This window comes from Dermacentor andersoni, chromosome 1, assembly GCF_023375885.2.
Source record: "Dermacentor andersoni chromosome 1, qqDerAnde1_hic_scaffold, whole genome shotgun sequence".
NCBI lineage: Eukaryota > Metazoa > Arthropoda > Arachnida > Ixodida > Ixodidae > Dermacentor > Dermacentor andersoni.
Window position 1 is genome coordinate 252,186,353 of NC_092814.1, and position 288,358 is coordinate 252,474,710.

Sequence of the window (288,358 nt, forward strand, 5' to 3'; positions counted from 1 at the left end):
CATGCGTCCGAAGGTGGCAGGGGCATTGCAGAGCCCAAGCGGCATGACATCAAATTGGTAGAGGCCATCAGGTGTAACGAAGGCTGTTTTCTCGCGATGGTGTTCTTCCACAGCAATTTTCCAATACCGAGAGCGGAGGCCAATGGAGGAGAAGTCACGGGCGCCGTGCAAACAGTCTAACGCGTCGTCGATCCGTGGAAGAGGGTGCACGTCCTTCTTGGTGACCTTGCTGAGATAGCGATAATTCACGCAAAACCTCCAAGTATTGTTCCTTTTCTTCACCAATACGACTGGGGAGGCCCAATGACTGGAAGAAGGCTCTACAATGTTCTTCTCAAGCATTTTGTCGACCTCGTTTTGTATGAAGGCACGTTCGGGTGCTGACTCATGGTAAGGTCTCCGGTGAATGAGAAGGGCATTGCCTGTGTTTATGCGATGCGAAACTAGGGTAGTCTGACCCAACGGACGCCCATCAGTATCGAAAGTATCTTGGTACGAAGCTATGAGGGAGCGGAGAGCATCAGCGTAATCAGATCGCAGCTCAGGGGAAATCATTCGGTGTAATGGGTCCTCATACGTGAAAGTTGAAATTGACTCTGCAGGAGTCAAGTCAAGCTGAGGATCAGTAGCCAGTGTCGAAACAGTACTGTGCTGCAAGGAATGCAGCGTCGCTAGGGAAATATTCATCGGAAGAACTTGCGTCGATGAACTGAAGTTCAGAATGAGAAGGCACGCCTGATTATTCCAAACTGTAACGTAACCTGGCGGGTTCCAGCGTTTCGTAAGCCGTCAAGTACACCTACTGTGACAGAGATCGTCCGTCGGGAACTGGAGGCCATAGCTCTAGCGATCCGTTATTCTCGACCGCTCGACAATGACGTGACGACCGTATCACTCATTCAGTCTGTCGTCCGACAAAAGATTGCCAACATGGGTCTCCCCAGTCAGGAAAGAAGCCGTCCGCTCCCAAACGCTCCAGTGGTCGCTTCAGCTGCACCGAGTCTGCGGCACCCACCAGTGCGTTATCGAAACTTAGCTGAATGGTGAACGTCAGAGCACCGGCCCATCTGTTTCACGTGCTGTCTTTTTCGGCCACATCTCTCGGTACTGCTGCAGCCGCTGGTACTAATCTCCGCGTCCCAACCTCACTTTTGATCGTAATTCGGCATATAACCCACGTGGCCCATCTTATGCTCGCTCCCATTCTCCAAGTGGTGACGTCCCCGCTCCGTCGTACAATCCCAGCCGTTCACCCTCGCCTCAACCTCGACAGTCCCGCTCACCGCCGCGTCGACGTACGCCGTCTCTGTCGTACCCCCGCCGCAATTCGGAAAACAAACAATGCAGCGTCCTGAGGTGACGCTGCATTGACGACCCGGACCGAAAATCCTCTCTTGACCACTGCTCCTCGACGCAACCGCATCGAAGTTCTCATTGGTGGTCTGTCCATAACCGCTCTAATAGACACAGGTGCCCAGATATCCGTAATGAGCTCTGCCCTGCGCCGACATCTTTAAAAAAAGTGCTCACACCTGCCGCCTCCCCTGCCATTCGAGTTGCTAATGGCAGCACAATTGCCGTACTCGGCCTACGTACGGCCCGTATTAACATTGCCAGCCGTGTTACGTCTATCGTCTTTGCTGTCATCGACCACTGCACTTATGATCCGATTCTAAGTATTGACTTTTTGAATGTACTCTGCACTCTGCGCTTATCGACTGCTCTTCCGTCGTTCTGCGCTTAGATCTACCCCAATGTGCTGCCGACGACGCCGCAGACGAGCCCCGCCTTAGGTGCAGCCAATTGGTTCGTCTGCCGCCCCGTGCCGCGACATACGTCTCAATGGTGCACCATTGGGCGCCCTTCCCTGCCCTCCCTGACGGAGACTACGTGGCATATACTGTTCTGGCCGTTCTCTACAGCCACCATGTTACGTTAGCGAGCACCTCCACCAAATGTGACGGTGTAGGAGAACTGCACCATTGTTTAAATAAACGCAGCAGCGAGGGCTCCAAACCACAGTATTGGAAAACAGTCAACCTCGTATACCTCTGTTCTCTCGCTACTGGCACATACTATTCTGTAACATGCTTTAGCACAGGTCGCGTTTCAGCCACTGGTGACTGGTGAGACGGTAGGGTCACATAGTATACCGCGCAGATGATTTCTTTCAGATATGTGAGGAGGAGCATGACATATATAGACACATGATTGCAGTACATCAATTCTTTTCATTGAAGGTTAACCAGGTTCAGCGTATTTATTTATTTATTTATTTATTTATTTATATTGAGCGCCATAAATCGACACCTGGGCTATACACACGCAGGAATTTAGGATGTCCAGTTCAGCTCACTTGTTCCGCCACCATCTGTCACTAGAACATTTCTCTCGACTTCTTGAAAGTCATTCCATCCCTTGAATGTACTCTCCGGAAATACTTTTTTTTTGTCATTATCCCTCCAAAAGTTATTTCGCCTCGTTGGTTCGCAGCTCGCTCCTATGCGTTGCTTTCACTGCACTGTGAAAATTGTTTGCGCTTCAGTGGCAAGCTTCTGCATTGGTCAGAGTTGGAAGTGAGTTTTCGTTACTGGCTTCAAAACTCACTTTTACTGACTGTTTTCTATTATTTATTTTTTATTTTTTTTGCGTGTGGAGCCCAATACTGTAACTTACTGTAACGTCTTTATCGTTTCTTTTTTTCATTGTTCGTTTTTTTCTTTAACTGTAAGCAGGCCATGTTATTTGTCTGTGTGTGATTGATCGTAACGGCGAGCGTGATTTCACCAGAAAGGCATGGTTCTGGGGTACCTTTAATTAAAAAAGAGAAAAAAATTGGCATTCGACACACGTTTTTCTTATTTATGCTTACAAGGATTTGCAAGTCAGTCAGGTTATGATCATGTTCAATATATCCTTGAGGTCTGTGGCGACCGATTAATACCATTGCTCTCCTTCGCAATCTTGTGGTGGCTCTGCGTTTCTCTTGTGCAGCTGGGAAAAAAATGAGCTCACAATATCAGTTGTTTCTTTTCTTTTGGCTTTATTTAGGCCACAGCTTATTGGGCTATTCGACGCCATCTCATTCACGCTTGTACGCGACGCGGAAGCGAAGTTTTACAGAAAACGATTTCTGTATAAACATCACAAGGAAAGTAGACGCTTTGATCTTGCATCTCGTTTGAAAGCTATTTTCTCCGCACTATTTTAGTTATAAGTTGCGCGCTCTTTCTCAAAAAAAACTAGTGTATCTGTTCCCGGGCGATTGACGTTCCCATAAAGGAACAAGACCCTGTAATACCGCTTCACGAGTCTTTTTTTAATATACTGCCTTTCTACAAAGTGCAATGTTTTTCTACAAAAGGATCTTTCGAACCTCGGTGAGTTTTCGAATTGAAGCCAAACCTGGCATGTATCAAGAGTGTGTCGCATTGACTATGTCAGTACAATGATTTAGGCAAATGAATGCGCATTACATTGATATCAACTTTCTAAACATATCGCTATAATATTCTGGAATAAAACCAGACTTTGCGACAGCTGAGAAAACGTCCTATAAGTTACGGCAGTGAAGCAATCTGAGTAGTGTTGTAATCCCGTTCTGGGGTTCGTGGCTAGGATTCAAGCATCAGTAATAGGGTCGCTTGCCCACGCCGCCTGAGCGCCTGAGACACGGTAGCTGGCCTACGCCGTCGTGCGTCTCTATATCGCCAAGAGTTGCTTGTTGGTGAGGAGAGGCGGTCGGGAGGTTGAAGGAAAGACATTGGTTTATTTTAGATATATACAACTCACAATTGGCTCCATGAATATAGGAGCACACTGCATGTCGGAACACTTTAGTACATGTCTGATCACACTACATGTCTGAGCACACACTGCACACAGCACCCAAGATCGGCTTTTTACGCCGTCGTTTTCCAAAACTAGGTCACCAAATGAGGATATTTGATTACTCTGTCCCGGCCAATTAGATGGGTCGAAGTGTTAGCGGCATTCCACCCATGATGTTGCGCAATCACCCCCACCTATGATACAATGACGAGGCAGTCGGGAATCAGGGTTCAACGCTATTAACACGCCTGTCGTCGGCGTTGGCTGCTTGCATCAATTAGTGGGCTCTTCGTGACGGTCAGCTTGTAGCAATTTGAGGAGCCTGGCCTAGACGGTCATCACCGCTTTCAGAGAATGCGGCGGTTGCTGTCACTCCGAAGGGAGCTTCCTTGCCCTTCAATAGTCAGCGCCGGGCCCCATTGTCGTCTAGGCGCTTCGTGGGAGGCACACCCAAGAATGCCCTTGCCGTTTTGAGACGTAGCACTACATGAAGAAGTGGTTGCGCTGTAGTCATTCCTTAAAAGACGTTTCCCATTGAATGACAGGTAGCCACCGATGGCGCCTCGTAGTCGATGTCCCAAATTCCTAGCATGAGGGCCGGCATATAGTGGAGAGCACCGGTTCTTTTTTTCTTTTTGCCAATTGGGTTTCCTTATCGCACACACAAATTCGAAGTGCACGATCAGTTCTGTAAGGGCTGGACTAGTTGTTTTTTGCTGAAATGCATCATTTCTATATTTGCCCCCATTTGACTGCGGCTGCCGCGGCCGGCACTTACAGAATGCTCGCCACTGAGCCCTCACGGCTGGTGGTATTCAGTTTTTACCCCCAACCAATTCGTAAAGTTTAAGCCTGTGCCAATATCACTTTTTTGGTTCGAAGCGACGTCGAAGCAAATAGTAATTAGCGTCGAATAATTTCGAAGCACGTAGTTCAAATAGTTGTGGAATTTGCACAAAACCTCGATACAAGTGCCACCCTTCATCATCATCATCATCATCATCATCATCATCATCATCATCAGCCTAGTTACGCCCACTGCAGGGCAAAGGCCTCTCCCATACTTCTCCAACTACTCCGGTCATGTACTAATTGTGGCCATGTCCCTGCAAACGTCTTAATGTCATCCGCCCACCTAACTTTCTGCCGCCCCCTACTACGCTTCCCTTCCCTTGGAATCCAGTCCGTAACCCTTAATGACCATCGGTTATCTTCCCTCCTCATTACATGTCCGGCCCATGCCCATTTCTTTTTCTTGATTTCAACTAAGATGTCATTTACCCGCGTTTGTTCCCTCACCCAATCTGCTCTTTTCTTATCCCTTAACGTTACACCTATCATTCTTCTTTCCATAGCTCGTTGCGTCGTCCTCAATTTCAGCAGAACCCTTTTCGTAAGCCTCCAGGTTTCTGCCCCATACGTGAGTACTGGTAACACACAGCTGTTATACACTTTCCTCTTGAGGGATAGTGGCAACCTGCTGTTCATGATTTGAGAATGCCTACCAAACGCACCCCAGCCCATTCTTATTCTTCTGGTTATTTCAGTCTCATGATCCGGATCCGTGGTCACTACCTGCCCTAAGTAGATGTATTCCCTTACCACTTCCAGTGCCTCGCTACCTATCGTAAACTGCTGTTCTCTTCCGAGACTGTTAAACATTACTTTAGTTTTCTGTAGATTAATTTTCAGACCCACCCTTCTGCTTTGCCTCTCCAGGTCAGTCAGCATGCATTGCAATTGGTCTCCTGAGTTACTAAGCAAGGCAATATCATCAGCGAATCGCAAGTTGCTAAGGTATTCTCCATCAACATTTATCCCCAATTCTTCCCACTCCAGGTCTCTGAATACCTCCTGTAAACATGCTGTGAATAGCATTGGAGAGATCGTATCTCCCTGTCTGACGCTTTTCTTTATTGGGATTCTGTTGCTTTCTTTGTGGAGGACTACGATGGCTGTGGAACCGCTATAGATATCTTCCAGTATCTTTACATATGGCTCATCTACACCCTGATTCCGTAGTGCCTTCATGACTGCTGAGGTTTCGACTGAATCAAATGCTTTTTCGTAATCAATGAAGGCTATATATAAAGGTTGGTTATATTCCGCACATTTCTCTATCACCTGATTGATAGTGTGAATATGGTCTATTGTTGAGTAGCCTTTACGGAATCCTGCCTGGTCCTTTGGTTGACAGAAGTCTAAGGTATTCCGGATTCTATTTGCGATTACCTTAGTAAATACCTTGTAGGCAACGGACAGTAAGCTGATCGGTCTATAATTTTTCAAGTCATTGGCGTCCCCTTTCTTATTGATTAGGATTATGTTAGCGTTTTTCCAAGATTCCGGTACGCTCGAAGTCATGAGGCATGGCGTATACAGGGTGGCCAGTTTTTCTAGAACAATCTGTCCACCATCCTTCAACAAATGTGCTGTTACCTGATCCTCCCCAGCTGCCTTCCCCCTTTGCATAGCTCCCAAGGCCTTCTTTACTTCTTCCGGCGTCACTTGTGGGATGTAAAATTCTTCTAGCCTATTCCCTCTTCCATTATCTTCGTGGGTGCCACTGGTACTGTATAAATTTCTATAGAACTCCTCAGCCACTTGAACTATCTCATCCATATTAGTAATGATATTGCCGGCTTTGTCTCTTAACGCATACATCTGATTCTTGCCTATTCCTAGTTTCTTCTTCACTGCTTTTAGGCTTCTTCCGTTCCTGAGCGCATGCTCAATTCTATCCATATTATACTTCCTTATGTCAGCTGTCTTACGCTTGTTGATTAACTTGGAAAGTTCTGCCAGTTCTATTCTAGCTGTAGGGTTATGTTAGCGTTATGTTATGTAGGATTATGTTAGCGTTCTTCCAAGATTCCGGTACGTTCGAGGTCATGAGGCATTGTGTGTATAGGGCGGCCAATCTTTCTAGGGCAGTGTTCCCACCATCCTTCAACAAATCTGCTGTTACCTGATCCTCCCCAGCTGCCTTCCCCCTTTGCATAGCTCCCAAGGCGTTCTTTACCTATGTTGACAAATCTAAAAAAAAGTTGGTCTTTTGCAAAAAAGGAAACAGGTTCATCTCCAGAGTCAGTTTATCTTCGAAGTGCCATTATTCAGTTATTTCATGCCCCCAACAACGCTAGTTCAAGATTCCTTACAACGACAGCAGCAGAGAAAATTTGTTTACAGTCATTTGCTCACTGTTGCGCTTCAGTATTCTTAAAATTTTGTGGTATAGTAGAGGCCGCGGGAGCGTTTCGCGTTCGACAATGATGCGTTCTCGCAGTGCTGTGAAGTGCGACCTCGACTGCGCGACGCCGGCCGTTTATTGTGTGTTGCGCAAATTCAGATTTTGTATAAGCGCACAGACGGACATGGCAGGCACGCTCGCCGCTTTTGCGGTACTCAGTCTTTCCCGCGCACATTATCTGAAGCCCAATCACCGATCAGCGGCAAACTTCCCGCGGCAATTTGCCGTCCACCACAGTGCCTGCCTTGGCTATTAGGCTTAACCAGCGCTGTTTCGCCGGTTGCTGGCCACAATAGTTACGGCTGAGTGCCACTACTTGCTCACTGAAACCGAAGCTGTTGTGTTTTAAAATTTACCATTAGCACGCGCGAAGAGTGTTGAAATTTTAGCAGTAAAATCGGGATGCGAGTTGCATGTGAATTTCGACTTGAGATGTGGCTTCACGGCAGTACGAATTCCGCCTCGAGATGTGAATTTCACGGCACGTAGGCTATACTACCGTGAAACCACCTTTAGGGCAATGCTCTCCGCCATCAACGTCGCCGAAGAGATGGGTAACAGAACCGCTGGACGAAGATACGACGTGGGTGATTCGGGCTTCGACGAATTGAGACTTGTTGCAAATATTTGGGCGTTGTATGCAGTGATTTCTGCCGGTTATACGCGCGGAATCTTTTTTTCTCTAACGGGGTACCGTCATTTGGGGGGGGGGGGGGGGGGGGTCGAGAGCTTATACGCGGAAAAAAATGTGCAAATTCGGTCGTTTCGAATACTTCAAAATCTTCGAACAATGAAATTTGAATCGAACCAAATATCGAACAGCATACTATCTGGTCGAATATGTGAAGTTATCGGATATGCGCGCAAGCCAAATAAATTTAAATTTCGAATTCCTCGGTACGCACTGAAACTATAGTGAAATCTCTCAACGATGTCCAAAAAAGGGGGTTTGACAAATGATGGCACACAGCGAAATCGCTGCAATTGCGCTTGGCTGTTGCTTGACTGCAAGGTTGTGTAAAGTTCGGTAGACATCTCTGAATGTCCAGGTGAGCGTCAGAAGTACCTCGTGTTGCGTCGTTGATGCGAGAGAAAACGCGAAGGGAACACACTTATCTTTTTATGGGAACAAAACAAAATGTGAAAGTAACAATTACGGCTCTTGCATCTTCACTGACTGGACAAACTATTGCGAGACTATCAAAGTAAAACAGGCTCGCCTCTTTAGTAGCGAGTGTTGCAGCCAGCGCGCTTAGCCATATTTCGCCTAAGCAAGAAAAAAGTGGGAAGTAACCGCAGCCGACGTGGCCTCCTGCATTATTCAACAGGCGGTGGCGTAAGTCGGCGCGTTAAAAGCGTGCATACGCCGGATCAACATACAACCGATCGATTAGCTATTTGATGAGTCAAAAGAGTATGGTAGCATAACGGAAGAAGTTCCTCAGTCCGTCCGCTTCCTTTGTGCCCCCATATTTCCTCTACAACTGATCTGTCTTTCAAAATCATCTATATTATATTTAATGGTGAATTCTCTGACGATCGGAAACATATCGCCGTGAAAACTACACGCGCTTGACGTAACGCAACGTCCGCGAGTACATACACCGGCCGAGCCATATAACGTTATACTTAGATCAATGTTTTGGCATCTGGTGATTGAAAAGCGTCACCAAATTACGGTAGGGTGTCCAGCACACCGACAGAGTGTTCTACACTCTGTTGAATAGCTTCAAGAAGTGATTCACAAAAGTGGACGGCGTTGTCAGCTCTCCGTCGACCCCGTTGTGGGAAGCCCGTGGTGGAGCAGCGCGGCGTGGTCGCTGCAGAGCCATTTTGTTCTCCCGCAGCCCGAAGAAAAGCCGAGCGAGCGCAGTCGCGGCAGCGCTAATGCGCGTGGAGGATAAAAGAGTCGGGAGCGGATGGGGGTGCTGATCGCGGCCGCATAATGCGCGAGGTGCGCGCCCAGCGACGAGGCCCCAGCTGCTAGTCCGTGCGGACACTCCCATGGCGTGGGTCCCGCACAAAGAGGCGCGCTCCTGCTGGCCGCCCTAATCGCTGCCGCACGCACGGGCTCGTGGCCACGGCTCGCTGCGAGCCGCTCCCTCCCCTTCCCTGTCGAGCTCGTGCGCACGAAAGCGCCGAATCCGAGTGCTTTGCTTGGCCGCAACGCCACGCGTGCAGCAAGAGAGAAAAGCGCGCCATAAAAGCGTTTCTTTACCGTTAGCTCACCGCTGTTGAAATTACCTGCGACGGTGCTCTATTCCGAGCGCAAAATGTAACCGTCGGTGTATCCTTATAGAGCTAACGCCTTCGGAACCCCAAGATTTAATATCGCGCCCGATGTAAGGAGGAAAGAAAGGCGATATCCTTTAGAAACACGGAGGCGACGCTGAGCACCCGGTCAAAACAATTTCCGGGAGGAAAAAGATTTCATTCTTCAGCATAACTGAGAAACTGCCACGTAATGCACCCACCGTTATATTTTTATTATTTTCTTCCTCGCTGCCGCTTGTGTTTTGTATTTTCATTACCGCTACTCATAACACTGAGATCAGGAAATTCGCGAAAAATACAAAGAAAAAATGCGTGATCGCAGACTTCTGCGCTAGTCGCATTTTATTAAGGCGAAACCATTGTGCCGCTCGTGTAAAGTCATGAGTTGAGTAAAGAATGAGCAAAAGTCAGTTGTAGGCTATTAAAGACGCACCCAGAGACCAGTGAGCAGTTTGGAATAGTTCGGCCCAATCAACATTCTGGAAAGTGTCTTATATAATTACGGCAACAAGCTTCGTTTTATGCTGAGGTCAAGACATATTGCAAAGACACACAAATCAACGCATCTACACAATACTAGGGATAAAATGAAATAATGGCGGTACGAAATGTGCTCATAACCATGAACAATTCTCTTTTCAGCATATTGCGACACGTTTTTGACTCAGGAAGGCCGAATTTACGGACAAAGGGCATAACGGCCAGCATGAGCGTTTCACTTCGCCCCGAAGCAATTTTCTATGGTGCGATATTCTAGCTGAACTGAGAGAATGGAAAGAGAACCAAGATGGTAATGAAGATTGGCCACGGATAATAGAGGTAGAGGCGCGGACTTGTATAGGCCGTTTACAGCGCCGCTGCATGGGTGTTGCCATCCTTAAAAACGTGACCGCGCCGCCATTGAGCGTCTTCTGGCTTCCCCTTCCCCATTGCGGACGTCATGCTGAGTAAATTCAGCAAAGCGCTCTTTTCGCATTCTAGGTGATCAATTATTATTCCCCAGTAATGCAACGCTTTCAACCGAAAGCGCAAACGGAACGTTAGTGCTGGTTTACGCACGGCGTCATTTTAGCCAGGGTGGTGATGAGCAAATATTCTAAGTTGATATGTGTCCTCCGATGAAGCCATACCCCGATTGCGTGCACTTTTTTTCTCTTTCCTCGTAACAGCAGATAGCTCTTACCGCCTCAGTATTGTACATCATTCGTGACGGTAGTGATCTGCGAGCAGTCTGTCGATATTGCTTTAAAAATATATTAAATTATGGCGTTTTACGTGCCAAAACCACGATTCGAGGCACGCCGTAGTGGGGGACTCCGGATTAATTTTGACCACCTGGGGATCCTTAATGTGCACGCAATGCACGACACACGGGCGTTCTTTGCATTCAGCCCCCATTAAAATGCGGCCACCGCGTCCGGGATTCGATCCCGTGACCTCGTGCTTCGGAGCGCAACACCATAACAGCTAAGCCACCACGGCGGGTGATGATGTTATAAGGAACCGCTTTATTCCAGCCAATCTCGTGCTGCCACCACGAAGATCATGCTATGCAGCTGATGATCATTGTCACAAAAGTCGCGTTATTTCTTCAATTCTCCGCCCCCGCATCCTATGTATACACGCCTATTAAGCATCGCTTCTTAAAGAATGGGCCGCAAGCCTACGTGCCGCACAGTTTCGCAAACGGTGGAGAACGTGATCTTGGGTGCATCCAGAGCACGTTGAGCTACGCGTGTTCGTGACTGCTGTCATGTGTGAGATTAATTTGTTCATCGGAGAAGGTGACCGCTGGTAGGGTTGAAATCTTGGTGGCTACACACCCGGGCTACGTGAGGCTGGGTGCATCCGTGGCTGTTGTTTTGTGTGTTATTAGATTGCTTGCCAGTGAAGGTGACCGCAAGCAGAGTCTAAACCACGGTGGAAGCAAGCTCGGCCTACGTGAAGCCGTCTTCGTCCGCAGCTATTGTTTTATGTGTTATTAAATTGACTGCCGGTGAAGGTGACCGCCAGTGGAGCCCGAACTACGGCGAGGACCAGTGTGCGCGTGTGTGATCCATGTCTAGACGACAAGAGGTGAACGCTGGCGCCTCGAGAGGTTTATAAAAACGCGCCGATCCTACACTTCACCAGTCTGCTCCGGGGACGATAAACGAACGCCGAGCAACTCCCGGGCGAATGAGCTGCCGACATCACGCCCCGACACCGAACCCCGCCAGTCGCCGTGGAAGCCAGCCGCCGACGTCGAGGCGCCGACTTCGAGGGTCACTTACGGGCCGCATCGGTTGGGACGGACTGCCGGCGCGCCCGGTTGACTGTATGTCGCTTTTGATTCTGTGGACTGTGGACTCTAAATATTTGCCTTCTCGATTACTGTTTAGGAATCTAGTTGGAACTGATGTTCATTGTTCATGTTGCGATTGCACATAGTAATTGTTTAACTTGTTTACACCTGTTCTTTGGAATTGTCACTTAACTGTTTCCGACTAACATATGCATATCCACTATACTTAATAACGCCAGTTTCTTTTGTTGCTGAGCAATCACATTAAATTACTGCTTTTGCTTGACTTCATCAGGCCTTTGTCTCGTTCACGACGGTAATTGGCGAAAGCCAGGCACCAGACTCCACCCCCTTATGCCACTACTCAGGAGGAGCTAACGCATCGACGCTGAGTCGTGACATTATCTGGCGTCCGCGACAGGACTTCTGGTGCAAAGTAGCCGCCTTGAACGGGGTGAGGACCTTGGTGAATGATCCCTTTCATTAGGAGGGACAGTTCTAGTTGAAAAGAAAAGGAAATATTTTTCAAAAGGAATTTTTTTTAACGCTTCTTTGCATACCCTAACTTTCTGTTCTACCATGGAGTTAGAAAAGCTGGTATCTATCGGCACTCAGTTCGGTCTCTCAGGAGCGGAGCTGAAGAAGTGGATAGAGGAGGAGCAGGCGAGACAACGACAGGAAAGGGCTTTGGCTCGAGAGGCGTCAGAAAGAGAACGAGAAGTAGCGGAGAGAGAACACGCCGCAGCACTTAAAGCAAGTGAGCGTGAGGTGGAAGCGTTGCGTCTTAAGCTGGAGCTTCGAAAGCTGGAGAGGGAGAATCCGAGTAATGTTAGCAGCACTCAAGAGAGGGATGCCGACAACGGTTTGAGACTTAATGCGAGCAAGCTTCTCATCGCATTCGACGAAAGAAAGGATGACCTTGATGCATATATACGCCGTTTTGAAGGTCTCGCTAGGAGCCAGAGGTGGCCGGAGGATCAGTGGGCTACAGTATTGAGCACATGTCTGAGCGGGGAAGCGCTAAGTGTCTTTGGGAGATTGTCACCGGAAGATGCGTCAAGCTACCCCAAGGTCAAGGCCGCTCTCTTGAGGCGTTTTCGATTCACCATTGAGGGCTTCAGAGAAAAATTCAGGAACGCAAGATCAGCAGACGGCGAGACCGCTGCGCAATTTTCGGCAAGGCTGAGCCATTATTTTGACCGATGGATAGAGATGGCCGAGATAGGGAAGGACTACACTTCGCTTCGCGAGATTTTGATTAAGGAACAATTTCTTAGTAGTTGCCACCCAAACTTGTCGCTTTACCTTAAGGAGAGGAAAGCTGAGTCACTTGATGAAATGCTGGGACTGGCCGATCGATTTCTTGAAGCACAAGGAGGCACTAACTTGGGAAAGGTGAAGAGAGACGGACGAGAAGACGCCGCGAGAATTGAAACTGACGACAGGAGAGCCAGCCAAAGGGTGCCACCAAAATGTTACCTTTGTGGTAGGACGGGGCACCATGCAGCACAGTGCAAGAGCAACGTTGTGGGCGGGAATGGTCCCGTTTGCTTTAAATGCGGTAGGAAAGGGCACAAGGCAGACACTTGCCAACAGAGATGGAAGGAAAAGCCTCAGGCTTCATGTGTTTATGCACCTGACAAGGCAGACAACTAGGAATGTATCCGCGACGGATACGTTGAGCTAAAGAATGGCAACAAAATTCCTGTGGTAAACGCTGTAATGATGACACGGCCGCAATTCCTAGTCGAGGGAATGCCTGTTGTTGCCGGCAATATAGGTGGGAAACCTGTCACTGTACTACGCGATACGGGAAGCAACACGGTAATAGTAAGAAGAAGCCTTGTCAACGACGACCAGCTCACAGGGGAAAGTAGTCCAGTTTATTTAGTTGATGGTACCGTGAAGATGCTACCTGAAGCTCGAATCCACGTCGAGACCCCCTATTTCTGCGGCAACATCACCGCCCTTTGTATGCAGGAGCCCTTGTATGATGTGATACTAGGGAACATAGAGGGTGTTAAAGCACCGGACGAGCCGTCTAGCGAGGCAACGAAGGAGACGGATGATTTACCGGCGAGGAAGGAGGCGACCGCTGCGGCCGTAACAAGAGCCCAGGCGAAGAGCGCTGGAAAGAAATTTGAGAGGCTGAAAACGCCCGACGTAGAAGCTACCCCCGGAACAGCGGGAACATACGCCGAGGCACAAGAAAGAGACGAGTCGTTGCGACACTGCTTTTTGCAGGTCGGCAAAAGGCTAACCTGCCGAGATCAGCAGAGCACGATCGAGTTTAGGCAAGAAAACGGGCTTCTGTATCGCACATACACAGAGCCAAATGGAAGGAACGTTCAGCAACTAGTCGTTCCGAAGGAACATCGAGAAGCCGTACTAAAAATGGCCCATGATGGGATCATGTCCGGGCATCTGGGAGCTCAGAAAACAAAAGATCGCATCATGGAAGAATTTTTTTGGCCAGGCCTTACCGCCGACGTTAAGAGGTTTGTGGCCTCTTGCGATATCTGCCAACGCACGACGCCTAAAGGAAGAGTACCGCATGTGCCGCTGGGGAAGGTACCGATCATAGACACCCCATTTAAGCGGGTCGCAATCGACATTGTGGGGCCTATACAGCCACCATCCAGAAGCGGGAATCGCTATATATTGACTCTTATGGACTACGCGACAAGATATCCGGATGCGGTCGCCCTACCGAGCATCGAGACAGAGCGTGTGGCTGAGGCCTTGGTAGAAATGTTCTCCCGTGTGGGAGTGCCTAACGAAATACTTAGCGATCGTGGATCTAACTTTACATCAGAACTGATAAAAGAGGTCGCCCGCCTCTTATCCGTCCGACAGTTGCACACAACGCCGTACCATCCCATGGCCAACGGCTTGGTGGAAAAATTTAATGGGACCCTAAAGCTTATGTTAAAACGAATGTGTGCAGAGAAGCCGAGAGAATGGGACCGCTACCTGGCCCCTTTGCTATTCGCCGACAGGGAGGTACCTCAAGCAAGCCTTGGGTTTTCCCCCTTCGAGCTCTTGTATGGTCGACACATCAGAGGTCCCCTAACCATTCTAAAGGAGGTTTGGACGAACCATTCCCTAGATGAAGAAGCAAAGACCACATACCAACACGTGATCGACCTTCGCAACCGTTTAGAGGAAACGTGTCGATTGGCACACGAAGAGCTCGAGAGGGCCGGCGCTCGATACGCGAAGCTGTACAACCGCCAAGCAAAGCAGAGATCGTTTCAGCCGGGAGACAAAGTCCTAGTCCTGCTACCGACAGAACAAAACAAGCTGCTTCTGCAGTGGAAGGGACCTTTCGAAGTAAAAGCAAAGAAAGGTGATGTCGACTATACCATCGAGACTGCAGGAGGGCCCAAAGTTTTTCATGCCAACCTGTTAAAAAAATACGAAAACAGAGACGGCACACAAACGTCAAAACAGAGTAACGCAATAGTTAGCGTCACAGAAGAAGAAGGGAAAAGCATTCCAGTGCCAGAATTCGTGGAAAATGAGACTTTCAAAGACGTGAAGCTCGCGCCCCGCCTGACTGCGACACAGCGACAAGAACTTCTAGACGAAATGAAAAGGAGAGCACCGATCTTCTCCAATGTCCCAGGGAAGACAGACTGGGCCGTATGCCACTTAGAAACCACGACCGAGGCCCCAGTAAATGTCAAGCAATATCCGCTGCCGTTTGCTACTCGAGAAGATATAGAAAAAGAGGTAAAGGAAATGGAAAGGCTCGGGATAATCGAAAAATCAGAATCGCCTTACAATTCGCCAGTGTTGCTGGTGAGGAAGCCGGACCAGACAAACCGGCTATGCATAGACTTCCGCCGCTTGAATGATGTATTAGTGGCAGATGCAGAGCCCATGCCTAGGGCTGACGCTGTTTTCGCCACAGTCGGAGACAAGAAATTTTTCTCGAAGATGGATTTTACGAAAGGATACTGGCAAATTCCTCTGTCGGAGGACTCGAAGCCCAAAACAGCATTTTCCACCACAGCGGGACTTTATCAATTTAGTTTCATGCCCTTTGGTATAAAGACCGCACCCGCTGTTTTCGCCAGATTGATGCGTCGAGTCGTGGAAGGGATACCAGACGTGGAGCATTACTACGACGACGTGCTCGTCGCCAGCGCAACGTGGGAAGACCACCTTGCCTCGTTGAGTCAACTTTTCGAGCGGATCCAGGCCGCCGGTCTGACTGTGCGCCCGAGTAAATGCGAATTGGGCTTGGAGGAAATTGATTTCCTTGGACATCGAGTCGGAGGAGGAAAGCTAGAACCATTGGGAAAGACTTTAAACAAGATAGAAGCAGCTTCACGGCCGAAAACGAAGAGACAAGTGCGCGCCTTCCTTGGACTGACTGGCTACTACAGAGATTTTATCCCGAGTTACGCCGAGATCAGCGCACCGCTTACGGAGCTAACCAAAAAGGGCGAGAGAAACATAGTAAATTGGACGCAGATGCACGAGAAGGCTTTCCAAGAACTGAAGAACAAAATCTCCAGCGCTCCCATTTTGCGGCTTCCAGATTTCAGTAGGCCGTTCGTGCTACGCACAGACGCCTCCGACACGAGTCTCGGAGCAGTCTTAATGCAAGACCACGACGGAACACTTCACCCCATAGCCTATGCTAGCAGGAAACTGCTGCCTAGAGAGAAAGCCTATAGTACGATTGAAAGAGAATGTCTAGCGCTCGTGTGGGGGATACAGAAATTCTCGGTGTATCTCTATGGGGCCCCCTTCGTCGTCCAGACGGACCATCAACCTTTAAGCTACTTGAGACAGGCGCGACAACTGAACAGTAGAGTGCTTCGATGGAGTTTGTTACTCCAAGAGTACCAGTTCACCATAAAACACATAAAGGGAAAAGAAAATGTGGGAGCGGATTATCTGAGCAGATTGTGAAACAGATATTCGGCAACCATAGATTGGAATGTGTAACCATTCTGTGTTGATACCAAACGACTTTTGTGGTATGATGAATATTATAAAATAATATTCTAGAAGTGGGGGGCAGTGTCACAAAAGTCGCGTTATTTCTTCAATTCTCCGCCCCCGCATCCTATGTATACACGCCTATTAAGCATCGCTTCTTAAAGAATGGGCCGCAAGCCTACGTGCCGCACAGTTTCGCAAACGGTGGAGAACGTGATCTTGGGTGCATCCAGAGCACGTTGAGCTACGCGTGTTCGTGACTGCTGTAATGTGTGCGATTAATTTGTTCATCGGAGAAGGTGACCGCTGGTAGGGTTGAAACCTTGGTGGCTACACACCCGGGCTACGTGAGGCTGGGTGCATCCGTGGCTGTTGTTTTGTGTGTTATTAGATTGCTTGCTAGTGAAGGTGACCGCAAGCAGAGTCTAAACCACGGTGGAAGCAAGCCCGGCCTACGTGAAGCCGTCTTCGTCCGCAGCTATTGTTTTATGTGTTATTAAATTGACTGCCGGTGAAGGTGACCGCCAGTGGAGCCCGAACTACGGCGAGGACCAGTGTGCGCGTGTGTGATCCATGTCTAGACGACAAGAGGTGAACGCTGGCGCCTCGAGAGGTTTATAAAAACGCGCCGATCCTACACTTCACCAGTCTGCTCCGGGGACGATAAACGAACGCCGAGCAACTCCCGGGCGAATGAGCTGCCGACATCACGCCCCGACACCGAACACCGCCAGTCGCCGTGGAAGCCAGCCGCCGACGTCGAGGCGCCGACTTCGAGGGTCACTTACGGGCCGCATCGGTTGGGACGGACTGCCGGCGCGCCCGGTTGACTGTATGTCGCTTTTGATTCTGTGGACTGTGGACTCTAAATATTTGCCTTCTCGATTACTGTTTAGGAATCTAGTTGGAACTGATGTTCATTGTTCATGTTGCGATTGCACATAGTAATTGTTTAACTTGTTTACACCTGTTCTTTGGAATTGTCACTTTACTGTTTCCGACTAACATATGCATATCCACTATACTTAATAACGCCAGTTTCTTTTGTTGCTGAGCAATCACATTAAATTACTGCTTTTGCTTGACTTCATCAGGCCTTTGTCTCGTTCACGACGGTAATTGGCGAAAGCCAGGCACCAGACTCCACCCCCTTATGCCACTACTCAGGAGGAGCTAACGCATCGACGCTGAGTCGTGACAATCATATATACAGTGAGGAAGTTGTAAATGGATGATAATATGCAAAGATGATGAAGATGAAAGTCAGGCATGTGTCATGCTCACAATATTATTTTCAGGCCATTAAAAATGTATCTTTGCAATCACTTCCTCTCACAACCATCGGTTCTACTGAATATTCAAGAGACTGATAGTCCCCGCAGATGCATAAGCAGCGAGAAAAGTCATGAGCTGTACATGAAGGTCTGCCCACTTATTTACGCTGTTATTACATTAGCTTATCAATCACTGAATTAGTAATTCGGAAAAAAAAGAAGTAATTAAAGTTTTGCTTCCAAAGTGCCTTGGTGTTTTGTGCTTCACTGCAGTCGGTTAAGGATATTTGGTTTTGTTTTACATGCTCAGAAAAAAACTTGTATTGAAACAACACCTTTTTTTTAATTCCTGTACTTGCCACAACATAGCAAAATATGTTTATACGGGAGACGCTCTGGGTTCACTATCGTGACTGCACGCGCAATTCAATGCGATTACGCGATATAGTACGAGCGCTGAGTAGTGGTCCCCTGCTGTTAATAAAATGCGTATTACCGAACACAAAATTTTCCTTAAGAAGCATCACAGCGTGGCAATATCAAAAGTGTACGAAATGAGATTCACATGGTTTGTACGAAACATTCAATTCAACATTTAAGTTCAATCCAAGAACTTCAAGAATGCCAAAGGCCAAAATTCAAGGAGGGGAAGAGGAACAAACTTTATTCGTATGCAAACACTGAAAAAAGTTATCCAGGAATTCAAGGAGCACATTTATTTTTGAGAACCTTTAAGGGCCCTTGAATATTTTTTTCGAAATTGGATGGTTTTTCATGATTTCAAGCAGGTGTGCGAGCCCTCATTCAATAGTTTGTATAGCTCACGCACGCTCGTAACTGTTGACATCGCATTATATTGGAGGTAGACATCCGTTTTTCAAAGTTGAGTAGCCTAATCTGTAAATATACTCATTCATTCATAATAGACAACCATTTATTTGCTGAAATAAATGGTTGCTGAAATAAATATTGCTGAAAAACAACACAGGAACTCGCGTTTCCCCTTATTGGTACTGCAGGGTACGCTGATATATCGCATAGGTGTACCACGCAACACTATGCTTCATACGTGCAATATGTTATCCTATATAGTCAGCAGAGTTAGCATAAGCCCATTCCTCTCTTTCGGCGATTAAGGCACTCGGCTGCACTCAGAAGACGTCGTATGGCGTCGGAGCCGGTAGCGCCATCTCGTCTGCGCTCCAGAAACTAACCGCTGTAATGGGTACTGATGACCGGTGGTCTTTTCCAAAGATGCGATATCATATGAGCTGTGCAACCTAAATAGTCGGTCAAGGCCATCCCCGACCTGTCAAACTGGCAAGGGTAGCAGCCTAAAGCCCAAGGTGCCTTCACAGAATACTTGAAAGGAAAGTAACGAGCGCCGAGTTTTCAAGAAAGGAAACGCAAGCAATGCAGATGACGATTATTGTTGTGGGACAAATATACACCCCAAATGGTGCAACCGTTTTAAGAGTGAAGTGTATCACTGAGACAGAAGCATAGGGTTCATATTGTCCCGGAACAACCACAGGCCGGTTGCATAGTCTATCCAAGAAGCCTCAATTGGGGCAAGGAACGCATATCGTCAAGTGAGTGCTACACCCTGCCTTAGCCCGTGCAAGAACTTGTATGACTTCGATAAAATAAAAACAGCATTGTGAAGGTCGTGGTGCATTTAAATTTGCAAACCGCATCCATGGCAACTGTCTAGGGTTTCCAGTGGGCCGTCACGCTGCGTATAAAACAGCGAAAAACGTAGCTTACATCAGCTTTCGAGCAATGCACACTCGACTGCAAAAGATTTCGGAGCGCGCATGTTCTATGTCTCACAGCTTTGCCACTAAGCATGCAATTACTTTTACAAAAATATATTTAGGCAGGCTATAGACTATCTATGGACTTAATATAGACTTTTCGTATTTCAATTTTTAACATTTTTTTCTATGAAAATATACAGACTGTCTATAGACAAAATTTATTAAGTTGTCTATTTTATTTTAGTCGATTGCTTGTCTTTAGACAGTCTAATTACAAAGTCATTGTCTATTTCTATTAGTATATTCTGTTTATATAAAGTTTATGGACACAAGTAGTTAAACTGCCTAGTTCTTCTAGTCTATTATTGGTCTATACATTGTATAAAGAAGAGTGATCCTGTTTTATTTTTTATGATTTAATTCACTGTCCATAGGCGGCGTATACGGGCGCTTACAGTCGAGGACTCTTTCTTTTGTCGGTCAGTTACTGTCATTAGTATTTTACCAGACGATGTTTAAGGTTCTAGCCTCATTAGTATTTTTCGTGTTTCATCGTGATGGACATCTCTGCAGTTGGGATTATGTTGTACGGTTTTCGGTATAAACTCTGGAGAAGCCTATATAGGTGGGACATCACCAACGTTCACTAGAGCGAGTCGCACGGAAGGCGGTTGCGGCAAAGCATGGATGAGCTAATTAATAGCCTGTGCTGTAAGCATTATTTTAAGGTCTACTGGTGCTCTTTAGATTGTGTATAGACAAAATTCGATAAGCTGGGCCGATTCTGCATATAGTGTAATCAAAGCGGAGGTATAGGGGGTACTTCGTAGGTCACAGCGCGGTTGTTTACTGTGTAAATTACCCTATAGGCGTTCTTTTGTAGATTTTTGAATAAACATAATGTAACCTCCTCATAAGAATAGTCGCTTTGTTGACCTATTTACTTGACCTCCGTGGCAGCGCCCGACACCCACTAAACCCTCCCCCCCCCCCCCCTTTTTCGACAGCACTTTTGATATTCCCTATACCAAAGCACCGCCATCCATGACCGAACATTGTGGAGCAGTCTATTTCTTGACGCTGCTAATGACCGTCATTGTACAATATTGTCACGTTGTAGTGACGGTGAAGAACTAGACAGTGCCAAAACAGTGAGTCAGGACTCTAACTCTTTATTAGGCAATGTACGCGCGTCAATATAGAGGTGCCTCTCGAATTTGTAGTATTTATTCTACAAAAGTGGAGAATTTTTTACAATGCACAAAATAGGGTATACAAAAGTTAGCCACCGAGTATGTACAAGTAGGCACGTCAGCTGGCATCGGATCCGCAATATAGCCAACCTATTTCTTTTTTTTTCTCTTTTTTTTTGCTTGCGGATACTTTTGTTTCATGCGCAACGAAGGCCAGCAAATCGCAAGGTTCGACAAGCTTCGGCAACTTCGCGCATGACGCTCGAGACAACGAATGCGCACCGGATTTCTATGAAGAAGCCTGGACGTCACGGCACACAGCACACTCTACTACGGCGGATGCGCATATAAGAAGCCCATCGCACCCGCTCTCAGTCAGTGGGCAACTCAGCTGGTATCGGATACGCAATGTGGCCAACCGATTTCTTTTTCGCGTGCAAGTCAGTAACAAATTTTCTCGTGAAGCGATAACTGAATTCGTGAACATCGTGAAGCGATAACTGAATTGAGACAGCCGCTGTACGTTGTGCCACGAAGAAATGTTGGTGAGCCGTCGTTCAGCATGTCAAGACCATTGCTGCTTGTGGAGTTAAGATGTTGTGTTCCTCGAAGATTTGTGATCCTAGTACCCCAAAGATGGTGGTGCGCGTTGAAATCACCTACGATAATATGAGGTCCTTGGCAGGAGTCAAGAACAAGTTTCAGGTGTCCAGAGTCAAATCTTCCGCAGGGAGAAATATAGCCAACAATGATCGAGATTATCTGGCGCTTTAGCTTCAGTGTTATAGAGACGTACTCGTTGCTGTTATGCACCGGAACTTGGTTTAGCGAATACGTAAGGTCACATCGCACACATAGTAAAACTTTGCTAGGATTTCCACTTATCCCAGACGCGAATTGTTCGTATCCAGAGAGTCTAAATGGCGATGTCATATTCGGCTCGCATATTACGATAAATGTAAATCGATGCTTGAGCACTCTGTCTAAAATCTCCCAGGCGACCCCGTAGGCCTCGCGCGTTTCACTGGAATATTACGGAACCGCTTATTCTTTCCTGTAGTGACAACCTTGAAGTTGATGATGCCATGGCGTTTGCTAGCTTTTATACAGCAGCAAGCACTGGTTCTAGTGCGTCGAGAATTTGCACCGCAGCCTTGGCAACGGGCGTCTTAACTCCTATGAGCAGCATTCGCAAGGAACGAATCAACTGTGCAAGCATTGCCTTGATTTGCCCATCCGACTATGAAGGAAGGAAGGAAAAAGTGGAGAAGGAAAGGCAGGGAGGTTAACCAGTTTTGCTTAACCGGTTTGCTACCCTACACATGGGAGAGGGATGGGGCGATGAAAGATGGGGAAGTGGGAGAGAGAGAGAGAGCACATAGCACAGCACACACACATCGTCCGTTAGAGTCCATCAATCTGGCATGGTATGTGATATCACTGTCACAGCCGCTTGTCCAATCCCGTCTCTTTAAAAAACCGAAGTAGCCCCTTCGTAGCCTTCTGCTGCGATGTTTTCTGTCGGCGATATGTGATAATAGTTGCAACTGACAATGGTCTATTGTCAAGGTGCGCTAGAACGGACGCCAGGGACTGTCTCTGAACATGATATTCAGGATAGTCGCACAGAATGTGTTCCAGCGTCTCCTCGCAAAGACAGGCATTGCAGAGAGCGTTGTCGGCCATTCCAATGCGAAAAGAGTAAAATTTCGTGAAGGCCACCCCTAGCCATAAGCGATAAAGTAGGGTGGCCTCACTTCGGCGGAGTCCAGTTGACATATAGAGATGCATCAAAGAGGGCAGGTGGTATTGACGGTTGCTCTGGTTGGTCTGGCTGTTTGGAGTGCACCATAGAGAGAGCGTGATCTCCTGTGCAAGCACTCGAAGTCTGCTAGCTGCGTCGGATCGTGAAAGCGGTATGGCCTCTTCATGTGCGTCTTCAAGAGCTGCCCGAGCGGCATTATCGGCGTCTTCGTTTCCAGTGACGCCGCAGTGACTTGGCAGCCACTGAAACGACGATGAAGGTTCATGTAGGAGCTCATGGAGAACTATGGATAGAGAAGGACACGTATACTGAGCCTCTCACTCGTCGATCCACTCGGTCTAGCCACGCTAAGCAGCTAAAATATTACTACTGCAAAACTGAAGTATTTAGAAATTCACATTTTCCCCAAACCATCAGGGAATGGAATGCACTTCCTGCTGCGGCGACTGCCTGCGACACCATTGAATCATTCTTAAAACTGCTTAAAATAATTCTATAAATGCGCGGGGTACATCGGCTGCCCACCCTCCTTTTCTTTCCTTATTTTACAGCATGCCTTTCCACGTGATTGCACGCATGTGTTTTTTGATGCGTCTGCCACTGCTAAGCATTTTTTACATACCCCGTTTCATTACGTTTGTATGATAGGATGTACGTTGTGAAACCGTTTGCCACGCTTCGTATACATATAATATTCTATTTTTATGTTTTTCTGTATCTTAATTAACAGAGAAAGTGTAAGAGTGGGGTTGAAAATTAATATGCAGAAAACAAAGATAATCATGAATAGCCGGGTAAGGGAACAAGAGTTCAGGATCGCCAGTCAGCCTCTAGAGTCTGTGAAGGAGCACGTTTACCTAGGTCAATCACTCACAGGGAACCCTGATCATGAGAAGAAAATTTACAGAAGAATAAAAATGGGTTGGAGCGCATACGGCAGACATTGTCAGGTCCGGGCTGGAAGCTTACCATTATCATTGAAAAGAAAGGTGTACAATCAGTGCATTCTAGCGGTGCTGACATATGGGACAGAAACTTGGAGACTGACAAAGAAGCTTGAGAACAAGTTAAGGACCGCGCACAGAGCGATGGAACGAAGAATGCTAGGCATAACGTTAAGAGACAGAAGGAGAGCGGTTTGGATCAGAGAGCAAACGAGTATAGCAGATGTTCTAATTGACATTAAGAGAAAAAAAATGGAGCTGGGCAGGTCATGTAACGCATAGCTTAGATAACCGGTGAACCATTAGGGTTGCAGAATGGGTACCAAGAGAAGGGAAGCGCAGTCGAGGACGGCAGAAGGCTAGGTGGGGCGGTGAAATTACGAAATTCGCTGGCGCTAGTTGGAATCGGTTGGCGCAGGACAGGGGTAATTGAAGATCGCATGGAGCTGCATTTCGTCTTGCAGTGGACATAAAATAGTATGATGATGATGATGATGATGATGATGATGATGATGATGATGATGATGAATGTTCATGAACTTATCGCTGAGAGCAGTGAGCGTTTTTTTTTTAATGGTTCCACATTGTCAGCGCTAAATGCTACGCTTTCGCAAATGACACGCTGTTCATGTTTTTTTTTTTTTTTCAATAGAGCGCTATTTCATTTTGCTCAAGCTTCGCACCTTGTATTCAGTGTATTGTTCCTCATGTACGTTTGTAACTATTCCTGCTTAACACCTCCCATCAGAGGCCGGCAGTACTATTGAAATAAATAAATAAATAAATAAATAAATAAATAAATAAATAAATAAATAAATAAATAAATAAATAAATAAATTGCGGTCTTTCATGTGGAGTCATGTTATTCCTCACTACCGTCCACTTCAGCGGCACCGGGCACCGAACAACCAATGGATGGCGCCAAAAGGCACAGGAACCGAACTATATCATGCGGTCATTTGTCAAAGATCGTGAGATACGCTTCTCTGCAAATACAAAAAAAGAAATGTGCGGAAGCCATCGACGCTAATTGTCAATGTAAGCAAATGGGCGAATGCTTCAACAAATATATTCGCTTTATTAAAGGAATTAAATGAATACGCTTGACGACGTACATTTGTTGCAGTGAGGATACATGGGCAGCGATTGTTGCTTCACTGCATACTTCCACACAGAACGAAAGCCGTTAACCAGCCCGTGTGTAGTGTAAGTGCAGGTGTGCAGCGTATGCGCCTCAAGAAATCTGTAATAGTTAGCGTTCGGCAACGAATGCGCCCGCAATTTGGTTGCACGAGCGCACGCTCCCTTTGCGCGGGCGCCGTTGCATCGGCGGCCCAGCCTCCGACCACAGTCCATGAAAGCGGCCGAAAGAGCCAGAGAAAGCTATGAGCGCTTTAGAAAATTTACTGCGATGCTGTGTACTGGGACGTTTGCGAAATACGAGTATAGTTAAGCTGACACGTGGAGCGATTGTAACAGTGAAATTCAAGCTGCGAATCGCGAAGTCACAACCACGTCTGACCCGTAATAGGAATCGAGAAATAATCGCACGTAAGGAAGAACAGGTTTAGATTAAATAAATTTCGCTACAGTTGACACTCCAAAAGTTTTTGAAAGTTATTTTTGTAACCTCCTTAGGGAAGACCAGAGCAGGCACCAGTGTCGCTAACTTCTGGCCTCAAAAAATCTCTAGTTTTTATACAAAATATGCTCAATTTGCATTTATGCCTTCTTTTTATATAAAGAGGCTTACAAAGCTGTACTAGATTTATTATCAACTACGGAGCTGGACTCTCGTCTGTAATGCTAATCCTCTAGCTATGTGTGACGTGTTGTGTGGCGCCTTCCTCATTGCCTTGTTTCCTCTCCCTTTTTTTAAGCGGGTGGACGTCGTATCCGTTTCAGGAGACAATTGCTAACCTACTTCTGTTTCTATCGCAGTGTGTACGGTAGTTATACATGTTTACATGATTAATTATAATAATGTGCGCTCTAGAGGTGCACCGCTTCACTGTTAACTGGTTGTCTGTATTCTTATGTCTGTAACACTTCCCATGATATGACTACGAGTTCACAACAGGCACAAACACTCTCTGGAAGTAAAAAAAAAGAACAAAAAAAGAAAGCACGCACGACATTTTTTTGCTCCAAACAACCGCTGCAGAATTATGACTGCTAAATACGTAGTAGATAATACTACTATCACGCAGAAAGTAAGATCAGCTTAATAGTGCTTGCTGGGTGAGCTGATGCATACTTTGAATGTAAAATGCAAAAAATCCAAGACACAAAAAAAATATGACGTTTTACGTGCCAAAATCACGACCTGATTATGAGGCACGCCGCAGTGGCGGGCTCGGGAATAATTTGGACCACCCGGGGTTCTTTAACGTGCACCTCAATTCAAGTACACGGGTGCTTTCGCTCCCATCGAGACGAACACAATTAAGAGACACACACAAGCCCCCATTTCCCCGCCGCCATAACAACTAAATTATAAACTATAAGTGCAGAGTTCAGAATAGAAAAAGGTTGCATTCATTTGCACCCTACATTTTTTTCTCGGAATTGCGACGCGTGCTGTGTAAATATATATATATATATATATATATATATATATATATATATATATATATATATATATATATATATATATATATATATATATAATTGCATTCACTTACGCTTTTTTTTAGAGTATCGTGTTTAGAAATGCGGAGTTCTGAATGCAGCGTTAATACGGCAATTTATCCTTCTAGTCGCGACTTGAGAGCAAGGTTTGTTCGTGCTTCTCATGTCTTGCTCCACCCGAATTTGTTTTCAAAACAAATTTACGTTTAACACCTGCAGTGGCCCTTTATATATTTAGTTGCGATGAATGACACGACAGCTTTTATCCTTGAAGCGGCGCCGTGATATACACGGCAGTATAAGTATGCTTTTCAATTGATTCGTAAACAGTGCCTTCAAAGTTAATGCTAGCTATGCAAATGCTATACATATACGCAGACGGTTTATGCGCTTCAGCGGACGCCACTTTCGCGAACGAGTCAGTGAATACATAGTTAAAAGATGTTAAATATATGTTTTAGCATCGCGCTTATAGTATGTGTTTATATTAAATGTGGAAGACAATCGTATTTGAAGACAAATACAATTTGTTTGATTCTTCTAGACCGCTTTGTGTTTCGAGATATTGAGCATCAAATCTGACTCTCAGTACGCCAGTTTCGCGTTCAGAGGCGATATTCTCAACACAATGACGAACCCCCATATGTAACGTAGCTTATTGCGTGTAGCACGCCCGTCCAGGAGCCGGGCGGAGCTGATAACAGCTGCGCACTTGCTATCGGCTCGCAAGAGCAAGACTTACTTTACCCCTTTCCCCACAATCAGCGACGTCGCATGAGGACTTTGTCTTTGTGTGGAGAGCATCTAGGCTCCCGCCTCTGAATGCGAAATTAGCGTATTGAATGGCAGATTTGATTATGAATATCTCGGAACACAAGCGCTCCGGAAAAATCAAACAAAATAAAGCTGCCCTCGAATGCGATTGTCTTCAAGTTTCAAATACAAACATATACGAGGGGCGTTCAATAAAGATTTCCCCTGACTCACTTCTATTTATTGCAGGATGCTGAAACTGCGCATGTGTAATGACATAAGTCACTATAGGTCACGTGCCAATACATGTGCAACTCCGAACTAATAACGGTCTTTCTTTTACAGGTGCTGAAGTGGTGTGAGGTGTGAAAATGGATGCAGTGGAATATAGAGCAGTCATCAAGTTCCTGTACTTGAAAGGCCGCACTCCAAGGGAGACGTTCGATGAGGTAAAAGAGGTTTATGGGGAGGATTCCCCATCATATGATGTAGTGAAGAACTGGCATCGTCAATTCAAATGTGGTCGGACTTCGGTGGAAACGGCTCCGATTGCAGGGCGACCACACTCCGCTATCGATGAACACACCATCCAGCAAGTGGAGGCCGCCGTTTTGGAGAATCTCCGCGTAACCGTTCGAGACCTAGCCCGAAATGTCAAGATTAGTATGGGGTCCGTGTAAAAAATCATTCAGGACCATCTTCACATGCGTAAGGTATCCGCTCGCTGGGTTCCCCGGCTGCTCACACCTTTCCAAAAGCAGGAACGAGTCGAATGCTCCCAGGCTCTTTTGGCCATGTGCCATGGAAACCAGGAGGACTTTTTCAACAGACTGATTACACAGGATGAAAGCTGGGTCCATCACTATGACCCGGAGACTAAAGTCCAGTTGATGCAATGGAAGCACTTGGACTCACCGCCTCCAAAGAAGGCACGCGCCCAGCCCTCGGCGGGCAAGGTCATGCTCACAGTCTTTTGGGACCAGCACGGAGTAGTCTTGATGGATTTCCTAGCAAAGGGTGCCACGATTACTGGGGCATACTATGCTTCACTGCTGTGGAAATTGCGGGAGCCGATCAAAAGCAAGAGACGTGGCATGCTCACCAAAGGTGTCCGCCTTCTGCAAGAGAATGCCCCAGTTCACAACTCACATGTTGCCCAGATGAAGGCACGCTGCTGCGGCTTTGAAATTCTACCACATCCCCCTTATTCCCTCGACCTTGCACCATCGGACTTCCACCTCTTTCCAACAATGAAGTCATATTTGAAGGGCAAGCATTTTCCAGTGATGAGACTGATTTCTGAAGTCACAATGTGGCTTTTGGAGCAACCTGTCGACTTCTACAAGCGATGTGTTTACAGTTGCATAAAAAGATGAGAGAAGTGCGTGTCCCTGGGTGGCACCTATGTAGAGAAGGACTAATAAATCTGCAAAGTTTCATTGCTCTCTGTCCACAGGAAGTGGGTCAGGGGAAATCTTTATTGAACCCCCCTCGTACTATGCATGCTCTACAGGCTTCATGTTTTCGACCCTCTCCGATATCACCGACAAATAAATGGGTTTACAGAAAGCATCAACAAAAAACTCTTACGAACACGCTTTCCATGTATAGATCGCGTAGCATTGTACATTTAATTATGAACGCATTTACACATTTAGTACAGCTCAACACAAGAAAATGTGTTAGAGTGCCTCCCCCCCCACCCCTTCTTTTTTTTTTCTTTTTTACGCTCGCCCGCCTTCTTACACACTAGACACAACCTTCTCATATTATTACATCCACGATAATATTTGCATATCCGAGACCCTTCTGTCTTACAGATAAAGGAGGCTTGACTACTTGTACGTTTGCTTGATTGTTCGAAGGCAGGCACAAGATTGTTCGATGGCACGCTATCGACCGCCGCCTCCAACATCCTAATGACTCTAATGCCTTAGTGTGGTTATGGACACCGCTAAGAAAAGGTGGGTTACGTGAAAAACTGCTGGCCCACCATGCTGGACCGTATGTTATGATTGCATGACCGCGTAAGCGAACTGAACTATACAGGACAGCCCGCCTCACTTCGAATGGTCGACGCTCTGCAAAGAATGAAGTTACGTATGTCGCCCTTTTAAAGCCCTGTAGCTCTCAAGAGGGTGCTTGACTTGTCCGGCGGGCTTCGCTTTTGCGGAGAGAAATGTGACAGCCCTATGTGGCCTTTTGCGTTTACGCCCCATCAAGAAGTGGGACAGTCAACACGGCAGGCAGGACGACGACGACATTCGGCTGGCTAGCTGAATCTAGACAGGCACCCAGCTTGATGTAAACGCTTATTTCCTTGGAGCAAAAAATTCTGCAAAGCTTGACAGATTGAGGCGACGCTCACGAGGCTGTGTCTCCCATCACTGCATTTCATATGCACAGATCTGGTCTGCAGCTCCCTTCCCTATGTTGTTTCTTTTTGTTTGTTTGTTTATTTGTTTGTTTGTTTTTCATCCGCGTGGGTTGCCACGATGTGCGAGGGTTGCCAGCAGCCCGATGCGCTACACATTAGACCATGGACTATCCAGTGACCCATATTGGGGGGAAAATGGTTATAGAGAAGCGAGGCAAGGCAAGGCAAGGCGAGGCGAGGAGTGGCGAGGCGAGGCGAGGCGAGGAGAGGCGAGGAGTGGCGAGGCGAGGCGAGGCGAGGCGAGGCGAGGCGAGGCGAGGCAGGCAGGCAGGCAGGCAGGCAGGCAGGCAGGCAGGCAGGCAGGCAGGCAGTCCTGCCCGGGAAAGTGCATCAAGCACCCTAAGAAAGCTAATCCCATCTTAAAAAATTCCGGCACAACCCATCAGGATGGATGTCGACGACGTTAATGCGATTTTTTTTTTATTTAGTGATACTGCAATCCCAGGAAGGGATTTTCGCAGGGTGGGCGTGCAGATACAAGCACTGATCAAATATTTACAAAAGAAGCCAGAAAGAACAAAGGCCGCAAATGATTAGTAAACAAACAAAAAGGATCAGCATTTGAGAGAACAAAGTTCAATGATGGCAGTGTAACATAGGAGTAGACATAGCAGCACTGTGAGGTTTATGGCATATCTAATTATTGAGGAACATAAAATATTGAGTAATACAGTAATACAAAATGTAAGGGGCATAAAGTTGATAACAATAAGAAATTAGTAACTATATGGGCAACAGCGAATGAATACAACAGAAAATAGATGTTAATGGACACTGAGGCTTCTGGTGAATGACGTCAGAGATTGCTGTAGTACGTGATCGTTAGTAAGTCGATTCCATTCCGTTACTGTTTTTGGAAAAAATGAATATATAAAGCAGTTATTAGGCTGACGAAAAGGGATGATTGTGAGATTATGACGCTGTCTTGTACTGTAACCTGAAGAGAAGGATATTAGTCCGTCACTATTAATCTTAATATGACATTTGATTAATTGGTATAAGAACTTAAGTCGGGAAACGCGATTTCTTTCGGATACAGATATCAAACCAGCCCTATTAAACAGATCCGTTACTGATGTTCGTCCATAGTTATTGTAAACAAAACGAACTGCTTTCTTTTGTACTTTTTCAATTATATTAATGTTCGTTTTAGTGAATGGATCCCAAGTTATCGCCGCATAATCTAATATTGGAAGGACAACCGATTTGTAAGCTAGGAGCCGGACTCTGGGTGTAAAGAGTCTTAGCGCTCGCCTAAGAAAAAAACAACTTTACGGTTAGCATTGCTTATAACCTGATGAATGTGTTTAGTCCAGTCAATGTCGTTAGTAATCCATAATCCTAGATATTTGTATTGTGCAACTTCGGAAAGGATATTGTTAGCAAAGGAATATTGGAATATGAGGGGATTTTTCTTGCGGGTTATTCTCATGTAAACGGTTTTTTGAAAACTTATCGGCATCTGACAGGCATCACACCATTCAGTAATCTTTTGGAAGGCCTCGTTCAGTGTTGTTTGATCTGATATGGTTTTAATTTCTGAGTAGAGCACGCAATCATCCGCGTATAATTTAATATGAACTGGAATGTCTTTTACGATGTCGTTTATATAAATGATGACTAGAAGTGGCCCAAGCACCGAACCCTGAGGGACGCCAGAGTGAGTAGAAAGAGACTGAGATTAATGATCATGAAAGGTGACATATTGTTAACGGTTACTCAAGTATGCTGAAATCTAATTAGTAATCTTGTTATTTTTTATTGTGCTATTATAATTTTGGAAAGCAGCTTTTTGTGAGAAACTTTATCAAATGCCTTTGCGAAATCCATAAATATGACATGTTTGGTTCCCATTATTAATAGAGTTAGCAAAGTCATGTACAGTTTGGACTAATTGAGTGCAAGTAGAATAACCAGCCAAATAACCAAACATTAGCATTGAAGGAACGTAGCAAGACAACATAGTAACACCGCCGACAAGCGACATGTATGAGGCGTGTGTGCAGCCCGCCGTGGTGCAGCCTGGGATGGATGGATGGATGGATGGATGGATGGACGGACGGACGGACGGACGGTCGGACGGACGGACGGACACTATGTGCGCGTCTTCTTTGAAACGGGGCGGTGGGTTGCGCCACCAAACTCTTTTTCTTATTTTGCCTAATGTCTTACCTATATATATTTTTTTTCTTTTTAACAGACAAAAATTTCCAGCATCAAACTTTCTGAACTATTATTGGGAACTTTGTTTTTGTACGTCTCCGTTGTTTGTGGTCTCCCTACTTTCCTGCCATCAAAACCTCCAACCGCCTTTTACTAATGCCTGTTGTGTACATGTTTACTTTCCCCCTGCTATCCCTGAAACCAAGGGCTTCAAGGAGGCCAGCGGAGCCTAAACCGACAGCTGGGTAGATATCTTCGCATTGTAATAAAACATGTTCCATCGTTTCCCTAGCTTTAACGCAAGCAATCACATGCTTCTTCTTGCTTGGTGTACCTCGCTTTATAACTACGCATTTTAAGGCATCCTGATCTCACTTCGAAAAGGAAGGAGCTTCCCTTTGAGTTATCATATATTGTTTCTTTCCTGATTTCGTTTTTTTCCTCTTTAGTTACTCATGACATGTTTCTTTTCCATTGCCGCCACCCATCAGATTATCTTAGCCTCTCTGACTTTCCTCTTGACGTTCTTTGTTGCTGTGTTGCTCACAATACGGGCCGCATGCTTGCTGGTAAGCTCCCTAGTTCTTTTCCTCCACTGGGTCATATTTTTCCTGCACAAGTACTTGAACACTCTCGCAACCCATTTACTTTCTTTCATAATCCTCAGTCGTTCTTCGAAATCCATTTTACTTCCCTCACTTCCTCACTTCAAAACTTGTCCAGCCCATATCACCCTGTGCGGCTTCACTTGAAGTCTGAATATACAGGGTGTCCCAACTATCATGCACCAAAATTTTAAAATATGCAAATGCCACATAGCTGGACCGAACCAAGGTAATGTCGTTTCCCGTCGCTTGAAGATACTCAGATAATTTCTTTTCATTCTGCCTAATTAGACAATTAGTTTTAATTAATTCATCAACTTCTCAAATATTATAATTAGATGAAAAGTGTCAATGAGAAAATTGTAGAGCAAAATAAAAAAGAACTACCGATACAGCTTTCAGTTGCTCAATATGTGCAACATAAAAGTGTTTTTCCGAGCGTGAAAGAAGCCCGCGAATACACGCACAGTGCCTCGAGCGGCCAGTCACGCGGCAATTGTCGCGCGGTAGACAGAGAAAAACAGAAAAGGATGAGGAATAATCACGATATAATCCAATGAGTTAACCACCTGCTCTTCGATGTCGTGTATGAGTAGTGTCCCTGACAAGTGCACATAAGGCGGGGTGGTTTTTCCTTGTTCTTTATTTTTGTTGCTGTTTGTTTTTGTCTTTGTTTTCAGACCATACAGAATTTTTATAAATCGTGTGCTGCAGATAGCATAATTGTAGTCCTTGAGCTGGATTACTGAAAGTGGCGGGCATAAATCGCATTAGAGATCAAAATGCACAAATGACTCATCACCAAAACGCCACTAATTAGTATTTTAATGGCTTACTTCACGACACACATTGAAATTCACAAATTAAATACCCGGTGAGTTTGCAAGGCATATATACACTTGGAACGACTTCAAAGAACCGCAAAGGTTTCGAGATATTCCGCGTAAAACGTGTAGGCTCGCCGTGGTGGCTTTAACGTTGCGCTGCTAATCCGGATGTCGCGGGAGCAAATCCCGGCCGCGGCAGCCGCATTTCATTTTGAGCGAAATACAAAAAACGCCCGTGACGGTGCATTGGCTGCACGTTAAAGAACCCCAGCTGGTCAAAATTAATCCGGAGTCTCCCCGTACGGCGCGCCCCATTATCATATCGGGGTTCTGGCACGTATAAACAAATATTTTTAATAAGCTTCCGCTAAAAATGCACTATTGTACCACTTACTTTTTTAGCAAACCGCCGTTTTATGCACTGAAGCACAAAACTAACTAAAATGCCGGTGTATTTTGCCACACACTTCGGGAATGAATAAATCGAAACTGGCGTCATCCTGAAAATGCGTTAGAAGTGGATACGCCTTCCGAACTCACCGGCTACAATTCGTAAATTGGAAGATGGGCCGCAATGCAAAAAAAAAAAAAAAAAAAAAAAATAGAACAAGTTAATTAGTATTTTTTTTTTAGTTAATCGATCATGCATTTCGATTTGTCGTGCAAATAATGTATACGCCTCTGAATAATCCAGCACAATGATACAATTATGCCGTCTGCGACAGGCGCCTTTGAGAACTGCTTGTGTGGTCTAAAGGGAACAACTGATATATACAGGGTGTAACAATCGTGCACCAAATTTTAAAAGTATGCAAATGCCACGTAGCTGCACAGAACCAAGGTAATGTTGTTTGCCGTCACTTGAAGATACTCAGATTATATTATTTTTTTTTGCATTCCACCGAAATGTATAATTAGTCTTAACTAATTAATCCTTCTCAGATATTATTAGATGAAAAGTGTCAATGAGAAGATTGTAGGGCAACACGAGAAACTCCCGGTGCAGCCTTCTGTTACTCAATACGTGCTACATAAAAGTTTTTTACCGAGCGTGAAGGAATACCGTGGATACAGGCACAGTGCCGCGGTCAGTCGAGCGGCAAATCGTCATGTGTGAGGCTGGTTCTTATAAACTCCTGGGCAGTGTGCTCACCTAATTACTAGCCTGCAGAGGCACACGAGGACCTAATCAATTATTGTTTCTACATCCGTGCAGTAGGGGAAGACTGTGTCATAGGAAAGGAAAAGAGGTCGACCTGGGCCAGAATGCTTTGAGCTGCTACTCGGCACACGCGAAGTTTGCCTTACAATGCTTGCCAGTGTAGAAGCCAGCGTCTTCTACTGTGACACGTAGTGAAGGAAGTCGCAAAACATGTAGGAGAGTCTCAAACAAATGGCAGCGCGCCACTGGAACGAACACACCTGCCCGTAATAAAAATTAAAACTAAGTTCTGGGGTTTTGCGTGCCAAAACCACAATATGATTATGAGGCACGCCGCAGTTGAGGACTATGGTTTAATGTTGACCACCTGTGGTTCTTTAATGTGCATCCAATGCACGGTACACAGGCGTTTCTGCATGATTTACGAGGATTACATGATTTACGAGTAGATGATCTCGCCCCCATCGAAATGCGGCCGTCGCGGCCGGGATTTGACCCCGCGCCCTCATGCTTAGCAGCGCAACATCATAGTCACTACGCCACCCCGCGGCTTGCCCGTATGAAGGCGAGCGGTTGAAATTCGCATGTATTCGAGTTATGATGTCTCTTAAGCAGCATAGCCTGCAAGAAACAATCGGGGACATCGATAGAAGCAGGCATCCTCCATGGAAGCGCGGACAGAGGGAACACGCGTTATACCTGGGACATCATCTATTTGGGCGTGGATGTGTATAAAGCCTGCGATGGGCCCTGAAATTTAAAAGGCGAAGTAAAATATTTTTGGCTCACAGTTTAAGCGCGCAATATAGATCATAGCAAATTAATTACTAAAGAATTTAGTACTATACGCGTATTAGCTTGCTGCCGAAACGCGCAAAGGCTAAAATTAATTAAATTCAATGGTTTTGCATGCCAAAACCATGATATGATTACGAACCACGCCGTAGTGGGGCAGGCAGGCAGGCAGGCATTGAACTTTATTCAGGTACTGAGGAGCGACTCCGAAACCCCCTTACGAGGGAGGATCCGTCGCGGGCACGTCGAGACGGGCACGCCGTGCCTGAACGCCGCGGGCCCTCTGGACGGCCTGTAGCTGAGCGACAAGGTTGGAGCTCCTGAGCGCCTCCTCCCACTCTTCTCCCGTGGTGAGATGATCGTGGTCCTGTAACGATGGACACCGCCAGAGCATGTGTTGCAAAAGTGCAAAAGGGAGATCTCCACAATCCGCACAATCGGGCTCGAACGAGTCCGCGTATCTGATGACCCTGGCTAGGCTGGGATAGGACCCGGTCTGCATGCATGCGAAGGCTGGAAGACTGAGGCTTGGAGAGCTTGGCGTGCGGCCGTTGTGCGGAACTGGGATTAATTTTGACCACCTGGGGTTCTTCAACGTGCGCCTAAATCTAAGTACCACGAGCGTTTTTACATTTCGCCCCTCATCGAAATGTGGCCACCGCGGCCGGGATCGAACCCGTGACCTCAGCAGCGCAACGGAATAGAAAATGTGTTTGAATGTAAGTAAGTGTTGTTTTATTAGATTTAAGATGAAACGAAAACCCTTTCATTCATATGATATAGCCTGTCTGGTACTCCACTCGGCCACGTTGAACAAACGAATTGCCTTGCATGGTGTCTATTTCCTTCTGACTTATCTTGGAATAAACATATAGATGTTATATAACTGGTAAAACCAATGGTGTGTTAAATTTCATTAAACGTAATTTCAGACCTGCCCCCAAAAGCTTTAAAAAACCTCTGCATATCACAAATGTGCGACCAATCCTTGAATATCCCTGTACAGTATGGGATCCTCACGGCCAAACACTATATTATATAAACCGTTTTCGCGCCGATTCCGTGGACAGCAAACCACGAAAAAGCGTAGCTATTGTTGTAGAAATAAATTAACACTTCTGAAAACATGAATAGCAGGAAGATCGGCTTGACAAACAAAATAATACTTTCTTACAGCTACGACCGCACGTGCCGTTGCCTCCCACCAATGCCTCAGTATAATCGCTATCGCGCTCACCAAGTACTGTTTCCAGCATTCTTTCAGCAAACAACTACAGTATCACTGCAGGTCGAAAACTTCTTATAAGAAATGTTCCACGGCGTTTTCCGCTTTACCACTGATGATTCGACACTCTGAAAGGTAAGTTTTGCATTGCACGGCTAAAAAAAGAAGTACCATAAAAATTGGTTGCCAGTCCCTTTAACCTAGCGTGCACTAGAATACGGCACTAGCATACAGTTGAGTTGGACGAGCGGCCGGAGCGTTGGCCGGAGCAGCGTACGCTTGTCTTGTCTCTCAAACACTGGCGCATACCCACCAAGGGAGGGAGGTTGGCCAATAAGCAGGCGGTTTCCACTATGTTCAGCGCACGCTCTGGAGCACCGTGCTCTGGAGTGAGGTGCCCGACGATGAAAAATACTGTGGCGACTCTGTGATTGAAGTGGATTGGGCCGCACCACGATCGCGCCGTCGAAAACTTGTGGTGATACTTATCGGAAGGGTCATTCGTACTGTTTCGCGCGCTGCTGTTTGCGATGAAACCGCTCAAATTGTGTTCCTAATTAGATATGGCGTGTATTTATGCATTAAGAATAAATTCTTTTCTGTGTTTTTATACCGCGCGGTGATTGCGCGTGCATTGCGGCCACAGTGTCGGCTTCATTCTGCTATGTTATTGTAGTTGCCTTGGAGAGGGAGCGAGGCGAAGCAATTTTATCAGGAATGCCTGCAGAACGATTAGCCTTCCCCTGTAAGGGAGGCGTCACCGTGACGTGGCCATGACGTCTTCCTACGTCATCCCGGCGTGTGACGCCTCTACTCCGGCCGTGGCCGCACAGTACTCTCTTTGGCCGACCGCGCCTGCCCCTCTTTTGGGGTAGCAGCCTCCCTCCGGTTCGCTCGGTCGTTGCCTTTCGAGGGCCGCCGACATCTGCTGGACGGCCTGGGCTTGGACCTCGTGATCATAGCACCGCGTTGCGGCCTCGAGCCGCGGCGGGATTGTTGTCATCGTTGTAGCTTCGTGCGGATTCTTGGCACAGTCCCAAAGAATGTGAGCTGCAGTGGCTCTTTCCTTTCGGCACACACAACACAGGTCACTCTCATAAACACTCGGACACACGTGCCTCATCAGCACCGGGGTGAATAACGACCCCGTGTGAAGTTTTCGATATAACACCGCTTCTTTACGGGTCAAGCCCAGATGAGGTGGCGGCATAGTCCTTCTCTCTAATCTGTACCACTTCACAATTTCGTTGTAGGAGGTCATTCTGTCCTTGGTTTCTCACCACAACCACGGGTCGACCGCAGTAGCAGCGTCACGTTTGCTTATCCCTCGCGTCGCCGCGTTCGCCGTCTCGCTGTTATTTGCGTTGCCGCGATCCAACACATCACTGCCCATGTGCGCCGGAAACCACTTGATCACGACATACCGATTTTCACTCGCGAGATCGACCGCACGCAACACACGCGCGGCATCACCACACACCCTTGTTCTGGCGTAATTTCTCACTGCCATCCTAGAATCACAGAGCACAGTCGTGCACTCGGAGTCGGCGATGGCCGGGGCAATGGCCACCTCCTCGGCTCGATGCGCCCCTCGAGGCCGCACACTCGCCGCAGTTCTCGTTGCACCGGTCGATGCCCCGACGACTGCTGCGGCGAATGCCTTTCTGTCATCTGGATACTCTGCCGCACCCACAAACACGGCACCCCTGTCTTTGGCATGGAGATCGATGAGCGCCTTGGCCCTCGCCGCCCGCCGCTCTTTGTGGAACTCAGGGTTCATGTTCCTTGGCGCCGGACATACCCGTAACCGTCTACTAATTGCGTCCGGTAAAGGCACTTCTGTATTTTCGGGTCCCCTTTCCTTTGGCCCCAGGCCTAGGCCATGCAGCACTTGTCTGCCCGTTCTTGTTTCCGATAGCCGCGCGAGCTGGGCGGTCCTCTGCGCCTCGGCGATTTCTTCCAGGGCGTTAGGCACTCCCAGGGTCAAGAACTTGTCGGTGCTTGTGCAGTCGAGAAGTCCGAGTGCTGCCTTGCACGCTTTGCGTATGAGCGCATTGATCTTATTTCGCTCGCACTGCCTCCAGTTGTGGAAAGCAGCAGCGTATGCAATTTGGCTTACAGCGAAGGATTCCACTATCCGGGTGAGGCTTTCTTCCTTCATGCATGCCTGCTGTTCTGTGTGACACCCTCTTGATGAGACATTGAGGAGTGGTCGACCCAGCTTGTAAACAAAGTAGAAAAGGCCTTGGAGAACAATTATTTTGCTTGTTCTTCAAGCAGCATATATTTCGTGTGTATTCTTGCGCATATAGTTTTCCATCTGTAGTTTTTGCGAAACACAGACGAAAAAACACTAAGCTTGCTGCTTGCCACTTTAACAAAAATAAAAAGAGTCACAGTTTCTCCCAGAAGGCGAAGCATTGATTGCGATAGCAAATTAGTAGACAGTTATACGAAGTAAAGATAGTATCATCGGCCGTATAATATTGGAAACATTTGCTTACTAACTGAATTAATAATCATGGTGTCAGCGCGCACAAGCAAACATGAACACAGCACACTCAATGAGCGGGGACACGATGTCAAAACGCTGGTGCGAGCAAGTGCGGTAGCAGCAGCGAGCGAATGACCCTCGTTCTGTCTATCGCTTCAACGCAAGCAGCGTCGAGAAAACACGCACAAAGCAATGCGCCGTCTACAGGTCACTTTCAAGATACGGCGCGCGCGACCGCGCGCTGCCGCGCAAAGTACGCAGTTGTTGACGGAATAGGAGCCCCCCCCCCTCTCTCCCGCGCTGCCTCCCCACTTTTCTCCCTTTCGCGTACGAGATTGAGCTGCAATCGTTGGTTCCCCTTGCGCCCGGTGGCGAAATACGCAGTTGCTGCGGGAGCACAACGCCGTCCTCAACCTCCCTCCTTTCCATTCCCTAACGGCCTTTCGCGCGACGGAATACGACGCTTTTGCTCTCCGCCTTCCTCCCTCGCGCGCGCCTGATTAAGCCGCGAACGTCGGCCCCCCTAGCGTGCTTTCACTTGCACACACAGCACACGGCGCGCGGCGACGGGCGTGTTATCGCCCTTGCATTTTGCGCCCTTGCAGTGCGCGGCGACGGCAAAAATGCGCCCGGGGTGTCCATGTATTTGCTACCGCAATAATAGAACATATCTGCCTCATCCAGCGCCCTGTTGCGCAGTTCTCAGGCTTACGTGAAGCATACCGAGAGAAAAAAATGCAGTGCAGCATTCCGTTATGTTTGCGTCTTCCTCGCGTAACAGCATGCGGAGAAATTGGTTACAGGGTCTTTTATTGGGTCGGATGTCGGGAGCCGAAAACAGCTTTATGTCACTATTCTATATACTAATGTTTGACCCGTAAACTGCGTTCAATTTTTTTGCCAGTCTATGCTTTAAAAAAAAAAAGCCGGAGCGGTAGCTAGTGGCTATGGTATTTGACTTTTAAATTGGAGCTCACAGGTTCGATCCAGGCAGCGTAATTCAATGGGGACGAAATGGAAAAACACTCGTGAACTTATATTAAGGTGCATGTTACAGAACCCTATACGTAGTGAAAAGTCCAATGCCGCGGGTGCCTCATAATCATATATCGTTGTTTTGCACCGTAAAACCCCGGAATATCATTTAAAAAAGAAGGTAGCTGTGTTCTTCGGCTTTTTTTCTAGAGGTCTAAACAAAATGACATTATTTTCGAGACTGATTTCCCAGAAAAACAGGTCATGCGTACCTTATATTTCAAACCTGCATGTAATGCCGTTCTGAACTGCACGTCAATTCAATTGAGCAGCTTGTAATACACAGGAATCCTGGACATACGTTCAGTTTCCGTTTTGTCCAACGCCTCTCTCTGCGGGCAACTTTACGCAGACTGGACTCGAGATCTTTCACCGAGTCAAAGATACTCGGACCGTGGCCACACCCGTCACTGGCTCGAAAAGCGATTCGTGCACTAGTGCGGTACTTGAAGTGCAGGGGCTTAACAGACCGTTTATAGTGTCCTTGTGTATGGTGTCGCTCCCACACGTACTCAGTGCTTCCTCTCTCCCGTTCTTCCTCTTTCTATTCCCCTTTCCCCCACCCCCAGTGTAGGGTAGCAAACCGGATGCTGTTCTGGTTGACCTCCCTGCCTTTCCTACCCTTGTTTTCTCTCTCTCTCTCTTCGTCATCATGTGGCGTATCGACCTTAAAGATTTGAAATTAGCGCCATCAGGTATCCCATGACGTACAACTAAAGAAAAAATAAAAAGAAGCACACCCATAGACCAGGGGCGTAGCCAGGGGGGGTGGGGCTTATGGGGCTTCAGCCTTCCCCCCCCCCAAAAAAAAAAATTTTTTTTTCGTCCTGTCCATGCACCGCCGACCAAAGCAACCCCCGGCGCCGGAAATCATTCTGTATTTTGTCTAGAATGTCTTTTTCACGCTCGGAAAGACATTTCACCGCGAACATTGCGAACTCGGGCTGGATTTCGCGGCAACGCCCATGTACCGGGAGTCACATAACGCCCGAGTAGCCCCATCCGAGCACAAAGTTTCAGAGGCGTTTTGATGGCGAGCGGGCTCGCCGCGGCATCTCGCTGAGGCCGCGGAATCTATGGAATGCATAAATGTCAATTCCGAAACTTTATGGGTATAAATCTCATAAACTCTTGATGTGAAAGGTGTACTGACATTTCCTAAGCTGTGCTTTATATTTTCAATAGCGGAACATTGTGGGTTTAATGTTGTCATAAACATTTGACGCCCAAAGTCCATTGACTTTTCTAAAGTCTTACATCGGAACATGTTAACGAGACAAGCCAAATCAACACACTAGCAGATAAGTTGACAAAGCACGCAGCGAGGTCCGATGAGACGAAAGGTTGTGGTGGTTTATTTGTGCCGTCATGTCACATAAAAAATCGACATTTTTTTCACCTACGCCAAAACATCCATGTCACGACACTAAAGCCAGCCAAGGTAACTACGTTCTTATTTATTCTTTCTCCTTTGACATTTATTCGTGAGGACACATTGAGCCTCCTCTCCTTTTTCTTTTTTCTTTTTTGGTTCTCGCTACCCTACCCGCGGGCTGCCAGAGCTAGCCAGAGCGCACACGTTTTTCTCGTGTTGCCTCGACCACCGCGCGGCGCACTTCGGTGCGCGTTCGGTTTGCTCTGGCCGAGTGGATTTTCGACTCGCAAAGTTTTGAATGCTTTCTGGCTAGCAGACGAGAAAAAGAAACAATGGTCGCTCGCCGCAATCACTGTGGGGACTCGACGGATTGCACCGCGTTCGCTTGAGCGCAACCTCTCCGGAAAGTCCTGTCTCGCCGGTGCAGGATACCAGGCAGTAAGCGCATGGTTCTCAGTGGACCAAGCGTCTCATGTTTTCTTCGATATTCCTTCCGTAGCCACATTAGGTGCCCAAAGTAGGCATTCGATTGTGGCCAACATGCTTTCCTATGTGTTTTTTTTTTTTCATTTCGGTGCCCCCGCCCCACAAAAGGAAAAAATACATTGTTCGCAGCGTATTGTCGCATAGTGAAAGTTCAATTTCGTTACTTCTTCTTTTGCGGAAAGTAATGTGCCACGGCACGCTTCAGTTGCCGGATACTCTTACTATATTATTGCGATAGCAATTATATGGACACTCCAGGCGCATTCCTGCCGTCGCCATCGCCCTCATGTTTTGTATAGAGTCCAAGGGCGATAACATCGCGACTGTGCGCCGCATGCTGTGGGGGTCGAAGCATAGTGGTGGGGGTGGAATGGGTGAGCCGACGATCGTGACTCAGTCTTGTGTGAGCAAAAGAGAAAAGCGGGGAGCAAGCGCGCCGTCTTCCGTCGCGCGCGATACATCTGAGGGGGTGGATGCAATGGGGGCAGAATCTAGGATTCTGTGAATCTGTGATTGCGCAGCATGCTTATTTGCCTTGTTTGATGCATTATATACGGTGACTTTTTCTTACATACGTAGATTTATTGGATACTTATACATATATTTAAATATGTTGTTGCGAGGTTTTGGGCATACGCGCAGTGAACTTTGTTTCCAGTGACACTTTTTTGCCCTTTATCAAACTGTATTTTCGCATTTGTATATCCCATTGTATCTTTGCATTTCTAATGTATGAGGGCGAGTCAAATGAATGTGAGCCTACCCTCACCGCGCAATAATGGTTCGGTTCATTATCTGCGAGGCATGCGCGTAGCAGAGCGGCATCTCTCATTTACAAAACTGACACGCAGGTGTGAGGATAAATGTTCTTTAATGCTCTCATACACTGGGTTGAATGAGTTGCGTGACATAATGGACGCTTCAAAAGTTGAACAGTGTGGTGTCGTGAGGTTTTCGACAACTGAAGGTGTTTCCAAAAAAAATTAGTCGCCGTGTGGCTGCGGTGTACGTTTGAACGTTGTATTTCATTGGCCACTGTGAAGCGTTGGAGAAAACGGTTCACAGAAGGACAGGAAAGTTGCAAAGACATTCCAAGACCAGGCCAAAGCCATCGTACAATCAGCCCTGTTACGTTTCGCCTACAACGCGCGGTAATGCCGGCGCGGATGCAACGGACGCCGGGGCTTCGTTCAAAGCGGCGGACATTTTGGCCCGTGCGACGCCGCCGCAACGCCTCCCCGCCAAGCGTGCCCAGGCGTGTTTCAGTGCCACGTGTCTTCTTGTGTGCGTGTGCGTGTGTGTGCCCTCGCTTGTCAAAGCGCGGCAGCCGGGGAGCGGAGTTCCCCAAATGAGGAGCCAGGAGGTCTCTCGGCTCAACCGTGCGCGCCGTCGTGTGGGCGGGTTGGCGATGCGTCACTGCACTCGGTTCGCCATGTCTCTCGGCTCGACCGTGCGCGCCGTCGTGGGCTCGTGCTCCGCCGTCGCGTGGGCTCTTCCCGTGACCTTCCCTTTTGGACCGCGACGCCGAGAGTATAAGAGCAGCTGCCCCCGGACGCCAGGAGAGAGGCTCCGATTTGTACTGTTGAGTTACGTGCTCTCCCGTCTCTCCACTTCGGTCGACCTGACCGGCCGCTCTTTTGCTATGTTAGAATAAACAAGTTGTTCTGTTACCAGTCTTCTCTTGCTTTGCCGGGACCTTCGGATGCTTCCAGTGCCCCAGGCCGCCAGGCCAACGCTACCCTTGGGGCTTGCGACCCATTGGCAATAACGGGCGTCAGCACCGAGACCCCAACAACTCGTGCCAGCGGTGCGATTACTACATCTGGTTGCCAGCGGTGAGATCGCGACAACGGAGGCCAGCAGCGAAGAGATGCGGTTGACTGTATGCTGAGCAGCACAACGACCATCCGGGAGCAGCGCAACGAGCCCTGTGTGATGACTGGTTGCCTGCAGCGGAACGACTGCGCTGAAGTCTTGGCTGCAAGGTTTGGTGAGTGCGGGACTTTCTTCTTCTGAGTTTTGCCAGGCTTTTGTTAGTGTTAGAAACAGAGCTGGTAATTGTGGTTGTCGTTGCTACCGGGTTAGTTTGCGGCAAGACAATAGTAGGCAGTAGAGAAAGCAGCATTCAGAGCAGCCATGGATTTGAAGTCGTTGCGCAAACCGAAATTGCTGGAGCTTGCGAGAGAGTTGGGTCTGGATGTCTCAGACAAACTCAGAAAACCAGAACTGCTAAGGGCTATTCTTGAGTTAGAAGCTGAGGATGACGAGCTGTCGGAATGCCTTGAGACCATTGAGGAGAGGGAGACGGCAAAAAGACAGGAGCGTGAACTTAAAGAACAAAAAGAGAAAGAAAAAGAAGAGCGCGACCGTCAACACGCTTTGGAAATGAAGCGTCTCGAGTTAGAGATGGAACGCGCTCGTAATGGAAGTCAGGCACACGGTGCAGGAGAACGAGTATTGTTCAAAATGACTGACCTGATGCGGCCGTTTAAGCTTGGAGAGGACATTGGTTTGTTCCTGGTTAACTTTGAGCGAACGTGCGAGAAGCAGGGGTTCTCTCGGGAAACGTGGCCACAGCGCTTGCTCACTTTGCTACCCGGCGAGGCGGCCGACGTAGTCGCTCGCTTGGAGAGAGAGGAGGCAGAGGATTTCGACAAAGTGAAATCGAGTCTGCTAAAAAAGTACCGGCTGTCAGCGGAGGCGTTCCGTCGGAAGTTTCGGGAAAATGAGAAGGGCAGAAGTGAGTCATATACAGAGTTTGCGTACAGGCTTATGTCAAACATGCAGGAGTGGCTCAAAGAAGAGAAAGCGTTTGGTGACCACGAGAAAGTTCTGCAGTGTTTCGGGCTAGAACAGTTTTATAGTCGGTTACCTGAGAACGTGCGGTACTGGGTCTTGGATAGGCCAGACGTTAGTACGGTGGCTAGAGCCGCTGAGCTAGCCGAGGAGTTTGTGACGCGTCGGGCTCGTGGAGCTAAGGACGGTCAAAAGGGTGAATTTGGCTCCAAGTTTGAGAGGCCAAAGTTCACGCCCATGAGAGCAAAGGGGGACACACGTAGTTCGGATGCGAGTGAAAGCAGTCCGACCGAACGTAAGGAGACGGCGGCAACCGAAGCCGAACGCAGAAAGCGGTTCCAGACGAGGCAAGCGCGCGTTTGTTATACGTGCCAGAAGCCGGGTCACTTTTCGGCACAGTGTCCAGAAACAAAAACACAAGTCGTGTTTTTGTCTATATGCAGCACTGACGAGAACATGAAGCTTCTCGAGCCTTACATGCGAGACCTCCTCGTGAACGGGAAAGAGTGCCGAGTGCTTCGCGATTCCGCAGCTACAATGGATGTAGTTCACCCCTCTTACGTAGAACCCGATATGTTCACGGGCGAGTGCGCATGGATCAAGCAAGCAGTGGAAGCTCATAGCGTGTGTCTGCCGGTAGCAAAAGTGCTTATTGAAGGACCTTTCGGAGCACTTGAGACGGAGGCCGCAGTGTCATCTATGCTGCCCCCCCAGTACCCGTACCTATTTTCGAACAGGTCCGATCACCTCCTGCGCGAGAAGGGGCTTTTGTTTGGTGAGGCTAGCGTTCAGGCCTTAACCAGATCGAAGGTTCGGGAGCTCGCTGCAAAGGCGGTAGTTGCGGGGCCGACGTTGTTGAACGATGAAAAAGGGTCAGAGGCGCAGCAAGCTGGTATTCAGAGCACGCCCGAACTGAATAAAATTGAGCCTGTAGCGTTAAAGGCAGCAGATACTGGAGAGGAAATTCCCGACACGGGAAAGTTAGAAGAGCTGTCTCCAGATTTGCTCATCGCGCCTACGTCAGACGGACTTAACAGGTTGCTAAAAGTCAGCCGGTCGGCTTTGATAGCCGAGCAAAAGAAGGATGGCAGCCTAGAAAACATACGCTGCATTATCAAGGAAGGTATCGCCAAAAAAAATGCTCGCTTTGTGGAAAAAGGTGGGGTCCTGTACCGGAAGTATCTAGACCGCAGGGGAGTGGAGTTCGATCAGCTGATCGTGCCTCAGTGCTACCGTCAGGATCTGTTGCGCTTGTCGCATGGGGGTTCGTGGTCCGGACACCTAGGAGTTAAGAAAACTAAGGACCGTCTCTTGCAGGAGTACTATTGGCCAGGGTGTTTTCGGGACGCAGACCACTTTGTGAAGACATGCGACACCTGTCAGCGGGTGGGCAAGCCAGGGGACAAATCGAGGGCGCCGTTGAAGTTGGTACCTATCATTACGGAGCCTTTTAGACGGCTCGTTATTGATACAGTGGGACCTCTGCCGGTAACAGCCACGGGGTACCGACACATTTTGACTGTGATCTGCCCAGCGACAAAGTTCCCTGAAGCAGTGCCGCTTAAAGAACTCAGCTCAGTTGAGATAGTCAATGCACTACTGTCCATATTTGCGCGAGTTGGTTTTCCTGCAGAAATCCAGTCAGATCAGGGTACAGTGTTTACTAGCGCTTTGACGACAGCCAGGGCCCGTCGTTTTGAGGTGGGCGATGAGGTCATGATATTGCGCACATCGCTAAAGAACAAACTCGACGTGCAGTGGGAGGGCCCAGCACGGATTGTTCAAAAACTGTCGGACGTTAACTACGTGGTGAGTCTGCCAGGAAAGCGGAAAGCACAGCAAGTTTACCACTGTAATCTGCTCAAACCCTATAAGCAACGGGAAGCAGTGGTGTGCATGATGGTAAACGTGCCCGAAGAGCTTCCGGTCGAGCTTCCGGGACTAAGCTCAGTGACAAACAGGAAAGACACCGATCAAGTCATTAGTGACTTAATAAGTAAAGCATCGCTGTCGCCTGAGCAGAAAACAGAACTACACCAGCTCTTACAAGAGTTTCAAGGTCTGTTCTCTGAGAGGCCTGGTAGGACTTCTGTCCTTACTCATGACATAGAACTTACCTCCCCAGAGCCAGTACGATCCAAGGCGTACCGGGTGTCACCCCGCCAGAGCGATATTATGGAGGCTGAGGTAAAGAAAATGCTACAGCTCGGTGTTATTGAAGCGGGTGAGAGTGATTATACCTCCCCTTTGATTTTAGTTGAGGTACCGGGCAAGGAACCTCGTCCTTGCGTCGACTACCGCAGGCTTAATTCCATCACTAAGGATCAAATTTATCCGATCCCTAACATCGAGGAGCGCCTTGAGAGAGTGAGTAGCGCTCAGTTTATTTCCACCCTAGATCTTGTCAGGGGTTATTGGCAGGTTCCACTTACAGAAGAGGCTAGTAGGTATGCGGCGTTCATTTCACCAATGGGGACATTCCGTCCTAAAGTTTTGAGTTTTGGTTTGAAGAACGCGCCATACTGCTTTTCAAGCCTCATGGATAAAGTGTTGCGGGGACAGCAAGAATTCGCTTTACCGTATCTAGACGACGTAGCGATATTCTCCGCATCCTGGCCTGAGCATATGGCGCACTTGCGGGCAGTGCTAACCCGCCTGCGCGATGCGGGCTTGACAGTCAAGGCTCCCAAGTGCCAGTTAGCACAGGCCGAGGTTGTCTACCTCGGACACGTGATTGGTCGGGGTCGTCGCCGCCCCTCTGAAATAAAGGTGGCCGCTGTGCGAGACTTCCCGCAACCGCGCACGAAGACCGATATTCGGTCGTTCTTAGGTGTCGCCGGCTACTATCAGAGGTACATCCCCAGGTACTCTGATATCGCGGCTCCCTTGACGGATGCTCTAAGAAAGACAGAGCCGCAAACAGTCGTCTGGGATGAGACAAAGGAAAGAGCTTTTAGCGCCCTAAAGAGCGCCCTAACAAGCCAGCCTGTGCTACGATCGCCCGACTACACAAAAGGGTTCGTTGTTCAGTGTGATGCTAGTGAGCGAGGCATGGGCGTTGTACTGTGCCAACGGGAAAATGGAGAAGTAGAACACCCCGTCCTGTATGCTAGTCGTAAGCTGACCAGTCGTGAGCAGGCGTATAGCGCCACCGAGAAAGAGTGTGCGTGTATCGTGTGGGCCGTTCAGAAATTGTCATGTTACCTAGCCGGCTCGAGGTTTATCATTGAAACGGATCACTGCCCTCTCCAATGGCTGCAGACCATCTCTCCCAAAAATGGCCGCCTCCTGCGCTGGAGCCTCGCTTTGCAACAATATTCCTTTGAGGTGCGTTACAAAAAGGGGAGTCTCAACGGTAACGCCGATGGCTTAAGTCGAAGCCCCTAACGTGGGAATCAGCCTCAAAATTGCTTGTTACTGATGTTTTTCTTCCTGAGGCAGGATTTTTTTTAACCTATTGCTTTTGTATAGTGTTTCAAAGTGATGATATGCTTTCTAGTGCAATTTTCCGATTTGTGGACGCGTTCTGAGTGCTGCTAAACTACTGTAAGGAACTAGGCAGCAGTATAAAAGGGGAAAGAGCCTGGCAGGGCTTAGTGAGGTTTGTGCCGTGCTTGCTGACTGAGCGGTTGACTTTCGGCGTAGTTCTAACGCTTGCCGGAAACGAGAACAAAAATGTCAACTCTCCCGAAGTCACTTTGCAGTGTCCTGTGTGCACCTGAACGTGAGAACGAGGCCTTCTCTGTGCGCTGCGTTCAAGAAACGCCAAAGGACGCCCGACTACGGTTATGAGCATCATCGAGCGACATCCCTCCGGACAGCGGATGCAGTCCCCTGACCATCGGGATCTCCTTCCCCCGGCGGGGCGGTCTGTTACGTTTCGCCTACAACGCGCGGTAATGCCGGCGCGGATGCAACGGACGCCGGGGCTTCGTTCAAAGCGGCGGACATTTTGGCCCGTGCGACGCCGCCGCAACGCCTCCCCGCCAAGCGTGTCCAGGCGTGTTTCAGTGCCACGTGTCTTCGTGTGTGCGTGTGTGTGTGTGTGCCCTCGCTTGTCAAAGCGGGGCAGCCGGGGAGCGGAGTTCCCCAAATGAGGAGCCAGGAGGTCTCTCGGCTCAACCGTGCGCGCCGTCGTGTGGGCGGGTTGGCGATGCGTCACTGCACTCGGTTCGCCATGTCTCTCGGCTCGACCGTGCGCGCCGTCGTGGGCTCGTGCTCCGCCGTCGCGTGGGCTCTTCCCGTGACCTTCCCTTTTGGACCGCGACGCCGAGAGTATAAGAGCAGCTGCCCCCGGACGCCAGGAGAGAGGCTCCGATTTGTACTGTTGAGTTACGTGCTCTCCCGTCTCTCCACTTCGGTCGACCTGACCGGCCGCTCTTTTGCTATGTTAGAATAAACAAGTTGTTCTGTTACCAGTCTTCTCTTGCTTTGCCGGGACCTTCGGATGCTTCCAGTGCCCCAGGCCGCCAGGCCAACGCTACCCTTGGGGCTTGCGACCCATTGGCAATAACGGGCGTCAGCACCGAGACCCCAACAACTCGTGCCAGCGGTGCGATTCCATCAGCCCCCACACAATTTCAAAGGTTGATAAGCTGATGAGACAAGAACAGAGGATAAGCATCGATAAACTGGCAGACCGTGTGAACATCAGTCACGGTTCGGTTCCCGCCATAATTCGTGAACACCTCGGTTATCGGCTATTGTGTGCGCAATGGATGCCCACGATTTTGATCCACCTCCAGAAGACGGAGAAGTTTGGCGCTGCCGTGACTCACCTGATCCGATATCAGCATGAGGATGTCGATTTCTTGTCTGCAATTGTGGTCGGGGACGAACCAACGTGCCACTACTACGAGCCTGAAACACGACGGCAAAGCTTACAGTGGAAACATTAGAATTTACCACGCCCAAAGAACACAAAGGCCGTCATTTCCACCGGAAAGGTGTTGTTGACTTTTTTTTTCGATCATCAGGGGCCATTACTGATAGAATTTGCTAAATCTTGAGAGGCTATCAATTGTTTACGATATTGTGAAACGCCGGAACGGCTGCGTGTCGCAATCAAGAACAAACGACGTGCAAAATTGACGAATGGGGTCATCTTGTTCCACGACAATGCCTGTGCCACGTCGCTGATATGGTTAACACAAAACTGGCAAAGTTCAAGTGGTAAACGCTGCAACATCCGCCATACAGCTCAGACCTGTCGCCTTGCGACTTCCGCATTTTGGGGCAACCGAAAAAACAGCTCAAGGGAACCAGATTCGTGCCAGACGATGACGTGAAAGAGTCAGTTACAGACTTTTTGAAGCAGCAACCCAAGTAGTTTTATGAGACGGGAACCACGGGGCTCGTTAGTCAATGGGACAAATGTCTAAGTGCTCATGAAGACTAATTTTAAATAAAGTACCCCGTTTGTCATATATTCGCATTGGCTCACTTTCATTTGACGCATATCTTGCAGAACTTCTGCTCTTTATATACGTGCTCTCTGTTGCGACTATAATTTCGGTGCAATTACTCACGATACACGACCGGTGACAGCCACTCCTGCGTAATCCATTGGAACAAATGACAGCGTCATTGAGATTTTTCCCCGGCCATTCATATGTACAAGAATGCAAACACGGTTCTTGAATGACAATGTTTCATTAACATATTTGCCGTCAACTTGTTCATTTCATGGCCTGGTTTTGGTACGTAAAACTCCATAATTTGATTTAACCTCGGCACTTGGAAACGAGCGCGCTTATGTATCAGCCTTATCTTGAAGGCGACCTGACACTTGCTCGAACGGCAATGAATCGACGATTTTGCCAGACAGCTCGTCGGCATTCCGTATAAGATGTCTGGCCGAGACAACGGCTCCCGCAAAGCTTCCGTTGCGTTTTCTTTATTCATTGTTTTTATTATTATTATTATTTGCGCACTACTGCGACCGCGGGCTTCCGTATATAGTCAGCGTTATGTCATATGGTTACGCTTCGTGGATTCCTATAGAACCGGTGTGATACATTGAGGAAGCTTCAGTTCGGGCCTATCTTCAATGCCGGCTGCTCAAATACATGTAAAACGCATAAATGATTTTATGAGAAAACCGCTCAACCGATTTGAATGAGAATGGTAGCATTTAAAAGAGAACGTGTTTCATATAAGAGAGAACATTAAATCACAGTGATTCCTGCAATAATAATTTTTATTTATGCCATGGCATTATTGACAAAAATTGTCGTAAATCGGTAAATCTGAAAAAAGAAGTACGAAGTTTACAAATCCGTTAGTTGGCATCAAAAACTGATATCGCATCTCTATAAACTGCATCCCTTGGAGCATCTCAAACGGACAAAATCTGATGTATCAATTTACGACTTATCTGAAGTTGGTACAATGCTTGTAAAGGTTTTGCGAATGCAATATTCAGGAGTTAGTGTTGTATTTCAGGGTGGCATATGATATATCATTTTTGTCCGCATTAAATGAAATATTAGGTGCAGCTTACAGAATTGCGACATCGTGTTTAGTTGCTGAGCTACAGAGTTTCATACTTCAAGTATTGTTTCTAGAAACTTCGAATTTTTTTTTTCAGAATTTGTGTAAAAAAAGTGGAAGCTAAATAAAAATTCGGTTTCTGAAATCGCATTCTAACTATTTCGCATTCTGAAATCGCATTTTAACCTAACAGGAAGCTAAAGCTTCCCGTTAGGTTCGATTTAGAATAATATTGTTGCTGAGGAACGAAGCAAGACGGGTAATATATTTACAGTATGGCGGCCGCATTTAGATGGGGGCGAAATACGAAAACACCCGTGTACTTAGATTTAGATGTACGTTAAAAAGAACCCCAGGTGGTCGAAATTTTGCGGAGTCCCCCACTAACGCGTGCCTCATAATCAGATCCTGGTTTTGGCGCGTAAAACCCAATAATTCTTTTTTTTAATTTACAGAATGTACAGTAATTTACAGTAATTGACAAATACAAGTCTACAGCAGGCTAGTCACTGAAGCGTTTTTCGTCTTCAGTCCGAAGCTCATGCTCATCTTCCTCATCATTGTGCAGAGCTGTGCAACATATTTCCGCCCGGCGTGAAAGCCCCGTCATGCCGCTTTTTAGGCAGAAAAGGAGTGCTGTTTTAAGCGGCTGACATGAACGACGTCATGGGAAGTCTGGGTGGAGCGAGTAGTAGGTGCGACGGAGAGATCTCGTAGGTTACGTCGGTCACCTGACAGAGGACCCGGTAAGGACCGGAGTAGCAGGACATTAGTGTTTCCGAGAGGCCGGAGCGACGGGTGGAAGATCACAGAATGACAAGATCCCCAGGAACATAATCGGCGTCCCGGTAAAAACTGTCCCAAATACTTTTCCGTTTGTCCTGAGACGCACAAAGGCGATGGTGAGCAATTTAGCGTGTTTCTTGGACTCGAAAAATGACATCGCGAGTATACTGAGACACAGGCTCTTGAGCGGTAGGCAGTATTGTATTAAAAGCCAATACTGGATCTCGGCCGCATAATAAAATGGCGAGTAACCTGCAGTGTCGTAGCGTGATGAATTGTACCCGAATGCGACAAAAGAGAGAGCAGTATCCTAATCACGATGGTCATCAGAAACATACATGGAGAGCTTGTCCGTTATTGTTCGACTAAGACCGTTCGTCTGCGGATGGTATGCAGTACTCAGTTTATGTTTGGTATAACAGGAGCGGAGCAAGTCGTCCAGAACTGTAGAGCGGAAGGAGCGACCCCCATCGGTAAGAAGTTAGCGAGGAGCGCCATGGTGAACAATGATGTTGTGCAACAGGAAGTAGGCTACGTCTGTTGGAAGGGCTTTGGTGACCGCGAACACAGTTGTATAATCAGTTGCGACGGCAATCCACTTGCTGCCTCAGTCAGATGTGGGAAAAGGTGCCAGAAAGTCTACATCAACGCGATAGAAGAGTTCGGTAGGAATGGCAAGAGGTTGGAGTCAACCAGCAGTAAGCACAGGTGGCTTTTTCCGGCGCTGACATAACTCAAAAGACAGATCACTGCAGACCAGGCCAAAAGAATCGTCGTCGGACAGAGTAGTCACAAGAAGCGGCGTACCGGCGGACAGATCGGTACAGACCAGGCCATCGTCACCGGACAGGGTAGTACGTACGGATTCCCCGAGGTGGCCAAAAGTTGGTAGATCGTGCAGCTTGGACAGAACAGCTGTGCGAAGATGCCGGGGAATGTCAAGCAGCATCTCAGATCCACTAGGGTGTGACATGCTGCGCCGATATAAAGTGCCGTCCTGGAGCAGGAACGAAGTACAAGTAGGAGTAAAATGCAAATACAAGGATCACATAACCTAGATGTGAGCTTGTCGATGATACTGAGCGCCTAATGGGGCACCTGAGCACCTATTGTATGATTGTTGCCGCAAGTCACTGTGGATAAAGCGGCATTCCAGAAATTTGCAGGCTTCCCGCTTTTGTTCACCGGCCGGTGTGGAGGCGTTTTCGAAGTGGACACACGACCTGTATTCGCCTCCTGCAACCTCCCAGGCGTGTACGACAATACCTGGCAGGCTCACCTGGGCGCCACTCGCACGTCTCCCCTCGCGAGACGCGACGGCAGGGGAGAGAGGGAAAATGTTTATTGCACGAAATGGCTCGGTGGAAGCTTTTTGTACGGAAATAGTTGCCTTTTGCATAATCAGAAGAGCTGACACAAACGCCTACATGCGAGTTTCGGTTAGTTGTTAGAATTTAATCCTTCAGTAATTCGCTTTACATAGATTTCAAATGTGCGTTGGAATTGAGCTTCCTTTTTTCGACCAGCCCGATCGGCATAATGCATTCGCCTAGAAAACAAAAATAACACGGCTATGGCCCTATCCCGGGAATGACAAACGCATTACGGTTGTGCGGCGCACTGACAGAGGTGGCTGCGAGCGGCTCCAATAACGGACTCCGACGGTCGGTGAAGACGACGATGGGAAGCGAAACGCTCTTCTTATAATTACTCTCGGCTCTTGATATGGGAAGCGGCTTTCTCGCCATTTCCCACCGACCGCCTTTTCTTCCCGGGATTTTTTGCCGCTCTCCGCGCTTCTACAGCTCTGAAGCAGTTCCAACGCGGCTGCCCCTCCCGGGACCATAGCTGCCTTGGCGTGTTTTCTACACCATGAACCAAGAGCGCCAAGCGACCAGCTCTTCCGAGGCACATGTTCTAAACGGGCGTGCAAAGGGCACTCGGCCAATTCACCGCTCTGTTTCGATGGAGCATTTATCTACCGCAACGTCATTTTCCAACGAGCATAAGACGCAATCGGCGACAGAGAACGCCGCCGCGCGTTCCTCGACAACAACGAAGACGCCCGAGGTGGATACCGCGGGAGTGGCCGCCGATCCCATCGTCGCCAATTTTCCCTCCCAACAACGAGATGTAGATACTCCGACCGGGGAAGGGATGGAGGAGGATGCTATACCCCGAACATTTACGACGACAAAACTGACGACGACACAGGTGGCTGTTGGAAGACAGTCATACATAAGCGACGCATCCGTGAAACGGACGCTAAGACGCAACCCTCCGAGAACATCTTGGGCATTCCGGACGCCTCCCAGCCTACCGTACGCAAGCGCAGTCGGAATCAGAACCTGCCTCAATTTCCTTTGCACGACAAAAAGATAATTCTGCGGCCTCATGGAGGACTTTGCCTCGATAAGTGGACGCGCCCAGAACTCGCCAGTGCTCTATGGAGTGCAGCCGGCTTGACCACCGACGATGGTCAGGACATCATATTCCGACCGCGACCTCAGCAGAACTTGGCAATCATCAGCGCACCCCAGTCACACGTAGCCGACGCATTGTACAAGGTGAGGGAGCTGAACCTTGGTCAGCGGGTCTATCCCATCACAACATATTTTGCAGCCCCAGACAACTCATGCAAGGGAATTGTTCCTGGTCTTTTGCCCGGTACACCGTCTTCCAAGCTAGTGGATGAGCTTTTGGCTCCTGGAACTGAAATACTTCAAGCACGAATGATGGGTCAAACCAACGTTGCGTTGGTAACATTTGAAGGACTTAAAGTGCCTCGCTACGTGCGTTTCTATGGTGCAGAACTCCACTGCTACCCCCATGGACCGCGCCAACTGGTCTGCAAGATATGTCACAAGCTCGGCCATTGGGCTGATTACTGTCCTACGCCGCACGTGGTCATTTGCGCGACGTGCGGGACTGACAACCCCACCCCGTCACATCCGTGCACCCCACACTGCAGATCCTGTGACGGGACCCACCCTACAGCGGATCCAAACTGCCCGCGGCGTGCCAGGCAGACACTGAACAAAGCTTGGGTGCAGAAAGCTCTCGAGAAAGAGCAGCGTGAACGCCAACCCTCCAGCGACCTGACCACTACCACAGATACGGCGGAGACCCGAACGTCGCGCGCCCCAACGAAGGAGACCAGACAAGACCGGTCGGAGACCCGTTCGAGATCCCGTCGCAAGTTCCGGACCCGCTCCAAGTCTCGGTCCCGATCCCGCGAGGCATCGGTGCGCCTCCCAGAGAAGCGCCCTCCTTCCCCATCTTCCCAACAACCCTACAAGAAGGCCCTGCAGACCAACGCCCCAGCCAAGGTGACCCTGGTCCCTTCAGGGGTGCAGCGGACCCCGGAGAAGAAAACAGCAATGGAGGCGCCTCAGGAGGTAGGTGGGCGGAGGGTCCCCCACAGATCGCTCCGCCCCGTAAATCTCTCCCTACCCCTTCCCCTATTACCAATTCGGTTATCAAATCCCGATCCTCTAATAGAAATAGCCCGCCTACGTCGTGACATGGAGGCGCGCTGTGAGCGCCTGCAAAAACAAATGGACGCGCTGGTGGCAGACATGAGCACTAGTATGCAGGCGGCTCTGGACAGGATAGAACGCCAAATGGAGGCCCTTCAAATAGGCATTACGGAACAAGTGAAATCATGTATAGAGTGCACTTTCGCACGCATGCAAGTTTCTGAGCTTAGCGGTAACAACGAAAGCGCGCTTTCCGACCAAGGCTCTCGGCCGCAACCTTCAAATGTGGGCACCCGGCGCCCGCATCCCTATGCACGACCGCCTGCTTCCTCTCGCGATGATGATGGCGCCGCGTAACGCGGAGCAACTAGTGGTGTGGCAGTGGAATTGCAGTGGATTCCGCCGAAAACGAGGTTCCCTACAGCAGTATATCGCCACATCCACGAACCCTCCCGATGTCATCCTCTTACAGGAAGTCAATTGCACCCCTTCTTTATCAGGCTACAGCACGCTCTCGGGTGTCTCTCCTCTTGTGGGAGCCTTAGTTTCGAAACATGTTACATGTCGCATGCATACCACTGACATTGACATTCCTCACCAAATATTGGCAATAATTACGCAAGGTAAACGCAGCGAGCTCTAGAGTCTGTTTATACTCAATGCATACAGTTCCCCCCGTTCGCGAGCGCACTGTTTTCAGCACCTACTAACAGAATTTGGTAGGTTTGGACGGGTTTGTGTGGTGGCCGGCGACTTTAACGCTCCGCATACTGCATGGGGTTACGTTAGATCGCAGGCTAAAGGGACCCGCTTATGGAATGCCATCTGTAACATGAGATACACACTGCTTACCGACACAGAGCACCCCACTCGGATAGGCAACAGCGTATCTCGTGACACCTGCCCTGACCTTACCTTCGTGCGCAATACTGGCCCAGTCGTTGCGCACGGGCCTTTAGAGGAGCACCTTGGTAGTGACCACTACATTGTGGCGACCACCTTGTCATTACGGGGTGCGCGCAGGCCCGAGCGAAATGTGCGTATAACGGATTGGGCGAAATTCAGGGAACGTCGCCAGGACCCACCTGAGCGCCAAGGGTACGAACGCTGGCTTGACTCTCTCGCACAAGATCTAGAGGCCACCACGAGCACACTGCGCACCACAACCAAGACACCAGACATAGACCCGCATTTACTTCATCTTTGGAACGCCTGCAGAGGGTTGACACGACGATGGAAACGACAGCGCCTCAACCGAAAACTTAGGAAACGTATAGATCAAATTACACGGGAATCTCAGGAGTATGCAGAGATCCTTACGAGGAATAACTGGCGAGGATTTTGCGATCGCCTCTCAGGCACATTGAGCACAGCAAAAACGTGGTCGATTCTTCGCTCACTCACAGATCCCACCACAACAAAGGGAAAAACATTTCAACAGCTGCACATCCTAATGCACGAGTACAGGGACGATGTCTCGACACTCCTCAGAGAGCTAGAGAAGCATTTCATACCCACAGGCCCGGCGCCGCAGTACCCTGACTATCCTTATGTAGGCGAGGCGAACGAATTGCTCGATGCAGACATCCCATCTGACGAGGTGCGGGTGGTCCTACAAGACCTACGCCGCAACACGGCACCGGGAGCCGACCACATCAGGTTCGCCACCCTTCGTAACCTCAGTGACGCGGATAATAACCACCTCACCCATATCTTCAATGATTGCTGGCGCAAGGGCATGCTTCCCCAAGCATGGCGACACGCCGACATCACACTGATCCCCAAACCGGGCAAGTCTGTTAAGGTTGAAAACTTACGACCCATCTCCCTAACATCCTGCATTGGTAAGCTCATGGAGCATGTACTCTTGCGGCGTCTGCAGCCCTTCCTCGAAGAAAAATCATTCTTTTCTAACTCTCAATTCGGATATCGGGCTCATCTGTCTGCCAAAGATGTGCTTTTACAATTGCGGGAGGAAGTCATAGGACCTCCGTCGTCCGCCCAAACGAGAGCACTCATCGCCTTAGACCTAAAAGGGGCATTCGATAATGTTGAACATGACCTCATCCTTCGCAATGTTGCACATTCACACTGTGGAATTCGTATGTACAACTATATCCGCGCATTTCTTCGAGATCGCACAGCCACCGTAGGAATGGGACCGCATCGATCCGGTACGATTCGCCTTGTAGGACGTGGGACACCCCAGGGCTCAGTTCTTTCCCCTACTCTATTCAATATCGCGTTCGCAGGGCTCCCCCGGCTACTAGACCAGATCCCTGATGTCGCCCACGCTATTTATGCGGACGACATTACTATCTGGTCGACACGGGGTTCCGACGGAGCCATCCAGCACCGACTGCAGCAAGCAGTCGATACAGTTTCCGAGTACGCGAGAAAATGCAGCTTAAGATGTACTCCGGAAAAGTCGGCGCTTATAATCATTCGCCCCCGGAGCCGTTCCTCTACTCCCCCTATCACTGTGCACGTGGATGGCACACCGATACCACAGGTTAATCGTGCTCGTATCCTCGGCCTACACGTCCAAGCGGATGGCAAGTCAGACTACACTGTTTCCCTTCTATCCAGACAGATTGAGCAAATTCTGGCCATGATCTGGAGGGTCTCCAACAGGCGCTCGGGCCTTCGAGAAGAGGACCTGCTGCGCTTGGTGGAGGCATGCGTGATCAGCCGTCTTACATACCATCTCCCATTTCAGGGGTTCACCCAAGTGCAACAACTTCGCATAGACGCAATGATTCGCAAAACGACGAAGCTGGCCCATGGCCTCCCGAACTATACTTCCACACGCCGTCTCCTTAACTTAGGGACACATAACACATTAGGCGAGCAGCTAGAGGCACATTGGGTCAGCCATCGCCAGCACCACCTACTCACTCCTACTGGCCGCCATCTTCTCACACGGCTAGGATACTCTGTCCCACCCTTTGAGTCTGAAACCCGTCCAACGATCTTGTCGTCAGCGATAAGCCAAGCACTAAGCATTCATCCATTGCCACGTAATATGCACCCCGAGCATGACAAAGGGCGGCGCAAAGCCTGTGTACGATACATTGGCCGCATGCTTGCAAACATCCCGGAAACACATACTTTATAGGACACATCACGCACTCAAGAGGGCTATACCTCGGTAGTTTTGGATGGCACCGAATCCCCGAGAGACTCTGCTGCAATGCGCGGAACAAATGCCGCTTACTGAGAAATTCTCGGTGTTGCTCTTGCAATTCGATACGCCATCCGTGTTCCTGAGGAAGTGTATATATTCACGGACTCGCAACAGGCATGCCGGGCTTTCCTATCAGGACATGGCATCCCGAGAGCGGCGCACCAAATTCTCAAACAGATCCCGCAAAATACACCAACCACATCTCCCCGCATCCACTTACTCTGGACCCCTGGTCATACCTCGCTGCCGGGTAACGAACGCGCACATGCGGTTGCCCGAGAAATTTCCCTCCGGGCGACTCGGCGTGGTGAGGCGACAAGTTCAGAGTAGGGGGATCCCTTGCTCCGTTACAAAGACATACTCCGTCATTATACACGCATTCGTCGCACCCACGCCGCACCACCGCCGTCCTTCTCGCGGGAGTAAGCAGTGGCATTACGCCAGTTACAAACCGCAACTTTCCCAAATCTTGTCTCTCTCAATAAATTCTACCCACACTGTTATGCAGATCGTTGCCCTGGCTGTGGCAGCTCGCCCACAATCTTTCAGATCACTATTGAGTGCACTGCAAACCTCTTTCCTCCCTTGCCAACTCTCCTTTACCCCCTAAGCAACAAATAGCTGTGGGACGATGCCCTCCACGACGGACCTTCCGACGTCCTCCGAGCTGTGATACAACGGGCTCGAAACATCGCCGGAATCATCTTAGGGACCCTGGACTGAGGGGTTCCTCCCACACTGCTCTCGCCATTCAAATATTATTAATAAAGGTGTTTTACTCTCTCTCTCTCTCTCGGCTCTTGACATTTACGCCTCGTCCGTTTGGTATGCGTACTAGAGCACATGGGACAAACTTTAAACGAGTCAGCAGGCGCACTAGCAGCGGCATTACTTAAAGGCCCGGTAGTGATCGGATTCTACAACCTTCGGCAAGTATCACTGCTGCAAAATTTTAATAAACTCTGTTCATGAGCAATATGCCAAATAATCTGTATTAAACTACACTGATTTTTCAGCATCTGTTGTGATCGGCCGTTCGCCCCGCGACAACCTCCGGTCACGGCTCGCGCGATTATGGGGAACGGGCCGACGGCCTCGTCAAGATGGTTCTCGAAACGGATGATCTATGACCAGCGCGGGAGTGCCTCGTTCAGGAGAGGTTTGGGCAATTAGCATAGATACGGCCATCACTTTTCAGCCGCACAATTTGGCATGTCCAAGCCGGAGACGCGGTCAGTGCGATGATACGGCCATCGCCTGTCAGAGTACGATCAGAACCAGCGTACGTTCCCCTCCTTTCCCTGTTTGTGTCCAGTGATGTGCGTGCGTTTCGGACCAAGTTCCCTTTTTAGGGAAAGGGCAACCGACCTCCCGATGTCATCGGTCTCCTGACGCCGTATTGGGGGAAGTGACTGGACCATGATCACGCAAGGCATAAAAGGAGCAACGGACTGCGGGAGTGATCGGCGACTATAACTTCATCAACTTTTCTGTATTACTCTGAATTTTCTTGTACATATGTAAATATAAACGTGGTTGTCAAACGTCCTGAATATCGGACCCATCCTCACAATCACTCACACATCCACGAGGCAAAGCAAATTCCACATCTTCGGACCCCGAGTCGCAACAGCATCTAAGATTCCTTTGGCACAGAGGGTGTTTCACTAGAAAATTTGACGTTTCGTTTACGATAATGCGTTGATGAGTACCGATGCTTTATTTTTATTCCCACGAGTCTGGTTTGGCTACTTCCCCTTATTACTACCATAATCAACCGAAAATTAGTGGCTAGAATACATTACGGAGACCATATGCGCCGACTACGGGGGGCTCCGGGGCCAGAGTCCCCTCCGGAGATTTTCGGGGGGGTGGGGGAGGAGGCTCTGCCCCCCCCCCGGCGATGCCGCAGCCTACCCCCCCCCCCCCCCTTAATGTGTAATTACCAAAGTGTTCTGTTATCTGCATCATTTGAGGTTCCTTAACAGTTGCCTCTACCCTTTCACTTAAAATTTTATTGCGGCTAAAAGCTTACTGCATCATTATTGGCACGGACGTGCACGGTTGTTAATTCATGTTTTCGGTTTATTTCTGCAAATTCTGGTAATAGGAGACCAAGCGCATTAAAGCAGCTGCTGCGGCTACCTCATCCTTATTTTTACACTCCAACATCGGTTCTTTTTAATTTTCACTGTGGTTCCACAGTGGAAATTTACACCATGCACAGACACGATATACGTACATATACAGGTTGTTCCAACTATCATGCACCAAGATTTCAAAAATATGCAAAAGCCATGTAGCTGGACAGAAACAAGGTAAAGTTGTTTGCAGTCGCTGTAAGATACTCAGATTATTTTTTGCATTCCCCCTAATTACGTAATTAGTCGTAAATATTAGATGAAAAGTGTCAACGAGAAAATCGTACAGCAACACGAAAACTCCCGATACAGCTGTCTGTTGCTCAATACGCGCGGCATAAAAGTGATTTTCCTAGCGTGAAAGAAGCCCGCGTTTACACGCAAGATGCCTCGAGCGGCCAGTCGCGCGTCAATTCGTATTTTTTTGTAGATACTACAGCCCCAGTGAGCAACTGCAGCAGTGGGTGTGAAAAGCTGAACAATGACACATAACATAGGCAACATGAACAACACAAACCAAATGAAAATGCTACCTATTCAACAGTCGCTAAAATAAGTTTAAAGGAAGAAAACGAGTTAGACCAGGCAAAGAATTCCAATATTCAATTACATAGGGAAAGAAACCGTATTTAAAAATGTCCGCACGGGCAAAATAAGGCGCCATGTTTAGGTGATGGTGACTTCTAGTATTAGATGGTTTAGCAGGAGTTAGGTAGTTATCTGAAGATATCCGGCAAGAGTTAATAACGCAATGCAGAAACCTTAGTGATTCCGTGCATCGGCAATCTAGAGCGGTTGCAAGCCAACCAACCGAGGAATAATTAACGAAGTCTAAACATATAATTAGGCGGAATACAATATATAATCCGAGTATCTCCAAGCGACGGCAAACAACATTACCTTGGTTATACCTGGCATTTGCATACGTTTAAACCTTGCTTCATGGTAGTTTGGACACCCTGTATACACAGGACGAAGTTCATTATATTTTTTAAAGAGAGGGAGCTAGCTAACAATTTATTCCTAATTGTATGGATATCCTATGCCTAGAGAGTATGTTGCTGTACAACTCGCTACAAATTGATTTGCATGCTTTGTTGATCCTGAACCTGTAGACTTCAGTCACCCCTCCGGCAGTCATCAACGGCGTGTGAAATGCACGTGAATGATATGTCTCAGTGTTGCTTCTCCTTCCAGTAGGCAATGTTAAGGACTCATGAAAAAAAACATCTTCTAATAATTTACAACATTTATTAGGAATGGAAACATTGCCACTTGCATGCAGAGGTCATATATATGCGTAATTCATTGACTAATCGAAATGAAACCAAGACGGATTCACTCAAAATCAGGATCAATAGCAGTCATGCTCAGCAGCGCTTATACGCGGACTCACAGTAAAAAGAAACAAATCACCGCCCAAGCACTGCGTACGGATGGTTAACCAGCGAAGCTGAAACATGTGGCCCCGGTGTTTATCAATAAGTTAATCCCGACGGTTCATTAAACGAAGGTTTGGTAGGCTGCCCGAACATCGGTACGCAGCTGCTGCTTGCGCTCGGCTGCACGAGCCTGTTCTTGTGTCCGGCCTGCAGCATCGGCACGGCGTAGACGAGCTCGTTCCTGGTTCTGCTCGCGGCGTTGCTGATCGAAAGCTGCCTGCTGCTCAGGAGTACGTATGACGCGTGGCCTGCCCATTTCGGAGCCGGAGAGAAACTGCTGCGCGCGCGCTCGGATGCGACAGAGAGCAAACGACGTCACTACCAGCGCATGTTCAAGGCGCATGTAAAAAATAAAGTCGCTGTTTCGTCCGAAACGCGAAGCATCGATTGCGATAGCAAACTATCAGACAGCTTTATGAAATAAAGATAGTAGTTTTATCGACCGTAAACATTTGTAAGCATTCGCTTACTAACAAAATTAACAAGCATGGTGTCAGCGTGCACTGCAAACATGAACATCATACTTGATGACCGAGGACACTCGCTGTCAAAACGCTGGCCTGAGGGAACGCGACAGCAACAGCGAGAGAAGTGATCTTGGTGCTGTCTATCGCTTCAACGCCAAGTGAGCGCCGAGACAGGCACAAAGCTACGAGCCGCCGACGCACCTAGGCGCTGCCCCTAACGCAGATCGCTTTCGCGAATCGGCCGCGCGACCGCGCGCAGCCGCCACACAGCTGCAGCCGGAGTAGAATGCCGCCCCCCCCCCCATCCCTCCCCTCTCTCCGGTGCCTCGCGCGCCACGGATGGCTAAAGCCGGCCTCGGAAACTCGGCCGCTCCGGTGGCAGACGTAATTGGCGCCATCCATCAGGAGGGCGGAAAAGCAATTCCGCTTCCCTTGCACGGCCTCCTGGATCGACGCGCGTGGGTACGCGCCAATCCAGGAGGCCGTGCCCTTTCGTCCCTCCTCTCAACTCCTCTCCCCTTGCCCTCCCTCGCAACTCCCTAACTTTCGACTGTCTCCGCGCGCGCACGCCGGCCCGGCGCCAGCTTAGCCCGCTGCATGACGTTTCATGTTTCGTTATCTGCTGTTATCGGGATAGTGCGCTGCTGTGCGCTGACCAGCGTGGGCAGTTTCGTGGTCCCCGATAGCTGTGTGCTTGTGCTCCGCGATGTTTCACCCGTTTGACGACTCGCACCGCTCGTGCAGTGGTGCACGAATACCTCAAATGCAAGCCCTGCAAGGGTGCCTAAAGACAACAGGTGAGCGCGCAGACCCAAGGACATCAGAAGGCGCATGTACACGAACACGGCCCTGTCCATGTGTGTGCTCCACGAGTCTCCGGACGTCGTTGCGCCTTGATTGTGCTACACTTCCCTTTTACCGGTAGAGAAAGCTGACAAATAGGTGTTCCTCCCCATTGTAGCCTGGTCTAAAAAAAATTTAATTATGGGGTTTTACGTGCCAAAACCACCTTCTGATTATGAGGCACGCCGTAGTGGAGGACTCCGGAAATTTCGACCACCTGGGGTTCTTTAACGTGCACCTAAATCTAAGCACACGGGTGTTTTCGCATTTCGCCCCCAACGAAATGCGGCCGCCGTGGCCGGGATTCGATCCTGCGACCTCGTGCTCAGCAGCCGGTCACCATAGCCACTGAGCAACCACGGCGGGTTAGCCTGGTCTATGAGGTGTTTTTCTGTACCAAGTCTCATTCTTCAACTTCAGTAACTTGCCCAGCTTTCCATTCCGCCCTAAAGGCCCGTTTATAGTCCGACGTTATCGGCGCGCGGGCGAGCGTCGTTCGCGGTCAGTCACGCTACGTCGGTTGCGCTGCGCCAACCGAGATGCCATCCCCTCTATACTTCAACGCGTCCGCCGTCGGCTATTATCTTCGGAGCATGCGCAGAACGTTCGCCAAGTCGCGCGCCGTCCGCCGACGCGCAAATGGCTCAGGAGCCATATCGGCGCCGGGCCCGTCGGGGCGCGTCGGAAGCCGCCGGTTACGTTGGCTGCGCCGGTGCGCCCGACTATAGACCGTTTCATCGGGCGAGGAGGATAGGGCGCGCGGAGAGCCTTTCCTCCTCTCTGGCTTGGGCGATCCGGCGCGGCGCTGCTTGAAAGTATTGCTGTCGCGTGCTGCGGAACGATTTCGAGATGTTTTAGATCGTACTTTGTGAAATTTACGCCATGTTCGTTCATATAAGGTCGTAAGGGAAGCCTTTCGGTGCATCGGTAACTACTGTAGGCAGAAATATGTCTTGGGGGCGCAAAAATGTGACTCGCATAATCAGCCGCGGCGTACGCGCATTATCAATCGCGGTGCATGTATGTGTTGTTTACTATTTTGCTTATATCGATTTTAATTCAACAAAGAAAACCGGCGTATCTGTATTAGCAGCATTAAATGGTAAATCAGCTCACTGTCTGATCGATCGGCGTAGGGAGTAAAACATAAAACGTAAGAGCGCATATGCTCGTGCACGGCCAACCTAAGGCAACCATGAAACATTTAAGCGGCAGGCGCTATCAAATATTTGTGATACACTGGCATCGTTCTCACGCATTTCATGTGTAGTATGCTTGAAATTACCATATGTCTACGCTAGCCTTGCTGCATGAGGCCCGTGGCGCTGCTCAACACAGCGATCACTGCGGTTGGTGAGCCAGCACGATACATATATAAGCTGTGTGCTTCGGCATTGCCTTTTTGGCCTGCATACAGCCATAATATATGAGAGGGTTCGCATAAAAAGAATGCGATGGCTATTTTTTAGCGCAAAATTTCCGTAATAATTGTGAGTACGTCGTAGAGAACTGAACGAACACAACCGAAAAAAACATTCAGTTATCATCCTCTTTCTCTAAAAAGCAAGAGAAAACGGGCTAACGTCTCACAACGTTTATAAATATAAAACCGCTGATGCCGTATGCTTGGACCATGCGCTATATAGAACAAAGATATCTGTAATTCAGCACCTAATACTGCTTAGGACGCTCGCGCAGTTCGTAAGCGGTCGCTTTGCTAGACAAGCTTAATTCAGACTGTATAAGGTATGCTGCTATTACTAGCCAAAACTATTTTATTCATGGGTGGAAACCTCATCCATCCAACCAAGTAGTCACGCAATGTAACCTGCAGCGAATAGTTTGAACGCTTGTCAAAGTATAATAGCACAGCTCCTATCGTAGCAGAACGGTACCCACGCTGTTACGATAGTCGCGTATGTTTCATGGCTCCTAAACCGCAGCTTAGAAATAGAGGATAATACTGTAATAAGGTCAAATTACTGATTGGAACATTCGGAAATACACAATTGATCTCCGAGGCTGATTGTAGGCTCAAATATGCGCGCGCACATCGCGCTGCGTGTTCCGTCCACCTCAACGCCAGAAGAAATTCCGGCCATGACGCCTTAAACCACTTCAGCAAGTCTCACAGAACCGTTTACCATGTAGAAGACGCGCGTCATACTAAACAGAAAGCACGACCGCGAAAACAAACGCCAGAATCTGCCGCCGAGCGTATACCTGCCATGCAAAAGACCGCTTTCACCCAAGCCAGTATGGCGCTGCTCATAGGCGGCGCCACTGCGTTCACAATATGGCGGCGCCTACGAAAAAACGGTCTATAGAGGGGTCGTTTTCGCCGATGTGACGTAGCGTGCGCGCGCGCATGCGTTACGTCGGACTATAAACGGCCCTTAAAGGCACGTTTATAGTCCGACGTTATCGGCGTGCGGGCGAGCGTCGTTCACGGTCGGTCACGCTACGTCGCTTGTGCTGCGCCAGCCGAGATGCCATCCCCTCTATACTACAACGCGCGCGCCGTCGGCTGCTATCTTCGGAGCATGCGCAGAACGTTCGGCAAGTCGCGCGCCGTCCGCAAAAGCCGTCTGCGGAGTTGCGTTGGCGCCTTTTTCTTCGCGCGCAATGCATTGTGGTGCAAGAGTTCCGCCGACTCCGACGCCCGAATGGCTCAGGAGCCATATCGGCGCCGGGCCCGTCGGGGCGCGTTGGAAGCCGCCGGTTACGTTGGCTGCGCCGGTGCGCCCGACTATGGACAAGAACGGCACCGAGAGCGGCGCTGCTGCGCCGGCGTTGAGAGCGCCGCATGCGAAGCAAAATTCTATTAGCGGGTGGTACCCCTCTCCCGTCTCTCGTTCGCGCCGCCTTGATTGCCTCCTGCACTGCGCGTGTTTGGGCACGCTTCGCGCCGCGCGCGGTGTGTGCCTACGTGTGTGCGCGTGGAGATTTCCTTCGAAGGGTGGCGTACAGTCTGTTTCACATTTAGGGGAAAACTCGGAGCGCATTGCGTCGCGATGCAGCGAGCGCGTGAGTCAGGCGGCGGCAGCAGCTCGCGCAGGTGCTCGAGGGGCGGGATCTTGAACGGCGTCGTCTGCTACGGCGGCGCGCGCTGGCCGCATTGTCGGGAAACGTTCTACTGTCAGTTGCAGGGCACCGATCTCATCGTTACGGCGTGAAATGAGCCGGTATTCTTTAATATGCGTTGTGCGACGCCAACTGATACGCCTCGAAGGTAAGTTCATCGCTGCAGGGCAGTCATAGACGACGTACTGATTCCATACATTCTTGACGGCCCGTTTCTGGAAGGCGACTATATATTCTAACGCGATAGGTCGCCGATCCACACTGCTCGTATTGTGCAACAACTGCTGGAAGAGCGCGCAGTCACTCTCTTGGAGTGGCCGCCTCAATCCTCGGGCGCCAACATCATTTAAAACGTCTGGGGCTCGTTGAAAGTATCGCTGGCGCACCACTCCCTCTATCAGTCGCCCGAGGATAGGCTTCGATCCACCATCGTCAGCGACTGAGACGTGCTGCGAATGAACACATCCCTTATCAAGTCATTCTGCACTTCACTGCCTTCCAGGATGAGCGTTGTCATCGCTGCCGCTGGGGACATGACGAGATACTAACTGAAGTTCTGAGCGTGACGTGTCCAATTCTCCACCTGCGGGCAGGGTCTGTCTGGTGTAGTGAATGATTGTCAAGAAAAATCACTTCCGGCTCATTGTCTTAACCTAAAACATTCCTTTAATCGTATCCGTTTGTTTCATCGTGTTCGACCCGCATAGTTATCATTGTTGAGTGCTTTGTTTTCGCTTCGAGTCAAACAAAGATTGAGCACGTTGCGCGCACATCTTGGTGCGTCTTGTCGCTGCTTATTACGGTAGCACACACAGTGAAGAAATATACGTGCACTGCCCCTGACAGTAGCACGCCTCCCGACAATGCGGCCAGCGCGCGCCACCGTAGCAGACGACGCAGATCACGACTCCGCCCCTCAAGCGTCTGCGCCTGCTCGAGCTGCTGCCACCGCACGTCTCCATTGCTTGCCGCATCGCGATGCAATACGTTCCGAGTTTTCCCCTAAGTGTGAAACATACTGTACACGCTTCTATTTGCCTTTAAGAAGTTCGGTACGCTTGACGATTATTTTTATGGCTGCACTGCGGCGAAAGGGCAGCGTCTGCTTAACCATGTAAGTGACGCTGAGCAGGTGATTGGAAACGACATCGTATGTACCGCCGGAAAAATCGTCAGCACATACGATGCGGCACATACATACGGCACATACGAGCTAAAGCCATTTTTTCAGTTTCGCACAATATGTTTGCTACAAATCCGTGTTGTCTCTGATGGCGACAACGGACTTCCATCGACACTGTGCGGAAATAAACAAAATATATCGCTGCATAGCACAAGTACGACATGCGCACACAACTAGTGCGTCCCCTACAATATGGAATAGAAGCAGCAATGTAGACAGCTTGGCCATTTTTTAACAGTGTTCAAGAGACGGAAGTTGAAAGTATTAGTAATCATTCCTGCTTCAGCAATGCCGGCGCGACCAAGACGCGGGCGTGTATCGTCCAGTAACTCGATCAATCGGTGCAGTGGTGAAGCGGGAATGAACTCCGGTCATGTTCAATGCATCGTGCACATATTCAATTTCTCGGCACGCGTGAACTTTGGGCACTGCTAGCGCATACAACAGAAGTGGTTTCCATTCTTGGACAGCGCACACATAAACGAAACACGAGAAAGAACACAGGACAAACGCTCGTCGAACAACCTAAAAGATTTTATATGAATAAAAGGATTATGTACCGAGTAATTATTAAATTCATGTGGGTTACATATAAATACCGTCATACACTCAGGAGTGATCAATGAACGAGCTCGCTTCGTTTGTCAGTTGTTTACTTCGCTCGGCGCACCGCAGTAATCCATGTATGTCGTCTGCTTTTTTCGTACCATTTTCTTGTGAATCGGCAGAAATTCACTGGTGGCATCAACCCTTTCGTGTTTACATTGCTGTCGTGACAGTTAACAACACAATAATAATTTCCGGTCATCCGAAGAGGCGCGTCGCAAACAAGAGACGTTTCGCGCGCAGCGCGAACTGAACGCGGGCGCGACCGCCAAGGGAAGCGGCGGCGGAAACCTACACCCGTTGGACATGAAATCATTCCGCCAGGGGAGAAACAAGCGCTGGCGTCTAGGATGAAACTTTGCGTGCGGTCGTCCATAGAGGGGTCGTTTTAGCCGACGTGACGTAGCGTGCGCGCGCGCGGGCGTTACGTCGGACTATAAACGGCCCTTTAGTGCTTTTTCTGTGCGTCACGTTCTACAAACTTACTAACAGCTGAATAATTACTGTTCGTGTTTGTGTATTATCTCCGTAATCGCCGATGGGAAAACCGCGCGAACAACCTTCATGTGTAGGCATGATATGTTTTTTTCTGGAAAGCATGAGCATTGCAAGTGTCCTAAATGCAGATTTCTTCAGTTATTGTTTATTACACAAAGGAGTGCCCAGTAGGTACGACTTAGTGCATTAAGTGACGTAATTTTACTGCTAAGCAATGCATTCGTGGGGAAAGAAAAGTGTGTTGCAAAATAATGCAAAATAATGTGATGATGTGTATTTCCGTTTTTAGTACAATTTTATTTTTGTTCTGCCATGTCTTTTTCATTTTGTTCAGTAGTAATGAACATGTCATGCATTTCATATACTTTTGTGCAGGTTTAGAAGTAAGCTGTTGTATTTTTCTTGTCTTTTTTTGGTATAGCTGTCAATAAAACAATCTTGGCATTTTATTCCATTTTTTCGGTATTTTGCGTGTCGTTGTTTTTGCCATTACCAGTGAATTTTCCCTTTCTTTAGTTGTCATGACTATGCCATACACGTGGTCCAAGTTTATGCAATATCTCAGTGAGTATATCAAAAGCTCTCAGTGCGCATATCAGAAGCGCTTCTACACTTTGGTCTTTAGGGCATTATATAAAAATATTTCCAATGTGTGTACATGAAAAGGCCTTCGCGTTGTCTCGTTTCATATTACTTTGTGTTATTTCACTGTCTGTGAACTTTGTTTAGTAGTCATGTACATGTCATGCCTTTTTCACTTTTGTTTATTTTCTGAGCGTGTATTATACCAAGTTATGCAAAAATATTTGTTTTCCGAAACGGAATTCAATAAAACGAGGCTAAAGATCTGTTGTGTTGAAAGTGGAATTTATATACGTTCTGGCGTACTAGAACACATAATCTTTTCAAACGTAGCAAATCACTTGGGAAACTAACAAGTTCTTCTTTAAACATCAGCATGGTTTTAGAAAAGGACTACCATGAGAAACGCAACTATTCAAATTGACTACGGATATTTTCCTAAACATGTATACGGGCCCACAGACAGATTCCATTTTCATAGAATTCGCTAAGGCTTTCGATCGCGTTGCTCATTGCCGTCTCATAGCTAAACTTTTATGCTTAAACATCAATTCCCTAACAGTATCTTGGATAAGAAATTTCTTGTCATTCCGTAAGCAATTCACCGTCGTCGATAACTTCATTTACAGTATCAGCGATGTAACATGTGGTGTACCACAAGGAAGCGTACTTGGACCATTACTTTTTCTGATCTATATTAACGACCTGCCATCCGAAATAGCGTCATCCATTCGCTTGTTCGCAGACGATTGTGTGATGTATCGTCAAATCTGCACACCTTCCGATCACGTCGCTATCCAACGAGATCTTGACCATATTACTAACTGGTGGTCTTCTTGGCAAATGACCCTGGAAATAAATGCAAGCTAATAACATTCACCCGCAAAAATACATTTTCCGATTTCGATTACTCACTGGATAAGAACCCCGTCACACGCACCAACTCATAGAAGTACCTCGGCATTCTCCTTACACCTAACCTGTCATAGTCTGCGCACATCGAAAAAATAACTGCTGAAGTCTCACGTACGCTCGGTTATCTTAAACGTAACCTGCCCTCCCCAGACAAATCGCCTATCAGACATTCGTAAGGCCACAACTGGAATTCGCAGCCCCCATCTGGTCACCTCATCAAGCTTACCTAATCGCGACTCTCGAGTCAGTCCAAAACCGCGTCGCCCGCTTCGTTGTCAGAGATTATCATCGCGACTCTAGCGTGACTAGCATTAAGTCATCTTTATCCCTCTCATCTTTTGAATCACGAAGAACCATAGCATTGCATTATGTTTCACAAAATAATCCATAGCACGCGCCCGTCCACCCTGCCGCTCACTCGTCTATCTCGTACATCTCGGCGTCTGCATAATCATCTGTTTCGAGCGCATCTTTGGACGAACCAATGCGTTCATTTCTTCCGCGTTACCATGTGTCATTCAGCATTGGAATAACCTACCAAACGACATAGTTGACATTCTTGACCACGTATCCTTCAAAGCACGCTTATGCATATTTTTTTCCATAATTCATCACAACTAAACCATACTGCGCACCTAAGTAAACACCTTTAGCAAAGTTGTATAGTTTTTTTTTTTTGAATGTTTGTTTTGTATTGCATTAACATTGTTAGTGACTTGTTCTTTCATCTTCACCAGCTACCATTTGTATAATTTCTTGGTACTCCTTTTTTGCTACTTCACACAGTCGTTTTGTTTCATTGATCGCGCTATTTATATTGTTAGATATTTGTTCTTTCATGTTTACTCGCTAACAGTGTATAATTTCTTAGTACTCCTTTTTTGTTGCTAATTCGCTGTATCCTCCCCTCACGTAATACTGCTTCGGGAGCCTGTGAAGTAGCTGAATACATATGCTGGCATACTCAAAGTAAGCACAAGACTGCGTGCGCGCTAACGCATAAAGAACCCCCGGCGCACCACTCGCCAGTTCACAAACAATGCCTGGAATAACGCATACGCGCGATAAAAAAAAAGGAAATACGCGCCGCGGACAGGCAAAAAGAAGGCAAAAGGAAATGCGCGCGAGGCATGGGGACGGGTGGAGAGGGAGAGGAGCGGGTCGGCATAATGAAAAAAAAAGAAGAAAGACGAGGCGCCGTGCGGCTGCTGCTCCTGTTGCCATGACAACGTAAACAATCGTGTGCGCCGCCATTTTGCTAAAGCATCGCCCTCCTGTTAGGGCCGTAACTGAAGGGGGCCTTGGCGCTAGCGTCGAAAGAGCGTCTGCTTTAAAACAGCCAATGGCAGCCATGCGGAGAATCGCCCCTGGGACTAAAGCCCCTCAATTTTATACGGAAGACGGCCCTCGCGCGCCACGGAAGACAGCGCGCTTGCACCCCGTTATTCTTCCCTTTCGCACGAGCGAGACTGAGCCGCGATCGTAGTCTCCCCTCGCACGCTTTCAGCGCGCGGCGACGGTGTTCTCGCCCACGGATTTTACACGGAACCTCACGGCGACGCCTACGGTAGAAATGGGCTTGGACTGTACTATACAATTACTATCGCAATAAAATGCCGACCAACGAGCGGCTAATAGCTTCGCTGTAAAAAAAAAAAAAAAAAAAAAAAAAAGGCTGCGGTCTCGCCCGAAAGGCGAAGTAGTATTAGCCACAGTTGCATTTGAAAAAATTTCGTGTGACCTCGAAGGATTGTTCACTGCAGTGACGGTCTTACGTTAGTATTACCCGCCGTGGTTGCTCAGTGGCTATGGTGTTAGGGTGCTGAGCGCAAGGTCGCGGGATCGAATCCCGGCCACGGCGGCCGCATTTCTATGGGGGCGAAAACACCCGTGTACTTAGATTTAGGTGCACGTTAGAGAACCCCAGGTGGTCGAAATTACCGGAGTCCTCCACTACGGCGTGCCTCATAATCAGAAAGTGGTTTTGGCACGTAAAACATGATTTAATTTTATTTTTTACATTAGTATTTACAAGACCTCATAGTAGGAGCAAGTTGAATTTCACAGCCCAAGCCCCCTCACGCCACCAAGCGATTGGCGTCTCTCGGTGGTGTAATCTCACTTCGTGGGAAGATCTTACTTTTGCCAACACACACACACACACACACACACACACACACACACACACACACACACACACACACACACACACACACACACACGAAACAGAAGCCACCAAGGACAGCATCGCACGCGTAAGATGTGGGTTCATGTCCCAACTGCAGCCAGCTGTTTGTTTCATACACTTTCCTTTCCACTAATTAATCGTTTTCTTGAACTAATAGGTACATGCAATTTCACCTGTGCAGTCTGTGATGTTTGTTGGCTTCTTACATAAGTCTGGCCGTTTCCATTCTCCTTTTGAAGAAACGAAGGAGCACACTAAAATTGCATTTTTAATTTCGTTTCGTCCTTCGTTTCTTCAACTACCTATGCACCGGACCTACACAACTTTTCCTCGAGTGTGTGTGTGAGAGAGTGAGAGTGTGTGTGAGAGAGAGTGTGTGTGTGGGGGGGGGGGGGGTCCAGAAAACAGGTCCGGGCACCAGCAACCTTCTTCCCCCTTCCGGAAAAATTATAGAAGGTCGTAGGTACAATATGCAAAGAAAACGACTTCTATAAGGTCCCGTTCGCCAACTTGTACTGGGCAATACGTACCCTTCCTGTTGTGAGAGAGCTTTAGATTAGGGGACGCAAGCGGCTTGCGTACGGAACTAGCGGCCACGGTACTGCGCAGTCCCCTACGTCTGGGTGTGCGCATGCGCAGTACCATTGCCCCTTGTCCTTGCGTATGCAAGCCACTTGCGTCCCCTAATCTAAAGCTATCTACTACTATCTCTTAAGGCGCCTGGATTAGGACACTGCAATAGGAACGGATGTGATGCCATATTTAATTCCGTAAGCGAAACAGAGACCATCATGTCAACTTTACCTGCTTCTTTTCCCTCACCAATGCATGTATAAAAATGAATAGCACAGATTTTATAATATAGCCATAAAATTGATAGTAACGATTATTCATTTAATATCTTCTCCTTAATTTACATAATTCCCTTTACTTAGTACTACCTGATTCTTGGTCGATCCCCCGCAGTGGGTTGAGCCATACTATTATGTACCAAACCAAAGAAAATCTTGGCCAATACCCCATAGTGGGTATGCGCCATCCACTAGAGGGAAGCAAAACATTCGCGAAAGCTATGCCCGGCTGCCCATGCGGGTCCTGAATCTGGTGCTGCTCGTGTGGCCTGCACTGGGCGTCAGCGGCCAGGAGGCCCTCGGCGTGGCGCATATCACTTCCGAGGCGCCGTACCTGCGCGACGGCGCCGTCAACTTAAGTTGCAGCATCACGTACACTCAGGCGGCACACACCGCCTGGACCATCAACGGCAGACCGCCTGACGACGCGGCTCTCGAAAGCATTTTCACGGGCCGGTTAAGCAAGAACCTGTGGCTGCGCGCACATGGACTCGTGCTGCACCGCCTCGACCGGCTGCCTTCGGCGTCCGGCCGCTACGAGCTTCGCTGCCTAGCCGTGGCCGACGGAAAGCTAAGCTCGGACTCTGTCTTCGTGGGTTCGCTCTTCAGCGACTCCTGCCGCGGTCCGGAGCCGTGCGTGACGCGCGGCGCAGTGTGCCGCCAAGGCCGCTGCCGCTGCGAAGGCGCCCAGCCAGTGCGGCTTGCGTCCCGTCACACCACGTGTCGCCACGCCGCCATGCTCGGCTGGCCGTGCAGCTTCGACGAGCAGTGCCTGCCTCGCGGCGCCTACTGCGGCTCGCAGGGCACCTGCGTGTGTCGGGCACCGCTTCAGGCCGTGGCGCTCAGCTGCGTGGCCCCCAATGCCAGCCTGTGCCCGCCCTGCGTCCGCTCCACGCCGGCCGTCGCTAGGACTGCCGCGCTGCAACTACTACACACGGTGCCCCAGCAGGAGTCGGCCGGCAGCGCCCCCGCCGGCCAGTGGGTCATACTGCTGCCACCCCTGCTGCGACTGCTACAGCTGTCTCATTAGGCCAATGCTATGCTCACCGGTGTGGCCCTCGCCATGGGGCATTTATTACATAAGGTCGCGAATAAATAAATAGCAGAAGACTCAGTGCCAACTGGCTCGGCAGTGGTCGGGCGGTGACAGGCCGAAGATCCCCCACGAGCTGGAGCACTTGGTCGAGCAGCGCGGCTGTAGCTGCTCTCGGGGAGTCGGCCACGAACCTCGGGCTTCGGAGGCGCGGCCCTCTGCAAGAACGCCACGACTTCACACTGGAGCTCTCTGTGACACAGCTCCGTACCACACATGCACCGTCGTGCTCGTGGCCACAACTTACCACGGTGAAGGCAGCCTATAAAGCACAACGAGTTCACACTGCAATATACATTCAATGCATGCCAAAACCAAGTGTTGCAAAAACACACGAACAAAACGCAGTGTACTAGACGAGTAGAAATGATTGAGGCACATCATAAGTGACCATGTCTTGCTTATTATCAATAGGACACACACAAAAATAAAAACAGCAGTAGTGAAATAAAATCAACAACCCCATTCTTGCATCAGCAGATTTCATTACTGGAATTATAGAGTAGGAAGAATTAACAATGGAAAGACAGGGTAAATGTAAACTGTTACTATAAACTCAAACTTCTACCCTAATCAGTGCTGAAAAGAAATTACAATGCCACATAGCTTCAGTCGTTTATAACATGTGTCAGATTACAACTTATTTCAGAATTTTATCGTTACACCACATTATTAGTGACTGACGCAAACTACGCAGAAACTTCAATCTAGAATACAGGTGAATAAGTACACAACCATAGTGGTACCCCATGTTTCCAGCAATACCTTTTTTCTTGGTCAACACTTACACTGACTTTCACGACACAATTTTAATGTGTGGAAATGTGATCTTATCAAGCATTCCTCTACATTACTGCTTCACTGTGAATACATACTTTTGCACAGGATCTAGAAATTTGTACACGGAAGCAAAAATTGCAGATGAATACAATGCAGCTACAAATAATCAGCAGTGAAACAAATCTCAGATGAACACAACACACAAATTTTGCTATCAGGTTTCAATAGCAAACATTTTCAAATCGCATTAGTAGTGTCAAACAATTGCTGCGTCAAAGTCAGTCAACCAGTTACCTCTTATAGAAGAACTGGGCTTATGCACTCTGTTCTAATTTCTGCTACCAAAAACGAGCTCAGCTCGTCCTTGCTAAGCATGTAATTTAGTGTACTGAGATAGTCATTAAGTCAGCATGTCCATGTGCCTAGTTATGCATTTTGTTCATGGATGGTGCAATGAAAAATAGAAATTTGGCTTGAATTGTTTTTAGTGCTAGCAAAAAAGAAAACATCCTCAGTAGGTGACATTTCATAAAGTTGGAATTAGCAGCAATTCACACAACCAATCAGTGCTTCCTGTCACTTCCTCAGTTCCCAAGATTAATTCCACAGAAAAAGCCCACAAAAGCTGCTTTGTGTGCGAAGAAAGATTATAAAATGACTAGTGAAAGGAAACCTGAACAGCGTGCCAAGATTGTGAAATAGCTCTCTATGCTATATCTAGTTCTGAGCATAGTTCGGCAAATTAAGCAGATATTCACTCATACTCAGTCCTCAGTATTTTTGTTGGCTATGCACTGAACTCACTTATACTCATGTGCTCTCACAGTTGTCGGTACTCACTCACATTCGGTACCCATGCTCACCAACGCTCACCTGCACTTATAGTCACTTCCTGTCGCACTTACTGGCACCCACTTAACTCACACTTGTGTCAACTCCCACTCACCGACAGTCAGTCACGTTCATACGTCCACTCAAACTCACCATCCCCGACTTTCATTCATGCCCAGCACTCAGTCCTGTTCATACATTCATTCACACCTCACATCACTCACTAACGCTCTATCTTAAGCCTGTGAAATGAGCGTGGAGAAAGTATGAGTCAGTGTACTAGCGAGTGAGTATGCCAACCTAGGGTTTTGAGATATACCATATACCAGATGAAAGTCTAGAATTTTGCATCAAAGCAAGAACATGCATTTTTATTTGTTACATTTTTGTAGCTCCTTTCCCTCAAAAACATGTCAAATATACTAATGGCAAGCAGTGCAGTGAAGAAACCTACCTCTGTCATTGTATAAAGAAATGTTTTGGGTGAATTCTTCAAATAAAAATATTCATTTAAGTACATTTGTGGATTTCCCTTGATGTGCTAATTTCACTGGGGACTTCAAAAAATTAGTATTGTGGGAAAGTTTATTTTGCTCAAAAATGATGCCAGAGATAAAGGGTCAAATTTATTTATCTCAGCACAGTGGTGCAACTTTAGAAAAAAAGGGGAGGCCCCGCCCAGATGACCAAAGTGTGACAGCCGATTGCCTCCGTGACTAAAATAGTCCCGCTCAGAAAACCATGCTTCAAAAACATGTAATTCTCAGAATAATAAAGACTTGTAGTATTTTGATGACTGCTTTGGTAGAGCTCTCATGATTGGAACGCTACAGCCCATGCCAGGTCACAAGAGAAAAATAACCCTGTGCCTTCTACAATGCTGTGCGTCGCCTGCTTTTTAGTTTCACAGCAAGGGACAACAGAAGAAAGAGCAGCTCTGCATGGATTTTGCGCTGGCTTACATGGAGAAGGCACATTTACTACTCGTTTTCCAAGCTTATATGAATCATTTGCTATTAAGAAGTATTTAAAAAGCAATGCATTCATCGAAACCATTACAAACCTGGGGCGAGAAGACTATCAAGGCACGAAAGATACAAAAATGCTTCATTCGTCGTTTTAAATAAATACTCTTGGTTTTAAACAGCATAATATTTACATTTTTTTTGTGTGTGTTTTCACAAACTTATTTTCAAGAATGTAATAGGTTTCTTTTTGTTCCTTACTAGTACTTTTTTTTTTGCAAGCCTGCAGTCTCGCCAGTTCGCGTAGCGTAGTGTCAACAATGGTCGCTGCAATCTTTCGTTGCCGGATCACAGCTCAGAATAAACGTACGTGGTACAAATGGTGCATAGTAAGCTTGCAATAATATTTCCGTCATGATAGACCACCACAAACAGTTTGGGAATTCCCTCTGATGAGGGGCAGACGCACACGACTGATGCGATTCAGCCCAGTTCGAAGTGCGGCCGGCTCTCCATCCACAGGGTCACCGGCCACCCAGCTTTTGACGTCAGTCTAGAGTGCACGCGCACCCATTGGTGGAGGCATGTGTGCATCCACCTTGGAGTGGAGGAGTAAATGCCCCTGTTTTCTAAAGTTGTACCCGACTATAGTACGGGTGGATGAGTACAAATCTGTACAATGTAAAGATGTTGCAAAGACTTGCAAGGGAATAGCCAGTTGCTGTGTTTTTTCTTTACCAAGTGTTTATACCATAGCTTAGAATCACTTAATAGAAGCAGACAATGTGAAAACTGTCACTCCGAATATGGTAAACAATGGTACTATTTCTTTCTTGGGTTTTAATATTCATTTGACATTGAATAATGTAAAAAACTACTAAATGATACCATGAGTCAAGAGTGTATTTTTTGAAAGCTTGAGGATACTGCCCATTGCAGGAAAAATTTTGTGTGATGCACACCAAGCAATAAAAAGCCACTTGCAACTGAAACACACAAGTTCAATAGCCATAAAATCTACCGCAATGCAGATATGTGAGGCAATGGCCACGACTTCTCACTTCATTGGTATTTCCAAAATCATAGTGCTCAAGAAAACTAACATCTGCTGCAATACACACATCCTGCCTTATAGCGAATATCACACCAATTCAATCATAGCCATCCATGACCCTAATTATGCCAACAAGCAAAGCACAGAACTTCACAGAATGGAATGGTAATCTTTTTGCCTACACCGCAACTGAAGACAACAATGTCACACCATGATGTTTTGCAACTAGTCTATATTTGCCCAATATAATTTTCACTCAATAAAAGCAATGAAAAATTTACTTCAGTTACGTGGACAGTTATAATAACAATGCTCATAAAAGGCTCCAGCCTCTGAAGAATGATACAACCTTTGAAAAAGTAAAGCAAAACACTTACATATCTTTGTGCTGCTAGCCTTTTTTAGGGCTACTGCAACAGAAAGTTTTGACCCGTTTTCATTTATTGTGAAAATGCTTTCAAATATAAAAGGATGCACCTTACTGCACATGCATCAATTTTGAGATCTCAACTGCGAAGTGTTAACATTAATGAGGCTAACATTCTTAACTCTAGCCAGTTTTTCTTTTTCACATGTTCTTTTGAAAGTACCGCTTGTGCCACAAGTCTGGTGCAAAAACTGAAACAATGCTTTTGGCCATGCTAGAAACGAAAGGTCACACAAGTGTTGCTGTCACTGAAACATTGTGAGTTACTACTAACTAGAAATTAAAACATAGATTGCATCCAGCCGTGGAACCAAAATATTTTACTTGTTGGGCAAACAAAATTTAAACAAATCTGCACTAACATTACTCAGATGATCTTTTAGTGGGAATTACTACAACATGGCTAGAATTATTGAAGAAAGTGTCATTAAATGATCCAGTGACACCAGTCATATCTAGTAAACTTATTTGTCAAATAACCTTTTCACACTGCCCAGAACCATCTCACACTGAGATTCTCTTAAGCACCCGACTTTGGCCAAAATTTCAGCTCACCTCAAATGACAACTGGTGTTATTTGAAGCTTGGTCAGCCACAACTGCTACAGTTGCACACAGAGACACAAAATGCAGAAACCCACACAGAAATTAAGTTAATCATAAAACAAAGGTGAGTTTCTTGATCATCTTTCCAGCATGCATCCTACACCTCCTGAATGTCTGACAATGACATTAGTTGAAGTTACTGGATTTTCTTGGAAATGTAATATTAAAGGAGTACTGACATGACATTTATGATTTTTCATTTTTTGCATTAAGTCAATGTCCTAGACCTCGAAATTTCTTTCGGTAGGCACCGACCAGGCTTATTTATAACACGAGTCAAGTCAAATTAAAGCTTCTTTGGTTTTGGGAACACTGGCCCATGTATACAAATAGGGCATACCCACCGTACAGTGGGCATGCCCTATTTAGTGGTATAGTCGATCTGTACAGTGAAAAATTGTAGAGAAGTTTCTGTGCAGGTTATGCTCAGAGCATTGACTACAAATTTGCCATGGATGCTGCAAAGTACACAGGGTGTTTTCCAAAACCTGCCAGAAATTCCTAAATATAAAGCAGTAACAATAAAGGTGCAATATATATATATATATAGATATATATAAGCGCACCAGAATATTAATAACAGTGGACATCAGAAAACAGATCCCACTTTCTTTTGCTAATTAAGCAATTATTAAGTTGTCACAGTTAGGCAGCTGACAATGGCAGGTTTGTAGCTGCTGATGAATCGGTCTGATATCAGTTTCAAAATGCACAGAGGGTTCTTAGCCTTGCAGCACAGGAAATCTGTCACTTTCTTAAAAAACTAGAACTAAGCACCTGAGATGCGCAAGGGACCACATGTGCAGGAAATGTCAGCTGGTGGCACTATAAAAGCCGAATTATCTCCCTTACATCGACATGATGAGCCTGACTTGCCGATGTGTCACGACGACACTAGTCCGACCATGTCAAGAGATTTGCTTGGTGGCATGTATTGTGAAGTGCTTCTTAATACAAGAGAAAAGTCTTTGTTTTTACTCTGTGTGCCAGCCATACCATAGGAAACAATGATCATGCCTTTTTAGCGTGTTCACCAGTCGGCATTTGCTTGGTCACACCTGCAGTGCATTTCTTTCAATGAACCAGCTTTGAAAATAAGCTTTTGAGTACGAAAGATTCTATTTTTTCTAGAAAATAAGTCCCTTTTATTAACTTTAAAGCCGAATTGCTGCACGAGAACACATTCCTCCCATTCATCTTAAAAGAACTACTAAGGTGTGTGGCACCTTCAGGCCGCAGCATCTGATTGCCACACAATTCCAGCTGAAAAAACATTAATTTAATAGTTTAACACTAGAACAGGACAAAATCAATGAGAATTGTGGCACTAACACATCATCGTCACAAGAGCTGCTCAAAGTGCTTTCCCTCCATCGCAATGCAAAAAGGAAGCTGTTTTTCATTGCATCAACACAGCACACAAGCATGTCTTGTGGAATGCTCCAGAGGGAGGTCTTTACACGCTGCTTCACCTCACTGAGGATAGCAGGTTCGAATGCAAAAGCTTCTTTCACAAAGGCCAGAAGAAAATATCTAGGGGTGTCAAGTTCAGCTACGTTGGTGGCCAAGCAACAACTTCACTTCATCCTATTCACAGGTCTGGGAAGATTAAATTCAGGAACTGCTGAACGTGAGCCAAAACTGTGGCAGTGCTTCATCATGCTCGAACCACGTCCACTTTAAAGTGCTCAGAGGCAGCTCCAACACAAACTCTGACACCCTCAGTGTACTTGTTTTCAGTTAATGTTCAGCCAATAAAGTAGTGACCAAGAATGCAAACCTAATAAATACCACACCACATGTTAGCTGTCCATTTCACTTGATTACAATGTTGGTTTAGCCAACGCGAGTTGGTATCCTACCAGTAGAGAACATTGTGCAAGTTTAACATTGTAGTTCTTAAATAAAAATCCAAGGACACCTAAGCCCACTTCTTATGAATTGTGTATGCGAAAGCATGAATGTCTAATTGAACACCGCTAAGCAGTCCTTCGAGTTGTGAACTCCTCGCGGGCAAATGAGCTCACTGAGATGCTTAAAGCATTTTGACTTGGCCTTACTAAGCCACAGTTAGAATGCAGGCGAGAACTTGCATGGACAAGGAATGCTAGATGAAACACTGCTAAATACAACAGACATTTATGCTTGCATACCACAGACAGAAAAACACCAGTACACGTCACTAATGACATTTCATTTCCATGTACTTTCATGCATTCTACAAGCTCTCAGTTTCAGTTTTCTGTGCAAGAAAGTTTCACTTATGCTGCAGGCCTCTAGACACATCCTTTTTGTCTAAATGACATCGAATTTTTAGGAAGCTACAATGTACCCACTGTAGATGGCCACCTGGAAGTGGTAAAAAAATTTATTTAGCCCTTTTCATTAGCTAGGATATAAATTTGTATGTATCAGCATTTATGCGATGCCTGCTGGTCCCACGAATCTGATCACGAAGAAATCAACTTCACACTTACAATTCATTACATACAGCAACTTTCAGCAGCTCTCGTAAGAATGCCTAGTAAATATTGCCTTTTTTTTTCCAAGTGTTTCTAGCCAGTGTATTTTCCACACTTACTGTAGCTGATATCACATGTCAAAGTGTGCAAATTTTTCAAGAACCACTGAATGGCACATGGAATGGCCATTGAAAATTTGATGACCACTGCCTTCCGTCGGCATAATGACTGCCCATGTGAAAGCAGTACCAAACATTTTTGTGTTTACTAATCTACCAACACACACATGTACTTAAACTGCTTACGTGGCTGACGGCCCCGATAGACCTGCCTAGATCGGCTTGCGGGTTGAGGTCCTTCGTAACTAGGCCAGTCCAAGCAGCTGCAACCAGTTAAATCAAGCTGTCACAAACCAGAACCACCATGTTTTTTGCATCAACACTTGTACTATTATCCTTTGCTGCAAATAATGTTACATTTTACTTCCTCTTTCAAAGAAATTAAGAACAAAAGTAATAAGAATGCCTGCATCACCCACAGGTATAGCAGGCTCAAGCCAATTTAAAAATAAATGGGGAGGGGACCTTGAAAAGTCTCCCTTCATTTCAGTCAGTCAACACTTTCACAATGGTAAATGAATTGGAGGATCTAAAGGCAAGGAAAGGTGCTGAGAGAGTTAGGACAAGGGGGGCTAGCTCTGCTCCTAATCACAGACACGAGTTGGTTTGCGTTGCTGATATACACATGATAATATTAACTTGGTCAGGACGTAGTGGTAGGCTAGTTGGTTATTCCAGATTGTGTTAAAGTAGAACACTTAAAAAACATCAACACACTCAAAATTAAGATAGATACTGTGCTCATGATCAACACTTTATGTCTGTTCTTATTTTCTGTTAATCCATGCTTACTATGTGTGCTGCTGTAAATAAGTCAAAAGAGTAAATGCCACCCTACTTCATTTTACTACAATTCTTGGCAGCTTACCTCCACATTGAATAACTACAATATAATAAAGACAAGAAAGATAAGAGATAAAGTGGCATTGTCAGTGGCATTGTCCAGTAATAAGTTGTATGGCTATAAAAAGATTTGTGCAACAGCTGGTTGCATGCACAGGTAGAGTACACAGTTATGTCCCCTATTCAGTGTACAGCTCATTTTTTCAATTCAATACAAATTTCTGTTGCAAGTTCAGTGCTTGTCCTTTCTTCCTTGTTTCTTCACGCGATTCCCAAGATGCCTTTTGAAGACTACATCACATGTTTTTTGTGTGTTCCATCGACATTTTAATTCTTGTATTCCTGTGCAACAGCTTATAGTACTTTTTCATTGCCTTTCCTCTATAATAGCTGCATGAATATAATACAAGTTGGTTACTCAGTAATAGTTGGTTTAGGAAATTCTGTTGCGCGGCATTCAGAACCATGCTTAGAAAATAATTTTCTCCCATAAATTTACACTTCAAGACATGCCTAGCTGTGTCACTGGGTGGCTTAGCCCTGTTAGAAAGCTAGTGCCTATTTCATTTCAAACTATGTTCTATTTGTGATGCATTGGTCTGAATGCTGCTTGAGTAGGTGTCAACGAATCAGCAGACGAGCATCGTCAAGCTTGCACAAAATTACAGGGCAGACAGTCGTTATGAGCGCAAGTTAAAGCCAGTCGATCAGCCTCTCAATTTCCATCCATTGGGAAGTGAGAGATACCCCACGTGATGCAATTGTGTTGGCAGAGTCAGTAATGCTGCGTACGACTGGACAATCAAGCTGACTGCATTGTAATCTGCTAAGGGCAGATCAGGTGTCTGTAAAGATGGCAATTCTCGATGCAATTAACTCCTGTTGCATATATTTCAGTGCAACATTAATCGCTGCTAGCTCCGCAGTTGCTGACAAGGCTGGATGGGGTATTGGGGGCGAGCTCCACCACTGGAAAATGGTGGCGCCACCGTCGGCGTGACGTGGCAAGAGGGATAACATGGACACAGCGGCCACATCAGCTGCTTCGGAAGCACTGAAGCGAGCTGAAAACAAAAGTTTTTTTAAGTCCCACCTGTGCTGCGGTTCTGATTAAGTGGTGAGGCTTCCCCCCCCCCCCCCCCCCCTTGGATGTCTGCTTGACAACATTTGAAAGCACATTAATAGGTAGTGGTTGCCTTTGGAGGCGTGCAGCATGGTAGGCGTGCAGCATGGTAGGCGTGCAGCATGGTAGGCTAATGCTCGGTGTTGCAGTGCCAGATGCACGCAACGGAGCCCAGTGACAGCCTTATTCGCACAGCCTTATTAGCTGCAGGACAAGAAGCTGCATGAAGCTTGGCTCGCGAAACTTAGAACCAGCAAACAGCCATCAGTGACAACTCGGGTATGCAGCAAGCACAGACGCGAGGAAGATTTCTGCTATGGCGCCACGACTGCGATGTTCAGCGAGTAGCATAAAACGTGCCCGCTGCCCGGCTAAAGTCATCCCTGTTTGGTCTATGAACTTGCCGATGCTAGATACTGGCAAGTTCATTGGAATGGAAAAGGAGCAGTAAGAAGCACATTAAAGAAATGCATGGCATATGGTAATGTTTGTGTTATGAATTAACGCACTGGATTATGAAAAAGAAGCAGCGGTAAATCACACACAGACAATACCAATAAACATAGTGCAACGCAACTTGAAAAATAATATTCAGACGTCAAAGAATTTAGAAAAAAAAAGATTGAATCGTCGTGACGGCACATCACAGTCGCCGTAGGCGTCGAAGTCTCTATAATGAAATTATTTTTGAACAGCTCTGATAGCGCCCACACAACAATGGTTGCTTGTGCCCTGTAAAATGCTCATATTCTGCATTTCAGGTGTTTTCCTGGCACTGTAATACTTTGCACACATGGTAAACAGTATGTGAAGTATGCGCTGCACTTGTCTGTTGAAAATGGCCAAACCTGGTGAGGGGCCCTTTAATGTCACAGATGCAAATAGAGTATTTATCTGGTTGCGAAATCTTCCCATGTTTCATGCAACTTCCTATTCTAATGCATCAGATAAAATTTCTACACATCTCTGCTCCAGCCATAAGGTCCCTATGCTCACCCCTGTGTGAAAAAAAAGAACAAAAGAAAAAAGACGAGCAAGTTACAGTACAAGAAAGTTCAAAGTACAGTGTGAAACACAGCAAATGGTGTAAATATACACACCAAGGTTTAAATTTTGTCATTGAAATATATCTAAGGAAAAAATAGGCCAACCGTGTTACAAGTTCCACTACACTCAATTCGTTATTACGGATGAGTGGATTTAAATAGCAGTACAGGGCATGCAGTAATCATACTTTTCCTAGAAACTAATCCTTTCTAAAATCCTTGAAACGTTTCTTTTTTATGAGAAGATAATTTCGTTGAAGAAAAAATCTCAACTGAAGGGGCTGCGTAATTATTCCACATTTGAAATCTCCTGTGACATATTTGGGCAACTTTTGTAGGAACCCTACTCTGCACTAGTGAGCTTGAAGGTGATGTTCTGATTGGCATTACTGTCTGCTTTGAGTTAAGAGCATAACATAGAGGACTGCACATTTCTGCAAACAGAGCAACCTGAAAAGTTAGCATTAGTGAATCCAGTATGGAAATATAACGTAAACTTTTTTTTTCGTGTTGAAATGTAACATTTAGCTTTTATAATACGTGGTTGACTAGTTTATAAATGACACACCTGAAAATATTACGATACTATGGTTTCATAGCAATGGCACCAATCCTATCTGATGTATGTCATTTTCTCACTTGCAAAGGCTCTCCTCTTCATAAAAGTGTCATTTAGAACATCTTGCTGCACTAACCTATCTTATTAGTCTGGCCTAATGTTTACCTTCAGTTTGCCTCCAAAATTTCTTTTATGGCCACAGGTGCTTTCAGTTAAAGTTGATTCTCACTTACCTGCCAACAAGAGAAGAGTCCAGTGAGTGTGGACGTCTTACTCGGGCACGAACCTACACAGAGGTGTCATCTGCTCAGACAATGATCAACTGACTAATCCACTTGCAAACAGGGTGTCAAACTGAAACCGAACCAGAACCAAAACCAAACTGAAAACCGTACCCAAACTGAAATTTTGATTGGAACTGAGACCAAACCAATATTGTTAGAATGCATCAAAACTCAAACATAACTTGTTTCAGTTTTGCACATAATGCGAAGCAGTAATGCTATAGCTGCCCCAATACTGTGCACATTAGGCCTTGCACTGTTTCACGTGATATCGGTTCAATAATATAATCAATATTGGTTCTGTTTACCCATAAAGCTTCTCACTTTATGGAGACACTTTCAGAGCACGACCTCAGTCAATCATAGCAAGTCAGCTAATCATAGACCCGGTGGCAAGACTGTGCTCTCCAGGAACAGCATTTTTCTCTGCTGTAGCCTTGGTAGAGTAGTAGAGGCAAAATCTTCCGATGTGGGTAGTTCGAACTTTTCACAGCGCACTTTGGGATTCCTGCGATGGTCACTGATAGACATCAACTAGGGGAGCGAGCCAATAACTGCTATCACTGTAAAAAGTAATGGTTATTGGTTTGGAACTAAATGGCTCAAGCATGCAGAGTGACACAGGTAGTCAGGAAATTCACAATTTACCAAATAACTTTATTTCTTCTGTTTGCACACCCCACTAACATTACTATGACTCACAGTATTCCTAGTATGCAAGAATGTGGATATATATAGTGTACGTACCACAAACTACAGCTGCCATGGCAGAAATGCTTGCAATTCTAATTCGCCCATACTAGAGTGTACTAGATCCAGCACAGGCTTCCCTGCTGAGGCTTTTTTTTTTACTGAAAAGTTGGTGGTGCCACAGCTGCGAGTGGAAGATCGGAAGATTTTGTCTCTACTACTCTGCAGCTACTACTAGATGCAGCTTTGACAGGAGTTTCACTCTGCTGCATCTAGTTTGGATACTCAGTGGCAGAAACAGATTTTATTCCCCACCAAACTGCAGTCAATAAAATGGAGAAAGAGCAATGCAAACGATGCAACAACAACGGTGCCTCGAGCAGATGACAAATACTGAGCATGCAAGCTCCCCTCAGCCAATGGGCGCTGCTGAAACAGCTGGAGCTTCAGGATAGGGCGATGGCAGCACTGCCGCAATTTCAGCATTTTTTTGCATCACCCTCGGCACTTGCCAAGATGCCCACTGGACCCACTCCCTCATTCTAGAACACTCTTGCCATACTAGCTAAGCTTTGCAGCCAAAATGTGGTTTGAGGGCTGCTGAGAAATCACCATTTCTGTAGAACGGCACAGTTCAACTTTTGTGTCAGGTGGCTTAAATGCTGACGCTAAAGAAAGCAAAGCTTGCTGCAATAACTACAAAATCTATGACACACACACAGCAGAAGAAAGGTGCATTAGGAGGAAGAAAATTTTAAAAATCGAAAGCAGCAGTATGTGTGTTCTTGTAAATGTAACACTGATAACTACAGCAGTAAATGTTGTGGGAGATTGGCTTTCGCTTCGAGTCATGACTAAGAAGAGCACAATGCTGGTAGAGCTGAGCAGTACATTAAAACAAACATTAAACATTAAAAAAAAACATTAAATGCTGCGATGTCTGTAGATATTGAGGATCTGTTCTATTCTATCCCACACGATGACCTGTGCACAGCTGTACGTGGTTTGATTGAAGAAAGTGGGGAAGTAGCTTTTATGAATTCCTGCCCTTTGTCACTTGAGTCTTTTATGGAACTTCTCACGTTTTACCTGTCAACCACTGTAGTGTCCTTCAACAAAGATGTCTTCATTCAGAGAAAGGGTATTTGCATCGGATCTAAGGTTGCTCCTGTATTGTGTAACATTTCTTTATCAAAGTTTGACAGTAATGTAATTCACAGGCTGCAGGACAAACATATTGTGTGAATTTTTAGGTATGTGGATGATTTTTTAGTGCTTTTTAAGGTTAAAATCCGATGATAGCCTTGAATCAAACATGAGAAGGATTTTAACGTGTTTCGAGGAGTCCTCCCGAGATCACAGGTTCACGTTCGAACTTTGCAAAGAAAACTTGATCAGGTTTCTTGATTTGGAAATTAAATTTAAAAGCGAGAGTCATGTGTGCTGGCAGTATTGCCCTAGATCGAAAAAAAATCGCTCCTCCCGTACGAATCGTCCCACTCCAAATTAATAAAATGTGGCATAGTTTCCTTGTGCTTGACGAATGCTCTTAACAAGAGTTGCACCCACTCATTGCAGCAGAGTTTTGAGGCCCAGAAGGCGAGATTAATGTCGACAGGGTACCCGGTCTCACTTTTGATGGCTGTGTCAGAATCCTTGTTTAGAAAGTACACAAAAACAAAAACCGTGGAAACCGCGGACAACAATGAATCTTCAAAAAGAAAAAAGGTTGTAGTGATGCCGTATTTGCATGGCTTGTCTCATAATCTTAAGAGGGTGGCCACCAGGAATGGCAACACACTAGTGTTTTCGGCGCCGAGCAAACTGGTTAGGTTGTGCAAAAGCATCACAGGAGAGAAGAAAGATGCGACTAGTGGCTGTGGAAAAAAGCACACCACTTTTTTTTAAAGAACCTGTGCATCTTCGGTTGTGTATCGCATACCTCTCTCATGCGGAATGTCCTATATCGGCCAGACAGGTCGTTGCATTAATGACCGCATGCGTGAGCATCGCTATTTGCTACCTACAGGTACAGGAGGGAACTTGCCATTGCATTGCAAAAAGCACGAATGCCGACCTGTCTTTGATAGTGTATTGATAGTGGGGAGAGAGCGCAGCAAACTGGAAAGAGAAATTAGCGAAGCGTTCCACATGAAAAAGTTGGGCGAGCATACATGTGTGAGTGAACCTTCGGTTCATGTCAATGATAAAGAACTGCAATTTCTAAATTTATGTTAATCCACGTGTTGTTGCCTTTGTCGGGAAGGGGTGTGACTTCGCTTTTGTGTACGTGTAGAACTTTTGTTGATAATTGTCTACAAACCTTGTTATTGTTCTTGAGTGTATACGCATGCGTGGCGGTGATTTGTGGAATGTTTTCACAATAAACTTCAGTTGTAAGTTCAGCGTTTTCCTGTCTGTTTTTACTTCTTGTGCTCGCGTCCGTACTTGCTGGAAACCATTATACGTTTAAAGAGGCACAGTTTTTCATTAATTTTTTTTCATTGCCCATTAACTGGCAAAAGACTATACCACGTGCAGCTGCATATGAAGAGATCAATGTGGTCTGTGGCACTAATTTGTTCTCTTATTCAAGAAGCTCAATACCCACAACTGCTGATATTACTAGAAGCAGCTAATTGAGAGATATCGAATGCTTGCTTCCTCCTTTGCAAATGGCCTAAAGTTTTGATATGCTATTTAGGTAAAATAATGTCAATTCATGCTGTCACTGACATCACAGATCCTACACAAGTGAAAATTTGCTGAATAGGAGTCCAGTAGTAAATACCTGAAGTGAGAGGGAAATGAGCCGTCTATGCTGCTGTCAAGTTAAAGAGGTCTGAAGGCCATTACACACATCAGGCAGAAAAATGTGACTCTTAACTTACGCGACTTGAAAATCCTAAAAACTTTCCTATATGCACTACAGTCTTTTCATAAATGGCACATCACACTAAAAAAGGTTGGTCACTCTTACCACCTATGACGGCATTTTTCTGATGCCTAATCCAAAAATACTAATATTAAAGGACCACCAATATTATGATGACAGCGATGCAAAATGTGATTGTCCAAGCCTGCACATGCTCTCCATGAACCGCAACAGTATTTAAATATAGCTAAAGGAATGCATTTAGCAAAGGACAATGCTGTGCCCATTAAAAGCAAGGATGTCGCCACATCCCTGCTACATTGTCAAGGCCACTTCAAACCCCTTCCCCTTTGTACACATAGACACGTGCTTGCACTACATAATAAAATGCCCTAGCATCTGTGTGAAATGATGTACAGGATCATTCTGCTGCCGGCAATGCCGGTATCTGCTGCTCAGTCTAGAATTCGTGGCACTACACTGTGCCACGCAACTTCCCCACTCCCAACTTTCCACTGTTTCTCCTCTGTTTCCCGTACCCATATGCTCTTTGTGCCTCGGCAGCACACTGAATGAGTGTTGGAAGGAAACCCTTGCCAGAGAACATAAAGCATTGAGAATGCATGTGTACTGTGCAAGCTTCCCCCTTCACCCTTTTCACCAAGGCCAACCAATGAAACTCTACAACACCAATGGCATAACGAGAAATGAATGTGGTCGGTGCCCGATTTTGTTGGTTAAGTTACAGTTCCTGTCGAGTGTTCCATCCCTCAACCATTTCCCTCTCTTTTATCTCAGTATACACCGCCTACACTATTTGAGTGCGAGCAGCACATGTTGAATGGACTGAACATTGGTAATGGTACTTTGGTTGGATGTGTTTGGCGCTGGCATTGAATGCGACCGATAGCAAATGTTCATGTTGAAGTGCACTAAAGGTGCTGTGCGTCAATGCTTGGTCATTCTTATTCGTTTGACAGTTTAATGCTTGTGACAATTCATTTCATGAGTAGCACTCCTGTTGCTTCTGCGGAGCACGAGGACATTTGAAATGCTCAGTGGCAAGTGTTGGAGTGGCAATATTGGAGTGCAGACACTAAATGTTTTGGAGCGCAGAGGCACAGAGAGTCGAAAGAGCACTGTTTTGTAAGAGAGCCTCGTTCTGAATTTTTAGGCTCCCACCGAGTATATCATGCTTTATACGTATGTGAAAGGGAACATGTGGATATGTATGTGTTGCATAAGAGGCCGAATGTCACAAACTCGCATACACTCCAAATAACTTAAGAAATCAAAGTATACTTACAATTTTTTCAGATGAAACATTCTGAAAGAATGCGGAGATACTGTTAGTAGGTCTATTTTCAAGCACATACTTAAGGATGTCTAGGAAAACCAAGAAAGCACATCTTCAAAATGCTGTAGAAAACACCCAAAACACAAAAGCATGGAAAACAGTCATTTCAGAGTTGTTTGTGTCATTGTTTATTAGATTTACTCATGGAAGAAACTTCACAAATGTATACTTTTGCTTCAGTGTGACTAGAACATAACAAAATGCTAAATTAAACTAAATTCTGGGATTTCATGGGCCAAAATCAAGATATGACTATGAAGCATGCCGTAGCGAGGGACTCTGGTTGAATTTTGACCACCTGGGGTTCTTTACTGTGCACCTAATGCACGGCAGACAGGCATATCTGCGTTTCACCCCCATCTAGATGCAGCCGCAGCAGCCAGGATTTGATCCCGTGTCCTCAAGCTTAGCACCGAATGAAAAGCAAGATAACCCCATGACATCGAGTATGCTTCTTTCACAAATGGATACCATAAGCTATTAGGCATGCAAATGAATATTTGTTTTCCAGCAATTTTTATGCCCATAAAATTAAATTATGGGATGTTATGTGCCAAAACCACTTTCTGGTTATGAGGCATGCTGTAGTGGAGGACTCCAGAAATTTCGACCACCTGGGGTCCTTTGACGATTTTAACGCTTAAATCTAAGTACACGGGTGTTTTTGCATTTCGCCCCCATCGAAGTGCGGCCGCCATGGCCAGATTCGATCCCGCGACCTCGTGCTCAGCAGCCCAACACCATAGCCACTCAGCAGCCATAGCGGGTAATCTTTATACCCATACAGTAAAGTAGTGCTGCGCAAATGCATTTTTCTGAAATTAAATTCTATCATAGCTTTAATACAGTGTGTTTCACCTAAGTTGAACCAAACTTTTTAAAAAAGTGATGCATCAAAGACGAATGTGACCAATGGAACCCAATTGTTGAGTGATGAGTAGTTTTTGTAGTGCACTTATGCAAAATTTTAAATATTTATTTTAGAGCATAAAGTTGTAGAGCATGTTCAGAAACACCCAATGAAGTTATTTTTTTGATACTATCTTTTACATGGTAATTTTTTCCGGCCTCCAAAGAAAGCACGTGAAATATGGAAAAATGATGTCACCACTTTTTTGTGTACCTAGAATGCAGTGCTCTAAAGTGCAGTTTTAACAAATGACCCTTGCCTGTTAACTGCAAGAAAACTAGACCGATCACTTTCTAATTCGGACCTACTGCTTTGTCATGTGGGACTGTGGTGACTGCCTGGCTTAAGGGGGGACACGGGGCAAATAAATGCAATTAAAAAAAAAAAAGGCATTTCCAGATTATAGCAGTTTCAGGCTCCTTTACTATCTGAGAATGTGCCAAAAGAATTTTATCCTCATCAGCACAGTAGAAATGCTGGAAAGAGCGTTTTGCACAAGCCACACAAACGAGAATGTCCAGATTTCCTGCAGCCTGGCTGCGCTTGCAGACTCGCCGCGGTTCACTTGTACACAGCTGCAGTGGCGAGGAGGAATACTGCACACTGACTGATGCGCATAGTGATAAGAATCACGCACAATGTGCAAAGAAGAAAGATTTTTTTTTATAGCTGTGGTCCTTTTTTTTCTTTGCCCAGGGCCCATTTCGCACCATTTCTCTTAGTGCTAATTTTGCTCGAGCCGAAGCTCCGCTTTCGGAGACTGCTGAAAATTCCGTAGCCCTGGCTGTTACAGAGTTCAACACTGGCCCTAACGGAATTCAGAGTGTGCTGGAGAAGCTCGGCATAGTTTGTGGAATGCTCACAACAAGCCATCTAGAAGCGAGCAGCAGGCAGTGCGTGTCACGGGCAAAAGCCAGGTCCCTTGACAGTTTAAAAGTGGCTCAGCAAAAAAAGAAAGCTTGCAGCTATTGCAACCGAACAAAGCCGAATTGAAGAAGAGGGCCCAACGTATGCTGCAGGATAATTTTAGTTATGACAGATGCAGCATGAGTAGCTTAGAACCAGTTTTCTCAGTTTGTGCTTATTCACAAATGTTCATGATTGCAAAAACTATCGTTCTTGTATAAGGAAGACATCGGTAGGGTGCTTACTGGGGTAGAAATTTATGCAGAATGCAACAGTGGACACAAAGTTTCAGATTGCACAATATTTTTTTAATATGAAAATTGAAATTTTGGCAGCAAGGTGGAAGTTCAATTCCTTGTGAAGCCAATTATGCTATTTCTTTTTTCTATTAAAACTGTGGAAATTGAACAAAACAGCTGCACAGTGGCATATAGTATGGGCCTTTCTAATAATATATTACACATAAGATTTCGAAAATCTCTTGTCATTTTCGAACAATAGTTTCTGCGATCAATCAGTCACTTCAACATTTGAAAATTCACTCTTTCAAAAATACTTCTAGAATAATAAAATTTGGCATCTGGCCTTAGAATATTGTCCTGAACATATCCTACAATGCTTAGCAAAATCAAGTTAGAGGTACAAAAGTTTACTTTCGCCAGTCTGTCTGCCCTTAAAGGGGTCCTCTAACACTTTTCAAGCCATCGTTTATCTGTTGCGGGTTGCGTAGATTGACGGCTAGCAAAATAAGTGCAACCAGAATGGCAGCGATAGGTGTATGAAGTCTAAGTTATTCAGCTATGAAATTCCTTTCTGTGCAAGAAAAGTTCATCAGCGACTCTCATGTAAGAAAGATCCATCTGCAACTGTACTTATTTGCGTAAAAGGTGAAATTCCAATATAACCAAGCAAATTGCCGATTTTACAGAAGTCGTTATATCGAGGTTTAACTGTATTTGAAAACTTGAATAAATGATCTTAATGGCATTGTCTACCGTTTGTCAAGGACCTCCTATTTTCGCAGCACAATAGAAAGCCTTACATGAAGTGTCTAAATGTGCAATGGTTTCTTTGGAGAGTAGAAATAATTTTTTTTAAATACTTTTTCCATCTACGTAGTCTCTACAGAGTTCAACACAGGCCCTAACGGAATTCAGAGTGTGCTGGAGAATCTCGGCATAGTTTGTGGAATGCTCACAACAAGCCATCTAGAAGCGAGCAGCAGGCAGTGCGTGTCACGGGCAAAAGCCAGGGCCCTTGGCAGCTTAAAGTTTGCACGGATGCCTGCAACACTGATTACTAGATGCTAGACACAATGGTAATGCCCTCCTGGTAAAAGCGAGAAACTGGAAGCACATAGGGATTCCACAGGAACGGTTACATGCTAAATATGGATATTATGACCCTCATAGCTGTCTTCAGCACATAATCACTTGCAGGAGTCATTATTATTTGTTGCTTTTTTCTTAGTCTCCTATAATCTCACGTGTTTCCTACAGGTGCAGTCTGTGTCTTTCTGGTGGCACTGCTGCCAAAATCTATTCTTTTGTGCAACAGTCCAACAAGCACATTACAGGGAAACGATGCCAGCTTGCTCTAAAAGCACAACGTATTTTCAACATTGTGAATACAACAGCGACCATCGCACCACTACCACAACGCAGCTTGCAATGGTGTGCGTCACCACGTCAAGGGAACAGACCCACTGATACAACGCTCCGTCTGCATGACTGCAGCATCCCTTTTCAACATGCGCCAACTGGAAATAAGAAATTAGGTACTCTCTTACGCAAAGAAAAGTTAGTAGAAGCAGATAAAATACAATCTGCAAGATTGGCAAGGGATCAATCTAAGAAAAAAAACTCCCCGTATCGGTTTTAGATCATGTGATGATTCACAGTTTCATTTAGTGTCACCGTCAAGAGACATGTCATCTTGTGCCACTTTCAGAGCCAAATTAAAAATATAATTTCTTGCTTAAGGAAAGAAAGCATATTCATTTCTGTTAATGTGACACACAAGCTTCTAATTCACACTGCAATCCAAAGACACGTTCCGAGCAATACACAGTCCTTTTACTTATTAAGCCAACTAAGCACCTGCAAAAATATTCTGAGCAACTTGAAACAACTCCAAAAAATATGTTGTTATTCAGATTTGTCTACAATTCACCACATTTCTTTAAAGTTTGGTTCAAGTTCCGTGAAACACCCCATATATTATTTATATTTATACAGCCCCTATGCTCTGTGCAACACTGAATATTAGTGACCTACTGTCTCTTGCACACAATAAAGAATTCACATAAAACAGCATGACAATCAATGCGCACTATTATTTGGCTAACTATATGCAACTATGCCTCACATGTCGAATATCACATGTGCGAAAATAAAAGTGAACCACATTCAATCCCTCTTCTGCTGAAATAAATATTTGCCTAAATTCAAATTACCTTCAATTTACAGAAAATACAAGCTCAACTAGTCAACTTACAGTGCTCGTTAGAGTATTCAACTATGGCAGGACTTGATAATTGCCAGGTAAAGTACAGTAATAAAAAAAATTACCTCAGCAGCTGGAGCAACAAGTGTTGGTACTTGGACAAATGTTCGTAGAGTCAACATTTGGTTAAATGAGTAATCCAGCAGCAACATACCTGTTCAGGGGGGCGTGGCTGCTCGACAGATACTTGAAAGAAGCCAGGAAAAACAGCGAAGTGGTTGCTTTGAGGCAGAGGTTGGGCGAGGCTAAAGTGGCGCTCCATGAAAGCCAGCATCTTCTCCGAGGGCTGATCAATGGCTAGCTGATTTGCCGCTATTTGCTCCGTCTGAAGGACCACGCTGGTGTCAAAGCCTGTCTGACGAAAACTGGACACTTACCTGGGCCATTCGATCAAAGAGGCGCCTCCCATAGCCTTGCCGCTGCCTACTCTGCTGCACATAGAAGTCCAAGAGGCAAAGCGGCCGCACCTGACAAAGTCGACTGTGCCCATCACGTAGAAACAGCTGCTTGAAGCCCACCTTCAGCAGGCCCAGCACAGCGCCTCTGGAATTAACCACAATAACCCACACTCACTACTCAAGCAAGGTAACAGGTTCAAGATGTTCTGTGAACAGCATGGCCAGGCTTTAGCGATTGAGAACAAAGCACTTGCTAGACATAGCGAAAGTAGAAAAAAAAAGGCAAATACTGAGTAAACATCCTAATGTTAAAGCCTTACCCACGATCGTTTGGCTCGACAAGAATGTAGACGCGGTGGCCCGAGTTTTGCAATCGGTCGCTTGTGGTCACCGGCGCTGGTAGGCCCTGCGCCTGCGGCCAGCCCCGTCCAGGAGTCATGGGGCAAGCAACACAACGCACGGGCCACTCACCGCGCACGATGCCTCGCCCAAAGCATCGATGACGAGACCCAGACGTTCCTGCACTCTGACGAGGAGAAGTAGAGCGTTACTGCAGCCCGGCCGCCCACGATGTTTTCAATTAATGTACTCGCTGACAGCTTGAACGCCTACTCTGCCGCATGTCCAAATAACGGACAGCAGCACAGAGGCAGTGAATAACCGTCTTTTTTTTCTTTCGTTGTTAACGTCGCACATTACACGTGTTAACAATCATGTTATCGGAAACGCCAATTCAAGCTGCGCTAAGGGCTTATTACCAGCCTTCAGCAAGTCTTGTCTTACAATGCAACTGAAATATGACGGTCGAGCGCCGTTATACAATGCTGCTGGATTTTACGCCGTTTACTCTGCAGCATATCATTCACAAGTAATGCTGCTCTAAAGAAATTATGCCAGCTTACCTCGAAGACGAGCGAACACATCTATGTTGCTCATCATGGGGCAGATCCTGTAGCGGTCCTATCTTGGACGCATCCCTAACCTTTAGGTCCTTCTCGACAACATTAAACTCGAATTCTAAAAAATCTACGCTAAAAGGAAATTCCATACCGGTATAAACGGCAAGTGCGAGACATAGGAAACGGTAAGGGAGCGCAAAGCCATGCAGGTGTAGGATCAGCCTCACGGAAGCAATGAGCGACGATTGCGTGCTGTGTACTGCTTGAGTTTTGGTTTTTGTTGGCCACACAGAGAAGACTCTAAGCGGCCCGACATTGGCTAAAGTTTGAACGTCTTCTTGCTCGTTGTCATGGGCTATGTCATGAACGCTATCGTTACCATGGTTGCCTTGAGTATGCCACCATACATTGGTTTTCATTCGCACCTAGCCACAACGTCGACACCAAGCCTTTTATACCGACGGACAAATTGTGTTTTACGGTGCATTTAAGCTTGTGGACGAGACGCACTGCTTTGCTGACGGCAAGTGGTGACAACCGCAGCACGTGCAAAGCATGGCCTCCGAGATCGCACATGAGCCCCTCCATGTTTTACACCTGCGGTTCTTTGGCGGTCGGTGCCCTTGATTTACCGGATTGTGAAAGTCCTCTGGTAGCTTACGAGTTACTCTACTAAAAGTTTATGTTGTGTCACGTTAGCAAGCTGCTCTCGACGGTGCTGCAGCTCGTCCGACGTCTGCTCCAATCGCTCCCGCTTCATAAGGCCAGCCATTGGGCGAGCGTTTTGATTTCGACAAATCTAATCAAAACAACAAGTAAATGTGCGCCAGCAAATCACACTTATCTAAGGCAAAGTAAACGTTCTGTACACTGCATAACTGCAAATCATTTCTATCGGTTGTAGCATCTTCATTTTCGTCTACACTGCTGCCCATCACGTCAACACCGTAGCAGATGAACATAAACGAAAATTTAAATCAATTTCATGCGCCCAACAGCCATAACACGCAGGGATCGATGCAATGTAAAAAAAAAGAAGAGGGCAAAAAGAAAAAAAAAAAGCAGCTACAACAGGCGTTACGACTCGAGTCCTCATCAAGATGGCTGGACATGAAGCCTGCTTTGTCGCCTGCTTTGATGAACCTGAATTGATGAGTGCGTTACAACGCATACTCAAAATATAATACTTCCGCATCGCTTTCCCACCTGTTTCAGTACCGCGAGCAATATGGCGGCAACGCAATATTTTCGCTCCTTTTGACCCATAGAGTTTCTAACAAATACAAATATGAAACTCGATGTTTTGACCAATGTACTGTTTTGACTTTCGACTCCCCAGTCAAGCGAAACTTTAGCAGCTTTGGTTTCAATTTTAAATCATTGTCATATTTAGTATTATTATTATTCTAAATGTATTTTACATCTTAAAGAAGATGGTCTGGTTCTTGTTTCTTTTTTATTCTTTTCCGTGGCATACATTCTCCCTGCTGGTTTCTTCAACTAAGCAAAACCGTTGTAAGGTTTGTGCTAGAAAGGGCTTATTGCGCCCTTAATTTTCTTCTTAAAAGCCCTGCAACTTACTTACTGCAGTCATAATTTTGTCAAGTACACGTCGCTCTTTACATATACCTATCTGTTCGGCGCTGACAGTGAGGCCGTTGAGGCGCGGATAGCATTGAAGCACGCAGAAGTCGCCCGTGCTCAAGCATGCCCCAGGGATCAAGAAAGGTGCCTTTCAGTGCGAAGCAAAAAAAGATCCAACTGCAGCAAAAACGTGAACGCAAGAAGCTAGGTAATGCAAGCCGTGTGAATTGCAGGTATGTGGGGTTTTTGTTGAGCGCGCACGTTGTCTATTTCAGAGCATGAGGGTGGCGGAGCTTCAAAGCCGCAGCCTGCGGCACAAGTTGCTGCAGTTCAAGAAGAAAAGCGTTCTTTGGGTGAAGTGATACGCATTAATGCCGAAGGAGATCTTGGGCAGCGATCCAGCCGGTACGTACATACTTTTGTTTTTGTCTGTCATTCCTGATTGCACCATATGGATTTTTGCAGCCACGTGAACTCTGGAAGTTGTTTTTTGGGGCTCTAAAATGACATGCAAGAGACAGGCTGACCTGTGGCCGGCAAAGTGAACAGACTTACGTGTCATAACCTTTCTTGTGACATTCGTAAATATGCCCGTACACTCTGCTAGTGTGCACGCTGCAGTGTGCATGTAACTGTATGTGTAAAAGTAAAGGTAAGACAATAAGTTAAACATTATTGATGTGCGCTTAAAGCAGTGTAGTAGTAACATAGTCATAACTTTCAACACAGTCATGTCATTAAGTTGTGCACTGTCTGCACCTTAGTATGACAAGAAAATTGGCGCCTACTACTTCTCAGAACAGCAAATAATGCAGTATTAAAAGGGACTCACTCAACATTAGAAGTATCATTATCAAGCTCTAATGCTGTTGGATATATCCAACAGCATTAGAGCTTGATAATGCATGTTGCTTGATACACGTGTACAATTGAATACCTGTGACCAAGTGTCAGTAGCAGATGATGCTAGGAACATACTGTAACTTGTGAAAAGAAAAATTTTCATCCGCCTGACTGTAGCACAAAGCTACAAAACAAATCCATACGGGTTTCTCAGAAATTTTTGCTGTTGAAGAAAAATTCGTTCTGGTCCAGGGATCAAATGCAGGACCACCTTTCCAAGGCCATTTTAGGTAACCAAAAGGCTAGCAGATTGCAGCGCAAGGGCTAATTAATAAAAGACTTGAAGCACAGGGACTCTGAAGATGGCAAATCAGTCCTGCGAGAACCCGCAAGGTGGAGGAAGGTTCAGGAAAGTAAAAATTGTCATCCACCTGACTGTAGCACGACACTATAAAGGAGACACATACTGGTTTTTCAGAAAGAAAGCTTTGCAGTTGAAGAAAAATTCGTCTTGGTCGGCGATCGAACTTGGGACCAACACCTTTCTAAGGCTGTCTTCCATTTGAGCAAATCAGGAGGCTAGCAGATCAGAGCGTAAGGGTGAAATAATCAGCAAGTCGAAGCACAGAGGCACGAAGTATGGCAAATGAGTTTTACGGAAGCCCGCAAGGTAGAGGAAGGTTCTTAAAAAGGAAAATTGTAATCCACCCAACTGTAGCACAAAGCTACAAAGAAAGCCCATGCAGGTTTCTTGGAAAGAACGCAGCTGAAGAAAAAAAAAAATTCTTCCTGGTCCAGGGATTAACCTAGTACCAACACCTTTTTGCCTTCTGTTTTATTTGTGGCTTTGTGCTGCAGTCTCTATGAGCTGATATGTCATATAGTAATGCACTATTTTTGCATACAGGCATAAACTAGACTTCTAAATTCCAGTTTGCAAGCTACTGGGGCATCATTCTTTTTTTTTTTTTTTCATTTTGCTGTTGTTTAAAAATATTTACTAGTATGTAGGCACATGATTTCTTTATTGCTTTCATTTTGTTCAAGGGACACTAAAGCAAAACAATAAATAAATTTACACTGGTAAAGCATTGTTTGAGAACTCTGTTGTCATTAATTTCACAATAATAAGTTCATTATGAGAAAAGAAAATGAAGGTCAAAGTTTAGTTTTTTAAATTTTGGGCCGAAACCGCTAAGCCAGTACTTCAGTGTGATGTCATGGATTTCAAAGTGTTTTTACTATTTAGACAGTGTTGACTCAATAAAAGCCCCCAAGACTTGCATGTCAGTAGATGCCATCAAAATTCCTGACGTCACAGTAGGCTGGTGCGGGAACTCCAAGGTGGTGTCGCCACCCGTCTTTCGTTTTTGTGCCTTTTCTGGTTTACTGAGCACCTTCTCACGGTATGAATGGTGTTTTTGGCATTGTAGGAGGGTAATTTACAGATACAAGTGAAATCATTTTTATCTTTAGTGTCCCTTTAAAATGCATGTACCATTGTGCTTGGCTTTGAATGCTTCAGCAGTAGCAGCACCTAAATTGTCATTTTTCTTTTCCAGTGTGTTTCGCTACTGCCTGCAATTTCGTAGAGAGACTCCACAGGAACTCGAAAAGCGTAAGAGGAGAGCACGGGAGCCATACACTCCTCTAGATGAGGTAGGAACAGGTGATGCAGATTCCATCACTCCGACTGTTGCTCAACAAATGTTAAATTCAATAGCATATCTTAAGCTGGTTTCATTTCAATGCAATATTCTTTCTGGTTTCGTGGTACTATTTCCAACTTGTAAGTCTTGGCCTAAGCATATACATAAAGCTTGAAAAACAGGAGTCCTCAGTTGCCACGAGGCTATACTTGAGGAGTAGTTGCAGCGTTATGACATCATCAGGCAGTATGCAATCTGTGTCTGTAAGTGCATGCTTGCGTTAAAATGTGGCACCCAGCACTATGAAATTAATACGTATGTGACGGAGAACTTATCTGCAGCATATAACGAGGGAATAAGACTAAGCAGATTACTTAGACTATTTTCATTATTTTTATCATCAATCAGAGGTTGCCAAGAAGCATAAAAGTAGCTTTGTGGACCTTTCAGCCCTTTCAGTTACTTTGTTAAAGGGGCCATGCAACATCTTTAATGAAAGGTGCAGAATATGTTGAGTATTAATGGTCATCTCCTAATGAACCTTATTTAACAAAACGTTTTTGAATGTTCATTATAAGAACAGAGTTATCAGCAATCGATGCTGCTGCCATGCCCTCACAGCTTTCCCCCTTCTTTTCATTATTCAAATTGCACTCCAAACTGGGCTGCCTGCCTTGCTTATTGTGCTAAGAATTTGTATCATCTGACCTCGAGCAGATTTCCCATCATACGATACAAGCAACAACCCTCTTGTCATATTATCCAACCTCATAGGCGGTAGTGTAGGCACATTGGTAAAGTAAGTAATGTCCCTTATCCCTTTTGAAACATGGTAGTCACTTGAAGCGCCACAGGAAAAGTTGTTTACTTTTGATGTTCACTAAATAATGAACACATTGCTTCTTGTGGTTTCTTCATGTGGTCTGCGTTGTTCACTAATGTCCTCTTGCGGCGGTCTGTGTGAAGGCAGCATCGGTCCAAGCCATGCAAATGTTCATGCCCGAGCGGCTCATCAGCTGTTCGTCTGCTTCCGGGCCACTTGGGTCGTTTTGGTGTGTCCTGCCAAGTCGCAACATGCTTTTCTTTGGTGCTGTTTTTCTTGGATGGTTGTTCAAGCCTGCACGCAGTGTTGATTGATGTGCCCTCGTCACTGACTGAGTTTGTCTCTGCAGTGTGTTTGCAGAGCTGTTCCCACTCCTACAGGTGTCACCTTGTTGCCTTTGCCAGTTTGTCTCGGTCTTTGGTGCAGTCGCTGAGTGCAAGGATTTCGGGCATGGTGTGTGACCGGAGATCTGTAGGTAGTCCCTGGCCTTCCTGGAGAATGTGTGTTAATGTCTCCTCCAGGGTGCTGCAAAGGCGACACATTAGCTTTGACTTGGACAATTCGTGTCGCCGCTGCTTTGTCAGAAGGGAACCTATCCGGGTCTGAAAGAGGGGAGTGCTTGCTCTATCCCCTCTGTAGTATAGCTCCTGTGCAGGTTCTTCCTTGCTCTGGTGGTACAGCGATAAGCTTTGCTTCCTTTTGACTGCTTTAATCCAGGTCTCCATGCTGGATTTGGTGATGTCTTCTGTCGTCACTTTGCGCCACTTGGCCTCCTTTATTGCTTTTTGTGCTCATAGTTCCTGCCATACTTCTTTTCCAAGCTCTCTAACCCTTTATCCATTGTAGCTTGTGCTGGGCATGAATTTCAGCCTTCCTGCGAACTGAGTTTTTTATCTTGCCTCTCTGGTTTGGAATGGAGACCAGCCAGTTTCTCCCTGTTACAGCTGCATTGGCTGTTGCGCAGTTGCCCCCGAGTAGCCAGCGTCCCAGCTTGTGCTGGTGTCTTTTAAGACATTTCATCACTTGTGCTGCATATGCAAGGACATTCTCCACCACCAGATGGTGCCACTGCCTTATCCGTGATAATTTCCTTTAGTGCTTCTGGAGGATGTTGCCTAGTTGTGATGTTCAGAGGAAACCATATAAGAGCCACCATGTTCACTCCTGCCTAAGAGTAAGAAAATAAGGTGGCAGAGCTGAAAAGTCACTTTCAAGATAAATTCTGGGCTACCAGCTGCACGTACAGGAATAATAATTAGGCACAGATGTTCTTGACAGTACTGTCTACTGACAAAAGAAACCTATTTACCAAGTTCCTAAAGTGTTGTGGGGCTCCCTTAAAGGGGTCCTTAACTACCCCTCGGGCTTGGTAGCATACGCTGCTGTGAATATCTCAGCCAAATTTTGCAGTCTTGCGCGGCACGTGGAGCTTGCAAGTGGAAAGTGAAGTCACCTTTCTCTTAAACGCTCACTTTTCAACAGAAGCCTGCTCGTCACTCTTTTCAGGATGCTTTGTTTCGTAATATAGCAGATTCCCATATGTGGCTGCTATTGGCCAGTAGCTGACATCAATCAAGAAGGGTGCTTGGATCATTGCGCTTCTTCGTACTGTTGCTTTGTATATTTATTGACGCATTTTAATAAACAGGCTGAAGTAAGCGAAAACTGCTTTCGAATTTCTATAATAATTGCATACTTCCTTAAGAAGCCAACTATCGTCCGCTCACGCTCAGCCGCCCACATAGGAATTCAACTTTGGCCATCCTGCTAATCGGTGAACGCTCAACTAGCCTCGAACTACGTGAAACTTAAGGTCAGACCACATGCACGCTTGCCAGCACGTGCTCACTTCTGGCCGCTCCTGGTTAGATGCCACGGCAGACTTCGCTTCGTATTGAGCTATTGATATCGCTTCAATATGTCCGCAGGCTGAGCGCACTGTGGCTCGCTGAGGACAACCGCATTTGGCTTATGTTTGGCATGCCATAGGTGCCGTAGTCCGAAGTAGTCTCATCTACGTCAACATCTAAAATCAAATTTCAACTGCGCGCCACAGTGACTTTCAGTAGGTGGAGTGTGCTGGGCACGCCCCACTTTGCCGAAACCTTCGCAGTGCAAGGCATTGAAGATGGAGCGGAAGCTCTGCAAAGGGGTTGTTTCATTGCCCATAACTGTGCTTCTGCTGAATGCATTAACAATTTTGACTCAAAGTATTTCTGAAATAGCGTATTTTAACCTCAAATGCATTTCTCCACTTCAATAAAATGGGGTTCAGGGCTCCTTTAACAAGAAAACATGCATACACTACATCAATACCTACAAGTTTTCTGTTTAAATCTTTTCAACACTACATAACAAGCACATTGTATCAGCATGCAAGAGTAAATAAAGCTTAATGACCCTGTTTATTTTTGAAAAAACTGCACAAGGCAGAATGTTAATCAGGTTTGCTGCTCAGTGAAACCACACTTCCTGTGATGTCTGGGGCAAAACTGTTATTGACATCTTTAAAAATCGCATGCCAGAACAGTTGGAATTAAATTGGTTTATATAATCAGGATACCGATTAGAAGAGACTAATAGGATGAATTATGGACCATCTAAATGTTTCTTGAATTAAGACACAATGCATCTTCCTGCGCATTCATACTTTGGTGTTAGTACGGTAATTTTACCAATGCCATCACATTGCAGATACATAGCTTTGCATAGAAGTTGGTGTAAGAAAGCAAGCTTGAGGGTATGTACTTTCTAAAGGTCTTCGCATAATTATATGCCATCAAAGCTGCTTTTGTTGCATCTCACCTGCTCATATGTGGCATTTGCAAAAGTTATGAGCTTGAGTGCAAACTTTTTCACAAGTCTCCGCAGGGGCATCTGCTTCAGCAGGCGTTTGGTGTATTGCAACACCACGTACTTCAGCACATGAGGGTTCGCCCCTCCCGCGTGTAGCCGTGTGCAGCTTAGCTGTGTCTGGGGAAAAGAGGATCCTGGGGATTAAGCCGACGCCGGGTGTTTGGACCGTTAAGGCTCCCTGGCGGAGCCAACACACCTCTTCGGCCTCTGCTTCACACAGACAGCACATCCAGGCTGACCCACCCTGAGGAAATTAGCAGTCGCCTTTCCCTATCTCTCTCCTCAAATCTTCGTCTCTCTCTCTCTCTCTCTCCCTTTTTGGCCTTTCCTGTCTTCTTCTCTCTTCTATTTACTTCCATTTGCCCTGGCGGCAAAGGTTGTCCCTGTGTCGCTATCTTACCGTGGGTACACCATACTTGGTTATAGTAGTGTCGTATGACTGGCATTGTGCAGACTTGTATACAAGCTCTGCCACGTCCCCACATTGGTCTCCATGGTGGGCGATCGGCGCTGTTGCCAAACATACACATTTCCTTATGGTAGCACAAACTTCTTTTGTCTATGGTCGGCTTCTGTAAAAAGGCCGCACCAAAGCATCGTTCCAGTTCTCCTTGCGGGGCAATGCCCCAGCATTGCCCAAGTGCCATGTAGCCCATAGCGAAGACAACTTACCCGTGAGGAAGCTTTCACTGTTTATGGTGGCCAAGTGCCTGAAAGACAGAACTGGACCAACGTACAAAGCCTAAAAAATTTCTAGCGGGCACCTCCTCCTAGAACTAAATGACAAAGATCCAAGTACAAAAGCTCTCGGAACTTACCAGTATTGGCGATGCGACAGTGACAATTTCAGCCCACAGAACACTAAATACAAGCAGGGGTGTGATATCTGAGGAGGACTTCCTTGGCCTGTGCTGGAGGGTTTCCAGGAAAAAAACCTGACTAAATTTAGTACAAAGAATTGTCGTCTGCAGTAATGACCCAGAAATTCCCAGAAAACATATTATACTCACCTTTGGAACAAGCGTAATGCCTACCTCTCTGGATGCAAGGTACATAAAAGTAAATGTCAGATCATATATCCCGAAACCCAGGCGATGTTTCGAATGTCAAAGCTTTGGACATGCTTCGCACGCATGCTGAGGACAAACAACCTGTGCTAAATGCAGCTCCAATGGTCACCAATCTGACACTTGGACTTCTTCCCCATACTGCATTAACTGCAAAGGAAACCATCCAGCTTACTCAGTCTTGCCCTTGCTGGAAAAAAGAAAAGGAAGTCATTGAGCTAACTCTTAAGGAAAAAAATCTCGTTCTTTGAAACGAGAAAGCGATTGTCACACCTTTCGAGAAGAAGTTATGCGGTTGTGATGCAGGCGGGGGCAGCGTCGCAGAGGTCAAGAGTCCTCCGAGCCCACACACAGTGGTCCCGCAGTGACCCCTCCCGTTGCCTTGGTGGAAGCGGCCACTGCTGCTCCATCCTCTTCGAAGGGCATGCAAACACCAGTCCCACAGGGCCCTAAAATCAATCGAAACCCTAAGATCAGAGAGATATGTCCTGGTGCCCAACTCTCGTTCCTCCACCGCCTCAGAAAGAGCGATGGACGTCGATGCAAAACCCTGCTGTCGTCGACGGTGAAGGACGAGCGCGCAAAGAGGGACAAAGTCCCAATAACCACGTTAAATAAGAAAGCGATAACCTAAAGGTTATCGCTCCTTTGTATTAGTCTTCTTTAGATCTATGTCACCTAACATCATTCTTATCTCTCATTCACTCGTAATTTCATTTTTTCACCTTTCAGTTTCAAAACGGCTTTTATTATCCACTGAAACTGCAAAGAACTCTTACACAACTTAGGTGACATTCAAATCATGCTAAGTAACTTGTAGCCTTGTGCTTACAGGAAACAAACCTAGGCGAAAAATAAAAATTTTCTTAAAGGCTTCACTGTGGTAAGGTGTGACCGTACTCAGGTGAGCCGGCTTTCAAGTGGTGTAGCCATTGTTTTGCTAGGCAGCATGGTAGCTAGAGAACTTGCCATTAGCAATTACATAGAAGCCATTGCTGTCTCCATTTTAGCACACAAAACCATCACCATTTGTTCACTATACATTCCACTGTATTCACATTTTACTGTAAGATCTAGAGTTAATCTTAAACCAGCTACCTAAACCTTTTTTAATTACAGGTGATTTTAACACACACAACACGATGTGAGGCAGCAAAACAACCAACACCAGGGGACAAACACTTGAAGATTTTATCCTAGCAAATGACATATGCCTTTTAAACACTGGTGCTGCAACCTACTGGTCCCCAAGCATAGAAGCTATGAGCTGTCTAGATCTGGCGCTGTGCTCTCCATCTCTCTTTAGCAATTTTCAGTGCAGTGTTATCGATAATCCCTATGGTAGTATGGTGTGGCCTGCTATTATTAAAAAAACATCTCCTTTCCCTACCATAACATCGAGATCACCCAGTTGGAAACTCAGTCTGGCAGACTGGCCTCTCTTCACTGAAAAGGCCAGTGTAGATGACATATCAGTTGACTTAACTATAGATGAAATGAATGAAGATTACTGCTTGTATACTTGCTGCAGCAGAACAAACAATCCCACAGTCCCCTGGCTTCTTAGAAAAGACATTAACACCCTGGTGGACAAATGAATGTACCGAAACTAAAAAACTAAGACAAAGCAAGGGGGTATGTTTTGGCGATACCCAACGCAAAATAACCTCCCCTCTTTCAAAAAAAAGCAAAAGCCTGGTACACACGCGGGCAAACTAAATGACAGTATTGGAAAATATATGTATTGTCCATAAATAGCTTGATAACATCCGAAAGAATGCAGGATAAGCTTTGTAAGTTTAGAGGTGACTATACTGCTTACACCCGCCTTGGTTGCTTAGTGGCTATGGTGTTAGGCTGCTAAGCACGAGGTTGCGGGATCAAATCCCAGCCACGGCGGCTGCATTTTGATGGGGGTGAAATGTGCAAGCACCCATGTACTTAGATTTAAGTGCACGTTAAAGAACTCCAGGTGGTCCAAATTTCTGGAGTTCCCCACTACGACGTGCCTCATCAGATGGTGGTTTTGGCACATAAAACCCCATAATTTAAATTTAAAATTTTTAGACTCCTTACATGATCCCCATACTCTCACCCCCAGGCACACAAACAAACTTAGAATAACAAGCAGACATATTAGGGCAGCATTTCCATGGCATATCAAGCTCTTTTTATGACATTCTGCTATATTTGAGAAATATAAGCAATCAGCAGAAAAGCAAAAGCTTCCGACAACAGGAAGTTCCAAGAGATCGTATAAAGCCCCCTTAACACTCCTAGAAATCAACAGAATACTCACTACTGTAAAAAAAAACAGCACCCAGTGCAGATAGAGTGCATAAACAATGCTCGCTCACCTACCCCTAAAGCAGTGGAGACCTTGCTTCGTTTCTTCAATGTAATCTGGGAAACAGGAAAAATGCAAAATGAGTTGAAGAAAGCCGTTATAATCCCTTTTTTGAAAGCTCAAAACCATCCTACCTCAGCAACCAGCTACAGACCTATAGCACTCACAAGCTGGTCTTGCAAAATCATATGAAACCATTATAAACACAAGTCCTTGAAACCGAGAACCTGCTGGACAACCACCAGTGTGCGTACAAGAAAGGTTGCTCTACAACAGATCATCTAGCCCGGCTAGAACACTAGGTATGTGCTGCCTTTCTACACAATGCTGTCTCAGAGTTTTCTTTGACCAAGAAAAGGCATATGACACAACATGGAGGTTAGGCATATTGAGGGACTTAGCATATTTAGGGATCCGCGGTAGAGTGCTCAAATGTCTAGCCAATTTAATGTCCGACTGAACATTTCTTGTGCATTTAGGGATGGTGCTGTCATGCGTATTCATTCAGGAAAATGGTGTACCACAAGGATGTGTATTAGCACAACACTGTGGTGAAGATGAACTCGTAAATAATCTAATTCCATCCTTTGTAGTGCACTCATTATATGTGGATGATCTACAAATTGCATGTCATTCATCAAACTTGTCAACCTGCAAATGGCAAACTCAAATTGCATTAAACAAACTCACGCAAGGGGCATCTGAAAGCGCTTTTTGTTTCTCAACTGAAACAACTATTATTGTTGTCATTTCGCAAAACAGAGGCCTACAACCAGATCCCATCCTTAAGCTACAGAAAGCCGCACTGCCGGTAAAACAAGAACAAAAGTTCCTGGGTGATCTGTATGATAAAAAAAAAAAAATTCACCAGCCCTTCCACTCTATGAAGAAGGACGACCAGCGATGCTGTGGTGTGTTCCACCTCAATCGACACATCTATGTCTATATTATTATTATTATTATTATTATTATTATTATTATTATTATTATTATTACTATATTTATTATTATTAGGTCACCTAGGTGACTGATGTAACCACAACACACAATGCCCACTGGAGGTAACAGTGTGTACAGTCGAGCCCGCTTATAACGAAGCTGAGCGTTACGTGGCGTCTATTCATTTTACCCCGAAGTTCGCAGTAAGTGAACGACAGCTTAAAAAAAAAAGGGCTAGTCAAAACGCAAAATTTATTTCTTTGCAAAGAAGTTCGTGCTGCTCATCTGTTTCCGCAGTGCAGATCCGATGAGGGCAGTCTCCTGTTTATTTAAAGCAGAAGCGTGCTCTTCGCCGAGGCCCTTGGCATAGACAAGTTGCCTGAGGCTCTCTATGTAGCCAATTGCTACAGACACGCTTATGGGTGCTGGCTCCTAAGTTTCATCGTCATCGAATTCCTGCATGTCGCTCTCCGCCCGCACTTCGCAAGCGATGCCCTTGTCCGTGCACGGTTCCACAATATCACCATCTTCATCAGCAGAAATAAAGTCATCCCGACCACTGTCGTAGCCCCCCGTGTTGGAGTCGACGATGCGCTACCACAAATCGCCGCCGGACCGATCATCTTCGGAAGCATCAGGCACTGTTAGTGAAGCTGGCCTTGCGGAAACAGTTCCACACTCAAGTGGCCGTCACCTCCGCCCGGCCGAATATAGTGAATACAGCTGAATACGGCTGAATACAGTTAAACTCGAAGCGACAAGTTGGCGGCCGGGCGGTCAACTGCGATGAGCAAGCGCTCCACAATTAATGGGGCACTTATACGATGCCTTATATGTGCGTACCGTATTTACTCGATTCTAAGCACCCCCTGTTCTTCACGATCGCGATGCCCGAAGTGAGGGGAGGTGCTTAGATTAGAAAAATCTAGAATGTCCCCCCCTCCCTCTTTTCGCTGCGACGTCACGACGAGACGGGTGCGAGAAATAACATTTTATTTTGCAAACAATCAAAAGAAAAATCGGTGCCGACAGTGAACCCACCGCTTGTGTAGGATGCTCAGTCACTGCCACTCGAGTTCGTCGCACCGCTTGAACCGCTGCTCTCGGTATCCCACAACAGGTCGTCTTCCGTTGCGTCGAAGTTGTTTGTGATTGAGCACTTCTTAAATGATTTGACCACAACGTCCACTTGGATTCTCTTCCACACGTCCGAAATCCACTTTGCGATGGTTGATGGGGACGCCTTCTTGCAGCTTTCCCGTCGTCGTCTTCTTCCGGTGAGAGTTTCGCACCCACTCTTCTTACTCCTGTCGGAGATTGGCTTTGAAGGACTTGTTGACTGAAATGTCGAGGGGTTGCAACACTGGCATCATGCCACCCGGAATCACAACCAAGTCGCTATTGATGTTCTGAAGCTTTGTCTTTACCTCCAGGGTAAGATGGCTCGATACGCGTCCAACAGAAGCATCGAATGCGTGCCTGCAGGTCCGCCGAGCAATGATTCCATAGTGAGCAAGCGCGTTTGGCGGCCTTGGCTACGTGTTCTTCCTAACAAATAGGGGGGTGCTTAGATTCGCATGCAAACTTTTTTCCCAACTTTCTCGCGAAAATATTGGGGGGTGCTTAGAATCGGGGGGGGTGGGGGGGGGTGCTTAGAATCGCAAAAATAAGGTATTATGCCCAAATCAAGCGGCTGCCCTTTTGAAGTGGTAGTGAAAGCTCGTTAATTCGACTTCCGTTAATTCGGAAAATCCGATAATTCGACCTTCGCGCCTGGTCCCTACAATTATATATAGGAGTCTATGGGACGAAACTCTCGTTAATTCGGACGGATTCCAGCCCACCTCGGATAATTCGGACGATTTCGGGCAGCCACCGAGGCTCAAAAACGAAAATACAGCAAATGCGGAACAAAAGTGATACCCAAACCAACGCCTCGTTGACCAAACGCAGCATCGCCATTGACATCAAGTGGCTGAAACTTGGCCAATCCAATCCAATTGGCTCGACTTGTGGCTGGATGGGTGCTTTTTCTTGTTTTTGCATGTGTCGGCGTTATGGACAGGCCATTTTGTCTCTTTGTTGCTGTTGGTGCGCTACATCCTTGCACGCTGTTTTGCCGAGGACCGCTGGATTTAGCGCAGCTCAGTTATTGAACTTTATTGGTGCTTTTCTGTTGTGCGCCCGTGTCACTGCATTCTCCGCCGATGGCAACGCCGGCGAAGCGGCCGAAATACGAGGCGAAGGACTTGGCTACCAAGGTGGAAATTTTGCGGGCCCTGAAGGATGGACTCTCTCGACAAGAAGCCATGAAGAAGTACGACGTGAAAAGAAGTTCCTTGAGCACGTATGTGAAAAATGAACAACAGATTCTTCAGGCGTTCGAAAGCGAGAGTTTCGAGCGTCACGAAAGCGTCTGCGAACAGCAGCTCATCCAGAGTTGGAAGAGGCTTTGCTTCGGTGGGTGGTCGACTCGCGTAATGCAAATCTGCCATTGAGTGGACCCCTCATCATGGCGCAAGCCGAGAGATTTGCACTGATGATGCATATTGATGCATTCAAGGCATCGGAAGGGTGGTGTGCGCGCTTCAGAGAGCGACATGGTCTCGTTTTTAAGACTGTGTGCGGCGAAAGAGGCGCTGTCAACGAAGACGTTGCCAACAACTGGAAGAACGCTCAGCTGCTCGAACACATCGCCGCCTACGATCCAAATGACATATTTAATGTTGATGAAACAGCACTTTTCTTTAAGGCTTTGCCAGACAAGACTGTGACCATGAAAGGAGATCCGTGCATCGGTGGCAAAAGATCCAAGGAACGCGTCACCATTCTTTTAGCCGCCAACATGACAGGAACAGAGCGCTTGCCGCTTGTCATTGGAAAGGCACAAAAGCCACGGTGCTTTAAGAACATGCCTGCTCTTCCGGTGAAATACCGAGCGAATAAAAAGGTCTGGATGACGTCGGAAATTTTTCGTAGCTGGATCTAGAAGATAGGCCGACAGTTTTCCGCAAAGTGTTAATGGTGCTGGACAATTGTAGTGCGCATAACAGTGTCACCGGACTGGACAACATAGAAGTTGTTTTCTTGCCGCCGAACACAACATCGGCCCTCCAACCGATGGACCAAGGCATAATTCAATATGTCAAGACCAAATACCGCAGGCGCGTGCTGGAACGGATGCTCCTGTGCCATGAAGTCGGCAAGCAGTACGACGTGAATCTTTTGAGCGCGGTCAACATTCTTGCCTACGTTTGGCACAACACGCCCGCGCACGTTGTCGCCAACTGTTTTAGACACAGTGGCTTCGTTGTGCGTGAGCCTGGCGATGATGCAATGGCCGAAGTGTCGCTAGATGACAATGGAGATGACTGCGAGGATTGTGGAGGAGTTCTGCCGGATACGGTGACACTCGCTGATTACGTCGGCATTGATGACGGCGTTGTTACAGCCGGCTCGCTTACCGAAGAAGAAATTGTCAGGGACGTGCTGCACGGCGAAGATTCTGAGGAGGAAGAGGAGCCGCGAGAGCAGCAGCCTCGGCCCCCTCGCACTGTGAAGGAAGCCGCGGATGCCCTCGCTGTGTTGGAAGAATATTGTTGGGACACTCCAGACAGCATGCGAGCTTCTAAGCACCTGGAAGGACTTTGTAAGATAGTATCCGCGCGGGTTTCTGCTCCTTGATTACTTTGCGCAGTAAAGTTTTGTTGATGAAAGTCGTGCATTTATTGTTTTTGTTGTCCGCTCGATAATTCAGACATTCGGTTAATTCGGACATAATTTACGAACCCTAGAAGTCCGAATTAACGAGCTTTTACTGTTTTGGGCGGCAGTAAAAGTAGAGTAACTGCTGTCAGAGAAGTTCTCACGTTGTGCGCTGAGCAGTTGTCAAGCACGAGCAGCACGCGCCTTCCTTGCCTCTGCATGTCGCCTTCAAAATTTGCAGTGACTCTAAATTAAGTGACTCTATTAGACACTTTACCAAAGGCTTTGTAACAAAAAGGGCTGCCCAGCTGATCTGTGAGATGGACAGCCAAGGGATCGAAATCTGCTGGTCTCCTGCACATATGGGGTCTGTCGATCCATCTCCGAAGAATTTAAACAAGATGGCTAACGCAGCTGCACGAGGACTTACTATCCGTGCACTATGCGACAGGGACCAATTACTTACATATAACGAAATCTCGAACCATTGCTACATGAACAGAAAGGAATTCCCAGTGCCACACGCTAAGCTCAATAAAGCTCAAGCAGTGACTCTGAGATTGTTACAGACAAGAACTTATCCTAGTCCAAACTTTATTAACAAGCTATATCCAGAAAGAGAGCTACCAATCAATTGCCAGTAGTGTAATGGCACCATTACTCTGCATCATATCCTTTGGCAGTGTCCTGTGTCTTTCACAGACTGTGACAACGACAGAGTCTGGTGGCGATGAGTCCTTCACAGTGGAGTTCTTTTAGATCAAGTACAGGCCATCCAGAAGGCCCACGATACAGTGGTAAGCTTAAACCTTACTGTCCCGACGTGGGAGCCGCCTGCGTCAGCCTAAGGGTTGATCTTCAGAACCTGAATAAGGTTCATCATACCATACCATACTTCACTGTGAATTACATAATTATGAAAATTAGATGAAGCTCGGCGTAATGTTAGTCATCTTAGCGGTTAATTGTCATATAATTCGTTTCGGGATAGTTTCGATAAAACAACAGTTACAGCCGTTTTCTGTAACCATACTCCTTCCTTAGACTGCCATGTATTCACAGCAGACGGGAATTCTGTAACGCTTACAACTTTACTGTGAACTAATTTCGACAAGTAAATGAAACTCAGCGTAATGATAGAGTCGTCATAGCAGCCAATTTCAGTATGACTTTTTTCAAGATATCTACATTGGATTGAGAGTTACAGAGCATTTGCGAGAAACTGGAAACGAAAATTTTATCGTGTCGATGTGACATGTAGACGGACGGACATCGATCACTGCTGCTGGGTAGCTATATACAATTCCGCTGTAAATGTTGAACTTTCTTGCGTGCATAAATAGTCTTAAAATTGAAGTGACCAATGCACTTAATATCCTCAAAGTCCTGTCCCAGAAGCACTGGGGCTCCAATTGTAAATGCCTGCTACACATCTATGGCTTTTTGGCACTGTTGGAACCTCAGCGCTGACGCCCGTTGTTGCATCTGGGTCGCAAGCCCCAAGGGTAGCGTTGGCCTGGCGGCCTGGGGCACAACTGGAAGCATCCGAAGGTCCCGGCAAAGCATGAGTCGACTGGTAACAGAACAACTTTTATTCTAGCATCGCAAAAGAGCGGGCGGTCAGGTCGACCGAAGTGGAGAGACGGGAGAGCACGTTACTCGACAGAAGAAATCGGAGCCTCTCTCGGCGTCCGGGAGCAGCTGCTCTTATACACTCGGAGTCGAGGGGAAGAAGGAACGCCTCGTTAGAGGCGCACGTGATGCGCGGCACGGACAGGCTGAGAGACACGTTGGGACGAGTGTAGTGACGCATCCGCCGGGCCGGCGCCGGTCAGACCTCCTCGCTTCACACTTGGGGAGCTCCTCTCCCCGGCTGCCGCGCTTTGACAAGGGTGGGCACCAACATGCACACACACGCACACTTGAAGACACGTGGCATTGAAACATGCCTGGACGCGCTTGGCGGGGAGGCGTATCAGTGGCGCTGAACGGGCCAAAATGTCCGCCGCTTTGAACGAAGCCCCGGCGTCCATTGCATCCGCGCCGGCTATACCGCGCGTTGTAGGCGAAACGTAACAGACCGCCCCGCCGGGGGAAGGAGATCCCGATGGTCAGGGGACTGCATCCGCTGTCCGGAGGGATGTCGCTCGATGATGCTCATAACCGAAGTCGGGCGTCCTTCGGCGTTTCTTGAGCGCAGCGCACAGAGAAGGCCTCGTTCTCTCGTTCAGGTTCACACAAGACACTGCAAAGTGACTTCGGGAGAGTTGACATATTTGTTCTCGTTCCCGGCAAGCGTTAGAACTACGCCGAAACTCAACCGCTCAGTCAGCAAGCACGAAACAACCCTCACCAAGTCCTGCCAGGTTCTTTCCCCTTTTATACCACTGCCTAGTTCCTTACAGTAGTCTAGCAGCACTCAGAACGCGTCCACAAATTGGAAAATTGCACTAGAAAGCACGTCATCACTTTGAAACACTAAACAAAAGCAATATGTTAAAAATCCTGCCTCAGGAAGAAAAACATCAGTAACAAACAACTCTGAGGCTGATTCCTACGTTAGGGGCTTCGACTTAAGCCATCGGCGTTACCGTTGAGACTCCCCTTTTTGTAACGCACCTCAAAGGAATATTGTTGCAAAGCGAGGCTCCAGCGCAGGAGGCGGCCATTTTTGGGAGAGATGGTCTGCAGCCATTGGAAAGGGCAGTGATCCGTCTCAATGATAAACCTCGAGCCGGCTAGGTAGCATGACAATTTCTGAACGGCCCACACGAGACACGCACACTCTTTCTCGGTGGCACTGTACGCCTGCTCACGACTGGTCAGCTTACGACTAGCATACAGGACGGGGTGTTCCACTTCTCCATTTTCCCGTTGGCACAGTACAACGCCCATGCCTCGCTCACTAGCATCGCACTGAACAACGAACCCTTTTGTGTAGTCTGGCGATCGTAGCACAGGCTGGCTTGTTAGGGCGCTCTTTAGGGCGCTAAAAGCTCTTTCCTTTGTCTCGTCCCATACGACTGTTTGGGGCTCTGTTTTTCTTAGAGCATCCGTCAGGGGAGCCGCGATATCAGAGTACCTGGGGATGTACCTCTGATAGTAGCCGGCGACACCTAAGAACGACCGAATATCGGTCTTTGTGCGCGGTTGCGGGAAGTCTCGCACAGCGGCCACCTTTATTTCAGAGGGGCGGCGACGACCCCGTCCAATCACGTGACCGAGGTAGACAACCTCGGCCTGTGCTAACTGGCACTTGGGAGCCTTAACTGTCCAGCCCGCTTCGCGCAGGCGGGTTAGCACTGCCCGCAAGTGGGCCATATGCTCAGGGCAGGATGCGGAGAATATCGCTACGTCGTCTAGATACGGTAAAGCGAATTCTTGCTGTCCCCGCAACACTTTATCCATGAGGCTTGAAAAGCAGTATGGCGCGTTCTTTAAACCAAAACTCAACACTTTAGGACGGAATGTTCCCATTGGTGAAATGAACGCCGCATACCTACTAGCCTCTTCTGTAAGTGGAACCTGCCAATAACCCCTGACAAGATCTAGGGTGGAAATAAACTGAGCGCTACTAACTTTCTCAAGACGCTCCTCGATGTTAGGGATCGGATAAATTTGATCCTTAGTGATGGAATTAAGCCTGCGGTAGTCGACGCAAGGACGAGGTTCCTTGCCCGGTACCTCAACTAAAATCAAAGGGGAGGTATAATCACTCTCACCCGCCTCAATAACTCCGAGCTGTAGCATTTTCTTTACCTCAGCCTCCATAATATCGGTCTGGCGGGGTGACACCCGGTACGCCTTCGATCGTACTGGCTCTGGGGAGGTAAGTTCTATGTCATGAGTAAGGACAGAAGTCCTACCAGGCCTCTCAGAGAACAGACCTTGAAACTCTTGCAAGAGCTGGTGTAGTTCGGTTTTCTGCTCAGGCGACAGCGATGCTTTACTGATTAAGTCACTAATGACTTGATCGGTGTCTTTCCTGTTCGTCACTGAGCCTAGTCCCGGAAGCTCTTCGGGAACGTTTACCGTCATGCACACCACTGCTTCCCGTTGTTTATAGGGTTTGAGCAGATTACAGTGGTAAACTTGCTGTGCTTTCCGCTTTCCTGGCAGACTCACCACGTAGTTAACGTCCGACAGTTTTTGAACAATCCGTGCTGGGCCCTCCCACTGCACGTCGAGTTTGTTCTTTAGCGACGTGCGCAATATCATGACCTCATCGCCCACCTCAAAACGACGGGCCCTGGCTGTCCGATCATAATAAACCTTGGCCCTCTGCTGGGCCTTTGCCATTGCTTCACCTGACAACTCCTGTGCCCTTCTTAAGCGTTCGAGGAGCCTAAGCACGTATTCCACCACGACTGGGTCGTCGCCCCTGCCTTCCCACTATTCTTGAAGCATGCGAAGCGGAGATCTCAGCGAGCGACCGTACACCAGCTCAGCTGGCGAAAACCCCGTAGCCACATGCGGTGCGGTCCTTAATGCAAACATCACCCCAGGCAGACACAGCTCCCAGTCAGTTTGTTGTTCAAAACACAATGCGCTCAACACGCGCTTCATGACGGAGTGGAGCTTCTCAACGGAATTCGACTGTGGGTGGTACACTGAGCTGTGTAACAGCTTTACCCCGCACCTTTCGAGATAGGCTGTCGTCAAAGTGCTCGTAAACACCGTGCCCTGATCTGACTGGATTTCCGCAGGAAAACCAACTCGCGCAAATATGGACAGTAGTGCATTGACTATCTCAACTGAGCTGAGTTCTTTAAGCGGCACTGCTTCAGGGAACTTTGTCGCTGGGCAGATCACAGTCAAAATGTGTCTGTACCCCGTGGCTGTTACCGGCAGAGGTCCCACTGTATCAATAACGAGCCGCCTGAAAGGCTCCGTAATGATAGGTACCAACATCAACGGCGCCCTCGATTTGTCCCCTGGTTTGCCCACCCGCTGACAGGTGTCACATGTCCTCACAAAGTGGTCTGCGTCCCGAAAACACCCTGGCCAATAGTACTCTTGCAAGAGACGGTCCTTAGTTTTCTTAACTCCTAGGTGTCCGGACCACGAACCCCCATGCGACAAGCGCAACAGATCCTGACGGTAGCACTGAGGCACGATCAGCTGATCGAACTCCACTCCCCTGCGGTCTAGATACTTCCGGTACAGGACCCCACCTCTTTCCACAAAACGAGCATTTTTCTTGGCGATACCTTCCTTGACAATGCAGCGTATGTTTTCTAGGCTGCCATCCTCTATTTGCTCGGCTATCAAAGCCGACCGGCTGACTTTTAGCAACCTATCAAGTCCGTCTGACGTAGGCGCGATGAGCAAATCTGCAGATAGCTCTTCTAACTTTCCCTTATCGGGCATTTCCTCTCCGGTATCTGGTGCCTTCAACGCTACAGGCTCAATTTTATTCAGTTCGGACGTGCTCTGAGTATCAGCTTGCTGCGCCTCTGATCCTTTCTCATTGTTCGACAACGTCGGCCCCGCAACTACCGCCTTTGCAGCGAGCTCCCGAACCTTCGATCTGGTTAAGGCCTGAACGCTAGCCTCACCAAACAAAAGCCCCTTCTCGCGCAGAAGGTGATCGGACCTGTTCGAAAATAGGTACGGGTACTGGGGGGGCAGCATAGATGACACTGCCGCCTCCGTCTCAAGTGCTCCGAAAGGTCCTTCAATAAGCACTTTTGCTACGGGCAGACACACGCTATGAGCTTCCACGGCTTGCTTGATCCATGCGCACTCGTCCGTGAACATATCGGGTTCTACGTAAGAGGGGTGAACTACATCCATTGTAGCTGCGGAATCGCGAAGCACTCGGCACTCTTTCCCGTTCACGAGGAGGTCTCGCATGTAAGGCTCGAGAAGCTTCATGTTCTCGTCAGTGCTGCATAATGACAAAAACACTACTTTTGTTTTTGTTTCCGGACACTGCGCCGAAAAGTGACCCGGCTTCTGGCACGTATAACAAACGCGCGCTTGCCTCGTCTCGAACCGCTTTCTGCGTTCGGCTTTGGCTGCCGCTGTCTCCTTACGTTCGGTCGGACTGCTTTCACTCGCATCCGCACTACGTGTGTACCCCTTTGCTCTCATGGGCGTGAACTTCGGCCTCTCAAACTTGGAGCCAAATTCAGCCTTTTGACCGTCCTTAGCTCCGCGAGCCCGACGCGTCACAAACTCCTCGGCTAGCTCAGCAGCTCTAGCCACCGTACTAACGTCTGGCCTATCCAAGACCCAGTACCGCACGTTCTCAGGTAACCAACTATAAAACTGTTCCAGCCCGAAACACTCCAGGACTTTCTCGTGGTCACCAAACGCTTTCTCTTCTTTGAGCCACTCCTGCATGTTTGACATTAGCCTGTAGGCAAACTCTGTATATGACTCACTTCTGCCTTTCTCATTTTCCCGAAACTTCCGACGGAAAGCCTCCGCTGACAGCCTGTACTTTTTTAGCAGACTCGATTTCACTTGGTCGAAATCCTCTGCTTCCTCTCTCTTCAAGCGAGCGACTACGTCGGCCGCCTCGCCGGGTAACAAAGTGAGCAAGCGCTGTGGCCACGTTTCCCGAGAGAACCCCTGCTTCTCGCACGTTCGCTCAAAGTTAACCAGGAACAAACCAATGTCCTCTCCAAGCTTAAACGGCCGCATCAGGTCAGTCATTTGGAACAATACTCATTCTCCTGCACCGTGTGCCTGGCTTCCATTACGAGCGCGTTCCATCTCTACCTCGAGACGCTTCATTTCTGAAGCGTGTTGACGGTCGCGCTCTTCTTTTTCTTTCTGCTCTTTAAGTTCGCGCTCCTGTTTCTCTTTTTGCTCTCTAAGTTCGCGCTCCTGTCTCTCTTTTTGCTCTCTAAGTTCGCGCTCCTGTCTCTCTTTTTGCTCTTTAAGTTCGCCCTCATGTCTTTTTGCCCTCTCCTCAATGGTCTCAAGGCATTCCGACAGCTTGTCATCCTCAGCTTCTAACTCAACAATAGCCCTTAGCAGTTCTGGTTTTCTGAGTTTGTCTGAGACATCCAGACCCAACTCTCTTGCAAGCTCCAGCAATATCGGTTTGCGCAACGACTTCAAATCCATGGCTGCTCTGAATGCTGCTTTCTCTACTGCCTACTATTGTCTTGCTGCAAACTAACCCGGCAGCAACGACAACCACAATTACCAGCTCTGTTTCTGACACTAACAAAAGCCTGGCAAAACTCAGAAGAAGAAAGTCCCGCACTCACCAAACCTCGCAGCCAAGAATTCAGCGCAGTCGTTCCGCTGCAGGCAACCAGTCATCACACAGGGCTCGTTGCACTGCTCCCGGATGGTCGTTGTGCTGCTCAGCATACAGTCAACTGCATATCTTCGCTGCTGGCCTCCGTTGTCGCGATCTCACCGCTACCAGCCAGTTGTTGGAACCTCAGCGCTGACGCCCGTTGTTGCATCTGGGTCGCAAGCCCCAAGGGTAGCGTTGGCCTGGCGGCCTGGGGCACAACTGGAAGCATCCGAAGGTCCCGGCAAAGCATGAGTCGACTGGTAACAGAACAACTTGTTTATTCTAGCATCGCAAAAGAGCGGGCGGTCAGGTCGACCGAAGAGGAGAGACGGGAGAGCACGTTACTCGACAGAATAAATCGGAGCCTCTCTCGGCGTCCGGGAGCAGCTGCTCTTATACTCTCGGAGTCGAGGGGAAGAAGGAACGCCTCGTCAGAGGCGCACGTGATGCGCGGCACGGACAGGCTGAGAGACACGTTGGGACGAGTGTAGTGACGCATCCGCCGGGCCGGCGCCGGTCAGACCTCCTCGCTTCACACTTGGGGAGCTCCTCTCCCCGGCTGCCGCGCTTTGACAAGCGTGGGCACCAACATGCACACACACACACACGCACACTTGAAGACACGTGGCACTGAAACATGCCTGGACGCGCGTGGCGGGGAGGCGTATCGGCGGCGCTGAACGGGCCAAAATGTCCGCCGCTTTGAACGAAGCCCCGGCGTCCGTTGCATCCGCGCCGGCTATACCGCGCGTTGTAGGCGAAACGTAACAGCACATACAGTGCAGCCCACTTATAACGATACCACATATAACAATATATGGGTTATAATGATGAGTTGACTACAGAGTATCAACTTAGGCATTAGGGCTATGAGAAAAAACTCCATATATAATGATATTTTATTCACCACATATTGGATATAACGATCGAAGTTGTCCCTTTTGGGCGACGTTTTCCATGCTGAATAATAAAGAAATTTTCTTTGCTAAGTTCCTCTTAACTGAGACAGGGCGAAATGTTTGCCTATGCGAGTTCGTATCTGCCACCATTACTGCGCAGTGCGTCCTGCCAGCTCACCGATTGTGAAAGCCACGGAGAGCATCGCAAGTTGGTGCAGCATGCCGCAAGATGGTGCCAGCTGCTTCGCGTCTGCGTTGCCGGCGAGCGTCCAAAGGAAAAAAAAAAATCCTAGAAGCAAATTGCGCCCGCACTCCTTTTCTGCAATCTTTCTCTCTCCCTCAGCAAGCGCGGAAATGCACCACGGAAGCAGTGGTAGTTGCCCCGACAAAGCGCAAAGCTGTGTTGCTTGAGACGAAGCTGCAAATTTTGCAAGACTCAAAGTACCAGCTAGTGCAGTCGATGATATTGATTGTTCTGGAACCCCTGAGCACTACGCTCATCAACACTAGCACCAGTGACCATGCCGATGAACGGAAACGGCGGGATTTGTGCGCCTGGCCAAACTCCCATGTGTGAAACCGGCACGGTAGCAGCTGCTGACATTATCGAACTCTGGGAGCACATCGCTACTGGCGATAAATGGTGCTTCGATGGAGGGGTTTCTGAGTGCAGATAGCGCTGCCTCGTTCTGCGAAGAGATATCTGACGGCGTGATCGTTGTCGCGACAGACGGCGGCGTTGTGCGACGGAGGCGACGAGATTGTCAGTGGCCAGTCTTTAACACCAACCCCAATGTACACAGAAAGTGTACAGTTGTTGATAGCGTCATTCACTGATTTCGTGTACACTAAATTGCAGCTGCGAGTGTTAGCGCAGCCACTGGACACGATGCACACCGCAGTTGTGAACTTGAAACTTCCGTGAAAGCAAGTGCAGATTTCTGATTATTTCAGCGTGCCTAATGCTTGACACACTGTTTAGAGGTATAAATAAACGTTTCATTTTTCACAGCCTTCTTTCTACAACGTCAATTTTTTTATCGTAGATGGAAAATTCGGTTTCAGAGCTACGAAGGTATGTTCAGCAGCTGTTCTAAAAAGAAGTTTATGGCAGTCCAGATATAGCGGTGATCGGTTATAACGATAACGATCGGATTTTTCGTTCTTCTTGATATCGTTATAAGTGGACTGCACTGTAGTATATTAGACTATGGCAGCAGCATATATGGTTCAGCCACACAGTCTTGCATCCAACCACTTGATCCTGTGCATAACCTTGGACTACAACTGGCAAGTGGTGCTTACAGAACATCACCTGTCCAGAGTTTATACATTGACTGTAATGAGCCTTCTCTTCAGCAGTGCAGAGTGCCACAAGCTTTTTCCTACATACTCAGAATCCAGTCATCACCACAACAGATATGCTACAACATCGTCACACTGTGCAGCTCACGCTTTCGCTACACAAATAAACCGAGCACGATTAGACTTCTTCTGCGATATTAGGAATACTGTCTTGATTATCACATTCCTCATGACGTCCTTCAGGTTGTTAAAAGGGCACAACGATGACTCCATGTTGCAAGTTCATACAGTTATGTGATTGGGCATTGACCCCTCCAAAGAAAAATGACACCCCGCAAGAACACATCATACAAGAATTCCATGCTCTCTTCAGGGCAAATATCGAATTAAATGGAATTTTGCACTGATGGCTCTAAAACAAAACACGTGGTTGTGGGGGCCCTGACAAAAATTGGGAAACAAGTATTTGATTACCACAGCATGCCTCTGTTTACACGGCCGAAGTCTACGCAATGTGGACTGTAGTTCAAAAGATCATCGCTGACAAACATGAAAACACAGTCATGTACATGGACTCCTTAAGTACACTGAAGGCTCTACACATAAAATCTGAATGTGAACCACTACTGGGGGATATCTTAAACATGGTAACATCAAACAAGTATGGCAGATCAGTTCGGTTCTGCTGGGTACCAAGACATGTTGGGAATACTGGGTAATAGAGCAGCTGACATATACGCATCAATGGCAGCGTACAAAGACATACACACAAGACTTCCATATAAAGATAGTATCTGTGCAGTTCAGAAAGTTTTGAGGTCAAAATGGCAACATGAATGGGACCATTGTACAGGCAACAAGCTACGTCTTACTAAACCCTTAATTGGTCATATCATGAGAAGCCAACAAACACTGACACCAAGGACAACATAGGGGAAATTACTTGTGCTTAATAAATGGAATGAAGAAATGATAAATTAATGGAAAATAAAGTGGATGAAAGAACAACTTGCCGCAGGTGGGAACCGAACCCACAACCTTCGCATTTCGCGTGCGATGCTCTACCAATTGAGCTACCGCGGCGCTGTTTCCCCATCCACTTTCTTGGGTGTTTTATGTGTACTAGTTTATGTGTACTAGTAAACCCTGGGAGTGTTAGCCAGCGCCACCACTCATAGGCCTTGGTGGCAGACGTGGAACGTCCTTGTTGCCACAGGCGTCACGAGAACATGATCCCACGTATTCCCACCTGCGGCAAGTTGTTTTTTCATCCACTTTATTTTCCATTAATTTATCGTTTCTTCATTCCATTTATTAAGCACAAGTAATTTCCCCTATGTTGTCCTTGGTGTCAGTGTTTGTTGGCTTCTCATGATATGACTAATAAAAATCGGGCCCCTCGGTTAACCCCCTTTCTTTTCGTTTAAACCCTTAATTGGTGAGTGGAAGTCATGCAGTCACCAGCAACGGTTGTATGAGGTGATCTTGGCCGCTATATTGTACATGTTCGAAAAGCCGACATTCCATTTCGCGTCGCGCAATTGGCCTCGGCGCGATATCGGCGCAGCCTTGGAGAATCGCTTGAGAAGAAAGCGAACGTCGGCTTTTCAAATGCGTACAAGATAATGTCAACTTCGGATTGGACATACACATCTTGCACACAATTTTCTCCTTTCAAAAGGAGGCCCGCCAACTTGCGAGAAGTACCATGAACCTGTTACAGTGATACACATGCTTATGACATGTCCACACATCGAAACACAGAGGTGGAAGTTTTTACACAATCTACATAACTTACATATACCTTTACACCCTGCTCTAATATTGGCAGATGACCCGCTAGAGCCATTTACTAACTTGTTCAACTTTTTAGATAAAACCGGTTACTTACACTAAATATAATGTAATGCAGGTTTAGCTGCTTTAGCATTGCGTATTCTATTGTCTTGTGACTGGCGCAGCATGGCCTTAGTTTCCTTTGTGCCATTAATTACGAATTAAGCAACCTTTTTCACATGTTTTATCATTTTTCAACGAGGAATGCTTGTGGTATCTTGTTTTTTTTTTATTATTTATTTTTTATATGCTCCTCTTAAAAGGGATCCTCACCCGGCCTCATTGGAAATTTCGGTTGTACAATTGAACTTGCATGGTGCCTTCTATGAAGCATATTACTGCAAGAATTTTTCAAATTAATTCAATGTTACCGGATGTATACAGTTGAACCTCGTTGATACAATCCTGTTTCGTATGATTTGTATGAATTTGTACATTTGCAATTGAGAAAAAAAAATGACCCAATACAGCTACACATCGTTTTTAACAGTTGATATGTTCCCGGAAAACACAATCTTTCAATACTAATGATCAATACATCGCCAAACTGTGAACATATGATATGTTTTCCAGCCACTAGACCTCATGTAAACAGAAAACAGAAAGGTGCGCGTGATTGAGAACAGTAGCTGCCCGTCGCAGTACTCACCCATGAAAACACTGGCACACACTCAGTTTCCTATTCTGGTACCAGCAACGCCTCGCGAGTTGCGCATGCTGCATTCGCAGCTATAACTGTGTCACATCGTGCATGGTGTAGTGCCACTGGAAGCATACTGCACGCTTTTAATATGCAATAACCCAAATGCGCTGCCATTCCCTGCTGCTGGCAGCATTGTATTGCAAAGCCCACCAGCTCAATTTCATTTTCGAAATTCTACGCAGTAGAACAACAATGCATGTCTACGGCCACTTGGGCCTCACCAGCTCGATGCACGTTGGCTTCTCCTCCCACAACTATTCGCACCGAGTATGCACGTCAACACTTACTGCCAAAAAGCCCCACCTGAAAAAGCTGCTGACCCAGGCCCTATTCCAGGAACGTAAACATAAGCTTGCCGAAACTGCAAAAACGACAACTTGCATCTTGGTCCACTTGGGCCCCACCAGCTCGGTGCATGACGGCATCTCGTGCTGCAGCAATTCACGCAACGCTTCGCGTTACATAGATGTAAACTAAGTTGAAGCTGCCAATTTTTTATTGACTTCAAATCATACATTTTCCTTGTTAGTATATCTTTTCTCACATTTTTTCTAAAATGTATGAACGAGATTCTACTGTACTCCATTTTATACATGGCAAGGCAATGTTGCGGAAGCTATGTGAGTAGTGTAGTCATAGAGGTCTCACTCCATGCCTTTTGCAGGGCATTTTTTTTTTATCTGCAATGTTTTCTACGAAAGATCTACTTCATATATTAGAGCTATAACATGTGAGTGCAAGTTTATGTCAAATTTGTGCTTCCAGCATAAGCAATGTACTATATTTGGTCGAGAGCATAGGTGATGCACTGTGGCCACTGGTCACTAAAAATGTCACTCCATTCATTTGGCCATAAATAAATTCGGATAACAGACACATTTCATCTAATAAATATGCTTTATTTTGAGGCATAAAAGTATGAGACTAAATTTTACATCAAATTGCATGGTGTATACCTACATAACTATCTTTCATATGTGGTGTACTAGTTTTTGGTCACGCATTTGAGCAGTGAGAGGGCGATCTAGCCATCGTAGCATTGCCTGCTATGTGTGAAATGGAGTATAGCAGGAGTACTCCAGATACTCTGCCAGGAGGTGAGCGTCACTTCCAGCATATTTGCTGCCAGCATAGACATCCCTTCGCTTTGACTAGCATCTGCAACTGACATTCTTTCCCTGCCGTCTACCATACCAGAGCCAAGGGACTACTGTAGTTACTCTAATCTAACGTGCACTTTTTTTCCTAATAAAACTGTTCCAAAAATTGCGTGCGCTTTAGAATCGAGTACGGCCCCAAATCTGTGTTACCATATCGGCATCGGCATTTCAAGATGGCTGCCTCGTGCACACTTCGAGCCTAGCTGCTGTAGCTTCCTCCATGAGCTGTAATATGTGTGCTTAGGGTCCACCGTACATCTTCCCATTTTCTGCGTTTGCTCTATCGGCATGGAAGTGCCGACTGCGAAGGCACGCCGAGTATTCGTCACAATGCCGCATTTGAAAGGAAAGTGATCACGTGTGCGGAGACAGGCGGAAACCGGGCCGCATCGTGTGCGTTCAGAGTTCCCAAAACTTACATGCAGGACTGGCACAAGCAGGAGAGGCATTCTACTCTGGCGGCTGCTGCATAGGCAAGGCCGCGCGGCCCCTATCACGAAAACGATCTGCAATGGAGAGAGTTTACGCATCTAGGCGCACCACACTGGGTTCTCATCGCTTAGTTCACATTGAAGTGAGAGGCCGCACAAAGGTCAATTCGCTTGCTCCTGCTACCGCACTTTCTCATTCCATTATTCTGATAAAAGGTTTCTGCGGTCATTGAGTTAGACGTGTTCATGTTTGCTTGTGCGCGTGTGGCACCATGCTTGTTAATTTAGTTATTAAGCGAATGTTTGAAAGTTTATACGGGCTATGAAACTACTATCCTTACTTTTCGTATAGCTGTCTACTAATTTGCTATCGCAATCGATTGCTTCGCCTTTCAGGCAAAACTGCGACTTTATTTATTTATTGCAACTTTAGTGCATTGGTAGTAAATCTTTGTTTTTCCAAATGAGAGAAAGTCGTATTTCTGTATGAAATAATGAGGTGCACGGTATTGTAAAGGACCTTTCTTTTTTTTTTAGGTCACGGCAAACAGGTGCACGTTACAATCGAGGGCTCGTCAGAATTGAGTAAATACGGTATGTCATGCTCATGTCAAGAGCCCTGCCTCCTTTTCTTTAATGCGAAGCATTCTTTGGCTTATCCCAGGCACATTGCAGTGAGTAGGTAGGTAGGTTCCTGTCTCACCTCGTTTGAGGCCTCTTCAATAAAAAAGAAATTCAAGTGTCTGATGGTGGAATCGAACCTCTGTCTCCTATCGCAGCAGCTTGATGCTTTAACCATTAAGCCACAATTGCATGCATGCTTCCCTCGTGCCAAAGCCAACTAGCCCTTTGAGACGTGTGGTGCAGGCATCATATGCCGATTTCTCGCATTATTCCTTTATGGCAGCTAGTGCTTCGAGTCGCCATTGTTAGACTCTACCACCTTCAGGATCAGGATCTTCAGGATCATGAAGGTGACATTGTACCGCCTTGATGATCAGCCCAGGTCAAACAGGTTTTATTGCATTTTAACGTAGACCACATGATAGACATAGCTACATATGATTGTATAACACTTAGTTGCAAATGACATCGCAAGCCATGTTTTTCTTGCTTATGCCCATCCAGTACCTACAACTCGGTAGAACCCAAAAATTGGCAGGTTGTAAACTCACGTTGAATGGCCAGAGCAGCAGCCATGCTGTTGCCATCATACGATCATCATCTTGCTTCTGTCGTCACATGCTTGCGTCACACATCTAGCTGCCCACCTTACACAAATACATTGGTCCACTTGGTAACACTTTGTAGAACCCCAAACGATGCTGGATAGCGAGCTACCTGCAAAATTCTTCTCATAACATTGATTTTCTCAGTGCATGGGATTTGCATAACACATTTCCAGTGACAGTTTTGTGCATTCTGCATTGGATTTACTGAAGTCATGTGACATAATCGGTGACGTTGCATGTAGTACATGTCATATAGAAGTGTCTATGCGTGTGCCCTTGATTCTCTGGCGGAAAGCAAGACTTCCTCGAGAGGAAGGACACACAGGCTTTCATCTAAAATTTGATCTCTTTGCACTGTGAAGCAGTTTGATATTTTGCAGACACAATCGTCGGAGCGTGATCTATACACCGCACTTGTTTGTTTGCAATGTCTAAGCCTGGTGAGGGGCCCTTTAAATAGGGTGCTTTTGAACGATGTAACCTAACAACATTGCACTGACTGTTATCAAGCTAAAAAAATGTGCTTCTTGTTATTGGTATGGCTGCTTGCAGGGTTAAAATAGCACTTCCATCACTGGCTTTAGGGAAAGGGACCATAAGAGACCATAAACCACAGCTCCTAGGAACTTTCAGATTAGAATGTATATTGCAGGTCTGTGCCATGCCTCTTGAACTGGTAAAACATTTGTTGTGTAAATGCAAGTTAGGGAAGTTGGGAACAGTACTTTGTTCTGCTAGTCTGTGGTTGAGAGCAGTTGAGTTTTTGGGTTGGAAAACAACATTTTTTGCTTGTGCACAGCATCATTTTTGGAAATAGTTTATTAATGCACACTTCAACAGCAACTACGGTTTCCAAAAGTCCGTGTATTGGAGGGTCCCAGCATAGTCCACTGTAGGATTCTCATCTCCTACCAAGCTTTGAGGTTTCACTAAACAGAACTAAGTGCAAGTGCACGATAGTTACAGCATAAAAAAACATTGTTTCATTCCTTGCTCTCCCCAATCTTGCAAGTTGATTTTTCTACTGAGGAATGCACACATACTACCTGACCACTGGGAGTATGTTGAAATTGATTGCTTATTTGGCACTGCATAGATGTCAGCACTATAGACTTGAATAATATAATATATGAAAGTGCAACATAAAAAGAGGCTTGTTTGGACCTTTTATGTCCAGTGCAAGCGGTTATGATGCTGTGTACTGTGCTTGGGGTTAACCTTTTGGAAGATAGCATTATCTGCTAACAACCAACATTCAAAATTTGTAAGAAAATCTGGTATCCACTATAAGCGGAACTTTGTTTCTGATTAACGCCAAAACCTTTTTGATCTAACAGAAGATCTGCTAAAACTGCCATCACTGGCCATCAGCACAAAGCTCACATGTATCCTGTAATGCAGTACCCCTCCGAAAGGTATTGCTGTGGCACTGCAGTATTATGTTTGTGGTGGTCTGTGGGAGAGCAGTTTCTCCAGCAAAGATTCAGATTGCAGCCATTTGTTGTGTCAGTTTCTTGTTCTTGGTGTTTTAACCTAACTTCTCCTTGTTCCTAGTGTGCATTGTTCAGACAGTAGGTGTTGCAACCCAAAAACAGGCAATGGTTGTCTTAATGGAAATATGCATAGCCAAACAAAGGTAAAAGATTAATCTAAAATGCAGGAATGCAAAACTGCAGAGAGGTATTGTCAATCATAAATAGCCCCGTTGGCACAAGGTGGAATGAAGCTTCCTGGGGCTTTTCTTTTTTTGCCCTGTTAATTTTTTTTTCCTTTTATTTCTCTCTGGTGCTTGTGTGTTTTCTTTTCACCAATCTTTAGGAGTATTTGTGTCTAAGCAGCTGTGCTGATCTCTTTCTGTGTGGTTGTGTGTGTGTGTGTAGTCAGCCTTGGAAGTGAGCCCAGAGCAGTTCTTCCTCCCTGGTTCTGCATTGGACATGCCTAAGCGACCACCATGGAATCGTTCTATGAGTAAAGAAGCCTTAGAGGCCAGGGAGGCCCAGTATTTTCGAGTGAGTATAATGTTTATTTTTGTCTCTTACAGTCTGTTCTCATGAACAAGGGCCTGAAATGCCTTCTGTTCATAACTTTGTGCAGGAGTACTTGGACAAAATTGAGAACTCGTTTGCTGATAGAGAGCTGAGCTATTTCGAGCTCAACTTGGAGACCTGGCGCCAGCTTTGGCGAGTCCTGGAGATGTCTGAAATTGTGCTGCTAGTCGCTGATATCCGACACCCTGTAAGAGATGCTCGAAATTTTGTTTTTTTATACGTGTGCCTACTTAAGAATTGCCTGTTCGTTGAGCTCAATATATAAGATGATGTTACTATCATGCGGTGTAATCGGGCATGGTTGTGGATTTCCTAGGTCAAGGTGCATTATTTTTTTAAATGTTAGTTTGATGTTTAATTTATATAGGCCCACCGTAAAGTGGAGCATCACAAAAATGCTTTCCATGCTAGCACTGCTATCAGTTCTTGTATTAAAAGTTGGCATGGCCCATTGATATGTATGACTTGTGGGCAAGGCTGTTTGGAGACCCAAGAGGTATAATGTTAACCAGGTAACTACTGCATATGAATCCCGGAAAAGCGTAGGGGGGAAATGACTATTTATTTTTAAGGGACCTGTTAAAGGGAGGCTAAATTTACACATCATCTCCATACTGATGATAAAAAGAGTAAGGAAATGAAAGAGAGCACAGTTTGGCTGCCAGTTGGAGTTGAATCTACAGCTTGAGCAGATGCATGTGGTGCTCTACCAATTGAGCTACAAAATCGGCTGTCCCCCTTCCACTTTCTTTGGCACTTACTATGTGCTTGTTTATATAAACTAGCCTTTGCGGTGCTAACCGGGGCCACTTGTAGCCGTGGCAGCAGCTGTGGAAAGTTCATCACAATAGAGGAACATGTTTGTCATGTGGAACGTGTTTTTAGGAACAAGCAGCTGACCAGTACACACTCTTGCACTACCACCAGGTGCCAGCATTATTTGCTAAGGTGTTACTTAACCCCTTCTGTGCCATGCTATTATCTCAAATTCTGACCAAAAATGGCCAAATTAATTTCAAAGTTAACAGTTTCCAACATGTTGTGCTTCATCAGAAAGAATCAATTCACTTCTGCTCACGCTGTCCTATAGATTGTGTGGTGCCATCTGGCAAAAGCACTACTAAGCACTGAGGCGAAACTAAGCTCTTACATGGCATTACTAGAAAATGCAAAGTACTGTTGATGAGCCAAGGTCATCCTTGGCCAGTTTTACAAGAAACGCTTTGACGAACCCAGCTTGTCCAAGGCACAGAAGGCTTTAAAGGCTAATGTCTTGTTTACCAGTCCTGCAGTTTTGCCATGATTGCTTCAATAGTATGTACTGCTAATTTACAATCAATTTAACCAAACTGAATTTTATTCAAGCAAAGCTTGTATTGGCTCACAAGTTTCGGTGGCATCGTGGTCATGCAAAAAAAACCCAGTCGCTCCCAGAGCAGAGCAGCTGCGGGAAAGGGCGGTTTGATGAGTTGACAGCTGGGCTGGCGCCGGAGCGCGAGTCATTAGCAAAGATTCCAGCTGCATAGGTGTGCACTCACACCACGCACGCAACCAATCAAAGCTGTTTTGCTTCCACCGGGGAGGGAAAAGGCAAGAAAAGGTTTTGCGCACGCTGCGCCGGCTTCATTTCCATTTAGTTCAGTCTTGGAAAATGGATGGGGTGGCCATGCGTTGTTCGTTCCCTCGAGGAACAGGCAGCCTTCAACGAGTGGCGGCGAGAACTCGCCCATGAATGGGCTCGCCGTTGGCGCGCCAATCCAGCCATTAAAGCCGTTTTGCGGGCGCTGGTCTGGCTTCGTTTTCATTCAGTTCAGTCTCGGAAAAAGGATAGGATGGGCACGTGTTGTGCCCTTAGGAACAGGCAGCCTTCGACAAGCAGCAGTGAGAACTCGCCCGTGAAAGGGCTTGCCATAGGTGCAGTGATCCAGCCGTCAGAGCTGCCCGAGCCCAGGCAATACGACAGCAATGAGGAGATTGTGAGTGGAGGGAGCGGAAGGCCAAAGCAATCTGGCACAGTTACCTGTGGGTTACTTAACCGTGACAAAGGTCAGGTGCACATTTGTGTACCCCCATTTTCTGATAGGGGAAGGGTTCCTAATTTTGTACATAGTTGGCCTTTAACAGAACACATGCAACATGTAAACATGGCAAATTCAATCTATATGAGGGACCTCTTTCTTGCACTTCAGCATAAACATCATACTATACAAGGTGTTCTCTTGTAATAAAAACAGGTGATTTGAGACGAAATTATAATTTTTGTAGATCACTGTTAAAAAGTGGCAGTCACTAATTTTCTGAATACAGTTAAACCTCGATATAACGAACTTCGGTATAACGAAATTCTCGATATAACGAAGTATATAACTTTTCATAACCTCTTGTCTATAAAACACCATGTATTTAGAACCTCAATATAGCGAAGTGAATTTGTATGATTTCAGTATAAAGAGATTTCACTGCCGCTGCATAAAAAAATGCTGAGACGATAAATATAAACTTCGGCGGACGCAGATGATCCAATGATTGAATTACATGCGGCTGCTTGCAAACGTACCTCTCAAATCGTGCGCTGCGCGACAAGAGCAAGCGCCGCAACGGATCCGCATCATCTTCCGCATAAAGTCCAAGTGCGATAAGATCCTATCGCGCCCCGCGCACTGTGTACTTTAGGTGCGAGTGAAAGAATGTGAGGGTGAGACAGAAAGATAATGGCATCCATGGATAGTGGCATTACGAGTGCTGCCTTCCCATGCGACCAAAGGGAAACAGGGGGAGGGGAGCGAGCCTGCGGTAACGCGATCAAGCGCGCGCGAGGAGAAAGCGGAGTGGGAGGTAAGTTGGCACGCGTCTCGATTTCTGGCGCGCGTCACAGCCGTCCCTGCGCATGGCTGTAAGGGCCGATTTACGCTCGAGCCGCCCATCGCCGCAAGCCGCACCGCACGCTTGCGGTCGCGCGAAAAATGGCACATATCCAGCACGTGTGCACAAATTACCATTTACACTGTGTGCACAGTGTATACTTTACACATTGTAAACCGAAATTTGTGCACAAGTGGTTGATACGTGCAATCTTTCGCGCGACCGCACGCGTGCGGTGCGGCTTGCGGCGATGGGCGGCTCGAGCGTAAAGCGGCCCTAAGCGCGGTTGAGCGTGTGCGCATCGGCGCACCCTGCTTTAGAGGTAATCTGCCGAGTGTGCAAAGAGTGGCGTGCCAAGGCGGCGTAGCACCACGTAAGCTGTCTTCCCGCGTGTTTAGCAAGGTCGATTCAAATAGGTCGCGAAGCTTCGGGCGAAAAGCGGTTCAGTACAGATTGTCACCGACATCAGCTTGGGGGGTTATGGGCACCGTTTATAGATTCTTTTCAGTTCCGTATCTCCTCGCCACGCCTGCAGCGAGTATGCGGCCCGCCTCTGTACCTGCCACCGCGGCGCTGCTGTCGAAGTTTGCGCCAAGTAAGCGCATCGTCTGCTACAGGCGCGTAGCGTTCCGCTGTGCTTTCGCACGGCGCTTAACTTCGCCCTTCACGGCGTCATTATATGCGCTGTACAAGTTTTAGGAGTTAATCCACGTATGCGTACAAACGATCAGTGATTTAGAAAAAAGGTGGCCATTGGCGATTACATTTTGTATTCGGCAGAATAGTCGCTTTTGTGCGTGTGCATTTCGCGCTTTTGGTTTTTAATGCGTTTAAACGCTTTAAACGTGCTGTAGAAAACTACGCTGTCGTATACATGGCGTATTAATAAACGTTTATTGATCAAAACATCTATAAGCAATGGTAGAAACCGTGTGGATCTCATTCATCATCTCTGCATCTCGGCGCTGGCGTTTCATAGCTTCCGCATCGGTATGGCGAAATGAGTTTACTTCGCACTGGCGCTTGAAAGCTGACGCTACCTGTTCGTATCAATCACGTTGATCGCGAGTAACTTTTATTCCTGTTTTCTGAATGCGAAATCGCGCAAGTCAGGATTTACAAAAATTGAAACAACAAAGCTTGAACATTTCCCCCAATTTTATTAAGGACGAGATACACCCTCCAGGGTCGTCTAGAGAGGTTCCATAAAGCGACTCCTTAGTTTTCAGGGCACATATAGAGGGCTACCTGATAAATGGGTATCATGTTGGCATTGCTCTGCTACATCTGGTAAATAGTTATAAAAACATTGCAGATACGTTTTTAGTAGACTTGTATTAGCATATTATAGTTTATTAAAACTTTTCACGCAAATTCAGAGACTTTCCTTTTTACTTCATTTACCATTCACACGAGCTTTTGTTTTTTACGTTCCCTCCGAGCTCTATTGGCACTGTCGTTCTCCTGCATCTTCTTTCGGGAAAAGAAAGCGCATTCGTGTGACCAAATAGAAGTGTACAATATTTGCTGTAAAATCACAGCTATGCTGTGGGCAACCGATACAGTTTGCCCCTGTCTTGGCAAGGGCATCTAAAACCCTCCAGAAAAGGTCCCCAAAGGCTTCGTTTTTTTATGCTTGCACAGCGGTCTCTTCTGTGCTTTTCACGCAGCTAAACAGATTCCTTGAAGGACAAACAAGGCTGCCAGTCACAAATTCGCGTTCAGTCACAAGCATTGCTTCAGGAGGTAGATAGTCTTGTCGAGCCATTGTATCCTTTTTGCACTTCATGCAGGAGGTCACTTTCATCATTTTATGTAATTTTATGTGATTGCCATATCCATGGGCAACGTCGGCAACAGTTTTCCGCGGGCAGACACTACGTAGCTCATGTCCTTGCGAACTACGACACTCTTCAATATTATGTGTACCTTTCCCTCCATTCCTGCCTCGTAAAAAACAATCTGTGATGCTGTCCATTTTCGTCTTCAAGAGCTGCCGATCTGCACTGCCGAGGCAAGAGCAAAGACGCGCTCTTCTCCACCAACTCATTAACATTCAAACAGCTGATTTGCACGGGCTCCGGTTGCTCTTGTACGGTGTCTTCTGCAGCGTCGCTCCGAGTTGCCCCTGCGTTTGTTGCGACACTTGCTCTCTTTTTCGGAGATTTTCTCCGTTTACGATTTGAGAATAAGTCTTGCGGTAGATTGGGAAATGCGGTAGGAACTGCATCACTCCTGCAGAAAGACCATACTCCGCGCTCCATTTTAATCCCTTTGCCGTTGATTATATGTTGATATGACTGCACAATGTCCCCTCCTTGGAAATGGGTGTCGCACACTTTGCATGTTTTCCCCAACACTTTGTCTGCGTGGGGTATCGCTCTCTCCCACTTTGCAAGGAGAAGCGGATCGGTTGGCGGAGAGAAGTGCCTTTTCTGTGTTGCGCCGGTACCCGCTGGTACATCCCGGCACGAAACACGTTGACATTTGGTTGCCCAGTCCTAACACATTTTAACTGGATGGATCGATGGATGTTATGAGCGTCCCCTTTGGAACGGGGCGGTGGCTTGCGCCACCAAGCTCTTACTACTATGCTGCCTAATATCCTACCTAGGTTCACCAATGAAAAAAAAAAAACCACTAGGAACTACCACGTCCAAATTTTCTGATACCCTATTGCGAACTGTGCTTTTGTACGTCTCCGTCTTTTGTCGTTTCCCTACTTTTCTTCCACCAATCATCCAATCGCCTCTTACTAATGCCTACTGCGGACCTGTTTGCTTTACCACTGCTCCCGCTGAACCCAAGGGCTTCAAGGAGGCCAGTGGTGCCTAAATCGACCGCTGGGTAGACGTCTTCACATTCTAATAAAATATGCTCCGTCGTTTCCCTAGCTTTACCGCAGCAAGCACATGTTTCTTCTTCCTTCTTATATCTCGCTTTATAGGTGCGTGTTCTAAGGCATCCCGATCTCGCTTCGAAAAGTAATGAGCTTCCCTTTGAGTTATCATAAATGGTTTCTTTCCTAATTTCGTTTTTTCCCCTTAAGTAGTTACTCATGGCAGGTTTCTTTTCCATTGCCGCCACCCATGAGATTAATTCAGCCTCTCTGACTTTCCGCTTGACCTTCTTTGTTGCTGTGTTGCCCACCCCACAGGCCGCATACTTGCTGGTAAGCTTCCTAGTTCTTTTCCTCCACTGTGAATCAATGTTTTGCCTGTACAGATACCTGAACACTCTCCCAGCCCATTTACTTTCCTCCATATTCCTCAGCCGTTCTTCATACTCAATTTCACTGCGGGCTTCCCTCACTTCAAAACTAGTCCAGCCCATATCCCCTTGCACAGCTTAATTTGTAGTCTTCCCGTGAGCGCCCAATGCGAGGCGACCCACTGACCTTTGGTTCCCGTCGAGTCCTGATTGTACCCCTGATTTAAAGCAAACAACCGCGTTTCCAAAAGTAAGTCCTGGAACCATTACCCCTTTCCACATACCTCGGAGGACCTCGTACCTATTGTATCCCCATAGCGCTCTGTGCTTCATTATGGCTGCATTTCTCTTCCCCTTGACTGTTATGGTTTTTTCCTGTGTTTCCATATATCCGTTGCCTTCGTTTATCCATATACCAAGGTATTTATATTCTGTTACCCGAGGTATTTCTTGGCCCTGTATCTCCACTGTCTGTTCACTGTTTTCATTGAATACAATAACACCTGATTTTCTAACACTAAATTTCAAACCTAACTTGTTGCCTTCCTGTCCAGATAACTAAGATAAATCACGTGCGCCACCTACCTTCTGAAACGCAAAATAAAGAAATCTGGCGTTCAAGAGCGGCAGCCCACGCTACTTGCATACTTGCGGGTCCCAAAAATAAGGGCAACATGAGCGCCCACACCGAGCACAGCATACCATACACCGAAAGCTGCTGAAGCGCAACTTGATAACTACTCACGATAATGCACACACACTGGCAGGGAGAAAATCAGGACTACTCGACAAGAAAACGCGATGCAAATGCCCACGGCTACTGCAACGTCGGCAGCGTGGCTAGCGTAGCGCAAACTTCGACCGCAGCGCCATCTCAGTGCCTAGGCGCAAAACGCGCCCGCTTTCGGAGGAGCAGTTTTGAAACTAAAAAAGCTTTATAAACGGTGGTTATGGGAGCAGCGATTGAAGCGCGACTATGTTTGGAGGGAACAAACATTGGGAAAGAAAAACGCGTTTTTTAATTCAAACGAGACACAGTTAGATTCATTCAACGAAAATAAAATTCCTAGACAATTTTATACATTCGTGACGAGTTAAGAAAATACAAGTTTAATTTTATTATTATGAATAAATGCATTTCTTTTAAGCGCCCATCGCTACAGGGGGCGTTGACGCCACTATCACTCGCAATGCAATGCACGTCTTGAAATGGGCAGAAAGGCGCACTCGTATCACCTGTTTAAATACGCCCCCCCTCACAGTTTGTGCTTTCTTGCTTGTCAAAGTTTGTCTGAATTTGGTGACGCGGGTAGCTTCATTGCTTCTTAATCTGTTCAGTCAAATGTAGTGAGTTACGACCGCCAGATAATTGTGTAGTTGTTTTCGTGCGACTGCGCTGGCCGACGGGCTTGGCATCCAAGTAAAGCTTTCGTCGGCCTCCAAAGAAAGTATGTTCTGTGCAGGGATGCGATTTCGACAACCGTACGGCTGGCCTTTTCCTGCATCGCTGTCCACTCTGAAAGCTCGAAACGCCCATCAAGTCGAATGGCAGGGCATTTGAATATATAGCTCCAAAGGAAGAACAACAAAACAAATTTCGCGCCTTCGAAAACAAAATGACGTCACTTCTGCTTTTAATGGACACGGCGTCACATTTTTTTTTTCCGCCGGAAGTGTTCCCACCACATACACCGGCGCAGTCAACGTAACCGGCGAGGGGCTTTAAACCGGCGGCTTCCGACGCGCCCCGACGGGCCCGGCGCCGATATGGCTCCTGAGCCATTCGCGCGTCGGAGTCGGCGGAACTCTCGCACCACAATGCATTGCGCGCGAAGAAAAAGGCGCCAACACAACTCGGCAGACGGATTTTGCGGACGGCGCGCGACTTGGCGGACGTTCTGCGCATGCTCCGAAGATAGCAGCTGACGGCGCGCGCATCGAGGATGGCATCTCGGCTGGCGCAGCGCAACCGACGCAGCGTGACTCACCGCGAACGACGCCCGCCCGCGCGCCGATAACGTCGGTCTATAAACGAGCCTTAAGCCCCATGGACCGCTAGAGTCACTGGAAAAAATTTCAGAGTACCGCAAAGGTCAGGATTTGACTGGCAACACTCGACTGCGTCGCGGGAAGGCTGGCGTGTTGGAAGAGCTTGATATTCGGCGACACATCGGGTTGAGTGTTTACTGAAGTACAAATACTTTGTGCCCGGAGATAATGGTTGCTAAGAACGAAAATAAAATGTTATTTTGTGCGAAGTAATGCAGCCGGTGGTTGTTTTGCACACCGATCGTGTCTATACTGCTGGAACTGTGCTACGATTGTGGACAGCAGCTTAGCGCTGCTATCGGGAGCTTATGCACGCGTTTTTTTTTTTTTTTTCCCCTTCCGCGGAGTGCGCTATGAACGAAACATTTCGTCACTTCGAGCCGGAATGAGGCAAGCTTGTGCTTTTGGGCATGAACATCGTGGACCGCCGTCGGCTTCTATTGAATGTTTCCAATCAGGACGAAACTAACACCTGACAGTGTCACAGGCACGTACAGTCGCGGACAGAATATTACGGACCATGAAATCTAAGAAAAAGCTGAATATTTCCGCAACCTTACAACGCAATCTGGTATTTGCATTTTGGACCTCGACTAGAATATGCTAACAACGTTGTCATGGGCAGTTTTACTGGTTACTCCTACAGGCTGCTCGGGATTTGAACGTTTTCGGAGACCCCGTGGTCCATTTTATTCTGTCCGCGACTGTACGTTCATTGTATAATTTCACAAGCTAAATCGGATACATTTAATTTAGTTTGTAAACGGATACCGCGCGTTCTCGATTCTGCCGGGCGACTTCGTCCGCCGTATACGCACGACACACTGCGACTGCTGTGTGCGCACCGGTGTTTGCGCCGTGATCGTAACACGATCTGTGCACAGCAGGCGTAAAAACCAACTTCGAGGACCATTTTGCGCACTAAATCTTGGGGAAGGCCAATATGAGCCATTTGCATGATTGCAGCAACGTATATGCACTTCCGTACGCTGATTATGAGCGAGAGTTTGCTACATTGCGATTTATGAACGCGGCTGTCTACTGCGTTCATGAGCGGCTACTCTTCTCAACTTATTTATGACGGTTTTCTTAGACTGCCAAGATTTGCTGCCTGTGTAAAAAAAAAAAAAAAGCAGGAATGCCCGCTCGTGACGCAGCACTTTTTTTTTCCAAGTTACATAGGCGATGTATAAAATTCTGGTGCTTTTAGAGCGGTTTATGTAACATTCATAGTGACAGAGCGAAACTAAAGCTACTGGGTGTTCTGTTGTTTCGTATTTATTGTTATGCATCAAGCACAACATTATTTGGGTATGCACCGTAGCATTTCAACATAAAACATAATATGTATGCTGACTTCAGTTCATTGCATCTGCTCGGCTTACAAGCTCAAAATTTGAAGCATGTGTTGTTAATCACCTGGCCATTGGTTTCAAGCTCGAAATGCGTATGTATAAATGAGCAAAGGATAAGTGGAAAAAAAGGAAGTATCATGGGCCGCGTGTTGACCATATTTTTATTGACTGCGATCGTCACGATCTGCGAAAAGCAAGTGCCATATTGGTCGAGTGACTCAGTGACTCAAGGCGAGAGCGCGCTCACGTGCGCGGAGAAATCATGCGAGTACCTGATGCACGTGAGGACGCGGAATTCTCGCGCGACAAGTGTGCCTTCGCTAGGGTGGCTAGCCTACCTTCGCATGCCACGAGCACGGAATAACTGTGTGTGTTGAGCAACAAACGCGTACCAGTGTGCCCGCGTCAAACGTGCAAGGCGCGAACGATCCCTGCAATGAACTCTTATTTTCGTAGCATCGCTAACACCGCGTGCACTTCGCTTAAATATCTTCTAAAACAGTGCCGAAAAGCACAAGCAAAGTGTACTTATACCTCGCACACGCGGGTGTTTTTTGTAGGCTTGAAGTTCTCCCGGCCGATTCTGTGTAACTACGCAGAACTACGCCCTCGGTCATTTTTCCCGGTCGGAATCTAGAAAAGAGTCTTTCCAGACTCAGTTCGGTTGCTGCATCCAAAGGCGCAGCAGCCAGGCATGATTTCCTTTCAGTCAAACGCGAGCGCGACAATCGGAACACCAAAAAACGTAGGGAACCTGCGCTGCCTGCGCTTTAACTCAGCCGGCCCGCCCGGCGCTTGGAAGTCCAAAGTCACGTGGTATGGTTGGGCCAATGACCGCGTCGGCGGCGCGGGGAAAACGAATGCGGTACTCTGAAATTTTTTCCAGTAACTCTATGGACCGCCGATGGACCGCCATGTTTTGAACGTATGGGCTCCTATGGAAGCTTCGCTACCAGGTACATTTACCTTGTGTTTAGTATTGGAGGTTGCGTCGTCCCAGTACGGGCAAGGCTATCAGTCGCGGGGGCGGACTGCACGCGAAAGCGCGGCTGGCTTCCCTTAATTAGTACCGCCGATGGGAAAGATATCGTCGACGTAGGTGGCATGAAACCGTATCATTCGTTGCCGGCTCTCAAATTTATCGACAGGAATTGTTTTCTCATTAAAATTTGCTTTTTTTCGATTGCCCCGTAATTCAGAAAATTCTGCGGCCCCTTTCCATGTAAGGAAAATCGGTCGGCGACTGTACTTATTTGCATATAAGGTCGAATTTGAATGCAACGAAATTTCAATATAACGAAGCAAATTGCCGATTTTATCGACTTAACTATTTACTTTAGCACACGTATTTCTATTTTAGGATGAAAGCCAGTCAGTGCCAAAGCCGTACCACTAAGTAGAAACCTTGGGCGCTATTCTGGACATTCCGCAATTTTCTTCGATGCGTGACGTAGACGCGACTAGGGTGGCTTCTAGCCACCCTAACGCGACGCGAATAAAATGGCACTGATGGCCCCATTTTGCTTTCGTAACGTGACGCCAACTTGGTGTTTTGCCTAAGAAACAAATGAAGGCGCTGAACGTAAGGTTCTCGGTAAAGCAAAACAGTTTTCCTCTGCAGTAAAAATAAAGCAGCTAGCTCAAAGCGCATGATTATTCCGTCGAAAACGCTTCTGGCTTCCGTCGTCTGCTTCAATAGCTAGGATTCGTGTCCCCGGGAAATGGAATGAGTCATCGTATGTAGGAGCCAACGCGCTTGTTTTTTTTCCTTGAGACAACATACGCGACCTACCAGAGGTGATGCGCGCACGTTCTTGGCCACGTTATCGCTATCTCGTGAAGCGCAAGTGACTCAGCCCGACTCGGCTGGCTGAGGAACGGCCGAATATCACCGATAGCGTTGCGGGCGCCAGAGATATCCACTAGTGCGACGCAAGCGCCGGCGCTGCCATCTCTTGTTCACTTCGCTGGTTACAAGTTTGCTATGTTCAACCAATATTCTTTCGTATAAGCGCGTTCTTTAAAAAAAATGATGGCCCCAAACACAAATGCCAACACCACCCGAGAGCGATGCAAATACTATGAGCAAGCGTTATGAACAAAATATTTTCATGGCGCCAAACGACGGTGAAAATGTGGCGATACCATGGATATAGTGCACTAGAAAAAACTTCAAGTTCACTGTACCATGGCGATACGCATTCCTCTCGGCTGCCATTGCATATGGCTGCTCATTAGCATAGTTCGCGCGGCTCGTCGCACCAAAAATTATGGCGGAAAATCTCAACAATGGCGGCCCAGCGCAACGTCACGCATCGTCAAAATGACGTTTACGAAACAGCACTTCCTGTGACGCTCCTCAATATGCAAGCTGGCATGGCGCATATCTTGGATCGCCACCACATATTCGCGGATGCATTGCACTGGCTTCTGTACGCTACCGCTCACATTCTTTTTGAAGCGCTGACGTCGCAATATAGCTGCTAAGGACCAAAAAAATGTATTAGTCCATAACATTTGCAGCTCGACGTCAGTGTTTCGTCATCTTGATGAAAACGCAAAATTGCATTTTGCAAAATTTCCGCTTCCCGGCACAAATTTCAAAGCACGTGACCTCTCGACAGCCAATCAGAGAGTAAACATGGCGGATAATGGCGGCCGTGCAGCCGCCATGCGTGTCGAGAATAGAGTCTCTTGACGTTACAGGGTGGCTACCAACCGGGAAAAGCGTGAATTCTCAAGGATTTAGTCCGGAAACGCTCAGGGAACACTCGGGAAATTTGTGCTTCTATTAGGGAAAATTAGCCGTAGTTTTATTGAAAGGGAACGAAAGTCGCGGTAATGATGGCTCGAGTAACAGAGAGGAATCGCAACAAATTGTCTTTGACGCCGCGTCTTCGGCTGGACGAGTTGCCAGTGTACAGTCCACGACCTACAGTCAACGGCCGACTTACCGGATGCCGGGAATCGTGCTATTCGGACGACTTCGCGGCACCACCACGTATTCCATAGAACGTTTCTGAAAACGTATCTGAAATTTTGGACGCAAGAACCCTTCGCTGTCCGATTTTCCGCACTTTTCGCCGTGACCACAGGTCCGAAACGGCATTAACCAAAGCCAAAACCGCTGCCGTTTTGATTACCTGGCCGCCTCAGACCGGCGCTCTCGCACGCAGATCCGCTGGCAGCCGTAGCCACCACTGCGGCAACGCTAGGCCTAGCTGCTTCGACGTTCGCTATGAAGCTTCTTGCCGTTGGGTACTGTGTTTTTAATTGAAAGAATTCGCCGCTGCCAGCAATGGCACCGACTCCGCCTTTGTGGTCCTCGCGATTGGCTTCGAAGCTCGAAAAGCACGGTGCGTTGCATGATGCCGGTTCCCGGAAGTCAGCTTCGCTTCAATACAGCAATGTTACGCTGTGAAGCATACGCGAAAGTATTGCGGTGAAGCAAAACAAGCGTGGGAAGGGTCAATTGTCACGGGACTCGGTATGTATACACGCGTGCACACGCCATCTCTTGTCACAGTACGAGTACCGATATGCCTAATAAGTGTCCTGGCAGGCCTTCAGAGCTTCTTCGGATGTGCCTGTGGCGATTTTAGCCCTTAAGGGCGATAAAAGACATGTATTTATTTTTTCGAACTGCCCGATTTTTCGGATGTTTTCGCCGCCCGTAGGGAGTCAAATCGGACGTTGGCTGTACTGCTGACCAAGGGGATGCTTCAAATGGTCCGTGGGGCAAACGCGCAGTGGAAGGAGGACGAGAACAGAAACGACCTACGCATTAAAGAATGAACGGGAAAAGAAGCGTGCCGCCACCGCTTTGAATGAGCTTGAGCTCAAAAAAACAAAGTGTTGACTGACGCCGAGATTGCAAATGTCCCTCATCTGAACCAAAATAAAATCTTTAAAGCAGTGGAAGGCAACACTGAGGCGTTGTGCACAGGCTGAGAGCATGTCAACTGAGGTTGACTTACCAGCTGTTGCGAGAGAATCTCACTTGTGACAAAGTTCGGGCCTCATACCAATGAGCTTGCTATCAGTTGATAGAAATAGCTCATATTGGAAAATATTTGCTTATGTATGCAACTCCTTTTTCGTATTTGAGAATGTTCGACTCAATTTGCAATGAGTTTTACCATTTCTTTCTTGAAGATATTTTATTCGCTGTGCATTTTACTAACCCATCCCTTCTGTTTTCTTTTGGAGTAAAATAAATGCTACTCCTTACTATTCAAACTAGATTAAGTCGATTTATTTAATTTTTTAACATGCTTGCTAGAGAGTGACAGCATCGAGTGACATGGTGTCAGCCCATCTTGACATAAACTAAAGTTCTGGGTCACTCGGGGAAAACCTGGAAAACTCAGGAAATTTGAAAATGCCAACTTAGTAGACACTCTGTAATTACACTCATATTTTATTATATCTTTAGTTTTTGTCTATTGCTCCGTATTCTCTGCATGACGAGGTATCATTTAGTACTATTTTCATGCTTATATGACACCTACAAGTCACCTATACGACCATATTTGTCTAGACATGGTTACAAGATACCCAGATACGTCAAATCCACCAGAAGTCAGCTAATAAGACCTTGTCTTCAAAACTTCTGATAGTGCCAGGTTAGCAGCCCTTAAGGTTCAGTTTCAGAATGTGCTGTGAAGGTGCTAAAAGGGCTCTTGGTGACTAGAAGCTCGAAGATCACAGCGATGAATATTTAGACATTGATGCATTGACAAAATAATACAACTGCTTTTTTCCCCCTAAATGTAATGCTTAATTTTACATTCAGTAACTTAGTAATCAGTTTCTTGAGTGGCTCTGAGGTGAATGAAAATAATGCATCATTGGAAAGTGGTAGAATGCACAATACATAGAGGAAATGCACCAAGTAAAAAAAAGAAAACAACCTCTGGCTAATTTTCATGAAATAAAACATTGTATATGTTGATCCTGCATACACTGGATATTACATTGATGATAGCAGAGGTATTTCTTTTTTAAACTAACATTTTCATCCATGTTTCTTCTGATGTAACTTAATTGTAGTAAAAATCGGTTATATCACATTTAAATTCTCTGCAATAACTGTCCTTAACTGTAATTAACTGCACTTTGCAGCCAATACATTAAAGGGCCCCTCACCAGGCCCCATAACAAATTTTGGTTATACACTGGAAGTTGTTATATGTCCTCTAGGGAGCGTTCTGCCAAAAAAAATTTTCAAATCAGCTCATTAATAGCCCAGATAGAAATATTTCAGTGCCACGAACTCATGATTTCAGCAGGTGGGCTCCACTGCATAGCGAGACTCCCTCTCCACCCGCCCGCCCCATCTAGCCTTTGCAAGCGAAATTCCTTCCCTGCGTTCGCCCATGCAGTGCACGATTTTGCACGCTATGCACAAGGACATATCACTAGCAGTATAATTCAGTGCTACACGAATACTGAGGCAAAGCAAGCAGATCGCAGAGCATGATCACGCACTGGAACATAGTAAAAAATGGCATAGTTTCGATACCTGCGCATGTGACTGCACGACCGTGAGAACAAGCAGACGAAATGGAAGTACATCGCTCTTGCTTCAGTGCGAAGTAAAACAAGAAAACATGCAGACATTCCGTTTGTGTGTTATTATTTCTCTAAACCTCAATTCATCAATTCAAGCAACAGGTCACGCAAATAACAGATGTTGCCTTGAATAATTCTCAGTCACGTGTCACCACGAGCTACGTCACACTGTGGACACGATTACGTAGGCGCAGGAGCTTGACTACGTCACCGTCCCTCTCCAGGTGGATTCACCGCGAGTGAAGAGGGAAACGGCGTTCGGATTGAAATTTCAGGCCTTTCTGCGGCACGTAGCAATGTAATTCTTTGCAAACACGATCATTGGCGCACATAGTATGCTCTATGCTTGTCAGCTCAAAATGGCCAGACCTAGTGAGGGCCCTTTAATGCTTTGCTCCGCTATAAAATTTCTGAATTAAGATCTTTCCTAAGGCCTCTCATTTTGCTGTTTGCAGGTGGTGCACTTCCCACCAGCTCTCTACATCCATGTAACTCAAGAACTCGGAAAACGACTTGTGCTGATTCTTAACAAAGTAGATCTGGTCCCAGATACCCTTACGGCTGCCTGGATAACCTTTTTTCGTGAGCGTTACCCAGGCTTAATAGTGCTGCCTTTTGCATCTTATGCAGGCATGACAGCAAAGGGAAAACGAGGTCAGTTCCCATTCTGCACTTATGAATTATACAGATGAGTGACTTCACCATGCACATTAACAATAATCAGAATATGCTAAGAGAGCACTGCGATGAGGCCAGTTTTTTTATAATAGCCTTGCACATTGTACAGGAAAGCGCCAAGGCAAGCTACGCATGGCCTCTGAAGCCTGTCGAGGGCTCCTCGATGCCTGCAAAGACATGGTAGGAGATCAAGGTATGTGTGCCTTCCAATTTTTCATAGAAGCTGGCAGGGACCGTGAGAAGGTCTGAATAATCAGTTTGAGAAAGGAAATTATCTAAAGCAGTAATTGCTTTATTAGCACATACTTTGACTGAACCTGGAAAAGTTTGCTCCTGTACGTGTGTTCACATTGATGTGTTATCTATTCATTTAATATATTATAGTTCAGCAGTCAAGTAAACAATGATCATTGTCATTGCAACAGTTTTTCTGCAATTCAAGAATGAGGAAGAGTAAAAAACCGTGAGTGCAAATGCTGGTACAGTGGTCCTTACAAGATTAAGATGGTCTATGCCTTGTGACACAGCATGTGGTTCACACACACTGAGTACTGATATTGGTTTTAGCATCGAGTAGCAGTGTAATCAGTGTTGTGGTAATGAAGTACAATAGTGGTGCTGAAAGCACGCATGAAAACCTGCATCAATGTCATCTGTAACATTTAATTTGGAGGCTATAGAAATGAGCACTGTAATGTTTTCTAATCCTGCTATTTAACAAAGGAAAAAAGCTCCAAATAAGTAGTTTTAAGCGAATAAAGAAAAGTGTATCTGTCATTGCAGCTGAGGCAGTAGAAGTTGGGACTTTATTACAGCAGACAATAGATATATTCCAAATTAGTTTGGTATAGGTAAATTTCTATATGTAAATTATGTCAATAACTCATTTGAGATTGACAGAATCCATTCAGCAATTAGTGCATAATTAGAGGGAACCCTGTTTGAACAAAGAAGCAAGCAGTGATATTTATTGACATGGATTGCTGCCCGCACTTCATGGCTTGCCTGTCAAACACAAGCAAGAAATTCAAATGGATGCAGATGAGATGACATGCAGTCACCATGATACACATTGTGTTTTGGTGTTGTGGTTTGATACTTCTGGTTAATAAACATCCAAAGTTAATGGCAGGCTCACAGTTTTCGGCTCTATTTGACCGCTAGTGAGCATTCTACTACCTAGTTGCAACACAATTCCTTTGGTGTGCATCACTAAAGCAGATCAATTGTTATGAATCCTGCTGCTATCTACTTTACATGTTGCCTTCTTGCACTAAACATTTCTATAGACCACACAAGTGGGTGTCCTATGCTGGATACAGTATCAATCGCAAGAGCCTTTATAATGGATGTTTTATGGGCGTATCGCTAAAGGAGTCTGTCATCAGAAAAACAGGTATCGTGTGCCCAGATCTTTGCCAGAGCTGCTCCTTTCCACTCTAGAGAGGGTGTTATAGTCTTTCTCCACCCTAGTCCTGTGGTAGCTTGGTACCCCCAATGTGCCGCACGAGAAGAAAGCGCGATGGCAGCTAATGTGGTGGCTGCAGCTGCTGAGAGAAAGCATTGCTATGCAGAGGAACAGTGCAACCATCAGGCAGCTGAGACACCAGCTGAACGTGAAGCACAATAGTGCAATGAAACTGAAGCTAAGTGACTGCAATTCGAAGACGAGACTCCAGCTCATCGCGAAAAACAGTAAGATGGTGTAGTTAAAGCTATATATGAGTGCGCGGGACCTGGGTTCAGGTTGCATGTGTGAGTACATGTCACCGGGATTTACCATGATTTGTCTCTGTGATCACCTTCCGGGCACCTTCTCATCACTGAATGCTTCTTCACCGCAGCAGATGTTCCACAAGATTTCTATGAGTTTGACGTGGGACCTTTACTCTTGCGATAGCTTTTGCTCATACACCCTGGCTGCCGTACTGTGGTCTGCCTTGGGTTAATAATTAACCCATGTTTGTTGGCGTTCTAGCTCTACAACAGCTCTGTGCCATGTAGAGAGTCAACGAACCTGGCCATAGTGTCCTTTGTGCACTGTGGAGTGGAGGAGCATTGTGCCCTTTTCTTACTGTCGCTCACCGGGCAAGCCTCATGGAAGGGCCTCTCCACACTGCTTGACACTACAAGAAGTGAGAGGGGACTGGCACAAATGTGGCAGTGTTGTCTGAGGTGACCTATGTGCGACCCACAAGTCACTATTCTATACTTAAGCAAGTCCCTACAAGTCATGCTATACTATACTATTCTGTACAAGTCATTCCATACTTAAGCAACTGTAATGCAATCGTATTGTGACTGCATAAACACAATCACGACTGCAGATAGAAAAATTCTGATTAATAATGTTCCACAATGTTTTCTGTGTTACCACTGGAGGATTTGACACTTCAACTAGCAAGCCTTCCATTTGCACTAGAAAAAAAAGATTAGGGCCATAAAAATTTGTTGTTCGTCTCTTAAATAACTGACAATCTTATACCTGTTAAATTAGAATGTATACGTAGACTTTCTGATGAAGTTCCAAACACCTTCTCAAAGCAAATTTCAAGTCATGTGTTGTCAAACACTTTACCTTCTCATGGTTTACAATGTATTAAAAAAAAATTTTTTTTACCAAAATAAGTGTGCATTCTAGATATCAGGCAGCGACATAACAATACCAAGCAAATTAAAAGTGTCAACCAGCTGTTATTTATTTGATCTTATCAGAAATCACCCAGTAAGTGTGCAGCAGCTCAAAAGATTGAGTGCAATTCACAAGATAGTTAAAAGGACTGACAACTGGCCACAATGTGTTATGAGACTTCGATAGAAATTAAATGACCATGATTTAAGTGGCAGAATCCAGCATGCTGTTTGCGATTTAAGTAGGAATTAAAATTTTAAATTGGCAAAGAAAATCTCAAAAACCAGTAAGTCTGGTGGTGAAATCTTGGTACTCCGGATGTAGTAAATGAGATTGCTGTACGTAAGTCAGCTGTTATTCAGTACAGCATACTTATTGCTTAAAATTGCAGTTCGTATATATTTTGACGCTTGCACTTTATTGTAGTAAGGGGGGTACCATGAAAATTGGTTGTCAGACCCTTTAAACTATATTGTAGTGCTGTGACCTGGCCAGGTGAGCTGTCCCATCTCTCATTTACACTCTTTGCAGTGGACTTGACCTCCTGGAGAAACAAGATAGAGGAGGAACTTGCTGAGGAGGCAGGGGATGATGACGATGAGGAAGAGCATGACGCACTAGCTTCGGCCCCCACAGAGCTCGTAGCACCAGACACCAGCTTCTACGAAGAGGAGAGATTCAAAGGCGGTCGTCTCACTCTGGGCTTTGTTGGTCAGACTTCATTTTATTATGGCCTCTTGAATTTTGCACCCCTCATTTATTTTCCTTGTGTTGCTCCTTGGATTCTTGAAATGAACTGTTAGCATAAAGTTGCTATTTGAACAATAATCTGCAAAGCAGGCATGCTGTAACTGGTGAATGTTACAAATCGTACCTCTTTGGACAGTAATCTGCATGGCAGGCATACTGTAAATAACATAACCAATCGCATATGTCTTTACTACAGTAAAAACTCTCTAATTCGTATTTCACAGGACCAAAAATATATCCGAATTAACTGAATGTTGGATTATCGAGTGTACCAACAGAACAATAAACAAATACTCAGTACATCAACACAATTTTATTTACCGAATGAATCGGCAAATCGTATTTCTATTTTGCACAAGAGCAGTGCAGAAGCTGCAGTTCTCGTCATCTTGTGACTGATTAGCGGTCACAGTAGCAAAGGCCTCGCGGTTTCTTTCGCACTGCGGCCACGGTGCAACGCCTGTGTCTTCATCAGAGACATGCTTTTCACTAGTGAGCTGGTTGACAACAGATTGTCCGTTTGTTGCAATGTAGCCACGAATTTGCTGCCACCGAGACTGGGTTATTATTTACGCATTGCACTGAGTCAAAGCAAAGCTACTGCTTGCCACAACCGCTACAGACGAAACGGTGGTCACCATCGATGCAATCATCATGGATGGATGGAGACCATGCTATTCTGGAAGCACACAGCCAACGTGCACTGAATCAAAATGAAACTACTGTTTGCTACTTCCGCTGCGGACGAAACCATGGTCCTATCAATGCCACGATCACGAATGGTGACTACTCAGTTATGAAAGTGCGCGGCCAACGTGCACCGAGTCAAAACGAAACTACTGTTAGGCGCAGCCGCTGTAGACAAAACCGTGGGCACTATCGATGCGATCACTGACGGGGACTACACAGTTTTAAAGGTGCCCATGACACGCACCCACGCAGTGTCATGGGCTGTGGCAAATGCAAGAATAAAGGTTATGAAAACAAATAAACACAAAGTGTTCCATTGTTGCGGTTGTTTTCCCCTGATGGCTGGCAATGCAGGCTCCGCCGCATTGTTTTGGTTGGATGCTAACGACGCTTTCGCTCTTTTACATTGCACATTTGCGGTGCTCTGCACTCGCCGCGCTCCAAGGGTTGTGCAAATTAACTGTTGTGAGGCCAAATACATCCCAATTAATTAATTGTTTTATGCCATTAAATAATGCATATGCCTGCCGGGACCAGAGGACGAGTTTGAATTATCCAATTTTCCGAATTACCGAGGTTTTACTAGTAAAACAAAAAACACGCAGACATTCCGTTTGTGTGTTTTATTATTTCTCTAAACTTCAATTCGTCAACTCAAGCAACAGATCATACAAATAACAGATGTTACCTTGAATAATTCTCGAAGTCACATGTCACCACGAGCGACGTCACACTGCGGACATGAGTATGTACACACAGGGACCCGAGTATGTCACCGTCTGGCTCCGAGCGCAGTCGCCGCGAGGGAAAGGGCATTTGGATTGAAATTTCAGGCCTTTTTGGGGTGCATAGCAATGTAATACTTTGCAAACACGCTCGTGAGTGCGCATTGTATGCTCTGCATGTGTCAGCTCAAAAGGGTCAGACCTGGTGAGTGGCCCTTTAACCACATATGACATTGTTGTATAAAAATCAAACCTTTAGCAATTGAACACCTTGTTATTATGAACATCCATTTTGCAGTAAGCAAAGAACAGTTGTATCAGAGTGTGTGTGGTGCAGGAATGTTTTTATTTTTTTCAAGCAAGGACAGGAAAGGCTCCACATGGGGCAAGTTTAATGCCAATGAGAATATAGTGTGGCTAGTGAAGCCTCAGTTTTGGATTCGATTACAACGTGCATGTCAATTCTAGCATTTTTTTTCTTCTTTCTTTGTGTAGAGAAAGTGTGCGTTAGAATCGGGTAAATAGCTACAGCAAATCTTTTTCAGCATGATGTTTTGCAATGAGCATTGTTCCTATTTACTTTTTGCTTTCTTTGATTGTATATACAGTAGAACTTCGTTGATGCGTTTCCGTTATGTACGTTTTCCCGGCGCCAACGTTTGCAATCGAGAACACAAAAAATAATCCAATCGATTTACACTCATTTTTCCCGGTTCATACGTTCCCAGAAAACACGATTTTTGGCCACCAACGTTCAGTACATTGGCAAAATGTGATCGTGTGATACGTTTTCCGGTCACTAGATCCTATGTAGACAAGAAACTGTGCGAGGCGCGCGCGATCGAGAGCAGTATAAAGCTGCCCGCTGCAGCAGCTTCACTGCAGTACTCGGCTGCCCGTCTCACGTGAAAATGCTGGCATGACCTCAGTTTCTCATTTCGGCACCAACAAATCTTCTTGGGCTATCACCACCAATCCTATTGCGATAAGCATCTTCGCCTATCTGCTTCACAATGCGTGGTGCCGTCGGAAGCATAGCGCACACTTTTAATAGGCGATATCCAAAACGCACCGCCGTTTCCTGCTGCAGACTGCGATCGTATACGTCTTCCAGCCTCTATATCCCACGTGAACAATAAAAGGTGCGAGGTGCACACGATCGAGAATAGTATATATCCTCCCGTCTCGCGTGAAAACGACGGCGCGCGCAGTTTCTTATTCTGGTACCAGCAAATCTCCGCCTAGGTCGTCGCACGCCGCATTCACAGCTATCGCTGCTAAACCTATTGCGATAAGCATCTTCACCTATCTGTTTTTCTGCATGTGGTGCGTAGTTCCATGGGAAGCGTACTGCACGCTTCAAATAGGCGATAATCCAAACGCACTGCTGTTCCCTGCTGCAGGCAGCGCAATGTGGGCTTCGCATTTTGCTTAGGTGGCAACCGGCATCACCCACCAGCTCGATTTCATTTCGGTTTCCCGTCGCCCTTGCAAAACAACATGCAATAGGAAAACTATAAAACACGTCTCGGGCTGCCAGAGCACCACCAGCTCAACACGCGTCGGCACCTCGTGATGCTATGATCCGCGCGATGCTTCGCATTGCATAGGTGTCAACAGTAGTTGAGTCTGTCAAATTCTTTTAGTTAGTTCGGATCATACGTTTTCCCAGTTAGTACATTTTTTCTCGCATTCTTCTTTCCAAAACATATGAACAAGGTTCTACTATATTTTGTTTGACAACTAAAGTAAATCAGAATTCTTGTACAGTTCTGGAAAAGAATTTAGTTGAAAAGGGGGATAAGTGTAGTTATGTACATTTGTTTGTTTTTTCTTTTTTTAAAAGATGTATATTAATGTTTGTAAGCACTGTTTGTTCTAGAACATAGGCAGCTGCACATATGCTTGACATTAGGAGCTGTGATACCATGTGATTGAGTTCAGCTTTTGGAGTAGAATTATCAAGCCTTTTTACCTCCTTCATCTGAAAATTTCGTTGGGGTTTGCTTTCTTCACAGGGCAACCCAATGTGGGAAAGTCATCCCTGCTGAATGCCTTAGTTGGACGCAAAGTAGTGAGCGTGTCGCGCACCCCTGGCCACACCAAGCACTTCCAGACCATTTTTCTGACAGACAATGTGCGCCTGTGCGACTGTCCAGGTCTAGTATTCCCAAGCCTGCAGCCCAAGGCACTGCAGGTTAGCCCCATTCTCTTCCTGTTAAGTTTATATCATGGCTTGAAGCACAGGCACAAAGGAGTTTTGCAGTTTTGCAGTTTTGTTACATTACTGCAGTAAATACCCCTTTTGGGGAGCAACTTCATATTTGTGGAAAGCCCAAAAGTAGTAGAAGCAAGTTTTGTGCTGACTTGCATAGGACAAAACTTGGAATAACTTTTGTAATTGTCAGATTTGCAAGATATTTTTGTGTAGTGTTGTCCTCACTGAAAGAAACGATTAGAAAAAGGGGGTCAGGTTCAACGATGGTACACTGAACCTGACATTATGCATAGCATGCATAGTTTGTGGTACCTTTAAAGACCCATGTTGCAAATGAGTGATGAGCTTGTTATTACACAGTTGGACATCATACTAGCAAAGCTTCAGGAGTAGTCCAAGTTCTTTTTGGCTCTCACAAGCATTTTGCAGCCATCAAAATGAGGCATAGAGACAGAAAAATGCATAGGTATAGCTTTGTATAAACTGAGCTTTGCTGCATAAAGTGCTTTTTCTTTAGATTATTTACGTTGTACACAGCTTACAAAGCAAGTCACTGAATTTTTGAATATCTGCACTTTAAGTGGTTGCACACTAGCATAAACAAAACAATTTTTAAAGCCTGCATACATGCAAAGCATGTAGACCAAGCAGCCATACATACACACATATCCAACAATCAAAGCCTAGGACTGGGATGTTTGCATCCTTTCAGTTTCATGAATGTTGAAAGTTAATGCTCAGAGACCGACCTTTCAGCTAGTCTTCACATAAAGCAGACACAATAACACAAAAAAAGAAGTGTGCTGCAGTAAAGTACTTATTTCTCATGCACGAACTGAAAAACCAAAGAGCGACAATGCACATGCGTTCAGTGTGGAGTTCGGCACAGAGTACAAGTCACTGATGAGCTGTTAGACCAGAAGCGTCTCCGTTACCTGGGCACTGCCCGTACCTCCCCAAAGCGCCTTATAGCACGTGACTTATATAGTGCGTTATCACCATGGCATGCAGGCTGTTTTTTTCTTTCTTCTCCTCATTCATTTGTTCTGCATGTTCTCATTGCCTTTGTCGCTCTCCTCTCTGGCGCGGGCAAACCCCATTGAGAATGTGCCTGCTATCTAACTTATCTACTGGGTTTTCCAGCAGCCACATTAAAATTGGCGTTTTGTTTTCTGTAACTGGCACTGCAGTCAAGCTCACATATAACGGCCCCACTTAAGACGAACTTTCGCTTAAAAATGAACGAGAGCCGTGCGATTGTCAAAATATACATTATTTCAATGGCATAAAATAGCACGTATAATGAACGTCCTTGAGCCCTGCCGATCAGTTACAGTGAACGGGCAGCATAAACCCGACGCCGCGACGCGAAATAACGAGAACCTCCGACCCCTTTGCGCGCGCAGTCTGTTTTTCCAAGCCTCCTCGGAGGCAAACTATCTGATTCGTGTCCCTCTACCCTCTGCCTGCCATTACGCACTGCTCACGAGTGTTGGTGTGTAGCTTCCAAGATTGCCCTCCCGACCGTCCTCGTAACTCCGCTCGCCTCTCCTCACTCTTTCTTGCAACACCCTTGCTGTCTTGGTGCGCACGCTACGGCGCCGGCTAAAGTTCAGAAGTTTTGTTTTCTGGCCGTTACCGGGGGCGAAGCAGGCCTCTCCACACTAGTCTCCATGCTTCCTCGCTTCCACGCGTCATTCTAGTTGGGCCCAAGTTGTAATTCAGCATGGCGGACGGGAATGCCGTGCCTGCGGCGGTCACGAAACGAAAAGTGCTGAACATGGCAACGAAGCGAGCAATATTGAAGGAAGTGTCTCAAGGTGCTAAAAACTGCGATTGGTAAAAAAGTGCAACATGCCTAAATCAACCACCTCGACAATTCTAAAGAACAAGAAAATGATCGCCAGCTCTGCCGCCGACTCAACGAACAGAAAGCGCCTGCGGAAGGCCACCTATACGGACGTAGAGCTTAAGTGGTTCGCCGACACACGGGCTCACAACGTTCTGATAAGTGTACCAATGATGCTGGGCAAAGCCAAAAACTTTGTGTTCCTGCTAGATTTTCCCAGGCAATGGCTCAGGCAATGGCTGGCTACATCGATTCAAAGTGTGGCATGGTATTGTTTTTAAACCGTTTGTCGGCGAGGCGGCTTCGGTAAGTGACCAAGACATTGCAACTTGGCTTGTAAGCCATTACTGCAAACTACACGGAGCAGGACGTGTATAACACAGACAAACCTGCGTTATTTTATCAGATGCTGCCGGGCAAGACGCGCGTCATGAAAGGCAACTGATGTGCTGGCGGCAAGCACAGTAAAGTGCACATTACAGTACTTCTGTGCACTAATATGGATGGCAGTGACCGCCGCGTGCCCTTTGTAATTGGACAATCAAAGCTGCATTGCTTTTGGAGCTGTGTACCTGTGCGCTACAGGCACAATACTAAAAAAAGGCGTGGATGATGCGCAATCTATTCACGGAGTGGCTGGGCGAGTTTGACCGCGACATGCAGAGGCAAGGAAGGCGCATGCTGCTCATGCTTGACGACTGCTCAGCGTACAATGTGCGAACGTCTCTGACAGCAGTTACTCTACTTTTCCTGCCACCCAATACCACTTTGAAAGTGCAGCCTCTTGATTTGGGCATAACGTGCGCATTTGAGGCATCGTATAGTTGTTGCATTAATTGTGGAGCGCTTGCTCATCGCTGTTGACCGCCCGGCCGCCTACTTGCTGCTTCGAGTTTCACTGTATTCAGCTGTTGACATCACGAAGGCGGCCTGGGCGACGGTGACGGCCGCTTGTGTGCGGAACTGTTTCCGGAAGGCCAGCTTCATTGACGCAGTGCCTGATGCTTCCGAAGATGATCGGTCCGGTGGCGATTTGTGGCAGCAAGTTGTCGACTCCGACATAGGAGGCTACGACACTGATTGGGATGACTTTATTTCTGCTAATGTAGACACTGATATTGTGGAGCCGTGCACAGACGAGAGCATCGCTGCAAAGCCTGGGCGGAGAGCGATGCAAAGGAATCTGATGACGATGAAACTTCGGAGCTAGCACCCATAAGCGTGTCTGTAGCAATGGGCTACATAGAGAGCCTCAGGCAATTTGTCTATGCCAAGGGCCTTAGTGAAGAGCACACTGCTGCTTTAAATAAACTGGAGACCGTTCAGTCACTCAGTATGTTGATTGGTCTGCGGGTGATATGCGGTGGATAGTTTGTGGATGGCAGAACAGGAACGAAGAAGGTCTTCAATATCGCGGTACAAGAAAGTGCGGCCACGATCAGCGAGCAGCTGCCTCGGTGTGCCGTGATGCAGTATGACGTCATACAGGAGGAAATCCTCAACGTCTGTGGCGCAGCTTGTCGGTAGTGCTCGCATGATGACGTAATGCGTTGTGTGGTCAGTCACAACAGCGACCCACTTGTTGCCGGTATTAGGTGTAGGAAAAGGGCCTAGGAGATAGACACCAATGAGAAAGAATGGTTTGGAGGGGACATCGATGAGGTGTCGGCGTTCAGCGGGTAATATAGCAGGTCGCTTGCAGCGCTGACAGTGTGCACCGGCAACATCGTAGCGGCGCACGGAGTGATACAGGCCGTGCCAGTAAATGCGTCGTCGTACACGGTCGTAGGTACGGAAGAAACTGAGGTGGCCGGTGGTGGGTGCGTCGTGTAGCTACTTAAGAACTACTACCCGAAGATGTCGAGGTAGAATGAGCAAAAGTTTCGGGCCATCAGGACGAAAATTGCGCTGGTACAGAATGCTGTCGCAGAGTACGAATACACTAACAGCGGGTTCAGGATGCACAGAAGCTACATAATCAATAAAGAGATGTAAAGAATCATCACGGCATTGTTCATTGTGAATGTCCCGCAAGTCTGAAATGGCTAGGACGCAAGCATCGGTGTCGTGGGCATCATGGTATGGACTGTCGACCGGGTGACGGAAGAGACACTAGGCGTCCTTTTGTAGATGGCCAGATGTGTAAAAGTGTATTCTTGTGGCCACAGTGCCCACCAACCCAGTCGTCCAGCTGGGTCTTTCAGCAATGAGAGCCAGCACAAGGCAGGGTGATCTGTGATAACAAAAAATGGGCAGCCAAACAAGTAAGGCCAGTACTTGGCTACAGCCCAAACCAATGCCAGGCACTCATGTTCGGCAATGGAAAACTTCCGTTCTGTGGGTGAGAGAAGGCAGCTAGCATTTGCCATTATCCACTGTGCGTTGTTCTGCGGTTGAACAAGAACAGCTCATATGCTGTGGTCACTGGCATCTGTGTGAATTTCAGTAGCAGCAGATGGGTAGAAGTGACAAAGGGGGAGCCATTAGCAAGCGGATGAGGGCAACAAAGGCTTCGGCTTGCACAGAGCCCCATGAGAAGGAAACATATTTTTGAGTAGGTCAGTGAGTTGGCGGGCAGTGTCGGCAAAGTTCTTGATGAAGCAACAGAAATAGGAACATAGTCCAACAAAGATTCTGACATCTGCTGTGGATGACGGTACGGGAAAGTTTGAACGGCATGAATCTTGTCAGGATTGGGTGGAACTCCTGCAGCACTGACAAGGTGGCCAAGAACAGTAATCTGGCAACGTCCAAAGTGGCACTTGGACAAGTGGAGTTTCAGGCCAGCATATCAGAAAACAGCAAGAATGGCCAACAGACGCATAAGATGACTCGCAAGTTTGAGCGAAAGAACTATCACATTGTGTAAATAACATAGACAAGTGGACCATTTATAGTCGCGAAGTAGAGAGTCCATTGTTCGCTTGAAGGTTGCCAGGGCATTACAAAGGCCAAAGAGCATAACCTTGAATTGATAAAGCTTGTCCAGTGTTAATGAAAGTGGTCTTTTCACATTATATGTCATCTACAGAGATCTGCCAATACCAAGAGCGAAGGTCTGTGGACGAGAAATAAAGTCTAACTTCGTTAATTTGAACACGCTTAATTCGAACTTCTGGTTTAGTCATTTTTAGGACGACAGAAAGCTGAGCTAGTTGGTAAGGATTCATAATGCAAAAAAGGGGTAAGGTGTGCAGACACGGACACTTGTGTCCGTGTTGTCCATTGTTTTGTGTCCGTGTCTGCACGCCTTGCCCCGTTTTTGCATTATGAACGGTTTAGTCAAACTGACGCTATGGTCCTGTCAAAGTTATGTGTATTCCAATGGGCAAAAACGTCCAGTAATTCGAACACTCAAGCATTTGCGACAGTTAATTCGAACAAGCTGCGCTCCGACAATGTTCTCTGCAGTGCACCAAATCATGCGGCAATGCCTCCGACCAGCATTGCTCTGGCCTTGTCATAGAGGAAAAGCTTAGGAGAGACCCCTTAATGCCGCCCACGAAGGAAAAAAGAAGCAAAAAAGAAAAACATGGCAGAAATTTTACCCTCAAATGGCAAGGTCACTGTTTCTGTGTCGCGCTGTAATGCCCCAACCACATGAGCGGCAAAATGCGCGGTGTGCAAGGGATCAGTCCTCGGCCGATTTTTTGCGGCTTGCCGTGGCAGCAAGCGAGCCGCAAGCGTAGGATACCAATAAAAATGGCCCCTAGAGTGACGTATGTGCTGGAAACTGGTATCATGCGCACCTGCCCTACCGCTCTGTTTGTACTTGCGTCTGGTTCAGCTGGACCGCTTGTTTCGCACTGTCGTCTGCTCGTGTCAGCTCTTGCTTGCGCTTGTTTTGCTTAGCTTAGTTTGATCTCTTTCGCACTTGTTTATTTACAATGACGAGTCTGAACTGAGACTTCCTGATGGAAAGGTTGTTGGAGACAGTGCGCCATATCCGATTCTACACGACAAGACAGACCCTGAATACAAGGATGCGAAGGTGACACCCAGTACCTCATTCTCTTTGTCTTTTGAATGCGGCGACGCCGCAACAGAAGGGCGCACACCAACATCATTATGACCTGTGGCAATGACTTCATCATGTTGATAAGACATTACTGGCGTAAGAACACAGGACAAAGGACGTAAACACAGCACCGATCTGCCAGCAGACGAAGGAAAAAGCATGTGAGCACGCAGAGGGAAGCAGCGACGGAGGCCCAGTCCAGCCTCAGCAACTCCGCTGCTTTGGTGGCAGTCTTAGGTGGTATAGGTAATTATCGCCATCCATCAATCTGGTGGGAAAGCAAATCCAATTACCTCCCACCCTTCCTCGCAACTGCGCTCCCATTGCCCTCCCTCTCAGCTCCCTCGTAACACCCTCACCTTCGACGGTCCCCACGTGCATGCGCCTCTGCGCCGCCAACTTAGCTCGCTCTTTGAAGTTTCATTTTCTGCTGTTATTGGGAAGCGAGCATTGGCGGCGTGGGCAGTTTGAGCTTGAGAAAAATAGCACATATAGGACTCAGGCAATAATGAAGGGTTGCTTGTTTTTATGCTTGCATCTTACCACTGTCTGCACAGCATGGATTTCACATGTTCCATCATTAAACAAGCAGAGCGTTTCGATGATTTTATGGGAGCACGCATGTGAGATATCAGATGATTCCATAGCTGAAAATTTGCCTCCCTGGTCAGTCACATTGCTTTTATAATTTATTTTTTAGGGTCACCACCATTTTTACTAGTATCACCCGCACACCCAAATGCAGAATTAAACCGCGTGTTGTATACCCTATTGTAGTGCCCAGAGTTTTAATAGCCAATGCAGCACTTTTTAATTAGTTAAAAGAGTACATTGATGCAATATTAACAGTTTGAAAGCAGTTGCAAAGCATGGCATTAAATAACTCTTGTAAACCACGTGCTACACTGAAATCATTTTCAAAGCAGGGACAACTACAGTGAAGCAACATGAATATATTGTTATGATGCAACCAAGAGTGGCACCAGTCAGAAGATGATTTGATGTGTGTAGGTGGAGTCGGTCTCGACAGCCATCTTGTTTGTGCATTGTTGTCTCTCTTGTAAATATTGTAAATACATCGTTATATGTGACTTCTGCAATGTAGAAAATTGGTGAGAGGCACTGGGTACACACGAGAAACAACGGAGCTCCGCAGTGGTCGTAACCTTGGACTGGTCAACATGATGGACAAAGCAGGACCTGACATGGCGCAGCCAGCATCAACGCCTACAAGCCCGACGGTTGTGCTGGCTCAGCCGTGGGATCCAGGAACGTTCTTCGGTACCGACCACCTCGACGTGGAAGACTGGATCACCACGTATGAGCATAAAAGGGCCTGCAACAAATGGGATGCGACGATTATGTTGGCGAACTTGGTCTTGTACCTACAAGGCATGGTGAAGGTGTGGTATGACAACCACGAGGAAGAGCTTAACGACTGGGACACGTGCGAATAGAAGCTGAGGGACATGTTTGGCTGACCCGCCGGGCGGAAGAGCACCGCAAAGAAAGAACTAGCGACATACACCCAGATGTCCGCAGAGTCATACGTCTCTTACATCCAGGTGCTGGCTCTGTGCCGTAAAGCTGACAGCGATATGGCTGAGTCAGACAAGTTTGGGCATGTACTGAAGGGGATCGCTGACGATGCTTTCAACCTGCTCCTGTACAAAAATTGTGAAACAGTACAGGACATCATAAAAGAGTGTCAACGCTTTGAGCAGGCCAAGAGCCACCACATTGAAACACCGTTCGCACATCTGCTGAACACAGCTGCGACATCCTCGTGTGACTACAAGCTAGGAGTGCAGCAACCATCATCATCAGATGACCTGACGCAGATAGTGTGGCGAGAACTTGAAGCCGTGGCTCCTGCAGCCCCTTTTTCCCACCCTAATGAGCTGAACAACTTGTCCACAGCACCATTTGTACAGGCAATACTCCACGAAGAACTCACTAATCTTGGAGTTCATTCTGTATGTGCCATTGCCGCTTCACAGCTGTCTCATGCTCCAGATCCATCAACTGGTCCGTGGTATCCTGCATGCTACCGAAATCCAGCCGAGTGACAAACCGCAGACGATTAGCTAATCTGTTTTGCCTGCTGGCGTATTTGTCACATTGCTCGCCATTGCAACAACCCTACTGTCCCCTCCCTTCTGTGACCGCCATTCACTAGTTATTATGGCCCTGAACAGAGCAAGCGTCGTTACCAGCCTCAATTGGCACCGCAACAGCTAAACAATGATGCTCGTGTTCCTTGGAACAGTCCCTCGTCGCTCTTCCGACATCACCAGTCCTGTTCGCCATCAGCTCGTTGATCATCGTCCCTATTGCCGCAGGCTTGTCGCCCACCATCCCCGATGCAGCCCCAACGCCCGTCTCCAGAAAACTAAGTGATGCAGTTCCCGGAGGTGACGCTGCATTGACTACTCGACCGCAAGACCTTCTGATCACTTTGCCAACCAAACACAACTTGATCGACGTTTTAGTCGCTGGCGTCAGTGTCCCAGCACTCATTGACACTGGTGCACACGTATCCGTGATAAGTACCCAATTGCGCAGACTCCTGAACAAAGTTCTCACACCCACGGGATCACACACCCTCCGCATCGCTTATGGAGGAACGCCTACCGTGTTTGGTATGTGCACCACTCGCATTGGCATCATGGGGCACCTAACGACTGTTTTGTTTGCCGTTTTGGAACAATGCCCTTACGACATTACACTCAGCTTAGACATTTTATCTTCCCATTCAGACCTCTTTGATTGTACGTCTAGCGTCGTTCAGCTTGAACTGCCCCACGGCTGCTACACTCCACCATCACACAACCACGGTTATGCTCTCCCGAAGACATCCGCCTGTCACCTCAAGCCACTACATACGTCGGTCTACTGTCGTTCTCATCTGTTTCTGACGGCATGTGTGTGCTATGTCCCACCGCTGACATATTGCTTTCAAGAAATTTGGCCATTCCTCATACTGTGCTCACTGTTACAGGCACTCTGACTTCGTTCCCTCTCCTTAATTTTAACAGCTCAACTCAAATTCTTCCCAGAGGCATGTTTTTGGGCGACATCTTGCCCGTGAATGATTGTGTGATATCGGCTTTTGACACCGGAATTCCGTCGCTCTCTACAGGAACCTCCGATTCACCGACTCTCGCAGAAAAACTTATCAAGATGATTGCACATGATCTTCCGGCACAAGCTGCTGACCTCCACTGTCTCTTGGAAATGTACCGTGATATTTTTTACCTTGACGGGCACCCTTTAGCTCAGACATCAGTGGTCACCTATCGTATTTAGACCGGAGACGCCAATCCGATACGCCGCCGGCCGTGCTGTGTTTCACATGCTGCACGGCAAGTGATACAGCGAGAAGTCAATAAGATGTTGACTAAAGGCGTTATTGAGCCATCATGCAGTCCGTGGGAGTGCCCTGTTGACCTTGTCAAGAACAAGGACGGCACCTTTGTGTGGATTACAGACACCTCAACAAAGTCACACGCAAAGATATCTACCCTTGCCGCATATTGATGATGCCTTGGACTGCTTGCATGGAGCCAAGTACTTTTCATTGATAGGCCTCGGATCAGGCTATTGGTAAATCTCGATAGATGACATTGACCGTGAGAAAACTGCCTTCGTAACACCTGACGGCTTCTACCAATTCAAGGTTATGCCGTTTGGCCTTTGTAATTGTGCCGTCGCCTGCTTTTTAACACGGAGCCCTTTGTTCAAAGCATCTAAACACAATGAGCACTTCACAGCTTCGCTCAGCATTCTCTGGCTTAGCTTTTCGCGTCTCTTTTTCTTTTTTTCATTTTTGTTTTCAGCAGGGCCATCGCGTTTCATAAGTAACAACAACCTAATGTTTATTGTATCTTCTGGACTGTTGACGAGGCAGCCAAGTTTAAACATGCAAGTGTTCACTAAAGGCGCAGCTACGTCAAGCAAAAAATAAATATAGTAGTCGCTCTAAAACTGCAGTAAACAAAGTGCTGTTGCGTATCTTCTCCGTCGAACAGCCACAATCCACCGCTGCCATCGCTCTTGCTCATGAAGCAGCACCGGGGACTAAGTGTGTGCCTAGCGAATTTTTGTCCATGTTAACCCTTTGAGAGTCAATGACGTAAATATACGGCACCGCGAACAAGTGCGAAATGGTCGATGCTGTATATTTACGGCGCCGTCTGTACGTTAAAATGCGTGCCAATTTCCTGACTTTTTCTTTTCTGGCATGTGCTGCCACTATGTGGGAATACGGGGAATTTTTTTCTCTCGCCTCCCTTTCTCAGTTTTCGTTGCAAATTTGTTTTAGAGCTAGTTTGCTCCGGCGCGTCTATATACTACCGCTCGTGCATTGGCGCACGCGTGGGCAGGCGGGCGGGCGACGGTTTGGGTTTTGTTCTGCGGGCGGTCTCGGCTTCTTGTGCTCGCTAAACTGATGGCTATCTCGTTACTAATCGCTCAAAGGGCGACCGCCTGTTTCTCGCTCGTTTAGTGCTCACAGGGTTGCGCATAGGAAGGATGCCGCCGTGCATGCGTTTCCTTTTCTGGTTTTTTTTTTTTTTTTTTTTTTTTTTTTTTTTTTTGAGATTCACGAAAAATAATTGCCTCTGGTTGGCGATAAGATGAAGATTAGCAAAAGTTTGTCACATGTTTTGCTTTTTTGACGGGCACACGACCACAGTTTTCTTGAGTGCACTCACCTGCGCAGTTCGATTATGCTATAGTACATGTAAATATTAGTGTAAGAGTAGGAACATTTGACACTTGCAAAATATTCTCGTGTGCGCATTTTCTAATCTAAGCCTTGTGTGTATAACCATGCATCAAATTTTTCATTCTTATGTTTATTTCCTTTTTTTTTATTGTTGTTATTCATGAATAAACAGTACATATATACCAACGCAAAATATTTTTTTCTCACTTTACGGCCACCCTAGAAAAATTCGGAATAGGTCCCTCAGAAGAATTGGAATCTGCAATAAAAAGAATTGACCCTTGGCGGTCGTATACGGTGAGAAAAATCGACCCTCAAAGGGTTAACAAGCCTTTACTGTATGACCAAAGATAGACAGAAGCAAATTGGTCAATCATCTGCAGTTCCCCATTCGGGAGGGTTTCGATGGCCTGGAGAGTACCACTGGCTAGGCAACAGCCAGTGGTACTCACCAGAGAGTTGTGAAGTTGTGAAGTTGGTACTCACCAGAGAGCCACCAGAGAGTTGTGAAGTTGTGATAGAGCAGATGGAATGAACTCCGAGATTTTGTAGTTCTTCGCGGAGTATTGCTTGAACAAGTGGTACCGTGGGCAAGCTGTTGGGATCACTGACACGTGGACAAAGGGTGGCAGGTGACATTGCTTCAATTTTGTGTCGAGCAATTTGTGTCTTGTCTTCTAAAGTCAATGGTCACTGCATTCTGCTGTCCTTGCGTGAGGAAGTCGCAGCTGTGCTCGGCAAGCAGGTGACTGATGTTGCAATGTAGCAGCTCTTTGCCTGCCCAAAGCATTGGCACTCCTTGATAATATCGCCGACTGTCGCACAATTCTTACACATTAGCAGATGGAAAGCATCGTTAGCGATACCCTTCAAAACATGCCCAACCTTGTCCGACTTGCCATTATCATTATCATGTCATTATCAGCCTTGCGGCACAGAGCAAGCACATCGTGGATGTAAGCAACATAGGATTCCGCGGACGTTTGCGCACAAGTTGCTTAGTGGCGTTCTTCTGCCCAAATGTACGGCCGAACACATGTCTCTTTACATGTTTCCCAATCCATAGGCTTATCTTCGTAGTTGTCAAACCACACCCTCGCTGCCTTGCAAGTAGAACATCAGGTTGGCCAACATCACAGTTGCATCCCATCTGTTGTGGGTACTCACTCTCATACATGGCGATCCAGTCTTCCATGTCAACATTATCGGTGCTGCACAACGTTCCCGGATCTTTCGGGTGCGCCAGGACAACAGTTGGGGTTGTTGCCACAGGCGCAGGCACCGCCTCCTCTGTCATGATGTTAATACCAAGGCGACGACCACTGCTAAGCTCTGTTGTCTCTTGGGGTTACCCCGCACCTCAACCAAAATGCCACGGGGCAGAATTAGTGAAGCGCAGGTGTATTTACAAGGTGTTTACAAACTGCAGCAACACGGCATATGCAAGATTGCTGCCCCAATCAGCCGCAAGCTCTTCTCGCCAAATCGTCGACTTTGTTCATAGTCACACTATACTATGCCCCACTGCTCCGTAATAATATCACATATGCTATGCCAAGATTGATGCCTCAGAATGCTAATTTAAGCATGGGGAACTAATGCAAAGCACATAGCTGTTTCAGTTTCAGTTTATTTCTTTCATAAGTGGATACATGCCTACATAAGCATACATAAGTAAACAGCAATATAGTAGTCACTAAGTGGTAAATTATGCAAAGTAAATGTAGTAGAAACTGCAAATAATATAAAGTCAATAACTAGTCGTAGAATTAAAACAGTAGTTCAGGTATTCGCAACAGAACAAACCAAAAATGTTTATAAAGGCTACAAATGAAAAAAAAAAACTAGAAAAAAGGAAAAGCAAAAAAGAAATGAGCAGGAGGGAAGTGAATAGCTTATATATGTGGATTATTTTTGCTATCTAGTAGAAAGGTGAATAATGTTTTCTTGAAGAACAAAGAGAAGGAGGACTTGAGATCTAGTGGGAGGCTGTTCCAAGTAGGTAATGCTGCAAAATATCCAGATTGTTTTCCCTAATTAGTATGTATTGGTGGCAATAAGAAATTGTTAGCTGCGAATCTTGTGCCATTTAAGTTAACCAAAGTAGCCTCAGGAAATATATTTACTGGGGCAGAATTACATGTTATTTCAAATAACATTATGGCTAATTTATATTTAACAAGATTATTTACTGAAAGTATTCTGTGGTTGCGGGGGTGAAGCATATGAGATGCACTGCAGTAGAATGAGCTGAACAACAATATCCAGAGGGCTTGATTCTGCAAATGCGGTAGTGGTGCTATATGTGTTGGATATGTGTTACCCCACACTGTAATACAGTAATTGAAATGGCTGTGAATAAAAGAATAATACAAGGTTAGCAATTGGTTTGCTAAAATAATACCTAGCTTTAAGTAAAATTCTAATACCGGCAGCGAGTTAGCGCTTCAAATAGGCCAGATGCCTCGTAAATTTTAAGTTTGAGTCTAGAATTATACCAAGAAATTAGCATTTATTAACTGCACTGATGACAAGAGAGTTTAGGTTGACACTGGGAATGAATTCTGGTGTCCTATGATTCGAATAAAAAAGCACAAAAGACGTTTTGGTAGGATTTAGTTTTGGTGAGTTAAGGTGCCATCACGTTAAAATATTTTTCATGTCTGTGTTTAGCTTAGTAGTCAGAGGAGTTAGTGAACGATCGGTTGCAAGTAATGTGGTGTCTTCAGCATAAAGGAAGGCCTCTGTTTCTGATGAACAACCAGGTAAATCTATATAAAGCAGGAATAGTAGTGGGCCAAGTATAGGCCCTTACAGGACCCCTTTATTGGTTATTCTGAAATTAGAAAGTGAGGAACTTAAATACCCAGCTTGTTGTATATCTGTTAGGTAACTTTTTATAAGTGCTAATGCTGGGCCATCGACGCCTACTGCCCGTAGTTTAGCAAGTAAGATGATGTGGTTTATAGAATCAAATGCTTTGGATAGATCGATAAAAACTGATCCTGCATAGAAACCGGCATCTATAGCGCTTTTTATTTTATCCGTGAAAGAAAGTATAGCACAGTCAGACGAGGATCCTACCCTGAAGCCAAATTGATTTGGCGAAAGAATGTTAAATTTTGAGAAGTATTTAGTTAAGCGCCTTTCAATATATTTTTTGATAACCTTGCTACAGAAAGGAAGAATAGCAATAGGGCGATAATTAGAAATGCAGGAGCGGTCACCCTTTTTAAATATTGGAATAATTTTGGCTTCTTTTAAAACATTTTTGTGTGCTTGTGTTAAGTTACCACTGTGGATAGTTCAACAAACCAATTACTAATTAATGAATTACTTTACTAATTACGCTTTTACTCACATAGCATATCACTTCTGTTATTTTTATTTTATGTTTTACAAATGTACTCTCCATGGCCAGAAATAAAGACGAACAAATTGTTCGTTTTTCTCTATGTTGGCATATGCATCCTATGCAGATACTAATTCGGGATTAGCATTCTTTCTTATGATGGTTATGTAATTAGTGATACGTGATGAGGATTCTTGTGATGGTTGAACTAACGAGACAGACAGAATTGTTCTATATATTCAGTGCAGAGTGTTTATTATTATGTGCTCGAGTTGCTTTCTATGTACGTTTTCTTATGTACAATAATGTACATGTACAGTAGTATGATGTTATGGCCCTGCGGAAGTCCGCAAGGTGGAGAGAAGTAATTACTAAAGGGAAAATCAGACATCGACCCCTTCGTAGCATATGCTGCACAGGAAACCCATACGGCTTCCTCGAAAGAAAAGCCTTGCAGTTGAAGAAAAATTTGTCCTGGTCTGGTACTCGAACCCGGGACCACCGCCTTTCCAGGGCAGCCGCTCAACCATCTGAGCTAACCAGGTGGCTAGCAGATGGCAGGGCGAAGTCGAATTTGTCAACAACACGAAGCAAAGGCAAGAGTTTGACGTTATGGTTCTGTGGAAACCTGCAAGGTGGAGAGAAGTAATTACTAAAAGGAAAATCAGACATCCACCTGTTCATAGCAAATGCTACACAGGAAACCCATACGGGTTCCTCAAAATAAATTAGACTTCGCCGTGCCATCTGCTAGCCGCCTAGTTAGCTCAGATGGTCGAGCGGCTGCCCCAGTAAGGCGGTGGTCCCGGGTTCGAGTCCCGGACCAGGACGAATTTTTCTTCAACTGCGAGGCTTTTCTTTCGAGGAACCTGTATAGGTTTCCTTTGTAGCATTTGCTACGAACGGGTGGATGTCCGATTTTCCCTTTAGTAATGTACAGTAGTACCTCGTTGACACGATCCTGTTTTGTACGATTTCCTTGCGCTAACGTTCACGATCGAGAAAGCAGAAGTGACTCAATACAGTTACACTTCTTTTTTACCGGTTAATACGTTCCCAGAAAATGCTATCTTCCGGCACCAATGTTCATTACATCATCAAACTACTATCATATGATAAGTTTTCCACCCACTTGATCCCATATAAACAAGAAAAACTGCGAAGCACATGCGATTGAGAACAGTAGCCACTTGCTGCAGCACCTTTCCCACCATACTCGCCCACCGGCGTCAAGTGAAAACGCTGGCCCGCATTTAGTTTCCTATTCTTATACTAGCAAATCTTTCCACGGGTCGATTGCATCCCGCATTCACAGCTTCGCTGCCAACCCTATCGCGATAAGCATATTCATTTATCTGTCTGACAGCGCATGCAGCGTAGTGCAGTCGGTGCCATTCGAAGCATACTGCACACTTTTAATAGGCGATAACCAGAACTTGCTGCCGTCCCTACTGCAGGCTGCACGAAGTGAGCATCGGGTTTTGCTCTGGCGGCATCATCTTCCAACGTCGCCCACCAGCCAGATTTCGTTTCAGTTTGCACTAGGAAAACAAAACGCTATGCAATAGGAAAACAAAAAAATGCATCTCAAGCCACTCTGGCTCCACAAGCTCAACGCATGGCAGCGTCTCATGCCGAAACAATTCTTGCCTAGTGGAAATGTCAAGACTTCTCGCCAAAATACCCCACCCAAAGAAGCTGCTAACCTAGGCCAAATTCGAGCAGTGCAAACATAAGCTTGCCGAAGATGCAAAAATGACAAGTGTGTCTTGGTACCGCTCAGGCCCCGCTAGCTAGATGTGCGTTGGGGTCTCGTGCTGCAACATTTCACACAATGCTTCCCATTACATGGATTTCAACTAAATTGAATCTGCCAAATGTTTTAGCGACTTCGGATCATAAGTTATCACGGTTAGTACATTTCTTCCTGCTCTTTTTTCTTTTTCAAAATGTATGAACAAGGTTCTACTGTATATTCACAGGACATGCATGTTTTACTGTACATTTGTACATTTTAACACGAAGTACCTATCGGTTTGGCAGCACTTTAGACAGCACTGCATCGTGTTCTCATCCATCGGTGATGGCAGCAGGTAGGGGGAAATGGATTGCTCTATTCAGAATTTCTCTATTCCTTGACATTATTCAGAACAGATTTATTGGTTCTGGTTGAAAGCAAGATTGCCATTTAGGTTCCCATTGCTCATTTTGTCGCAGCCATAGCTTGGTGAAACTTGTGCAATTGGGAACTCCATCAGTAAATGGTCATTACAACAAATTTATCAGAACAGGAACTGCACTTCATTATAAGTGGAATACTATTAAAAGTGGATAGGTGCTAATATAGTGGGGCACACAGTCTAACAGCCCAGGAGCTCATAAAACCTATACTGATACACATCTGCTCTCAATAGTGAGGGCATGTGACTGGAGAAATTCACTGCAGCAGTTGTCTCGGCTGTCAGTTATCATTACATGATACAGTTAGCAGTTGTCTCGGCTGTCGGTTATCATTACATGATACAGTTAGGCACCAGAATTGGTTTGCATCTCCAGGTTGATAAAAATAAATAGAAAGGGCCATCACAGATGCTGCACCGTGCAGTCCCATGAGGATTTCCCGTTTCACACTTTTCACTAAATATAGAATGGCATTACTGCACTTTCAATAGTCTGGCCTAAACTACATGCACTACAATTTGGGCCCCTAAAATCTATAGATAAAGTGATTTCGTTATGATGAGGATTTACTGTACATAATTTAATATTGAGATGTTGAGTATGCCAGATTGGCATGTAAAATGACTTACACTCATCAATGTCATCTAATACAGGTGCTCACTGGCTGCTTCCCAATAGCTCAGCTGAGAGAGCCCTATTCAGCCATTCAGTACATAGCAGAACGAGTGGACTTGCCAGGTATTCTGAAGCTGCAACCACCTGATGGTGCTGGTGACACTCACAAACCATGGTCAGCTTTTGATCTTTGTGAAGGTGAGTCTCAATTTCTGGGCACTTTCGAGTATTTCTAAGTTAGCACTCATCACTGCATATTGTTGCTGCAGCCTCTAAGGGAGTCATTTATGCAATGGTTTGGCAAACGTCCATGCTTACTGCATGGATATTGTATAGTAGTAGTCAAGTCCACTTAGAACACTATTGATTTGAACAATATAGTGGATGTAACAATGAAGAACTGTAGCACCGTCAACTTCATAATGTGTTATATAGTAAGTAAACCGCTTGCTATAGTGCTTTCATTTCACATTGCCAGTTGGAACATTATGAAAGTATGAGCCAGTGGGAAGAAAAAAGTAAAATAGGGTTGCAAGTTCTGTATGATGGCACTGCATCACATGTATACGTGTAAGTGTGGCATGCTTCTCACGCCTTGAAACTTCAACCGACTGCTCCAAGTGTGGACTCGAAATGAAGGAGGTCTCCCCCAAGGTCTCTCTCTACCTTCATTGCCTGCATGCATAATCAGTAGGTCATGTGAGCTGCATGCTTCTCCCTTCCCTTGCTTCCCGGCAGTCCTAGCATCCCTTTCCAGCGCGCCTCGTGTAGTCAGCATGATTTCACGACATGGCTGCAGCTCGTGTTTGTTTTTGCCTGCACTTTCGACCATGCCAGTTCGTTTGATGACCAGGAAGCTTGCACAATAATGAATAAACCTGCAACACCTCTACTTCACTGTATACATACCTGCCAAGGCTCTTGAATTTTTTGTAAAGTTTACAAATGTGGGCCCATTCTTCAATTTTACAAATGTTATGCCATGTTTTATGAAAACAAATTCGCTTCGTGAAAAAGTTCAATAGGTTTTGAAAAATGTAGCGGGGCCAAATTTGAAAAAAAAAATGCATGCAAGAAAGAAATTGTGACCGTACTTGCACAACCTTCTTGTGGCAGCGTGAGATGCCATATACCAAAAGCTACTTGGTTTTTTTCAGTGTAATTCCTAAAACAGATGAAATCAGTAGCAGCAAAGTCACTATGATCTAAAAACAATATGCTGCTTGTCTGCTCTGCCAAACTTGCTGCTGCTTCTATAATGTGTCTCAAGCTGAATCATTGTTAATAAAGTGCACATGTATGCCACAAAAGGTGTTTGTTCAAGGCAAAGTTTTAAAAAAAATGATGTCATTTTAAGAGGCTTTTCCCAAAGCGCAGATGAGAAGATATATCCAAGTATATTTACTAGGGTTGTGCTAATACCACCCAAGTGAGTGTTTCACTTTGTTTTCGGCTGACAAAGAGCACTGGGCACACCTCCCTGGTTGATGCGATAGCGGACTGTCACTGCGAGTGCTCCCCGACGTCGGCCCAAGGCGGCAATCGCACACACAGCGGCTGAACGCCGCAATATGGCGCTGTGCCGGCCGGATTTGCCTCTGTCAGTAGAAAGTTCGTCCGGGTCAACAGGACGGATCGCAATGATCGGACCTGTCGACGTGGACAGATGGAACGGCAACATAAGCAGCGTGTATTTCAAAAAGTGAGCATGTGTGAAGCTCAGGCCAATTAGTTGCCGATAGGTGCACAGATTGTGTTGGATATGCAACAGTGATCTTCACACCACTTTAACAGCCGTTAGTCTAATGCATGTCTGCACCAGCTTTGCTGTATATCCACTTTCACAGGGTGGAATGGAGGTGGATTTTTGTCTTCCATAAGCATGATTTTTGTAAGGCGTGACTGTTGGGTTATGCAGGAAGCAGCAATGTGAAATAAATTTAGAGGGTAAAGGTTGCCTGTATGGAGCTTCCATTTGACTTCAATATCCAACTATGAGCTTGGTTATTTGGTTAATGGCGAGTCAATGGGGTGCGATATTACTATTGTGGGCTTCTTCCTGTAATTTATATGTGCGCTACTTCCTTTCTCTAGGTACAGTCATTTTTCTGGGTGTCATTCTCTAGGTACAGTCATTGCAATCAGTGATAAAACTGGTGGTTATTTACTGTGTTACTCTTACTCTGTCTATTTTGTTGGGATTTACTTACAAGCCATACTTAAGTAGAAAAGCTAGAAATATGTGCAATACAAAAATACTCACTGCAAAAGTACAGCAAATTGTATTCCCAACAGGTCATCTTTAGCATATGAAAATTTCCAAATATGATTTCAGGGACTTTTTGGAAATAGCATCTCCGAGCGGCTTTGCATACTTAAAAACGCATACTACTTTGTATGCCTTTTACATTCTTTTGTATGCCTGGCAGATGGCATCTCCTAATTTTCCGTCGCCTGTTTCTAAAGCTCTTGTGAAAATAACGAAAACCACGTCTCATGAAATTGTAGTTTGTTGCCTTGAGTGACTCGTCCATTTCATATCCTTCTCTTTATTGACCTTACAGGGGTTGGCTCTCACTTATTTTTAGTATCTTTATCTTTCTGCTTGATCTTAACTGTTTGTAGCTTGGGCTGTGGAACGAGGTTACCTGACAGCAAAAGCGGGGCGCCCTGATGCCTACCGTGCAGCAAACAGCCTTCTGCGCATGGCCCTCGATGGACGAACACTGTGCCTTGCATTTCGGCCACAAGGCTATTCACAGAGCAAAGGTGTGTTCCTTTCCTAATGAAAAGGCATGTGCTTTCAGCAAAGATGGAAATTTTTTAGTGCTACACAGTGTGCATCCTCTTGCATAAATTAAGGTCATGGTGGAATATAGGGTATTTATGATAGCTCAAGGGTCCCAAGCAGGATCATTGCACGGAGGGATGTGCGACTATTCAACACTTTTGAATAATAAATTGTCTACTGCCTTATTCGATTCAGCCTTCAGATCAAGTATAGTCGCTATTCATAAATACGAACAATTCACATAAAGTTACCAAATAAGGCCATGGTGGCCGTATTAATGGCAGCGAAATGCACAAACGTTTGTGTACTTAGATTTAGATGCATGTTAAAGGGTTCCTGAACCACCCCTCGGGCTTCACGAAAAAGCACAGTCTGCAGGTAGCATAGGCTGCTGTGAACGTCTCAGCCAAATTTTGCAGTCATGTACAGTGCATGAAGTTCACAAGTGCAGCGCGAAGTTACCTTTTTCTCAAATGCCCTCTTTTCAAACAGAGGCTTTCTCATCTGTTTCGAAGCTGCCAGCAACTTACATATTTCATCATATGCAAGATTCTCATAGGTGGCCACTTTTGGCCAATCGCTAACATCAACCAAGAAGGGTGTTAGGATCAGTTGACTTCTTCGTACTTTCACCGTGTATATTAATTGATGCAAATAACTAAACAGGCTGAAGTAAGTGAAAATCTGCATTTAAAGCTTCGATAAGAGTTGTGCATTTCTGGAAGAAGCCGACTATCATCTGCTCACACTTGCCCATATAGGAAATAAACTGTGCCCACAGTGCTTATCGCTGTCATAGCCGTCTGGTCTCGCTAGTTTGGTTAGTCTTGGAACACTCAGCTAGGCTCTAACCACGTGAAACGCAAGCCAACTCTACATATGCGCTACCCCAGCTGCTCCTGCCTAAATGCCTTGGCAGACATCGCTTTGTACTGAAAGCACTTCAAAATTTGCAATCTGGATTTGGCTACTATCCCTGCCAGACAAAGCTGGTCCGCACCACATAGCTAGCCAGATGGGAGCACACAAGCACGAGTGCGTGCTCCAGCCCTGTTGCACACATAGCAAACGTTGCACACTACAGTTCCTCGTAGGTGTGTATGCTACATAGCATAGATATCATGGCTGCTGCAATGGGCCCTCTCGCCGTCGAGGCGCTCAGACAACCACGTGCTCTGATTGGTTGGTCTCTGTGGGTGATGTGGCTGAAGGTGCATGGCAATGCTCTGTACTCTATTTCATACATAGCAGTCAACGCTGCAGAAGCTACACAAGCGGTGCAGTCACACAGAATACCTACTTCATATATCACAACTACTAGTAAACGCAAGTTTATGTCAAATCACACATTACTTGTGCACATTTGTGCTTCCGGTATAGGCAACATACTAAATTTTGGTCGCGAGCACAGGTGATAATGTGCTGTGGCCACTGATCACAGAAGCATGTCATTACACTCGTTTGGTGGTAAGGAGGTTCAGATCTCTGGCACCTTCATTAATAAATATATAATGTTTTGTGACATTTAAGTATGAAACTTAATTTTACATCAAATTAAATGGCATGTACCTACATAACTATCCTTCACATGGGGCACACTATTTTTTTATCACGGATGTTAGCAGCGAGAGAAGTCTTTACCTTCATAGTGTTGCCTGCTATGTATGGAACGGAGTAAGGTGGCTGTTGTGTGAGCCAGCCTGAGTGCCCATATCTGTCAGGAACAGGTCATCTACTTCCCGATTTGTGCACCTTCAAGGTGCATCGCTAACATTTTCGAAGCTTATTATGTTAGGAATCCTTTCACCACGAGTCCAGAGTGCAGCATCTATTGCCATGCCAGTGTGCATGCTGCCGACATACTCGCACGAGTGATCATAAAGACAATGCTTCGTTCAAGCGTTGGAAATTGTGTGATTGCCGTAGAGATAAGTGCAGAAGGAAATGTGATGCTCATGCCACCTCATAGTACGAGAAAAAACAGCCATGCGCAGCTATCTAATACACTATAGTGTATTAAAGTGATGAGACCAACGTTAGTGCAGTAGCAGCGATTGAAAGTATGTGTTGCCAACAGCACCTGTCAATTTCTGCTGAAAGGAGAAACAACATTGAAACGAGGAGACTTAACGCTATAGGCACTGCACTGCCACGGCTGCACCCCGCTCCTTCAGAACGAAGAACATTGAGGTGGCGATGAGAAAGCTAAATATTGTGCTCGCAATATCTACACGTATTAGGTCTTCTTGAAAAATTATTCCGGTATTATGTTCCTGGGAAGTGCCATCCTCATTCCAAGGCACAGTAATCCCTCTTTGTAACGAAATAGCTTTACTCGAAATATTGCCTTATTTAAAATTTCTTCCGGTCCCGACCCAAACGCGTGCATTTTAAGCCGCATTACTCGAAGCGCATGAAGAGCTTGACCCACTTAGAGCGAAGTGCTGAGGGGAGGCATCACTGCCGCCGAGCGGCATCGACCCTTTTGCACATGCAGTGTCAAATTTATACCGCTGATGAATTAATCTCATGCAGGCACAGAACAGGCCACAAAAGTACCAAACCCACGACCGATGGCCGCCTAGTAACAGGTACCAAGCGAGTGCTGAGTGCTCCCAGCTCTTTACTGCAGAGAGCAAACGGAAGCTGTGAAATTCTGTAATTAATCCGAACCATTAATCTCAGTCGCAGTCACATTGCTGGTGTCCCTCGTGATAGAATCCACACGAAAATAAAGTTTTCCCGACGCTTTGCGGTGCCAGAAAAACTCTTGGGTACCGAAAAGTGGCCAAAAGACCACAGGCAGACTTGTACCGTAGCATTCCATGGCGTGCGCTCAGTGAGCAAAGTTTTACTGCTCTAAAGAGCACTTCTGGTGCTGAAACGTGCCAAAAAGCACAAAAGAAGTGTCCCTCTGATTATAAGTGCCATGTTCGACACAAGGAGCTACGTTAACAAATCGGGAAGACGAGTTTGTGAAAGCCAGTCTAGAAATTTGCTCGCCGCTCACCATAATCGGCCTGCATCTCAATAACACACCACCCCTAGCTTCGTTGTGCTTTTTATGGTGCAAATCGACCGATAACTTGCCGAAAACATGAAAAATCAGAGCGTCACCAGCGGCGAGTCAGGCTGTCAACATTGCGGGTCAGCGCAAGCTGGTGTTTCCCCGGTGATTTTCTCAAGCCAGTCATACTCGATTCACGCCATCTGACTTAAGACAAACACTCTAAATGCATGGTAGAGTCGTTGAATTTTGTCCCTAGACATTTGTCAATGGCGCGAATGCAACGGTGCACGAACACCGACACTCAAACTGTAGAATTAGCACAGTGTCATCAACAACGGTGCACCAAAAACTCTCATTTTGCAAACTTCATGGCTGCACACCTCGGGAGAAAATTTCCCTGTGATCATGCAAAGACCTACTGAAAAACTGTTTAGTTTTCACGTTTGGACTTCGTACCCACAATGAGTGGCTAATCGTTTTTTGAGCACAAAAAACACAGCCTCAGACTCGAGCCACGGCATTTGCGGCGCTTTCCAGCCGTAGTCTTTCACGACCTCCGCATTCCCCCTAGCATACATTCGCTTTGGCTGACGCTGCTGCTCCCATGGTCACCCCAGCGACACATGCGGAGATAATTGACACTGTTGGTGGCCCCGACGAGGACGAAGAGCCACGTGAAGTGCCAACTATGGTGCAGAATCGGGAGTATTTACACCTTCTGCAATATTGGCCTCGAGCTCCACCACTGGAAAAGCTGGCGCCACCGTCGGCGTGACGTGCTATTAGGGATCACGTGGACATAGCGGCCGCGTCGGCTGCTTTGGGAGTGCCGAAGCGAGCTAAAAACGAGAGTTTAAATTCCCTCGTACGCTGCGGTCCTCATTTGGTGGCGAGATTTTCCCGCTTCGAGTGTCTCCTTTACAACGCTTGAAAGCACTACAATAGGTAGTGGCTGCCTTTGAAGGTGCGCAACATGGTAGGCTACTGCTCGGTGCCGCAGTGCCAGACGTACGCAACGGAGCCCGGTGTCAGCCTTATTCACACATAGCCACAGGAAAAGAAGCTGCGTGAAGCTTGGCCCGCGAAACATAAAACCGGCAAACAGTGATCGGCTACAACTCGGGTATGCAGCAAGCACAGACGCGAGGAAGATTTCTGCTGCGGCGCCGGGTCTGTGATGTTCGGAAAACACGCGCTGCGACGCTCGCCCGAGTCCGCTGCCCGACTGATGTCATGACGGTTTGGTCTATGAACTTGTCGATGCTATAGATACTGGCAAATTCACTGGAGTGGAAAGGGAGCGGTAAGAAGCACATTAAAAAAAAAAAGCATGGCATATTGTCATGTTTGTGTTATGAATTAATACACTGGATTACAAAAAAGAAGCAGCTGGAAATCGCACGCTGAGAACACCGATAAACATACAGTGCGACGCAACTCGAGAAATAATATTGAAACATCCAAAAATTTAGAAGACAAAAAAAGATTGAATCGTCGCGACGGCACATCACAGTCCCCGTAGGTGTCGAAGTCTCTACAATGAAATTATTTTTGAACAGCTCTGATAGCGCCCACGCAACAATGGTTGCTTGTATACTGTCAAATGCTCAGGGCACGGTGCGAAAACACGCACGCGGCGAAAGTGAAACAGTGCGCGGACAAGCATGCAGACGTGCAGTCGGTCGCTGCACTGAGGCTTCATTCTATTACTCTCCATTTAGTTATACAAATACTACAAGAACATATTCCACATGGTTTGCTCTCAGTGTTTACCTACCTTTCACGCAAGAAGCCGGTTCGGGAGACTTCATCGCGCCGATGTACTGCGCGCAGTGGCGTTCACTGTACGTATTCGGTAAAAATATAGCGTCTGTAAACGATTCTGTGTTTTCAGTTTGCCCAAGATTATTATTTAGACAGTAAAAACTTCTCTCGTTTCGAAAGTACTTACAGAAATGTCCGGGAGAGCTCGCACGTGGTGTTTTCAGTGAGCGCTGACAGCAAAACCTATGAGGAGCGCGCCACGTGATCCCTCATACTACGCCAGCGAGGTGCTTCCGGTAGATGGCGACTCCATGACTCCTCGCCGCCAATAAGGTTGAATGCATGGGCGGTGACCATAACCTCCTGCAATGCTTGGTCAAATTAGGGTAAGGGTTGCTCTTGCCCAGTAAGAACTTGAAACAGCCAAAGCTCACTGCCTTTTTTGCACCTAAATAAAGTTTTGCTTCACTGAATACATTGTATTTGGCTTCCCCGCAGTTGGGGTGTAATTAAAGCTCGACTGCTTTAGCTTTTCTCGAGTGGTTGCTTACATCCAGTTGCCACTTATAACGAACTTTTTCACCATCCCGCTTACTTCGTTATAACAAGGAATTACTGCATTTTGTTGTTTCAAAGAAAAGTCACTAAGGACAACAAAATTAATGCGGAGTCATCCACTACAGCATCCCTTACTACCCACTGTGCCATGTTGGGAGATTAAACCCCACTATTCATTTCTTAAATAAATTGCCAATTACTTGCAATAAAGCATAACATTGGAACAAAGGTGCGATCAATGTCGTCCTAAAAACCTGAGTATTTACATAGCAGTGCACGCTAAGTCGCTCAGGGAGCCAGACTTTAGCAGCTAAACTGCTATTATTTGCACCTGCCAATAAGTCCCGAGTATACAAATAAACTGATTTTTTGATCGTAATGCTTTATTTGTGCTTTTAATAAACAACACTTCATAATATCCAGTGTAATGACAAAAACATGCTAATTCCTTATTTGATACTTGATTAAATTCGATTCTGACACTATTTGATTCTGTCTCTACAATTGCTATTCACACGCCCCAGTAACTTTCCATAGATAAAGTGCATCAGTGATGAGAGCAGTAAAAGCAAGTGGGCCATTCTAATGTTGTTCGAACATACATATTTTTACAATTCCCTTCTCGCTGACTTGTCATCAAAGGTTGCAATCCGCAAAATAAAATATTTTTGTGTGAATGTAAGGTGGATACATAGTGTTTAGGTTATTTTAGGTTATTTTGTAAATACTTGCCAACTCTCCCAATTTGTCCAGAAGACTCCAGAATTCTGACCAATGCTCCCAATTATAGGGACATAGCCATAAATCTCCCAAAGAAATGCCCAAACCCCACCATGAAAAAACCAAAACAGTGTCATGCATTTGACATAGTAGTTCTGCGGAAACCCGCAGGGTGGAGAGAAGTAATGAATAAAGGCAAAATCAGACATCCACCCGTTCGTAGCAATTACTACAAAGGAAACCCATACGGGTTCCTCGAAAGAAAAGCCTCATAGTTGAAGAAAAATTCGTCCTGGTCCGGGACTCGAACCCGGGACCATTGCCTTTCCGGGGCAGCCGCTCTACCATCTGAGCTAACCAGGCGGCTAGCAGATGGCAGGGCGAAGTCGAATTTGTCGACAACACGAAGCAACGGCAAGAGTTTGACATAGTAGTTCTGCGGAAACCCGCAAGGTGGAGAGAAGTAATGAATAGAGGGAAAATCAGACATCCACCCGTTCGTAGCAATTACTACAAAGGAAACCCATACGGGTTCCTCGAAAGAAAAGCCTCATAGTTGAAGAAAAATTTGTCCTGGTCCGGGACTCGAACCCGGGACCACCGCCTTTCCGGGGCAGCCGCTCTACCATCTGAGCTAACCAGGCGGCTAGCAGATGGCAGGGCGAAGTCGAATTTGTCGACAACACGAAGCAACGGCAAGAGTTTGACATAGTAGTTCTGCGGAAACCCGCAAGGTGGAGAGAAGTAATGAATAAAGGGAAAATCAGACATCCACCCGTTCGTAGCAATTACTACAAAGGAAACCCATACGGGTTCCTCGAAAGAAAAGCCTCATAGTTGAAGAAAAATTCGTCCTGGTCCGGGACTCGAACCCGGGACCACCGCCTTTCCGGGGCAGCCGCTCTACCATCTGAGCTAACCAGGCGGCTAGCAGATGGCAGGGCGAAGTCGAATTTGTCGACAACACGAAGCAACGGCAAGAGTTTGACAGAGTAGTTCTGCAGAAACCCGCAAGGTGGAGAGAAGTAATGAATAAAGGGAAAATCAGACATCCACCCGTTCGTAGCAATTACTACAAAGGAAACCCAAACGGGTTCCTCGAAAGAAAAGCCTCATAGTTGAAGAAAAATTCGTCCTGGTCCGGGACTCGAACCCGGGACCACCGCCTTTCCGGGGCAGCCGCTCTACCATCTGAGCTAACCAGGCGGCTAGCAGATGGCAGGGCGAAGTCGAATTTGTCGACAACACGAAGCAACGGCAAGAGTTTGACATAGTAGTTCTGCGGAAACCCGCAAGGTGGAGAGAAGTAATGAATAAAGGGAAAATCAGACATCCACCCGTTCGTAGCAATTACTACAAAGGAAACCCATACGGGTTCCTCGAAAGAAAAGCCTCATAGTTGAAGAAAAATTCGTCCTGGTCCGGGACTCGAACCCGGGACCACCGCCTTTCCGGGGCAGCCGCTCTACCATCTGAGCTAACCAGGCGGCTAGCAGATGGCAGGGCGAAGTCGAATTTGTCGACAACACGAAGCAACGGCAAGAGTTTGACATAGTAGTTCTGCGGAAACCCGCAAGGTGGAGAGAAGTAAAGAATAAAGGGAAAATCAGACATCCACCCGTTCGTAGCAATTACTACAAAGGAAACCCATACGGGTTCCTCGAAAGAAAAGCCTCATGTTTCCTTTGTAGTAATTGCTACGAACGGGTGGATGTCTGATTTTCCCTTTATTCACAGTGTCATGCAGCACAGTCGTATCATAATTGCCATTTTGTGTTTGGTAGCTAGCCAAAATGAGATTAAAATCCAAGCTCTTTGTGTATAGGCAGTGTAGGCCTAACTCAGTTCGCTTCAGATTAAAACGCGTTGAGGAGTAAAAGTCTAATACGAGTTGCATAATGATCGGCTCCCTTGAAAGCATAGCCACCATATACAGCTGTGTTACGCGAGTGAAAAGGGTCACCAGTGTCATGGGACATAGTACGAGTTCCTCAAAGGGGCCCTGGACCACTTTTTATAGAAGTGGATAAATCCATTTGAAGTGAAAGTAGGCTATTTCAGAAATACTTCAGCACAAAAAGTACTTCAGTGCGTTCAGCAGAAGCGGAGTTATTGGCAATCAAACAACACCTTCAGGGTGCTTCCGCTCCTTCTTCAATGCCCTGCACTGTGAAGGCTATGGCGGAGTTGGGCATGCCCACAACCCTCCGCCTACTGAATGTGACTGTGGCGCGCAGTTCAAATTTTATTTAGGATGCTCACGTAGACGCCATTACTTCTGATTTTGGCACCTAAAGTGTGGCAAACATAAGCCAGACATGGTTGTCCTTGGTGAGCCACAGTGCGCTCAACCAGCGGACTCGTCGTGACACCCCACAGTGACCGTGGTATCTACGCTACATAGCAGACTGCGGCTACATGCAGCTGTAGTGCATTTGCACAGTGTTTGCTTTGTGCATGAGAGGGCTTGAGTGCATGCTCGCACTCATATGCTCCAGTCTGGCCGTGCTACCTGGTGCGGACCAGCTTCGTTCTGCACCAGCTTGACCGACTGGTAGTAGCCACATTTAACTTGCACATATTGAAGTGCTATCAATACGAAGCAAAGTCTAACCAGGAGTGGCCAGGAGTGAGTGGGCGCTAGCAAGCGTGCGTGTGGTCTGACCACACGTCTGACCTGTGGTCTGGCATATGGTCTGAGTGTGGTTCGAGGCTAGTTGAGTGTTCAAAACTAGTTGAAATTAACAAGACCCAACAGCTACAGCACCAATAAGCAGGGTAGCCAAAGTTTAATTCTTACGCCGGCAGCCAAGGTTGAGCGTGAGCAGACAATAGTTGGCTTCTTCCGGAAGTTTATTTAAATTTATTTATTCAAAAAACCTCACAGGCCAGGCCCCAGTGTCAGGCTCCAGCAGGAGTATTGTGTGAGGGAGGGGATTATGCCATGTATATCTTCATAAGTGGAAGCATTACAAAGAAGAGATAACTAGTATATGAGATGTATACTAAGGTACATAAAATGAGGTGACGTTACATAATAGCAGAATGCGGTATACACTATTGGAATGAATTGCAACATACACAACATAAGGGTACATCATTTAACACCGTCAAATTTTACAAAAGTAATGTAAGGGTACATCTCTTGACATTGCCAAATACAGAAGTTAGCGAGAAGCATGTACATAATTAAGAGAAAATTAATGCAAACAAATAAATGGTCACAAAAAGTAGCGGTTACTTCATGACGAAAATTAACAGGGCCATGAATGTGGACAACCTTATCAAGGAGGCTATTCCATAGTTCAATTGCTAGTGGTAAAGCTGATGAATTAAAGGCGTTTATGTGCCCAAAGATACGTTTGAAGGAGTGGTTGCTGTGCAAACGGCAAGACATTCATAACGGTTTGGAGAGAGGGAAAGTGGTTTGGTGCTGACGGTTTATTTTATGAAATAAGCAGATTAGAACAATCTTTCTGCGCGATTCTAAAGAGGATAAGGACAGAGAAGATTTAATATGTATAACAATGGAATGGCGGCTGTAGTCTTTGACGATGAAATGCACGAAGTACATAATTATTATTAAAATGCGAAAGCAGACTCTCACTTACTTCACCCTGTTTATTAAACCTTCTCAATAAATGTACACAGGAACAGTAGGAAGTAGCACACTGGTCCAAACACCCTTCTTGATTGATGTCAGCTATTGGCCAATAGCAGCCACATATGGGAATCTGCTATATTACGAAATAAACTGTCCAGAAAAGAGAGAGCAGCAGGCTTTGGTTGAATAAAGAGCATTTGAAAGAAAAGTGACTTCATGCTCGACTTGCGAGCTCTACACACTGTGCACCACTCCAAAACATGGCCGAGGTGTTCCCAGCAGCTTATGCTATCCACGGACTATGTTTCCACGGAAATGTTTTTAATGCAAAGCATTCTTTGCCTCATTCCTGACACTCTGTGGTAGTTAGGTAGGTTTCTGTCTCGCCTCACTTTAACACTTTCCTGTTCGCGCCTATACCCATCGATAGCCCGCTATCGATGATTTCAACTTCAAATTTTGACGCGCTAGGAGCACTTGCGGACAGCCAGCACTATCCAGTGCCTAAAATAGAAACTGTTTTTCTAGTTTTGCTTTTGTGTTTCTCTTTTGCACCGTGGGAGGGATTTTTAAAGCACCTTTTAGTCTAGCACCACGAGCACTCGTAGCTTCTGACATGGCGTCAATGTAGCGCGCAACTGCCCTTCAGAAACAGTGAATTTCAACGGATTTCGATGAGCCTACAGCATAATGTTTTGGGTGGTGGTAGGGGGCACAGACTCGGAAGACGATTTTCATTCATCAGGCTTCAGCAGAGACTTGGTGAAAGTGTGTCAAATAGCCCCTGAACGTGAACAGGTATCCACCGGCAAAATTTGTTTTCTACTCCGAACCATTTCGTCACTGCCGCGCTCAGACCTAAAGATATCCGGTGTGTTCTAAAGGTCACAGCTCTTATCTACAGGATGACAACGTCGTTTGGGCAGGACCACTTGCCGGCAGCAGTGCAAAAAGTGGAGTTTTACACGAGAAGACGACTGGGAGTGTACCTCGGCATTGTGCTCCGCATCGGCATGCGGTGATTCGTAAAAGTCGCTGCATGGCTCTTACGAACTGCTGAATAGCCACTAGAGCTTACATTTTCCTTTGTATATAAAGAACTTCTACAGATAGAAAGCTCATATTTGCAGGAATATTGTGTATATAGGGTTTTTGTTCAGAATACATATTTCGAAATTTTTTAATGTTCTCTTGGTGCAAAGCAGAATCTATGTCTTTACGGAGTTTTCTCATTTTCATTGCAAATGTTTCTGTTAATTTTTTTCAAGAAATTGCTAATAAATATTTGCTTGAATATAATACCATTAGAAAGCACATTCCTTCTTCTACAAATTGATACCATACATTTTAATATCAAGCATTAGCTGTAGCAGTAAAAGAAATAGTTTACTAGATTACCCAAAACCTGCCTGTTTTCCCACGGACAGGAAAGTGCTAAGAAAAATAAAATAATGTGTGACAGATGTGGGAATCGAACTTCTGCTGTTGAGCACAGAAGCCGGGTCGAGCATATTAGGCCATGATCCCATGCATGCTTCTCTAGTTTCAATGCCAGCCAGCTCCTTCAAAACACGGGGCATGCATCCTGTGTCCCTTTGTCGTCTTCTTTCCTTCTGACAGCTTGCACTTTGAGCTGCCATGTTAGACTGCACCATCTCCAGGACCAGCCCATTTTGCCCAGTACTTTCCTCGTAGCAACTTGCACTATGTCTTAGAAACTGTGTGATGTTGTACAGACTTCATGATCACCCAAGTTAATCAAGTTCTAACATTTCTTCGCCAAAGTAACAATGTCATCGTCGTTTTAACATACACCACATGAAAGAATGTGCAATTGTATAACACGTGGTCTTTGATGACGTCGCAATCAGTGTTTACCTCGCTTATGCTCCTCGACGACTTATGTAGAACCCAACATTCGCTGTGTCGTAGGCTTGCATCGAACAGCTGGCGTAGAAATTGTGCCATTGCAGTCATACAATCGTCTATGCCGTGGTTGTCATCACACATACAACTACTCAACTTGCAGAAACACGCTAGTCCACCTGTTATAGTTTCGCGATACCCCAAACAATGCTGGGTAGCCAGGTACCTGCAGAATGCTTCGCATGACAGATTCCCATAGCGTGTGGGGGTCTGCACAATTTTGTTTTCTTTTGTTGCCTGCTTGACGAATCTCCTGAATTTCGAGGAGCCCAGGTATGCTTATGGCACAATTTAACCAAAAAGTGTGCCAACATTTGCTAGATCCATGATGGAATGTGTAAGTGCGACTGAACGAGGACGTAGAAAGAAACCGATACACGGAGACAGCGCTTTCTCTGTGTATCTGTTTCTTTGTACGTCCTCGTTCAGTCACGCTTACACACTCCATCATGGATTGAAACCAACTAGCCCGCCGACGTGTTTTAACCATTTGCTAAATACTGTCTCACTTTAAAAATGGTGCCATGTGTAACTTGAGGACAAATAATGCATGGAATCATTTATGTTGTGCTATGGAGTACACATTCCACATGTAGTAAGCACAGCAGGAAAAGAATTTTCATATTAAAAGACCAGTGTTCAAAGTTGCAATGCTCTTTGTGCAATTGTTAAACAGTATCTTAAAAAGCAGCTGCAGGGACTGGCCCGAAAAAGAAAAAAAAAACACTGCAGGTTGTATATAGTCGGAGGATAGTGCAGCCAGTGTTTTAGAAGACAGGCGGAATTTTTAACGCACTGAACATTTCCAAACTAGGTTTCAGCTTTTTTGGTCGTAAAAAGAAAGGTCACTATATTTGGATAAAGATACAATGGGACATTCTCTGTGGAATGCGAGCTTTACACTGATGTATTTATTTCCATATGACTGCAGGCTCCGAAGTAGACAGTGCTCTGTTGGCTCACCTTGCAAGAATTCGTGGGGAGCCCCCAGTCAAGAGTGCTTCCTCTGAGAGTGAGCAAGAGGAGAGTGAAGACGAAAGTAGTGAGGAAGATGAAGAGGAGGAAGAGGAGGACCACTTCCAGAGCAACAAGTTTGCAGCCTTGGCTAACGATGTGCTGTAGATGTTAGAACCCTTCAGAGACAGCAATAAGAGTATTTTGGGAAGTTGTACAGATGTCTGCATTCTTTGCAGTTCTCCAATCTAAAGGACAGATTTGTGTCAGTTCACAACTTTTGCCTAACTACACAATATACAATAACAAGCCACGCCAAGAAAGTAAAACACTGAATTATCTATGTTTGGCATCCTTATGTCATTTGCTGTACCATGCAGTTTAGGTTCGATTTTGTTGAATGACACAATGCCAATAATGATAACAAAGAGGCATTTTTGCAAGAGAAATGCTGAGAATGACTGCTACAATGGAAGGTACAGTGTAAATAACTAACTACTTTGCTTGGAATTGAATTGGCCCATTTTTTGCATTTCTGGCTATGCTAACCAAAGACCAAAAACCATATGTCCAAATCTTCGTATCTCTTAGGTTTCCTATGTGAACATTGCACCAAAGCATGACATTATGGGTGTTAAAATTTTTATCATTTATGACCGCAGTTAAGCCACGACAGTGAAATTTTGCAAATCTCACCTTCAGTTAGAGTCTATCTATGCAAAATGTTATTTCCATATCTCACTTCCAGGAGGGCCCTCCCTTACCAGGCCCTGTTGGAAATTTTGGTTATGCACTGAAACTTATGACACACCCTGGATGAGAACTCTCCCTCAAGAGTTTTTAAAGGGGCCCTGAACCACTTTTTATCGAAGAGGAGAAATGCACTTGACGTTAAAATAGACTGTTTCAGAAAATACTGCGCCGCAAAAAGTACTTCAATGCGTTCAGCAGAAATGGAGTTATTCGCAATCAAACACACTCTTCGCATGCTCCCATTCTTCTTCAATGCCTTGCACTACAAAAGCTATGGCGGAGTGGAGCATGCCCACAGCGATCCGCCTTCTAAATGTCACCGTGGCACGCAGTCCAAATTTGCTTTTGGATGTTAGTGTAGATGCCACTACTTCCGCTTTTGGCATGTCATAGGCGCCATAATTTGCTCAATATGTCACGGGAGAAGCAGCCGCCCAGGCCCAAAACCAAGATTCCAACCAGCAAGAAGGTGCACACGCTGCAGGCGCCATCATCACATGAGGGATAAATCCACGAATATTGGCTTACTAAACATGCATGGAGCTAGAAAGACAAGCAAATGGGAAGAGCTCTGCAGGACGTTAAGACTCTGAAACCATAGAGCTGTATGCAGTAGCAGAGACGCATCTTCGTGGACAGAAGTAGCCACTGGTTAATCCAATGTGGCAGTGGGCAGGCAACAATCGCACAGGCGAAGCACGCAGAGGCGCGGGCATTGGCTTCCTGTGGAGGAATGGAGCAGAGTGGGCGAAGCTCAGTGCCAGTGCAGTGAACATATGCGGATCTGTGGAGCGATTTTGGGGATTCCCACAATCGCGTGTGTTTTCTTCCTTATGGTGACGAATGCACAACATTATGGGAACGTCCAAGTTATGCAATGCATCAAGGAAGACGTTCAGCAATGGGCAGTTGACAGAGAAGTGATTATCATGGGAGACTTTAATGGCCACATCCAAGATGGTTATCTGGACTTCAACAGAAAACTAAGGCAGCAGTATACAAGGAGGCTCAACTTAAAGTGTTAAACCTCTGCTCAGATTGTGATGGAGAGTTTACATGGGGTGCCAAAAACAGTCGTACCTGTCTTGACTACGCACTTGTGTCACCTCGATTGGCGCATCGAGTGAAACATGCGAACATTGACGAGGAGGGGGAATTCAGCATTGGCAGTGACCACAACAGGATCATGCTAACCATCTCATCCTCAGTATGGTGCAAATAACAGCGAGAAAACCAAGTGGCTGCGCAGCGATTTCTGCCAGAAGCGACCTATGATAGTATTGCCCATGAGTTTGAGGACAGCTTCCACACCTCGAAATCTCCTATTTATAATGAGTACCGTATTTACTCTGTTCTAATGTGCCCTCGATTGTAACGCGCACCCGTTTGCTGTGACCTAAAAAAATGAAAAGTTATTTACAGTACTGCGCACCTCATTCTTTCATACATAAATACAACTTTCTCTCATTTGGAAGAAAACATTTACTCCCAATGCACTAAAGTTGCGATAAATAAAAAAAAGTCACAGTTTCACCCAAAAGGCGAAGCATCGCGTATGATAGCAAACTAGTAGACAATACGAGAAGTAAGCATAGTAGTTTTATTGGCCGTATAAACTTTTAAACATTTGCTTACTAAATTAACAAGCATGGTGTCACGTGCACACAAGCAAACATGAACACGTCTCTCTCAATGACCACAGAAACTCTTTACCAAAATGCTGGAGTGAGGAAGTGCGGTAGCAGGAGCGAGCGAATTGACCTTTGTGCAGCCTCTCGCTTCAACGTGAACTAAGCGACGAGAGCGCAGTGCACCTAGATGTGTAGACTCTGTGTCCATCGCAGATTGCTTTAAAGATGGGGCTGCGCCACACGTAGCAGCTGCCGGTGTAGAATGCCTCTCCTGTTTGCGCGAGGCCTGCACGCAAGTTTCGGGAACTTCGAACGCCCATGATGCGGACCGATTTCTATCCGTCTACGCACACGCGATCACTTTTCTTTTAATTGCGGCATCGTGATGAACTCGGCATGTCTTTGCCGTCGGCACTTCCATGCTGATAGAGCAAACGCATAAAACGGGAAGACCGGGAAGATGGACGGTGCACTAACCTAAGTTAAAGGAGTCCATGTAGTGAGAAACTCTATGGCTAATACCCCTGCCACACGGGCACAGAAAATGACATTAACTGGCTAATGCCTTAAACTTTAATGTCATTTGCAGGGTGCCACACGGACATAATTAATGACATTAAAGCTTAATGCCATTTGCAACGTAGTGCGTTCTCATAACTCATTTGGCCATCAAATGCGTACTCTCGATCCCAGAGTTTCCACATTCTGACGAGACTAAACGGATCCTTAGTGAATAACAATTAATATATTCTGCACTTGCTTTAAAAGATTGCTCTTTCTCATGGCGTAGTACGTTCTTACAATTATTACAACGCACTTGGCCGTCGAATGCGTACTCTCGTTTACAGTGTCCCCGCCGTGGCCGTAGTGACCATATTCTCACGATGTTAAGCAAACTTGTAGATAAAAACACCTAATATATTGTTCACTTCTTTAAAAGGAGCTCTTTATTTTCGTAGAAATCAGCAGGCGTTCTTGCCGCTACTCACGGCTAGAGCACTAATCGTGAGCATGTTAGCCAGGAGAAGCTGTTCGATTGCACAGCGGCGGCTCCTTGCCTTGTTGGCCTTCGAATTTCTCGACGATGCTCGACTCGAAGAAGCACATACGCCAAAACAAACGAGCACGCGGTCAAATTCTTCAGTATCGCTGCTTGAGAGCTTTGAAGCTGTGAGCGCTATTTTTACAATTTCAATGCTTTGGCTTCACTATGGATTGGCCGTAGAGCTAGCTTTGGCTTCAAAAAGTTTGCGGCTGGGTGCAACAATGACATTCCTGAAGTAAACTACATATAATACGCCGATTAATATTTCTCATGCCATTTCTTAAACATCTGCTCCCTAGATAACTGTTTTTTATTGTATTACGATTGGCAAGGAAACTTAACCGTTTCACTGCAGCTATCGCCATCGCAACGCTTAATGTCATTAAGTATGCGCATGTAGCAGCGATCTAAATATAATGGCATTAAGAAACTTAAGGTCTTAAACATTTAATGGCATTAACCTCGCCCGTGTGGCACGGGTATAAGCTCGAAGGGCGTATGAGGCGGCCATTTTGAAATGCCGATGGCGATATGGTAACGCAGATTTAGGGTCGTACTAGATTCTAATGCACACGCAATTTTTGGACCAGTTTCTTTTCTAGTAAATGCTGACACGTGTACTTCTATATCTTTTTCGGGTGACCGCTTTTTCACCCTCTAAAAATGTTATCGCTCAGCGCATGACCTGCCCGCATTTATTGGAAGTTTCTCGAATGTTATCGACGGTTCTTGCTGCTGTCTGTTGTTACCCAAGCTTCTGTAATCTGATTGCATGTGCGACGTGAATTGTGTAGAACTTTCTGGAAGACACGCGGGCACCAGCGATTACTCTGGAACCTTCGATAGCTCATGTATAAAAGCCGATACGCTTGACCGGCAGATCAGATTTCGACGATCGACGACTGTGTTCGCCGCTATCGTGCCCAACTCCGACGCGGCCTATTCAAATACATGTAAAACACAGAAACGCTTTTCTGAGATAAACCGAGTGATTTTAATTAAATTTGTTGAATTTGAGAGAGAAAGTTAAATTCTGGTGACTGTTCGAAGCGGAATTTTGATTTCAGGCCTGAAATTTGTTGAAACGATTTTCAAAAAATTCGCACGTTCAAAAAAAATAGAAGCACGAACTTTACAAAATAATAGCTCTGCATGAACAAGTATCGTGGTAAGCACGAAGTTTACAAAATAATAGCTCTGCATGAACAAGTATCGTGGTTCTGTAAATGGCAGCGATTACATCATTCAAAGCGGACAAATTCTAAATGTCAATTTATATCTTACCTGAATTTGTTACGTTGTGTGCTAGGGTTCTGAAAAAGCTGTATTTCCATGTTACTGAAGTACTAAAGCGCCAAACAGGCGACACAAGAAGAGACACGAATAAGCGCTCGTCCGTGTCTCTTCTTGTGTCGTCTGTTTGGCACTTTAGTACTTCATTAACATGCACCAACTAGCCTAACAAAAAGTTCTGCTGTATTTCCATATTAGTAAATTTTTTTAGATTCATGTGAAATATATAAATTTTGTCTGCTTTAGCTGTACTGTTAGATGCAGTTCACAGAATTGTGATATCACTTTTCATTGCAGAGTTGAGTTGTAACCTTTGTAGCTTTGTTTTCTGGAAATTTGCAATTTTTGCCAATTCTTAATTAAGAAATGTCGACCTAAATCGAAAATTTGAAACAAACAGTCACTAGATTTTAAGTTTTTCTTTTAAATGCAAGAAACCTCATCAAATTTGGTGCAGTGGTTGCCGAGAAAAACAAATTCTCCTTTTACATGTATTTAGGTAGGAGCATCCGAGCTAAAGCTTCGGCTTAAGTGTAGCCTGGTTTTGTGGGCACAGGTTCGCCCAATAAAAGTTTCGTCATTCACAGTATTGCTACTGTGTTCTTTGCCGTCACTAGTACGTGGCAATACGGTATGTGGAGGAACCGAGATGCTTAAAGGACAACTTCGGCGATTTTTTGACCATGTCAAGGTAATGGAATATTAGGTTCCCGAGACCCCCCTGACATGCGTCTGATAGTAGAATTGTTCCAGAAATTCTAAATAATTTTTTATAAGCAAAGAAACGCAAAAACAAAACCGAAACCTGACCAAACAGCCGACCGTACCTCGTCGTGTGATATCACGAATGTCCCCAGAGGAGAAGGCGCGCAAGGCATGCTGGTCTCCCGCTGGGCGAGCGAAACCAGCGAAGAGCAGATGCTCAGCTGATTCATGACCGTGCCGGACTTTCAGATAACAATGTGAGCTGCACCATGACATGACATGACAAGAACTTTATTTGAGTCCTGAGGGACTGAGATCTTGGGGAGCTAAAACCGAAGGCTCCCGAAGATCAAGTCGGTGGCGCCACCCACGATGGGACCGGGAGATGAAGTTCCGCCGCAATGTCGTGGGCCCTCTGGACAGCCTGGAGTTGCATGTGGAGATTGCTGCTCTTGAGCGATTCCTGCCATTGTTCTTTCGTGATGGGTGGAGAGGCGTTAAGGGCTGGGCACAGCCAGAGCATGTGTTCAAAAGAGCATGAGTCATGACCACATTTGGGGCACGACTGTGAGTGGGCAGGATCTATCCTGTTAAGAGACCGAGGAGAGGGATACGAACGGGTTTGCAGAAGTCTGAGTGTGCTAGCCTGAGGTTTGTTCAATTTAGGGTGAGGGGGTGGAAATGTCCTCCTGCCCAGTCGATAATGGGAAACAATTTCATGGAAAGTACATAATGGATCTTTGTGGATGTTGACCTCGTTACGAGCCTGGCTACCCGCGACAGCGCGGTACGTGAAATCACGCGCTCTCCGGTGGGCCTGCTCGTTAGGATTACATCCAAGCGGGTTAACTGAGCTATCTAGATGGGCTGGGAACCACGAGATGTGGTATGTTTCGCTGCTCGCCCTAGTCTTTTGAAGTGCTTTAAGCAAAATACTGTTCGCCTGTTCCGATACGATAGCGGACGAGAAGGATCTCACCGCCGTGCGCGAGTCCGAGAAGATGATAGCGGGAACTTTTGAGCTGTGAAAAGCCAGAGCGATCGCCGCTTCCTCCGCCACATGGGCAAACTTCGTATAAACAGAGGCTGCATTGACCAGGTTGCCTGCCGCGTCTACCACCGAGACAGCGAACTTATCCCCACTGTCATATCTGGCAGCACCGACAAAGAGGGCATCTAGTTTCTTCTGATTTATCTTTTTAAGGATGGACTTGGCTCTCGCCAATCTCCTACCCTCGTTATGCACTGGGTGGATGTTTCGCGGAACGGGCTCAACCATGATGCGAGCTCTGGTTTCCCGGGTCAAGCTAACTTTGGTCGCCGGTTCATGTCTGGGTTGGATTCCTGCTTCTTCTAAAATCTTAATCCCTGGCTTAGTGGATGAAAGTCTCATTATCTGAGCCGCTGTGTGAGCTTCTATTAGCTCATCGATGGTGTTAGGGAGTCGAGCTTGGCCTTTTCCGCTTTACCCCAATTAAGGTACGGTGCGATGTAGATAACATGACTCAAGAAGAATGCTTGATAGGCTCTGAGCAAATTGTCCTCTTTGAGACCGCCTCTTCGATTTGAGACGCGGGCTACAAGTCTTAGGACATTACTAGCCTGTCCAGTGAGCCTGTTGAGGGCCGTCGAGTTACAGCCCTTGGCATTAATGAGGAGACCTAGAATTTTCACCGAGTCCATCCTCGGTATAGGATGCCCATTTTTAGCTCGAATTTCTATCGGCAGAGTTTCCAGAGGCACAAGGTTTCTGACCCCCTGTCTGGACTGGCGGTATAACAATAGCTCTGATTTAGCGGGGGAGAGTTCAAGGCCCGTGTTTGAAAGAAAGTCTTCAGTAGCCTCCAACGCGCTCTGTAACGAGTGTTCGAGCATGGCTAGCGATCCGCCCGGTGCCCAGATCGTGATATCATCCGCATAAATGGCGTGACCAACGTTTGGGATTGCAGCGAGGCGAGTGGAGAGCTTGTGCATGGCTATATTAAATAAGAGTGGGGACAGGACCGAGCCCTGCGGGGTGCCGCAGGTGCCTAGATCGTAGGGTCCTCCTGTGACCATGCCTAATCGGAGGTGTGCTTTGCGATCCGCGAGGAAAGATCTGGTGTAATCATGAAACCGTTGGCCCAGGTTGAGAGACGAAATCTCCGTCAGTATGTGTTTATGCGTGACCCTGTCGAAGGCCTTGGAGAGGTCCAGTGCGAGGATCCCTCTCACGTCGCGAGTAGGGTTATCAAAGATTGCTTTCTTAAGCAAAAGCATAGCGTCCTGTGTGGACAACGCCTGTCTAAAGCCAATTAGGTTGTGTCTAAAGAGCTCCTTGTTTTCAATATGTTCGGTTATCCTGTTATGTATCGCGTGCTCCGCAACCTTGGCGATGCATGATGTAAGGGATATAGGCCGCAGATTATTTATATGTGGGGGTTTTCCTGGTTTGGGTATGAGTACCACTTTTGCGGTACGCCATTCTATCGGGACCTGTCCACTTTTCCATACCTCCTTTATTTTGGCCGTGACTATCTCGATTGCCCTATCATCTAAGTTCCTGAGAAGTTTGTTCGTGATTCCATCAGGTCCCGGGGCTGACCTGCCGTTTAGATTGAAGAGAACGTGTCTGATCTCTGACACGGTGAAAGGTTCGTCTAGATCAGGTGCCGAGAATCCCATGTAGTTCACACGCTCTACCGGGCGATCCGCATCTTTAGCGAGGGGGAGATAAGTATGAGCTAAGTTGTTGGCTAATTCGATGTCGGTGAGACCGATTGCAATTTGCTTCTTAATGAGCCTATCCGTTGCAAGGTTAAGGGTGACCTTAGACTGTTTATCGTTGAGAAGACTTTTCAATAAGCTCCATTTGCTACCTCTTCGCATACGCCCGTCCGTTTCGGTACACGTCTCATCCCATTGCTGCCGCGCGAGCTGGGCCGAATAGGTTTCAATCTCCTTGTTAAGAAGCGCGATTTTGGATCTTAGTCTACGATTAAGCTTTTGGGTCTTCCACCTTGCTGAGAGGGCGTGTTTGGCTTCCAGAAGGTGAGCGAGTCTCGAGTCCATTTTAGGAACTTCAAGATCCGTGATGATTTCTTTGGTTGCTCCTTTAACTGCCAAGTTCAGATTCTCTAGCAGATCTGCATACGTCTCGTCTGGCGGGACTGTGTCATTTCTGATTTTTCGAAAGAGGTCCCAGTCCACATACTCGTATCTCGCGGGTGGTCTGGGTTTGACACGCAACAGAATTTCAAGTATGTAATGGTCACTGCCTAGCCCCTCCTGGAACGTTGTCCCACGTGCCTTCGATACCTCGGAGGAAGGTGAGATCGGGGGTCGTATCTCGACTGACCGAATTACCGGATCTGGTGGGGAGCCTTGGGTCTGTGACGAGTATTAAGCCGAGCTCTGCAGCGTTGAAGGCTAAGTTCGTTCCTTTTGCACTTTTGTAACCATACCCCCATTCCGTATTGGGTGCGTTAAAGTCACCCGCGACAACGAGAGGCGCGCTTCTCGCCGCCCTAGACGTGGTGCCTAATAATGTTTTGAAATCTCTTTTCCTGTCCGATGGTGCGCTGTACACGTTGAGAATGAAAATGTTAGAATTGATTGTTCTGTTGGGTACGATTTCTATTAACTGGGCCTCGAGGCCCGCTTTGTACGCGCGGACCTCGTGCTCAACGAACGAGATGTTCTTTCTGATTAGGGTAGCGATACCTCTGCCCTTTTCACTCCTGTATGCTATGGTGCGGTATCCCGAGAGTGAAAATTCTGCTGTACATAGCGTTTCTTGTAACAATATAACTTGCGGCTTGTCCGCAATAGATCTGATAAGCTGTCCCAATGGGGCCTTGCGCCTCTGGAAACTTGCGCAGTTCCACTGCCAAATTTTGAGGTTGTTGCTGCACCAGCTCTTCAGATCTGTAAAATATTGAGTTACGATTCTGATGAATTCAATAGCCATGAATCACCGTTCGCATTCAACCCGCCATCACAAGAGCCAGCACCCGTGTCCTACATATCTTGCTGCAACATGAAGACCAACGGTAGCCCTAACTACTGATTTTATGCGTGCTGCTTGCTATTTTAGGTGTTTTACCCATTCGCAGGGAAGCTCTTCGCGTGCTTTTTGTACTTGTAAGATGTGAAGCATGACTTTCCACATTTGTATTCCGCAAGAACACCGCTTACAGTCCAAAGCGCCGACCGATGCATTTGTTTACATCGGCAGGTACAGCGACCACTCGTTCGCATGAGATATCATGCTATCTGCTGATCAGTGACATCAATTAATGTCAGAACATATCAAAACAGGCAGATTTTGTGCACGTAAGCACCGTTGCATCACTCTGAATCGCGCTGGTATGAGCGACCACACACCTTCGAAAACAATGAGCGGGAGACCGTAGTACGGGAGCGTTGTTATGCTGCCTACTTATCATTCTTCGTATTCTCTTCATGGACACAATATCTTCCGTAAAGCAGACACAGAAGAGGACTTTGCGCATATGATCGTTTATTTAGAGAATGCGCAGTTTTCTCGCAGAAACACCGATGCCAGTATTGACACCATTGGCAGCTGAACGAGGCGGTTGTTTACGCTGCTGTATTGAAGGGGTCTACGCTTGCTGCCCATTTGGGATACGAGGCAAGCAATGCACCTCGGAAGCTAAATAATGGGTCTGCGTGACAATACGTAAAAATACACCCATGCTCGTAGTCTCATTTAATTTAGGGAAGTGACGATGAGTGCTGCTGGCAGCTTTCCATCGAAAACGGCAACGTACCGATGTCGATACTGCCCCATGTCGTCACTTCTTGCGTTTTGTGTGTGCACTGTATGAAATGAGGAATGGTTTATTTCAAATCTTTATGGTCAAAACTGAACCACAGAAGGAGTTTGTTGCATCCTGATGGCTTAATTAGCTTCAGGTCAGTCGCTCAGGCCCACCAGCAGTAAACGTATGGACTACGCGACTGTGACATAGGCTTAACCTCGGCTGAACGCGATTGGCATCGGCTCAAACTGTGTGTGCTGATGGCTGAAGTTTGTGCAGCCAACCACGCAGCGCCACTTGCCTCCCATCTCTTGCCCGTCTACAGGGAACGCAACTATTCTCGCGACAGCAACTTCTCACGCCATGCACTAGCTCATGATCGTCGACTCCTCGATGCTCTCGTTGCTGTCTTCTACATGATACCAACAGGCTCTGCATGGAACACTCCTGATGTCATACACAATGTGGCCTGTAACTGAGGAGGAGGTAAGGTAGGGTGTTCGAGGCAATTAATTAAATTAATTTGTAAAAAATCTGTGCCACTCTCAAACCTACTTTTTTGAAAACACGAAGGAAGTGTTCAGAGGAACATACCCAGGGGTTTTCATCGACATCCGTTGACATAGAAAAATTGCCGGAGTTGCCAAGGAGGGACGTGGCTCTGAAAATCAACTTCCTTATTTCTTCATGGATTTTGATGAAAATTGGCACAAATGTTTAGAATGTCTCCCTAATGCTTCCATAAAAGTTTCAGATTGATACCTTGAGAATATTTTATTTAATTTTATTGAGCAGCATTTTTCACCCTCGAACTTTCTGGAGGGCCTGGGTAGACTTAAAAAAACATGATGGAAGGCTCCTTGAGTATTGACTGCATAGCTAAATGTGCTGAAGGTCATTACAGTCTTGCTTTTTTTTTCGCAACAGAAATTTTTTGGAGTGTCATTTTTATGTTACCTTCACATCAGATACACCTTTGGGGTGGACGAATAACATCATAAATTTAAATAAGTCCAGATAAAAAAATCATGAGCCCTTCCACTCTGTGAAGGTAGAAGACCAGTGAAGCTGTTTAGCACACGACGCAGAGGCAGGGTTGCCAGATCGCGCCAACCACAGGTAGCCAAATTGGCCTCCGCAGTAGCCCAAATGTAGCCGAAAGCGAAACTTTTGGTTAGCCCAAAGGTAACCAAAAAGCTTTGTCTTTTTGTGAAGTCATTTCTGAAGCATATTGAATTAATTTTCGGCAAGAATACCTACATATTAGTTTTTCCACGCATGACCTCCCCACGCATCGTCACAGAGACCACGCAGCACAGAAAACAGATGCTGCACAACCGTAAGAAGTGCAGAAACGCAGGCATGCAGGCAAATTCATGATAAGGCAAATGCGGTCTTCATTGCAAATGCAGTTTTATTTTTCCCAGGGCACCAAAAAATCACGAAAAGAACAACACACAAATAGCAACGTGCAATAAACACGCTAAGCAATGGTATGCATTCAGGCGTTCAGTATTATTACTTATGATAATTTCGCTGAACGAGAAACTACAAAAAATTGCAAGACAAAGACAAAATCTAGTACGATATATAGACATGAAAAAGTATGCTATGATTAAGCATCACGAGATTTTGCGAAGTGGAACTGCTTGGTCCGTGCAAAATGTCAGAGCTGAAATGGGACAAAAATTCCTGGTCCGGTTTAAAATCCTTGCAGCAGCCTCCGTTCCTGGCCAGGCCAAACTTCACGTGGAGGAGCGCTACAAATGTCTCGTTCAACATTCTATTTTGAAGGTCGGTTTTAATGAGCGAGACCTGGCTGAACACTTGTTCGATGGCGGCATTTGATACGGGTAGTGATAGCAAAGGCAGGAGGAGGATTTGGAGTTGTGTAGGGAATGGATGGCTGTGGTGGTTGTGGGGCAACGGAAGAGGATATGTTCTACGTTGGCGTTGGAGCAGGAGCAATTTGGCCAGGAAGGGTCCGGGCACATTGCCACGTAGGCGCCATGCAGCAGGCAGGAAATTAGGGAAATTTCGCTTAGGTTCAGCTCGGTGTTCTCCCTCCGTTCTGGTGCCGAGGTCACCTGCGGCACACCGTCAACGGGAGCTAAAAGCATCTCGTGCTTAAAACGTAGGATGCCGAAAGTTCACATGTGGCGACAGCAACAGTCTGTGTTCGCTGGCGTGCGTGTGCGAGTAGCGTTAGTTCACGGATGGAGACGTGTTTCCTGAGGCCAGCTTTCTTAATTAAAATCATCAAAAGGCCATGATTCTTGACTTTTTGACATGCATATGTGTTCTCTAACATAGAACTCGCAAATTTTGATTTTGTAGCAATTTGTAGCTCAATATCTTTAACCTGCTGTCTGCATCTTGATTCCAGCGTTTTTCATTTGCGCTCAACTAGTTCTACTTTCTTTTACACAGGAAAAAGATGTAGCCCAAAAATAGCCAGATAGCCAAAAAGAAAATTCTGACCCGAACTCGGACAAAGAGTGCTCAATCTGGCAACCCTGCACAGAGGTGACAGAATTTTGAACAAAGGTATGAACATATTTATTCTCCTGATCGGTGGTCATTGTGACGATAGGTATGCGCACACATTCTCGTATCACTTCTGTTATTAAATGTGTCTGTCACTTAAGACAATGAATGGCTCATACCCCCTTAAGCAATGGTTTATACCACCGGAAAAAAAAGGAAAAAAAAAATGTGGCCTCCCCACTACGACGACACAAGAAATATGAAATTCTACGCTGGAATGATGAGCAGCAACGGAGCCAGCTGTGGAAGGAGACGACGACGAGCGCGTGAGCAGTGGCAGAAGCGCGTTGGCACGGTCGGTGCCAACGAGCTAGTACGTGGGTTGTTCGCAGATGACGGAAATGCCCTAGCCATACACAGCTTCGCCGTAAAAATCGAGACTGTCACGAACTACACTATAACCCAAGGAACGTGACAAAAAAAGTCAGAATAGGCTAAACGGCAACAAAGAAATCAACTCTAGAAACTGAGCAGAAAGGCAAAAATGAAAAAAAGAAATCAGTTTTGAGAAAAGGGCTCAAAGTTTCACCTTCAGTTCTCTAAAAGGCACAGCTATGGCACAGTCTTTGGGGTGTTTTGTGATGTCGGGCTTCTTGGACATGCGGCCCCTGGTCTGGTGTGCCTCGCCCCCCCCCCCCCCCCCCTCCGTTCTTTTTTTCTGTATGGCATTCTTTGCTGCTGCTCCGCAAAGAGCATGGTGCCTAAGGTTTAAACCAAGTGATGTACAGAACTCCGTGTGGGCATGAATATAGTTCCAGTGTTGTACTTGCAGGCCACCTCATTGATAGAAGTCTCCGGTGCAAATCAGTGAGGCATTTTTTTTTTTCTTTGGTAGTCGACCATGAATAAAGGCTCTCAGCAGCGTTCCAAGTCATGTTTCCTTGACAATGGCTGCAGAACTTAGGATCGGAGAGCCACCGATATATATGCAGCTGCTAGGTGCTTTCCAGCTTGTACTTTTGTTTGATGCCTCTATCATTTCTGCAGCCAGGTGTCTGTGCCAGCCCACAAGGGGCCTTGTGAAAAGAGCTCATGATGAGGTTCTTTTTACGAAGGGTTGGTATTATAGATATTGTTACCAGATATCGTATGATAAGAGAGTCAACGCGTAATGTGCTTTGTCGCGCAGTTCGAGGTATACTGACGCGCGAACTGCCTAGCCGCGAGCTCCAGGAGTCTACACTCGGTGTGCTTAGCCGCGCAGTCCAAGGTGCCGACGCGCATTTGAAATGCCTAGTCGTGAGCTCCAGGAGTCGACGCTCGGTGTGCTTAGTCGCGCAGTCTGAGGTACCGGTGTGCGAAATGCCCAGCCGCGGGCTCGAGGAGTCGACACTGCATGTGCTTAGTCGCGCAGTTCGAGGTGCCGACGCGCGAAATGCTGAGGGTCCGCGAAGTAGGCTCGCGATCTGCTTGACCGCCGAGTCGGGAGACGCCCATGCGCGAAATGCTTAGCCGCGGCATAGAGAAAGAATGGCCGCGGGTCCGAGGATTGCGTGCGCGATGTGCTTGGTCGCGAATTCCGAAACGCAGAGTGCTGATTAGCCGCGTGCCCGAGGATTCCACGCGCGAATCTTGCTCTCAAAGTTTACGTCGCCGATGCTCGGAATGCTTATCGCGTGTCTGAGACGTGCGCAAACGAAGGGATCAGCTACGCGGACATACGCGACTGCGATGTCCGCTTAGCGCCGGTTTTGATACGTCGTGGGGAACGAGCTTCGCGTTCGAGAAGCAGTTGCAAGACGTGCCCGGCATCGGCTCCGGGTGAAATCTCTTCGTGCGAATCACACGCCCTGGTGCCTCACCTAATATGTCGGACGCTTCCTAAAGGTGAGCTCTTTTCAAAAGCTATGGCCATTATTCGATCCCAACCTTTTTTCGGACCGTATCGACGTCGGAAAGTCTGCTTCTCGCCAGCCGCCGCGCCGGGTCTTGCCTCGCTAGAGGTTAGGCCTATCACCATGCTATCATAGGATGCTATCACCGGCAGCGCACCCACCCCCAACAGCCATGGAGGTGCAAGCTACCCTGCATGTCACCGCCTACATCGCACCACCGCCCGCTGCTGTGAGGAGGTGGTGACAAGTCTGTGCCAGGGCCGGCTTTTCAGACGCCATTTTTCCCATAGGCGAAAACAGCTTCTCATGTTGGTCTTAAAAAACAGGCGACTTATCATGCCAAGTGTTATACAAAGGGAAATAGACAACAAAATGCGATCATTCTGCAAAATTTGACCAAGAACACTGCAGTGGTGAGTGCAAAATCTTTTTTTGAACACACGCAGCCAAATATTCAGGACCTTGTATAGATGCATGCCGTACAAGGGAAGTCTAGACGCGTGTGCAAACTGTGGTCGACCGGGTCATAGATATTACGTGTGCACCTACCAGAAGAATGGTCTCTGCTCGCAGTGTGGCAGCAAGCATGACCTGCAAGATCTTCCTTCCTGCATCCTGATCCCCATTCTCTGTGGGGGGCCAGACCTGAACATGGGTGCTGGCTCGTGCAAGGCAATAAATCCTGCCGCCAAACGACACAGCCAACCGCCCCAAAAGACAAAACTAAGAAGGACTTCCCCCGCTCCACACGACCCTCCCGTCTACCTCTACATGGGCTTCCAAGGCTTCCAAGACGAACATCGCGACCTCCCAGGACCCAGAAGTGAAGGCTCTGCGGGAAGAGGTAAAGCAGCTCAGAGCAGCCCTCTCTACCTCCACCCCTACTCTACATCCCCCACCACAACTCCCATCTTATCCACCCACCCTGTCCAACCTGCTCCTCCTCAGAAGAGGCCTGATGAGAGCCCAGGCCAACCTATAGACCTTGCCCAAAACCTAGAAGCCAGGTTCACGGAGCGAATTACTGTGCAGGTCACTGCACAGTGCCAGATAATGATTGAAGCTACCATTACCCGTATAAGAGATATGGTCATCTCTAGTATTGTGACATTGTGACATTCGTGGGCTTTCAAGGGCCTCTCCTCCCGCAGTCCAACCTTCCACACCCCTTCTTCGCCCTGCCACCCTAAAACATGGCTCCTCTAACAGGCCATAATTCTTTCAAGATTATCCAATGAAATTGCAGGAGTTTTCGGCGAAAGCGCGATGCTCTACGACAAATTGTTGCCATTTCTTTGTCCTCACCGCACATTATTGCTATTCAGGACACCAATGTTTGCAGGTAACTGCCAGGGTATGCCGTCATCCTTTCCGACTCCACAGATCTTTCTTAGGTGGTCACATATGCCTTTTAACACCTTGCATTATGCGGAGCACGAAATTACCTTCCCTATCGCTCACACTCTCATTAAAATTTTACCCCCACCCCTTCACAATCCCCCCTGTTCGTTCTTAACTGCTATCTTCTCCCATGACAGCCAGTTCACCTACTTCCTCCTCTCCTCAAGTCCGCTACTCATATGGCCGTATCAAACCCCCTACTGATTGCCGGTGACTTTAATTGAGCTCGCGTGGACTGGGGCTATCGGCGCACCAACCACAGAGGCACAGTTTTATGCAATGAAATGCTGGTGCTCCACCTGACCATCCTTAATGAGTTCAGCCTACCAGTTACGCAGCTTGGTAACAGTTACTGCCGATACTATCCCAAATCTTGCGCGTGGCACAAACGTGGCACACTTACAATGGGAAAGAATGCAAACCACACTAGGCAGCGACCAACACTTAACAGAGAGAGTGTAAGAGTGGGGTTGGAAGATTAATATGCAGAAGACAAAGATAATGATAAATAGCCGGGCAAAGGAACAAGAGTTCAGGATTGCCAGTCGGCCTCTAGAGTCTGTGAAGGAGTACATTTAGCTAGGTCAATTAATCACAGGGAACCCTGATCGTGAGAAGGAAATTCACAGAAGAATAAAAATGGGTTGGATCGCATGCAGCAGACATTGCCAGCTCCTGACTGCAAGCTTACCGTTATCATTGAAAAGGAAGGTTTACAATCAGTGCTGACTTATGGGGCAGACTTGGAAACTGACAAAGAAGCTTGAAAACAAGTTAAGGACCGCGCAAAGATAAAAACGAAGATTGCTAGGCATAACGTTAATAGACAGAAAGAGAGCGGTTTGGATCAGAGAGCAAACGGGTATAGACGATATTCTAATTGACATCAAGAGAAAAAAATGGATCTGGGCAGGTCATGTAATGTGCCGGTTAGATAACTGTTGGAGGGCTACAGAATGGGAACCAAGAGAAGGGAAACACAATCGAGGATGACAGAAGACTAGGTGGAGCTTTGAAATTAGGAAATTCGCTGGCGCTAGTTGGAATCGGGTGGCGCAGGACAGAGGTAATTGGAGGTCGCAGGGAGGGGCCTTCGTCCTGCAGTGGACATAAAACAAGCTGATAATGATGATGATGAACACCGAATTCACATTACAGTTAACTATCGCCGACCTCAGCGCAAATTTATTGTTAGGCACACTATAGTCGGGTACAACTTACTGTAAGTTTGCAGTGAAGCCCCGCCCACGCCCTCATAACTGCCAGCCACTAGTTCCTGTGCAAGGCTGCAAATAGTTCGTACTTCAAACTTTCCCTGTTACCGAAATAAGGCGGTGACCACAAAAATAATATGAGCACGTAATTATATACGTTTTCACCGATCTATTATAGTGGAATAGTGAAAGCCTAATTTTTTATTGAACTGAAATAAAACGCTTGCTTCGCTGCAACTATTTACTGTGAAGTTTCACTTCAGTTGGCATTGAAGTTTCATAAGTAAAACGGACTCAGCAGTGAAATGAACTGTACCGTGGACTTTTGAAGAGCGAAATGCTCAGACTCCATACACTTTGTCCATGTCTGTTGCACACTTCATCGCTTCTGCCGAAGAAAAGACACTTCAAGAACAGCAGACGCTCCATACGACGCCATTTTGAAAACGTTGCATGACAATGACTTCATTTGCTTCCGTGATTGGCTAGCGGAGTAACAACCCCATGCGATCCGTGTGCCTTGGTTGCCAACTGCTGTTTATTTAAGTTTTATCCTACTATAATTGAGACCAGCTCCGCAAATTTAGGCAAGCGCAGCCAATGCAGGCCCCCTTTGACCTAGACACCTGGACTACTCAGTTGCAGAAGGACATTTGCCAACATACATAAGTGCTAGATACCACTCCAGACACCCCTGTTATTGACAGTGAGCTTGCCCACCTCCTTGAAGCTCAAGGCAACGTAACGCAAAGGTGAAAAACTCAAAAGCACAACAGGAAACTCAAACTCGCCCAGCTTCAATCCCGAATAGAACACCATAGTGCCACTCTTTGCAACGCAAACTGGGCTCAGGTTTGTGACGGCCTCTGCGGCAATCTCTCCACAACCTGCGCTTGGCACCTGTTACACCACATGCTAGACCTTGCGCAATCTAAAACCCACACACGTGTTAGCATTCGCCGCTTCACTCATAACTATCGGCAGGACCCCGGCGCCTTCCTTGTGCAGGTGAAATGCACCTATACCACCCCAGGTCTTCCTTGCAAACATCCTGTGTACACAGGCTCACCCCAACCCCAGCATGACGCCCCATTACAGAATCAGAATTTTGCGCAGCCCTATTAAAATTATGCAACACCGCACCCGGGAAGATCAAATTGCCAATGCTGCCATGACCCTCCCTGCCTCCTGGAAGCATGGAAAAATCATATTTATGCCAAAACCCCACAAGCCTGTCACCCTAGAGAACATCCACCCCATATCTCTTGCATCCTGTCTCGGCAAGGCCTTCGAGCACATAATCCTCGCCCGACTAACAACGTACATGGAAGATAATAATGTTTTCCCCCACAGTATGGTGGGCTTTTGTGCACATCCATCCGCGCAGGATGCCCTACTACATATTACACATGACGTGCTTGATGATACAATCCCCCACCTCACTAAAGCTATCCTGGCCCATTGACTTCATTAAGGCATTTGACGGAATTTGACACAATTCCATTTTACGAGAACTGCAGGCACTACAGGTAAGCCCTAAAACCTACAACTACATTCGCGCCTTTCTCTGTGGCTGCACTGCCTCCTTGCACATTGATCAGCTCAGCACACCCACTTATATGCTCGGCGAGCTCGGAACCCGTCGAAGTGCGGTCCTTTCCCCCCTTCTATTTAATATTGCTCTCATCCCCTAAACCCACAAACTCAATCTCATCCCATACCTAAAGCATACCCTGTATGCTAATGATATTACCACATGGACCACTCATGGCTCTGATGGGGAAATTGAGGACACCACCTTCGCTCACGCGTCATCTATAGGGCTCCAGTGTTTTTCTAAATCCACACTCCGCCTAATTAGACCAAAATCTGCTGCTATCCCACCCATCCCAATTACTTTAAAAGGAGCCCCTATCCCCCTCACCCCCACCCTGCACACCCTTGGCCTCTACCTGCAGGATTCCGGACGGAATAACCATACCCTTAAAAAAAACTTAAGGCTTCCACGCAATCTGTGTTGCACTTCTACGCCGCATATCCTCCCTGCACAAGGGTTTAGACGAAGTGGACAACATGAAAGTTGTACATGCCTGTACGCTTAGCCTCATTCTATGCACCATCCCATATCTCAAGCTGAACCGCACAGAAACCGAGCGCGTGAATACCATGATCCGCCTTGCAACTAAGGCACCAGTACTACCTTGTAGCACTAGCACAGCCAAACTACTTGCACTAGGTATGCGTAACACCCTTCCTGAACTAGTTAGTGATGCACACGTTCAGACACAGTATTTAAGTCTTGCCACGAGTGCCACTGGCTGCCATGTCCTCGCCTCCCTTCACATCAACATACCCGCTAATCAGTCAAGCCTTATAGCCATCCCTCAACACATCCATACCTCCCTCGTAGTTAAACCCCTTCCTCGAAACCTCCATTTTCAGCATCATATCGCTCACCGCTTAGCTCGCGCAAGTGCCCTTCACAGGCATTACGGACAAGCCCAGAGTGCCATTTGAGTAGAAGCCGCATGTACAACGCACGAAGCTGTAGCAGTTGGTTACAGCCTAACTCTACCACGCGTCCCCTAACTCACTGTCTTCCCTCGAGCTCTACACCTAAGGAGGCAGAGGAGACCGCCTAGCCCTTGCACATTCCGATGCTCAATACGTCTTTAGCGATTGAAAAAAAATCAGCTCTGTCCGACTTTCCCAGAGGCAGCATTCGCACCCCTGCCTGACACTTGTCAAACGCCCCCACTCATAATTTACCATGCAAGGTAGAGCTCCGGTGGGTGCCGGCTCACTCTGGGAACCCCGGAAACGAGGCTACCGATAAATTGGGGCGAGGTTTGATTTGCCGGGCTCAGGACAGCCTCGCTCTGGGCTTCTCGAGGGAGCGGGCGCACACCTTTGCAGAGCTTACACAAATACCCCGTTTGGAGCGTCGGACTTACCCTCTCTACCCCCTCTCTTACCCACTCCCAACAGATGCTCTGGAAACGCCTCCAGACCCGCTCTTTTCCATCCCCTCAGATGCTATCCCACTACTGTGGCACCTCCCTTACATGCTCCCTATGCAGCGACTCTCACGCCCCACTCTCCCACATCCTTTTCGGCTGCCCTGCTGACCCTCCCCCGCAGGGGACACGGTCGCCAAATCAGCATGGATCCACGTGCTTCTCGAAGTTTTCTCCTTATGAACGGAACCTTCCCCGATAGGACTCCAAACTTGTGCTAAGAAGACGTCTCAAGGTACCCACCATCCGGTGAAGCGAATTTTTCATTGTTTTTGTGCAATTAATGGAGGAACTTGGCCGGCCGCTAAGCCTAGTCCTTGGCTGGACGCTACCTCAACACCACCAACGCCATGCGCATTTGTAGGCTTCTAAAGCATGGAAATTGAGCAAGCAGTGGCGTCCGCTATGACACTCAGCCACTGGCGCACCGTAGGGATAATGCCGCGCCAGCAACAAGCCACCACGGTGATCGTTAAATTCACGGCATGCCTGAACCTCGCCGCACTCGACGTCGGTATCCTCGGCAATGCTATCCACTCGGCGGCAGGACTCAACACAACTGAACGCAGTGACATACTTCAAAATCCGCACCATGCAAAACCAGGTCGTCGTTGACACCTATCGTCGATCTGCTGCAGACAAGCTCACGGAACTAAAGAGCATCACTATCAACGATGCAGCTTACAAGATTAACACCTGTGTGGCCGCTGATCCTATGAACGCACATGGCGCCATACATGAAATACCCGCCTCGGTCTCCGACGAAGAGCTGCAGAGTATTGTGGAAGTAGAACAAGCGAAACTCCTGACAATTCGCCTAATAGGCCCGTTCAACACCGTGATGTTGACGGTGGAAGGCCCACGTTTACCCACATTTGCCCTTATTAATCGTGTTGTCCAGCACCTCTACCCATTTCGACACAGAAGTTCACTGTGCTTGCACTGCTTCACACTCGGTCATGGCACCGACGTATGCCCAAATCGTTCAATGTATTGCATGTGCCACCACTGCAGTAGAACATTTCCCGGTGCTCAAAGCATACCCCCTCATGAGTGCTTCCCCTATGGCCATAATTGCGGCGGTGAACATCTGCCAACTTTGAAGCCAAAACGTCCCAGAAATGACAAGAGCCAGGTAGCCTGTGATATCGGTGAGCCAGTCCTTCCAAACCTACCTACTAATTCCTCACAACCCTCACCTAACACTGCACAGTCAACCTGTTCTATTTTACGGACTCCAGTTCTTCATTATTCATACTCTCAAGCTCTTCAGTGCCCTATAACACCATCTACAGCACCATCGCATGCTGTTGAACGACGACATCAGTGCGTGCGATTTCTTGTTTTAGATATTGCATTTCAGCCTGTATCTTGCGAATCACCACAACCTCATTCACGAGGCTGTCTACTTTAGCCGTTAAAACCTAGACCGCTCGTTTAAGGCGCTGCATGCTTGTTTGGTCCAACATGTGCGCACATGCCAGACCAAACAAGCATGCAGCGCCTTGAATTGCAGACTCCGGCACGACCTTCATTTATTTGCCTTTTTGTGTGCTTGTTTCTGTATGGAGGAGATAGCTGAAGCAGAAGATTTCAAGACGGAGAAATGCACTTTCCGACGAGACCAAGATGGCAGCGCTCGGTTGTGCCGTTCCGGAGATATTGTGGCTTGAAAAACGCTGTTCTTTATTGATTCCCACGGTATTTTTCGCCACTTTGGCTAATAAAACACTTTTTAGAGCACTTCCACGTGCTTTACAGTGATGATATTTGGGAATCAGATAGAAAAAGGAGTTTCTTATAGAAACTGAAAATGTGATGTTCGAAAAAAAGAAAAAAATAGTCTTTTTTTTTTGCCACTTCTTGTTATGCGAAAGCTGTGTCCCCATTTAATGCGGAAATACGAAGTTTGTATTAACTCACATGGAGGGATGCAGCAAAAGGGATGGTGGGATGAAGAGGCACAGAAAGCATCGGACATGCGCAAAGTGGCTAACCGACTGCACCAAAAAGCAGTGAAAGCCCTCTCTCCAAGCGAATGTCTCCGAACTTGACAGGAATACCTGAATTGCAAGCAGGCTGTGCAGGCAATCATTCAACGCAAGTTCGCCAAGCACAACAGCAGACAACTCCAATCGCTTATGGTGGGTCGGTGCAACGGAGGCAGGAAGTTCTGGACATACGTGTCACCGCTGGACAGAAAGGTTGCTACACCACAAATTTGACATGAAGATACAGGACAGCCGGTCTCCGACATTAGGAAGCATCTAACAGACCCCATGCACGAGCTATACGAAGTCGACAAGGCCAAACCAGAGATAGAAGACTCAACTGAAGAGCAGCATATAAGAGAATACCAACTTGGCAATGACGTCGAGTGGCAAGTGACACGTCCAGCTCTTGACAGGGCGATGGCACTTATTGGAGCACATACGGCCAAGGGGCTGGATGGCATACCTGCAGGTCTGCTCAGGTGCCTGCGAGACAGGGCAAGGCAGCAGCTCGTGGATATCTTCTCGGACGTCATGTTAGCTGAATCAATTCCTGAGGAGTGGCTATGTGGACGAGTCATCCTGGTACTGAAGAGGGGAGGGGATGCAGGACTGCTGCGAGACTACAGGCCACTTACTGTGACACACGTGCTGTATCAAACCTTCGCACAAATATTGAAGGCGTGGATGAGTGCCTGGGCTGAACACGGCGACAGGCTGACAGAACTACAGAACTGCTTTCACAGTAATCGACACCTTCAGGTCAATATATTTGTGATGACATAGGCTATTGAAATATCATGCAAAGAGGCCAGAGGTAGTATACCTGCTTTCTCGACGTTGCGAGAAAGCAGGCCTGTGATAGTGTACTACATGACCCCATGTTTCACCAAATGACACAAATTGGAATGCTGAGAATATAGGTAAGTCTGCTCCGATTGCTCTATACGGGCAATACTGCGGTGGCTTGCTTTGCTGAAGCACAAGCTGAACCAGTGACGGCGAGACAAGGTCTCAAGCAGGGATGCCCTGTGTCGCTGCTACTGTACATGCTATATACAGCCGGCCTGGGAAGTATGTTGCTGGAGGCTGGGCAGGGATTCTTGCTCCTTGACATGTATGGTGGAACACCAGTGACGTGGAGGCTTTCGGGCTTGGTCTACACACATGATATTGTTCTGATGGCTGATAGCCTAGACAACCTGCAACATCTCATTTCACTGTCGGCAAACAATCTCTCCAAACTTGAACTCAGCTTCAATACCAAGAAGTGAACTGTGCTGGCACTCTCGGGCCTTGACACATCTGCAGCTGTGTCACTGCCTGACGGCGGACAGCTACTAGGGAAGACCGAGTATAGACACCTCAGCGTGTTGCTGAGTGCCTCCAGCAGTGTATTATCTGCCCACGAGGAAAATGTTTGGCAGCCATTGTGCAGAGCGGCCAACGTGTTGCGTAAATAGAGTCTCTGGGGATGCAACCGCTTCCTGCTGGTTCGGGAAATGTGGAAGTGTGTGCATGTCCCATGCCCCTCATTTGCCAATGCAGTGTTCACTTTCCAGTCAGATACTAGACAGTGGCAGGAATGAGGACAGTGAGAGGTTGGTCGACTGGCATTGGGCTGCCACGGCCGCGTGGCCATAGAGGCCATTTAGGGGGACGTTGTCTGGTTCTCGTACGAGGCCAAAGAAGCCAGAAGCAAGCTGGCCTACGAGGGCTGCTTAAGTCTCATGAGCGATAGAAAGCAGGCCTGGCACGTGTTCAGATACACTAGCTCGACTGGAATGGGCGCTCGTTGGACCACACGGGTGCACACCCTGTGCCAGAAGTATTTTTTTTTCTCACAAAACCCGTGAACGCTAGCAAGGAACGTGAATAAGCCCGTATCATTCAGGAACAGGTGTGTGAAGAGGTGAATGAACACTGGCGGAGAGTGATGTGCAGCAAGTACACCTTGATGGTTTACTGCAATTACAAGAGAGATAAGCAAGAAGTGGGCTGTACGACAACAATGGTGGTAGCGGTTTGCTGTTTGAAGCGCGGACACTTTTGTACCGTTGCCACTTTGATGACTGCACCGAAGTCACGAGTGCTTTGTGCCGAGTGTGCGAAAAGAACCTCGTAAAAAAAAAGCCTTGGAGTGACGCATGACACCGGCAAAAAGATGCCGAGAGTGAGTGGGGCTATACTAATCCAGGTACAACCAAATTAGGAAGGCCCACTAAGCTTCAACAGAGACACTCCCTCACCAGAACAGGAATTGCCCTCCCTGGTGCAGTACACAGCCATCCCCTCCCAAATGACTCCAACTAAACCATGGCCCTCAGTCCCCAGCAGCTGCGGAGCACCTGACCAAGGTGGTGGTCAGACCTGTAATGCAGCAGAGGGTGCTGAGAATCTGGGTCCGGACAGGCCGCCAATAGAAACTGACCCTGTCAACCTTTAACACCCAAACTCTGTTGAGTGAGGCTAGCTTAGCAGGACTCTTTGAGGAACTATCAGACATTGTTTGGGATATCATTGGCCTTAGCAAGTTTAGAACTGGTGAGGCTTATACAGTGCTGACTAACGGCCATGTCCTCTGCTATAGAGGTTTCCCAGATAAGAAGCAATACGAGGGTAGGATTCCTAATCCATAAGGACATAGCGGGCAATATTGACGAATTCTACAGCATTAATGAGAGAGTAGCAGTAATCGTAATCAAACTTAATAAGAGGTATAGATTAAAGATAGTTCAAGCCTACGCTCCAACATCCAGTCACGATGAAGTAGATCAGTTTTATGAAGATGTTGAATTAGTGGTAAGAAGACTGCAAACTCAGTATACTGTAGTAATGGGCGACTTCAATGCAAAAGTGGGGAAAAAGCAGGCTGGGGAACAAGCAAATATCAACTATGGCGTCGATTATAGGAATGCTAGAGGAGAGATGTCAATAGAATTTGCAGAAAGAAATAAGCTTCGAATAATGAATACCTTTTTCAGGAAGCGTAGCAACCGAAAGTGGACATGGAAAAGCCCACCCTAATGGTGAAGCAAGAAATTAAATTGACTTCATACCTACTGCTGATCCCAGCATAGTGCAGGATGTAGAAGTGATAGGTAGGGTAAAGTGCAGTGATCATAGATTAGTGAGGGCTAGGATTCACCTGAATTTGAAGAAAGAGTAAAATTGGTCAAGAAGAAACAGGCCAACCTAGAGGCAGTAAGGGTAAAAGCAGACAAATTCAGGCTGGCACTTGCCAACAAATATGCAGCCTTAGAACAGAGAGATGAAGATGACATAGAGGTAATGAATTAAATCGTAACTAGACAGGCTTCAGAGGCAGCAATTGAAGTGGGTGGCGAGGCACCAAGGCAACCAGTAGGCAAGCTCTCCCAAGTAACAAAGGACCTAATAAAGAAATGACAAAGAATGAAAGGGTCCAACTCAAGAGATAAGATAGAATACACGAAACTGTCAAAATTGATCAACAAGGCAAAAATAAGTGATATTCGAAACTATAACGTGAGAAAGACTGAAGAAGCCATAAAAGGTGGATGCATCCTGAAATCAGTGAGAAGGAAACTTGGCATAGGATAAACAAAGATGTATACACTGAAAGATATGCAGGGTAATATCATCAGCAATCTCGAAGATATAGTAGAAACACCGGAATAATTCTATACTGACCTGTACAGTACCCAGAGGAGTCAGAATACTTCAATTAGAAACAGGATACAGGAACTCCTACAACTGGCGATGAGGTCAGAAGGGCTTTGCAAGACATGAAACGAGGAAGAGCGGCAGAAGAAGATGGAATAACAGTAGATTTAATCAAAGATGGAGGACACATAATGCTTGAAGAACTAGCGGCTCTTTATACGAAGTGTTTATCGACTGCAAGGGTCCCAGAAAACTGGAAGAATGCAAACATTATAACAATCCACAAAAACAAGAGGCGTTATAGAATTGAAAAACTATAAGCCCATTAGCTCACTCCCAGTATTATATAATATATTCACCAAAATAATCTCGAGTAGAATAAGGGCAATACTGGACTTTAGTCAACCAAGGGAATGGGCTGGCTTCAGGAAGGGATACTTTACAATGGATCACATCCATTGTAATCAGGTAATCGAGAAATCTGCAGAGTACAATAAACCTCTCTATATGGCTTTCATAGATTACAAAAAGGCATATGATTCAGTCGAGATACCAGCAGTCAGAGGCATTACGTAAGTAAGGAGTACAGGACGCTTGCGTAAATATCTTGGAATGTATCTACAGAGATTCCATAGCTACATTAATTCTCCACAAGAAAAGTAGGAAGATACCTATAAAGAAAGGGGTCAGAAAAAGAGACACAATCTCTCCAATGCTATTCACTGCATGCTTGTAAGAAGTATTCAAGCTATTAAACTGGGAAGGCTTAGGAGTAAGGATCGACGGCGAATATCTCGGCAACCTTTGATTTGCCAATGACACTGTTCTATTCAGCAACACTGCAGACGAGTTGCAACAAATGATAGAGGACCTTAACAGAGAGAGCGTAAGAGTGGGGTTGAAGATAATTATGCAGATGACAAAGATAATCATGAATAGCCGGGCAAGAGAACAAGAATTCAGGATCGCCAGTCAACCTCTAGAGTCGATGAAGGAGTACGTTTACCTAGGCGAATTAATCACGGGAAACCCTGATCATGAGAAGGAAACTCATAGAAGAATGAAAATGGGTTGGATCGCATACAGCAGACATTGTCAGCTCCTCACTGGAAGCTTGCCATTATCATTGAAAAGGAAGGTGTACAATCAGTGCATTTTATCGGTGCTGACATATGGGGCAGAGACTTGGAGACTGACAAAGACGCTTGAGAACAAGTTAAGGACCATGCAAAGAGCGATGGAATGAAGAATGCTAGGCATAGCGCTGACAGAAAGAGAGCGGCTTGGATGAGAGAGCAAACAGGTATAACCAATATTGACATTAAGAGAGAGAAATGGAGCTGGGCAGGTTATGTAATTGCACAGGTTAGACAACTGTTAGACCATTAGGGTTACAGAATGGATACCAAGAGAAGGGAAACACAGTCGAGGATGGCAGAACACTAGGTGGAGCGATGAAATTAGGAAATTCGCGGGTGCTTGTTGGAAGCAGTTGGCACAAGACGAGGCTAATTGGAGATCGCAGGGAGAGGCCTTCGTCCTGCAGTGGACATACAATAGGCTGATGATGATGCGAAAAGGAGGAAGCGACCATCGACCATCTTGTTCTCTGCTGTGCCCATTTGTGTTCACGTCAACGAGAAGGCATCACAGTGCCGCAGGCACTGGGGTTTGCAGATCCAAGTGGCTCAGTGTGACAACACGAATGAGGTGAAGCAACTGGTGCAGTGAACTATGCAGCAGTCCACATCACCAAAGTGAAGCTTGGACAGTAGTGGCGTGCGATGAAGCGGTAGGACTGCGTGGTGGAAGTTTGAAGACTCATACACTAACGGCAGACTAGCACTGTAGTGCATGTGAGTGCATATGTGGAATGCCTTTTTTATTCTTTTTACCCTGTTTAATTTTTTGGCTAGGGCATATTTCCGTAGCCCGCCCGATGCAAAGGGTCCAGCCACATTTCATCATCATCATGCAAGCCAAATGCAGTTTTTCTCGGCGAGCCACAGTGCGCTTAGCCAGTTTATAGCCAGTGGACTCATGCCAGGACACTACAGTGGCTGCAGTATCTACGCTACATAGAAGACAGCAGCTACATACAACTGTAGTGCATATGCGCAGCATTTGCTGTGTGCACTAGGGCTTGTAGCAGACTGGCTGTGTTTTTCACCAGCTTGACCGATGGATAGTAGCCACATCCAACTTGTGAACTTTTGAAGCGCTATCAATGAGTCTGCCAAGGCGTCTAACTAGGAGCGGCCAGGAGTGAGCACGTGCTGGCAAGTGTGCGTGTGATCTGACCTTAAGTTTTGCATGGTTCAAGGCCAGTCGAGCGTTGAGAACTAGTCAAAATTAGCGAAATCCACTGGCTACAACACCAATAAGCAGGGTGGCCAACGTTTAATTCCTACGCGGGCAGCCGAGGTCGAGCACGAGCAGCCGATAGTCAGCTTCTTCCAGAAGTGTATAATTATCGAAATTCGAAAGCAGATTTTTGCAGACTTCAGCCCGTTTATTAAACCTCGTCAATAAATATACACATTAACAGTACGAATAAGTACACTGATCCAAACACCCTTCTAGACTGACATCAGCTATTGGTCAATAGCAGCCATGTATGGGAATCCGCTCTGTTACGAAATAAAACGCCCAGAAGAGAATGAGAAGAGGGCTTCTGTTGAAAAGAGCATTTGGGAGAAAGATGACTTCGTGCTTCACGCGCTGCGTATGATAGCAAAACTTGGCCAAGATGTTCACAGCAGCGTACGCTATCCACAGACTACGTTTTTTCACCAAGCTCCAAGAGTGGTTCAGGACCCCTTTAATGTGGGTTTGGTAACAGAAACAAACCAAATGCGAGGTGAGCTTCCCTCCCTGTAGGAGAGGTTTTCTCCCATATACTCAACCAGTGTTCACAAGCACTATTGCGCCCCTGCCTTTTTCCATAGCAGAGCTGAAGGTACAGCAAGGTAAATACACCTGGTAGCGAAGCTTCCATAGGAGCCCATACGTTCAAAACATGGCGGTCCATCGGCGGTTCATGGGGCTTAGTGCCATCTGTATGTGGTGGGAACACTTCCGGCGGAAAAAAAAAAAATAATGTGACGCCATGTCCGTTAAAAGCAGAAGTGACGTCATTTTGTTTTCGAAGGCGCGAAATTTGTTTTGTTGGCCTGCTTTTGGAGCTATATATTCAAATGCCCCGCCATTTGACTTGATGGGCGCTTCGAGCTTTCAGCGCGGAAAGCAATGCAGGAAAAGCGAGCCATACGGCTGTCGAAATCGCACCCCTGCACAGAGCATACTTTCTTTGGAGGCCGACGAAAGCTTTAGGTATAGAGTGCTGATCCTATCGTCGGACGCCGAGCTCGTTGGCCGGCGCAGTCGCACGAAAACAACTACACAATTATCTGGCGGTCGTAACTCGCTACTTTTGACTGAACAGATTAAGAAGCGATGAAACTACCCGCGTCACCAAATTCAGACAAACTTCGACAAGTAAGAAAGCACAAACTGTGAGGGGGGCGTAGTTCAACAGGTGAACTTTACAAGGGCGCGTTTCTGCCGTTTCTGCCATGGCGTCAACGCCCTCTCTAATGATGGGCGCTGAAAATAAATTCATTTATTAATAATAATAAAATGGAATAAACTTGTATTTTCTTAACAGGTCACGAATATATAAAATTGACCAGAAATTTCATTTTAGTTGAATGAATCTAACTGTGTCTCGCTTGAATTAAAAAACGCTTTTTTCTTTCCCAATGTTTGTTCCCTCCAAACATAGTCTCGCTTCAATCGCTGCTCCCATAACCCCCCTTGCTGATGTCGGTGACAATCTGTACTGAACCGCTTTTCGCCCGAAGCTTCGCGACCTATTTGGATCGACCCTGGGTACAGTGTACTTGAATATAAGGGTAGTGGGCTCTGTGGTGCCAGGCACATGAAACCGTCGATGTCAACTTGGAAATTCAGCTATACATTGAAACCGATAGTGCCACGCCTGGTGTGCCACAAGAAAAGCACATTGATACACATGCAAAGAAGAGCGGTGTACTGTTGAAGTCAATGTAGTTAATGTCCGTGCCCGTGTTCACAGCCTTTCCGTTTGTGCTTCGACGCCACGGTACTCATTGTGTGCATGTTCGCGGTCTCTCTTCTTTGCACGAGTAGCAATACACACTTTCCCTGTGGCACACCGGGCGTCGCACCATCAATTTCAGTGTATAGCTCAGTTTCCAAGTTGGCATCGGCAGCTTCACCTTTTCCCGTTGCCGCTGTGTGCAGTGAGCACACTACCCCTTATATTCTAGTACACTGTACCGAGGGCCCATGTGACCTAGTCATGACCCCCGCCTCTTCCATTCTTTCCTTCCCTTTTTTTGCAGGGCAGAGCACTTTCAGTGCGTGTCCTGCATTTCAGAGGCATACTCTAGTTCACAGTGCTGCTCGCTATCTGCGTGTTACAGGCAGTGTGTTACGCAGAGGCAACACCATTGATGTTTTTAATAGCAGGAAGAGAAACTTTTCCAGAAGGCTGGTAGGCTTTCGTTCAGCCATTATTGCAGCATGTGTTGGTGTATCCTTTGCAGACTAGTGTAGCATGATTTATGCCCAAACTGCATTGTGACACTGCACACTAAAATTCTCACGTTTCCTAGGAACAACTTGTGCAGTTAAAAATGATAACTTTGTTGATGGCTATGGTGTGTCACATGTTGGCTATGGAGGTTTCCATCAAAGGAACAGAAAGATAATTCTATACTTGATTTGTTTTCGAAAATTTGAGTCCAGGTTACCGACACCATATCCCACACATCTTGCATCCATCAAGTGCTTGATTCTTGAAAAATCCCGCTGTAAGGGTCCATTTGCAATTCCTGTGATCTTGATGTGCTAAGGAGCCAATCATGACCAAGTGCTGGTAATATTACACTAGGTGATGTAGAGCCGTACATCACCTTTAGCTTGGCTCTGCTGCATTAAGTTTGTTTAGCTAGCTAGCATTGCCAGAAATTGAGGTGGTAGAGCACATGAAGCACTTGGCACTTCCCATGGCAAATCTTTCCCAAGTGCACACAGGAAGGAAGCTAACTTAAAAGATGGTGTGTTTCTACATGGCAAGGATAGCGCCTGTGCACATGCCTCGCTAGCCTTTTAGCGTGCCCAATATTCCAGTAAATGCAAGCGGACTGGGCGTTTTACCGGATGGGCAGAGGCGCAAACAAGAACGGCCTAAGAACATCCTGCACATTGCAGCCACCTGATGGTGTCGAGTTCACCCAGACAAATTTGTTAAATAGACAACCAGCAGTCATCAAAAAGAAAGTGAGCGAAACAAATACAGTGAATTGGATGCAAAGAATGGAAGCAAAAGACCAAGATTCACAAGAATGGGAAAAAAGAAATTGGAAGGGAAAATCTGTACGATAACAAAAAGGGCATTGCTCTGCTATTTGAGGCTCAAGCTTAGTTGCCTAAGGACAAGAACATATTCGCAACAAATATTCAGAACGGGATGAAGCATGCGTCTGCTTTAACAAAAACCCAGAGACCACTTGGCACATTCTAATGGAATGCTAAGGTATTCACCCAGTGTGACCCACAGGTAACGTACACCTTCTATATGCGCTTGGATGTAAAGTGGACAGAAGCATCAACAGGTCAGCAGTAGAGATAAGCATGAGACGTTTGGAGTATTAGTGGGAAAGAAAGGGAAGAGATTGACATGACTGGATCCGTTACAAGCATAGGCACAAGGTGGATAGCGAAGTTATGAGGCCAAATTTCAGGGAAAAAGAATGTAACGGAAGATAATGAACAGATTACTAGTCTCCATTATTGAGCACACTTTCTTAGGCACACAACATCCTCTTAATGTGTGTAACAACTTAAGTATGTTATACAAAAAATTCTATGTGCCAACATGCCAACACTCATCACTTTAATTTGCCTCATTGCAACGAAACAATTTTTGGCAGAAGATAGGTGAGCCTTTAAACTGTGCGAAGAACCAAAACTAATCAGATCAAGTTAATTCTCGGAAAAGGCTGATTAAGTAACCAAAAATATGCTCTTCCAATTGACCTGCCTTGCTATAAAAGCAAGCCATATCAAAACTTGTCACACAATTTTACTTGTGGTTCACAGCACACACAACAATATGAGAAATAGGTGTGCAAAACATTACTAAAAAATCTTTATTAAGAAAAAAGTTATGCTTGCTTGGGTATGGAAGAATTGCAGAAAAACTGAAATCTGTTTTTCTTTGGGTGGTGACTATTTGTCACCGCCCCATTTCGAAGGGGATGCCAATAAATCATCAAACATAGTTAATATTGCAGTAACCAAGTGTATTTTACTGCTGATGTAAATTTTTGGCAGCAACACAATTACACTGCTGAATATTTACACCAGCAGCGAAGCAGAATACTGTTACTGCAATATTAGCTCTGATTGAGCTCTGTTACCAGGGGGCTGCACTGTGCAGGCCGTTCAAGCATCTGCTCATCTGATAAAATGCCCAGTCTGCCTGCATTTACCCAGATACAAATTAAGCTCTTTAAGTGTGGTCAGCTAAAATAAAGTAACAGCCAACCACAGCATGCTCGTTATGGATTTATGTGCACTGTAGTTCACAGTGATCTTTTTCTGCATTTCTTAAGAGGAAGCTTTAGCTCAGGCCCAACTCCGATGCGGCCTATTCAAATACATGTAAAATGCAAAAACGCTTTTCTGAGATAACCCCTGGACCGATTTTAATTAAATTTGTTGCATTTGAGTGAGAAAAGTAAATTCTAGTGACTGTTGGAAGTGGAATTTCGATTTAGGGCCTGAATTTTGTTACAAGAAATTTCAAAAATTTGGTAGTTTCAAAAAAATAGAAGCACGAAGTTAAAAATTCGTAGCTCTGCATCAAAAGCAGATGTCGCGGTTCTGGGAACGGAATCCATTAGATCATTGAAAGTGCACAAATTCTATATGTCATTTTACATCTTACGTGAATTGTTTACGTTGTTTACAAGGGTTCTGCAAAAGCTGTGTTTCCATGTTACTAAATTTTTTGTTACTAAATTGACGACCTAAATCAAAAATTCGAAACCAACAGTCACTAGACTTTAAGTTTTTCTTTTAAATGTAACAAACCTCGTCAGATTTGGTGCAGTGGTTGCCGAGAAAAACGAATTCTCCTCTTGCATGTATTTAGATAGGAGCACCCGAGCTAAAGCTTTCTCTCAAGTCCAAGCTCTGGACACTAGAAAAATGATGTACGAGTGACCGATGTGAGGTCTCAATCGTACGAAGTGACAGATAATGAAACCTTAATGAATATTTGGTGTTCGACCTGAGGCTGCAAGAGGGAAATACTTGCACAGAAAAACAATACACAACAATACCCACCATCCCCCCCAATGAAGAATCTACAGCCAATTCTAAAGTATATCTTACTGAAGAGCCTAGATCAGCAAAATTGATTATCAGGCCACACAAAGCTGTTTTCATACACATACTGTGTTTAAAGACATGTGGCATGCAACCATGTTTGAAATTATTAAATTCTTAACACCATTAACTGTGGTTGCGAATGTGTTAAATGCATCTTCTACATGCTAGACTGCCAGCTACAATGCAAATTTGAACCTATTGATTGTAAGAATCAGTGGAGGGCTACACAGTGAAGCGCTATAATGTCAACCACAATTATCTCGTGCAGGTTGGATAAACTACTACTGCAAAGAGCTTCTAATAATTAGCAGCTTGACAAGAAGCAAACAAGTGACTATGAAATCAAAGTAACACTGCAGTGACATCAAAATGCCATTTATTCATCCTGAAAACATTTGTGCCAAAAGTTTGCCATAAAAAGGTAGCAGTTGTATTGCAGAACAATATCTCCACAGCAACAAACATTCACAATTGCCCCTCTGCAGAAAGAGTTAGTACGAAGTGGGTATTTAAAATACTTAAAGCAATCTTTGGCAGTCGATGTAGCATGGAACCATGGATAACTGAAGGCCACACACCACAACATGGCTGTGCACATTCCTTATACTCAATATTACTGCACTCTGAATATTAGCCTGGTTTACCCAGTCAAAATATCTAGTATGTATACCAAAGCTATCGAGGCTAGAAACAAGTGCTGATATCTTAGCAGTCAAACTGTCTCCTGTGATGTATAAACTGCTGAACAAAAATGCAAGCAAATGATTTATAGGTAATGCCAAAAAGCACTAGATGCACTTTTCTTACCTGCTACTTTTCAAGGAATGTGCCTGGAGGATTGTCACCAGCAAACTAGATTAAAAGAAAAGTGAACCAGCACGCTGCAGCCACTAGGTTACTGAAATGTATTTGCATAACAAAATGCTGTCATTTCATATGTAAACTTGGCGACAGCAATCAAAAACATTTTTCTGGTCTGTCCTGGTGTAACATGAGCAAAAGACCTGCACAGTGAGAACATCAGATGGCAATGTATCACAAAATGCTGCATGCCTTAAGCACAAGAAAGTGACAGACCTAGTTTGAGATTAGTAGTTGCAGCAGATGCTTTCTATAACATCTGGTAAAATGCCTGCCATAATTTTTTTTAAATGCACAGAGCTCTTATCCACGAACAATTAGCAAAAGATGAGATTCATCAGTTAAAATTCAATACCCATAACAACATTTTCTACATTACCTCAAACCCATACACAATGTTACCAATCATTCTGTTTTGACCACAACCTAAAGTTTTAATAGCAATCTTCAATGCAAGCAGCTCACCATTTTTGATCACTTGCTATGCTTCACCAATGCAGGCATGTCCATCAATTGAACATCGAAGGATTGCTTATGGCTGGAAAAATTTACTATGAAGTGCAGCATATGCTACTCAGTGACATTATACCTTATTAAGTTACAGTAACTCTGTAGTTAACTTGTTTCAGGCATTATTGCATAATAGTATCCCCTTCGCATCCTCATAGCAGTGTGAAGTGGGCACAAAGCAGCCTTAGGAATCAGTGACATGGAATGAAATGAAGTTAAACTTTTAGCATTAGCTTCACAGCTTTTGCTGACAAAACTGTTTCTAAATAAATAGCCAGTACTGTCAACATGGGAAATAGCAGACAAGACCTGAGCACAAGCGTACATGGTACTCATGCCCTTTACACCACAGCAGACAAACACCTAAGAGTTGACGGCACATGCTGTACACATTATCCGCCAGACGCTTTCTCACAATTAGTGTTTTTCAGATCTATTGTAACATTATCAAAGACCCAGTTGTGTAAAAACCAACACCCACCAAGTTTTCCTCTTCTGCACAGAATCAAACATCTCACTTGAACACAGGAACTTTACTGTGCTAAGTTTTGGCAGCATTGGAACATTGCACATTATAACAGTAACATTGAGCTACTTATCATTTAAAAAAAAAACGATGCTAGCTGAACCCTATAATCAGTTAAATCAAACTGACCATAAAATTAAACTGGCTTTACAGGACAGGAAACATGCACATGGACTTTGCAGTGTGTCACTCCCACAAAAAATTTACATTTGCACTGTAATACCACCATATTACAAGCAACAATTTGCAACAGCCATTGATCACTGGAGTTCGACAAGTTCATAAACACTGTGTAAACTTTCCTTGACTACAAAAATGTCTACAAAAGTAAAAATGGTGAAATGCAAGAAGTTTACTAAAGAAAAGAAAGTATATGGAAGGCAGAAGATAGCAAACCACAGCTGGTGGTCTATTAAGATTCTTGAGTATAGCCAATGGGAAGATGCCCTGCAAACGGTAAGCAGTCAAGTAAATAAAAAAAAGAGCGATAAAGTAAACACTGATCATTGCAGCAAGGTGGCTGCACAGATACTACGTCACACACTGCGAGATTCTTAACAGATCGAGAGGCCCCTGCTGTTAGTGAGTCAGCAGAGGCAACCCGCAAGTCACGAAGGACGCGCAAACAGAAGCCGCACTGACTAGGGGGGCCAAAGCCTTAAAAGAGCAAGTCCGAACTGGTGGTAGACAAAGACCAGGCTGTGGCAGGGGCAGCTGGAGTCTCCTCAGGCTCTGGGGCTGCAGGGGGCTCAGGAGCAGGCAGGGGCCGGCTCGGTCGGCACAGGCCCAGCTGGAAGCCCTCACCACTGCTCAATGCACTTGGCGTGTAGCTTCCCAGGGAGCCTCCTGCAAGGGCACGCATAGCCACTGAGCAAAGCATCATCAGCATTGCCTTTAGCACTTCAATGTTAACCAGATGCAGCTAGACTGCTTTGTAACAATGCAGACAAACATTGTTCATGAATGAAGTGACATACAGGAGAAGGTGTAAAGTTCCTTATTTCAGCATTCTGTACCTGGTCTTCACATGGTGAACTGTTTTGCCGTTTTCTTAGACACACATATACAATATTTATTTGCTTAAGAATGAGCAGCAGCACTCAGTGTCCTATTTCAGCGGGGCAGCTCACACACTTGCACATCTGTTAAAGCACTTCAAATGAATTTATAGTATAATTCCATTTGGCCCTATGAGTAGCTAATAGCCACTTGCCACTAACGACAAATTAGCATATGCATGTCTGGCTGTCACAATAATCCTTGCAGTAGTCTAGTAAGCACTTCACTGACTTGCTATCTCGGTTGGTTTCTGGTGTCCCACGGTTGCACTTGGGATATGAGCAGCGTTTAGTTTCTAGTCTCCAATTTCTGAAAATATTCATTTTTATCTGGACACTTAAATTTAATCTTTTCTTGGTGGATAATTACACAACAGCTAACCTGTTTTCTTCTATATTTATTAGTCAATCACTGCATTAACAATGCAGAGGGAAAGCACAACTGGAGTGGGGTTGTCGCACTTATACCATGGCACTTGCTTGTTACAAAACTAAATACGCCAAAAACCTTGCCAACTAGCAACAAGTTAACTACAGTGAGAAGTATATATGCTCAACATTGACATAAGACACGCAAAAACACAATAATTGGCAAGTACTATTCAGTCTTGCGCTACTCTTGACTGAGATGAAGAAATCTTAACTTCCTTGCATTTTCATCTTGATCAGCACAAACCACAAGTGTACATATCTTCAAAGCTAAACCTACAATGCTTCTGCACAATGTTTATACTTTATCTATGGAATTCCCATGCACATTTGTCTTTACATTCGTTTCCCCACATGCCATGCTCCCCCTCAAGTATACCTTTTTCAATTAAACCAAATTTCAGTAAACAACTTTCCCACACTTTCTTACGATAACAGCTATTAAGGGCGCATCATTCTGGTATTAAGTAGCTTATATGGCCAGTATCGCACAAATCCTGAACGAAAATTTGGAAGACACTTAAGCTGCACCTTTCAGAGTAGAACTGGCAGCATTAAAGAGCCCCCCCGACTGCGTCTCATGCTTCCCGGCAACTGCAGCTTATGCAGCCGTAATCTTTACCAGGAAACACTTGCGGCGAATGCTATGCACGAAAGTGAGCTTTCCGTTTTGTTTGTTTTATTTCCTCCTGGTGCCGCTGCACCACAATTGGTAGACACGTTTCGCTCACACTCAACGCTGCGAATGGCACACTCACTGCACAACGGGGCCGGGCCCTTAAAGCTATCTCTTTAATACGCTAGAGTGCTCTACCTCAGAACCATGCCTGGTAACTCTAAGGCACCAAAGAAATGCATTACCTTGTGACCTTCACAAAGCATGGCTATGTGACCCCACAGTGCTACATCCCGCAAATCAGGGGGCACTGCTACAGTTAAGTGGGGGGTGTAATAGGACGTGCTATCTAAGCATTTACCTATGAGGACAACATCAAAGATATGGACTGCAGAGGAAGAAGCACAGCAAGACAGTGCATTCTGGTCAGCTATTACTGTTTTGTAGGGCACTAAGCAGGGGTAACTAAGGGGGTAACTCTAAGGGGGTAACTCTAAGGGGGTAACTCTAAGGGGGTAACTTCAAGGGGGTAACTTCAAGGGGGTAACTCTAAGGGGGTAACTCTAAGGGGTAACTCTAAGGGGGTAACTCTAAGGGGTAACTCTAAGGGGGTAACTCTAAGGGGGTAACTCTAAGGGGGTAACTCTAAGGGGGTAACTCTAAGGGGGTAACTCTAAGGGGGTAACTCTAAGGGGGTAACTCTAAGGGGGTAACTCTAAGGGGGTAACTCTAAGGGGGTAACTCTAAGGGGGTAACTCTAAGGGGGTAACTCTAAGGGGGTAACTCTAAGGGGGTAACTCTAAGGCTTATGGGGCTTCACTTGACTTATCTGATCTGGTATCACAATGAGGGTGATGACTTCTTGCCTGCAATTGTGACCGGGAATGAATCATGGCGCCACTACTACGAGCCTGAAACACGACGGCAAAGCTTAGTGGAAACACTCAAGTTCATCAATCCCAAAGAAAGCAAAGGCCGTCATTTCCACCGAAAAGGTGTCTAATTTTTTTATTTTTTTATTTCAATTGTCAGGGCCCATTCCTGATGGAATTTGTTAAACCTGGAGAGACCATTAATCGTTTTTGATATTGTGAAACGCTGGATCGGCTGGGTGTTACAATAAAAAATAAACGACATGGAAAATTGACAAATCGGGTCATCTTGCTCCATGACAATGCCCGTGCCCACATCGCCGATGTGGTCAATACAAAACTGGCAAAGTTCAAGCGGGAAACGCTGCAACATCTGCCATACAGCCCAGACCTGTCGTCCTGCGACTTCATTTTGGGGCAATTGAAAAAACGGCTCAAGGGAACCAGATTCGTGTCAGACAATGATGTGAAAGAGTCAGTTACACACTTTTGGAAGCAATAACCCAAGGAATTTGATGAGATGAAATCACATGGCTCTTTAGTCAGTGGGACAAATGTCTAAATGCTCAAGGAGACTACTTTATTTAAAAGTACCCCGTTTGTCATATATTCGCATTGGCTCACTTTCATTTGACTTGCCTTTGTATATTTTGCTGAACTCCTGCTTTTTATATGCTCTCTCTGTTACGACTATAATTTTGGTGCAATTGATCACAATACACGACCGGTGACAGCGGCTCCTGAACAATACACTGGAACAAAGGACAGCGTCATTCAGATTTTTCGCTGGCCGTTGTGTATGAACAAAAATGTAAACAAGGTTCTTGACTGACAAAGTTTCATTAAAATATTTGTTACCAACATGTTCATATCACGGCCTTTACATTTTTCATATCAGTGGCATGCACTACTTTGCTACTTTCGCACAGATATAGTTCTAAAGTTCGTGTGATATTTACTTATTAAATAGATAAAAAACATGGAAGCATTGATATCAGTTATTTCGGACAAGTTTTGGGACATACGAGTGAATTCTTTTATTTAGAAAATGCACATTTCACTTGTCTTGACAGTGCGTAGCGTTCAAGAATTCGTTTGCAGCATCTTTCGTGCTGGCAATGCAGTTATAATTCATGCATTTGATCCCTTGAAAAATTTTATAAGGAGGAGGCCAAGCTGCAATGTGAACCCCTCCTCCCCCTGAACGAAATTTCTGGCTACGCCACTGGCGGCATGCACCGCTTTGCTGGTTTCGAACTGATATACGTAGTTCCAAAGTTCGTGTAATATTTTCTTTACTTATTAAATAGACATATCCTACAACTAGCATATCCTACGTCAGGTGTAAGTCTTTTAGGTGTAGCACTAAGATGGAATGTGAAGTTTTTTTTTTTTTTTTGCGCGATGAACAGCTATTGATCTAGCAACAGTGATATGAACCTCAATGCTTCGGTCTGCAATAATCACACTTTTCTTTACGATGATTAGTCTAGGCTTCAATTCCGAAGAGCACGAAAAGCTCAGAGACATTACTGAAAAAAAAAATTGCAGCCACCCTGTTAGTTATGGGGTTTAACATCAAAGCAAAGCTCGCATGCTATAGACACCCTGGGGGGGCTCCAGATTAATTTCCACCGCTTGGAGTTCTTTAATGTACACCCACAGCATGACACAATTTTCGCATTTGGCCCCCATCGGAATGTGGCTGCAGTGGCATGGAATCGTGCCCAATGGCACGCCAGTCACTGGACCACTGTGGCAGGTGGGTCCCACGATATTGATGGCCCATTGGTAAAAACAGCTGGTGATCACATGGTATTGTCAGTACATTGTTTTATTCCACTTTAATTTGTCTTAATTATGCATACATTCTTAAAATGAACATTTTCCCCTATTCATCCCTTAGCTTCATTGTCTGTTGACATTTATGGTTACTAAATATTGAGCCTCACAGTTCCTCTTGTGCTATTTTTCCACAGACCATATTCTTTCTGTTAGTGTACATGGCCTTTTCTTTATCACATTGGAGAAAGCATTCATTTAGCCTGCAATGACGCAGGCAGGAAGATGGAACAACATGTTGAATGGATGACTTAGCTGCAAGAACAGTATGCACAAGATTCCACTAGATAGCTTACATTTCTCAAGTGACCACTGGTTGCTGTAAGCACTGACTTTCAGTGGCTTAAGCACAAAAGGCAACTATGCAGATACACAGACTCAAGTGGTGAGCTAGATCCAATTTGAGTGCAGCCATCCTGGTGGATCCATAACCAAAATACACATAATACAGTTGTGAGGGCACAAGATAATTAGTTCCTTCAGCTTTGACCTTAAGGTTTGTATCTTTTGCATAGACTGACAATTTGTCCTTCAAATTTAGGCAAGTAGGCTTCCCAGAATTTTTTTCCAAACTCGACAGGACACTTACTTTGTGCGAAAACACATTTTTGTTCACCCAGTCAGCCATTCTATTGGTCGCTGCCTATTGTCGCTCACAAGAGTTGATGTTGCATGAGGAGTACCTGAGCTGAATATCAATTACGTGAGAGCAAGTGAGGCATTGTATAATGCAACCACTTTCGTTTTGCAGTTAATACAGTGGCACTCGTAACCCTGCCCTGTTGTGCACAGTTTTTCTGCAAGTGTAAAGGTAGTCCTGAATTTCACTCTAATATAATGATTCCCAAGAAAAGATCCTATCGTTAAAGTCCCTGAAATGGTTCGAACAAATTTTGTAGATGCGTAGGGCACAGCTACAGTAAAACATTCGCACCCCAATTTAAGTGAAGCGTCTCATATTAAGAGAGCTACAAACTACAAGTTACACCCTCCCTGGCCATGCTTTGCCTCCTGAACTCGTTCGCCGAGTGACCGGGGCTAAGCTCCGCCTTCACCGACTGTCATGATGAGACGTCGTGTCCACTTCGATCGTCTTAGAGCCAGTGCGCAAAGCCTATCCAACCTCTCCACTAGCGTCATAGCCACCAATCCCCAGCAAGAGCTATCCAAGCAGCATATGTTGCGAGCATTCAGTCGCAGCGCTGAGCATTTCCGGCATTCTGGTAACCACAGGTAAGCTGGACACTTTCATGGATGGGCAGAGGTGCAAACTAAAGTCCCTGCATACTATTACTGCTGTGATGAAGGGGCTATAGCGTAAACAGGAGCAGCCCGAGTGGCCTGCATGGTGCAGCCACCCGTTGACGCAGAGCTTAACTCTTTCCCTACCATGGGAAAAACAGGTGTTTTCTGTAGGTTATGCCAGGTTTTCTTTTCTGAAGGAACTAATGCACTCAATATTTTATGGAATACTTAAACAAAAGGCAGAGTGAACACACTTCACCCATAAAATTTTTATTAGTGTGATGTAGGTCATAAAAGATATAAATTGTCAAAATCAAGATTGTGGGATATAATTGAACAAAGTTTGTAAAGACACGCTTGTATCTACTAAGAAAAAAATTTAACAAAAATTATGAGATAGAATCTACTGCTGTCTAATTGGCACTATCTCCAAAAACAACAGAATTTTTCATTGAACAGGCATTCCAGGTTGCAGCCGTCAATGTTTCGGGCTGGCTTCTATCATCGTCAGTCTCAGAGTCATAAAGTCCGACGAAAAGGTAGCATCCTCAGACCGATGCTGCTGGACCCCTGGATACAATCAGCCCCAAACGCAGCGGAATTGCGAGATCTGTGATCTTTTGAAACGTGCACACTGCTGTTTAGGAAACGAAAGAATAGCTCTCCTTCACGTCCCATAGCGCAGTGTGTCCATGAGTGGCACGAAAAGTCTTGAAACCGGCGTTTCAAACCATAGCTAGTGGGGCTAACAATGCTGAATGGGCGTGGTATGGAAAGAGTTACCCAGCCAAACGCAGAGCTAATACTGCTGTAACCAAGTCTAAAACATTTTGAACATTTAAAACGACAATGTTCACAATTATGCTCCTGCTGAAATTTTACACCAGCAGCAAATTATAATACACTTGCTTACTGCTATATTAGCTCTGCATTTGTCTGGTTGGGCTCTGTGCCACCAGGTGGCTGCACCGTGATGGCCATTCACCTTTGTACCTCCAATCGTCCGGTAAAATGCACAGTTTGCCTGCGCTTGAGTTTACCCGAATACCAGACACGCCAAAACTCTCTATTGTGGTGGTAATCCTCCGGCGTGAAGTGACGGCCACAAACACATAGGTGCGGGCACCAATCAGATACAGACAGTCTGATGTGCTGCAGCCACTCCTCTCACACGTTGCCTTGCAGAGGGACATGTCGCAGCTTGACATGTCACCAATCACTAGATTTGCAGCCCACGATGTAACAAGGGCGGTCCATGGTGCGCGGAAAAAGAAAGCTCGAGAACAACACTGACCACACAGCTCGCGTCAACACAGATAACTTTGCAACACAAGCAGACGACACTTGCTGTGTACCAGAAGTGCTTAAATGTAGTGATAAATTGCTGTTGTGTATTCTCCGTTACTTTCTTTCTAGAAACAAATTAACCAACATTCCAACTATTACAAACATTTGTTCACCATAAAGTTGGAAAAAGTATCGATGACGCAGCAACCTGGGTAGCTGATCGGATAGCTCACCCAATTGACATCAATTCGGCTAAACTATGTCAATTGTAAGGGGGCAGCTGTAAACTCAGGAAAGCAGCGCTGCTGCGATCAGTAGCGATGCACACTTTTAAAACCTTATAATAAATTTCGTGCTTTATGCAGAGTGCTTAAATACATCACTTAATGATCTGAAGCACCCACCCTAACGACTCCATGTGTTTGCACAAAATCGTCAAAATCTCTTCAGGATCCCTTTAATTTCACAATTTGCTGCCTGTCAAAGTGCAGTGCATTCATGTTGTATTATGTGCCTTTGTTCAGTAAAAGAAACACACATAGTGTGGCTTCTGAATAAATTATTCGTGGATTTTGGATTTGCGATGAACAAAATGGTTGACTGTAGAATGGCCAGGCACGAGCGATTTTATGAAATATTTACCTTCTAAAAAGTTCACAATAACATCAAATCACTACACATTCAAACATTCTTCGCATACAACTTTAAGGCACCTGGTTGGTACCGTAATGGCTCAGAGGCACCTTTCCTTGCTTTAAAATTGGCAACACATTTTATTCCGCTCATCTGGACAAAAACTACCAAACCTCTCACTAGCAGGTGCCAGAGGTATCCATATAGGGGTGTACAATGTTCAGCATTTCATAACTAACAATCTTGTCACGAAGGCTTGCGTTCTCCAGTGGCCTACCTACAGAGTCTGCATTTAATAGCACTTCCAGCACAAATTTGTCTTCCGTCTGATCAGTCTTCCAACTGGGCTATACATGTGTGAATGATTTTCAAACAATTCCCAAAGGCAGATGAGAAGATGCACCAATTTGAAACTTTAAAAGAACACAGTATACCTTGTTTTGGAACTGAATAACCTTGTGAATGACAATATCCTGAAGCCTTTAGCGGCAAACCTGTAAATAATCTTGCAAGCACAAGCAGGAACACTTGGTTGAACCACCCTTCACTGTCACCTGAAGCTGTTTGTAAATATACCTACAAAGAATCTTCACAGACAGAAGACTACAGGCACCAAAGTGTAACTTGCCAGATATTGAATGGGCCCATAATTAAGTAAAGTTATAGGAAGCTATGCATTATATTTCAAAATTACAATGAGCCTTAGGGTTTGCTTTTCGCTGACACTGTTCTTGATGTATGTCTACTAAAACCCACATAGATCTGAAGTTTTTAATTCCAGAGGCTTAAAGCCATACTATTTCTCAGAAATAGCAATACTGTTTTCTCAGCAGTGTGATTATTCTTGATATCATAGCTCTGTCTATAGGGATTTCCTCTACTTTCCAGGGCTGTGACTGTGGTAGTTTCGAAAAGTCGGCTGGAGAGTCTTGCAAGTCGTGCAAGCAGTGCAACTACAGACCTCTAAAAATAGAAGATTGGTGCACATCTCCTGTCACCTTGGGTGAAGGCACCTAGTGTGCTGAAACTGGATCCTGCAGTTAGACCTGAGTGCCAAGAGGTGCCAATGGTGATGCAAGCCATGTCTGCACCAATTGGCCAATTGTGCCTTCCCGAGTAAGGCCAGTCATTTTCTCACCTCCAAATATGAAATGTTTTCATTTGTCTTTAGTGTGACCCCCTTTTTCTATTTTAAGCACAACCATGCATATACAGCATGCCAACCTTCACAAAATTCCTTAGTTCATTTCAGCATTCACCAACTTAGCCCTTTCACCCCCCAAATCCCAGAAAAACCTAGCAAATTTCCCTAATTTTTTTGTCATTCTGATTCTCGAAATATATTGATTGGTTTCAGGTTAGAATTAAAATAAATAAAAGCTGCTCTTAAAGGTAGTGTTCCATCAATGCTGATTGCAACTAGTCTTTGGCAGTGGAAGCAGCACATCAGGCTGAACAAGTGCGACTCATCATTGGGGGTTAAAAGATTAATGGTCTGTTAGGTCCCACTTGACATACTTTAGCTTCTCTGAGCTTTGCTGCGATCCATTTCTCTACCTTTGGCATCAGGAGCAATGACAAGGGTTGAGGTAAGCAGCTTCTGTGTTTGTCTTGCTCCCAATTACAATGACTTGGTGCTTAGCAACCCTTGCTCCCTTAAAGGGACACTAAGAGGAGCACTAAATCAGTTTAGACTAGTTAAGTATACTTCCAGAACTATATTTTTATTCATTCAGAAGAAAAAGGTTGATCATTATAGAGACCATAAAGGTCAACCTTCCCCTTTTGTTTGAATTCCACACCAAAACCTCAACCTTAGTACATGAGTGGGACATCACAGATTTAAATTACATTAAATTATATGGGGTTTTACGTACCAAATGTGTGATCTGTTTAGGAGGCAAATTGTAGCGGGGGACTCCAGAAATATGGACCATCTAGGTTCTTTAACGTGTACCTACATCGAAGTACACTGGTGTTTTCTCATTTCTCCTCCATTGAAATGCAGCTGTCGTGGCTGGGATTCGATCCCGCGACCTTGTGCTTAGCAGCCAAATACCATAGCCACTAAGCAACCATGGCGGGTGATGTCACAGATTTCAAAATTTTTTTCTCCTGATCTGATCCCCGCTTCCCCCCTTAAGCCACCTTGGCACAGAAGTTCTCAAAGCTTGTCAGATTGAGTCATTTCGTTCGAATGCAATGCAGCCCTTTATTGATACAATTAAGAGTTGAGGATGTACTGTCAAAATCCATGATTTCACTGCATCAAGCTGGTGTGGGAACTTCTGGATAGTGGCACCACCCATCTTGATTATGTGCCTTCTCTGGCTTATCAAGCCTCACCTCATAGCAAGATTGTCCGTTTTGCCTATTGTAAAAGTGCAATTTACTATACAGCGTTGCTTAATTTTCTTTAATGTCCCTTAAGGCTTCCTTAATTTCCTCATCTGCCTTTGAAGAGCCCTGTACTAGGTATACCTACCTCTGGATAATTTAGCAGCCAGTGAAGCGCAAGATACAATCCAGTGTTTTGAATTCGCAATACACTGTGGTAAAGAATTTGATTCTGAACGACAGTGTGCTCACGGTGGCGGCTCTGAGCCTCTGTTCAGGCAGCATGTTTAGCAGCAGCAGCAGACAAAGTATTTCCACCGATAGTGTCGCTCATTATACAGGAAGAAAGCATGAACACAGGAAGGTCTGGCTCGCGTGGACCGCATTCTTTTTAGCAGCGGTGGTGCCACAGGCGAAGTAGTGCATGCGCAGTGGGTCCGAAGACCACGCAAGCACTGTTTCCATGCTGACCACATGCCTGGTCACCGCTGGCACTCCGCGTTCCTCCTCATCCTTTCACCATAACTTCCTCCACTTTCTGCCTCATGGTTCCGCTTCACCCTCCTCTCCTCTTTTCTCCTCGCGCCTCTTCACTCTCACCATTTTTCTCCTCCCCTGCTACGCACCGTGTTTGCTCTCATCTTTCGCTGTGCTTGTTTGCTCGGTTACGCAGACACTCGCCGCAGGAATGGCCGCCTAAGAGCTGCGCTCTAAAAAAATGCAGTGACCTCATTTGGAAGCCAGTCATTTCGTCACAAATGTACTCTTCAAGCATCAAAAATATCCAGGCTGCCCAGACTAAGCAGAGGCTAAAATTAAGTGCCAGCAACTGAACCACTCACCACAATTCCTGCCATTGACAGCGGGTGCATCCACGTCATGACCATTCCCTCGGGGACTGTGGCATTCTTCAGAAGCATATTCAATGGTCACCAAGGCACTATCATTGAACTGTATCTTCAGCTGCAATAAATAGATTAGATGAACACTTCAACAAATGCAGTGTAATAATCATGCTGTATATGAAAGGCCACGAAAGTTATTTTGAAGCTCCACTAGAGCTTCAGAAAATACATTCGAATAGTATGCATTCCGATACTCTAGTACAAGTGAGCATGCGCCCATATGGCAAACAAAGAGAAGTACTTTTAATGTGCCAGCTTCAGAGTTGCCACTAAGAATGGCAAAGGCCTTCAGAAGAGCACTCAAAGTGACAGGTAGGTCTTGCACTTCCTATGCATATTTAAGGCATGTACATGACCATTTTTCTCAGCAGCTATTGGACATATCACAATAATGTTTGTATAATTTCATTTTTTTTACTTGCCCTGAGCTAGAGCTTCCCAGGCGTCAGGCAAACTTCATATATTCAAAGTTTTTTCTAAAGCTCCTACATTTTATCAATTTTCACCCTAAATGTTTGACAAATCGAGAATTGCTTGGCTGATTACAAATGTTTTAGGAATAGTTCCTTTAGCTATGTGCATGCTTAAGACTAGAAAAATTACTTCGTGTTTGCAGTGCTTGAAAGAAATAAATCCCCCCCCAACCCCCTCAAATACATAATTTTTAAAGCGAAGCTTTCTTTGTGAACCCTCCATGCCAGAGGCTGCTTTTGCTGCCTTGCAGAATAGTTCACAAATGAAAAAAAACCAATTGAATTATGTGCCCGATAATGGGATCGAACCTCGGTCCCCCAGCACAGCAACCCAATGCTCTAGCCATTTGGCCACAATCACACATATACTTCTATCATGCTAATGCCTACTAACTCTGAGATTGCCGTGTGAGCCACATTGCATAGCGCAGGTGCACGAGAGCACATGTGTGCGCACCAGTCTCCTTTATGCCAAAGATACAGGAATGAAATGGGCAAATTTAACTCCATGAAAGCTTTGCTTCACATACAGTGTCTCGGCTAACTTTAGCCAGAGTTTAAAGATATGCCGATGTACACTCTAAGACGACGCTATCAAATGCAGGTTGCTCACTTTTGTATGTAGTGTGTCACACTATTTTTGTATGATATATATAGGTTTTTATAGCACAAGGGACAGGTATGGCCAAAGAGAGCCAGGATGATGAAAAAGTGAAGTCTAATGAACAGTGAAGTGTTCTCTGAAAGATATGTGTAACGTGGCTGTATGTATGACAAACGATACGCTTCTGTAAATGACTCCAGCTTCTGCAGGAGTCATTTTCATACCAAGAGGCTGCTCATGTTTTGGGCCACCAAAGAGCATCTTCACTCTACATGGAAGGTGGAGCTGCAGTGTGGCCCTTACAAAATACTAGTTTTTGTACACGACACCTTTGAATGTGACATCTTGCAGGAATGGTATCAGCCCATTGGATTAAAATATGGCTCACGAGTAAGGAAAACAGAGATGCTAAGGAATGAAATATTTGTAAATTCCTTGAAAATGTTTTCTTCTCTATGGTTCCATTTGTTGGCATTCTATAAGTATGTGGAAGACTGTACCTTTCACTGCACCTCTGATGCTGCCTTCTTAAGTCTAAGAAGTACATAGGAGCGGAGTGTATAATCAATAGGAAGTGGAATCTAATGCTTTTTTTGTGCTTCTGCTGAATAAATAAATCTTCTCTATTTACAACACAAAGCAAAAGCATCCACACTGCCCTTATTCACTTCCCTTGAATTAATGTATATTAAAGCACGATCTTGTTCACCAAATACTGCTCAAATTGTTTTTCTTCCAGATTTCCAACAACGACACAACATTCTCTAAGTGTGCAGTCGATGAATACCTGCAAGGATAAAATTAAATTGTGGTGTTTAATGTGCCAAAACTGCATAGTTAAATATGAAGGACACTATGGTGGAGGGTTCCGAATTTTGATCACCTTGAGTTCTTAACGAGTTCACAAGCAATGCAGTGATGACCTACAACGAATTTTAAAAGAAAAGAACTATAAACATTAAATCTATAAGCACTGCCTCTCTTTTGGAGCAAAGGACAATGACTGAGAGGTCTACCATTGCAAAATAAAATGAAGTGCACAATGTGCTCCTTATAGCAGCTGATCAATGCTCTTCAATGAAAAAAACGCATGTAACCAAAAAAAGTTGCAGACTACCACATTTGTATACCATGTGTGCTAATTAGGTGTGTGTTAATTAGGAATAACTCAAAAGAGATCACTTTTTTTTTTTAAAGTTATTCCAGTACAAAACAATTATAGTAGTCTAAAATGCGAACATCTTTGTCCACAGGATTAGGGGGTTATAAAATCAGTCATGGCAAATTCTGCTAACTGAATGCAGTCACTAGAGCATTTTTAGCATCAAATTGCACATGAAAAGTTTATCGATCTTAACTTGGAGATTTTATTGTCTGCACTACTAAGTTTTGTCTGCACATTAAGGTGTTCCAGTGCTACTATGAATCAGATAACTATTTTTGGAAACAAATCAAACATATACAGTTGGACTGCATTGCTATTTGACAGCTGCACTATGTTGCCAGCAATGCATTTTTTTTTTTTTCGAAAAGAAAACAGACGCTCCAAAGGTCATTACTTCAGGTTGTGAACGGTTAAGCACACATTTTATGACTGCTGTATTTCAATATAATACAAGTGTCACACAGCGCACTTGATCGCGATCAGGCCCGATCCAGATCGAATTTCTCCGTCATGATTGGCTATTCTGCACAAGTTGCATGAGGGAGCCAATCCTAGTCGAAAATTTCAATCCAGATCAGGCTTGATCGCAATCATAAGTGGTCGTGTGACACCAGTACGAGAGTCAAATTGCTGCTGGTTTATCATTATAATTAAGTACATTGGCTGCTACTTTTTTTGTACCACTTGTAAGTGGGTAGGAAAAAGTTAACGTAACTGTACTTGCAAATGTGGCTGGGGGACTTGAAGTTCAGACAGTTAATGCACACAGCAGCATCATTGAGACACGCATAAAAATGTAATTTAAGAAATTGAGGTCCATGCCGTGGATTTAGGCGAACACTACACAATCCAATATAGATCTTTCAAATAACCTATTCAGCAACTTCTGTTGACAATATATGGTCAAATGAGCAAGTGCTGAAACTATAGTTAGCAGCTGACAAAAGAACACGAACATACTCTCTTAAACAGTCAAGGCAGTGATGCTACGAAAGTAACTGCATGGCAAGACACACATGAGAATGATGCAACATATCTAACAACCAGTAAATACATTTGACATGTGCTGCCTGGAGACATGCACAGCACTGAGAGCAATGACAGCACAGCATTTTGTGTAAATCTATATTTGCTGACAACTTTCTGCGGCAATTAAGGAAAAGCTAGGGAGGCAAAGCGTGCACAAGTGAGAGCGCTCCTGAAAAGAGTCCCGTGTTTTCATCCACATTAGTTTAAGCTGGGGAAGGGAAAACGCACGTTATTAGCAACAGTTAAGACAGAAGACACCTCCAAGTGTAAAAGTTTACTTCTTTTGTGGCTTTTCCCTCCCGCATCTGGGCAAACGCAAGACCGTTGCACATGGAAGCTGCGTTGATTCAATGTCTGTTCCGAGCAACTAAAAGCACTGTCAACGCTGCCGAACTACTTGGCACCTTAACTAGTGCAGCAGCCATACGCCCATAGCTTTTCCTCCATTGCCACAGAAAGTTGTCTGCGAGGATAACGATCTGTATAAAAAGTTATTTCAGCTGTGTACCAAGACAGACACAGACACAGATGTGGCCAACAATGCCCATATCATGTTCCAGGGTCTGCCTTGTAGTTGTGTCCCTGCCAGTTTTATGAGAATATCTTGTTGCCTTGCAGATGAACTGGAGGCCGTGCAAATGACAAGTTGATGAAACATGCTAAGAGTATTGACACATTTGCCAACATAATGGTGAATGTTGGCATAGTGAAATACAAGAAGAGTATGGGCAGGAGTAAAAACACAGCTGCAAGCAAGACCGCATGCAAACAAGGAAATTTGGATCGAAATATTTGCAACAAATGCAGCTGAAAGTGCTTTTCATTTGCTGATGTATGTGTGGGGAATAACATGAGGCATCTTGCTGCAAGTGTTTTCCAACTAAATGGCGTGCATTTAACCAAAGTTCTTTCAGTTAAAAATCAGTCACTGGCTCATTTGCTCTTTCATGAAACGAACATACAGCTTAAAACACGGCCAGCACCTGTATTTCGTATATGGAATATCTACAAACGTTGGTGTGCCTGCACTCAACTACCAAAATAGTGCACCTACACAATTGTGGCAGCTAACAGAGTGAGGTCATTGAACTATACTAGTGCAAATGGCAAATTTTTGGCAGAATTATGTTTCAAACAATTTTTTTATGCTGCATACAATTGTAGTACACCATGCGAAGAATTTCGGCCATTTTGCAATTAGTGATGCTGAGCAAGTAAATTCCAAGCACGAAAGACTTAGGGATGTTGCATCTTCCAACTCTGTGAACGCTAGGTATGCACGGGCAGTGCCTTGCTTCAAGAGTGCACAGACAGAAGTTGTGGTCAGACACCGAGGGCTCTTCCGTCTGACACTAGTGGTGCAAGCACCGCGCGAGTCGTACCAAAAGCGCCAAGTGAGAAAGAGGGGTGTGCCCTGCTGTGGCCCGGAGGGGTCAGCGGCCTACCTACCTTCTTGTTCCTGGTGGTGAGCAGGGCGCCGCCGCCGACCACTACATTCTCGCCGACGAACACGATGCCAGACGGGAATGGAAGTGGCTCATCGGACGAGTCCAGCTCGTCAGAGTCCAGCGGACTGCCACAGGGTGCCCGGGTCACGGCCACGTGCGGCTTTACGTCCTTGCCCCGGAAGTCAAACACCACACTGGTGGCCGTCGGTGAAGCCTGCCGAAGCTGCGGCCACAGGGGCCCCGGCGCAGCGTCTCGACGTTCTGGACGACTAACGGTGACGGGGGCTTTCAGCGGCGGCTCATCTTCCTTTGCTGGGGGCGGCTCGTCCTGTTTTCGCAAAGGTTTGATGTTAGCTACGGGCCTGGCAGGCCGCGGCCTGGCCAAAGGCTGATTATTCTCCTTGTCAGCACGCAGGGGGGCGCGTGCACGCAACACTGGTGGCCGCCGGCGGAGCGGCCGCCGGTTGTCAACCGAGGCCTCAAAAATGCGTTTGCAGGTGCGGACAATATCCGCTCGGGGTAACTCACTGGTTGCAGTCGAACTCCGCTCGACGATGACAACGTCCTCATTGATGAGTGGATCTAACAGTGTTTCCATGCTACGGGCCCGCTGAAACGCAGGCTTGGGTGCCGACGCAGGCCGGACGCTGCATTTCGGTTCCAACAGGTTTTCCACGCTGGCGTACGCTCGCAGTGGCTGCTGCAGGCCACTGGGCTCGCGTAAGCTTAGGCTGAGGAACTTGCATCGCAGCCGGTCCACGAAGCCTGGGCCGTACTGCCACTCGTGGTCCTCCGAACTTTCCAGTTCGGCCTGGCCGCCTTTGTCTTCGCCCATGCTAGGGGGGCCACCTCCGCGGGGCGACTGCGGGCAAACCAGTCCGGCCGGAACGCGCGCCGCGTCGCCAAGGTGAACAGCCTTCTGTACGGTCCGGTCGCCACCAGAGCCGGCCGCCAGCGCCGCCCAGCTGGGGAATGCCTTGTGCATGGTGCGCTTCTTGCGGAGCAGCTCCCGCTTCCAGTCCGGCATGGCCGCTTCCTGGCGCCCGTACATTTCCGACTGCGCTTCCGTCCGGCCCCTTGCAAGGAGCAACAGCGGGCCCCCGCTCATGGCTTCCGCCCGGCGTGTTGCGGGTAGCGAGCTCCGCTGTCCACGCACCGAGAGTCTCCCGTCGCACGCGCGTGTTGACTGTTGTCAGCCGGCCCAGAAAGAAAGCAGCTGAAGCCACCTGTCGGAATGAGTGCGCGACCTACCGCGGCTCGCGCGCGCTGCGTGGCGCTACGCGCTACTACTACTCTACTACTACGTGCGCGGCGCAGTGGCAGCGAAAGAGGCGAAAGCGGCACCCGTCTCCGTTCGCTGGCCACATTACTGAATCGCCGGTGGCGGTCGCGTACGCCAACGCTTTTGGAGCTACTAACGAGAGTCGTGCTGCAAAACCAATATCCAGCGTAAGAGTGATCGTCACGAAATTATTTGTGAATAGCGTTTGGAGCCACTGAGTCTAATATGCAATACATGCCGTTACGGAACGAGCGGGTCTGGGTCATTTACAGACTTGTACATAACGAATTACATGGAATTGATTACTTGTAATGAATTACGTTTTTTGGTTATCTTGTAGTTTAACGATTACTTCGTGGAGTCGGTAACGCTCACTGTAATTCAATTACTTTTTTCAGTAACCAATTACACGTAACGTTGTATTTCTGGCGAAACAGAGGCTATGTATATAACAGGCGACGCAACTTTGAGTACTTAAATTTGGTAGGAACTACAGTGAACAAAATGATGAAATTTTGTACATGGGTTACCTCCTTCCCACAATCAACAGTAATTTGCTCCAGTCCGCTGTGCTCCACGAGACAGCTTTATGCCTCGATCACCTGAACATCGCAGGATATTGCGATTTGCACACCTCTCTCAAAATCCGACCTCTCAGTTTTAACAATAAATTTCTCTCTCTCTCCAGTGGAAGCGCTTCTATATAGGTGGCTTTCAGAAGCGCTAAGAGCTGCTGTTTATTTCTTCTTCGCTTAGTAACGTTTATAATTTCTCTGGTGTAGGCAGAATTATGGCCATTAAACGCACGTGTTTCTATCCGTTTGGTTATATACGTGATCATATACACCTATTTCTGTGATTGTACCACACGAGCAGTATTTTTAGGACTGAATAATGGGCAACTTCACTATTAAATAACATTGAAGATTTGCACATTCTCTTCAAGGAATGTGAATATTTTCTGGCATCCGTTACAATAAGTTGTTGGAGTTTAAGTCTAAATGGATAACCAGTGAAGGGTGCCGGGAGGTGGTCCACCAAATGTTCGCTGAGAGAGAGAGAAAAAATGATAAATGAAAGGTAGGGAGGTTAACCAAGACTGAGCCCGGTTGGCTACCCTACACTGGGGAAAGGGGAACGGGAAGATTAAAAGAAGAGAAAGTCCACTGTGGATATCAGTCGGTCACTCAGTCCGGATCACAGACGCTGACTCAATCCGGTATCTTTCAAATATCGCAGCAGCGCTTTTGTGGCCTTTTGTAGCTGCGATATGCGAGGCCATGGTCCCAAGATCTTGTTCAAGGTGAACGGCTTTCCATCTAGCTGATTGAGAGCTGTGCAGAGAAGTTCGCTGAGAAATTGAGACGGTGCTTCTATGGCTCGATAGCGGTGGCCTTTTGAAACGTTGATGTCAGGAAATTACTTAAACGGACGATGTTTCAGTTTTTCACTGGCCCTATTGGGAGTGTCTTCTAGCCCCAGCAGCAATGAAGCGCTACGCTTCAAGAGCACGCAGATCCTAGCATCGCGGCAATTTGAGTACCCACAGTTTTGTGAGCAATGTAATCGTACGTTATAACACAGCAGTTTTTCAGTGCCACTGCAGGAATCCTTTCACACACGAAAAAAAGACTGAAAGAAAAACGAGAGAAGATTAAAGAAGAAAATTTTGAACAGCAATTCTTAGTGAAGATAAGCAACATGTGAACGAGTTTAGGAGACACACTGTGTTACGATCGGCCTGCGGGGGTGGCGTCCTTCGGAGAAGCGACCTTCGAACCGTTCTCAGCCCTCTGCGACGAGCCGCTTTGGGGAGGCAACAATGCGCCTCATTCAGAGAACCGGCGACGCCAGCTAGGTTAACCGACCATGCATCTCCTTCGGAGAACTGGAGACCACAGCAAAGTTAATCAACCATGCGCCTCCTTCGGAGATTCGGCGACGCCAGCGAGGCTAGCCACGTTCGGCGGACCAAGTATTGTTACTTGATTCGCTGTCGCCTTCGCGGTCTACTTGGAGCAAGAGGACTCCTGGAAAAAGGGGTTTTGCTGTGCGTTTTCGCGGGCCCCGGAATTCGTCACAGTCTGCTGACAGTCGCGGCGGCTACCTGAGAAGTCATCTCTGGAATCAAGAGGCGCTCGCTGATGTCAAGCGTGTCAACCCATGTGTACGAGGACCCGCTCACCTCAGTGTGTTCAGTGAGACCATAGTGCGGAAGAGAGTGTATGAACCCTCCTCCTCAAAGGCGGGTCGACTACGCTTCCAACGACGACTTTGGACGGAGGCTGAACGGCAGTTTTCCCTCACCTAGGGATCTAGGGAGGACAGAGTGTTTTTAAGCTGCAGTTTGTCGGCTGCTATGTGTGATCGTGTGCTTTGTCTTTCGGGCTCCGTTTGGGAGTCATGCTAGACTGTTGAAATGTATCTCCTGTCGTAATGTAAATACTGTGATTAAATCCCGTACTCCTAGTTCTCGATGAGATCAAGTTCCTCTCTACAACCACGTCCCAAGCGTGGGTGAATTGGTCGACGGCATCGGCCAGCTACCACATATTTCATGCCCGACTACAACCCGTACAAGTGGTAGCCAGCGATGGGAAGTTCCTCCCATCAACAACGTCTAAACCTTACAACTGGTTGCCATCGGTGGGATTGTCCTCCAACTCTTACAACTGATAGAGCCAGGCCAGTTCGTTCTATTTACTGTATTTGTGCAACGTTGACAAAAGTTGTGAGTAAAAAAGTAACGTTACATAATCGATTATTTTTAGTGATTGCTGAGTAACTTAATAATTGGTAAGTGTAATCCGTTACATTTTCGAAAGAAGTAATAGTAATCAGTTACCTTTTCTCTAAGGAGTATAAGTCTGGTCATTTCATACTCGCGACGGAAACTAGTGTGACATTGTGACGGGGCTGCACCTCCCACAGACCAAAACAACCATCTGTGTAGGGAAACATCATAAGCTTTTGTCTATGAATGGCTTTGCGGAAACACGTCGCCTGCCAGTTTCCGATGGTTGGAAAATTAACTTCTCACACCAGAAAAAAAAAAAAAAAAAAATCTGACGCAGAAACTTTCTGGGAGTTGTATATGTATACGTATACGCATTGTACCACTTCCTCATCTCCACCCAGCCCGGTGTCGTTATTAATGTTATGAAACTTGACCCGACGAGTACAAACGACAGCGCTGCGGCGACACGGACTGCTGTGGACGGCGGCGCAAGGTGAATTTATGACGCAAGCAAACTACTGCAGGTGGCAGCGCCAAGTGCGCTGATGACGATCCCCTCATTATAAGCCGTACGTTATCGCTCTTTAGCGCCTTATCCATCCGCGTCGACCCATTATGAACCCTCATCAACCGTACTCCGGCGGTGACTGCGTATGGCATGGGCGCGCGAGCCGTATCTTGAAAGCGATCTGCGACGGGGACAGAGCACCGACTGCTGATAGCATCGTGTGCTCTGTGTTCTCGCCGCTTAGTTGGCGTTGAAAAGAGACGCGCGGGCCCTTATCTCGAAAGCGATCTGTGAGGGGGGCGGGGGCACAGTGAGGCAAGTGCTAATAGCTTCGCGAGCGCTGTGTTCTCGCCGCTTCGTTCGCGTTGAAGCAAGCTCGAGGCAGCAGGAAGGTAAATTCGCTAGCTGCTGCGGGCCATATCATGAAAGCGATCGTCATACGTGACGGACGGACGGTTTTCCTCGTTTGGTAATCACAGAAACGCTTAAGCATTTAATATTGTTACGCTTAAGCTACAGGAATAACGGAGGAAGAGGAGAACGAAGTTGTAGGCGTCCACGGAGGCGGCGTTGATGGACGTCTCACGGAAGTCACAGTGAGAAAAGCGCTCTCGAGCACGCGGAGTCTAGAGGGAAGCCGCCTCACGTCGGTCAAGCACTCCACGCACCACTTGCCGAATAACTGACCCAAGGTCGGATGGAGCTGGGACCACGTCAACAGTGGCGACGTTAGTTACGTTGGCCAGGCGGCCGAACTTCGGTGTGATAAGCCGAGCTTTCAAGGCTTCAAATGTACGGCAGTGCCGAATGACGTTACTTACGGAGCCCAGACTGTCTTTTTCGTTGAGGAACTGGTACACATCTTCGGCGATCCCTTTTAAAAGATGACCAACTTTGTCCTCTTCTGTCATCTGAGGGTCCAGGGCCTTGCACAACTTCAGCACTTCCGCGATGTACGTCGTGCAGGTTTCGCCGAGAACTTGGGCTCGCTGTATTAGGGTTTGCTTTGCACGCTTCTTTTGAGCTGCCGGATCTCCGAAGCACTTCCTGATTTCCTCTACGAACTTTTCCCACGTCGTCATGCTTTATTCGTGGTTTTCAAGCCACAGACGCGGTTCCCTTGAGGAAGAAGACCACGTTTTTAAACTGGGCTGTGGCATTCCAGCCATTGAACCGACTTGCGCGTTGATAAAAGCTGAGTCATCCGTCGACGCCTTCCCCGGCTTTTCCGGCGAAGGTTCGTGGTTCGATGTAGGGCTGCCATGGGTAGCTGGAAGAAGGTGGCGGGTTGTCGCCGTTGGAAGGCATTTGTGGTGACACCGGCAATTCGGTCACTTCGGCGAAGCTCCGCGGATTGCGCTTCTGCGGGCGGTTCGTCGTCGTTCTTCGGGGGCACCGTTGTTTTACCCAGCACCTCCACCAAAACTGTTACGGTGGGGTGCGTTTATTTGAAGATGAATTGATGAAATGGGGCCTCGCCGACACCGAGCCGTTGCAAAGACAAGCGCACTTCGTTCTCCTCTTCCTCCGTTCTGCGTGTAGCTTTAGCGTAACAATATGTTCGCGGACACTTCGCAACCTCCCTGCTAAAGCCTGCCGCATACTTTGGTTGTCACATGTGCACAACCGAGATAACTTTGTTGCTTCGCGTCCTTGCAGGGGCTCAGGCTTTACTGTGGTTGCGGCGCACGCGAGCTCTCCTTTTCAATCTTCCGACATGTTATCAGGCATGCGACGCAGCTGGCGAAGCGAGCTGAGGTTGTGCGTTTCTTTGCACTGCCTGTTGGCGAAACGAATGAGTACTGCAACCCAGTGGCGTAGCTAGGAAGTTGCACACCAAGCACGAGCCACACTCTCCCCCGAAATTTCCGTGTTAGTATGCAGCCTTCCCAGATCCCTCCCTGTCCCCGGTCAAGTAGGCGCTCCCCCCGAAATATATGTCTGGCTACGCCACTGCTGCAACCAAACCCGTTCTATTTAGGACCCGCCGTGGTTGCTCAGTGGCTATGGTGTTGGGCTGCTGAGCACGAGGTCGAGGGGTCGAATCCCGGTCACGGCGGCCGCATTTCGATGGGGACGAAAACGCCCGTGTACTTAGATTTAGGTGCACGTTAAAGAACCCCAGGTGGTCAAAATTTCCGGAGTCTTCCACTACGGCGTGCCTCATAATCAGAAAGTGGTTTTGGCACGTAAAACCCCGTAATTTAATTTTTATTTTTTTTTCCTGTTGAAGGAATCCCAACGGTTTGCGACTCACTCGGTTCCTTCTTTATGAGGGCATTTTTTAAAGATCCGGGCATACGAAGCTATAAGACCGAGTGCGTTCTACCCCGCTATGGACTCTCTTTGTCGCAAGATAACTCCAACAAAAAGTGACAGTGCTACAAGATATTTTGCAAGATCACCGACCTGAGCATGCAAACAACCCTAAACGTAACATTCAATTCTGGGGTTATGCGTGTCTAGACTACGATATGATTATGAGGCACGCCGTAGTGGAGGACTCCTGATTAATTGTGACCACCTGTGCTTCTTTAACGTGCACTCAGTGCACAGCACACAGGCGTGTTTGTGCTTCTCACCCATCGAAATGCGGCAGCCGTGGCCGGGATTCGATCTCCCAGCGCAACGTCGATGCCACTATGCCACCACGGCGGGTTATTTTAGGCACATTTCTGTTCTCGGAGTCGACGTCATGTTCCGTATATATATATATATATATATATATATATATATATATATATATATATATATATATATATATATATATATATATATATACACAGAAATTATCTACAGAACACGTAAATAATTTCCAAAACTGCTGTTGTTTTCCCTGTATTTAAGCCTGGTTCCAAAACAGATGTCTCGAACTATACAGGCCGATTTCACTCCGAAGTACCACATCCAAAATTTTTGAGCTTAATCTTCACACCATAGTGTAAAGAGCGCGTAAACTCCAAACGAACACTGATTTCTCTATGGTCGCTCAACAGTCACCAATCTTTCGAGATTCATGACACAGATATCTGCGCCAGTATTCCAGAGGGGGCAAGTGGATACCGTGTACTGCGACCTCAGCAAAGCTTTCGATGTGGTCAGCCCTCCAATGCTCCTCGTAAAGCTTACGCATTATGGTGTTGATGCTTCAGTTGTTGCTCTCCTTCGTAGGTATCTTCCGTATATATGCCATGTTAGCAACAGTGAATAGTCATCTGTTGTGTGCAAGGCCACTAGCGGTGTCCTTCGAGGTACCGTACTAGGACCACTCCTGTTTTTGGTATTTGTCAACGATGTTTATTCCGTTATCCAGAAGTCGTCATTTCTTCAATATGCAGATGACATCAATACCTTTAAATACATTCACACTATTAATGGCTGTCGAATTTTTCGGTCTCACCTGTTGTCGTTTACAGAATGGTACAAAAATAATGGTCTCAGCCTCAACGCTTCTGAAGACCGAAGTTATGACCTACACTCGCAAAACCGAAAGTATTTTGTTTTCTTGTTTCTGGATTATTTTCCGCTGAGTAGGGTTGTTGAGGTCAATGATCTTGGTGTACTCTTTAATGCCTCGTTAAGCTTTTCATCTCATATACTGAACGCATTGCTATGCGCGGTCTGCGCTCACGTGAATTCAAATCTCCCACTCATTCTCTTATGCTGTATCATCGTATAATATCTTCCCCAACTCGAATACGCATTGGTGGTGTGCAATGGAACTTCCGAATCCCCCAGTGATAGACCAGAAATAGTTCAGAAAAAGTAGGTAGCAACTTACCGCCATCGTTTTATTGCTGGCAAATGTCAAGCTTGTAGCCGCTTGCACTTTACCCTCACTACCGTCCCTTACCTGCGAACGTATTCGCGCGGACCTACTGTTTTTGCATACGCTCCTTCACGGAAACCTGAACTGCGCTGAGCTACTTGATTATGTCGCGCTTCGGATTCCGCGGGAAGTCACAAGGAAGCACCGATCATTCTTCGTTCCTGCTTGTCACAGCAAACACTCTGCTTTGTGTAGAATTCAAAATCTGTCTAATACGTATTTCGTATTTTGCTGATTTTGATGTTTTTCATAAGTAGCTTTCGTCGTGCTGTTCACATCTTCGTATTGTCGTGTACTAGTTTTTCTCGTATACGTACGTACTCTCTTTCGCCGAACCCGCCGTGGTTGCTCTGTGGCTATGGTGCTGGGCTGCTGAGCACGAAGTCGCGGGATCGAATCCCGGCCACGGCGGCCGCATTTCGATGGGGGCGAAAACACCCGTGTACTTAGATTTAGGTGCACGTTAAAGAACCTCAGGTGGTCGGAATTTCCGGAGTCCTCCACTACGGCGTGCCTCATAATCAGAAAGTGGTTTTGGCACGTAAAACCCCATAATTTTTTTTTCTCTTTCGCCGTGTGATTTCGTACAATTTCAGCTTGCCTGGCGATATGTGTTATGTTTCAGCAACGTTTTTTTTTTTCTTCTCCTACCTTTAATGTTCTTGTTGCATTGCATTTACATGTATTTTACTTAAATCGTTCCCCCTTTCATTATTCACTTTCCTTTACGGTAGTATATCTTTAGCTGGTACAGTCTTTTTTCTTTTTTTTTTGTCATCGTACTTGCTCACTAATTTTCTGTTCATTTAGGTTCACCTTTGTTGATAGATAAGAGCTTCTTTTAGCAACTTTCCATGTCCTTTGTTCTGTACCAATATTATGCCAAATGGCTTTTCTGCCCATCTTTTCCTTCTGCCTTTGTAGCCTTTTTTTAAGCTTCACATTGTCTTTTCGTTATATTACCTGTGCGCCAGTATTAAAACATCGTGGTTCTTCCTGGGCACATAATCTAAAGGCTGGACTGATTAATTTATTTTTATTGACTCCCCACGCATTGTTCCTGTTCTTTTTCATCTTTCTGTTGTGAAGACACCTTGGCTTTTCTTGATTGTAAACTGTTATTTTTCATAATTGTCGTTTTCTATATCATATGTCTTCCCCCCTTGTATTTGCATTGTTAATTATTCATTTTTTTTTACCCGTGCGCCAGGACTCAGACTTTAGGGTTGTTCCTGGGCACGCAAATAAATAATTAATTGATTGATTGATTATTTCGTTTGAAAACATATTGATACGAGACAGAAACCATCTTTAAACAACGCGCGCAGGTCCGTGCGCCCTCCAAAAGGACAACGGCGATGCGAGTGCGTGCGGCATTCGCCTCACGCACTCGCATCGTAGGTGACCGTTGTCGGGGAATACAAGAAGATTAAGAGGTGAAGTGCCACTCGAGAGAAAAGAAAAGAAGGCATTCTTGATCTCCTGTTTGAAACGCTGCAGTCATCTTTTTATTTACTTGCCGGGCACAAGTTGGTCCACAATAAATAGTTGTCTCTGAACTCCTTGAACTGTTCGTTACAATATAGACACGAAAGAGAGGAAAATTAAAGCGAGGAGCAGGCTGGCAACCGCAACCGGAAGGGGACAACGCGTGCCTACTGTTTAGAAACGAGGAGACAGAAACATAGCAATGGGAGATAGGAAGATGGGAAGAAGAAGAAAGAAAGAACAAGATGACAGAGAGAAATGGAGAGAAAGAGAGAGAGAGAGAGACTTAAGGATACGCCTTGCTGTTCGCCTGACATGCTACTCCAGGTTCTGCAGGTGATGATTACGATATATAGTGTGGTAAACACTGAACAGCACATACAGTCACATACACACATATACACTATAGAGATATTTACAAAGTTTCGTTAAGGCTCGTAGCCCGCAAGAACGTCAGGAGCGCTTTTGTGGCGCGTAACGCGGAGGCGGTGCTTTACCGCATCTCGAGGAATAAAGCAAGGACGAAAGAAGTAGAGCAGGGACGGTCACTACGAGTCACGCCACTAAATGAATGTTAAAAAGTAAGAAATGAAGTCCGAGGTCTTGTCACTGGAAAATAAAGAAAACTAACCTACAAGCGGGAAGCCGTGTTAGTTTCTTCTAGGAAAGTATCAGAGAATTCGCCGGCAGCCTTAGGCAAGCCATACTTGTTTAGCAACTGGAAAATATATTGCGCATACCTTCGTGCGTTCGCTCAGGAACTGGTTCCGACTGCGCAACAAACGCAGGTCTCCTGCAGGAGAATTATTAAGAGGGGTCTTCCCTTGCATTCGTTTTTCTCCCTGTAGATCTTAAAGAACTGCGGTTGTCCCTTGATATTCGAACGGAACCAATATTCCAGACATAAAATAGTCAATTCTCGAATCGTGTATCGTTTCATTTTCCTCGAATCGTTTCGTTCTCGTTTCGGGGATTCCCTACTCGAAGTTATCATATATTCGTTTCTTGCGAGTATATATATATGGACGAGAAGGAAGGGAACCGAGGGGCCTGATTTTCATTAATCATACGAAGCCAACAAAGACACCAAAGACAAGATATAGGAAATTACTTGTACTTACTAATTGAACTAACTAAACGAATGGAAATAAAACTGGATGAAAAAACTATATATATATATATATATATATATATATATATATATATATATATATATATATATATATATATATATATATATATATATATATATATATATAGCATCATTGTAGCATCATTGTCCTGGAAGTTTTCTGCTTCATCGTCGAAGTTTCGTGCCGGAGCTAAGTTCGTCGCCATTGTCGTGGTCGAAGGCGTTAGAGCGCGGTCCATTCCTGTAATGATAACCACTTGGCCAAGACGTCCTCTGTCAGGGCGCAGCCAGTGCATTTATAAAGTACCTAAAAGCCGGGCGACTTCTTGTAGGCGTCATGTATACATGTGCGATCAGGCGCAATGTATCGGACTTTACTGGAAGAAAGAATGTCTTAGTAAAAGGGATATCTATATACACTACTAACTTAGTGCGCTGGCCGACCATCAGTTTTCACTTGAGACAATATTTGCACCATGGCCACTTATGGGCCCTGGAAGGACAGATTTCATTGCAGCGAAAAACTGAAGTATGGACGTTTGCTCAATATATCACAGGAAACTATGCGCAGTGGCTAGGGTTCGTTGTTGTTTTGTCTCTATCTGTCTCTCTCGTATGTGTGAGTGTTCGCGAGTGCTAAAGTGCCCTTTTTCTTATTATATCCTATGTTATTCATCCTACTTCACTTATTTCTCTTAGCAAATTCACAATTTCCCTATGTATGAAATGGAGTAGCCGGAGGCCATACTGCTTCACTCCTTCTTCAAGTGGACCCAATTTAACCCTACCTACCTACCTGGCAGATCACGGGGAAGAAATTGTGCAGTTGAATAATCGCTATTGGTGTCTTTTCGCGTACACCAGGGCTGGTAGGCATTGTGTCCATTCAGGTAACGTTTGACAGCCTTGTTTTTCCTCTCTTTTTCCTTTGTATCTGTTTTTATGTGATCACACATGTATAATAAATTGATAATAGTCGTAATAATAAAAATTATAAGAAGAGTAAACAACATCCTTCCTTGATATTTTCTTTCTCTGCCTCCTTATCCGTGTTTGGCGTCGCTCTCTCCCCGAGCAAACTGAGCCGTTGCTGGAGACTACGTAATGACAATTGGTGACTTGGTAGGCGGATCCTGGCGCTAGTACACGATATGCGGTGCTCACAAAGGTGGTTTGTAACGCGGGTCGATCCTGGAGTGAGTCCAATGAAAAGCGTGGGTGGATTGATCCTGATGATGCTAACGCATTGCAGACCCACAGGTGTACAATGTGGACCTTTGTCTATTTCTCTGGATTTGGCTCTCGTGTCTGGCGCCGTAGACGCAGCGGGGGTCCTCTCACAGAACTACCGTGCTCGCGTCTGAGTGGCGTGGTTAGAGAGAGAGAGAGAAAGAGAGAGAGAGCTTGCATTGAGGAAAAGCGCTGTTTGGATACGCGTTGCGATGCGGAGGAAAGACTCGTAGCGGCGCGGAAAGTGGCGTGGAGAGGGAAATACCTGCGGTCGCAAGGCGGTTGCAGGAACAGCTGTGACGTTAAAGTGGAGGAGTTTGGAGAGGAAACACTTGCGTTGTGGAGCTGGTCCTTAAGTCCCAAATGGTGTTCGTATAGTCCAATACGACCCTAAACGACATTTACCAACGCCCCGCATAGGAGGTGCAATTGATCCTGGCTTTACAAGAACTGCAGACGTGATGAGAGCGTAAACATCAAGCGTTACGTTTCTAACATTTTGGGTGCATGCTCTTCTACATGCAATGATACAGGCACCGCGAGACCGACCGCGTCTAGCTATTGAAAGTATGCTCGATTGTGGAACAGTGACGATCGCTCACTTCTTTTGAGGAATAATGAACACTACTTAATTCAGTCTCACGTATTCTTTCATTGCAAGCAATGTTATCAGATGCATGGAATCAACGTTAGCCTTTAACGAAAATATGGATTTTACATAGTGTAACATAGTATCTAAAACGTAGCATTACAACGTCATGCAATATCAGCGCTAACGCAAGCATCCACATCGAAAAAGCTTGGGAAGCGCGTGGGAAGAGCATTTTCTTTTTCTTTCGAAAAAAATTGTTTCACGAAATGATGATCCGAACTTTACGAGTCATGATGACGTCACAATATCACCAAGACTATACATTACTATCGGTCTGCAGCTATTTCAGCCCGCTGCACGTGTTCCGATCCAACCGGGACGGTGGCGCACTTCAGGGAACTGCGGATAACCGGCAGCCACGTGGCGAGGGGTCAGCTCAGGGGAGTTCTCGAGGGGAGGTAATTGGCGGAACCTCCCCATGCGCTTTTCGAGACACCAGACAATGTGCTACACGCACGCGCCACCCGGGCCAGCTCAGAGTTCGACGAAGCAAGCTTCGTGCGCAGCACGACAACGCCGCCCTGTTCGGCTATGAGTGGGGGAGTTGCCGCGGGAACGCCGTCGAGTGCTCCTTCCCATGCACTTTTCGAGACACCAGACAATGTGCTACCCGGGCGCGCCACCCGGGCCGGCCGGCTCCGAGTTCTACGAAGCCCCTCTGACGTCGGCTCCGGACCATTGCACCTATGTGTGTGTGTGTGTGTGTGTGCGTGTGTGTGAGCCCTCATCCTCCTCCAAGTCGAGAGCCCGCCTCCTCCAAAAGGGCGGGTCATCTTCAATGACGTCGAACTGTGACGTCGAGCAGAGTGCTTATAAGCAGCGATTGTCGGCTGCTAGAGGGTGCTCGTTGTCGTGCTCGAAATGTACTCGTGGGCTGTGTGCTCGTAAGCTGTTTGCTGTATGCTCGTCTTGCGGGCTCCATTTGGGAGTCACGCTAGACTGTCGATGTATCTCATGTTCAACTGTAAATAACATGTAAATAAATCCTGCTCTCCTAAGTCCAGACGAAGAGTCAAGCTCCTTCCTACAGCTTCGACTGCCAAATCTTACATCTGAATGGCAGCGGTGGGATCGGCCTACAGCTCGTAGATCGTCCGACAACTCTAACAAATGGTGGCAGCGGCGAGATCGTCCGACAAATCTGACAGTGCCAAAACCACTTTCTGATTATCAGGCACGCCGTAGTGGAGGACTCCGGAAAATTCGACCACCTGGGGTTCTTTTACGTGCACCTAAATCTAAGTACACGGGCGTTTTCGTCCCCATCGAAATGCGGCTGCAGTGGCCGATATTCGATCCCGCCACCTCGTGCTCAGCAGCCCAACACCATAGCCACTGAGCCACAGTTATACATAGACGAATTGTCACATACACATGCATGATGTTGAGTGTTTAGCGCATGCAAACGCACGAATGTTGTGTACAAATGGTTATCTTCCATTGACAACTTACATATTAATGCATTGATAGCATGAGATGATGTATCTAAACAAAATTCACATCTATACTCGAGAAAGCACAAGCAGAAATCACAAGTACCTGGATACTAGATACATTCAATTAGTGCACCTTTGATGGCCTGAGTGCGAGAACCACGCTGGGTGTAAAAGGAGCCATATGCGCCCATCATTCACCGACAGGAAATGACATGACCACTGCCGAAGAAACTCATCTTCCCCTAACGCCGCCGCATGTGGCAGCGCGGAGGTAGGCGAGGCGTTCTGCTGCCTTTGCCGCCGCTCGCTCGCTTTATACGATTTCTCAACACTCGCTATGGCGCATATCGCTGAATTCCAGCCGGCCGCTTTTACTTCTACCAGAGGTAGTGGAGTTGTTACTACAGTCTTACCCGCCCCCGGCAGGGGCGTAGCCAGGGGGGGGGGCTTATGGGGCTTCAGCGCCCCCCCCCCCGAAATTTTTTCGTGCTGTCCATGCACCGCCGACCAAAGCAACCGCCGGGGTCGGAAATCATTCTGGATTTTGTCTAGAATGTCTTTTTCACGATCTAAAAGACATTTCACCACGAACATTGCGAACTCGGGCTGGATTTCGTGGCAACACCCATGCACCGGAAGTCGCATAACCCCAAGCAGCCCCATCCAAGCACAAAGTTTCAAGGGCGTTTCGATGGCGAGCGGCCTCGCCGCGGCATCTCGCCGAGGCCGCGGAATCTATGGAGCGCATGGATGTCGATTCGGAAACTTTATGGGTATAAATCTCATAAACCCTTGATCTGAAAGGTGCATTGACATTTACAAAGTTGTGCTTTAGATCTTCAATTGGAGAACTTTGTGGGTTTAATGTTGTTATAAACATTTGAGGACAAAGGTCTATTGACTTTTCTAAAGTCTTACATCGGAACATACAACGAGACAAGCCAAATCAACATGCTAGCAGACATGTTGACAAAGCACGCAGCGAGGTCCGATCAGACGAAGCGTTCTGGTGGTTCATTTGTGCCGTCATGTCACATAAAAAAATATCAACATTTTTTTTTTCACCTACGCCAGAACATCCATGTCAAGACACTAAACCCAGCCTAGGTAACTACGTTCTTAATTATTTTTTCTACTTTGACTTTTATTCGCAAGGACACATTGAGCCGCTTCAATTTTTTTTTTTTTTGTTCTCGCTACTCTACTCGCGGGCTGCCAAAGCCAGCCAGTGCGCGTACGCTTTTCTCGTATTGCCGCGACTACCGCGCGGCGCACTTTGGTGCGCGTTCGGTTTGCTCTGGCCGAGTGGATTTTCGCCTGGCAGAGTTTTGGACGCTTTCTGACTAGCAGACAAGAAAAAGAAACAGTGGTCGCTCGCCGCCATCACTATGGGGATTCGACGAATTGCACTGCGTTCGCTTGTGCGCAACCTCTCCAGAAAGTTTTGTCGGGTCGGTGTAGGATACCGAGCACTATGCCTATGGTTGTCGGTGGACCAATCGTCTGACGTTTTATTCGATATTCCTTCGGTAGCCACATTAGGTGCCTAAAGTGGGCATTCGATTGTGGCCAACATACTTTCCTATGCATTTTTTTCATTTCGCGGTGCCCTCGCCCCACAGAAGGAAAAAAAATACATTGTTGCGACGCAGCGAATTGTCGCATGGTGAAAGTTCGATTTTATTACTTCTTCTTTTGCTGAAAGTAATGGAGCACGGGACGCTTCATTTAGCAATTGCTCTTATTATATTATTGCGATATCAAATATATGGACACTACAAGCGACTTCCTGCCGTCGCCGTCGCCCTCATGTTTCGTATAAAGTCCAAGAGCGATAACATCGTGACCGCGCGCCGCATGCTGTATGTGCGAATGAAGGCGTAAAAAAAGGGGTGGTGGTGGAATGGGTGAGCCGAACATGGTGAATCAGTCTTGTGTGCGCAAAGGAAAGGAGAGGAAAAGAAAGGAGTCTTGTGTGCGCATCGTCAGGGGCCATTACTGATAAAATTTGCTAAATCTTGAGACACTATCAATTGTTTCCGATATTTTGAAACGCCGGAACAGCTGCGTGTCGCAATCAAGGACAAACGACGTGGAAAATCGACGAATGGGGTCATCTTGTTCCACGACAATGCTCGTCTCCAAGTCGCTGATGTGGTTAACAGAAAACTGGCAAAGTTCAAATGTGAAACGCTGCAACATCCGTCATACAGCCCAGACATGTCGCCTTGCGACTTCCACATTTTGGGGCAACCGAAAAAACAGCTCAAGGGAACCAGATTCGTGTCGGACGATGACGTGAAAGAGTCAGTTGCAGACTTTTTGAAGCGGCAACCCAAGGAGCTTTATGAGACGGGGATCACACGACTCGTTAGTCAATGGGACAAATGTCTAAATACTCATGGAAGCTTCATTTAAATAAAGTACCCTGTTTGTTATATATTCGCATTGGCTCACTTTCATTTGTCTCGCCCTCGTATATCTTGCAGAACTCATGCTTCTTATACGTGCTCTCTGTTGGGACTATAATTTCGGTGCAATTACTCACAATTTAACGACCGGTGACAACTGCTCCTGCGTAATACATTGGAACAAATGACAGCGTCATTGAGATTTTTCACTGGCCGTCGCATATGGACAAGAATGTAAACACGGTTCTTGAATGACAAAGTTTCATTAACGTATTTGTCCTCAACTTGGTCGTTTCATAGCCTTTTCATTTTTCATATCAGCGGCATGCACTGCTTTCCTGGTTTCGAACTGATATAGTTCTAAAGTTCGTGTGATATTTTCTTTGCCTATTAAATAGACAAAAAACATGGAAGCATTGATATCAGTCATCTTGGGCACAATTTTTGGCACATACGAGTATATTCTTTTATGAAAAAATGCATATTTTACTTGTTTTGACAGTGCGTAGTGTTCAAGAATTCGTTTGCAGCATCTTTGGCAATGACAATGCAGTTCATGTATGTTCATGTATTTGATCCGTCGACAAATTGTTTAAGAGGAAGTTTTAGCTCGGTCCCAACTCCGACGTGGCCTATTCAAATTCAAGTAAAACGCAGAAACGCTTTTCTGAGAAAATCCCTGACTCACTTTTAATGAAATTTGTTGCATTTGAGAGAGAAAGTTAAATTCTAGTGTCTGTTGGAAGCGGAATTGCGATTTAGGGCCTGAATTTTGTTTAAAATATTTTGAAAATTCGGAAGTTCGAAAAAGTAGAAGCACCACGTTTGCAAACTAATAGCTATGCATTGTTGGAATCGCAGCGCTGACACCCGTTGTTGCAAATGGGTCGCAAGCCCCAAGGGTAGCGTTGGCCTGGCGGCCTGGGGCACAACTGGAAGCATCCGAAGGTCCCGGCAAAGCATGAGTCGACTGCTAACAGAACAACTTGTTTATTCTAGCATCGCAAAGAGCGGCCGGTCAGGTCGACCGAAGTGGAGAGACGGGAGAGCACGTAACTCTACGGAAGAAATCGGAGCCTCCCTCTTGGTGTCCGGGGGCAGCTGCTCTTATACTCTCGGAGTCGAGGGCAAGAGGAAGGCCTCGTGACGAGGCCACGTGACGGCGGGGCACGGACAGGCTGAGAGACACGTTGAGACGAGTGTAGTGACGCATCCGCCAAGCCGGCGCCGGTCAGACCTCCTCGCTTCACACTTGGGGAGCTCCTCTCCCCGGCTGCCGCGCTTTGACAAGCGTGGGCACCAACATGCACACACACACACACGCACACTTGAAGACACGTGGCACTGAAACATGCCTGGACGCGCGTGGCGGGGAGGCGTATCGGCGGCGCTGAACGGGCCAAAAGGTGCGCCGCTTTGAACGAAGCCCCGGCGTCCGTTGCATCCGCGCCGGCTATACCGCGCGTGGTAGGCGAAACGTAACAGACCGCCCTGCCGGGGGAAGGAGATCCCGATGGTCAGGGGACTGCATCCGCTGTCCGGAGGGATGTCGCTCGATGATGCTCATAACCGAAGTCGGGCGTCCGTCGGCGTTTCTTGAGCGCAGCGCACAGAGAAGGCCTCGTTCTCTCGTTCAGGTTCACACAGGACACTGCAAAGTGACTTCGGGAGAGTTGACATTTTTGTTCTCGTTCCCGGCAAGCGTTAGAACTACGCCGAAACTCAACCGCTCAGTCAGCAAGCACGAAACAACCCTCACCAAGTCCTGCCAGGCTCTTTCCCCTTTTTTACCACTGCCTAGTTCCTTACAGTAGCCTAGCAGCACTCAGAACGCGTCCACAAATTGGAAAATTGCACTAGAAAGCACGTCATCACTTTGAAACACTACACAAAAGCAATATGTTAAAAATCCTGCCTCAGGAAGAAAAACATCAGTAACAAATAACTTTGAGGCTGATTCTTACGTTAGGGGCTTCGACTTAAGCCATCGGCGTTACCGTTGAGACTCCCCTTTTTGTAACGTGCCTCAAAGGAATGTTGTTGCAAAGCGAGGCTCCAGCGCAGGAGGCGGCCATTTGTGGAAGAGATGGTCTGCAGCCATTGGAGAGGGCAGTGATCCGTCTCGAAGCATGCGAAGCGGAGATCGCAGCGAGCGACCGTACACTAGCTCAGCTGGCGAAAACACCGTAGCCGCATGCGGCGCGGTCCTTAATGCTAACTTCACCCCAGGCAGACACAGCTCCCAGTCAGTTTGCTCAAACCACAATGCTCTCAACACGCGCTTCATGACGGAGTGGAGCTTCTCAACGGAATTCGACTGTGGGTGGTACACTGAGCTGTGTAACAGCTTTATCCCGCACCTTTCGAGAAAGGCTGTCGTCAAAGCGCTCGTAAACACCGTGCCCTGATCTGACTGGATTTCCGCAGGAAAACCAACTCGCGCAAATATCGACAGTAGGGCATTGACTATCTCAACTGAGCTGAGTTCTTTAAGCGGCACTGCTTCAGGGAACTTTGTCGCTGGGCAGATCACAGTCAAAATGTGTCTGTACCCCGTGGCTGTTACCGGCAGAGGTCCCACTGTATCAATAACGAGCCGTCTAAAAGGCTCCGTAATGATAGGTACCAACTTCAACGGCGCCCTCGATTTGTCCCCTGGTTTGCCCACCCGCTGACAGGTGTCACATGTCCTCACAAACTGGTCTGCGTCCCGAAAACACCCTGGCCAATAGTACTCTTGCAAGAGACGGTCCTTAGTTTTCTTAACTCCTAGGTGTCCGGACCACGAACCCCCATGCGACAAGCGCAACAGATCCTGACGATAGCATTGAGGCACGATCAGCTGATCGAACTCCACTCCCCTGCGGTCTAGATACTTCCGGTACAGGACCCCACCTCTTTCCACAAAACGAGCATTTTTCTTGGCGATACCTTCCTTGACATTGCAGCGTATGTTTTCTAGGCTGCCATCCTTTTTTTGCTCGGCTATCAAAGCCGACCGGCTGACTTTTAGCAACCTATTAAGTCCGTCTGACGTAGGCGCGATGAGCAAATCTGCAGATAGCTCTTCTAACTTTCCCGTGTCGGGCATTTCCTCTCCAGTATCTGGTGCCTTCAACGCTACAGGCTCAATTTTATTCAGTTCGGACGTGCTCTGAATATCAGCTTGCTGCGCCTCTGATCCTTTCTCATTGTTCGACAACGTCGGCCCCGCAACTACCGCCTTTGCAGCGAGCTCCCGAACCTTCGATCTGGTTAAGGCCTGAACGCTAGCCTCACCAAACAAAAGCCCCTTCTCGCGCAGGAGGTGATCGGACCTGTTCGAAAATAGGTACGGGTACTGGGGGGGCAGCATAGATGACACTGCGGCCTCCGTCTCAAGCGCTCCGAAAGGTCCTTCAATAAGCACTTTTGCTACGGGCAGACACACGCTATGAGCTTCCACGGCTTGCTTGATCCATGCGCACTCGCCCGTGAACATATCGGGTTCTACGTAAGAGGGGTGAACTACATCCATTGTAGCTGCGGAATCGCGAAGCACTCGGCACTCTTTCCCGTTCACGAGGAGGTCTCGCATGTAAGGCTCGAGAAGCTTCATGTTCTCGTAAGTGCTGCATAATGACAAAAACACGACTTTTGTTTTTGTTTCTGGACACTGCGCCGAAAAGTGACCCGGCTTCTGGCACGTATAACACACGCGCGCTTGCCTCGCCTCGAACCGCTTTCTGCGTTCGGCTTCGGCTGCCGCCGTCTCCTTACGTTCGGTCGGACACTGCGCCGAAAAGTGACCCGGCTTCTGGCACGTATAACACACGCGCGCTTGCCTCGTCTCGAACCGCTTTCTCATGGGTGTGAACTTCGGCCTCTCAAACTTGGAGCCAAATTCACCCTTTTGACCGTCTTTAGCTCCGCGAGCCCGACGCGTCACAAACTCCTCGGCTAGCTCAGCGGCTCTAGCCACCGTACTAACGTCTGGCCTATCCAAGACCCAGTACCGCTCGTTCTCAGGTAACCGACTATAAAACTGTTCCAGCCCGAAACACTGCAGAACTTTCTCGTGGTCACCAAACGCTTTCTCTTCTTTGAGCCACTCCTGCATGTTTGACATTAGCCTGTAGGCAAACACTGTATACGACTCACTTCTGCCTTTCTCATTTTCCCGAAACTTCCGACGGAAAGCCTCCGCTGACAGCCTGTACTTTTTTAGCAGACTCGATTTCACTTGGTCGAAATCCTCTGCCTCCTCTCTCTTCAAGCGAGCGACTACGTCGGCCGCCTCGCCGGGTAACTAAGTGAGCAAGCGCTGTGGCCACGTTTCCCGAGAGAACCCCTGCTTCTCGCACGTTCGCTCAAAGTTATCCAGGAACAAACCAATGTCCTCTCCAAGCTTAAACGGCCGCATCAGGTCAGTCATTTTGAACAATACTCGTTCTCCTGCACCGCGTGCCTGACTTCCATTACGAGCGCGTTCTATCTCTACCTCGAGACGCTTCATTTCCAAAGCGTGTTGACGGTTGCGCTCTTTTTCTTTCTCTTGTTGCTCTCGCTCTTTCTGTTCTTTAAGTTCGCGCTCCTGTTTCTCTTTTTGCTCTTTAAGGTCGCGCTCCTGTTTCTCTTTTTGCTCTTTAAGTTCGCGCTCATGTCTTTTTGCCCTCTCCTCAATGGTCTCAAGGCATTCCGACAGCTCGTCATCCTCAGCTTTTAACTCAAGAATAGCCCTTAGCAGTTCTGGTTTTCTGAGTTTGTCTGAGACATCCAGACCCAACTCTCTTGCAAGCTCCAGCAATATCGGTTTGCGCAACGACTTCAAATCCATGGCTGCTCTGAATGCTGCTTTCTCTACTGCCTACTATTGTCTTGCCGCAAACTAACCCGGCAGCAACGACAACCACAATTACCAGCTCTGTTTCTGACACTAACAAAAGCCTGGCAAAACTCAGAAGAAGAAAGTCCCGCACTCACCAAACCTCGCAGCCAAGAATTCAGCGCAGTCGTTCCGCTGCAGGCAACCAGTCATCACACAGGGCTCGTTGCACTGCTCCCGGATGTTCGTTGTGCTGCTCAGCATACAGTCAACTGCATATCTTCGCTGCTGGCCTCCGTTGTCGCGATCTCACCGCTGGCAGACAGTTGTTGGAATCGCAGCGCTGACACCCGTTGTTGCAAATGGGTCGCAAGCCCCAAGGGTAGCGTTGGCCTGGCGGCCTGGGGCACAACTGGAAGCATCCGAAGGTCCCGGCAAAGCATGAGTCGACTGCTAACAGAACAACTTGTTTATTCTAGCATCGCAAAGAGCGGCCGGTCAGGTCGACCGAAGTGGAGAGACGGGAGAGCACGTAACTCTACGGAAGAAATCGGAGCCTCCCTCTTGGTGTCCGGGGGCAGCTGCTCTTATACTCTCGGAGTCGAGGGCAAGAGGAAGGCCTCGTGACGAGGCCACGTGACGGCGGGGCACGGACAGGCTGAGAGACACGTTGAGACGAGTGTAGTGACGCATCCGCCAAGCCGGCGCCGGTCAGACCTCCTCGCTTCACACTTGGGGAGCTCCTCTCCCCGGCTGCCGCGCTTTGACAAGCGTGGGCACCAACATGCACACACACACACACGCACACTTGAAGACACGTGGCACTGAAACATGCCTGGACGCGCGTGGCGGGGAGGCGTATCGGCGGCGCTGAACGGGCCAAAATGTCCGCCGCTTTGAACGAAGCCCCGGCGTCCGTTGCATCCGCGCCGGCTATACCGCGCGTCGTAGGCGAAACGTAACAGCATCAAGAACAGATACCGCGGTTCTGTAAACGGCAGCTATTATAACAGTCAAAGCGGACGCATTTGCCATGTCAAATTGTATCTTACGTGAATTGGTCGCGTTGTGCACGAGGGTTCTGCAAAAGACGTATTTCCATAATACTATTTTTTTAATTCATGTGTAACATATCTATTTTGTCCGCTGTAGATATACTATTAGATGCAATTCAAAGAATTGTGATATCATTTTTCATTGTTGAGAGACAGAGTTTTAAACTAGATAGTTACGCTTTCTGAAAAATTGCGATTTGGGCAAATTTTTCGCAATTCGAAACCAACAGTCGCTAGAATTTAAGTTTTTCTTTTAAATGCAACAAACCTCGTCAAACTTGGTGCAGTGGTTGCGGGGAAAAAGGAATTCCCCTTCTACATGTATTTCAATAGAAGCACCCGAGCTAAAGCTTCCTCTTAAGGAGGAGGCCGAGCTGCAACGTGAGCCCCCCCCCCCCCCCCCCCCCCGAACTAAATTTCTGGCTACGCCACTGGCCCCCGGTGCTATATTTTAAGCTGCCACCGGGCCTTCGTTGCAAGAAACCACAGCCATGGACTTCCAAGACATCTCGGAAGATAGCCATGCCTATTCTGCCATTATGGATGAGGACCCTCAAGCGAAGAACCAAGCAGAAGCTCGCTATAGCCGAGCAAGTACGCGTGCCAGGCAGGGTAATCCCTCCGATAACGCCACCGCGTTATCATCATCAACAGGCTACGCAGCTGCACTTGCCAAGGCATCAAAGAAGCCTTCTTTTAAGAGGAGGCGACAACTCCCCCCTCCCCCCTTCCACGTAGCGACTTCAATATCATAATCCGACCCAAGAAAGGCCTGCAGGTGAAGAGTTTCACCAACCACCACATCTCCAAAGCCGTCTCGGCCGCCTGGTGATCAGCAGATTGACGTATAGCATGCCGTATCACAACCACTCGCTAAACAAGCGAGACAAAGAACAAGTCGATGCCATCCTAGAGGCGCGCACAAACGGCTCTGGGTCTACCTGTCACCAACTCAAACGAGAAGTTAGCGGCTCTCGGTATCCACAACACCTCCGCCGAGCTGTCGGACGCGGTTCCGGCTTCAAAAAGCCAGACTGCAGAACACGGCGGCGGGCAGAGCCATCCTCCACCGGACGGAAACGGCAAGGTAGCTCTGCGCCCTCGATGGTCAACGATCACTTCCGCCCGAGGTCAGAAGCAGAATCAAGGCGAGCCCCATCCCGAAGCACATGAGTCATGAACTCCGCGAAGGCCGACGCAAGGCTCGCGTTAACAGACAGCGCCGACAATTCAAGGGTGACCCGTACGTAATGTACGTGGGCGTGGTGGCGTACCCCTTCGCGGTAGCCTCCGTGAACGGGAGAGACAACTCCTTGACCTTCGCGGCCTCCGTCAGGTCAGAGACCCCAGCTGTAGCTGATACCATAGCCGCGGCGCTAGTAATAAAGCTACAAGACAGGGTGGGCAGGGAAGTTCACGTCGTTAGCGACTCGCAACAGGCCTGCTGTAACTTTACCAGCGGATGAACACCGCTGCTGGCGGCTCAGATCCTATAGGCCCGAAGCTGGAAGAATCCCACCGAATCACGTGGACGCCTGGCCACGCGGGACTGGAGGAGAACGAAAGGGCGAACTACTTAGCTCGAGCGCTAACCAACCGAGCGGGGCAAAAACAATCGTCCCATCAATCCCCACGCTTTACCTTCGTGCCCCTGTCATCAAATTAAGGCCAACGCCTCGAGATCCAGCGGCTCAACCGCAGAATTTATACTCCCCCTCAAAAAAACTCAGCAGTGAAGAGGCAGTAGCCCTCATACTTATCTAAACAAACACATTCCCTAACCTACACGGATACAGTAAAATGTTCCCACATACATATCGCGGCATCTGCCCCTGGTGCGGCGACACACGCCCTACACTCTTCCACATCTCGTAGGTGGGCGGGGGCAAACCTCAACACTTACAGACGCGTCGCACGTCGTTTGAGCGGTGGGAATTTCAGCTTATACCAGCAATACCCTGGCGGGCCAAGGAGCGCTCATCCAGCAAGTTCGTCGAGCAGCCATGGCCAGTGGAGTCCTGGATTGAGAACACCACCCACTCGACCTCAAGACCAACGAGCTCAATGGTTGAAATAAATGTTTTCCCTCCCCCTCTCTCTCTCTCTCTCTCTCTTCGCTAAGGAAAAACAGTTCCTCCGACATGAATCACAGTACATCGATTCCCACAGTGCATGGTATCCACCTCTTTCTTTTTTTCTCTTTAAAAAAGAAGAATAAAAAACGAAGCTTGAAGTGAGCAGGCGAAACTTGTGGAATGCCTCTAGCAGTTTGAAAATGAGCTTCGGGCAGAAGCAGGCAGGTGGAAATTAAAGCAGAAAATGCTAAAAACAGCGGTAGACAAACTAGCAAGGGCTGCCATCGAGCGAAAATTGCGGAAACGCAGGGGATGCCAAGGATCGAGAAATCGAACTCAGGCGTGAGACAAAAAGAAAGCGGCAGGAGGGCAAAGGTCAGACGTAGTATAGGCCACAAAGGTCAGGAAGGTCACGGACACTTTGGAGATTAGACCATGCACATGTGTGAAAACTCTTTAACGGAGAGGGTGAGGAAAGATGTTTGAGTGAAGGTCAAAGCGTTGACGAGAGGAGACGCGTAATGAAAGGTGCCATAATTCAGATTGCAGGTACGAGGGAGAACGAAACTGTGGTATAGTAGTAGCAGGTGGCTTGAAGGATGTGCTCCGGAGAAATGGGGAAGAAGTTTCTGAGAAGAAAGTAAAATGTGTTATACGTCTAGTAGCGCTTTTATTGTACAGTGTACATGAAGTCTTACTTAACGCGGGTACATATTTTCTGGTTTAGTTTGTTTTTATCTTGTTTACACTTTTTGCAGAGTTAGTATGTTTGTGTGTTTGTGGCGTGTGCGTGCGCATTTCTCATCTGTGTATTGGGATAGCCGCGGATCTTATGTAGCCTACCTTCCCATCGGTGTGCAGTTATTAAACAAACAAAAATGGGGCGTGAAAGGCATACCGGGTAAAGCAACCGCAGGTGCAAAATGCGATATGCACAGTGCCAGAGGTGAGCAACTGCAGGTTATTCTGATCGAGAACGCTAGCCACTGGTGGTGGGACCGAACCAGCGAGTCCGACGCTCAAGCCATTAGGCCACGGATGCGTATGCATACTGTTCTTTTGCCAACGCCAGATAGCGCTTTGAGGCGATTGGCACGCGTGCGTCATATTGCATAGCAACAATTTTCTTTTAAAAGCGAGAACACGTGCGTCCTCACGTTAATTAAATAGAGAACATTAGAAACCTAGTACATTTAATTTGATTCAGTACGCCCGGCTTCTCATTGGGGCAACACAGGCATCGAAGCAACTCTAAATATGAAAAGGGGCTACATGTATGGGGGTCAATTTTGAAATAGCTGACGTCAACTAACGTGGGTGCATCCAGTTCTGTCCCATCTTTGGAACCTTTTTTGATATCATTAAGCTCCATCGCTTTGAATTTGTTCTGTGTTCTGGGTGCACCGAGAGAAATGGGGACTTAATGCACGCCCGATATTGGAGGTATATACAGTAACTGCTACCTCCCCCACTCCGCGCAAGGCGGGGGGGGGGGGGAGGGGGAGGTATCGCGCGTTTCATCCGCTGCTAGCCCGGCCGTGGCTGCGCATGGTTGTACGCACGGCTGAGAGTGTACGCTGCCCGCGCCCTATCTTGGAGGTAATCTCCGGTGGGTGCAAAGCTTGGCCGATCCGAGATGGCTGGTGACTGCATGAGCACTGTCATCCCGCGCGCCTATAGTGTTGGAGGGGGTGCACTCTCAAGTTTCCGAGACGCGTTGAAGCGAGAGGCAGCAGACGTGTTCGCTCCACTTTGTTTGCGTTCTTCATCACGCCAGCGTTGTGACAGCGAGTGTTTGCGATCATCGAGTGAGATCTGTTCATGCTTGCCTGTGCGCGCGGGACAGCACACTTGTTAATTTACTTAATAGGTTAGAGTTTACTGCAATTTATACGGCTGATAAAACTTTGAACCTTACTTCGTCTAGTTGTCTAACATGGTATTTCTATCGATGCTTCGCCTTTTGGGCAAAACTGCGACTTTTTTTATACTCAGCATACGGCTACGCGCTGATTACAGCACCTAGCCCACCAAGGAGTTGTGGTCGCGGCTACGGGCCGCTAAAGGTTCACTCGCGGGCCGCATCCGACCAGTCGTATGTTGCTCAGTCCTTTACGCATACCAGTCTACGCACCTCAAGAATCGAAGCATGATCTTACGCCTCAGTTTCAAAATCGCGCATTGACTAAACGGCCGTGTCGTTAAGCACAATATAGCTAGGGTCCTTCGTTTTCGGGTAAAGCCCGATAATTCCCGATTTTTGCACCCCGAACAAAATTTATGAAAATCGTGTTAAACCAGATTTCTCCCCGATACACGGATGGATAAACTCTCATAGTTTGTCTCTTCGTTAAGTAGAATAATAAATGCACGTGTTACAAAACTATTGAACGCTGATGACCATTCTCCCCATGCTCGTACCGGACTTTCGCGGCCTTTCTCGCATTTACTAGACTGTTTAATCAAGCATCGATACCTGCTATTTCGTGCTGCACATGGAGTCTGAGTACGACAACGCTGCGCCGAACTCCAGCATGGCACCTTCGTTACAGCGATTCGGATCGACGACCCCGGCTTTTGACGCTAAAGAAAAAGCTCTCAAGGAGCCGCAGCTTCGTCGAAAAGTGCGTCACATCGGTATTTGCGTTCCTTAAGGGTTTAGTTGAGCAGCTGGAGGATGGCGATAATGGGCGCAGAGAAAGAGCGACGTGTTCGCAGTGATCGAGTAGCTAGGTAAGCGCACGCTCTTTCTGACCCTCAGTATATGTCCGAGCTCCAAAGCGAGCGCCTGGCCGAACTCATCGAGGAAGTCAAAGAGCTGCTCGAGGCGCACCGCCGCAGGGTTGACTCCATAGCCAGATACCTGCAAAATGCTTCGCATAACTTGGATTCCCACAACACGTGGGATTTACGTAATTTTTCTACTATAAGTGATACCTATTTGCGACTACTTTCACTGTTCCTATGACCACTCATCGGTCGCAGCTTCTGCGGTAATGTATAGTTTGGTAACCTATAGAAATCGAATAATGCTAACATTTTTAAGGCTTCTGTCGCCTTCTGCGTCTATATTGCAATGACTGACGCCAAATAACCTGCGTGCATGTAGTTTTGTCCCGTATTTGGAACTGTATTTATGTCAATAAGCTTCATAGCTTTGAATTTGTTCTGCACGATCAGGGAATCAAACATCATTTTTACGTTGAAGTGCACGAGGGGTCACGTGATGCCGTTCGAATAAAATACCTCGTTCTCCGGAGCTCAGGCGAGCGCTTTGTGCACCAGTATACAACGCTACACAGAAATGAGCGCCTGCAGCACTTCCTCACAAAACGTTAGACAACTACTCGCGTGCCACACCCCTCGCGATCTCCAAAGTGAAACGAGACCTTAAAGGAAAACGTTTTGAAAACGTGGAATGGACAAAGAAGACATTTCATGCATTTCGAGGGCTTAAAGAAACTGGGAAGAAATAAGAGAAGAGGAAGTGCTCAAGGTCAGGTAGGAGGCTCCTCCTACCAGCGCCCTACCTGTCGTTGCGCCTTTCCTCTTCTCTAATTTTTCCCTATTTTTTAAGCGCTGGAAATGCATGGAATGTCAATTTCCAACTATCCCAGCTGTCCGCTTTCATGTAAAGAAGAAAACGAAGGAATAACTGAGGGGCATCAGTTTGGCAGCAGACGCTGAACAGTTTTGAGCAATAGGTAAGGCGGCTAACTAAATCATTATTTTTCAGGGAGAGAAGTATAATTGTATTTGAAGTTTGAAAATTTTCAAAAAAATATGACATGTATAAAAAATGATTCTCGTTAATTTCGTGTCTGCCATCGTACATTTCGCTCGTAATTCTACTCATTTCATGAAACAAAATGAATGCCACTGTTGACGCGAACGATCTCAAACTTTCTCTTACAAGCGGCTACAGTCAAGCTGCAGTTCCGCGAAGCTTTATGATGTTTTGCAGTTGTCGAGCTTGCTTCATACTATCTTCCTGCAAAAAAGGAATCTGATAATTTTATTGCTCAAATTCATGTACAAGACACGCCCGAAGGGAAGGAGTGGTCTTTAAATGAACCTTGCGGCGTTATTTTGACTGGATAATTACGTTTTGAAGGATCCCTCCTACAGTTCAGAGTTCAATGCAAACAGAATTACGAAAATTTGGGCGTGCAAACGAAAGTTACTCAACATCAACATTCAAATGGGAAGAAGGGAAGAAAAGCATCTTCTTTCGCGTTTCACTCGCCCAGTGGCGCCCTATGCTGCTGCCAATTAGAGTTACTGTATAGGCTACCAAAGGTAGCATATTGTATATGCTACCTTTGGGAGCATATACAGTAACTCTACTGCCAATATGAGTAGAGCTTTCATACACGTGTGTCATCAGCACGTTACATATTAGCTTACATATCGCTTTTCGACGACGTCGTCTTTGGGGCGTATGCACCGCTTGTGGGGCACTCGAGAGCTGTGCAGTACTCCTATAATCTCAGCTGACTCCATTGTAAATGAATGGATGGGTAGCTTTCACAAAACCGGGATGGATTACATCGGTTTCAGTTACAGAGTTAGCAGCAATCAATAATAATAATAATAATAATAATAATAATAATAATAATAATAATAATAATAATAATAATAATAATAATAATAATAATAATAATAATAATAATAATAATAATAATAAAATGTTTATTATAGCACCCAGGAACACTTTTATGTAGCACATATTGAGCAACAGAAAGCTGTATCGGGAGTTTTTCATGTTGCTCTACAATTTTCTCATTGGCACTTTTCACCTAATTATAATATTCGAGAAGTGGATAAACTAATTAAGACTAATTATGTAATAAGGCGGAATACAAAACATAATCTGAGTATCTCAAGCGACAGCAAACAACATTACCTTGGTTCTGTCCAGCTAAGTGGCATTTGCATATTTTTAATTCTTGGTCGAATAGATGGGACACCCTGTATGCAAAACAAAGAAAATGAACTCTGAAATAAGTTAATGCAAGGGAGCAGCATGCTTCTGCAGCTTTATTCAGCTTAAAGGTAGGCAAACTACCGTGCACTAGAACACTCCGTACACTCTGGTCCAAGCCTGATCAGTCAAGCGGTTGCAAAAACTGGAACGGGTGATACTGATCGGCCACGTCAAGCAGCCTTCGCGTGGCTGCACGCGCGCTGCGCGGCAGCATGGAGTGGAATCTCCCAGCTGACGTCAGACGCGAGAGGTTATCCAGCGTGCAGCAGGTGGCAAAAAAACCGGAATGGCAGAAGTGCAACGGCTTAGACGACGCGATTTCCTCGAATGCTTACGACACCACACGCCTGAGGAAGAGGATATTTGTGCACGTGCAAGTATGCACTCACAGCACAAGGCTCGCACCGATGCTGCACTTTCGCCGGGTGTGCTCGCACGCTGCCGGGCACATGAGGAAAGAAGTCGTCTATACCGAATGGCCAGGGGGCACAGCTATACCACCGACACGGACGACATGGACGTCGACGCAGAAGATTGCCCAGTGTGCAATGCGGCATGCCGCCCCTGTCTGCTGCTGGAGCACCCAGAGTTCGCGGCTCGTCGACAAAAGCGCCGGGGCACGAGGAGCCGTGGCGGAAACCGACAGTGTCCCGCGGCCGCTGTATACGCCTTCGCTGCAGAATCAGGCATCATCGACTCAGTGAAACCGGGCAAGGACATTTCTTGACAGCTGTACCCGTCGACATCTGATTTCTCAACCACTTTACCCATCTAGGCCGATGAGCCATCCGTCATACTAAAGCTTTATCATCATCGTCATCAACAGGCTGTGAAAATCAGCAATCAGTTCAGTTATGATTTGTTTGTTTTGCGTATACGAAGAGTGTTACCTGCCAGCATTTGCCACTTCTGTTTGTCTTCGCTTCTACGTACGGGCGTGCTCAATAGCGAATATTGAACTGGTGTAACTTATTTTAAGGGACACTGTAGCAATACAAGATCAATATAAGCTGTGAAAGTACTGCGGGAAAACTATGCTCAATCATTTGGCGGCAAATGGGTAACTATTTCGAAAAAGGGAGCGCCAACGTTCTTCTTAATTAATTAATTAATTAATTAACCAAACAATATGTAATTAATAATTACTTAAGTAATCAGTTCATTTTGTTTCGTGCCGAAAATTCAGCGCCGGAACGTCACTATGACATTACGGAACAATTTTTTTGTTGTATTTGTGTATTTGGCTGAAGAGGTTTCGTGCAGGAAGAGGTTTATAAACTTGCTAGGCTGAGTCCCTTTGTTCCTTTGGAAAGCAACGTAAGCCTTCCTTACCGATAAATAATTAACTAGGCCTGAGTAGACGCTGTCAAAATACACGGTGTTATACAGCAAAATGACGCGGCAAGGGACGGCGTCGCAAGCCGTCTTTCACTATGGCGCCTTTTCCATCATCATCATCATCATCATCAGCAGCAGCAGCAGTAGCAGCATCCTGTTTTATGTCCACTGCAGGACGCAGGCCTCTCCCTGCGATCTCCAATTGCCCCTGTCCTGCGCCAACCGATTCTAGCTAGCGCCTGCGAATTTCCTAATGCTCCACCGGTTACCTAACCTACGCATTACATCACCTGCCCAGCTCCATTTCTTACTATTAACGTCAATTAGAATATAGGCTATCCCCGTTTGCTCTCTGATACACACCGCTCTCTTGCCGACTCTTAACGTTACGCCTAGCATTCTTCGTTCTATCGCTCTTTGCGCGGTCCTTAACTTGTTTTCGAGCTTCTTTGTCAGTCTCCAAGTTTCTGCCCCATATGTCAGCACCATTAGAATGCATTGATTGTACACCTTTCTTTTTAAAGATAATTGTAAGCTTCCAGTCAGGATCTCACAATGTCTGCCGCATGCGCTCCAACCCATTTTTATTCTTCTGTATATTTACTTCTCATGATCAGGGTCCCTGTTAGTAATTGACCTAGGTAAACGTGCTCCTTCACAGACTCTAGAGGCTGACTGGCGATCCTGAACTCTTGTTGTACCCTTGCCCAGCTATTGATCATTATCTTTGTCTTCTGCATATTAATATTCAACCCCACTCTCATACGATCTTTGTTAAGGTCCTCAATCATTTTATTTATTTACTTATTTATTTATTTATTTATTTATTCATACTGCAGCCTCAATGAGGCTATTGCAATAGTGGGATGAACAAACATACAAACATTTATAAACAAGCTTGCGTGAATTGTTTCAGTGGTAGTGAACGGATGTTGGCCGGTAATGAATTCCAGACTTCAATTGTTGATGGAAAAAAAACTTATAACTTGTTGTTTGTTGTTGTAAATTTGTTGTAACTTGTCCCCAGTGTTGCTGAACACGACAATGCCATCTGCAAATTTAAGGTTGCTGAGATATTCGTCGTTGATCCTTACTCGTAAGCCTTCCCAATTTAATAGCTTGAATACTTCTTCCAAGCACGCAGTGAACAGCATTGGAGAGATTGTGCCTCTTTTTCTGACACCTTTCTTTATAGGTATCTTCCTACTTTTCTTGTGGAGAATTAAGGTAGCTATGGAATCTCTGTAGATACTTTCCAAGATATTTACGCAAGCGTCCTGTACTCCTTGCTTACATAACGCCTCTATGACTGCTGGTATCTCGACTGAATCAAATGCCTTTTCGTAATCTATGAAAGCCATATAGAGATGCTGATTGTACTCTGCAGATTTGTCGATCACCTGATTGATGACATCCATGTGATCCATTGTAGAGTATCCCTTCCTTAAACCTGCATGTTCCCTCGGTTGTCTAAAGTCCAGTGTTGCTCTTATTCTGTTGGAGGTTATCTTGGTGAATATTTTATATAATATTGGAAGTAAGCTAATGTGCCTATAATTTTTCAATATTTTAACGTCTCCCTTTTTGCGGATTAGTATAGTGTTGGCATTCTTCGAGTTCTCTGGGACCCCTGAAGTCGATAGGCAGTGCGTATAAAGGGCCGCTAGTTTTTCAAGGATTATGTCTCCACCATCTTTGATTAAATCTACTGGTAGTCTATCTTCTCCATGTTTTGCAAGGCCCTTCTAACTTCATTGCTAGTTATTGAAGGAGCCTCTGTAACCAGTTCATTACTATTTTGAATGGAGGTATCGTGGCTACTTTTGGTACTGTACAGGTCAGTATAGAATTCTTCCGCTGCTTTTACTATACCTTCGGGATTGCTGATGATATTACCCTGTCTATCTTTCAGTGCATACATCTTGGTTTGTCCGATGCCTAGTTTCCTTCTCACTGTTTTCAGGCTCCGTCCATTTTTTACTGCTTCCTCAGTCTGTCACGCTATAATTTCGAATATCCTTTATTTTCTCTTTGTTGATTAGTTTTGACAGTTCCGCGTATTCTATCTGATCTCTTGCGTTGGACACTTTCATTCTTAGTCGTTTCTTTATTAGGTCCTTCGTTACTTAGGAGAGCTTACCTACTGATTGCCTTGGTGCCTTACGTCCCACTTCAATTGCTGCTTCTGAAACCAGCCCAGTTACGGTTAAATTCATTGCCTCTATGTCATCTTCTCTTTTCTAAGGCTGCATATTTGTTTGCAAAATGCCAACCTGAATTGGTCTGCTTTTACCCTTACTGCGTCTAGGTTGACCTGTTTCTTCTTGACCAATTTTACCCTTTCTCTCTTCAAATTGAGGTGAATACTATCCCTCACTGACCTATGATCACTGCACCTTTACCCTACCTAACACTTCTACATCCTGCACTATGCTAGGATCGGCAGAAAGTATGAAATCAATGTCATTTCTTGTTTCGCCATTAGGGCTTTTCCAGGTCCACTATTTGTTCCAACGCTTCCTGAAGAAGGTGTTCATTATTCGCAGCTTATTTCTTTACGTGAATTCTACTAACATCTCTCCTCGAATGTTCCTAGAATCCACGCCGTAGTAGCCAATTGCTCGTTCACCAGCCTGCTTTTTCCCTACTTTTGTATTTAAGTCGCCCATGACTACAGTATACTTATTTTGCACTTTTCGCATCGCTGATTAAACATTTTCATAAAACTGTTCTATTTCTTCCTCATCGTGACTGGAGCTTGGAGCGCAGGTTTGTACTACCTTTATTCTATACCTCCTATTCAGCTTTATTAGGACTACTGCTACTCTCTCATTAATGCTGTAGGATTCGTCAATGTTTCCTGCTAAGTCCTTATGGATTAGGAATCCTACTCTGAACTGCTTCTTATCTGGTAGTCCTCTATAGCAGATGACGGGACCATTTGTCAGCACTGTACAAGCTTCACAAGTTCTTCTAACCTCACTAAGGCCAATGATATCCCAAACAATGCTTGATAGTTCCTCAAAGAGTCCTGCTAGGCTAGCTTCACTCGAGAGGGTTCGGGTGTTATACGTTGCAAGGGTCAGTTTCCATTGGCGGCCTGTCCGGGTCTAGAGATTCTTACCACCCTCTGCTGCGTTACAAGTCTGACCGCTGCCTTGGTCAGGGGCTCCGCAGCTGCTGGGGACTGAGGACCATTGGGTAAATGAATGAGTCATTTGGGAGGAAGTGGCCGAATACGGCACCAGGGAGGCCAATGCCTGTTCTGGTGAGGGACTGCCTTTGTTGGAGCTTAGTGGGTCTTCCTAATTTGGTAGAACCTCGATTAGTATCGCCGGTGTCAGGCGCCACTCCAAGCCTAGAGATGTAATGTGTTCTAAGCAAGTTCCTTATCCCGGTTCACTAAGGAGCAACACTAAAACAGCTTAGATGGGTAAGTTTTTCTGTGAAGACTATATTTCCATTCATTTTACCAGAAACAATTGGTTATACTGCTGCCAATAACATACAGTTGGTTTCATATACAGAAAGCTTCGCTTTTATTTGCTTATTTATTACTTGGTGTATGGCATCCAGTATACTATGTTAATGTGCACTGCAGCTGCCGTGATGACTCAGTGGCTATAGCGTTCTGCTGCTGAGCCCGAGGTCGCGAGTTCGATTCCCGGCCATGGCGAGGGAGAGATGCAAATGAGAGAAAGGCAGAAAGGTTAACCAGAGTTAAAAACCTCCGGTTTGCTACCCTGCACTAGGGGAAGGGGAAGTAAAGAAGGAAAGAAGAGCGTGACAAAAATAAAAGCGGGAAAAAAATGAAATGGGACGGAATGGGATCTATAGTCTTTCTAATAGGCCATCGCCACGTAAAAAGACCTAGACCGACTTTCGATGCGACAACAGCTCATGTCGGCATTCCAAGACTGACTGTTCTGAAAGTGGCCTGTCGTCAAGGCGTGCCAACGCGGTCGCTAGTTGCAGCCGGTGCGCGCTGTATCGAGGACAGTGACAAAGCACATGTTCCATAGTCTCCTCGCCGCCGCAGTGACTGCGCAAGCCGCGCTCTCGTCCACACCGACTCGGAAGGCGAAAGATGGTCGTCGCATTCCAATAAAGGAGAAAAAAAATACTGCTTCTTTGCTTAGGTACACGACCCCGGGCGGCTGGAATCAATCCGGAACCCTCCACTACGCCTTCCCTCATGACACCCTGTACATCTTCGGGACGTCAAACGCCGGAATTCAATTTTTATCGCCCACCCCACCACGCTGCGCGTTTAGCATCTGCCGGAGGAAGACAGACCGCGACACCCTTCTCATACTTTCGATTTTTTTTCGACTGTGTAATGCCGGTAGAAGTGCCGGTGCCGCCGCGACGTCGGCAGGCAACACGAGTCGCTGAATCTAGACCAGCCTTATCTTCCTGGCGTGTGCTATATCGGCGCGCGATCAGTGTGCGGCCACTGCAAAGCGCTGCACTCCGGTGCCTTCTCGCAGGGCCTTTCTTGAGCAAAGAATAAAGAAGGCGTCAGACAGGGAAAGATGTGCCGCTGTTTGCCCACTCAGTGTATGCCTAACTCTTCGGCTACCTTGATGACCGCATGTGTACCAACCGGATAGCCAGTTCACTTCGCAGTTTACTGATAGGGGCCTTTTCCTTTCTCTCGCTGGTATTTTAAACTAGCTCAACTGCCCAGAGCGCTGTGATTTCCTTATTCAGTGGTGTGCGGCTTTACGGGCAACGCCGATTCACTTTGGTTTGTGCCCCAGCTGGCTGTAGAGGCCGTGTTCAGGAACGACCACTTCCGGGGATGTCGTTTCTTCAGCACGCGCCGATTGGCTCAAGCATGCAAGCAGCCGTGGCGAAACACACTTGAGGGCGGGCTCACTGTCCATTGGCGTTGCGTTGACATGCATGGAGGCGCCGTCGAGTGCAGTGACAGGCGGGTAACATTGTCGTGATCGACGCTAGATTTTAATTCTGGAATTGCAAATATAGGTAAGTATTACCATGAGTGAATACCTCGTATTCCAGAAAAGATGTAAAAAAAGAAAAGGAAAAAAAAGGGAAAAGAAAGCGTGGAGTGACGGCGCTGCCTTAATTTGCCGCGCCAGCCCCAGTGTATACGTCATTTAGATATTGGTAACGTTTGGCGGAGGGCAGGCAAAGATCTGTTAATAAAAATAATGGATCGCATTAGATTTCGAAGTAAACGAAGAGGCCAACGTGAAAATATTCGCAAACTTTCCCTGAAAAAAAAAAAAGAATTTGCTTTGGAAGCACTATGAAGTGCGTGAGTTTTCAACATTGTTGTACATGAAGTTCTAAAATGGTAGTTTAAATTTTCATTTTCTCCGCTAACATGAATTCCTTTTCGCATCGACAGCTGTAGTCCACCAATTCAAAATGATTAAACATCTAAATTATCAGTGTCTTTTACCTACAGTGAAGCGCAATGCTGGACATGGTGACAGTATCACCGAATTAAAATTGTTCCCAGACGCGGGTCCAGACTGGCTTTAATGCGTTATGCGGTATCTCAGCGGAGAGGCCTCGTCCTCGGCAGCACGAGGTCATGGGCTCGATTCCCGATTCACATGAAGAAATGCCCACTTACTCAGATTAATGGCCATGCACGTGACAAAACTCTCAAGTGGTCGAAATCATCTCGAAACACTTGTGGGTCCCGCATACCTAGATGTATCGCTGTGCATTAAATGAGTATTGAAATCAATTACATTTCGATTTTTGTCACTTTTTTTCTTTTTGTGTTTCAGTATCAAGGTCCTACACTTCTAAACCCCACAAAAGATACTGTCAAGCCTCAGAGTGCTCTGAACAATTTACCATAATAGCTCTTCTACAAGCCAGTTTGGGTTTCGTTTCCCAGGAGGTGTATGCGTCGTGGCGTCATGGCACACAAGGTGGTCACGTGGGAGCAGTACATTGCGGCATTTCGGCACTTGGCCGATTCGTTTATCCGTCCTTGACAGTGCTGGGCTGTCAGAAGCGGCGCTTTCAGTCAATGAGCGTTGCTTATGCAGCGTTTCGGACAGCCCTGGACAGTCCAGACCGACAAATCGAAGATGTCCACTCGCTCCGGCTCTCTCGGTGGTCTATGCACAACAGACGAACGAGAAAGGGCGTCATGTTCGTCCGTTTCGTCCTTATTCCGCTTACCTTTTGCGCCCGAGAGCTTTGAGGGAAAGACAAATTCATTTAGACATTTTTAACGGAACAACAATTGCAACTACACTGTGTAGGAGCAGCTATACGCAAGGATAAACGTAGATGAAAGAGATAAAATATAACAACGCTCTCACAAAAAAGAAAAAGAAGATATATATTAGTAAGCAAATAGAACAGATTTGTGGGAAGAATAAACAGGATAACGCATGAGACTAGAAAGCTACATCTGTCGTGACCGCAAAATGATTAAGAAAAAAAGGAAGATGTAAAGCCAAATGATAACGAGAAAAAAAAGAAGGCGCAGGACGAGAGACGATTTGAGCAACGTGATGAATATTTTTTTTTTTTGTCGTAAGCGGCTCCTGCGGCTCATGCTTAACTTTTTTTTTTAATTCGAGAATTTTTTAAAATTTTAAAATACTTCCGTTATCGCTCTTTTCACCATATTACGTTACGAACGTCGCTGCAACTAATACTCGTCATTTTCACTGTCTGGTTCCGTTATTCCCAACTCACCGGAACAACGTTCAAAACAGTGCAAGCAACACATGTGTCCGTCTGCTTTATCGTATTTGCATAGCGTACGCCTGCCCTCGCCGTACATGCATTCCTAGCGCTGTTAGCCCGACTGAATCGATACAGTGTGTCGTTTTCCACAGGTAAATGATTTGACTGCACGCTTGACTTGGCCTGGTGGCTGGGAAATAAACTTTCACGTGAAACTAACGGCGTCATGCCCGAGGCACCTTGCGAGGGCAGCGAGCGATTAGGACGCATACCGAAAGCGTGACGCTTCATCGGCGAAGTCCGGTTCTCTCCTCTTGCATCAGCGAACAGAAAGAAAAAAAAAAAGGAAAGAAATAAAGAAAAATCTCCGGAGAGGTGTGTGTGACACACCGTCTGTGTATGGCGCAGTCACAGCGAAGTACCGGATACTCGTATGTAAAAAGATGTCACTCATAAAATACTAATGTTGGGAAAAATATATAAGATATTGTAATTTGATACTGCAGTTCGTCTCGAAATGCCGTCCTGGCGTCGTAGGAATTACCCTGACGTCATGACAACGAGCAACATGGGTTGACGACGTGCATAGAGTTTCTACAAAAATTACAGGGTCTCTTAAGATCTCTCGTAAGAGGTGAACGGCGAAAGCCTCCACTTCCTCCTCTTATCATTCGCCTCTTTCTCTTTCTCTTCTTTCTTTTAGTCATTACTGCTCCATACTAAGCACGTTTAGTCATTTGTAATCAATTTTGGTCATTACAAGCCGTGATTAGACATGTTGGTCATATCATAGTCATCAGTAGTCACTACAAGTGATTTCAGTCATTATTAGTCATGACTAAGCATATTTAGTAATTTCTAATTAATTGTAGTTGTTACAGTTCGTCGTTAGACGAATTTTATTTATTTAGAGCATACTGCAGACACTAAATGGATCCTAGCAGGAGGGGCAAAAGAAAAAGACAACAATAACTACAAAAAGCACAGCAAATTACATTGCAGTAAACAGAATATAAAAGAATGACACATACCAGGAACAGGAAACAATAAATCTGCAACTGTCAATAAGCAATTTCGTCAAAGGCATCAATACTGGTTAGTAGATCAGTCGGGAGTAATTTCCATTGAGTTATTGTGCGCGAAAAGAAAGAGTATTTAGAAACATTGACTCTAGCGTTGTACGGTGTTAAGGATTCCGCGTGATGATTTCTTGTTAGGCGTGTTGTGGTGGACTTAATGGATCAGGACTCATGGAGAGTTTGTTATTTTTTATTAGAAAAGTAACTTCAATCTTTGAATTTTTCTCCGCATTTTCAGTGTCTGTATGTTATGTTGCTCCGTGAGAGAGGTGGGAGAGTCAGTAGAGCGGTATTTATTAAATATCAATCGAACAGATTTTCGCTGCATCATTTCCAACGCCTCAATGTTATGTTTTGTGCAAGGGTCCCAGACGGTGCGTGCGTATTCTAGCTTAGGTCTGATGATTGAGGTGTGAGATGATTGAGATGATTGAGCTTCGTGCTAGTAGGGGCAGCTTTTAATTTATACCTGAGGAGGCAAAGTTTCTTCAACGCTGACGTGCATATGTTTGATATATGTTTATTCCAACTAAGATTATTGGTTATATTAACACCTAGGTAAGTGTATTCATTAACTTCCTCGAGCGGGTGAGATGGAAGGTTATATGAAAATGATAGGTTACTCTTTTTATTGGTAACTTTCATGAATACTGTTTTGTCATTGTTAAGCTTCATGTCCCATTGATTGCATCAGAAATGAATTTTCTGAAGGTTAGAATTAAGAATGACTTGATCTTCAGAAGACCTAATATCATTAATCAATACACAATCGTCGGCAATAAGCCTAATCTGCACTGGTTCACTATTCATATCAACAATGTCATTTATGTATATTAAAAAGAGTAATGGTCCCAGCACACTTCCCTGCGGTACGCCAGAAGTGACTGGGAGGTAGCTGGAACAATGAGAATCAATACTGACGAACTGTGCGCGTTTGGAAAGGTAAGCATTCAGTTAATTATGAAAGAAGGAAGCCCAGTAGATTCAAGCTTACATATTAGTTTTGCATGTGGAACAAGGTCAAACGCTTTCTTAAAATGTGGAAAAATAACGCCAATCTGGCCGGACCTGTTTAGTGTATCACCAACGCTATGAACTACAGATGTTAGTGGGGTGACTGTTAAAAGTCCCTTTCTAAATCCGTGTTGAAATGGCGATAGAATCTCTCCGTCATTTAGAACGGCAGCTTTATAAGTGGCTACAATGTGCTCAAGGAGCTTACTAGAAGAAGATGTGAGTGATATTGGACGAAAATTTGTAACAGATAATGCGGTACCTTTCTTAAGCATTGGCACAAACCGCGCAACTCTCCAATCCGAAGGAACACTGCTAGTTGGTAGGGTTGCACGGAAAATTATGACAAGAAATTTGGATATCATTTCACTATAACACTACAAGAACATATTTGGAATCCCGTCAGGACCAGCTAGGAGACACTTTTGTTTTTAGATTCAACGACATGGATAACACGCCTGCAGAAGATACAATGCTTGGTTCGGGAGGACCTGATGGAGCTGTTTGCCGTATTTGGGAGTCGGATTTCGAAAAAAAAAAAAAAAAAACACTGTAAAGATATGTATTAAAATGTTCAGCAATGCTTGTTTTATCGGTGACAAGAACGTCATTGTGCATAGTTTGGTCGACAGGCTTGTTTTGCCTGGACAAGTGTCTCCAAAACGTCTGCGGAGAGTATTGAATAAAGCTCGGCGGCGTGTGTTCAAAGTAATGACGTTTTGATTGACTCACAGCCTGACGCAGTGTGAGTCGTGCAGCTGCTATAGCGTTTCGGCAGGCACGTGTACGTTTTAATCGTTTTCGTTTTAAATGGAATACCTTACGCTTGATCCAGGGATTTCCTTTGTGCATTTTTTTATTGTATTGGGAATAAAATGTTTTATGCAGTATACATGAAGGTTTCTTTAAACTTATCTCATAGTGTATGCACATCATTTCCTTTTAAATCGCTCAGGCATAGATCAAGCTAAACAAACACGCTTTCGTCCCTGGCACGCGAAAAGTCTTTTACACTGACAGGCTTTGTAGGTGGAGAGTTGTTGAAGTTTTGGATGCTGCATGAAAAATACGCCATATTGTGATCGGAGAGGCCGTTTTCCATCGAGACACGAAAATTTTCATTCGATCGGGTGATAAAGACCAGGTCAAGTATGGAAGCACAATAAGTACCTTGAACACGCGTTGGTTTTGTAACTACCAGTCAAAGGTTATGTTGTAACATAATATCAAAAATGCAATGCGTGCCAGAGGCAGAACCAGAAAGAGGACAATTCCAATCCAATCCAGGCAGGTTGCAATCGCCAGCAAGAATTATTTTATCGTGAATGTACTTAGACATGTGATCAGCCAAGTCGGGAAAAAATGTTTGTGGTGAATCAGGTGGTCGGTAAACCACACACAAAAAAAAAGCTGAGTGCCCTTCCACTCTGTGAAGGATGACCAGCGAGGCTGTGTATGTGGGCCCCTTAATGGCGAAGTGCACCTGCGCCGCGGGCCGGCCCGGCATTGCACTATGTTCGGGATCGGCCCACGTATGGGGAGTGCTTAACGCCTGCTTCACCTCCGCCACGGTTCGACCCGGCATTGCACTATCTTCGGGATTGGCCCACATGTGGGGAGTTTTTTGCGTACCACGCCAACGACACGAAAATTTGCTTCGAAGGTAGAGATATACAGCTTTGCTGTAATAAAAGCAAAGACCGGCCCCAGCAGCACAGTTTTAAAGAGACGCTCTCGTGATCAATAAGATGCGGTAAAACAATAGCTTGGATACCTTGCTTCACCAACACATCAACACCACCACCCCTTGATTGTCTTTCGCAGCGAAACACGTTATACGACGGAGGAAAAATGTCTTCATCATTTATTTCACCTTTGAGCCAAGTTTCCGTGATTACTACAATATGTGGATTATAATCTAAGATCAAAGCTTCAAGTTGGTCGCTTTTATTTGCTATACTACGGGCATTAAAGTTCAGTAAGCGTAGCTCTTTATCGCTAGAAGCCTGACGTCACTCACTGCCTGAACTGGACTGACGACGGGGCAGTTTGACCCTCGCACACGTGGTCCCAAGCGTAAATATCACTGTCAACTTTCAGCTTATCGTTTACCAGCATTATTTACATCTTTTTTCTCGCGTTTGGCACTAGCCCAGAGAAGCTTTCTCTTGCGGAGTGTTTCGCGTGAGTAATTATTTTGAACCGATAAGTCCGTTCCTTTAAGTTTGTAAGCGTTCTTCATAATTTCATGTTTTTCATTATAGTTTTGGAAGAATATTATAACTGGTTCTTGCTTTCCAAGTTTTCCAATCCGGTGATTTCTTCCAATCGATTCGCAGGTGATGCTAAGCTTTTCGGTAAATGTATCTACAACTTTTGGTTTTAGTTAAAAAACAGTCTGACCGGCGTCTTCAAAAAACCCGAAAGCCATCAAGTTCGAGCGCCTGCTTCTGTCCTTCAAACTGACGACTTTCACCTGAAGTGCATTGAATGTTTCTTCAATGCCCTCTATTCTTGCTACACAGCTTTCCAAGTCGACAAACTTGGAGGTGAAATCAGACAGCAGTTTTTACACGTTTGCCTGTTGTACCCGAAGAGCTGCAACCTCGTCTGTAAGTTTATTCTGGCCAGCCAGCAACTGCCCTAGTAGATATTTTCTACTGGGGTTTCCCGTATTCGGACCGGGATTTAACTCAACATTCCCGCAGAGCATGAGCTTTCACACACTATAAGCACTTCACGAACAATATAAATGCGCTGACGTGGGCACGGCAGAACCAGGAGACAGCGGGAATCGCTCATAATTATGGAGTAATAATCACTGGCCTGCGTGAAGCAGAGGAAACGCTTGTTAGGCCACATGCCTATGCTCGGTCCGCCGTGCCCACTGAACTCGAAGGCTTGTGGATAGTCCTTTATAGGGGCGTTCGATGACGTGACGCCGCTGGTAGACGGCACTGAGCTAGTAATGACACGAGGCACAGGAGGGCAGCAACAGGGCGTCGCTGGTACGGATTAGGCCGCCAGGCATGTGTCGTTCGTTGATTCATCTTGTTCTGATGACGTTCCGGCAAGGCTAACAAAAAAAAAAAAAAGCTTGCGCGAAGCAGAGGAAATGCGTGTTAGGCCACATGCTCGTCCGCCGCGCCCACTCACGGCGGACCGAGCATTGGTCATTTCGTAGCCATTACAAGTCATTTCAGTCACTATTAGTCATTACTGGTCATTACTAAGCATTTTTAGTAATTTCTAATCAGTTATAATCGTTACAAGTTGGTCATTTCGTAGTCATTACTAGGCATTACAAGCCATTTCAGTCATTATTACTCATTACTGCTCACTAGTAAGCATTTTTAGTCATTTGTAATCAATTGTCGTCATTACAAGCCCTCGTTAGACATATTAGTCATTTCAGAGTCATTAGTAGTCATTACAAGTCATTAGTAGTCATTTCAGTCATTACTACTAATTACTAGACATTTCTAGTCATTTCTAATCAATTGTGGTCATTACAAGGCGTCGTTAGACGTATTGGTCATTTCGGAGTCATTATAGTCATTACTAGTCATTATTAACCTCTACCAATCTCTATTGTAACGGTATCATTCACTAACTGTCACTATCAATCAGTTTTCATTCTTTACTCTGTCTTCAATCTCTCTTCATATGGCGTGATGACGCTTCGGCGGACACTCCGGCGGTCAGGTCTTCTGACACAAACTTCACCATGAGCCTAGAAAGGCTTTCGCCTTTTAACTCTTGCCCCTCTCTAGCGCGACCGTGCTCTCGCGCTAGAGTCTACGGGAGCGGCCTTATAGTTTGCTACAATTACTAGAGAAGACTCTGTCGCTGCGATCATTCAGCCACCATAGAAATGATGGGCATTACATGGAGCTGTCTGGTCTTCGTGCTTGGGGCTTCATACATTTTTGTGCCTTCGTTTATTACGCTTTCTCTGGACATAAGTTGGCCGAAATTTCAAAGCACCTTATATTTCTTTTAATGCAGAAGGGAATAAGACATTCCAAGCATGCAAAATCGCTGATAATTGCAGTGGTTCCACTTGTTCATGCGTCCGTCGCGTAATGGTTCTAATATCGGAACTCGGTGCTAGTGGTCCTGTGTTCGAACCCTGACGTCGGAAAACCTTAATAATGTTCCGTTAGTTAATTACAACGCAGTACTTTCTTAAAGATGATCAGTTTGCGAAGTCACGATGCCATTTAAAGCAAGAAAAACGAAATTTAGGCAGATCAATGTACTACCCATCTTTTCCACGCTGGTCATAGATGCTGGCTGAACCATAGTTTCATACAATAATTACTATATAGGGAACTATGGCGCTAGTGTCTATACGGGAGCTGCAATGGAAGCGGTTGTAGCAGCATGGGAATTACGTGAAGTACATGAATTTGACTAAACTTCGTCCTTCTGGCTTCAAACGGCTTTGTGACTTTGCAAACTTGTAATTTTCAACAATGTACTCTGTAATAGGTAATTAAACAAAACATTATTAGAATTGTTCAACGACAGGTTTCGAACACAGGACCTCTAGCACTGGAGCCGGATATTGAGACCATTAAGCCACGAACGCATGCATCGGCAAGTGATGTGAAACGCCCTTATGAATTTATCGCGGGCATGCCAGTGCCTCGAGACGCTTGGCACATTTCGATATGGCCACCTCGACAAGCCCAATCGTTGCAATTAGTAGCGATTGTGCGTGCTCGCGGCGTCTTCTGCACTTCGAAGAGTATAGATTGCTCTGAAATTTACGGCAGTAAGATTTATGTAGCGTAATAAACAAAGCCACAAGAACGTCTGAATCCACAAGCACGAAGATCAGACAAATCCATGTACTTCCCGTCATTCCCACGGTAGGACAACGACTGCAGTGCCAGAGTTCCCTCTAGTGTATTGTAGGAAAGCCTATGGGCTGAACTGTCCCGATTGCAGCTCCCGTAGACACTACAGCACCACAGTTCCCTCGAGTAATTGCACGAAACTCTATGGGAGCTGCAAGCGGGGCGGTTCAGCCATAGAGTTTCACAAAATAATTACTAGAGGGAACTCTAGCGCTGCGATCGTTCAGCCACCATGGGAATGATGGGAAGTACATGGATTTGTCTGATCTTATCGTGCTTGTGGATTCAGACGTTCTTGTGGCTTATGTTTATTATGCTTTATATATGTCTTCATTGTCCTAAATTTCAAAGCGATCTGTACTTTTCTAAGGGCAAAATACTCTGCGAACGCGCACGATCGCTACTAATTGCAGCGGTTCAACCAGTCGAGGTGGCCAGATTGAAACGCGCGACGCGTCTCAAAACGCTGACTTGTCCGCAAGAAATTCATCAGGGCGTTCTATGCCGCTTGTCGACGCATATGCGTCCATCGCGTAATGGTTTCAATATCGGGCCTCTATGCGAGAGGTCCTGTGTTTGGACCCTACCGTCGGACAATTTTAATAATAACCGAACGAATTCTCACTTTCATAAATAATCTGCGCCTTTGGCCTAATCCGCCTAAGATGTATCAAATTACTTCTGTTGTGTTTGTTCTTCGGTTCTGTTTACGGCATGGAACAGCCGGTAAATTGCCAACGAACTATAATGTGTCACCGCACAAGAAATTTTGTGCGGACGGGTTTTCCAGGCCGCTCATCAGCGTCCTGCCCAAAGGCTGTAACACAACTCACGCCATCTCTTTCCCACAATTGATTAATTGAGGAGAAATTTCAGAAAAATTCACAGTTTTCACAAAAGTGCCAAGGTATGGAGCAGAGACAGAGAGAGTCTGGCGCAAATACGGAGATCTGCCGCTGTGAACATTTCTTTCTTTCATTTTCTTAGTTTCATTTTATGCCTTTCACTTCATTTCATGTCATACAGCGAAATACACAGCACACGTTTGAGGACCTTGCGACTAATATGTGAGTTTGCTGTGCCAAGCTTACGTGAAGGTGGCACTGCTTATAAATGGTGGCGCTTTTCCAGTTGGCAAAGTACACTACTTTTTAGGAAATACATTGTATTATTAAACACGGCACAGTTTTCGGCACGTCATTCGCTGAACACATAATTCGCGTCAGCGGACATCACGATCTCAATGACAATCACTAATCAGTTGTATAATACTATTCACAAATTAACTTCTGCGTTAGTTGTATCAGAGGATACGGCTGAATTGCAATATCTGAAACCGGGTGGTACATAAATAGCTGCCATTTGCTAGGCCTTGGGTCAGCGTTGAGAAATGCTGAAAATGCGCTGCCAAATACATTGGTGTACCAGCGAACATTTTGCCGCGCTGTGAAAGTGTACAGGAAGAGTGCAAAGTGGAAACACGGCATGCAGTTTGTCCCTGGCACAGAAAATGTTGTTTATTCGATTCCTTTTTCTTGCAGCCTACATTATATCGGTCAGACTGGGAGATGCTTGAACATTCGACTAAAAGAGTACCTTAGTTCTTTGAAGGGTTTTGCGCATTCGCACCCTTCTATGCATTGTCGCTATTGTGCGAGTCATCCGGTTTTTGAAAGCACTATTGTGCTGTTCAGACACCGTGAAGAGCTCTCACGCGAATTAGTGGAGGCTTTCCACATTAGAAAGAAAGGCGCAATATGTCAGTCAGCCTTCATACTCACTGCAAGATAGCAAGGTTGCCTTCTTAGATCTTGGGTAAAGCAACTAGTTGCCTCGTGCCTTAGTAATTCCTTTATTACGCTGGTTAATACGCTGCCGCAAATACTGCGTTGCCAAAGAAAAAGCATCTCCGTTCCCGCCCTGCTATGGAGGTGCCCTCGCACGAGAGGCAGTAACGGCGCTGTACTTATCTCTTCATTTTCTCTTTTAAAACCACTCATCATTCCCGCAATGCTGTTTTTAACGGACACTTATCGACAGCAATGGTGAGAACTCTCGACACGCGGACACGGCCAAGCGAGTCAAGAGCCCCTAACAGTTGTCGCTGTAAAATACTCGACAAAAACGGTTCGTGCAGCTGAGAATGATTTTGCCTACCGTCCTGCCGTTGACATCCGGATTGCCTTCGCTGATTTACGTTTGTTTTCTACTGGTCTGTACTGCGAAAGCGCTTTTATGTCTAGGTTTCTCTCTCACAAGCTCCGTGCCAAACATCTGTAATAGATTTTACGTTATCACGCACTGACCTATAGTGCCGCTGTGATCCTCTCGTGGCCATGGAAACGCTCCCCATGGCATGCAGCTTCTGCGTTTGCAGGAGTGTGCTTGTGTTCGTCGTCTCTGTTTTCGTTCGTCCCTTCACGCTGTTTTTACCCGCTTTTGCGTTTAACGAGTGCGATACTGCATTAAAAAAATTCATGAGCCCTTCCACTCTGGGAAGAAGGACGTAAAGCGAAGCTGTGGTGTGTTTTACCTCAATCGACGCATCTTTGTATATTATTATTATTATTATTATTATTATTATTATTATAAGGTCACCTTGGCGACTATGACGTAACCACAACACAGAACGTCCAGTAGTGGTAACAGTGTGTATAGGACGCAGGTGGCCGTTAAACCGAGCCTCAACGCGAGTGACGATATGGGTTGACCGGGGCGCACTCAAAGGAGCACAAGAAACAAAGCACGTTTGTTTGCAATTTGCGATTGGGCATTCGATTGGGGATTCCAAGGGAAGGAAAGCGTAGCAGAGGGCGGCAGAAAGTTAGGTGGACGGATGAGATTAAGAAGTTTGCAGGGACAACATGGCCACAATTAGTACATGACCGGGGTAGTTGGAGAAGTATGGGAGAGGCCTTTGCCCTGCAGTGGGCATAACCAGGCTGATGAGGATGAGGAGGATACTTCATAGTTAATTAGCTGACTGACACTTGGGAGGACTATAGAGTTTTATTCTAGCGGACAAACCTGGGGCTGTCCGTTTCTCTCCGGTAGAAGCCCATGTATTGACAGCATGCAGACGGGAATTCCACAATATTTACAACTTTACTGTGAACTACGTAATTAAGAAAAGTAGATGAAACTCGGCAGAATGTTAGAATCGTCTTAGTGGCTAATTGTCATGTAATTTGTTTCTGGATAGTTTCGATAAAACAAGAGTAACAGCATTTTTGTTTAACCATACTCCCTCCGTAGACGGCCATGTATCGACAGCAGACGGGAATTCTGTAACGTTTGCAACTTCACTGTGAACTAACTAAATAGAGTCTTCTTAACGGCCAATTTCAGTATGATTTTTTTCCAAGATACCTACGTTACATTGAGAGCTACAGAGAGAGAGTAAAACATCTTTATTAATAATATTTGAATGGCGAGAGCAGTGTGGGAGGAACCCTCAGTCCAGGGTCCCTAAGATGATGCCAGCGATGTTTCGAGCCCGTTGTATCACAGCTCGGAGGACCTCGGGAGGTCCGTCGGGGAGAGCATCGTCCCACAGCTCTTTGTTGCGTAGGGGGTAAAGGAGAGTTGGCAAGTGAGGAAAGAGGTTTGCAGTGCACTCAATCGTGACGTGGACGATTGTGGGCGAGCTTCCACAGCCAGGGCAACGATCTGCATAACAGTGTGGGTAGAATTCATTGAGAGAGACAAGATTTGGAAAAGTTGGGGTTTGTAACTGGCGTAATGCCACTGCTTGCTCCTGCGAGAAGGACGGCGGTGGTGCGGCGTGGGTGCGACGAATGCGTGTATAATGACGGAGTATGTCTTTGTAACGGAGCAAGGGATCCCCCCACTCTGAACTAGTCGCCTCACCACGCCGAGTCGCCCGGAGGGAAATTTCTCGGGCAACCGCATGTCCGCGTTCGTTACCCGGCAGCGAGGTATGACCACGGGTCCAGAGTAAGTGGATGCGGGGAGATGTGGTTGGTTTATTTTGCGGGATCTGTTTGAGAATTTGGTGCGCCGCTCTCGGGATGTCATGTCCTGATAGGAACGTCCGGCATGCCTGTTGCGAGTCCGTCAATATATACACTTTCTCAGGAACACGGATGGCGTATCGAATTGCAAGAGCAACACCGAGAATTTCTCAGTAAGCGGCATTTGTTCCGCGCATTGCAGCATAGTCTCTCAGGGATTCGGTGCCATCCAAAACTACCGAGGTATAGGCCTCTTGAGTGCGTGATGTGTCCGTGTATAAAGTATGTGTTTCCGGGATGTTTGCAAGCATGCGGCCAATGTATCGTACACGGGCTTTGCGCCGCCCTTTGTCATGCTCGGGGTGCATATTACGTGGCAATGGATGAATACTTAGTGCTTGGCGTATCGCTGACGACAAGATCGTTGGACGGGTTTCAGACTCAAGGGGTAGGACAGAGTATCCTAGCCATGTGAGAAGATGGCGGCCAGTAGGAGTGAGTAGGAGGCGCTGGCGATGGCTGACCCAATGTGCCTCTAGCAGCTCGCCTATATAGTGTGTTATGTGTCCCTAAGTTAAGGAGACGGCGTGTGGAAGTATAGTTCGGGAGGCCATGGGCCAGCTTCGTCGCTTTGCGAATCATTGCGTCTATGCGAAGTTGTTGCGCTTGGGTCAGCCGCTGAAATGGGAGATGGTATGTAAGACGGCTGATCACGCATGCCTCCACCAAGCGCAGCAGGTCCTCTTCTCGAAGGCCCGAGCGCCTGTTGGAGACCCTCCGGATCATGGCCAGAATTTGCTCAATCTGTCTGGATAGAAGGGAAACAGTGTAGTTTGACCTGCCATCTGCTTGGACGTGTAGGCCGAGGATACGAGCGCGATTAACCTGTGGTATCGGTGTGCCATCCACGTGCACAGTGATAGGGGGAGTAGAGGAACGACTCCGGGGGCGAATGATTATGAGCGCCGACTTTTCCGGAGCAAATCTTAAGCCGCATTTTCTCGCGTACTCGGAAACTGTATCGACTGCTTGCTGCAGTCAGTCCTGGATGGCTCCGTCGGAACCCCGTGTCGACCAGATAGTAATGTCGTCCGCATAAATAGCGTGGGCGACATCAGGGATCTGGTCTAGTAGCCGGGGGAGCCCTGCGAACGCGATATTGAATAGAGTAGGGGAAAGAACTGAGCCCTGGGGTGTCCCACGTCCTACAAGGCGAATCGTACCGGATCGATGCGGTCCCATTCCTACGGTGGCTGTGCGATCTCGAAGAAATGCGCGGATATAGTTGTACATACGAATTCCACAGTGTGAATGTGCAACATTGCGAAGGATGAGATCATGTTCAACATTATAGAATGACCCTTTTAGGTCTAAGGCGATGAGTGCTCTAGTTTGGGCGGACGACGGAGGTCCTATGACTTCCTCCCGCAATTGTAAAAGCACATCTTTGGCAGACAGATGAGCCCGATATCCGAATTGAGAGTTAGAAAAGAATGATTTTTCTTCGAGGAAGGGCTGCAGACGCCGCAAGAGTACATGCTCCATGAGCTTACTAATGCAGGATGTTAGGGAGATGGGTCGTAAGTTCTCAACCTTAACAGGCTTGCCCGGTTTGGGGATCAGTGTTATGTTGGCGTGTCGCCATGCTTGGGGAAGCATGCCCTTGCGCCAGCAATCATTGAAGATATGGGTGAGGTGGTTGATATCCGCGTCACTGAGGTTACGAAGGGTGGCGAATCGGATGTGGTCGGCTCCCGGTGCTGTGTTGCGGCGTAGGTCTTGTAGGACCAGCCGCACCTCGTCAGATGTGATGTCTGCATCGAGCAATTCGTTCGCCTCGCCTACATTAGGATAGTCAGGGTACTGCGGCGGCAGGCCTATGGGTATGAAATGCTTCTCTAGCTCTCTGAGGAGTGTCGAGACATCGTCCCTGTACTCGTGCATTAGGATGTGCAGCTGTTGAAATGTTTTTCCCTTTGTTGTGGTGGGATCTGTGAGTGAGTGAAGAATCGGCCACGTTTTTGCTGGGCTCAATGTGCCTGAGAGGCGATCGCAAGATCCTCGCCAGTTATTCCTCGTAAGGATCCCTGCATACTTCTAAGATTCCCGTGTAATTTGATCTATACGTTTCCTAAGTTTTCGGTTGAGGCCTTGTCGTTTCCATCGTCGTGTCAACCCTCTGCGGGCGTTCCAAAGATGAAGTAAATGCGGGTCTACGTCTGGTGTCTCGGTTGTGGTGCGCAGTGTGCTCGTGGTGGCCTCTAGATCTTGTGCGAGAGAGTGAAGCCAGCGTTCGTACCCTTGGCGCTCAGGTGGGTCCTGGCGACGTTCCCTGAATTTCGCCCAATCCGTTATACGCACATTTCGCTCGGGCCTGCGCGCACCCCGTAATGACAAGGTGGTCGCCACAATGTAGTGGTCACTACCAAGGTGCTCCTCTAAAGGCCCGTGCGCAACGACTAGGCCAGTATTGCGCATGAAGGTAAGGTCAGGGCAGGTGTCACGAGATACGCTGTGGCACATCCGAGTGGGGTGCTCTGGGTCGGTAAGCAGTGTGTATCTCATGTTACAGATGGCATTCCATAAGCGGGTCCCTTTAGCCTGCGATTTAACGTAACCGCATGCAGTATGCGGAGCGTTAAAGTCGCCGGCCACCACACAAACCCGTCCAAACCTACCAAATTCTGTTAGTAGGTGCTGAAAACAGTGCGTTCGCGAACGGGGGGAACTGTATGCATTGAGTATAAACAGACTCTCGCTGCGTTTACCTTGCGTAATTATTTCCAATATTTAGTGAGGAATGTCAATGTTAGTGGTATGCATGCGACATGTAACATGTTTCGAAACTAAAGCTCCCACAAGAGGAGAGACACCCGAGAGCGTGCTGTAACCGGATAAAGAAGGGGTGCAATTGACTTCCTGTAAGAGGATGACATCGGGAGGGTTCGTGGATGTGGCGATATACTGCTGTAGGGAACCTCGTTTTCGGCGGAATCCACTGCAATTCCACTGCCACACCACTAGTTGCTCCGCGTTACGCGGAGCCATCATCATCGCGAGAGGAAGCAGGCGGTCGTGCATAGGGATGCGGGCGCCGGGTGCCCACATTTGAAGGTTGCGGCCGAGAGCCTTGGTCGGAAAGCGCGCTTTCGTTGTTACCGCTAAGCTCAGGAACTTGCATGCGTGCGAAAGTGCACTCTATGCATGATTTCACTTGCTCCGTAATCCCTATTTGAAGGGCCTCCATTTGGCGTTCTATCCTGTCCAGAGCCGCCTGCATACTAGTGCTCATGTCTGCCACCAGCGCGTCCATTTGTTTTTGCAGGCGCTCACAGCGCGCCTCCATGTCACGACGTAGGCGGGCTATTTCTATTAGAGGATCGGGATTTGATAACGAATTGGTAATAGGGGAAGGGGTAGGGAGAGATTTACGGGGCGGAGAGAGCTGTGGGGGACCATCCACCCGACCTACCTCCCGAGGCGCCTCCATTGCTGTTTTCTTCTCCGGGGTCCGCTGCACCCCTGAAGGGGCCAGGGTCACCTTGGCTGGGGCGTTGGTCTGCAGGGCCTTCTTGTAGGGTTGTTGAGAAGATGGGGAAGGAGGGCGCTTCTCTGGGAGGCGCACCGATGCCTCGCGGGATCGGGACCGAGACTTGGAGCGGGTCCGGAACTTGCGACGGGATCTCGAATGGGTCTCCGACCGGACTTTTCTGGTCTCCTTCTTTGGGGCGCGCGACGTTCGGGTCTCCGCCGTATCTGTGGTAGTGGTCGGGTCGCTGGAGGGTTGGAGTTCACGCTGCTCTTTCTCGAGAGCTTTCCGTACCCAAGCTTTGTTCAGTGTCTGCCTAGCACGCCGCGGGCAGTTTGGATCCGCTGTAGGGTGGGTCCCGTCACAGGTTCTGCAGTGAGTGTGGGGTGCACGGATGTGACGGGGTGGGGTTGTCAGTCCCGCACGTCGCGCAAATGACCACGTGCGGCGTAGGACAGTAATCAGCCCAATGGCCTAGCTTGTGACATATCTTGCAGACCAGTTGGCGGGGTTGATGGGGGTAGCAGCGGAGTTCTGCACCATAGAAACGCACGTAGCGAGGCACTTTAAGTCCTTCAAATGTTACCAACGGAACGTTGGCTTGACCCATCATTCGTGCTTGAAGTATTTGAGTTCCAGGAGCCAAAAGCTCAACCACTAGCTTGGAAGACGGTGTACCGGGCAAAAGGCCAGGAACAATTCCCTTGCATGGGTTGTCTGGGGCCGCAAAATATGTTGTGATGGGATAGACCCGCTGACCAAGGTTCAGCTCCCTCACCTTGTACAATGCGTCAGCTACGTGTGACTGGGGTGTGCTGATGATTGCCAAGTTCTGCTGAGGTCGCAGTCGGAATATGATGTCCTGACGATCGTCGGTGGTCAAGCCGGCTGCACTCCATAGAGCACTGGCGAGTTCTGGGCGCGTCCACTTATCGAGACAAAGTCCTCCATGAGGCCGCAGAATTATCTTTTCATCGTGCAAAGGAAGTTGAGGCAGGTTCTGATTCCGACTGCGCTTGCGTACGGTAGGCTGGGAGGCGTCCGGAATGCCCAAGATGTTCTCGGAGGGTTGCGTCTTAGCGCGCGTTTGACGGATGCGTCGCTTATGTATGACTGTCTTCCAACAGCCACCTGTCTCGTTGTCAGTTTTGTCGTCGTAAATGTTCGGAGCACCATCTTCCTTCATCCGGTCGGAGTGTCCACCTCTCGCTGTTGGGAGGGAAAATTGGCGACGATGGGATCGGCGGCCACTCCCGCGGTATCCACCTCGGGCGTCTTCGTTATTGTCGAGGAACGCGCGGCGGCGTTCTGCGTCGCCGATTGCGTCTTCTGCTCGTTGGAAAATGGCGTTGCGGTAGATAAATGCTCCATCGAAACAGAGCAGTGAATTCGCCGAAGGCCCTTTGCACGCCCGTTTAGAACATGGGCCTCGGAAGAGCTGGTCGCTTGGCGCTCTTGGTTCATGGTTTAGAAAACACGCCAAGGCAGCTATGGCCCCGGCAGGGGCAGCAGCGTTGGAACTGTCAAGCGGGAGACACATGGTGCGATTTTCCGTGCGATCTGTCGTGCGGCGCGTCGTGTGCGACTTGCCGCATGCGGCGATTCGGGACACATGGTACGAATGACCGAGCGGCGGGTAGCTCCGCCCAGAACCGGCGCCCCTGCGTGGAAGCTCGGAATGCTGCGTAACTTCGAACGGAAAGTGAAAGCAAACGTATTTGCACAGCTCTCTTGTTTGAAACAAATGATGACAATATAAACACGCCTATGCAAGCACTGTAGACGTGTTTCCACAAGGCCGCGTCAGCAGTAACGGCTCCTTTGACAG

The 288,358-nt window shown here is 46.4% G+C and overlaps 3 protein-coding genes, 1 long non-coding RNA gene and 1 other non-coding gene across 12 annotated transcripts; 2 read left to right on the forward strand and 3 right to left on the reverse strand.

Annotated features, from left to right (window-relative positions):
* Window positions 1-35,254: 35,254 nt before the first annotated feature.
* Window positions 35,255-96,212, reverse strand: LOC126548456 (alpha-tubulin N-acetyltransferase 1-like). 3 transcript variants are annotated; one of them, XM_055063641.2, is made up of 10 exons: window positions 95,794-96,212; window positions 95,363-95,417; window positions 95,212-95,303; window positions 94,871-95,036; window positions 94,648-94,818; window positions 90,122-90,142; window positions 85,200-85,252; window positions 81,582-81,658; window positions 78,160-78,192; window positions 35,255-35,271 (listed from the first exon to the last, which is right to left on the reverse strand). In XM_055063641.2, coding segments are annotated over exons 1-10 (1,086 nt in total). In that variant the 5' UTR covers window positions 96,210-96,212; the 3' UTR covers window positions 35,255-35,269. The 3 variants fall into 3 exon arrangements, with proteins under 3 accessions (XP_054919616.2, XP_050052603.1, XP_050052606.2); XM_050196649.3 differs by lacking the exon at window positions 35,255-35,271 and adding an exon at window positions 74,221-74,310 and having other exon boundaries at window positions 95,794-96,211; XM_050196646.3 differs by lacking the exons at window positions 35,255-35,271; window positions 78,160-78,192 and adding an exon at window positions 74,103-74,310 and having other exon boundaries at window positions 95,794-96,191.
* A 736-nt stretch (window positions 96,213-96,948) lies between these two features.
* On the forward strand, window positions 96,949-183,509 carry Ns4 (Nucleostemin 4). Of its 2 annotated transcripts, XM_050196637.3 has the most exons (12): window positions 96,949-97,582; window positions 97,650-97,779; window positions 99,780-99,876; window positions 128,311-128,439; window positions 128,525-128,665; window positions 143,984-144,182; window positions 144,316-144,399; window positions 147,370-147,549; window positions 151,022-151,200; window positions 168,004-168,163; window positions 170,591-170,734; window positions 183,270-183,509. In XM_050196637.3, exons 1-12 carry the CDS (start codon window positions 97,498-97,500, stop codon window positions 183,458-183,460), a joined length of 1,719 nt encoding a protein of 572 aa, XP_050052594.1. In that variant the 5' UTR covers window positions 96,949-97,497; the 3' UTR covers window positions 183,461-183,509. The 2 variants fall into 2 exon arrangements, with proteins under 2 accessions (XP_050052594.1, XP_054919615.1); XM_055063640.2 differs by lacking the exons at window positions 128,311-128,439; window positions 128,525-128,665 and having other exon boundaries at window positions 96,951-97,582.
* Window positions 177,378-177,452, reverse strand: TRNAS-GGA (transfer RNA serine (anticodon GGA)). The gene has a single exon. It is a non-coding gene; the product is annotated as a tRNA-Ser (tRNA).
* Window positions 183,510-194,659: 11,150 nt separating the features above from the next.
* LOC129381101 (uncharacterized) lies at window positions 194,660-229,627 on the forward strand. Of its 5 annotated transcripts, none has more exons than XR_011890016.1 (4): window positions 194,660-196,029; window positions 198,438-198,708; window positions 227,343-227,570; window positions 229,465-229,627. It is a non-coding gene; the product is annotated as an uncharacterized lncRNA (long non-coding RNA). The 5 variants fall into 5 exon arrangements; XR_008609330.2 differs by lacking the exon at window positions 194,660-196,029 and adding an exon at window positions 196,036-197,856; XR_008609329.2 differs by lacking the exon at window positions 194,660-196,029 and adding an exon at window positions 197,872-198,277.
* LOC126548453 (uncharacterized) lies at window positions 216,935-235,777 on the reverse strand. Its single transcript, XM_050196641.3, has 3 exons — window positions 234,417-235,777; window positions 229,634-229,754; window positions 216,935-219,318 (listed from the first exon to the last, which is right to left on the reverse strand). The coding sequence occupies exons 1-3, from the start codon at window positions 235,521-235,523 to the stop codon at window positions 219,131-219,133; spliced, it is 1,416 nt and encodes a 471-aa protein (XP_050052598.1). The 5' UTR covers window positions 235,524-235,777; the 3' UTR covers window positions 216,935-219,130.
* Window positions 235,778-288,358: the final 52,581 nt, after the last annotated feature.

What these genes read in the sequence shown, in the direction of transcription:
- LOC126548456 (XM_055063641.2), bottom strand. Translation starts at nt 96,209, where the DNA reads ATGAAAACCAATGTATGGTGGCATACTCAAGGCAACCATGGTAACGAT. An exon ending in TCTTTGATCGAATGGCCCAG is followed by an intron (nt 94,819 to 94,870) that starts GTAAGTGTCCAG and finishes GTGGTCCTTCAG; the next exon opens with ACGGAGCAAATAGCGGCAAA. An exon ending in GACTCTTCTCTTGTTGGCAG is followed by an intron (nt 81,659 to 85,199) that starts GTAAGTGAGAAT and finishes AACTGGTTGCAG; the next exon opens with CTGCTTGGACTGGCCTAGTT.
- Ns4 (XM_050196637.3), top strand. Translation starts at nt 97,498, where the DNA reads ATGCCCCAGGGATCAAGAAAGGTGCCTTTCAGTGCGAAGCAAAAAAAG. An exon ending in GGGAGGCCCAGTATTTTCGA is followed by an intron (nt 128,440 to 128,524) that starts GTGAGTATAATG and finishes AACTTTGTGCAG; the next exon opens with GAGTACTTGGACAAAATTGA. An exon ending in TCTCACTCTGGGCTTTGTTG is followed by an intron (nt 147,550 to 151,021) that starts GTCAGACTTCAT and finishes CTTTCTTCACAG; the next exon opens with GGCAACCCAATGTGGGAAAG.
- LOC126548453 (XM_050196641.3), bottom strand. Translation starts at nt 235,523, where the DNA reads ATGAGCGGGGGCCCGCTGTTGCTCCTTGCAAGGGGCCGGACGGAAGCG. An exon ending in TCACCACCAGGAACAAGAAG is followed by an intron (nt 229,755 to 234,416) that starts GTAGGTAGGCCG and finishes TATTTATTGCAG; the next exon opens with CTGAAGATACAGTTCAATGA. An exon ending in TGTCAATGGCAGGAATTGTG is followed by an intron (nt 219,319 to 229,633) that starts GTGAGTGGTTCA and finishes GTGCCCTTGCAG; the next exon opens with GAGGCTCCCTGGGAAGCTAC.